The 288,358-nt window shown below is 42.8% G+C and overlaps 1 protein-coding gene across 2 annotated transcripts; it reads left to right on the forward strand.

The window, feature by feature from the left end:
- Positions 1-7,021: 7,021 nt before the first annotated feature.
- GALNT9 (polypeptide N-acetylgalactosaminyltransferase 9) lies at positions 7,022-182,193 on the forward strand. 2 transcript variants are annotated; one of them, XM_068157365.1, is made up of 12 exons: positions 7,022-7,070; positions 7,723-7,798; positions 35,015-35,195; positions 63,474-63,640; positions 65,331-65,505; positions 77,750-77,947; positions 89,614-89,731; positions 157,849-158,034; positions 162,738-162,875; positions 165,504-165,599; positions 176,340-176,507; positions 177,208-182,193. In XM_068157365.1, exons 3-12 carry the CDS (start codon positions 35,029-35,031, stop codon positions 177,352-177,354), a joined length of 1,560 nt encoding a protein of 519 aa, XP_068013466.1. In that variant the 5' UTR covers positions 7,022-7,070; positions 7,723-7,798; positions 35,015-35,028; the 3' UTR covers positions 177,355-182,193. The 2 variants fall into 2 exon arrangements, with proteins under 2 accessions (XP_068013466.1, XP_068013465.1); XM_068157364.1 differs by lacking the exon at positions 7,022-7,070 and having other exon boundaries at positions 7,527-7,877.
- Positions 182,194-288,358: the final 106,165 nt, after the last annotated feature.

Genomic DNA, 288,358 nt, shown 5'->3' on the forward strand with positions numbered 1-288,358 from the left:
GAATTACATTTATGCATCTCTTGCACATTTATTTTCATTACTAGAACTCTCATAAACAGAGAAGCTGCCCTCAAAAACTTCCCAGATTTATTTCCAGTGTGCGAGCCTCTCTCTGTCTCATCACAGTACCTCTGAAATTCCTTCTGCTAAGTTATGATGGTTATCAATCTGTGACTTAGGACCCCAGTGCAGCAGCTGTCAGGCAGGTTCCAACCACCTTCCCTTATCAAGGCACAGATGGACTGAGCCTCTCTGCCATTTGGGGGAGGGAAAGGTCCTCAAATATCTTTATCTGCTGTTGCATGGGGTAAATCTAAGACGATGCAAACAATGCTTGATCATGGTAAATGGTGATAATCCTCTCTTAGCAAACAAGCACCTATTCTGAAATTGCAGCAGGAGATAATAATAGCAAATGGATAGAGGGCTATGCAGATGGATTTTTAAAAGGTAGGAGCTCAACTCATTCTTATTAAAATTGATGAGAGCTGTAATGTTTATAAATTACAGCTTTGTAAAATGTAAGCATGTGGGTTGAATATTTTAGTCCTGGCAGTTATTTATATTGTTTTTACAATGACAGGTTTATTGGGGGTTTTAATGTGTGTTTGGATGATTGTTGGGGTTTAGCTGTGTGCTCTTTACTACAGTGTGGTCATCAGCACGATATCACAAGCATGAAAGGAACAGATCTAGCAGCAGTTATGTTGTGTTTTATAAATCCTCTCTGCAAAGTCAACCTGTGATTTTAATATAGCATGAGGAATATATGGGTAGTGCATCTTTGTGTCACAGCAACAGGGGCTAGGACACAGTGCAGGCTGTGGATTTGAAAAACTGTCCCAGGTGCAAGTGGGAATTACAGTATCACAGTATCACCAAGGTTGGAAGAGACCTCAAAGATCATTGAGTTCAACCTGTCACCACAGACCTCATGACTAGACCATGGCACCAAGTACCATGTCCAATCCCCTCTTGAACACCTCCAGGGATGATGACTCTACCACCTCCCTGGGCAGCCCGTTCCAATGATAAATGACTCTCTCGGTGAAGAACTTTCTCCTCACCTTCAGCCTAAACTTCCCCTGGTGCAGCTTGAGACTGTGTCCTCTTTTCTGGTGCTGGTTGCCCGGGAGAAGAGACCAATCCCTTCCTGCCTACAACCACCTTTCAGGTAGTTGTAGAGAGCACCCCTGAGCCTTCTCTTCTCCAGGCTAAACAATCCCAGCTCCCTCAGCCTCTCCTCGTAGGGCTTGTGCTCAAGGCCTCTCCCCAGCCTTGTTGCCCTTCTCGGGACACATTCAAAAGTCTCGATGTCCTTCCTAAACTGAGGGACCCAGAACTGGACACAGTACTGAAGGTGCAGCCTAACCAATGCAGAGTACAGGGGCACAATGACTTTCCTGCTCCTGCTGGCCACAAACTGCTGCAGTTTTATAAGGAAGTGTCCCAAAATTCCATTCTATTTAGGAAACTTCTGTGTAGCCTTCATAAATGATTCATGCTGCCAAAATGAAAAAGGGGGATGTATCTCTGCGTGTAACTTCTGGAGTGTGTGTTCTGATTTTAAGGCATCTCATTTGATTTAGAGCCATCTTTAAGACAATGTTAAAATTCAGCACCTCCAGGCTAATCTTGTGAATACTTAATCCCTGTGTTGTTCCTACCACTTTGAGCAGGTCTACTGGTTATGAATGAGTGCTTTTGCACACTGTAATTATGACCCCACTAACAAACTCTCATGGCATCAGGTCTGTAATAAGTATAGCAGGGAGGTCATCTTGCTAAAGTAAACACATTCATCTTGGTTGAAACCACAGCACATTGTGTTGTCATTCTGCTCTAAGTAAAGCAGACACTGATGACATTCAGGGCTATCCTGTTACCATACACCTTTAATTTCTGAGCCAGCACTAAATGTTCCCAGTATAGAAGCACTGCATGGAAATCCCTCATGGCTTTTTGGCTTCCAACCTCTTTAATGCAGTGAAATAGATACCAGCTTGGGGATTCCTCTCTCTGCCTTACCTGGACACAGAATTTCCGTGCTAGCAGTAATGGGCATTTGGTCAACTGTGAACTTATTCCAAAGCCTCCATATCAGCATGAGCAGAGTTGCAGTCTGAAGGCTTTGGGGCCTGTCAGTGTCTTGTTGCAACAGGAATTATTTGGCTATTTGCCCTCTGGTGCCACTGTAAGACCAGCTTGCCATCGTCTCCAAAGCTGCAGCAAAAAAGATAAGAGGCTGGCTGGAAACATGAGACAGTTAAGGCTTCCTCATTTACTTCACTTCTAACTTGCTAGCTACTTTTGCAAATACCTTCATGCAGCTTCGTGCAAACATCGTCCTTGTTCTAATCTCTTCTCTCAGGGTCTGCTAGCGCTGTGGCAGGCAGGGGGCTACACAAACATTAAACTGCAGTTGCTTGATGGGCTGCAGTACCTCCCTGCAACAGGATGAGGGCCTCAGCTCTGTATGTCTCGGTAATTCAATAGAGATCTTGGACTTTGTTGTCTGTTCTTATTGTTGCTTTCTTCCACTAAAGCCCTGTTTAAGCAGGAAAAGACTAGGTTATATTAAAACTCTAAGTGATGGGCTGCTAAACGCAGCTGGGATTTCGTGAGGAAAATGGTAGGTGATGTTAGTGTGTGTGATTAACCACAGCTGCAATCTACAATTGCACATCATCACTGGCATAACATTTTGTCTGTAGTTGTGGGGGTGTTCTTCCTTTAAAGCTAGTGTTCAAATACTTGAAACATCAAAGTCTTCCCTTCTTCGCATTATTCATTTTTTTTTGCAGATGTCTCATATCGTGCACTAGAATGATCAGAAAGGTTTGTCTCTTTAGATATGGTAAAGCAATCTTGTGTCATTTTGGAAAGGTGGTTGGGAGTGATTTCATGGGTATTAACTTGAGTAGCTTTTTAATATTTTTTTTTTTTTCAACTTCAGCTTTTTAAAATTAGCCAGAACTTTCAAGCAACTTTTCAGTCAGGGAAGTCATTGTGCCCCTCTACTCAGCACTGGTTAGGCCACACCTTGAGTACTGTGTCCAGTTCTGGGCCCCTCAGTTTAAGAAGAACATTGAGACTCTTGAACGTGCCCAGAGAATGGCAATGAGGCTGGGGAGAGGCCTTGAGTACAGCCCTGTGAGGAGAGGCTGAGGGAGCTGGGGCTGTTTAGCCTGGAGAAGAGGAGGCTCAGGGGAGACCTTATTGCTGTCTACAACTACCTGAAGGGTGGTTGTAGCCAGGAGGGGGTTGGTCTCTTCTCCCAGGCAACCAGCACCAGAACAAGAGGACACAGTCTCAAGATGTGCCAGGGGAAGTTTAAGCTGGAGGTGAGGAGAAAGTTCTTCACAGAGAGGGCTGTTCACCATTGGAATGTGCTGCCCAGGGAGGTAGTGGAGTCACCGTCCCTGGAGGTGTTTAAGAGGGGATTGGACATTGCACTTGGTGCCATGGTCTAGTCATGAGGTCTGTGGTGACAGGTTGGACTCGATGATCTTTGAGGTCTCTTCTAACCTTGGTGATTCTGTGATTCTGTGATCTTCTCCTTGCCTTTCCTCGAAAGTAGAATGCTATTTATTTTGTTTCTTCATCAAGCCAATTGCTTCACCCCCTTCTAAGGATGCTAACATGAAATTCAACATAAAAGTATGTCATGAAAAAAATGAAATTCATGTAGGTTATCTGAGTATGTACCCAGCAAACCTGGGACTGTGCAACAGAAGCTGTGGTGATGCAAGAGGCTCTGCTATAGGGCTGGTACTTTGTAGGTCTAACGTGGTCTTTTTTAAATAGTTTTTTTTCAGACCACTACTGGGGAAAAAGTGAACTTGGGAAATGTCCTGATGGTGATCCTGCTCTGGCAGGGTGGTTGGATTGGATGGTCTTTTGAGGCTCCTTCTGACCCCTAACATGCTGTGGTTCTGTGATGGGTACCTTGAGCATATTCAGTTGCTGCAAAACCTACAGGTTTTGCTAGAAGATAAAAAGTCTGTTTCCTCTGAGTTGATTAAGCTAAGTAGTTCCAAATGAACTGAGGTCAGGCTGACCTGTAGTCTGTTGCTTTGACTAGTTGCTTGATGGGCTCTGCAGATAATGGCTGTAAGACTGATGCTTTACTAAATGTTCTTCACAAAATCCTTTATTTCAGTGTTGCATGAAGTGAAATTTACTGTCTATGACCTCAGTAGCTAAGCAGCTCAGACTTGTAGATGCAAAAGCAACTGAAGGTTCCCTCTGTATCAACAACTTTGTTCCAAGCAGGTGTGTTCTGCAGTAACCAAAAGTCAACAGAAGCTAAGATAACTGTTGCAAGATCAACACTGTACAAGACCAAGTGCAGTTTCAAGGACAGCCACAGACAATAGCAAGGTTTGGTTTGTTATGCTGCTGTTATCATTGCAGTCTTAGCTATCTGACAGCCCACTAGAAGTGCCCCAAGGCACTAAACCATCATTCCTACATTAGGGAGTTGCCTATGGCAGGTTTTAGTGCTGACCATTTTTTTTAGGATCTTTACCTGTGGCTACTTAACATTGCCTTCATCCTCAGCCAGTTGTCTTTTCAACCAAAACTTTATACTGGCTGAGCACAGTGATAGAGAGATGTAAAGAGTATGACCAATTCTGGGCTGTCATTTGAATATGTGGTATCTTGATATTTCTTCAGCTTCCTATTCCATCTTGATTCATCTGAGTGAAAACATGAGCCCTATGGAGACCAGTGGGAGTCACAATCAGTGAAAGAGTAACAGAGAGAAACTGAATTTGTGACTTAGAAGGGATCATGGCATTGCCTCTGGCTTCTTCAATATATTTGGAACAAGGTGCCAATCTCTTCCCATGCTCCCCATTTGTAAGATGGTTCAGCATTCAGAGCTGACTGGCATAATTTCAACAAAAGCACTTTCACTGAAATCCAGATGTTGCATGTATTGATTCTGATGTAGTTTTCTGCTGTCCATAGAAGCCTTTCTGAGGGAAGAAAAATTGAAACTTGGCCCTTCTGGGCAGGAAACTGTGGCTTCAGCTGAATGCTCTTTGTGTGAAAAGATTTCAGAGCTTTTGGGGTTTGTTTCAATGCAAAAAGAAAAAGAACTTTATGACCTTGACATTTCCCCCCCAAATGCTACTGCTATCCTTCAGTCAGCTCTGAAAGTAAAGATGAAAATACCTTTTGTAACTTGCTTTGAGATCTCCGAATGAACAGCGATCTAGAAGAGCTAGTTATTATTTGAATGGTGTGACTTAAGGTTTCAGCTATATGAACTTATTTTCATGCTCTTCTGTATTCACCACAGGCTATTTTAAGCTGACCATTTAAGAGCATTTACTTAGCAAAAGGAAACAACTGTTTTGACCTAAGTCAGTCATGAATGAAATTACGGCATCGGAAGAGATCATTTAAAACTGCAGTGATGTGAAAATAAAACTCCCTCAGAACTTGGTAAAACCTCTGACACAGTCAAAGGTGTTTTACAGCTCCTGGGAAAAATGATACACTCCTGTCAGAATCCGGTGTTCTTTGGGCCAGCTTGTGAACTTGGGAGTTCATGATGGAAATAGTAATCTAACAGATTGTTAACCATATCAAGACCAGCAGGTGTTGCTATAATATATTAAATGCTGTGGAGACAACTAATAAGCTACACTTGAGCTGTAGTTCAATAGGTTTGCTTAAAGGAAATTGGTATTTTCTAGGAATATGTAATGCTATGACAGACTGCAACAAGAGTACTACTAAAATAATCCAAACACTGGAAAATTGCAGGTTCTCAACTGCTTCTGAGCTGCTTCTGCTGAGCTGCCTGAGAGTTTTACTCCTGCTTCAGTGAAAGAACTTCAGACCCTGCATTTAGGTCTTTTGTGTGTGTGTGTGTTTAAGAATACAGGACTGCAGGAAGGAACTAAATCATGTGTAGGCAATTAACTGTTTGCAGGATATGGTACTGTAGAAGCTGGTGGCATCTTTTCAAGGGATAAGAGTTTATACCTCAAGAAACCCTGAGTAGGCCTTCCCGGAGTTGACTGTAACTTGGCAAGTTGTAACTTTTGCTGGATTTTGAGCCTGTCAGCTGCTGAAATCAAGACTGAAAAAGATTCCCGCAGCCAGGATTATACTATGCTATGCAATCCCCTAAGTGAGATGGCGTACAGAGAAGGGCTACTGTGAACGTGAATGGAGTACCTGCTAGCTGAAAGGGCTTATTTAATGTCCATAGGTATCAAGCTTAGAGATCCTGGTCACTGAACGTGACTGCTGTGTTTGAAAGTGATGGCCTGTGCTGCTTTTATCCCCCTGTGTATGATTCTATAATAGGAATGACATGGACTTGGAGGGCCACAAAAGTGATCAGAGGGCTGCACTACCTCTCCTATGAAGGAAGGCTGAGAGAATGGGAATTGTTCAACCTGGAGAAGAGAGGGCTGAAGGATCTTTTCTTTTTATCTTCCAGTACTTATAAGGAGCATGTAAGAAAGCTAGGGACAAGCCTTTTAACAGGACCTGTTGTGACAGGACAAGGGGTGATGGTTTTAAACTAAAAAAAGGAAGACTTAGACAAGATTTCTTCCTTAGAAGGGAGAAATAGTTTACAGTCAACGTGGTGAAATAGGATGTGCAGAGAGGTGATAGAAGCCACAGACCTGTATGCAGTCAAGGTCAGCTTGGACAGAGCTCTGAGCAGCCTGGTCTAGTGTCCTTGCTCAGTGCAGAAGGGTAGGACTAGATGACATTAAAAGGTTCCTTCCACCTCAAACCCTTCTGTGATTCTGTGTATGCCTGCAAGAACTTCTCATGCACATGGTCCCGTGTCACTTCTAGGTATGATCACTAACCAGCATTGTACTTTGGCTGCTGGAAAACTCACGGAGCTGAGCGGGTTACCAGCAATCCCTCTTGCTGGGAGCATGTGAACTTGTCAGCTTATTTCTAGTGGTGAGGGGGGTGGAGCATCCTCTCACCTCCAGGGGCTGCACCCATAGACGAGGACAACCTTTGTCCTGCACCTTCTCAGGTGCTGCATGTAACGAGTCTTGGGCAGGATAAGGGCCCTCTAGGTGGGCAATGAAGGGAAAATGGCCACTGGTGTCTTCCCGTGGAGGAGAAGCACACAGCTGCCCCGGCTCGGTCACCCCTGAAATCCAGCGGCAAGCGCCGGTGCTGCATCTCAGGGCCCGGGGTGCGGGGCGGGGAGCCGCGGGCAAGGCGGGGCGGCACGGCACTGCACGGCGGCTCCACCGTGTGCATGTAGATGAGATCCCCCGGAGCACGTCACTCCGCACCGGCGCTCTGCGTTTGGGGCGGCGGAGAGCGAGGGCGGGCGAGCGGGAGCCGCCGGAGGAGGAGAGGCGGCAGCAGCTCGGCGGCCAGCAGCAGCTGTGCTCCGCGCCCCGCGCTCCCTGCGCGGCTCTCCCGCTCCATGCCGCCCAGCGCTCGGCGGCGCGGCCCCCGCGGGGCGAAGGCTGGCGCTGGGCGGGGAGCGGCGCGGCGGTGCTGAAGGACAGCTCCGCTCCGCGCTGCCCCGCGCTTCTCCGCGCCCCGGCGCGCCCCGGCGCCGGGTGGCCGCCAGGCCGCCGGCCCGCCGCGCCTTGATGTGCCCCCCGCCACCGCTCTGGCGGCTCCCATGGCGGTGGCACGGAAAATCAAAACTTTGTTGACCGTGAACATCTTGGTCTTCGTGGGCATCATCCTCTTCTCGGTCTACTGCAGGATCCAGGACCGCTCCCAGGAGCTGGTGCAGATCGTCCGGAGCGCGGACCGCCGGGCCAGGAGCCGCGGCGCCAAGGTGGGCAGCCTGGCTGACAGGGAGTCCATCCTGCAGCGCCTGGACCACCTGGAGGAAGTGGTCTACAACCAGCTAAATGGTACGGAGGGTTGGGAGGGGAGGCAGCACCAGTCCTGTGGTGCCCTGTGTCCTGAGATGGTGCCGCAGGTTAGGGAAGAGCACCCGAAGTGCCCTCCCGCTAGGGAGGGAAGCCCGGGCACCGTACACACTGATCCCAGTGCTGCCAAAGAAGGGAAAGAGGTGGCTACAGGATTTTGCTGCAGGGATTTATTGACACCCCCCCCACACCAACTCTCAGTCCAAAGTTAGGACTTCTTCAATAGATGCAAAGTTAAGAAGGCAGCAGACTTCGTGGGTTTAAGGATTGGTGGAAGTCCCTACAAACTGTACCAGGTTTTGCAGCTGACCTGGAGCCATCAACACTGCATGGGCAAACGTTTGTACAGCAAATACAGTGTTAGGTTATAGCTGGAAGTCATCTGCTAGTCTCAGAACTACTTTAGAAATATTCTGTTGAGTTCTTAGCTGTGTACTTTTAATGTTCTGTTTAAGCATAACACCCATATGTTGCTTTAATGACTCTGACATTTCAATTTGATATTACCTTTAGTTGAGGAGTTGAAATATCCACCACTTCTTTTTGTGGCATTCCATTCCAATTCTCCAGCCTTGAAAAATATTCATAGGTAAGCAAAGAACCCTTCCATGTGGGTTACAACAGGCTAAGCCATAGAAGTTGTTATAGGACAACTAACATCTCATGTAGGAGCTAATTCTTCAAAACAAGTGCATTTGCAAAGTTTTAAATGTAGAACATCAAAGACATAATTATGTGTTCAAATACAGCAGTGCTTTGGATTATAAAAGGCTGAAGGGGGGAACTATAATAGAAATGTAACATTTAGTGGCTAGCATCAAATAAAACTTCCAGATTAAGTCTACCAAACGTTCTCCTAGGCTGCTTCTGAAAATCTTATTCATAACATTGATTTAACAAAGGCTAGTGTAGTCTCAAAGTGCAGGCACATAGGAAGGTTAGGATAAAATATCCTTCCTATTACTACTTTCTGAATGACTGTATAAATCAAAGTAGGTGAGACTGTTATGGCAATATGCAGTCTGTGCCAGCAAATGTTTTTAGAACAGGCATTCCTTCACACACCTCTGTATAAAACAGGGCAGAGAGAAGGGGGGTGTGGAGTGTGGGTTAGTCACAAAAAGACACCTTCCTGATTTAAAGGGGACGTGTCAACAGCTGTTTTCTGACCATATTCTGGAGCAGTTTTCAAGAATGTAGGATTTAAGAGGGAAACCCTCTTCCAGATTCAACACTAAAACTAAATTAGATCAGTCCTCAAGCTATATCCATCATAGCCCAACTGAACGGGGTTTGTCTTTGGCCCAAACTGATGGGTTTTTCTTGGAGTTGGTGGTCTTGGAGGTGATGCTTTAGGTAGTATTTCATCTCAGTGTGGCATCCTTTGCAGAATCACCAGAAGTCTTTAATGCACAAGGCAGACAAAATTGCATATTGTGACTGTGGCTTTACAGTAAATGAGAATTTTTCTCTGAAGTATGCCTCTATTTGGGGGACATTCTTCTTTTAATTTGCTTTGTTGGGCATGAAACATCATAGTCAAATTACCTGAACTTAAATACTGCAGGCAGTTTCTTCTTGAAAGTTCTTACACAGGAAGATAATAAATGCAGGAAGTTTTTTCAAGCTGAGCTGTTCAAAGTTCCTATTCATTTTCTTTCAGTTCCAATCTGACAAGTGTTTTGTTTATTATGCAGTGGTACATGAACAGGAATTAGTTATTTTATCATCATTGTGACAAGATATTTTCTTGCTTCCTTCCCCCCAACCCCTTAATCTTCTGGCAATAAAACAAAAAATAAAAGGTCCTAAAATAGTGGGAGGTGCTCCACTGAAATCATCAAAGCTGCTTCACTGTAAGTGAAATCAGGATCAAGCATCTGTTTGGGGGGTTAGCTCACTGGTATCCTGGTTTTAATATCATGATTCATTACATATGCCATTAATAGATGTAGTGCTGCTCTGGCAGCATTGAGATTCAAGGGAATCTGTCTGTGACAGTGCTCTACTATGCCTCGTGGAAAGGCTGTGTTACAGAAGCACTCTGCTTACTCTGGAGCTGTTCAGTTTCATCCTCATGTCAAGCAAGGTTTCTCAGATATTATTCTGTATACTCCTTTATCACAAGGTTGGAGAGCCATTCAAGCCTGCCTTAGATGTTAGTTTTCATGAGGGTGGGTCAAAGTTACTTTTATATGGAGAGACAGATGTGAATAGACAGATTTTATTCACAAGGAATAGGAGTTCCTTGCATAATCAGAACTCCTGCAAGCACCAGGAGTTTAAGTCCAGCTCAGTTATTGTTAGAGCAAATCTGTCCAGATCAGTATTTCCATTTTCTACTCTTGGTTCTTTTTGTCTTAAGATCAGCAGATTTAGAGCTGCCCATTAGGTATCTTGTATTTTCAGGAAGAAATCTCAGTGTTCATTTTTCTCTTATATTTGGATTAGTCCTAAATTGGTAAGACCTCACCTGGATTTTCTGGGGACTCTGTGAAGTTCCAGTGCAACAGAAAGAGACTTCTGTGAGAGACCAGCCCTGCCCTGCAGCTGCGTCTGTACAGGATTCTGTTTCTGTCACACTTGCTTGTTTGCATGCAATCAAAGGAATGCTATTTGAAAGTGTACCTTCTGCAAGGAAAAACAAACACAGCAGCACTGTTACAAGTGCATCAAGATGTAACCTAAAACTGATCACCAGAGAACTCATTAACTTTTCAGTCTGAATAGAACCTGTGCAGGCAGTGCCTGTAGAGGTGCGCGCAGAACGCAGAGGACCGTGCGTGGAAGTCAGTATAAAGCTGGTCCTTGCAGTTCTCTTTGGCAGAATGGGGATTTTTAGAACTGAGTGAGAATTGCCCTGATTCCCTGCAGAGCCATGCAGACATACACCCAAACAATAGTTTTCAGTTGGCTCGTGCTTCGGATTTCTATCAGCTTAGAAAAACGATATTTCTCAAAGCTTTCTTTACACTCAGCTGCTGCTGGTTTGGGGGGAAATAAATGATTGGTGCATGCAAAAGGAAAGGGAAGCAGTAGAATTTCCTTGGTGAAACTTTCTATTACCTCTTAATATTTGATTGTGGGTGTAACATTTATTTTGAGAAACTAAGTTATTCAAGGTACAGTTCATCAATCTGTAGATTTTTTGTTTCATTTTCACTATGACATTTCTCTTGCTGAATGTGACTCATTGTCAGTCAACACACCTAACGCCAGACAGAGTTAGGAGCAACTCATGAAATGGCATAACAGTAACACTTTGGTGCTTTATTCCTTTGCCTCTACATGTGGAAAGGGGAAAACAAAAATAAATTACTGGACTGCTTTTTCCCCTAATCACTTTTGCATCTGAGTCTCTTGCTAATGATTTATCATAGAGGATAAATAATGTTTGATGCCCCAAGTAGAGCATAACCTTTCATGCCAAAAGCAATTGAAGGGTCAGGCTACAATTTCACTGTAATTGCTTTTTTTCTCCCCCTTTTCACTGTCTCTTTCCAGTAATACACAACAATCAATACAGCATGTAATCAGATTTCATTAAATCTGCAAAGATTAAGAGAGTTTTCATCTTCTCATTATGTATGCTCACATCATGTCTTCCTACCCGTGTTTGCTACATTAGACCTCTTTGACCCATTCTGTTGCAGGCATGGAAGGATAAATTTGGAGTATTACTTCAAATTTGACAGATTATCATTCTGTACACACCATAATTTGATTTTGCTCTCTTTGGGAAGATTAAATACAATAGCAGTTTCCAGCATGATAAATGGCTTGTATATTGCATACAAATTTCACAGAGGAGGCCAGGGAAAACAAGTGGACAATTCACGTAATTGCAGTACCACAGGCTTCAAATGATGGAAATAACAGGTCCTAGGTGCAGAGGACTGATTCATGCTCACTGTGACTCCTGATTTTCAGAGTGTGTTGGATTCAGAGTGATTGCATTTAAAATTCAGCCTGGCAATCTGCATGCTTAAAAGGCAGAGTAGTATCTTTAACAGGACAGTTTATCAGCTTGCAACTGGTTGAAAATGGCTCCAAATTTCCATATCGAAAGTAAGAGTCGGGACCAGGCTGCGAATGAATCATGCACATGTCCACATCACATTTGTCAAAAAGAAGCTTTTACAGCTGGCAACTTTCAGCTGAAGAGTAATTCCCTTGCAGAGAAGAGAGGTAAAGCCACATGTGCGTGGGGGAAGATTAAGTGTGGCTGCCAGCCTCGCCTTAACGAAACTGCACCTTCTCATACCCACCTACAGCTTCTCATAACTATTTCTGTTTAATTTGCTTACAGCCTGATGATAACATACATCTGAAAAAAATGACACATAGCTACCTCCTAAAGTATATACTTGTGGGGACCTCTCTCACCTGTGAGCTTTCCTTGTCCCAGTGGGTGGCTTCTTGTGCTCTCAATTTGAGATTGTTTCATGGGCCTCGTGAAGTTGGGAGTGAAATATATCAGCTACTTCTTTTAAGTTAGGCTGCAGTTTATCAGTTTACTATACAGCATCTATCAAGGGTTTTTCAACTGTGCTGGATCTGTTACTCAAACTTAGGTAAGTAATTGTTGTTACAGGCATGATCTTCTGTATTGCCAAGTAATGGTCAAGTCCAAAAGACTGATTTCCACTTCACATTGGCTTTAACTCTGTTAGTCTTGATTTACACAGCTGAGGAAGCTCATAATCAGTGCTTTTAGAAAGACCAAGGTGTTATTCCCCACAGTAAGGGAAGAAAACATCACCAGTCAGTATTTTGATAGCCCCTATAAAAAGTGAAGGTAACGTTCAAAATAGTATTACTCTACTTAGGCACTTTAGGAAGAACAGGCCTAAAGGTTTGGTAGGAAAAAAAAAAAAGAAGGTAAATCACTTTTGTAAAGCAGGCAAAATGGCATTCAGCTCTTCAAAATATTGACAAATACAGAAATTATGTCTCTATTCCAGCAGCACATCAGTGATTTTAAAGTCTCTCCCTGTACTCTGTGTTTCACATACTGCTAACTATTTTTCTTTTATGTCATGTTTGTGCCTTTTGTGTTTGTAGCTGGGAAGAAAGCTTATTTTGACAGAAAAAAAAAACCCATGTTGCAATTTTATCATTGACTTGTTTATTTGTGCAGAGCTTGAATCATTTGCAACATACAGGATTAAAAGTAATGTTTACACAGGAGGGAGTAAAATCTTTGACTGATGGAGGGTTTGATGCCTTTTAGGAGACAGTCCAGTTCAGTTTCTTGCCTATTCTTTGTAGATGTGGCTCAAGCTGGAAAAGTAAATACAGGTCTGCCATTTTTCTAGTGAAGAGTTGGAGTGGGGTTGTTGCACATCTAATCACCATATAGGGTTAGAGGATTAGGATAGGATAGGATAGGATAGGATAGGATAGGATAGGATAGGATAGGATAGGTTAGGATAGGATAGGATAGACCAGGTTGGAAGAGACCTTCAAGATCATCGCGTCCAACCTATCAACTAATCCAACCCACCTAATCAACTAAACCATGGCACCAAGCACCCTATCAAGTCTCCTCCTGAACACCTCCAATGATGGTGACTCCACCACCTCCCCAGGCAGCCCATTCCAATGGGCAATCACTCTCTCTGTGTCACAAACATGGCTTTAACTTAACACCCTTGATAACGGGAGGTGGGGTTAGTTTTTGAAGTTTAAGATTGGGGGTGGTTTTATTTGACTTTTTAGTAAGTAAATGTAGGTAGTACTTAAACCAAAAGCATCATTTAAGACTGCAACTCCAGCCAGGCTGCTCTCCAAGGAAGTAATAAGATTTATGAGAGGAAGGAAAAGAAATGAGTCATGTTTAACAAATCTTCCTTTTATTAATGCTCTTCTCTAAGCTTACTAATGGGTACTCAGTCTCTCTTTCTCAGTATAATTGGCACACTTTTTTTCATTGTTGTTATTATTTGTAGGGTTGCACTTGGTAGTCATTTCCATCACTTATTTTAAAATAATAAACTGAGAAGGGAAAAAAAATAAAGGAAAAGAAAAAGAGCCTGTGATGTTCTGGTTGACAGGAAGGAGGAAAGCCAATGACAGCAGAGCAACTTCCAACCTTGTTGTAGTCCTATTGATCAGTGATGTCCTCTGAAATAAGAGAACTTTTGCTTCTGAGAATGAAAGCCAGATAAAGATCCTTCTACTGACCCAAAGTCATCTTCTTCTGAGAGCACAGAGCTAAAGCAGCCAAGTGCTAATTGGATGTATATATGAGTTCTGTCTGCTTTTCCTAAACCCCATAGCTATGATGTCATGGAAGTGGCTGTGAACATCTGAAAGCCTCATAAGTGCAGGCAACCTCATTTCAAGGACAGAATGGCAGTTGCAAAGACATTAAATATTACCTTTATTGTCCTAAAACTTATATCCTTTCAGAGGGTCTGGGATATGCAGGTTTCCCAAACAGTTTTAGGGACAAGCTACCAGCTACCCCCAGAGAATCATACAGGGCTGTGTTAGACTACGCAGAGATACATGTGAGGGGTGTTCTGTGTTACAGATGTTGTGAAGCACAGAGATGGTCTCTGCGGGATTACCAGTGTAGTACTAATTCTTATTCCTGGAGAGAACTGTTAAAAATCCTGTCTGTGGTGCAGTCAGGAGTTGTGTTTAGTTGAGAATCTAAGTCAGGAACAAATCTGACTCTGCTTTTTAAGCAAATTGCAGATCCTGCCAGCCCTGGTTCTGCTGTCAGCAGTGCATTGTGTGGACAGTGAGAGGTATTGCTGGTTCGATGGGGTAACTTGCTCAAATGGATTTCTGAGTCTGCAGCAGCAATCCAAATTCTCCTCAGCTCACCCGTGCACTTAGTCCTATTGAAATCAGTTGCCTAAATTCATCTGTGCTATTGATCCAGAAGCATCAGCACAGTTAGTAGTTAACAACATAGAAACTCCGATGGAAACTTGGCCAATAAAATGAACAGAATATTGGCTACTTATGATGATGTATATGTAGTATAAAGGATGAATTCATGCAGTGTTCTTGTACTACTCAACTATGGCTGAGAACATGATCCTTCCTTACTGAAGATCTTGGAGTGATTTCCCTTTCTAGTATAAATCTGTTGAACTTTGTGCTTCTATCTCTGACCCCTTTGCCTCTGTGCTTGCACTGTTTGGCTGCAGCTTGCAATTTGCAAAAAGAAGTACACAGAGCAGGAGGTCAGATTAGCAGCAGATTAGCAGCCTTATCATGACCATTTTGCTCATGGTATCTGAGCAAGCTTTGTTCAGAGATCGATCTATCTGTTTCCACAGCACTATCTGCCTACCATGGAGCAAAACTGAATCCTTTTCTGGCATGGTGTTTGTTACGTGTGCTGCTGGGCACAACCCTTCATGCCTCATCGACTGCCTGTGTTCCCATGAAGATCACTCCCCCACCCCTCAGCCAGTGCTTGCATGGTAGAAGCCCTTTGCTTTTGACCTTTGAGATCTGTTGCTGTCTATGATAATCTTTGTCTGAGTTTGACAGTGAGGGGCATATTGCTGCCTAACCAATGGAGTCTAACTGGAATCCAAAAGCGAGCCTTTCTTCAAGAATTGGTTGCATTTTTAGTGTGCATATGCAATAAATGTGGGCCAGATTATCAATGCCCTAGATGAACGCTTCAACACCTAGTATATTGTTTAAAAAATAAAAGCCAAAGGAGGATCATATAACTGTCCCTCTCCTTTAGGTGAAGAATAAGACCGCTGCTGCATTCTTTAGAGCTGTGAGTCTTATGTGGACAAATGTTTTCAGACTTCAAAGCAAGGATGAAGCTTTTCATTCCTGCCTTTTCAGTATGCTCTGTTGACTAGCCCCATCCTGAGCCTCAGCCAAAGGTTTGATCGCTTCCTGGAAGCACAACAGGTCTTGCCCACAAGCACTCAGGTCAGACCCCAGGCACTAGTTTCTAGCAGGTATCCTCAGTGTGTTAGACCACTTTGGTATCCATCAAAAACTAGAACTTGTGCAAGGTCATGCACAGTCTCCAAATCCTGTTTCCCACAGCCCAGGCTAGCATCCTAGTCAAGGCACTGCTGTAGCAAAAGGAGCTTTGTTGCACAGGAACTCATTTTTCTTGGAAGCTATCCACCATGACAGCTGGAAACCCCCCTCCTGCAATACTGGAGAAGTTTGCTTCTCATTTTGTCTCTGGCATTTTTGGTGGGGTGATAGGGTTAATTGGTTGTTTTTCATTTGGATCCTTGACGCTGGTTTTGTGTTTTATTTGGCAATGAGGCCTTGCTGCCCTTTTAGAAATTGAGTTTGTCTTTTTTCCACAGCTCTCATATGCCTCTGGGATGTGGAGCTTTTGTAAATAAAATGTATTTTTTTCATTGTATTAACTCATTTTCAAGCAAGCCCTATGTTGTAGAAAAGATTGGTGCTGTTCCTTCCTGTGCATACTGAACTGAAGGCAGTGATAAGACTAAAAATATCCCCAACTGAAACAGCATTGTATAACCCAAAGGTTACTCTTCCTCAGGATTAAAATTTGCAGTTGCTTTATAGATTCCTTATACAGCAGATTTCTACTCATCCAGCCATGTGTGAAATGAGGCTACTGATAGCTGCAAAATTTTGCATCTGCAGAGCTCAATCCCGTTGGTGACTACCACAAACACAGGCCTGCTGATGGAAGATTGCTGGTACCCCTTGTGCTGGGGTAAGCTGGCCAATGGAGCTTCCACCTCCCTGGGCTTGTGCTGCAAGTACTGTGCTGGAGGTGCTGAGCAGGCTTCAGGTACTGTTCACACCTAATGGGAAAAATAGATTTGTTGCTGCACAGAGCTGTTAATCCTGAAACATGATGATAGATTGCAGGTGGCTCCATGTAACAGATGGGGATGGAGCATGAGGTGAGAAAGAGCTGATCATGTTCAATGTATTAAACAACCTAATACTGAACTGCCCAACTGCTGAAATAGATGCTTACAGCTTACACAAGGAATGAGTTGATTTGGCATGGAAAATTGTTGTGTGGTTGAGTGGTTTATGTGCTAGCATGTGTTAACCTTGGGCTTGGAAACCACATTTTTTTGGTGGTTCTGTTAGATGATTTCTGTCACCTGGAAAATCCCCAGAATCCAGGTCTGCAGACTTAGGCTTCTGACTTCCAGCTCCATTACAAGAACATGGGCAACCAAATGCTCCCATGGAGCCTGCGTGACCAGTCTTTTCTCCCACTTTTTAGTTATCTTTTGCATCTACTAGAAACTGTTGCTCTCTCAACATTTGAAGTATGTCTTTTGTTGATTCACTGCTCAGGCTCAGGGAAGACCTTATTGCTGTCTACAACTACCTGAAGGGTGGTTGTAGTCGGGAGGGGGTTGGTCTCTTCTGCCAGGCAAACAGCACCAGAACAGAGGACACAGTCTCAAGCTGCGCCAGGGGAAGTTTAGGCTGGAGGTGAGGAGAAAGTTCTTCCCAGAGAGAGTTGTTAGCCATTGGAATGTGCTGCCCAGGGAGGTGATGGAGTCACCATCCTTGGAAGTGTTCAAGAGTGGATTGGTGCCGTGGTCTAGTAGTCATGAGGTCTGTGGTGATAGGTTGGACTTGATGATCTTTGAGGTCTTTTCTAACCTTATTGATTCTATGATTCTATATCCTTCCTGGGGTGCTCCTTTAGGAGTAGACCTGAGCTTGTCAGCACCTGAGCCAAATACTTTGCTACTTTGCTGTCAGCTACTTCAGCTTTGAAAACACAAACCCAGCAATCTTTGATTGTAGACCCGTGCCAGCATGCTCCTTCTCCTGAAACAGCTCCATCCAGCTCAAGGCATTTCATTCAACAAAAAAATTAATTCAGGAATGAAAGTGACTTTAGTGTCAGTATCCAGTGGTGTTACATGTAAAACCTGTTTCTGAAAGAGTCAGCTTGGTATGGTTTCCATATTCCCAGCCATGTTCCCATTTCAGGCCTACAAAACTCCAAACTGGGCTGCACAGAGCCCTCGTAGATGAGGTCAGGGAATGAAGAATTTCTTCTGATTCATTCTGAACCTGATCTGCCTAACAACTGGATTCTTTGTCTCCCTCTTTCTGTCACGTATTATAAAGTTCACAGAGTGAGATTTTTAAGTCTTCCTTGCACAGTGAGAAGAGTGAACAGAAGATATGCAGAAAAAGAGGAGAAATATTCATGAGAGAACAAAGATGTGGCCTAACTTTGAAGCTGGATGGTGCAGGCTGGCATGCCAATGGCCAGAGGCTGAGCGAGGCAGCCCTCAGAGAAGCAGTTGATCATTGCAGTCAGCATTTTTGCATATGTTAGAGGACTGCTTGTTTAGGCATCTCGCAGCCTTTAATCATACTGACAAGAAGCTGGAGCACAAATATTGCTGTCTTAGAGACACAGTGGAGGTTGTGGAAGAATAAGACCACTGAAATACTTCATAAAATTCTTATTAAAGCTGCTGGCAAGCATGCAGTTGGTGAAATGGAATCAGGGTCTGTTCATGAGTTATGCTAGGACTGCCGTGGCCCTAAGGAGAGTTGGTTTTCCCCAAAGCAGCACAAAGTACCACAGGTTATTCTGATAAAGCCCATAACACTGTTTGACACTTTATGGTAATGTAGATCATTGGTAACTGTCTGGGCCAGAATTTCAAATGCTGACAACTGCCTCTGCCATAGCCTACTTATGGCACTGTAGTAGCAAGATCAGAATGGGTCCAAAGGACAGGGAAGCTAGTGCAGGATAAGAACCAAACAGATGTGACCAGGTGATGCTCTGTGTGATCATAGGCTGAGAACTACCAGAAGAGTAGTTGTAGCTAGGTGGGGGTCGCTCTCTTCTCTGAGGCAACCACCAACTGAACAAGAGGACACAGTCTCAAGCTGCACCAGGGGAGGTTTAGGCTGGATGTTAGGAAGAAATTCTTCATAGAAAGAGTGATTGACCATTGGAATGTGCTGCCCAAGGAGGTGGTGGAGTCACCATCACTGGAAGTATTTAAAGAGAGACTGGATGAGGCACTTGGTGCCATGGTTTAGTTGATTAGAGGGTGCTGGGTGATAGGTTGGACTTGATGATCTCGAAGGTCTTTTCCAGCCTGGTTAATTCTGTATTCTGAGATATCCTCTGCATGCTGTATTATCAGAAAACAAAAGTGGCTATTTCTGGACAGAAGTTTATTTCATCAGAAGATGAAATATGATCAGTATATGATCTTTTGAGTTTGTCCCTGAACTGGAAGAAGATGCCTCTGATGTGTTTGATGGTTGATACTTCACATCTATGGCTAGACGGCAGTATCTTAGCATATGGATGTGAAACTAGAGGTGATTACTTCCAGAAGTGTTTAACAGATATTGGAATGACTGGGGGGGGGGGGGGAGAGGAGAAAAAGAAAAGAAAAAGAAAATAAAAACAAAAGGGTTTTTTGTTACTCTGTTGATGAGGCTGTGTAGATTTGGAATCATACCTTGCTTTATGTTCCTTTCAAAGGGAGGGAAAATTCCCCCTACTATAGACAAACAGAAGGATTTACTACTTCTTAAAAGCCAGGATTATATGGAGTGGTGTGTCCTGCTGCTGCTGTGGTGTCTCACATCTAAGTGTATCTTCCTTCCTAAGAGATGCAGGGCTGGTTTAGTGAGTCAGGCACCTTCATGTGAATTTTCTTTAACACTGTAACTTTACACAGAAAGTAGTTTTAAATGGGGTTACAGACATACCTTGTTATTTCATTAGGGCTCCCCCTAATCTGTGACCAAAAAGCAAGCTGGTTTATCACTTAATCTGTCCTCATTGTTGTTGCTAACACCTGACAAGAAGCATGTATAAGCTCACAGAAACAGGAACATGGGCTAAAAAGGAGGAGCTTCAGTGTTTGCTTTTGAAAAACATTTAGAGCTGCTGAAACACAAGACCCAGGCGTAGACTTTGGCTCTGTTTCCTTTGCTCTTTAACTGCAGTGCCAGCTCATCAATCTGCTCTTTTCATCCCCTCCCCTTATCTGTGACCTCTATTTAACTGAGGGGATCTGAGTCCAGACTAGTCTGTGCAGCATCTTATCTCATGATATTGTTAATCAAAGATATCAATAACAGCCACATGTCCACCAGACATAGACATCCAGTAATTACCACAATTAATCCTAAAAGCAAGTCTTCAGTTCCTTGAGCAACAAAAGCAAGAAAAGCAGACTTTCTTGTGCATTGTTATCCCAAAGGTGAATTCCTGGGTGGTCTCTAATAGTTCCAGCAGGTCTTTTGTGTTTGATCTTTCTCTGAACCTTTTTTCTCAGTAGGAACATTTTAATGCCAATTTCTTCCCAGATGTCGACTTCTGTGACACTTGCAGAAATATAATTTTTGGAGACCTCTGACTGTCTGCCAAGCTTTGGCTGAAATTAGACACAGTCTTCACAATCTAACAAGCAGAGGTGAGGGGAGGGTATGAGCGAGGGAAGCAGACTGATAGACAAATGCAGACAGCATGAACCCAGAACCTGTTTTTTCCTTAGCAAACCAGGCTAAAAAACACATTGGTGATACATGGGTTTTTTACTCATTTAAACACACACATGAAAATAAAGTTCTTTGCTTTTAAAGGATCCAGACTCAGATCAGGAATAGTGTGGCCAGCAGGAGCAGGGAAGTCATTGTGCCCCTGTACTCAGCACTGGTTATGCCACACCTTGAGTCTTGTGTCCAGTCCTGGGCCCCTCAGTTTAGGAAGGACATTGAGACACTTGAATGTGTCCAGAGAAGGGCAACAGGGCTGGTGAGAGGCCTTGAGCACAAGCCCTATGAGGAGAGGTTGAGGGAGCTGGGATTGTTTAGCCTGGAGAAGAGGAGGCTCAGGGGAGAACTTACTGCCGTCTACAGCTACCTGAGGGGTGGTTGTAGCCGGGAGGTGGTTGGTCTCTTCTCCCAGGCAACCAGCACCAGAACAAGAGGACACAGTCTCAAGCTGCACCAGGGGAAGTTTAGGCTGGAGGTGAGGAGAAAGTTCTTCATAGAGAGAGTTGTTAGCCATTGTAATGGGCTGCCTAGGGAGGTAGTGGAGTCATCGTCCCTGGAGATGTTCAAGAGGGGATTGGATGTGGCACTTGGTGCCATGGTCTAGTAGTCATGCAGTATTGGGTGACAGGTTGGACTTGATGATCTTTGTGGTCTTTTCCAACCTTATTGATTCTATGATTCTATGATCTTGACATTAAGTTCCTCTGCTTACTCTGTTAATTTGCAGTATGTTACGCAGGATTTGGTTTTTCTTTTTCTTCTGTGCTTCCTTGCTTACTTCAGCTATAGCAGCATGAAATTTCCCTGACACTACACCAGTACTGCCCAAAAGCCTTCTTTATTTTCAGCTTTCTCAAATGGCAGACTTTGGTCCCACTAGCTTGTCTCATTGCCTTTCAGTAGTGACTGGATAATTAAATTTTGCTAGGAGCAGAGAAATGATCCAGCATTCTTCTTAGCTAGGCAGTGTGAAGCATGCCCCTGCTGTTCATCTCATCAGATACCCTTCATGGCCCTGGGGGCTCAGTATTGACTTTCTCTGGGACCATTTGTTGCTGGAAAGCTCTTTCTGCTTATTGGAAATATGGCTCTGACCTGAAGTTTAAGCACGACCAGCTAGCTTGTCTGGTTCGTGTCCTTGAGGAGTGATGAGTCTAAGCTGGAAACTCAGTTCTCAGTTTTCTGAAATTCAAATCCTGGTTCATACCTCTCTCTTTGCTGAAGGATCTTCTCCCCCTGTTTAAAGGCACCTTCTGTCTTCATTTCTCCCTTTATTGTGTAATTTAACATCTCATAAGGTAGTCATAGGTACAAAGATGAGACACATCAGGGGACAGGAACATTCATTCTTTTATGAAATTTCTGCATAAAGGAAAGCTTAAAGAAAATGTGAGTCTCAGAAACCTTGAATTTCTTTCTACATTGCCTTAGAACCAGATAAACACTACTGCAGTCAATGGCATTAGGAAGGTAAACTGGAGAAGTCTTGCAGCCTGGAACACTTGCAGCCCGGAAAGCCAATCAGATCCTGGGCTGCATCAGGAAAAGTGTGGCCAGCAGGTCGAGGGAGGTGATTCTCCTCCTCTACTCAGCTCTGGTGAAACCCCACCTGGAGTACTGCATCCAGTTCTGGAGCCACTATTACAAGAGGGATATGGATGTGCTGGAACGTGCCCAGAGAAGGGCCATGAGGATGATCAGAGGGCTGGAGCACCTCTTCTATGAGGACAGAATGAAGGAGTTGGGGCTGTTCAGTCTGGAGAAGAGAAGGCTCCGAGGTGACCTAATTGTGGCCTTCCAGTATCTGAAGGGAGCTACAGGAAGGCTGCGGAGGGACTTCTCAGGATCTTCAGGTAGTGATAGGACTAGGGGGAATGGAATGAAGCTGGAGGTGGGGAGATTCAGGCTGGACATGAGGAGGAAGTTCTTCACCATGAGAGTGGTGAAGCCCTGAAATGGGTTGTCCAAGGAGGTGGTTGGGGTGCTGTCCCTGGAGATGTTTAAGACCAGGCTGGATGAGGCTCTGGCCAGCCTGATCTAGTGTGGGGTGTCCCTGCCCATGGCAGGGGGGTTGGAACTAGATGATCCTTGTGGTTCCTTCCAACCCTGACTGATACTATGATCCACAGTTTGAAACACTCAGTTGCCATCTATACATAATCTGAATTCTCTGTGTGTGTGATAGCTTTCCTGTGCTCTGTAGGTGAATCAAGTAGCAGGTTGTTACCAAATGCACCTCACCTTTGACAAGCAAAGCCCGCTTTGTCTTGCAGTGAGTTTGTCAGGGCCTCAACTAGCCGTAAGTCAGAGCCAATTCATAGAAATACCAACACACAATGAAGCCAATCTTGTTAATAATGAATCAGGTATTAGAGCAGTGCTGGGTTTTAAAGTGCCTGTAACAGTGGATCGTAGCTTTCCCGCTCCTGGAAGCCCGAGTCAATTTATCTTTATATCAACAATAAATCAGAAGGGGCAGAAATCAAAGTAAGCAATGTTTTTATTACCACTTTTAAATAAAACATTGTGCCAATATTTTTCCCCCTAACATTACATCTTTATTTTCTCAAATTTATTGACAATTGCTCTTTATCCTCATTTCTCCTTTCTTTTGCAAAGCTATCTCGTCCTTTGATTTATTTCCTCCAGAGACTAGGGTACCTAATTCTTTTTATTGTTCCCTGATAAGGCCTTGATTAATTGTATGTTATAAGCTACCCATGCAACATTGTGGCTTTCATTTTTAAATGAGCTTGCTTCTATGAATTGCAAGCACGAACACTTACCTCTCTAGAGCCAAAGCCAAATCCAGACTCAACATTTCCTTAAACAATAGCAAGGCACTTCAAAACCAACTATGATTCTCGGCACTGTGAAGTCCTTCTGCTCCTCCTCTGTGCGCAGGAGAGAATGAGATCTTTAGTTGTGGCACATCCTCTGACAGCTCTGCTGTAAATGTGGCTGCCAATTTATCTCATCATTTAGGAGACCTCTGATAGTAACTTTCTGCATCCGTTGTAGCTTCAAAACTGCCAGAAATTGTAAGCATTTTGGTTTAGATGCTGGATTCTGGGCTGTATTTTTGCTGTTTCTAAAGTGTCCTGAGCTTGGCTTTGAGCTGACTTGTCCTGCTGGTAGAAAATTAAATCATATGCATATTAAGAGCCTGATGGAAGTAGGCACTGCAGCCTGGCACTGACGAGCAAGGCACAGCTGTAGTGCATGTTGACATGAGCTATGAAAATAAAGTGGAGAGAGGAAAGCAGAGCAAGGGCAGAGATGCAAACCAAACGTCCAAGCCTAATTCCCTGAGAGGTGTCAAAGCTGTGCCTGAAAAGGAAGCACACAAACACAGTTCAAGAAAAAGGCACATATCTACAGATGTAAATTAGGCTGTCTGTCAGGAAAATGAGTATGTTTTGAAGCCAAATATCAATTCTGCTGTGTAATGGTGCAAAAGAGTCCGTAAGGCCATATTAGGCTGAAAGGAAAATGGAAGAATCAGGGCTCGCTCTGGCTCCTTGTCAAAGCCAAGATGAAAATTAATTTTCAAGAATCTGATGGATGTATTCAAAAATCTCATGTCCTTAGTAGCAGCTGATCTCTTCTACCATCTATTCCCAAGGAGAAATGACTGATGATAAGATTCAGAGGCAGCAGATAGAGAATCAGCACTGCGCGGGCAAAACTGGTGACCTTTTCAAATCATCTGATTCTCTCGTGGCCAACAAAGAGACCTGATAGTGACTCCTTAGAGCAAGGAAGAGAGGACAGTGGGTGTGGTCTGTAGGCACTGCATTGTCTCTTCATAGTAGCTGCATAGAGGTGGACTTGGTGATCCTTCTTTCTAGCATGATGTGATTTTGAGTTCCAGCAGCTACTAGGTCCGGGTTAATGCTGTCACCTTCTGCTGTGTGATATGGGTTGAACATCCAGGAACTTCTCACTCATACAAATGGCAAGTGTTGTCTGTGACTTTGTGACTGGGAAAGCTGTCTGTGTGATTATGTTAGTTTAATTTAATAGCAGGCTGTTTAAGCAAATGAGCAGGGAGGCATATGAGTGGCTGCAAACAATTGTGGAGCATGACTGCAAAATGATGCTACAGGATCTGGGCTTCTTTGGCCCTTCTCGGGAGCTCACTAAACACCCTTTAGCAGGGAAGAGGAGTCTTAGTCTTGGACATAATCCCTCTGAGTCAGGGCAGAGTTGCAAGGGTGCCTGACTGAAACATGGGTTGAAAGGAAGTAATTTGGCAGGCTTGGCAATCTAGGATGTGATACAGGCTTTGGTCAGTTTAGTCTTTAATAGCAGCACAATGGAGTCTAGAGCAGTACAAGCCTGCGTAGGACTTGAAGTTAGACATCTATGCTTTTTATAGATTCCTTGTAGTTGAAGAGAATTTATTCCTTATGGAACCTCACCTGTGGGAGCTGGTCTGACAATAAGCCAGTCAGGGATTTCTCATCCAGAACTGAGTCAGAAATCAAAGAGGTATTTTTAACAGAGACATGTGGTCAGCTCTATAGGTGCAAGAAAATGTCACTGCAGCCAACAGCATCTTTTCAGCTGTAGGCTCCATCCTGTCAAACCTTGGGTCAGAACTCCCTCCCTGCAGTGGTCTGCCGCTTCTCTTCTCTACCTCTGATTCACGCAAGCAAACTCCTTGTTTTGTCAAAAGATCTTTGCCTCGTTTATGAAATGAAAACCCTTTCACTTGGAGCAGCAGCTTCTTCCTGAGTCTAATTAAACAGCCCCACAGTTTTAACTCTTACACCTTGGAGCTTTTCAAGGAGAAGCCTCTTTCCTTTTCTCTGGAACAGCTCTGTTATCATTTTAATGATCACTTTCCCCAGGAGACCTCACCTCTGTTTCTCTGGGAAAACTAAAGAAAATCTAATATATTGATAGAGATGATCCATTTCATGTGAGTCAATGACACTCTGACCATGACAGTAGCAGAGAATTCATTGCTGCAGGAAGCCATTCAATCCAATATTAGTGGCTGGCCTTTAAAGGACACTAGGTAGTTTTAAGCCCTATTTCTACCTGTCTGAGTTAAGATAATGAGTGTAATCTAATATTATGCTTCAGGGCTTTAGTTACCTGCCTGTGGGGTTCAGAAGTGAACTTTGCTTCCAGGAGCTCTACGAAGTTTAATTGGCCAAGTTCTTTACAATTTGTGTTTCGTTTCCTCTGAAGCCTCAGGTATTGGCTACTGCCAGAGGCCAGATACCAAACTGATGACACTCTAATTTTGTCTGCTTTTGATATCAGTGGGCTGCCAGGCAGCTGCACCAACATTTCAGCTCAGCTCTCCCAAGTCCAAATCTATGCCATCGCCAGCGGAGTTTTCTGGCTCTCCTCCAAAGCCCCGAAGAGGAAGGTCTACTTTATATGTTGCACCAGCATAAGCCACAAGTCACCTGAGATTTTAGAACTTCTGGAAGAATCCTGGAATCTGTTATTTATTCAAAGCCAACAAACGGATCTTTCCCTGTGAATTATCTTTTTGATCACTGAAATGAAAATTAAAAACTAAAACCGGAATCACAGATGTAGAATTTAAAATGATGCTGGTTGGATAGGCTCTCTCTGGCTTTGTTACTCAAAAGTTTTAAAGTATGTTGCATAGATTTTCCCTACTTGAGGATTCCTACTCTTTGGGAAATTGATTTTTGATTATATCAAGGCTTTGACAAAACTCAGGCACCCCTCTTACTATATATAGCCTTGGAATCAGTGTACTACCTCACAAATAAGCTTTTATCTTCATCTCCACTGGTCTGTGTAGCTCCTATTTCTTGGTCCTTCCAGTCATCAATCTGTTTATCTCCTCCTGAATTATCTGTTGTAATTAGAATACATTTTCTCATCTCAAGGGGAAACCAGCTCCAAATGAGTATTCTATAGAAGTAATTACTTTTGATATTAGATATCTGTACATAAAAACGCAGTATTTCTTCCAATTAAAAAGCACTAATGAATTTTCTGTCTGGAGAGGGAGTAGCCTGCGTAATGATACTGTTTCTGCTAAGCCAATGAAGAGAAAATTAGGCCTCTAAGAGGGCTGGTGAAGCCAGCAGTGGCATGTGTGCCACAACTTTGAATAGCAGATCAGGGAGAGAGGATGGCTATGCAAGGATATTAGGTTCCTGTTGCATACATTGATGGACTTGCTCATTCTGCGCACCGTGCCAAGAGAGCTAACATATTTCTTCCTCCTACACCTGGCCTTCCATTACACATTTTTCTTTGTATTTCCTCAGATATTTCTTTCCTCTTCTTCAAAGTTTGAAGTTGTGCTATGAATCTTGCATTTGACATGGAGCAGCTTTACCAGAGATCTCCATGGACTCTTTTCCTCTGTAGTCACAGGAGGAGTTGTGCTGAGCCTTCTTGGAAGGGATCTTGTCTTACATATATCAGAACTGCCATCTCTCATTGTCTCAGAACAACTTCAATGAGTAGGAAGCTTTTTTCACAAGCTTTTCTGTAAAAGGAAACATTTCAGGAGCAGCTTGATCCTGTTATTTTGAAGACTATAAATCCTGTCCCTAGGTTACTTTTCCAGAGGAATCCTCTCCTTTTTCTTTCCTAAGAAGATCTCTGTGTGTGAGAGGCACATTGGGCTAGAACCTGGTCACTAGGGTAGAAAAGATCCTCCGGTGAGCTATAAAACAAGTTGTTTTGCTGTTATAGTAAGGATGAAATCCACAGGCCTCTGCCTCTCCTACTGATCCATGCTGTCTTATTGTCTTCTTCCCTCCTTATCTTTCTGCATCTGTTTCTTTCTTCGACATTAATAGCAAGCTCTTTTGGGGTAGGAACTCTCTTTCTGGGCTTATGTATCATGTGCTACAATGGTATCCTTGATCTAGCATTCATGCTGGGAAAATATTAAGGAAAAAAACCCCAACAAACCACTGTTCTGGCCATGTCCTGACCTGGGAGGGCTTACTATAAAGGTTTTAAGGATTAATATATCAGTATGGTAGGGACAGAGTGTGTAGGATGGAATAAGGATCAGCTTCCAGCCCAGATGCTAATAATAGCCCTGACCATTTTTTATGGCATTTTCCATCCAAGGTACTTGGAACAGTTGACAGATACTCATAGCCTGTGTCTCAGAGTGCTCTCTGCAACCAGGAAATATCTCTGTTTTAAAGAAGAAAAAATGCAGGGCAAAGTGCATAGGGAGCTGGGTATCGGACCTCATTCCAGATAATTTGTTCTAATCTGCATCATTTACAAGGCTCCTGAGTGTTCCTTTTCTCTGCCTGACTAGTTTCTGTGGGCAGAAAAGGAACCACACTCCTACAATCAGAGCTGCCAAATCACTCCATCCCTTCATCATCTTTCAGTGGTCTTCTCACAGATAGATGACCTACAGGATTGTCAGTCATGTCAGTGGATGGAGGCTGAGAAACACTGTCACAGGCTTCCACTTGAACAGGCAGAAATGTCTAGAGATCACAGGATGCTCAAGGTGGAAGGGACCTCTTAAGATCATGGAGTCCAACCCCCATGATGAGATCAAGGTAAAAAACCACTGCATTTCATCGTTCCCAGAGCCAGAAAGTTGCACATCAAGTTGCACAGAATGCAGATTTAACAAGGTTGGAAAAGACCTTTGAGATCATCAAGTCTAATCTATCATCCAACACCATCTAATCAACTAAACCATGGCACCAAGCACCTCATCCAGTCTCTTCTTAAACACTTCCAGTGATGTTGACTCCACCACCTCCCTGGGCAGCACATTCCAATGGGAAATCACTCTTTCAATGAAGAACTTCTTCCTATCATCCAGCCTAAACTTCCCCTAGTGCAGCTTGAGACTGTGTCCTCTTGTTCTATCACAGGTTGCCTGGGAGAAGAGACCAACCCCTACCTGGCTACAACCTCCCTTCAGGTAGTTGTAGATGGCAATAAGGTCTCCCCTGAGCCTCCTCTTCTCCAGGCTAAGCAACCCCAGCTCCCTCAGCCTGTCCTCACAGGGCTTGTGTTCCAATCCCCTCACTAACTCTGTTGCCCTTCTCTGGACACATTTGACGTTTGAGCAACTCAGCATAGAATCACAGAATCAATAAGGTTGGAAAATACCTCAGAGATCATCAAGTCCAACCTGTCACCCAACATCTTTCTTAAACTGAGGGGCCCAGAACTGAGCACAGTACTGAAGACAAGGTACTGTTTGTATTCTTTCTGGTATATCATCAGAGATACTTGGAGCTGATATTGGATACTAGTGGGCATAAATCTTTCAAGCAAGGATGCAGCAAACTTTGATTGCAACTATTAAAAATAGGACTGTATTTTGGATTTAGGATAAACGGATGTGGTGGAGTCATTTAACTTTGATGAAGTTTTGTTTGTTGCTCTTCTCTTTGCAGAGAATTGGAGCCTGTGCCTTCTGTGGAGTGTGGTTTTGTGACTGTTTCTGTATGCAAGGCTAAATTTCATCCACATCCAGCATTCCCTCTAGCTCAGAAAGCACGCACCTGCGATATGGACAAAATTTAGATCAGTTCTGTGGGCAGCAAATCTTATATATTATGTAGGCTTACTGCAGGGTCATGGTGGGAGAAACTGATTTGGGATATGGAAAGTTGGGATATGCAGAAATTAAGGGCCAGGCTCTGTTTACCATTTAGATTGAATCATGAGCTAGACACTATTGACTCCTTATGCTGCATACTACTGTTTGCAAAGTTGTCTGAAACAGTGGCAGAGAGTGAAATCATTTCAAACAAGATGTTTTCTTTTTTTTTACTGGATATTGTTAATCCTTGTGCTTACAACTGCCAAATACTTCTACTGGTTTAATTTTGGGGCACTGAACTTCTAATGCATTCAGTAAATTTATGGCTATAGGACAAAACTGACTTTCTTTTGTGTTCTGCAAGGCAACTTCAGAGAGTCATTCTCTGTCTGTGGTCATTTCTTCATTAGCCACATGGGAGCCAAGAAAAGAGGCAGATACCTGGTTTTAGCAATATTTTTGTGTGGGATCCTTTAGCAAAACTAAAGCATGCTGCATAGGAGAAGGAGGAAAAAGAAAGTCCAGGCTATGGAACTTTGTTGCTGAGTCAGGTAGGCATCACATCACAGAATGGAGAAAAGGGAAGTACCATTCTACGTGTGATGCCATATGATGCCACCCCACATCATTATCTGGGCAGAAGATGCTTCCAATTTTGCCAGAATAGACCTTGTTTAGATGCTGAGGAAGGCTGCTTTTTAGTTCCCAAATTAATCACAACAGGACAAGAATTCAGGCAGGTTTTGAGTGCTGGCTCTGCCACAATTTGTGCAATCCTGGGCAGTTCCTTAACCTTTCAGCAGGTCCTTTCTGCTCAAAGGTGGATAGAATGACTCCTTCCAATATCAAATGGCACTGAGAGTCCAGCCTCACTGGTGTTTGCATCTAATGAATCAGCCCTAATGCTTCCACCTTGAATTACTGCATTGTGCTGTTTTGTAGTCCTTTTGCAACTGGGCACATTTCTGATGAAAGAGGAACGAGGTGTGGGAGCAGAGCCACTGCTGCTGAAGGGGAGTTGGCCTTGCCAGAAGTGGCAGGAAGGTCAGAAAAAGGCACAGAACAGACCTGTACTTTTCTGAACGTGGGTGTGTAATTATTTTGAATTGTTTATTTTTATTTTGAGTTGTCAAAAGGTTAATTAGATCTGAGAACCTTGGCTGAGCCTGATTTGCAGCTGCCTGTAACTGTGTGGCAAATAAAAAATACACAGATATAGTTTGATCTTACTTTTGCCATGGTTTCTCACATAAATCTCTTCAGTAATTTTCCTGCTGTGACAGGATTTATAGTGAAAAATAGGTCTCTTTCCTTCCCAGAAAGTTATGCATACTGCAGAGTAATTAATCTGGTTAAGAAACTAAGACTGGTTCATTCTGCTCTCCATTCTCTCAGCAATTTCTGTCTTAAACAGAACTGTCTGCAGTGAGGGAGCAATACATTTGCAATGACTGACAGACAGTAATTATTTGTGACCTCATTGTCATCTGCAGCGTTGAATTGGGTATGACTGATCCCAGTGTATGGGCTGTACATCTTTTTAGTCTCAAAATCTAAAGACAAGACAGCTTTAAAAATAGCAGCTCACTGGGCATTGCCACTGTTCCCTCTTTCCCCTATGCCCATTACCATTTCAGAGCTGGCAGCATGATTTGAATCCATGTGTCTGATAGGAGCCACAGGGTTACACTATCAGCAATGCTGCTCTACCCTGCCCACAAGGATTTCACAAGGCATAGAAAAATGGATGAAATAGGTGCTGGTAACACAAAGAAAAGAGGATCTGGAAGTCTGGAAGAAGCTTTCAAAGAAGAGAGCCAAAAGGTGCTCTCATCTGATCAGCTTTGGTTAAAACCAGAGTATATGCTGGAAGATGAACCAGAAGCACTTCTGCATCTGTGCTTTTTAAGTTTTATACTGCTCCCCATCACTGTAGGACCTAGACACCTAGCATGTAAAGTCAATAGCAATTGTGTCTCTGCCAAGCAGCAGGATTTTCAGAAATGTATCCCTTTCCCTCTTGCTCCTGTAAGAGAGGTCATGGGAATGACTTTTCCTTTGAGCTGTCCCTGAAGGCTGTCTGGGTTTTCAATGAGCAGAAAACACCCAAGCCCTAGGGCACAAATAACTTCTTTTCTGACTGCCTTTGGCAGCCCTCCTGTGCATCTTGTGGGAGCACTGCTGGAGAGTGTTCTGCTCCTCCATATCCTCCCAGGCATTGTGCCCATGTTCACCATGATGAAAGATCACTGATGAGATGTTTCTCTTTGATGGTCCCAGACTGTTGGGGACACCTCAGATGAAGGACTAGATGATCTACAGGAAGTTGTGTCTGGTTCACCAGCAGTCTCTGCTTCAGCCATACCTGGGGGTACACTGTTTCTCATCACCTTTCTCCTGATCTCATCTCTTAAGATCAACTTTTTTTGAGAAGATGCTGCTGCTCCAATTTGGATAATGAATGGGAAAAGACCTCAAGGCAATATGTTCTGAGATTAAGTCAGACATATGATGACTTTCATAGAACAAGATCAGATTAGCACCATGAAGAGCTAGAATATCAGATCCAGGGAAAAGACACATGAAATAATTGCCAGTATGCCTGCTTTGAAAGGTTCTCTATCTAATCCTTTCATTAGACAAATAGCAAAGTACTTGATGCTTCCTGGGGGTTGAAAATTTAACTCCCCTGTTACTAGTGTCATAAAGACTCAAGTGTTTTGTTCTGTGAACTGCAAGAGAATAAAGAATAGTTTTCAACTACTGGAATTAAATTGTTGCTTAACATCAAATGAGCACACCACATCTCGGAGACCCTTTCATCAAAGCAGGTCAATTAGAAGTCATCTTCAGTTTTCCTTGCAGCAGAACCCAGCCCAGATGATTCCAAATGATCAACAAATGCATTTGCACATGACAGTCTTTCAAGGACACAGGAATTATGATGTGTTTAGTTTTCTGGATTCTTTACCTTCTCCAGTGCCTAATTTGTCTGCTTTTTAGTAAGGCTCCTCTGTGCTTTTGTTTTGCTTTTGTTAACATTTCTCTGAAACTGAGCCCTGCCACCTCTCTTTAGGATGCTGTATATTGGGCAAGCAAAGCAGAGACATGCAGCACCACTGCTTGCTGTTTGGATCATTTAAATCTAAGGCTGTATCATGCATGAAGATTAGGCTGCTGTAGTCTTCCTTCTGGGTGGGGAGAGATTTAGAGTCTCAGACATGCAGTTTCTGTAATTACTTGAGCAAGGACTAGCTACCAGGCCAAGGATGACAACATTAGGCCCTTCTGTTCTAATTTTTCCAAAGCAAGTAATATTAAACACTAAAGCCAGTCCAAGTGTCAAATAGCCTCCCATCCTAAATTGAAACAAAAGGGGCAAATGGTACAATTTCCTTCAAACTGGAGCTCCCTAAAGCATTTCCAGAAATATTTAACATGTATTGAAGTGCTCCACTTAGGAAGGTAAAGGATGTCTTATTTGAAACCACTAATTGCAACACTATTCTTCAAGTGGTGTAGTTATGCTTCAACAGCAACCATGACTGTCTTGTTCTCCAATTTCCCTACAGAAAATGAATAGTCATTAAACAGTGGGAGGGCTCTGTCTTGCATTTCCAAATGTCCAAAATCCTGGTTTGGCAGTGTGACTGAAGAAGAGAGCTGTCTGCCAATACCACCTACCCTAGCCTTGAGCATGTCTTTCACTTTCCCTGGCATTTTGTTTCACTTGCAGCTTTGAAGAAGTTGGTTATTGATTAAGCATCAGTATCAGTCCCAGGAACTCAGTGTTTTGGTCTTTTCTCTCTGTATCCCAGTAATACAATACCCTAGAAAAAAATGCTGTTTTGAAGCTTTATCTTTCTACTTTCCCCTCATGGGTGTGTGGCCTGTGGGGTTTCTGCTCTTGCCTCTGTTCAATTTCCCTTGCTCGTGAGAGTTGGAGTTCACCTCCCCCCGCACGCCTGTAATGATACCATGGCTGCATAAGCCTCTTGTGTTTTTATTCTTTTCAACAACTTCCTAGGCTTAACTGCTTGGAGCTGTCTGGATTTTTCAAAAGTTTGACCATGGCAAGAATGCTTTTCTGTAGAGAGTCTTTATTTTCTTCTTATGTCCTTGCTCCTCCTCCTAAGACTCATGATTCATTCTGAGGCAGCTGAGCATTTCAGTGCCTGATGATGAGGAACATGAAGAAGGCATCAAAGACAAATACAAGTAAGATCTGTCCTGACTTAGGATCACTGATTACAGTATGAGGTATCTGTTTTTGCCAGCAGTGTCTGAAATCCAATACCAAAATTCCTGAGGACTGCTGGTCCTTTTATGTTCAAACAATTTGTAGTGCTGCACTTAACCTTAGTGCAGGATTTTCTCATAAACACTCAAGCAGAAAATGCTATCTGTACTCTTTCACAGAATCACAGAATCACCAAGGTTGGAAGAGACTTCAAAGATCACCAAGTCCAACCTGTCACCACAGACCTCATGACTAAACTGTGGTAGCAAGTGCCATGTCCAATCCCCTCTTGAACACCTCCAGGGACGTTGAATCCACCACCTCCCTGGGCAGCACATTCCAATGGCTCTTTCAGACCACTGTCTTCTCCATTCTGTCTTGTAATTAAGCAGAGGAGTTGTAACAGGCAAAGACAGTGTTAGCCATGAGGTGCAAGAGACATTCCTTCACAAGGGACTAAACTGTCCCAGACTCTGTCATGGCTTGGAGAAGCCAGTCCCAGCTTTGGAACTGCCTTGGGTGTTTGTTAGTGGGAAGTGCTGGCAGTTTCTTTCTGTTTTTCTCTGTAATTGTTTAGTTGTAATAATGACATTTTCCTCTTGAAAAAGTCTTCACTTGGAAAATGTTGAGCAGGTCAAAGTCTAATTGTTTTCCTCTGCCTTATGAATTATTTGGAGGATATTTGCATGATATTTTCAAGTCTATTATAAATAACTACTTTGCTCCTAATGACTTGTTGATAGTGAGCCTTTTGGAAAAGAAAGCTTGGACGTTAAACCCAGGATATCTGAGGGGCTTGTTTAAGGGAATTCAGCACCAAGTTAAATGCTTGTTGCTGTGGAAGGAGTTCTTGGCAATGTGGTCATTTTTTATGTCAGTTTAGTTTTGGTTTGTATGTGGTTTAGAGAGGCCAGTAATATGCCAGTGAATGAAGCCTCTAAATGCATTGCTGACTGGCTATCACTCCACCACTAACCAAATGGGCCTAATTGGTTTAGGTCAAGTCTATACAAACTCAATGATCCTATAAGCTGTCCAGAACTGAGTATCTCACATAACATATTTGAAGGACAGAGGAAATATAGAGTAGTCCTCAGGTGAGAGATGGTGTCAGCTCCCTGATAGTTTTAGCACATCTTTGTGGGAACAGGTGGGGCAAGCTGTGTGGCTGAGTCCAAATGGCTCTCACAGTGAAACTATATTTACCCTGTATTTCCTACTCAGTAGCAGCTGGGTAGGAAATACAGGACCAGTTACCTAGCTGCATTCCCAGTATGGGAACTAAACCTAACCACTCAAGAGCTGCAGGTGGTCTTAGAGCCACAGACCAGGTACCTCAGCTCCAAAACTTATTGCAGAAGTGCCATTAGTATGGAATTAAACTGTCAGATCTACATGTTGCGGAAATTAAACATATCTCTCTTAAAATGAATGGAACACTAAAGGGCTATACTGAGAAAGGGCCTGGCCTCCAGTTCCTATGAGCAAAATTCATCTTAATTATCTTAAGGATAATGAGGCTTTTTTGAATGTTTGGGAGCAAGATTCCTGTTGCCAGGGATTTACACAGAAAAAAAAGGGGAAACTATGAAAGCTGCTAATTGATTCTTTATAGTTTCCTCATTAATAGTTATGCCCTAATGCTACAAGATGTGTTGCTATAGACTTTGGTTTGAAAAGCTGGGGATAATTTCCACAGAGCCATGAAGGTTTCAGAGCTGAGTTTCATGAGAGTTCAGACCTCATCTATCTAAAAACATTCTGTGGTCATGGAAGATATTAGATTCAGTTCCATTATATTAACAACTTGGTTTTTTTTGTTCTTTTATTTAGGTCTGGCAAAGCCCATGGGATTAGTTGAAGGCCCAGGAGGTTTGGGCCAGGGGGGAATGGCTGCTACCCTGAGAGATGATAGCCATGAATCAGAGACTAAGTATGAAGAATACGGTTACAATGCCCAGCTCAGTGACAGAATATCACTGGACAGGTCCATCCCTGACTACAGACCAAAAAAGTAAGTGGAATTCCATGCTTTCATGAAGACTAAGTGATTGATTGCTGTTCTGTTGACCTGTGGTAGCATTCTTCTCTTCACATCCCTTCCTGGTTAGAGTACAATGGTAGTTATATCCCTGAGTGTAGTGAAAATTATAAAGCATCATCTCAAGCATGAAGTGCCATGTTAAATGCACTGCTAATTCTATGAGTAATTCATTAAGCTGCATATTCAAGGCCTCAGATCAAAACCTACATCAGGATGTTGATGCTTATTGGGTTTGGCTCACTTATAAAGTCATTTAGTGCCAGCTGAACCCACCATCAGGGGTGGGAACCTTCTCTGTGTAGTCCTTGTAGTCATAGGCAATGGACAGTGGGGCAGTGGCAACTTATATTCTATAGACAATGGCCACTTAAAAAACCCCAAACCATCCACTCAGCTGTCTTTTCTGTAACTACCTTTGATATTCTTTCAATTGTTCAGTCAAGGTCTGCAATGTGCTGAAACACAGACTAAGAGCAATCCATCAGGGTCCTATAATTGCAATAAGATTTTGTTTGGTTTTTTGTCATCAAAATGCGTGTTTATTTTTATTCCACTTTTACAGCCTTCACAGGCCTGTGCTGTGGTTGATGCTGCAATTATATGTTTGATATTTTTACTGATTTATCATGGGTTTGGGCTAAATGTCTTTCAAATCTTTCATCTTTATGGAGTAATGCATCTTCCAGCTGAGACATCCTCACTGCCATCCTTCGAATGACAATCAGTAATGTCTTAATGCAGAGGAGATCAGCAGCAAGGCCTAGTTGCTCTCAGGAGACAGAATTGAAAAGAATACTTAATTAATTTCTAATAATAATCTTCTGTTTTAAAAGACCCACTGGGGCTCCTAGGCAGAACTGAAAGTTAAATAATAAGAAAAAAAAAAAAAGTATCTTATTAAGTGGTGAGAAAAGTTTAGCCAAGCAAAACAGCTGTGCTCTGCGAATAGATTGCAAGTGAATTAAGAGTTTTAGGCAGTTCAAGCTGTGAGGAACAAAATCCAACAAAACAAAAACTTTCTCTTAACTACAAATTTCATTAGCTATGCTACACAGAGTCATAGAATTGTTAGGGTTGGAAGGGACCTCAATCATCATCTAGTTTCACCCCCCCTGCCATGGGCAGGGACACTTCACACTAGATCAGGTTGCTCAGAGTCACATCCAGCCTGGCCTTAAAAACCTCCAGGAACGGACCTTCCACCACCTCCCTGAGCAACCAGTTCCAGTGTCTCACCACCCTCATGGGGAAGAACTTCTTCCTAACATCCAATCTACCCATTCCTAGTTTTGTTCCATTCCCCCATGTCCTATCACTACCTGACATCCTAAAAAGTACCTCTTCAGCTTTCTTGTAGCCGCCTTCAGATACTGGAAGGCCACAATAAGGTCTCCTCAGAGCCTTCTCTTCTCCAGACTGAACAGCCCCAACTCCCTCAGTCTGTCCTCATAGGAGAGGTGCTCCAGCCCTCTGATCATCCTCATGGCCCTTCTCTGAACATGTTCCAGCATGTCCAGATCCTTCCTGTAATAGGGGCTCCAGCACTGGACACAGTACTCCAGGTGGGGTCTCACCAGAGCTGTGTAGAGGGGGAGAATCACCTCCCTCAACTTGCTGGCTATGCTTCTCTTGATGCAGTCCAGGATGTGATTGGCTTTCTGGGCTGTAAGTGCACACTGGTGGCTCATGCTGAGCTTCTCATCCACCAGCACCCCCAGGTCCTTTTCTTCAGGGTTGCTCTCAAGGCCAGCTTATATTGGTGCTTGGGATTGCCCCGACCCAGATGCAGGACTTTGCACTTGGTCTTGTTGAACCTCATGAGGCTGTCATAGACCCACCTCTCCAGCCTGTCAAGGTCCCTCTGGATGGTCTCTTTTACCTCCAGTGTGTCTGCTGCACCACACAGCTTGGTGTCATCAGCAAACCTGCTGAGGGTGCACTCAATACTGCTGTCCATGTCACCAACAAAGATGTTAAACATACGAATCTCATCTCAGAAGCATTGACTCATCATTTGTTTTCTCAGACAATTGCTATATAAAACAAGACCTAGATAAAAGAAGTGGCAAAGAGAAAAAAATAGATATTGCTTTGATATCAAGTTGATGCAAATATCCTGACTTGTCCAATGGGCACATTTCTCCAGCTCTCTTGATGGGTCATAAAAATCCATCATGAAGTTATTCTGAAGATAAAAAGTAGCCTGTAGTTATGCAGATGTTTGAGGTGTGCATCAGGTCTTGTCCAATGACCCTTAAAATCAATGTGAAGTTTGTCCAAATGAAACTCAGTGAAGTTTAACCTGGCTTGTTATTGGCTGCTGTAGTCAGATGGGTAATAAATGGTAGTGCTCTAGGAGGAAGTACGGAAGCAAAGGTTACAGAGCTTGAATCTATCTCAGCAGCTGTCAGGAGCGGGGGGCATTTGCAATGCAGTGATTATACTCTTCCACAGTTTTACTTGGAAGCTTTGATGAGGCTTTCAAATAAGCTTTTTGACGTGCCCGTTTTGGGAATCTCCTGAGACCATGCTGCATGATTAACTGTCCAAGGTACTGGCAGAACTGCCTTCCTTGTGGTGTTCTGACACTTGTGAAGAGGTTCTTGTTAGGTCTAGATACTGGAATTGAAACACTTGTCTTTAGATATTTATGAGTCACAGGAAAAAATCCTTCAGACTAGATTTACTATGAAAAATGAGCAGAAGTTTGGAGAAGGTAGAGGCTCTTACTACATTATCCACTCGTATGGGAGGAGCCTTGGCTGTCATTTGGTTGCCATTTCCTATTAGAAATTTCTGATTTCCTTGTGAGAAGCTTGCTTTTTTTTTCTTCTCTGACCTCTTCAAATACACAACTACTCATACACAGTCTATCTTGGAAGATCTCACTCTACTACTGAGAGACAGTTTTCACTCCCTACCTAATCAGCCTCTTCTTATCCACCATAAGAGGATGTCCACACTCACCATGCAGTGAGGTGACTAGGCAACCTTTGGAGTTCCTTCCAATCCAAACTATTCTTTGATGATATATAGTACCACATCCTCTTACCAAACAGGTGATAGTTGTGCATCATAGCCATAAGACAAAGCTGAGCTTGACTTTGTACTTGGTGTAGATGCTCCAATTATATGTTAGAGAGAACTAAACCTCCAGATCTTTGAGATAGGCTTTGGGAAAACCACTTTTGTTTGGTCCAGCTTTGTATGCTAACTTGTCTAGTGGTCACATCTTTCAACCTCATGATAACAGATAGAATAGAATAGATCAGGTTGGAAGAGACCTTCAAGATCATCAAGTCCAACCCGTCATCCAACACCATCTAATCAACTAAACCATGGCACCAAGCACTCCATCAAGTCTCCAGCTGAGGGAGCTGGGATTGTTTAGCCTGGAGAAGAGGAGGCTCAGGGGTGACCTCATTGCCCTCTACAACTACCTGAAGGGTGGTTGTAGCCAGGAAGGGGTTGGCCTCTTCTCCCAGGCAACCAGCACCAGAGCAAGGGGACACAGTCTCAAGCTGCGCCAGGGGAGGTTTAGACTCGAGGTGAGGAGGAAGTTCTTCACCGAGCGAGTCATTCGTCATTGGAACGGGTTGCCCAGGGAGGTGGTTGAGTCATCGACCCTGGAGGCGTTCAAGGGGAGATTGGACGTGGCACTTGGTGCCATGGTCTAGTCGTGGGGTCTGTGTTGATAGGTTGGACTCGATGATCCTCAAGGTCCTTTCCAACCTAAGTGATACTGTGATACTGTGATACCCCCGATGATGATGACTCCACCACCTCCCCAGGCAGCCCATTCCAATGGGCAATCACTCTCTCTAGGAAGAATTTCTTCCTAACATCCAGCCTAAACCTCCCCTGATGCAGCTTGAGACTGTGTCCTCTTGTTCTGGTGCTGGTTGCCTGGAAGAAGAGATCAGCTTCCCCAGCTACAACCTCCCTTCAGGTAGTTGTAGATGGCAATAAGGTCTCCCCTGAGCCTCCTCTTCTCTGGGCTAAGCAACCCCAGCTCCCTCAGCCTCTCCTCATAGGGCTTGTGCTCCAAACCCCTCACCAACTTTGTTGCCCTTCTCTGGACGTGTTTCAGCAAGTCAACATCTTGCCTAAACTGAGGGGCCCAGAACTGGACACAGTACTCAAGGTGTGCCCTTCTCAGTCTGCTTGTGATTTATATTCATGTCATTCCCAGAACTTTTCACTGTTAAAAAGGGAGGACCTTTCATTTCTAAACTGAGAAGCAGGGTAGAATTAATGTTCAAGGCCATGTACAAAGTCCATCACCAGTCTATGAATAACAGCACTTATCTGGACTCACATCCCAAAGTATTAAACCACGCTTTCTCCCCATTCTGACTTCCATTTAAAATGTTCAGATCTATGTATTTACACACACCAGTAGGTATTGAAGATATGAACCAGGAGAATTTATATTCAAGTCTGCACAACATGGTCACAGTTTGTGAAAGTAAACATGATTTTGCTATGCAGATGTGGGACTTGCAATATTCCAGGGTTAGTCTTCTTTCAAAAGAAATCTGGTCAGAAATCCTATCTTGTTGTTTATTTTATCTTTGACCTCTACCCTGGCTGTTGCCAGCTGTCTTATTCCGGTAGAATAAGCCTTTTGTTCCATCTACTAGCTTAGCTTCAGTAGACATTCTGCAGTTTAATTGCTTTTCAGGAGGTATTTTCATCCCCACACAGCAAATTAAAAAAATATGTTACATTAAGTAGGTGTGGAGTCAGGCAGCGTGACCATGAAAGCTCCTAAATTGGAGTCACCTCCATGTCCTTCAGCTGCAGTGAAGTCGACAATCCTGGGTGGTTAGTCCTGCGCTAGAGATGCTTTTCCCATACGCTCACACTGTGTTCTGCTTTCCCACCTGCTGCTGCCAGTGCAGAGATTCCTTTTAACTCTGAAGCTTTTTCTTCAAGATAGGAATCATTAAGTCAGTGCAGGAGACAGCAGCAGATTTTGTGCACGTCGTGTTCGTGTGCCAAAGCGAAGCGGTGACAGTAAATTGCTTGCTTGTGATTACAATTCACACAATAATTACAAGATTATAGTTTGATCCTAACGTGGTGTAATAAATATGTCTGAGCTTTTTTTTTTTCCCTTTTCTGATATTGCACCTCCCACAGCTTGAATGCTTGCCCTGTCTCTGTGTAGAAAGCAGACAACCCTGGGGAACGAGTTCAAAACCATACCGTGGATTGCTATCTCCAGCGAGGCTTTGTTTCAAGAGAGATGCGATATAGAGAAGTTGCAATTTTGGCAATGCAAACCTCCCCAGCAGTTTGAGAGTTCATTCAATGTGACCTTGAACACTCTCTTCATTTCTTGGTGGATTTCACCTAAACTGGGCTGATTTTAGAGTTGTGCTGATGATATTTCTCTATCGTAATGCGTGCCTTACTGGTGACTTTTGCCTTGACGCAGCAGAGTACAGTGCAGCTGAGTGCTCTGAGAAGATGCAGGAATCAAGCAGCAGGGATGAAATGTGTTTGAGCTCAGTGTTGAGCAGGATACTCAGGATTTGTAATGGTTGATGGATAAGTATTTAGAAATGCTTAGCTAATCACCCTAGTGTTGGATTGACCTGAGATTTTGTTTTGTATATTCAGTGGAAAGTGGTGAAAATCTTGTTTTCTGTTAAAATCATAGAATCATAGAATCAGTCAGGGTTGGAAGGGACCACAAGGATCATCTAGTTCCAACCCCCCTGCCATGGGCAGGGACACCCCACACTAGATCAGGCTGGCCAGAGCCTCATCCAGCCTGCTCTTAAACACCTCCATGGATGGGGCCTCAACCACCTCCCTGGACAACCCATTCCAGGGCTTCACCACTCTCACGGTGAAGAACTTCCTCCTCACATCCAGCCTGAATCTCCCCACCTCCAGCTTCATTCCATTCCCCCTAGTCCTATCACTACCTGAGATGCTGAGAAGTCCCTCCCCAGCCTTCCTGTAGGCCCCCTTCAGATACTGGAAGGCCACAATTAGGTCACCTCATAACCTTCTTTTCTCCAGACTGAGCAGCCCCAACTCTTTCAGTCTGTCCTCATAGGAGAGGACAGACATACAAATACATACAAATAATTCCAAAGTAGTGGTCTGGTTAGTGCTGACTGTCATTAAGGATCTAGATTCTAGAGTCCATTTTTCAGTGAGTGTGAAGTCTACATTAACACCAAAAGAATTTTGCAGGATGATTTTTGCTACAAGGGAAATGCTGGTGTTTGTTATGGAATCACTTCCATTCCCTGCCACACAGGCAGGGATACCAATCTTGAAAGCCATTTCTTGAGCAAAAGGTAAGCCACAAGACGAAGGGGCAGATGAAGCAGGATAGGTATCTACACATCTCTGCTGCAGCCCAATGTTTGCTCCCCAGTCTGATGAAGTTTGTCAAGGGCTGTAGAGCCATGGACAAAATGTTGCAGAGAGCTCAGGCCATTTAATGTGCTGATCTCTCTTCCCAGAAGTAAAGTATTAGCAGGACTTTCTAGCCCCTGGTAACACACACTATTTCTCCTGTGCAATGGAAGAAAGAGAAGCCTGTCTTGTATGGAACAGGTTATTTTTCCCTTGGAAGCACATGGCTAAGCTAGAGCTTGCTCTGTGATTCTCTGGGAAAATGGTGAAATGTTATTGGATTAACTTCTGTGTACGCTCTTGCATAGTCAAAATGAGTGTTGTGATCACATAAACCTGAGTACTTCATGGAGAGAAATTCACAGTTGGCCAAGGAGCATTATGTATAGGTGTGGGAAACCCCCAGCACACATATTAGTATCAGTTATCTCTGCCAGGATGAAATGATGTATAACAGCCTTGAGTGCTGCCCATGGGAATGCTGTGAAATCTGCTGGGCTGTGTGCCTGCCTTTCTTACCATAATGTCAAAGGGCCAATGCTTGCCTAAACACTCAAAAATAGATCTGGAGAAGCACAGCTGAGATTTTGATAGAGATCCCACACTTGTGAATAGAGGTGCCCAGAGCCACATAACCCTCTGCATAGTCATTTGTCTTCTGGTGGCTTCATTTGTTAGGGGTATTGGAAGTAGAGAAAGAGAACAGGTTTAGATGGGACATGCTGCATTGCTACAGTGGGCTTCGGGAGTGGTAGCAGCCATCCATCTGTCCTCTTAGGGAAATAAAAGCCTTCACTGCTGCCAGCTATAGCACAAAATTTGCCTGTGCTCCAGTAACAAAGGATCAGGCTCAGTCCTTCCCAATTGAGTATGAAGGCAGAGGTTCTACAGCCACATATGACTGCAGATTTTGACTTTATCAAAGATGAATAATGCAGAACAAGACAAAACCCTGGGGACTTTCTTTCACAGGTGTGGGGGGAAAGGCCTCCAGATTTACAAAAGCTGTTTGTTTTATGGTGTGTGGCACCCTGGAACACTGGGAAGTGTCAACTAACCATATGCTTTCAGGCATAAGCAGTGCCTCTCAGGATACCATAAATTCCCCTGTTCAATCTGATGCACAGGCTGGATTGCAAAGGATTGAATTAAACAGGTCGAACACCTGTAAATCTGGCATTTCCCAACTTTCTATCACTTGACTTTGCAACTGAGGGAGTTGGGGCTGTACAGTCTGCAGAAGAGAAGGCTCCGAGGAGACCTAATTGTCGCCTTCCAGTATCTGAAGGGGGCCTACAGGTAGGCTGGGGAAGGACTTCTCAGGATATCAGGTAGTGATAGGACTAGGGGGAATGGAATGAAGCTGGAGGTGGGGAGATTCAGGCTAGATGTGAGGAGGAGGTTCTTCACCATGAGAGTGGTGAAACCCTGGAATGGGTTGTCCAGGGAGGTGGTCGAGGCCCCGTCCCTGGGGGTGTTTAAGAGCAGGATGGATGAGGCTCTGTCCAGCCTGATCTAGTGTGGGGTGTCCCTGCCCATGGCAGGGGGGTTGGAACTAGATGATCCTTGTGGTCCCTTCCAACCCTGAATGAAACTATGAAACTATGAAACTATGAAACTTAAGTAACTTCTGGGCTTTCTTTACACTCAGGACACATCCACACATATGCACACATGCACTTGTCAAAACCACTTGCTGTGATGCATTATACATACTTTGGAGAAAAGTTAATCCAGTCCCAGAGCTTCCATAATGGCTAAATTGGGTTTTACAAGGAATGTCACTGCTTGCTGAGGATCTTTAATTTAACTGATCTTCTTTGTGCAGCTTGATGCTGAGTGCATTGTGGCAGTTCGGTGATAACAATAACACTGATATATGGATTCAGCCTGCTGGCTCCAGCAGCCAGAGAAGATATTTCTTTGTGTTATGGTCATGGATATTTGTATTGAGAAAATTCAGCCCTTAAAGAACAAACTTATTAATGCTGAGGCAACTCAAGTCTTTAGCCATAAAAAGCGGAGGAATCTGGGTCTTGAGGAAATTACTTTCATTTATTCAGTTCTTTTATAGAGGTGAACATTTTCCTTGCTTGCTGTAGACATTTCACAATACCAAAGGAATTGCATCTCTAGGGCTCTGAAGTGTAATTAATGGTTCACTCCACTCTATACCTAAGGAAAAGCTTTTTTAATTACCCATCAAAAAGGATTCTGGAATTGATCAAACAGTGCTATCAAGGGGGCAGACTTGGTAAATAGACCTCTGATTTGTTCATTCAAGGATTTAATAACAGTAGCTAGTATGATGCCAGCAGCTAGAAAACAGCCTTTATGTAAGAGATTGTCCTTCAGCAGCTGGTAAGCTCAAGCTGTTTGAGACCACAAGGAACTCACCTTTACTTTTTATCCTTCCTTTTGGTGGTAGAGCTTTGTGGAGTCGCTGTGATACTTGAGCCACCAGTCAGCAGCTCTCTCTAGGCAAATCATGTATGTGCTTTGTAAGTTCTCTGTGTCTTGTACGATGGCTCCAGCCCAAGGCTGGCAGAGAGGGCAGCTCCTTTGCCCATCTGTGTTGAATGTCCCTGCAGAAGCAGGGCAGGAAGGCAGATGGCTTTCAAAGAGCATCAGCTTTTGGATCAGTGGATTGGAAAGGGCTAGACCTGGTATTATTTCTCCACCTCTGCAGCTTGCTCTGCCTCATGACCCACTTTTCAGATCCTCTGGGGACACTGAGTACTCTTTGCACTGCTTAGAAAAATGACAGAAGAATCTCCAAATTAAAACAGACCCTTAGGATTCCTCCCAGGTTAACCAGAGTGCAATGCAATGGGTCCCTTTGCAAGGAATATTTGAACTGGGACAGCCCCAGAGCTTCTGAGAAATCAGTAGTTCTGATGAGCGGAAAATGGCAACTAAAGAATATTTTGTGGCAAACTGAACTTTTGTTGTGAAATGGGGATTTGAACAAAATGTGGAGACCAATGAAACATTTTGTTTCATTGGATAAGATTAGCTTTAAAATACTGAATTTTCTATCACAAACTCCTACCAATACTTTCAGGTCAATGTCAGGTCACAGTAAAACGAAGCATTGGTTAAAATCATGCAATTCCTTTTTTTTATCAGCTGGCAATATTTGACAAACACACTACAGGCACAGCATTTTTATTTCAGTTATGCTGATATTTTCAGGGGAAAGTGTTTTTACTTTATTTTTTCTGTTGGTTTGTTTTGTCCTTTGGGTTTTGTTTCTTTGGGTTTGTGTTGGATTTGGGTGCTGGTTTGGGTTGTTGTTTTTTTTGCACCCATTATCAATAAATCTAAACCCCATTATAAATAAAAAGCAAAACCAAGCCAAAACAAAACATTTTTAGCCACTCCAATTGAATACATAACATAAGCTGAAGCAGGGAGAAGGGGAAAAAAAAGAGACAGAAATGGAGCAGACGGAATTACCTCTGGGCAACAGATTGGAATTGTTTATTAGAGGGAAATGGAGTAAGGGATGAAACTAACTGAAGTGTTTTAATTAGATCCCAAATCGATGTGCAGATGTGGATTTTGAACAGCACAAAGGGGGCATGTGTGTACATGTGCTCTGGGACTTCACATAGATCTCAACCAGCTTTGCCAAGTTACACAGGCTGAATGTTTGCCTGGGGCTGTGAATCTCCTATAAGTAGCCTAAGCACCTTTGCACACACACTGTCTAAGTGCAGAGTTGGTGATACAGCTTCAGAGAGACCTACCCAAGTTTGAGCTGGCTCTCTGTCTTGTCCAAAAGCAGAAGGAACTGGTGGGGACTGAGTAAATCCCTTTGCTGCTTCCTCACTGGAGAGCTGGGCTCTGACCAGCAGCTGCACAGTGTTTAGTGTTGTAGTTCTGGCTCAGTTCATTTGGGATATCTATCAGCTGACAACTTAAATTTGCTCACACTGCTGCCTCTGGGCCAGTTGTGCTTATTTCTACATTCCTGTGTGTGCCAAAGGCTTATCACTATATTTTGGGAAGTGTTTCCTCTTTGGTCATAAAGGACTCAGACTGGAACTGTGTAAAGCTCTTAAAGGAGGGGAAAAAATCACCTGCTCCTTCCATGGAGGAAACTCCATGTGAACCATAGGTACTGCCAGCCTGCTTTGTACCCAGTGCTCCTTATTTGTGCTATTGCTCCACAACTCTCACTGAGACCGGTACTTATGACTTGACCCTGTTCAGGAAGATACTACAGGACCAAAGAGCTCTGGTAGACAAGAAGCTAACCATGAGCTGGTATCCTGAGATGTATAAAAATTGTGTGACCAGGAAATTGAGGGAAGTTTTCCTTCCTCTCTACTCTGTCCTATTGAGGCCACATCTGGAGTACTGTTGGGAACTACTGGAAAGAGACCAACAGAGGGCTACAGAGATGATTAGGGAACTGAAGTATCTCTCTTATGAGGAAAGGCTATTTAGCCTGGAAGTGAGACAACTGAGAGAGACCTTATCAAAGCTTATAAATATCTAAAGGGTGAGAGTCAAGAGGATGGGGCCAGACCCCTTCAGTGGTGCCCAGTGACAGGGCAAGGGACAATAGGCACAAACTAGAACACAGGAAGTTCCACTCGTGATTCCCCCAGCCTCTGTTGTGTTGTTTTGGTTTGGGGTTTTTTGCTTGCTTTGCATAAATAATCATATATGAATTGGAATGTGGGTTGAAAGCTTTGCCTCCAAAATTTCAGGTCACCATTAGGTTTTTGAGTATTTGATTAGTTATGCAATCTTAAATTGCTCCAATAAGAAGGCTAACTGAGGAACACATTAAAACTCTCACCATCTTTCCCAATAATCATAAGAAATTATTGAGAAACTCTTCAACTACTTTTCCAGACCATCATCAGGAAGGTTCACAGACTCCTTTTGCTTGATCACCAGCAGCAGGGCATGACTATGAGGTAGGACCATGAGACTGCTCAGGCTGCACTACGATAACTTGCCTTCTGCTTTCTTGTGCATAGGTGTGGGTGACCCTAAAGGGGCCCTGTGGCAATGCCAGCGACGAGCAGTGTGAGCGATCTGGCAGTGTAGGCCTAGAGCCTGACATGGTGGTAGGCCATGCTCAGCATAAGTGCAGAGCCAGCTAGCAGTGTAGCAAAACAGTGCTGTGCCTGCAGCATGTAACTAAAACAGGACACTGGTAGCTATAAGCATAGAAAGTTATCTTGGAACAACAGGACATGCACCTGCATCAGCAAACCTCTTGTGTCATTAGTAGTTGGACCAATAATCTATAATAGTGGTCACTCATAGGGAACCAATAAAGCTATGCTAATGATGCTCTCCGGGTTTATATAAGTTGTAGAAGCTCTCTTATATGCACTTTCCCTTTCCCTTCTTCTTCTTTGCTTTACTGTACTATACTCGCACTATAGTCCTACAATACTGGAACAATACTCGATCATATTGGTCAGCTGTATTGACTCCAGTCTCCGTCGTCTATAGGTCTGGGAAGAGAATACCAATATATTTTATCAGGACATGACTTCTCAGCAGAGAATCAACATGAGCTGGACTTTCTGCTGTCTCCATAGAAGCAGTGCTGGACGTGTGGCAATATTTCAGTTATTTCCAAAACTCAATGCAGCTTTTCTCTGGCTTTCCCCATTAGATGCGTTATTGATTCCCTTATGTTTAGTGCTAGCTAGGCTTTCCAATTAAGCAGTGACTTTAATTATACTACAAAGCTTATAATATAGATCTCAATTATTATCACTGGCCCAGGAGACAATGAAAGTAACAACAAGGCTAAATTAAAAAGAATCACAAAAACGGAGCAACCTGTTCCAAAAACCCCGCCTTACGTTCACATGTGGTAATTTTCCTCTTGCTACTTCTTTTTGTTTTTTGCAGTGCTTTTGTGTATGTTAATTGTTGAAGGCAAATTCTGCATGACTGTCAGCACTAATAAATGTAGATTTAGTGGAGGCTGAATTTGATTAAGTACAGAGCACGGAAAAAAATAACTGATTGCAATGTTGTGTTTAAATGCAGTAAGCCTGGAAGCCATTCCCTGCAATTTGTCTGCACCAGAAGGTACTCTTGAATACATGAATAGTTTACCTCAGATGGGTTGCATAACACTGACTAAAAAATTAGACATTGAATTTAAGGTGACCAACCAGGCTGCCTTTATAGTCAATGGGGAAGATGACAACGTGGTAGCACTGCTTAAGATGTGTGTTGTGTAATGTCCTCTGGAGGTCTTTCCCTCCAGAACCCAGGACAGCCAGCTTAAGTAGGATTTCAGATGAATCCAGTCTAAAATGTTAAATGCTCCAAGGCACACAGCAACAAGAGGGGATTTCTGTATTAGCAACACATATTGAAGAATGACCTGCCAGCATAGGCAACCTGGGTAAGGCCCCCACTCAGCAGCTGTGGAGGCAGCACAGTCTTCAGCTGGGAGGAAAGGGGGTGGGGGGAAAGCTGCATTGCATCCCTCAATTTTCCTTGTAGATCATAAGACTAAATGTGCCCCATACACATTTATAGGAGCCTTAAACACAATGTTTTGGGTGGGTTAGTTATTTGTTTGTTGTTTTTGTTTTGTTGTTGTTGTTAAGTCTTCTTTAGAATCTGTGGTAATTTTCTCAGTGTGGTGGTTTGAGCCTTAACTGGGACTTCAGAGCTCAGATGGGGGCCAGGCTGAGAATCCCTCCCACGCTTCCCCCTGCTCTTTCCCAATAGAGAGGAAAAGAAAGGAAAGGAGCAAATCCCCCAAGAAATAATTTGGATGTGGCTTGGAAGTAGATAGGTAGAGAATACAGGTAGGGTTCACAAAGGTAAGGAACAAGGATGGATGGGAAAAAAGAAATATGAAATACAAACCCAGTCCTTTGCAAAGGCATAGGTGCAGCAGGAAGGACCACGTAGCAGAGAAGCAGGGAAACCAGCAGCAGTCCTTGTCCAGGCAAAGGCAGGGGCCAAGAGAGCTGATGGCTGAAGTGTCCCCCTTTTTTATAGCCTTGCTGGACAGGGAGGGGGGGAGTATCACAGACTAACTTAGTTTCCCAGGGGGAAAACCCCCTGCAGGGAGTGCAATGCTCTCACAAGCCCTCCCACCCCCACTTCCAGGATGGGCATAACCCATCACACTCAACTTGAAAACAAAAAGCTGCAAAGTTTTCACAGCAGAAGGAGTACTTCCTCCTAAAGAAGAGTAATTGTGGAGTGCTGTCATCAAATTGTGCATGCAATTCTTTCACAAGTAATTACATACCTGTAATGCAGGGGCACTGCTGACATCCAGCCATGACTTGCAGCTCTCTGCAGCTGTGCGTTGGCATTTCTAAGTTTCTTTCATTTCCCTCCCTGGGGGGCCATGACCCATGCCCACTATCAGTTCCAGAGAGAAAAGAGTACTCCTGTACATTTCTAAGCTGTCATGTTATGTTACACTCCAGGATATCATGTTACAGGATAAAAAGAAGTAGCAGAACAAGTCAGGCAATGAAGTCAGAGTGGTATTTATTTTCCTTTCATGTTTACTTACATGTAACTCTGTTACACTACTCCTGATAACCTTTTATGGCTTTGAAGGAGTTCTTCTCATGGTTTGAGCTGAAGATATTTCCCCTTTTTTTTTTTCTTAAAATGTGCATGCAAACTTAGTTCTGCCAATGACATGAGACATGGGTGATCTTCAAATGCCTTCCAGCTACAACTTCAGAATTTGGCTGCTTTTAGTTCCTATTTTATTTGTATACTGTTCCAGTTCTGGAGCCCTTATTACAAGAGGGATATGGACATGCCAGAACATGTCCAGAGAAGGGCCATGAGGATGATCAGAGGGCTGGAGCACCTCTCCTGTGAGGACAGACTGAAAGAGTTGGGGCTGTTCAGTCTGGAGAAAAGAAGGCTCTGAGATGACCTTATTGTGGCCTTCCAGTATCTGAAGGGGGCCTACAGGAAGGCTGGGGAGGAACTTCTCAGGATATCAGGTAGTGACAGGACTAGGGGGAATGGAATGAAGCTGAAGGTGGGGAGATTCAGACTGGACATGAGGAGTGGTGAAGCCTTGGGATGGGTTGTCCAGGGAGGTGGTTGAGGCTCCATCCCTGGAGGTGTTTAAGACCAGGCTGGATGAGGCTCTGGCCAGCCTGATCTAGTGTGGGATGTCCCTGCCCATGGTAGGGGGGTTGGAACTAGATGATCCTTGTGGTCCCTTCCAACCCTGATTGATTTTATGATTCTAAGATTCTATGATTCTATGATAAGTTTGCTGGTATAAGAAAGTCAAGGCTGCAGGTCAAATTATGTCAATATTTTTTTTGCTGTTCTTGTTTGTGTCTTTGTGATAAAAACATGAACAGGCCAAAATGTCAGACAGTTTACACTTCTGTCTGAAATAAAACTGAATTGTGAACTCCAAGTTGACACAGTGTTTCATTTTAATAGTGTCAGTTCTTGCTTGTTTTGCCTGTGTTCCTGTTTTGAGTGAATTTAGTGCTAATAAAAGTGAGAGACTCTTAAAGCTACCCCGAGCCGGAATAACCTGACAGTTGCAGGCAGCTAGAAAATGTAAACTCACTGTCTTGGTTAGCTTGATCTAGATGCTTTGCAAGGTTTTTGTTTCCCTGACACAGCACCTGCCAGTTAAGTTGTTTGATAGTTTTATGATGTATGGGATCCCTATTTGCTGCTCCTCCAGCTTTCTGCGAAACTCTTGGCTTACGTTGTATTGCTTCTAAACCTTCTGCTGTGATCTCAGAAATAAACCACAGGCAAACCAGGTCACCTTGCCACATGCAACTCCAAAGGAGGTCCAGGAACTGTTGCTTCCCATGCAGTCTGTGTGCTCTTTCCCCTAAAATTTTAGCAGACCAATTTGATACCTGAATACAAAACTAATGTTCAGTTTTAGTCTGCATCCTTTTGGCCACAAGAAATCCTGCAGTGGTCAAATGTTCCCACCTAGATATTTCTCTTGAAATAGGGTGCAAGCCCTGAGGAGCAGGAACTCCAGGCCTGTGCTTTGATGCCTCCTTTGTAAAACCAGCGCCAGACTGATCTTTATCTCTATTTCTTGGCTGTCCAGAGACATTTAAATAACTCTGGTGGAGCTGCATAACACAGTCTGAGAACTCCAACGTGGCAAAAAGCATTCTCTCTCCACATAGCAGAAGGAGACAGGTGTAAAATGTAGTGTAAAATCAGATTCCTGATCTTTGTGGGTCTTGATGATTCGATGATTCTATGCATTGAGAGGGATAGTCTTGTGAGCACTAGGGAAACTCAGCTGGCAGCTGCTAACTAGTATTGCAGAGGCAGGGTCACTGGCCATGCTCCTTGTTTCTAGCATTGGTATTTTTTTCATTCAGTGTGCAAATAAATTCTCTGTCTTAGAAAGACAGCTAGAATCAGTGAGTATCTGAGACAAAGTTGCTCTTTGCAAAGAAATGTGGTGTGGGCTGTAATTTCTTAAGAATCTTCTGTAAATTATTGTGACCACCTCTGGTCTACAGATTAGCATGTACATGAAAATAATGCTTGGAAAAATACTCTGTGTTTCTTATCTCACCTCCCCAGAAAGCAAGCTGGAAGGCCCTTGCTCAGCAGATGTTTACCAGTAGTGAAAAAAGAGGAGGCAACATTGTTTTCTGTATAGAATTATGATATATATTCTTAGGGATCACTTAGGCAAAGACAAGAAGCCATTCCATGTAGAGGAACAGCAGAGCTGGGGTCCCAGCACAAATGCACATCTCCTTATATGTCTGAAATAGAGAAAATGAGGACAATTCTCACGTAGACATCAGGCAAAATCCAAATCCCCTTGGTCTGAGAAGTGCACCTGCAATTGTTGTTGTTGCTTGTGTGGCAGGATTTATGAGTGAGGCATTATGCAGCTTTAAATTAGAGGAGATTTCATCTCTGTGTTTTGCTTATGCACAAAGCTCTGTTTATCTAGGGAAACTAAGCCCTCTGGAGTTGCATTTGACCTGGGTAAGATGCCTTCAGGTTGTCAAGTAGTTCCTTAATTAGTTAATTTTCTTCTTGGCTCCAAGGGATGAGGATATTATTTATTCTGCACTCCCAGACTTTTGTTAGTCTGCATTTATGTATTTTGTCTTCAGAATGACCCAGCATTGGTCTGGCCTCCAGGGTAGCATGAAACACCTTTCTGGCAGAGACAGTAGTTCAGACTTGACTAATGGTGGAATACTGATAGCAGCTATAATAATTAAAGCATTGCACTAAAATACTCTTGGGTGCTGTTACAAAGTTAGACTGCACCCCTAAAATTCCAGAGGAAAGGCATAAATTTCATTTATTTCCATCCACCAAATGAGCAGTTGTCTCATTCAGCAACTGGAGTAAGCTTTCCTCCCCTCTGTGGATGTTCCATCAGGACACAGTTCTTCCAGAGGGTCATGGTGCAGTTTACATTAAACTCAAGATAAAAATGGCATTGAAGCTTTGCCGCTATATTTTCTGCACTGCCTGAAAACAATTCATGACCTACAGCTAGTCCATTGGCTTATTGCCTGGGTGGTGTTAACCCCCACACACCCAAGGGACAGGGAGTTGGTGTTTGCTCATAGAGGAACACTCACCTCCTTTGCCTGACAGATCTGGAAATCTCTGGAAGCAGTGGGGGGGAAAGTGTTTCTCCAAGTACAGGTCTGAGCAAATTGGATGGAACAGGTTGAATGTGTCTGTCTGTAGATGAGGGATGAAGAAGGGCATGGCTGTGAACACAGACTCGGTCTGCTGGGCAGACGGTTAATGGGAATAATCTGTTCCCCTAGTGCAGAGCACTCACTTCTAGGTTTCTTTCTGATGGAAAATTAATTTCAATCTACAAACACTGAGGATGTGACTTCAAAATGTCCATGAGCTGTGGCTAAGTAGGAAAAAACACCGGATGACATAGAGTGAAAAAGGGAATCAATTTTCAGCAGGCAGGTTTGGACAGGAGCAGCACACAAATGTTGAAGTCTACAATGGCTGTAGCATCTCAGAGTGAGTAAAGGACCAGCTTCTGTCCTTTGCCCACTCCAATTCACAACCATGTTGAAGTATGTTGCCTGGTTTAGGCTGTCCACCTAATTCCTGTCACCCTGAGTGAACAGTAAGCATATGCTGGCCTGTTTTTCTGAATTAGGGTAAGAGCTCATAAATACAAAACTCCCGATATGTTGAAGGGGTATTGCTGCTGTCAGCTGTGGGCCCTAGATATTAGCTTTGTGCTAGACAATAAATGTGGATGGATATTTTAGAAAGGTTTTGGTTTCTAAATGTAACCAAAATTAAATTAGGATGCAGGAGTTTGCTGAAGTGGCCAAAATAATTCAAAGTTAGGATGAAGTTCTTCACCATGAAGGTGGTGAGACACTGGAACAGCTTGCCCAGGGAGGTGGTAGAAGCTCAATCCCTGAAGTTTTTTACAGCCAGGCTGGATGGGGCACTGAGCAACCTGATCTAGTGTGAGGTGTCCCTGTCCATGGCAGGGGTGTTGGAACTGGATGAGCCTTGAGGTCACTTCCAACCCTGACAATTCCATGATTCTAACTATTATTAACATTTAACTTTTAAATGCATGAAATTGTTGAATGCTGTGCTGTTCACCTCTAGCTAGCCTTTAATTTAAACAAAAGCTATAAAAGTGCAATTAGGCTCTAGTCCAATGTAGCACTTCAATATGTTCCTAGTTCTAATATTATGAGTAACCTCAGTGAAGTTAACACTGGCTTGACTGCTTTATTTGAGTAGGACATGTCATAAAGTGGTTCTAATACACAGTCCTGCAAGTAGCACTGGGAAAGATGTAAAGAGGAGTAAAGTCCCATCTGCACTTCAGGATCTGGCTGCTTTTAGGTTTTGACAAAAGCTGGTTTTGCCCAGTGATTTATCCTGCAGGGTTCTGAACCAAAGTTCACTGAGATCTTTGAATGCCCTCCATCATCTGTTGTTAAAAAGGCTTAGTTTGTCAGGCAGCTTCCTACCCCTGTCTTCCACAGGAAATACATACGGCACATGCACCTTCATTTGTCCTCTCTGCTTGACTCAGAGACATGCTTTTTTATAGACATGCTGCTACTACCATCAGGCTCTCTGCTCGATCCCATATAAAGCATCTAAACATCATGGATTTAATACTCCCATTTTCAGTGCTAAATCAATGTTCTTTATGCATTTGTTCTTGGAACACTGCTCCATTCGAACCATAATTCTTCTCACCTAACATAAACTTGGTCTGTTTTCACTCTGATAGAAATTGATCATTTAAAGCAAGATGAAAAGCCCTCTGACTACTGTTTAAACATTTCAAGGCCAGTGCTGGTTAGTCAAAGCAGCTTCTGCATCAGCTCAGCACACCAAGTGCTGTGATTACCTTTCTGGACTACAACCAGCCTTGCAGCTGCTGGGGCAAGGTAAAATTAAGAGCTTCTCACTACAGATTTGGCAGGCAGGGAGAGGATGGGTTTACTCAGTTGATGACTGACCTCCCATTTGGTGGTTTACTCCTCCAGCCTCCTATATTTATACATAGGTAGAAAGAAATATTCTGCCACATAACTGGATTTGAGCAGAGATTAAAGCTGGTCTCCTGTGAAATACAACGTGAAAAGCATTAAAGGAAGGATTGTTTGCCAAACATTGTTGTATGTCCTCCCAAGACCATAAAAAACATTGTTAGGTGAAGTAATAGTGGAAAATTATTGCATTCCTCTATCCTCCTCCTTACCATCAAACTGAAATGTGACAGCAAACCTCTAATGAAAACCATGAAGAGCTCTGCAGCAGTTACCTTGAAAACTTCTTTATTGCCCTACATTTCTGGATAACACTGTGATACTCAGCCTCTGTCCAGCACCAACAGCATCAGCTGAGGGATTGAGACAGCCAGAAATTAAAGAAAAGTGCCTTGAATTTTTAATATTAAATACTTGCAGGAAATTTTTAATAGTCAGAGATAACTTTCTGTGTGTACATATTATTATCTGAATAACAAATAGCTTCAAGGGTACAGCAAAATGTTCTGTGCAAATGGAAAATGGGGAGTTTGCTCTCATACATTATTTATTGAAAATGATTCCTTTGATTTCATCCTCTCTACTATTTTTCCCTTATGTCTGACATGGACATGGAGTGAAATGGGAGAGACATTTCAGAGAAGGTGGTATCTTAGGATATCTTGTCCGCTTTGGGGTATTTAGGCTGTTACCTTCTCACTCCCCACAGACGTGCTGGGATTCACTCTTCCTTTGCCACAAAGATCCTTTTTGGGGATTTTGATGCATCACCCTGAGCACAAGAGGACTTCTTAATGGGAAATCTGCTAGCCCCCACTGTAGGAAATGCTGCTAAATAGCTGATATTTCATTGCTAGCTGGAGAGTAATAACCCTTGGTGGCAGGAGCAAGAAGCGGTGACACAGAGCAGCAGACAATTTTGTGAATGCATCCAAGATAACATTTTCTGGCTTCTTGAATGGCTCTTTGTGAACCTTCCCTGTTTGAAATATGAGCTCTTAGTTTTGGAGAAGCACTGAGATGATGGTATATTCTCTCTTCCCCATAGACAGCATATTTCCCAGAATTAAGCTTCAAACAGTTGCCCAAAAGGTATTTTGCTGGTAACGAACTTTGACTCAAAGCACTGCTATTGTGAATTGGCAAAATGCCTTTAGTCCTGGCTTTATTTAATACCACTTCATTGGTTTCACTGATGTCCATTTCACTTAACTCCCCGTTCACAATTCTCCAGTCTTAGAGCAGCAGTTTGCAAGATCATAGAATGGTTTGGGTTGGAAAGGACCTTCAAAGACCACCTAGTCCAATCCCCCCTGCAGTAAGCAGGGGCATCCTCACCCAGATTGGATTGCTCAGAGCAATCACCTTTCTGTTTATTTCTGTTTAATTTTTTAAGACAACTCTTGTCTAGTTTTTACCTTTAAAGGATGAAGGTTAAAAACCTAATTGGAGCAGGGGCCAGGGTCTGTCAGAAATCGCGAACAAATAAGCCATTAGTGTTTAATCACCTAAAATTAGGCAGAATACATGTCACTTGGAATTTAGTTGGGCTCTTCCTTAAATTTAAGTGCAGCACCATTAAAAATGCAGTCTCAGAGGGGATCCATGTTCTTTGGGGGGTTTTGAAAAGCATTTGAAAGCAGCTTTCAGCCTCTCCATTAATTTCCAATCAGCCTAATGCTTTGTGATGCAGCGTGCATACAGCCACAGGCTGATCTGAATGGGCACACTAGGGGATAGAATGGAAATTTCTTACAGATGGTATTTCAAAACATATTAGTGAGTAAAGTTAAGTTACCAAAAAAAAAAGACAAATACTTTTTATTGCAGAGGGATCTGAGCATGAGCTTTCAGCCACTTTTCATGCTAATAAAGGGGCTTGTTTTGAAAGTGATTGCAACTTCTTTTAGTGGTTTTATATGCATAAATCAATGTGAGTATTAGATGTGATGGCATGCTTCTGCTATTGTTTGCCTGAGGAAAGCCAGAAATAGCTCACTGAAATACAAGCCTCCTATTTGATGTGTGGGGCAGCTGCTTTTGAAGAGTCTAATAATCCTAAATGGAAGGGTTAATAATCTTTAAAAGTGGCGCTGCATATATTAATGTCGTATATCTCTTGTGCTATCAGTCACTGACTGACAGTTCTCAGGGCTTTCTACCACCCACAATTTTGTCCTAGAGAAGGGAGGAATTAAGCCAAACACAGCAGCAAGTGTGAGTTAGTCTTAGTTGTACTGGAATTTAAAACCTGGATGGAAACAAGGACACTTGAACGTGTCCAGAGAAGGGCATTGAGGCTGGGGAGAGGCCTTGAGCACAAGCCCTAGGAGGAGAGGCTGAGGGAGCTGGGATTGTTTAGCCTGGAGAAGAGGAGGGTCAGAGAAGACCTTATTGCTATATGCAAAAGGTTCACAATGAAAAATTAAAACCCACCCAATTTAAAGTTTCCATTCTACTTTTCTTTGGAAAATTGAATGAAGAGGAGGCTCAGGGCAGACTTTATTGCTGTCTACAACAACCTGAAGGGTGGTTATAGCCAGGAAGGGGTTGGTCTCTTCTCCCAGGCAACCAGCACCAGAACAAGAGGACACAGTCTCAAGCTGTGCCAGGGGAAGTTTAGGCTGGAGGTGAGGAGAAAGTTCTTCACCGAGAGAGTCATTTGTCATTGGAATGTGCTGCCCAGGGAGGTGGTGGAGTCACCATCCCTGGAGGTGTTCAAGAGGGGATTGGACATGGCACTTGGTGCCATGGTTTAGTCATGAGGTTTGTGGTGACAGGTTGGACTTGATAATCTTTGAGGTCTCTTCCAACCTTGGTGATACTGTGATTCTGAATGTCCAGACACTGACAGGTTTGTTATAATATTTGCAGAGGTGGAGTAAAAACTAGCCCAGTTTCTTTAGCTGTTACTTAGAGGAGGAAATTCATGCACCAAATCCTTTGTTCATCAGCACTGATGGTTTTTTGGAGCTGCCTACGCTACCAAGCTTACAGAACCTACAGAAACTGCACTTGTGTCTGCTCTTCCCCAGACAAGTTCAGGAAAAAGGAGAAGGTGTTTGAATTTTCTGCTGTATGGTAAAGCAAAGTGGAGGCTATTCCACAAAGCAACACAGACTACAAAGGAATAACCACAGCAAAAAGGTATCTTCTGGTGCCATTTTATTTTCTAGGCTTTTTCTGAAAGCAAATGTTACATTTCTTTTTACCTTGGTTATAAATACAGTGGGCTGCCTCTCCTGAGCATACACTGAGCATTGGTGTTCTGTGCCACCGCTCCCTTGTTCCCAACTCTGTTTGTATTACATGATTCTTAGTAAATGCAGTCCTTGAGCTGCAAAACAGGAAAAGAAAGTAAAGCAAGTCATGGGCTGAAAAATTTACTGTTTGGGCTTGGATAGGGCAGGAAAAAAAAATCCATCCTTAATAGAAAGAGAATGTTATGGCACAACGCGGTTAACGCCTTCTATTGAGAAGGAGAATTAATTAGGAAGGAGCTGGAGCCCTCTGCCTGACAGATTCATGATCCATGAAGCTAATCAGTTTTGTAGCCTGTCATTGCTTTTGCCGTAGACTGGTCAGCAGCTGAATCCCATTGCTGGGAAAGGAGAGGTTTGCAGCTTGTCACATTTTCACCGCTGTGCCAGTGAATGTAATTCTAGGAGTTTATTTCTGCATTTGAAAAGTTACTGCTACCTCTAGCAGCAGTTGCAAAGGCTCTGTTGCTTTCTGGAGCAAGAAATCAGACACTGAACTACCCCCTAAATTTAGTGATTGAAGTGTTGCAAATCATCTGTGCCCACAGAAGTCAGGGCAGCATTTAGCTCCTAAAAGGTAACCGTGTATGTAAGATTACTCCAGCCTTTGCTTTAACTAGGATCAAAACACACAATGACCTGGTGATTTAAAGTAGGATTTGTTAGCATTAGCCACTAAGGATTCAATAATATTTTTAATATTTATCTTTGTCCTTCCATTGATCCTGTACCCTGCTCAGCCTCTTTCCCCTGCTGTGGCTGTAAAACTGCAACACAACCATACTGCAGCTTTCAAGGCATGGAGCATGTTGGGGATTTTCATGCTAGAACTAGAGAGGCCATTTCTTCATGCCCAGCAACTGCATCAAGTTTGTGAAGGAGAGAAACCCACAGCCAGCACCATCCCAATAGTTCATTGGAAAAACATATCTTGTATTAAATACTTTAAAGATTCATGAAGCAGCTTTAATTTCGTTTGCATTTCTTCCTGAAGGGTAAAGCTGTCAGAAATCTCTAAATGCATTGCCTAATCCATTTCCAAACTCAGTACATTAAGGTCTGCAAGCAAATCCTTTTTTAGCTTTTTGCAGTCTAGCAAGTATGCAGAGAGGAGAGAAAGTAGGAGAAAGCAAGTAGGAAAGACTTTTAATTCCTTGGTAATGCACTGATTTACCTGCATGGTTCTAGTGTCAGCCCTTCACTAACAATAGTGCAACTCCAAAGGACTGCAAGACCAGTGCTGATAAACAAAGGACTTCACATGTTTCTGCTGGTTCAAATACAAATAGTTTAAATACTAACATCAAAAAAATGAAGGTTCAGACAAAAGTAAATTTCCTTCCCTTTAATTCCTGCAAGCTGACAGGGCTGCCATGAGCTGGCTTGTGTGCAGCTAAGAAGCTTTTGTTTTCTCATTGTCCCAGTTTCTAATCTGTGACCTTTTCTATGTTAGTACATGGTTTTTTTTCCCAAGGTCCTGGTCTGCCAGCTGAAGAGCCTTTCCTGTTTTCTTATGCCTGCTCACAACTGGGTTTAGGGAGCTGGGTAGGAAATGTTCACTGCAAGGGAAAGAATAAGTGAAAATCTTCTCCAAAGTGGAGAAAAATGATCTGACATCAAGCGCTCTGCTACCTACTAAGGAAATACCTCTGAGCTGCCAGCCAAGCTCTGCAGAAGCCAATACAGAGCAAGAACATTCAAAGACTCTTCCCAAGCCAACAGCAGGATGCTCAGGTCTGATGCTTGGCACGTTGTACGAAGGTGCCTGAAGGGCTGTTTCATGTACCAGGTCTAATCCATCCTCAACTTGTCTGTGGGTATGATTAGCTGTGGCATTGGCAGCCTTTGCTTGGAAACACTGGTCCTAAATGCACCCAGCAGTGTGTTCCTCTACAACATACCTGTGTCCCCTGGAGAGAGGCACTGCTTCTCATGCAGACCTGAAGTCCTTTACTGGTTGCACACTGTGAGACCCGGTGACAGTTCATGATACTAATTTAGAATCAACGTAATGTTAAATGAGAGCTATGCCTGGACAACTTAGATCATCATTAGCTACCACAGAGGTTAAATGTATGCTCTAAGTCCTTCACAAACTCAGTAGTGTTAGACAGATGTTAATGAGGCCAAGATTTGACTATCAATTACTGTAGTTGTTCTCCCTCACCGGGTTGCCACAGTCCTCAGCTCATGTGATCAGACCTAGTCCAGAGGAGCAGAGACCATGGTGGTACTCAGCTCCTTTTCTTGGCAGAGTGCTGGTCCTAGGTCTGGTGCTGTTGGCTCCCTGAGCAGGGCAGCCTCTGCTGCCCAAGAAGATTGCTTTGAACAGCCAAGCACTTTACTGCGCAGTATCAGGGCTGCCAGAAAGTTTCTTTCAGTGGTCAAGTTGAACCATATAAGGATGTGCCTTGTTAGGACACCTTTGTACAGTTTGATGTTGCCACATTCCTGTTACTTTTCTTCTCAAAATAAAAAGAAGTGACTAATCTCAAGTTGAGCTCCTCCATCACTAGCTCATAGATTTCTTGCCCTGTGATTTTCCTGTTTCCATACTGCTGCTCCAACCTTTTTCTGAGAAGACGAACCTATGCCTTATTGAAATGTAATGGACTTGTTATAGCCCTGCTTTTCCTGGGACTTCTCTGGAATGACTTCTCTCCTGATGCCAGGCTCCAGGAAGAAAGCCAAGGTCTGCACCATGGAGGACTTCACGTGTCCTCCTGATGCTGACTTTCTCAACCTCGCACACAGGTCCAGTGAGTGAAGGTTGCATTGCAATGCACTCAGCTTGTTGTCAGCACCCTGCCAAGAATGAAGCTGCAAAAGTGTTGTAAGGTGATAATGGTCATGGTTTTGCTTTGATGGTAGAGCATCCTTGAGTGTGACTTGCTAATGTCACTCTTTGGCTCAGGGTGTCAATTGCTGGTTAGAGTTTCTTGGAATGAAGGAAGTATTAACTGTAAATTGCTGCAGTTGGTATCTAATTACAGAATACACTGGGAAGCTCTTGGGCAAGGGTCCAATAAAGCACTTAAGCACCCACTGATTTTGAAGGAAAGGCCCCTTGACTGGGATTGCTCCTGCTCTCAGACATCACCAGAAGTGTTTGCTAGTGGACCAGCATTTTCTCCCGACTACCTCAGCACATCCATCTCATTTTCAGAAGTGACTTTAAAGAGTTGGGAGTTCAAGGTTGACTGGAAGTCTGCAGGAAATAAACTCCTAAATCACTGCTGTACTTTGAAAAGTCTACTCAGCTGGACAGCTTCTTTTGTTATTCTTCATCCTTGCTGTAATGAATAGTATTGTGACAGCTTTTAAACCACTGCTAAATTGTGAGGTTTGCCTTTGTCCCTCTAGTTGTTCCTCTTGCAAGATTACCCAAGATATTCTGTTATGCAGTGGTTGGAGTGCTCTTTCCAAATGCAGACATGAAGTAGTTTTTCATCTATGTCCTACTAACAGAAAAGGAAGAACTGACAGGAGGAAGAGAAGTAATCAAAATTACTTAAGCCAAGGGGGATAAAAAATTCACATCAGCCCTCTATCTAAAGCAGTCCATGATGCCCCACAATGTATGTAGTCATTGAGAACCACAGCAAGAGGAGCCTTCTGAACCAGGGAGACCGTGGTGTCACAATTAAGACAATAATGCATCGATTTAATGTGATGAGAGCCAAATAAATCAGAAGTGGAGGTTGTGGTGTAGGTGTGCTGGGTTTAATGCTTGAATTAAAAATACTGATTTTCTCAGAATGTAAGTGGGAAGGTGGAGGAAAAGAGCTGGTCATTAGTCCTACCCAACCTTTCAGTCTGGACAGGAAAATGTGGCTGGGTGCCCAGGTGTTTCAGCCCACTTACCAATAAAACAAATACTTTTTACTCCAGAAAAGGTCAGCAAAATTGCTTGATCAGAAAAAGGAAGTCCAGCTTAATCTGAGAATGGTTTGGTACTGTTTCAGTGGCTCCCTGCTTTTTCTAGCCAAAGTACTTTTTTTTCCCCACCCACAGTCCTCTACTTCTAAGCCCTGGCTTCATCCTACCTTTCGTTTGATTACTTTGTCCCTTTACATTGCAAGTGCTGCTTTGATTGACCTCTCATTCTTACTGTACTCCCTCCTTCTCTTCCACATCTGCCTCCTTGCTGTCTCCAGACTTCAGCCAGGTGGTTCTTTGCTTCCTTTTATTCCTTCTAGCTTGAAGTGCTAATGTAAGACTCGACCAGAATGCATGGCCTGCATTGGGCTCCCTCCTCTGCCTCACTTTTATCAGCAGTGCAGCCACTCCTTGGGTACCCGTCTGATTTACTGAGATGCAATTTGCTATTTCCTGCTGATACAAGTGAGGCTCTGAAGCAAATTGCTATCAGACCAAAGTTCCCCCCATCAAGGGAAATCTTGCAAGAGCCATGTTTTTAGCTGATGGCTCTTTCCTGTTAGTGAGGTATTCCTGGTGGACTTCTTTGATGTATTGGTGCGGTCAAGAGGAAAATGACATTCAAAAAGCAGTTCAAACAGGAGGCTGTGTCAGAGCAATCACAACTCCTGTAAATATCTGTCCTTGTTTCAGGTTTATTTTTGGAGTGTGTAAGAATGCTGCTTAGCCAGTTTTACACAGTGGTCCTCTGTATGGTACAGGCCACCAAGAACCTGCTAGTCAGTAGCTATGGTAACACTGTAATCAATGGCAATCAGGTCTCTGAAGAAATAGTGCTGGGTTGAGCAGGAATTTTGAATAATTACACTTTACTAGGATTCATAACTGATTTCCAGAGGTTACCCAACAGTCAAGAGATTGTCACCCTCCCTACCCTCATGACTGCTGATCCTGGGGGGGAAAAGTGATTATTATGCCAAAGTAATGAGCAAAGGGGTCAGAAAGTTTGATAAGAGCAGGAAAAGTCATTCCCTGTGATATCATTAGCAGTGTTTTAGAAAGCAGGTTCAGTAATTGATATGGTAATTCTGAATGGCTTTTGACTGTGAGAACACACATGAAATGTTTTAAAGTTAGCATCTTTGTTACTGGGAGAGAATTCCACTGAAATGAAGCAGTATGGTGCTACAAGAAGGAATGGGCTGGGGGCTTGGGAAGCAGCTGCTCTGTGCTTTGTGACTTCTCCAGGCCTTGTTTTTTCTTCTCAAAGTGGTAACATATGCAGCAGTGAGCAAGCACAGAAGGAAATTGTGAATCTCAGGATATAGTTGCCCAGCAAGGTGACACTCAGAAGTTGTATTCAGGGGGTGGTTGGGCTCTTCTCCCAGGCAACTTGTGACAGAACAAGAGGGCATGGTACGAAGCTGCACCAGGGGAGGTATAGATTGAATGTTGGGAAGCACTTCCTCACAGAAAGGCTGATTAGGCACTGGAATGGACTGCCCAGGGAGGTGGTGGAGTCACCATCACTGGAGGTCTTCAAGAAAAGATTGGATGTGGCACTTGGTGGCATGGCTTAGCTGAAGTCGTTATGTTAGGTCATAGGCTGGACTTGACGATCTTGGGGGTATTTTCCAGCCTCAATAATTCTGTGATTCTGTCATTCTGTATTGCAAATGTTTTAGCAAGTGTGTGCCTGCACAACAAACAGTGTGTGCTTGCTACTGCTGCACAAACTGCAACATCAGAAAGGGTGGCAAGTGCTCTTTGTACAGGCAAATGCAAAGTTTGCTTGAGTGGATCTTGGTTTTAAAAGCATGAGGTCTAATTATGAGTTAGCAGCAGAGGTTCTGATGTTTTCCCTAGGAGAACAGACAAGCTATAGTGTTGCAAACCTCCTCTGGGTTCTTTTTGAGCAAAGTCATTGATAATCCTTTGGTTTTCAAGAGGTGCTTTTAATCTTCCTAACTGTGAAAGCCACTACAAGCCTGAGTGCATGCAGATACACTTTGGTTTTCACTGAGCTGATGGAAAAGTTTGCTGCTCCTGGCTATGTCTCTGCTTTTTGAGCTTTTACCACCTCTTTAGTTAAGAGTTAGAAAGAACAAAGCCTGCAAGTCCCAATATGCTGGAGAGGAATGAGGAGAGGATACTCTCCAGCTCCCAGTGGCTACTCGGGTTTTAATTCTTTCTTTCTTCTTTCTCTCCAGGTGCAAACAGATAACCTACCCAGATGACCTGCCTCAGATCTCTGTGGTCTTTATATTTGTAAATGAGGCACTGTCTGTCATCCTGCGCTCGGTGCACAGCGTTGTGAATCACACCCCATCACACTTGCTCAAGGAGATCATTCTGGTGGATGACAACAGTGACAACGGTGAACATAAGTAACTTTTCCTCTCAGTATAGACTCGTAGAATCAGAATTTTTAGGGCTAGAAGGGACCTCAGGGATCATCTAGTTCAAACCCCCCTGCCATAGGCAGGGACACGTCACACTAGATCAGGTTGCTCAGAGCCACATCCAGCCTGGCCTTAAAAACCAGGGATGAGGCTTCCACCACCTCCCTGGGTATCCCGTTCCAGTGTCTCACCCCTGTGGTGAAGAATTCCTTCCTAACAACCAACCTTTATCTACCCATTTCTATTTTATGTATTCACTGAGAGAGTCATTAGGCATTGGAATGTGCTGCCCAGGGAGGTGGTGGAATCACCATCCCTAGAGGTGTTCAAGAGGGGATTGGATGTGGCATTTGGTGCCATGGTTTAGTCATGAGGTCTGTGGTGACAGGTTGGACTTGATGGTCTTTGAGGTCTCTTCCATCCTTGGTGATTCTGTGATTCTGTGATATAGTGTGTGTGTGTGTGTATATATATATATATATGTGTGTGTGTGTGTGTGTGTGTGTGTGTGTATACACACACACCGATATATATTGTATTCTGTGTGATTAATGGACATGACATGTCAGTGAAAGGGACTTTGGTCACTCCTAGCTTTTGTTTGTTCATTAGTTTTGTTTTTTTGCTATTGTTTTTTTTAATATTGGGATGAAACAGCAGGGGGAAGGAAGATCCTACATGCAACCATTGGTTTATGGCTAATAAGCAAGATCATAAGCTGGTGTAAATTAATGTACCTTTGCTGAAATCATTAGAATTTACAAGAGTTTGTGTTCACTGATGAGAGGGTTGGTTGAGCCACCAGCACAAAGCTGTGAGTAAATATTAACTCTTTGTATAACAGACAAACATGATGTGGCTAAACCCTGCTGATTTTATTTAAGTAATTACTTAGAAATATTTAGACAAACTGTCTCTTCAAAACAATGTTCAAATCCATCAGGCCATATCAAACCTGTACAATTCTAACAGTAACTGCTGCTGTGATGCATGGAGAATTTCCCCTGGAACTAGTCCATGTCACAGCTGCATTGTTTGGTTTACATCTGCAAGACTGACTTTGTTTAGTCATCCCTGTGAGGAGAGGCTGAGGGATCTGGGGCTGTTTAGCCTGGAGAAGAGGAGGCTCAGAGGAGATCTTATTGCTCTCTACAACTTGCTGAAAGGGGGTTGTAGACAGGTGGGGGGTGGTTTCTTCTCCCAGGCAACCAGTGGCAGAACAAGCTGCACCAGGGGAAGTTTAGGCTTGAGGTGAGGCAGTTCTTCACAGAAAGAGTAATTGGCCATTGGATCGTGCTGCCCAGGGAGGTGGTGGAGTCCTCATCCCTGGAGGTGTTCAAGGGGGGATTGGATGTGGCACTTGAAGCCATGGTTTAGTTACTCATGAGATGTTGGGTGACAGGTTGGACTGGATGATCTCTGGGGTCTTTTCCAACCTTATTGATTCTATGACATACTACTACATTCTATGACATCTCTGAGGTCTTTTCCAGGCTGGTTGATTCTGTGATTCTGGGATTTTAGGAATATTTAAGGATTTGGTTTGTTGTGTGTGTGTGGGGTTGTTTGTTTTTCCTTTTCTGTCATAGAATAAATCAAAGTAAAACATAAAGTTAAAGGGTTTTTCTCATTGTGAACTTTTGTGTGGTTTCTTTTGTCCTGCAGTTGAGCTAAAATTTAATCTGGACCAGTATGTCAATAAAAGATACCCAGGTCTGGTGAAAATAGTGCGCAACAACAAACGAGAAGGACTGATTCGAGCCAGAATCCAAGGCTGGAAAGCAGCAACTTCTCCTGTTGTGGGATTCTTTGATGCTCACGTTGAGTTCAACACTGGCTGGTAAGTTGGTGGCTATTCCCACAGGCAGAGCACCACTGGCATACTCTGCTCTGCATCTCAAAGGCTGTGAAGGAGGTTTGCTCAGCAATGGGGAAGCTGAAAAACGAGATGGCTGTAGGTTGGTGCTGTCACATCACCAATTACTTTGGGATGATATTCTTGATTATTGCAATATTGCTGAAGATCTCCTGCAATGGCTGCAAGATCCATAAAAAATAAAGCTATTGTGCCTGCTCTGGTACAGCTCAGTGGAGAAAGAAGCAATTTAAACCACAATGAATATAAAAACTCTAAAACAATCAGATGGGGAGACACCATTAAGGATGCTCTGGACTGGGGGCAGAGGCATACATTCAAGTATGTGGTGGGGGTTTTTTTCAGTCTTTTTAGCATTTTCTATCTTTCCTTCTTAGAAACTTGAATACCAATCTGATCTCCTCATAATTTTTCTTGCATTTACATTTGAGGGAATTGAATTATTTCCTGCATTTTTAATGGGGCTTGAAATGAGCATGCCTCTCCTCGTCCTCTTTATTTTGCAAGGGAGCAGTAGTGATGTGGAGAGCAGAATTTTGGGCTTAATGGGCTGGATCTGCAGTTGGAGTAAACCTTTGCAGCACCACTTAGTGGTCAGTGTTTGCATTCCTGAGAGACAGAACTGAAGGAACAACAACTCCTCAGCTGAAAACGGACTTCTGGGACCCTTCGGTGTGCAAAATGTGCGTGTTCCAAAGATAGGCTGGCACTAGATAATGATGATGCAGGGCTAGGGTGGAGCTGATTATGCTCTGTAGTTCTGGGAGATATCCTCAAAATAAAACTAAAAATAGCTGTGCTTACAACCAGAGAGAAACTTAATTGCAAAGGAGTGGAGTGTTTATTTTTGTACGTTCATGAACATCTTCAGGAAATGGACGATGCAATAAAAGAAGCCTTGTAGTGCACCTGGTTTATATTCAACCCAGTGGTCCTTTTTTCTTTCCCCAGGACTTTGAAAGGCCATAATAGCAGTTGTAGTAATTTTCTAGGAGCTTAAGAGCTGGTTTAATTTATTTAGTTAGTTTTAAACCAGCTAGACCTTTCAAACCATTGCAAATGTTCATGTAGGGTGATAGCAGCTACTGGACAACATCAGGGACTGGGGAGAGCTTACTCTGGGTGCTGTTCCTAGTGCCTGTCCTGCTCAAGCTGCAGTTTTCTGAGCCTTGAGAAGCATTTTGTAATAATTTCCTTAAAGGAAGTTGAGATCTTACTGATGTTCTCTACCCAGAGAAGCTAGGCAGTGGTGTCAGTAAGCAGGAAAAGGGCGTTGTGGCTGCTTTTTGGTTTGTCTGGAGGGGTTTTTTCACCCTTTGCATTAATGTCAGAATGGGTTGTGATCAGCCCAGCAAGAACCCAGACTACCCAGTAAATGAGAGTGTGTGTATGCCCGAGATAAAATGTGTTTGCATTTACTGCACCCTCCCTGGTGTACTCTCCTCTCAACAAGTGTGCTTAAGTCTCAGTAATACTGCTGAGCCCGGCTGTGCAGCTGCTTTGAGACCACTTGGCTTCTGGAGTAGCCACAGAGGATGAGCGAGAGTAGCAAACGTGCGCCAGAAGCATCACATATCCCTTTGTTTCAGAGCTGCACATGGAGCCTCAGAGCATTCCCTCCTGGTGCTTCTCCTGCTCCCCACCGGCTCTGAGGCTGCTGACAGTTATCTCAAACCTTGTTATACCCATTTCTTCCTAGCTTTAATTCTGTCCACCTGTGCACATACAGTTGCCTGTCATCTCAATTCTCATCTCATATGCTTTTACTAGGAGGGACTGGAAGTCCTTCCATCTGGACTGCTTGATATTTTTCTCCCCAGTTGAACATTACCCCCACTCCATAACCCTTTAAACTTGGTAGTCATGCAGGAGTATCTTGTCAAAGTACAGCTGTTCTCTTCCCCCACTAATTCTTGTCTTGCCCGCCTGTCTCCCCCCATTTCCAATGTATACTCATGTATTCAGAGGCCACACGGATTGCTTCTACACAAAACTGTCTATGGATTATTTGTGAGGCAATTAAAAAGAAGTCAATTCCTTTAGCACAGAAAAAAATCGCCCCACCAACAAACCAAACCCAAAACACATTAGTTTTCTGTTTGGTGTGTGTTGCCTCTAAAAGTCAGGTACCTGCAGTGCAATTTTAATCTTCCAATCTATGGCTGCTTTACTTGCCTAATCGGTTGGCAGATTAATTCATAAAGAATCAGAGAAGGATTTCATCACTTTCTCATGAAATATGCAGGACTCTGACAACAAAAAACGCTTTCCTTTAAACAACAGTGGCCTCATTTATGGGTGAGCTTTTGCCTTGTATCGTGCTGTAGCGTTTTACAGGCTCTCACGGCATTACTCTCCAGGGACACTTCTTGTAAACTAAAATACAATCTGGTAGGAGATATAGATATATATATAAAAAATACTCTACAACCTGCAGGTCAAATTAACTGCTGAATTATTTATTTTGTTCCTCTTAATTGCTGCTTTTTTGCTGCTCAGGTGTTGAAACATATTTGAGCAGAGCAGAGATTTTCTACTGACCCGACCGTGGGAGCCAGTACTGCCACTGGGAGAGCAGCAGCAGAGAGGACTAGCTGAAAGGGAGGCCACTACTGTTCATTCTCAGGTGGAATTTGAAATTGAAATTACATGCTAATGCATGTGTACAGTTCATAGGTAAAATTCTACCTGTCTTGCAGTAGAACCTTGTCTGGTTTTAATGGTTACTTAGTGTCAATAGGAGTCAGCATCTAAAGCCTGCAACTCAGAAGAACCACTAGGTATGAAAAGCTCCTGTACATTCCTCTCTGAGGGTATATTTCAGCTTGTCCAGTTCAGTTTTCCTTTCAGTCCTCTGAAGACTCCAGCATTCCTGCTCTGACTTTTGTACTAATTCCTCCCTCTGTGCATTAAGCAACAGGCAGCAACACTGAGTACCGACTGTTGCAATCCTAGCTGCTAATTGTGTTACAGAGGATGCAAAGCATTATATAGACTCCTGTCTTTGAGAGATGGGAAAGGGTAGCACGACAAGGAGAAGAGAAATTCATTAGAAGAGAGAGAGTGGAGATGGGGTGTTAATTCTCTGGGTGAGAAAAAGGACACATTGAGTGAAGGAGAGCAGAAATCAGGCAGAGCCACAATATATTAGCAGCCATAAAGAGGGTGCTAGGAGCCATAAAAGAAGACATAATGATATAGTATTATACTTGCATTCTATCTTAAGAATTGCTTTTGCTCCTATCACAGAGGTATCAGAGACTGAATAGAGTTATGCAGTACTGTAGTAATTAAAATTTTGCCAGACAAAGAGAGAGTATCAATGAGGAAGCAGTGGAGTAAGAGGATTTAATCAAAAGATTTCAATATACCAAAGAGTCAGAGGGAACCTGACATTGTAAAGAGGACCTGAAATATAAACCTAGTATCTATCAGATTGTGCCACACACATCCTATTATTATGGATTATCCCTGAAATTGGCAGTGTTTTAAAAATATAGAAAACTGGTATTTTAATGAACTAAGAAGAAGACCTAAAGATCAAGATCCTTAGGTCTATGGATGAGAATTGGAGGCTGCTATTTTATCCTGTTTAATTTGCTGCGGTGGCTGGAAACAGTGGATTCTCAAGACAACATGTAAAGGAAAAAGGAAGTTTATTCCCTCCTAATCTACTTATCTCAAGTAGTCTGTAGCAGAGGCGTGGTTATGCTTTTGTAGGGCAGAGCCACAAGATTTTTGTCCCTCCTGAGATCTCCCTGGTTAATATTTTCATGCAGTGTACTGGAAGCCAGTCTCTACCAGCAGGTAAACGCCCCATCCTCTCTGCTCAATCTCAGGTGGCTCTTTGGGGACCTGGCAAAGTCCAGGTGGTTCTTTTCTTCTAGTGAGAGAAGCATTGAAGGTAAGCATTAAATTACACTTGCAGTCCATCTGTGCAGTCCCTCCCATCTGGAGGGTTCAAGCCCATCACTCCTGCTCAGGACATGGTTTATTGCAGCATCCCTGGTGCCATGCTAAGTTTGACCTGGGAAGCTTTATTTATGCAAATGCAAAGACCTGTGTTTATTAAGGGAGTTTTCCCCCATCCAAAGCCTCTGCCATCACTTAGGATCAGTTTGGTAACTTAATGGAACACAGGTTTTAGATAGCAAAAGTGAACTAATATTATCCAAGGGAAGCATGTGATATAAGCCATGTGGCCCTTTCAGATGCATGGGGCAATGCCAGCTCACATACAGAGGACATGCCAGAAAAGCAACTTCAACTATTCATCTACCTAAACAACCTAGAGTGTTCACTGAAGCATCCTCATTGCTTTTCAGTGGTGCAGAAAAGAACTATTCGGATTTGGCAGCCAAAGAGCTGATCTTTAACTCTCCAGCAGGCATTTAGGCTGTGTTCGCTCCATTCCAGCTGGGGGCTGCAGGCCTGAAACCTCCCTGGGTACACAGGACTGCTGATAGAGATGTCAGGTAGAGCAGATGGAGAATTTCTTTCTCCTCTTGGAGACCAAGGAAGGGAATATGAAATTCATCTTTTTTTCCCCCTTTTCTTTAGTTCTCTGAACACTTATTTACAGGAAAGGCATTCTGCATGAAATACTCTTTGGTTGGCCTCAGTGAAGAATTATGGATGTCAGTAGATCTGCTTGTCTGCATCTGATAAATGTATACTGGCTGTGAAATGTGAGGTAGTGTGTGAAATCACATGCAAAAGAAGCTTGCCGTTTACATAGGTATTTTTTTTCTTCCATTTCTATGTTAAGTTTTCACTTCATGGTACCTGGCAATGGTACATCTAGAGTGAAAGAAGGTGTTAGACCCATTGAACCATAATATCTAGCAGATGAGACCATCTTATCTTCAATGTATGTCTTCCTTCAGTCCTTGCAAGACAAATAACTAACTAACTAACTAACTAAATAAATAAATAAATAAATAAAGACAATAAAATTGCAAAATGGGGGAAAAAAAAGCTTGAGTAATAAAAAAGCTTGGGTTAAAAAACCAAAGCTTGGATTTTTTTAATGCTAGTTCTGAATTTTTGATTGGGATGACTGTTAAAATAGTAATGTTGGAGAGGAAACAACCCATGCTTATCTCAAAAGAACCCAGTGATCAGGGTATTTGGATACCCACTCAGGAATTGAAGAGAGGCATTTCCCAGGGCAATTCTTGTCATTTAAGAAAGGATTTACTTTTGGCCATACACATAGAAAGTACTGTTGGCAAATGCCTAGCACAAGGATGCTAATGAAGAACTGAAAATTGCTCTGGGTCTACTCCTTAGGTGATGCATGTTAGTAAAGCATCCCTGAAGTTGTGAACTCTGGTGAAGTAGAAGAGCTGGACAGCAGAGAGCCAGCCTGAGGCATGTGTGTGCTTTCTCTTAGGTTGCCTGTGTTTGTTCCTAGGTTGTGCCTTTTAAAAAGCCTGCTTGAAGTCAGCAGGTGTCTTTATGCATTTTAAAAGGTGCATTATATAACCATGTGCACTGAGGGGTCCATTACTCACTTGTTTTTATCTGCTTTCACCCGGGAAGAAACTGTTCTTTTTTTTACCCTTGTGAAAAATCAGACTTCCCCCTTGGCAGGAACCCTCCAGCAACCTGATAAGGATGTAAAACAACACAGATTTTTTTGTTTGTAGCGGTTTCCTGCGGGTTCTGAGCTGTTCTGAACTGGCTCAGTATTAAATACAGAATGCGTGTCTGTTCAGAGGGGGACTTACAGTGGGATTAGAGAAGTGTGATCACACTCTGACCCCTGCCTTTGCTCTCAATCTTCTTATGGGCTTACTCTATACCCTAGGTGAAATTCTGCCTTCCAACTCTTTTCCTACCTCTAATGTTTGTCTTGGGAACACTTATTCTTTGAGGCTGTGTACTTGCATTGCTGGTGCTGGAGCTCCCACTGAAGTCAATATGTGTGTCCCAACACCTCAGAAAACCCAGTGTTAATCCAGAAACTGACCCACTGGCAAGCAGAAGCATTAAATGCATGAAACACATATTATGTTTAGTGGTGTGCTGAAGTGTCTGTGACAGACTGACACATCCTTTTGTTGTGAATTTGCTCCTGAGCAGAGATTCCTTCCATAAGTTCCCCAAGGGAATGTCTTTATAGAGGAGGCACTTACTGAGGCACCTGATGTGGATGCTCCACCCAGCACATCCTGGTACCTGTGGGAAGCCCGCCAAAAACTCAGGACAGTGATATGCTTTGTGGGGTTTCAACCAGCAATGACAATCACAGGTCCGAGTCCTGGGGATGAGACTTCAGCAGTGTGTTAGTTTATTTCTAGAACTGCTTCAGAGAAATAAAACCTGAGTGAAAATATCCCTTAGCCAGTGGAATCTATAGGAGAACTAAACTTACTGTCCCTTCTCTTCTGGCTGTAACCACTCACCAGCAATCTGTTCAGAATGAGAGGAGGACATTGACAAATATATATTTTTAGAGCTATAGAAGGGAGGAACATCTTACATCACTCAAATTCCAGCCCAAACTCTCTTCTTGGGATTTTTTTAGATAGAGAAAAAAAATAGAGAACTGAATGATGTGAAACACTACTTTTAAAGTAGAATCTTTTGATTATATTTAGTTTAACAAAATCCATCATGTCTATGAATATCCCTGGGAGAATTTTTCCTCTTGCTGCAGTAAATAACTTGTTAACATTATGTGCTGCTGTGTGCTCATAAAGTATGCTGGCTCAGATACAAGCTAGGAACCTAATACATTTTTTTTTTTGCATCTATGAAAAATAGAGATGAATCTCAAAATCCACATCTGGCTTAGGTACCTAATCAGGCAGGGCTGAATGCTGCCTCACTGCCAGCAGTGGCCGTGTGGAATGAAAATACTCCTACAGCATATTGCAGCTCACCAGTATTGCACGCTGAACATACTTGGACTTCAGTAACCCCTTCCACTCTGTCCTTTTACGTTCTGGGAGCCTCCAGGGACACCTGACTTTATTAGAATAATCTTTATTAGAATAAACCAAACCAGGTTGGAAGAGACCTTCAAGGTCATCGTGTCCAACCCATCAACCAATCCAACCCACCCAAACAGCTAACCCATGGCACCAAGCACCCCATCAAGTCTCCTCCTGAACACCTTCAATGATGGTGACTCCACCACCTCCCCGGGCAACCCATTCCATAGCGCATTCACTCTTTCTGTATAGAACTTCTTCCTGACATCCAACCTGAACCTCCCCTGGTGCAGCCTGAGACTGTGTCCTCTTGTTCTGGTACTGGCTGCCTGGGAGAAGAGACCATCATCCGCCTTCAGATGCATAGTGTGTGTGTGTGGAAACTCAAACAAACAACAAGGCAATAAAACAGGCAAGGGGAGGAACACTGGAGTCTGTAAAGAGAAGAAGTAAATTTACATAATAATGTAGCAGCTTAAAATTAGGAAAAAATTGGAAATGCCTAGGAAAGATTTAATCATAATCTTTTCAAAAACCTGAATCAATTAGAGAGAGGCAATATTACCAGCAAAAATTGACAAAGGATTTGATGAATGTGCAGCTCAGCTTCCAGAGACAGATATTGTGTAAGTCCATTGAGTCTAATAGAGCTACTCCAAGGCTGGACTTTGCTGGTAGTGAATAGCAATAAAAACCTCCTCATATATCATGGATTGCCTAAAATAAGCAGTGTAAACACAGTCCATTACCTGGTCCTATTCAAGCTTATAGTCCTTCATTGGTCATTACCTAGCAATCTTGGCAGACAGAAAAAGAGAGCACAAGCAGTGACAGTGATGCAGAGGACATTGGCAGAATCTGGGATTTAAATGTTCCTGTAGATCTCACTGAGATGAGCGAGAGCTTGGTGTCTGAATACCCCGTTGATATTTCTGCTGTCCTTGATCAGGCAAGAGAAGCTGTGAAATCTCACAGGTGTGCAGTGTTTAATGAAATCTCTCCCTTATGAGTTTTGCTAAGTAACAAAGAGCAATTCTGCACCACGTTTTCTCTTTCCACCTGTGACTCAAATCCTTCTCTTGCTCATGGGTGGGAATGTATTTGGGAAGTTAGATAAATGTGCAGTTTCCCTGTTCCTAGCACCTGCAGGGATGTGATTTCCATATATGTGGATACAGACAGATGAAGAAAGTCAACTCCAGTGTGTGGTGGAGGGGTGGAAGGTTGAGAAAATGAAGTTATAGAATCATAGAAGTTCCAGTAGTTTCATACCAATTCACTCCATAACCTTGTCATGGCATTTTACTTTATCTGTAACCTGAGGGTAGAGATAGCAGCGCTTTTTGAATAGTAATATCTTCAACATTTACACTTCTTGAGTGCAGAAGACTGACACAGAACTTGCAGCACGTTGACAGCTTTCAGCTGCCTCAGATTTCATCAAAGTTCAAAATCTGTGATTTGAAACCAACAGATTGGAAGAGATTAATGACATTTCATCATGTATTTTGATCTGACTGTTGTATTGCATTCCACAGATTCCTTCTTGTGCCATTCAGATGCAAAGCGCCAAGACAGGTGTTAATAAATGTAAGCGATAAACCAGGGAAAACAGAGGAATTCAGTCAACTGTGGAGTGACAGGAGTAGTGTGTTGATGGCTGGTGTGAGAGCAGTGTAAGAGCTGGGACTGGATTGTTCTTGTTTTGAAGAAAATGAGGACCCAGATTAGCATTTCCAATACACAAGTATCAGAAGAGCACAATCACCAGTACGGTTAAGGGCTGAAAATCAGAGTGACTGTTAAATATTTTCTCCACATTCTTTCTCTAACTGTTATTTGGGATACACTTCAGCAGTCCAATTTTAAGCTGTCTTGCAAAGTAGCAAGTTAAATTCCCTTTATATTCAAACTAGGCTCCTCTGGAACATTATTAATCTCCCCTATTTTCAGTGCCCATGTTATAATGAGAAGCGTCTTACTATCACAGTGCCAGCTTCTGCCTCTCTCTCTTGAGAATGAAAGTTTGAGGCAATTACCTTGTATGTGGGGGGTCTATTGCAGACATCTGACATTAAAAGAGAAGAATTCATTGTCTCTTTTAGCTTTTGCATTACACAATCTCTATTTGCTCTTCATAGTAAAATACTTGCAAAAGGAGAATAGAAGGAGGAACTGTTAGAATGAATATGGAAACTCCAGGGTTGTTCTAATGATGATGCTTAAACCATCTCTCTTTGTATCATCACTAACATCCCTATAATTGAGGACTTGGAGATCTGGTGACCATAGTACTGTAGCTGAGAGATAATACTAGTTTTAAAATCTCCCAACCTTTCCTTGTTTGTCACAGATCTGTTTTCTGAATCAGGTGGTGGTGAATAAGAATGGCAGAATTTGATTCTTCCAAAGAAACCCACTTCCAGATTTCAGAAGGCATGCAGTCAGTTCCCCTGCCTAGCAGCACAGAGCCTAGAAATCAGATGCAAACATCATAAATTTGTGCATGCTGTGGGACACACTGTGTGCAGCTGTGTCCTTTGATGTGCAGCAGGTCTCCCTGGAGGATGTAATCCCTCTGCACTGTGACCTCCCAACTGCACTGAATCTGTTGAAGCAATGCCCAAGGGCTTCTGGAGTGGGCCAGCTCTTAAGATATTGCTTGGTTTGCAAGGGAACTCAAGAGTCAGTTTTGTAATGAGGCTACTTCTGCAAATGCTCCACATGGACAGAGATCTGCTCCAAGGTGGTTTTTCTCTCCATGACCACAAAGAGGATTCTTTTTAGAGTCATACAGTTAGTGACTGCATTGTTTGGTATGTTGAAAGCCTTTATTTCAGAGGCCAGAGGAGAGTGGGAAAGCATCCTGCTGATCTTATGCACAGGAGTTAGCTACAGCCCAACAGGGAGGTAACTGATTCATGTGGAAGAGGGGTGTCTGGCAGCCATCTCAGTTATTCTTCTGCCTGTAGGCTGACAAGCAGAGATAACGTCATGGAAAGAACAAAGTAGATTCATTTTTTTTTCTACATTGTTCTCTCCTTTGCTGGAGTTGCAAGAGTTTTTTCTACTGCCTACCCACTGGTTTCTAAATCAGTTAGTTCCATAAATGTAATCTCATATTAAAAACAGAGGAGTGGATCACACTGAGTCTTTATGTGGGTGCATGAGTGTGGCCTAAAGACCATACAAGTTGGGATATGCAATCATGTGCTGCACTGTCCTGAATCTCTCTCAGTTGTTTCTTGTTTCTTTCACAGACATAAATAAATAAATAAAAGTTCATCTCCTTTGAGTCTGGGGTGCAGTTCTTTAGCTGCCATTCCAAAGGAGAGGAAAAAAAAAGTAATAAAAAAAAAAGAGGAAAATGAAACAACATGTGACCCTCCTGACTACAAAAATATTCTAAAGCTAAAAAAGTGCTAAAAAATCTGACATGAAATCCTCTGGGCTGATGCACTTTTATGGTTCTGTGAAGGTCTTTGGTACCTTCCAGGACGGGGCTTTGACAGTAGAAGTACTGTACCAAAAATTGTAGGTGGCAGGCAGTAGTAAGAGAGACCTGAGGCCACTCCAGTCATGAGAGACACATTGATTTATTCCCAGAATAAATCAAATAAAGCAACAAAACAATAGATGTTGTATATGAGATGAGCATCTCTTTCATAACCCTCTTGGCCAGGGGGAATTTCTGCAACCTGCAGTGTTGTTCTTCCCTTTACACCAGTCTTCTGATCATCCTTTTTATTAAAACTTCCACGCTCTGTGTTATTGGCACCCAGCTGATAAATTCAAATGTCATTTTCCTAGAGGAATCCAAGTAAAACTAGTTTAACTCTCTTTGACTTCTCTCCAAATGAAATGCTGTGACACATTGTCTTTTTGTCAGCTATGCTCTTATGGTACATTATTTTTTGATGGTTTATTTGCAGTTAAGTGGCTCATCACCAATACCCAAGAGGTTTGCTGAATCTATGCATTTTTCTACTGACATGGGAGGGGTAAAAATAAGAGGGGGAAAAGCAGTACAGAACCTCATGTAAGCAATATGGAGCCTGTATATATGAAAGACAAATATTTGGGCTGTACTCAAGCACAGAGAAATTGCTTTCTTCTTACAGAACAGCTGGGAAAATTTATTATGGGGAAGATTGAAAACAGAGCTTGAATTCATTTCCTAACTTGTGCCTTTCTGTTGGCCTACAGAAGAAAATACACAGTAACAAACTAAATATATCAAACAGAATATAAGGTAACAAACTGGAAGCCACAAAGTAACAACTGCCTTTTAACCAACAACAAAAGAAAAATGAGAAGAGATCAGTGTTCAAATCCTGCGACCTCTGTGGATCACAGCAAACCACCCTTCCCTTAAAGACACACGCCAGAGCTCTGCAAAACCTTCAAAGCTTAGTTCAAGGGGAAAGATAGTTGCAAAGCAGTGAACTGGTTTGTGTCTACTACTGCTCTGAGAAGTGCTTTCCACCCTTGTGTAAATCGGCTGCCTCCCTGGGTCAGTTTCTCTGTAACTCCATAGCAACTTCAGACTACCGTGGTCAGAAATGCATCCTTGCACTAAAACTTTTTACTTTCCTGAAATGCTTTGGGATGCAGCTTCTGCTGAAAGCATGTTGATGTTAAAGCCTTTTGAAATGATGGCACATTTCATACAGTTCACTGCTTTTGCACCATCTGGTAATTGAAATCTTCTCATCACCAAAGAGGTTTTAGGAGGCATAAGGCAGCCACGCTTGTCATTCAAACTAGATCCGATGGGGTCAGTCCTTAGGAAACAAGATTAAAACCTTTGAGTAACCTTCAGATTCATTCAGTCCCCGGTGTGTGTTTTGTTCTTCAGGCTTTGTCAGCAAGAGCAGGCATTTAATCACTACAGGCATCCTGGTGGTGTAGCTGTTAGCGGACCATTTAGCTACTCTGGGCGATAGTGTCTCTCAACACTTGTCCCTTGCAGAATGAATTGACAGTCTCCAGGCCTCAGAATAAGTGTTCAGTAAAATTTTGTGTTATTAAACTCTGGTACAGCTTCGGGAAGTAATAATTCATGTGCTGTTGCTATGTGAGGTATCCCACACCAAGTTCCAGCTCTCTTCAGTGTCTGACAGTGAGGTGTGCTCGATCCTGCTCCCGTGGCCATCTCATTGGGTTATGGCTCTGGGTGTTAGAGAGCTTCATTTTATCAGACTGCAAAGCAGGACCTGGGATTACTGGATGGCTGTCAAGCATGTTGCTGTTTTTATTGTTGCCAGGGTGGAACCTGCACTTACCCGGATCAAGGAAGATCGAAAGAGGATCATCTTGCCAGCAATTGACAATATCAAGTACAACACTTTTGAAGTGCAGCAATACGCCAATGCAGCCCACGGCTATAACTGGGGCCTCTGGTGCATGTACATAATCCCACCACAGGACTGGCTCGATAAAGGGGATGAGTCAGCTCCCATCAGGTAAATCTCCCGTGTGCTGTCACTTTGGTAATAGCAATACCTCCATCTCAGCTGTCTGCCGAGAGGGGATTTAAGTGAAGCAAAGCTATAGGCTTTGTAGAAGGATAGCAAAGTGAAACTGAAGAGAACAGATGGCTCTACAAAGCTGTGTCACATCTCAGAGCTGCACCCCAATGTACACAGAAGTGCATGTGCTCTAGTTGTGATTGTGTGGTTCAAGCTCATATTGTAGCCATCTTTTCATCTATACCTTTTGTGATTGTTTTTTTTCCCAGTGGAGCAATGAGCCAATGAAAAGTTGTGTATGTGAAACAAAGGTGTTTTGCATGGGATTACAAAGAGGCTGGCTTCACTTTTCATCTGTAGGCAGCACTCTTGGCCATCAGCCCAAGCCAGAGCTTCCCAGGAGTACTAGTAGGAGATGTGTTAGCCTTGCCTTGTCTGAGAGTTGCTCTTTTTTACTGAGAACTTTACACATGTTCTGAGCTCTCCTACTGAATCAGTTTTAAGATGGAACTGGACTGCCTACTGTCAGTTTGGGGTTCGGTGTAAGGCAATGTCTTAACTTACAGAAATGGAATTTTTCAGGGAAATAGTGTTTCAGGAATTGTGATAGTGTTTGAGAGTTGTTACAGTGGGAAAACAGGAACTGCTAAGAAAAGAGGCCTGCCTTCCTCTTCACTTGAAAATTCTCATCTCCTAGCCTTTCATTTCCAGGGCAGATGCTTGTTTAAGTGATAGGTAGCCATGGCATAAGATCTGTCCCTCATGGAGTAGTATTTCAATTCATTTTGGAGCAAGGCTTGCAAGTTGCACTTAAGTTCATTCCCATGCCCTGTGACTGCAAAACAGAGCTACGCAGCAACATTAACCTTATTTACCACAAGACAACACAGTCCTTCGTCACTGACTCTTTGCTCAGCCTGAAACCTCAATAAGCAGTGAAAGTAATTACTTAGGAAATCAGTTTTCCTGGATGACTTGTGCAGCTTTCCTCACGTTGTTTTTAAAGTGCAGATGTTTTATATTTCGCTCAGCCCTGAGAAATAGTTTATTGATGAAGGAAAATTAATCAGCCAAAGCTTTCATTCCAGAAATCATGGTTTCAGTCTTTTATTCCTGAAAGGTTTTGCACACCTCATTACTTCCAGTTTATATGTGAAATCACTCTATTAATTTTCACATGAGTTGTTCTAGTATTTGAGCATTTTCTGTTCTGGAGCCAATGATCACCTATCAGATAAGACTGAACTAAGGGGTTAGACCTCAGCAAGTTCTTAGACATGATTTTTAGTGGCAGGTGCTGGTACACTCCCTGAAGTGTGGAAGCTGCATCTGCAAAGCATTTTGGAAAATTCTGCTACAGATCATTTTAATAGAGGATAAAGAATCTCATCCCTGTAATGCTGGGATAGAAGGATGGGGTTTTTTTTTTTTCAGCAATACAGGGTGTGATTTACTGTGGGCTTTCCTCAGAGTTATATTCTGAGTCTTGCCAGAGTTAATACTGGCACCGAATTGGACTGACACAGAAATGAAAAAGGTCCAAATTCAAGCACTGACCAGTCTTGGAATCTGGTGCTTGGTGCCATGGTTGTTGATTAAATGGTGTTGGATAATGGGTTGGACACGATGGTCTTGAAGGTCTCTTCCAACCTGGTCTATTCTATTCTATTCTATTCTATTCTATTCTATTCTATTCTATGTAACTGGCCCCTGAGAGCAGCAATTTTATTCTGAACCCAAGTGAAGAAACCTTCCAATTCAGCAATGTAGAAACTGCCCACAGACAGATGAGACACACAGCACAAGGAGGAGAGCGCCCAGCCCTTGCTGACAAATATTAGGGGCACTGAGATGTTGTGATTACAGATGTATGTCTCCAGAAAATGAGGAATTACATGCCCTAAAATGCAAAGACATCAACACTGACCCTTGAAGCCTTATCTGTCTCCTTGGGAACTTGTGCTTTGAAGGCAGGGGAGAAGAGCATCTGCTTTGCAGACACACTGCACTGGATTCTGATGGGCCTCTGAAGCAGCAGCCCCTGGATGGATTTGCTAAAGCATTTGTGCTGTCATGTTACGCCTGCCTATAGAAATACAATGCAATTTTGTGGCTTTTGAGGGACATGCCAGCATAACCTGGTCTAGATGAGGGTGTCCCTGCTTACTGCTGGATGAGTTGGATGAGCACCCTTTAGACCTTCCTTCCAGCCCAAACCATTCTATGATCTGTGATTCTATGATAATGGAAAGAGTAAGTGTGTGAACATTACTGATGAAAAGGACTGGGAAGCCCTTACTTATAAATGAGGTTTGAAAGCATCTATGATTGGAACTTAGTAGCTGTGAAAAATTTAAGTTACATTTTCAAAAGGAAGGGGAAGTCAGACTAGTGAATAAAGCTTTTCAACAATCTCTGCTGGTTTGCTACAGATTTTGGTTTTGTAACCAGCTTTCCAAACCACTGCAACCATGATGTCTGTTTCAGTCCAGTTTGCAAGGCAAGCTAGTCCTCACTGGTGGTGTTGGGAATCCACGTGTCTGCTCAGTGCATTCAGAAGTATGCAGGATAGTTCATCAGCTTGAAAACTGCAAATTCAGGTCATCCTTGTTGACACTGTTCCTCTTAAAAGTCTTCCTTTGCCATCCACTTCAACAAACGGTGGGTTGCTTGTGTGTCTCTCTTTGTGTTTTGTAGAAGAAAAGGCAAACAAGCAATAACCCTGTGGCTGGGTTTTGTGGTCAGTGCAGCTAAATACTTCCTCCCAGATCTACAATAGGATTAAAGATTTTCAGTGCCATAAAAAACCCCCAAAATTAAAATACATACCCAGGTATCAGTGAGAAACAGAGCCTTGGTATTCCTGATGTTTGTGTTGTATGAATTAATATCATTGATCTGCAGAACTGGCTGAGACATTTAGAAAGCAGTGTCCAATTCCTCTTTTCTTCTGAGATTACAGAACAGATGTGCTTCCTTCTTTTCTCAGAAGTTTTCTGTACAAAGCCTCATCCTCTGCTTTCTTGAACACTAACAGCAGTGTGATCCTACTCAGAGCCATGCTGACAAAGAGCAGGAACTGTCCTTCAAGCCAGTGGGGCACTGTATAGGCAGTCATGTCAAGTGACACCATGAAATGTCAGATCAACTGTTGTGGTCCAAGTGACAAAGTGGCCCAAAAGTGCAAAGAAAGGGAAAGAAATAGCAAGAACAAGGTGTCAGGTTTTGTGAAGATTTCTGATACAGTTTGAAGATCATTCTTTTATTGTTCTCCCCCATTAACATTCTGAAATTCAGAGCAATTGATGTTCCCCAAATCAGTTTCTGCAGGCAACCCATTTTGCAAGTTTGACATTTGAGATCTAACGTGGAGATTTAAATGAGAGTTGCTATTTTGACATGCTGTGTCCATCAGACAGTTTCCCATTTGTGCTTCTGAGAACACACTGCCCAAACCCCTCCTTATCATCTGGCAACAAACTGTGTAACAAAAGATCCTATTTCAGAGGCTTTCTGATTAATTTGTCTATGTATTGAAACAAGCTGGGGGGAGGTTTGTTTGGTGGTGTGTTTTGTTTTGTTTTCTTCTGTATGCAGAAGATATTACTGGGGTTTGGGACAGCCAGGCAGGTTTCTGTTATCCTGAGCTCTGGCTCTGGCTGTCTTCCCTCACCTGCCGTGATTATGATGGACTGCTCCGTGTTTGATTTCTTGATCTGCAGCCACTAACATTAGAGTCATTAGTCAGCCTCACTCAGCCAAGCACGGCACAGCTCTCCCTGTTATCTTCCTCCAGCAGCACTGGTGCATTTCAGTGTTGCATATGTTATTACTTACTGCTTTAATATGCCATAGCTTGGTACCAGTAGGAATGTGTATGTGCATGCATCAAAGCAGCCACTGCAGAAAGCAAGTGTCTCACTTGGGTGTATAAATTAGCATTTGCTATGGACACAGAGGAGTGGTTTGTGCTGCCTGCTTCAGCTGGAAGTCTGTGTGCCCATCTCGTAGTCATGTCTGGCATAGTGATGGTGATGCAGCCATGTTGGGTCTTTGTTGCTCTAGGAAGAAATCCATCTGTGAACCTGAGCTTAGGTAGCAGTATTTGTAAAGTCTTTCAGGATAAACCATGCATTCATGTCATGATAGAACTGGTGACTGTTTCTTGATTGATTGTGGCCATCTTTTCAGTTGACAGAATCACAGAATGTTAGGGGCTGGAAGGGGCTTCAAGAGATCATCTGGTCCTGCCAGAGCAGGATCACCTAGACCAGGTCACACAGGAACTCATCCAGGCGGGTTTTGAATATCTTCAGAGAGGGAGACTCCACAACTCCCCTGGGCAGCCTGTTCTGTCACCCTCACAGTGAAATAATTCTTCTTCCCATGGAACTTTCTGTGCTTCAGCTTCCACCCACTGCCCCTTGTCCTGTCATTGGGCATCACTGAGCAGAGCCTGGCTCCATCCTCTCGGGACTCACCCTTTACGTATTTATAAGCAAAAATGAGGTCACCCCTCCAGCTCCTCTTCTCCAAGAGCCCCAGCTCCTTCAGTCTGTCCTCATAAGCAAGATGTTCCACTCCCTTAATCATTTTTGTGGCTCAGTTGCTGCCCCACAGGAGTCTGTAACAGAACAGTTTCTTTTTCCTCTGTGCAGGTTCTCATGAATATCCTGCTTGTTCCAAAAAATACATATTTCCATGTAATATATTATTCTATACCCCTGATGTCCTGGCTTCCCTAACCAAGCACTCTGGGTTGCTTTTCTCATGTGCTGTAGTCCTCCAAAGGGGTTAACACACCTTCCCATTATTAAGCTTGTCAGATTTTTCTCTTGTAGCTCATAAGTAGCAAATCTGTCCTTGAGTTCTGCTCTCACGGCCTGGTATCCTGCAGGAGATATGAGCTGTAACGAAAAAATAAAGTTTATGCAAGTGCCATGAGAATTACTGCGCTTATCTGTCAGGCCAGGGGTAAGATGCTGCTTAGGCTCTTGCATGCAAGAAACGATGTCCCAGGAAAGGTGGAAAACTCAGAGATGTGGATTGGCCACAACAACCCTATGCAGTGCTACAGGCTGGGGTCAGAGTGGCTGGAGAGTGGCCAGGCAGAGAGGGACCTGGGGGTACTGGTTCACAGTAGGCTGAACTGATGTTCAGTGCAGTGTGCCCATGTGGCCAAGAAGGCCAGCGGCATCCTGGCCTGGATCAGGAAAAATGTGGCCAGCAGGAGCAGGGAGGTCTTTCTGCCCCTGTACTCAGCACTGGTTAGGCCACACCTTGAGTCCTGTGTCCAGTTCTGGGTCCCTCAGTTTAGGAAAGATGTTGAGTTGCTGGAAGGTGATCAGAGAATGGCAACAAAGGTGGGGAGGGGTTTGGAGCACAAACCCTATGAGGAGAGGCTGAGGGAGCTGGGGTTGCTCAGCCTGGAGAAGAGGAGGCTCAGGGGAGACCTTATTGCTGTCTACAACTACCTGAAGGGAGGTTGTAGCCAAGAGGGGGTTGGTCTCTTCTCCCAGGCAACCAGCACCAGAACAGGAGGACACAGTCTCAAGCTTTGCCAGGAGAGGTTTAGCCCGGATTTTAGGAAGGAATTCTTCATAGAAAGAGTGATTGCCCATTGGAATGGGCTGCCCAGGGAGGTGGTGGAGTCACCATCATTGGGGGTGTTTAGGAGGAGACTTGATGGGGTGCTTGGTGCCATGGTTTAGTTGATTAGATGGTGTTGGATGATGGGTTGGATTTGATGATCTTGAAGCTCTCTTCCAACCTGGTCTGGTCTATTCTCTTCTCTTCTCTTCTATTCTATTCTATTCTATTCTATTCTATTCTATTCTATTCTATTCTATTCTATTCTATTCTATTCTATTCTCCTTCTCTTTCTCCTTATCCCTGTCCATAAACATTTATACTTATATATTGATATATAGTTATATTTGTATTTGGTTTTATCTATTGGTGTCTGAATATTAGCAAGTCATTTGTCTTGGAAATGTTGTATGCTCTGAAGCCTGTTCCACATGTGACCTGATTGCATGTATACTGACCTTAACACAGGAGGAGAAAGATGCACAAGGGAGATGAAGCCTCATTGCATCACGTGCAGTCTGTCAGTCTATTGCTCACCCCTTTCTCCTCCACTTGTTCTTGACAAAGCCCTCAGGCACTGTCCTTCAACTGTCAAGGGGATGAGGGGGATGCACCTGGCTGGAGAAATGGGCAAGGGCTCCTGCTGCAGTTTCTTGACAGAGTTGTGCTCTTGAACTTCTTACTAAAACAACGTAGTCATGACTCAGACCTACAGGAACTGGTTTTCCTTTCTGGCCAACCTAACTTCTGTTTCTGGTACCCCATTCCATAGCAGGCACTGCCTTCTTCCATACAGAGCCTCTTTTCTCTTGTAGCCACTTGCACTGTACCTGCTGCAGCAGAAGGCAGGGAGGGAGGGAATGCTTACCACCATCAAGCACTGCACTCTCTGCTTCCTCCCTTTCCCCAGAGTATTACCCAGAGAAATGCCTCTCTCATGTCTCCCTTGCTACAGTCATGCCATCAGGTAATTTCTACAGATTGACTATGCTGTGTCTTTCTCCAGTGCAGAATCAACGCTATTCTATGCTGTGTTTTAAGGTTGTAGCTGCAAAAAAAAAACCATTTTGCTGTGTTTCCCACATTATCATTTGAGGGTTGCTGTTGATTATAATGAATGCTTAGAACATCCTCAGCTGTGTTAAAGACTATTCCACAAATAATTAAGTTTGCCAACACCTTAGAGGTGTTGGTAAAAATAGTACACCTCTGACTGCTGTTTTGTGACACCTTCCTTTTAAGATGCCAATGTTGTACTAGAAAATGCATGATTGAAAGAAAAAGCTCCTTTTATATGAAGGTGTGGGTTAGGTTATATTGCATTCTGAAGCTGTGAAATGCTAAGAGCATGCACCTTCTCACTTGCTGCCCCTTGGCTGCTGAGCTCTGTTTTTTAAGGTGTGCTAACACAGTTGCCTTTGCTCACCTATCCATTTCTGACTTTAAAGGGAAGTCTTTGCTGCACTGCACTAAAGTAGCAGCTCCAGTGGAGTTTTTCAGGTGCTGAAAGAACCCAGTGATGACAGCCAGGAGAGGGCCTCATGCTTTTTGGTGAGCAGTTTGGGTTTTTTAAAGTGTTTGCAATATATCAATGTAACACTGTAGTCCAGTACAAAATTGTCCACCTATATACTTAAAGCACTTTTAGAAGTGAATCTGAGGCTTTCATGCTGCTGCAGCAGTCCTCAGACTTTTACTCCATATTATTATGTGTGCTTCACAGATGGTGAAACAGAGGCAGAGGAAGGTGACTCACTGAAGACCAGATGAATGACAGAGCTGGGAATAGAGTCAGGGTCCCTCAGCTCACAGCACTGTTACCAGCTCACTGGGCTGTGCAATTGTATTACACTTAGTTTACAGTTGGGTCAGTCAAAGCACAGAGAAGTTAAGGGCCTGGGCTTGATGAGGACTGAATGCCCAAAACCTGATGGAAGTGTTGAACATGCAGTGTGCAGAAATTTCAACACTGTGCACCATAGACAAGTTCTTCCATCACATCTGCATGTGGCCAGAGCAGAGCCACAGGCTTCACAGTTCAGCTTCTGGGGTTGCAGCCCAGATGCTGTGCAGAAGACAGCCAGATTCAGGTAGAGAAAGGCACTGACAGGGGCAATTTTTGACTGGCTTCCTTCTGCCATTGCACTGCTGTTGTTGCTCACTCCTGAAAACAGGGAATTTTTCTGAATAAGCCATGAAGGCTTGTGAAGTCTGCATTTGAATATGTCTAATGAGAAGAAATAAAAACTAGAAGAGAGAGAGGGAGCTGCAAAAGGCAGTCCTCAGCAGCATTCATTTGTGAGTGGTGATTATGTAGTTGCATCTAAAATGTATTTCCCACCCCATTCAATTAACAAGTCAGTGTTTTAATAGACAGAACTGACAGCTGCAAAAATCCATCCCCCAGAGAGAGAGATTTCAGCACCTGAGAGCAGTCTGCAAAGCCTACTGGTACCATTGCTCATTAGGAAGGAAAGAGAAATGTCCTCATGGGAGCACCCTACTGCTGTAAGGAGCTGCCTCCAGAGGATTTTTTGTATGGCTGGAAAGAGAATGAATCTAAACCCAAACCAGCAGCTTGCTTTTGCAGTTATGCCTTACCCTTCATCCAGTGAAGCCTGCATTTAGCTTTAAATAGATAAAAAGAAAAATGAAGAAATTGGAGTGTTTTTCTACCCTTCCCCCCTTCCCCCCCCCCCCCCCCCCCCCATCTCCTTCCCTTTTTTATCACGGTTAACACTTAAGAAATACCTAAATTCTCTCAAAGGCTCATTTCATTTCAGAGCTATTGAATTAATATTCTTCTTTTTATTTCAGTTGCTAGACCAAATTTATTCATTGGGAGCCTAACATATGATTTCCAGAGATACAGGATGTGACAGTGGAATATAAATAAATAGGTCTACAGGAGACCTCTCAGCCTTTTTAGGGAAGTCTGTCTCCAAGCATGGCTGTAGGAACTATAAGCAGGAAGGTGCATTTGACCAAATAACTTGAATTTATAGATGGAATCCATCTTGCCAGGGTCCTGGTATATAAGTATATGCCTCAGCAGAGGGTGGATGTGGCCAGCCAGGAATACCCTAGGCTAGCCAAAAGGCTTCTCAAAAAAACCCAACACCAAACAGAGAAATGCTGAAATTTCTTGCAGAGTCAAAAAGGACACTGTGGGGTAGAAGAGAGATCCAAGCACTGAGGGTGCTGATGGTGACTGCTGCAGTTTCTTTGCAGAGTTTGTGACATCTGGCCTCAGGTTCCTCTGGCCTTTTTGATTGAATGAGTGCAGGGATCTGTCTGCACCAGAGTGACCTGTGAAAGCCAGATGTTTGCCTTTGGAACCACCATTGGATCTTGTTCTGCCAGCTCATGAGCCAGGGGATGCATCTCATTCTGTAAGGGGGGAACATGAGGGTTAATCAAGCTATTTCAGCTTCTTTGTCAGAAACAGTGACAACCAAATGTGTTTCTATCAACAGCTGCCTTTTTCAATTATGCAGAGGAAACATGAGTGGGATAGTGTGCACTGCAGCAGTGGTCTGAGGAGCTGTAGTGGCTTTCAAACTGAGAAAAAGTGCAAGAGAGAGATGCTGGAGCAGTACCAGTAATGTGAGTTCTACAGCAGAGTCCATTGCAGATAGAAAGAGCAGCGCTTCAGCAAATGAACCTTTTCAGGGGTACCAAGCAGTTCATGCCATGGGCTGAGCTGTGCTCTGCAATGTCTGGATATGCATCAGGCCCAGGAGCAGAGAGTTGTTTTATGTCACCACGCCTTGACCATTTGTTTCAAGCCTATTTAACCTTCTGCTGTAGAAACTGCTGATGAGAAAAATGACCAGATTTGATGACACCTGCTGCTCCCAGTGGGTTCCACCAATACATGGGCTAAAAAATGTGTTCAGGGCAGTTTTACACTTGTGTATGCAACTGCCTCAGGAGTATGCATCTTAGTTGTCACAGGCAAATACCTTGTGAATAGCTTTCTCTACAAGAAGCAGGCAGGTGTCTGGGATGAGACTCTTGATAGTGAGAGTATAGAATCAGTGCATTACAAAGGAAACTTCTTAAAAATGGGGTTTAGATATTTTCCATCATCTTTGTTTCTATAGGGCATTTCCATGGTGTATCTAGCTAGATATAAATTCAGGCCGTAGATAAAGCAGGTTCTGTTCTACCAGAAAATAGAAAATTGGCACAAACTAGAGTTTTCCTGATGCATTTCTACAACAGCCCTGTTAGGAACGATGTTGTATCTGACAGATGGTCCAAAATTGCTTCCCTTTCAGTGGAAAAGTCACCACAACTCATTCTTCTAGCTCAGCTCCAAAAGTGTTCAGTCTCTCTAATTATTTTCTTGTTTTCCTGATTCAGCTGTCTGGTCTGTCAGGATTGCAATAGGTGGGCATTCTGTCCCTAGGGCTTGGGCACATCCTGCAGATCAGACTGCAGGATGACTACCCTAATCTTGCAGTTAGCACTTGTAACCCTCAGCTGAATTGGAATTGGTCTCTTCTCTCAGGCAACCAGCAACAGAACAAGAGGACATAGTCCTAAGCTCTGCAGGGGGAAGCTTAGGCTTGATCCTAGAAAGTTCTTCACAGAGAGATTACCCATTGGAATGAGCTGCCTAGGGAGGTGATGGGGTTGATGTCCCTGGAAGTGTTTAAGAAAGGACTGGAAGAGGCACTTAGTGCCATGGTCTAGTTGATAAGCTAGGGTTGGGTGATCAGTTGGACTTGATGATCTTGGAGGTCTCTTCCAACATGGTTGATTCTTCAGTTCTGTGGTTCTGATCCTGTGAATTGCAAGTCAAAGTTTCTTTTCCACCTTAAGGTTAGTCAAGTTTACATTTAAAAGTTGTTGGCTACAGTAGCGAAACCTAGCTCCTACCTTGAATTTTAACAAGGCAGGGGTTGTGCCCAGTACACAGATGCAGGGAAAGTGGGGGAAAATGAAAGTAGCAAATGTCACTAGCTGTACTGCATTGCAATAATGAGCATGTCCATGTGGTAAATCACCTCAAAATTTGTTGCCATGTAGTGCTGCTCAGTGACAGCTTTCAGGTTGCTTTGTAAAGGAGAGCAGAATCATAGAATAGAATAGAATAGAATAGAATAGAATAGAATAGAATAGAATAGAATAGAATAGAATAGAATAGAATAGACCAGACCAGGTTGGAAGAGACCTTCAAGATCAGGCCAGGATGCCATTGGCCTTCTTGCCCACGTGGGCACACTGCAGGCTCATGTTCAGCCTACTATCAACCAGCATCCCCAGGTCCCTCTCTGCCTGGCCGCTCTCCAGCCACTCTGACCCCAGTCTGTAGCACTGCATGGGGTTGTTGTGTTTCACATAGCTGTGTTTCACATAGTTTCACATGGGAAGAAACTGCTGCTCAGAGAAGGAAAATGATTTCTCTGAAATCATGAAGGTGGTCAGTGGTAGATCTGAGGGCAGAATCTCTTCATCTGAAAAAATTTCATTATTTAAAGACTTACCTCAGCAAGCACAGAAGTGATAATCCTGGAACACGAGCACAAAGGCTGAAATTTATCTGCTAGAGCTGACCTCAGGAAGTCATTTGCCAAACTTCACACCATTATCGATCCATGGCACTTGACATGCACTTATTTTTAGCATATGGGTACAGGGAGCCCTTGTTTCTGACAAAGCTTATGGGGTAGTTTTGTGCATTAATCTTCAAATAAAATGTTGTCTAGTTTTTGTGCTAGTCTATGTGGTGGTGAACTTGAGATCCAAATGAACTTGAAATCCAGCACAGAGTTTGTGTCTGTGAAACAAAGTAAAAACATCCTGCATGGAGTCCTTGGCTTCGCATTTTGTGTGTGTCTCACAGACAGCTGGCCCAAGTGTGTCTGGCAGTGTGTTAGTTATTTGGGTGGTTTTGGCCCTCTGTCCAGTGGGGGATGAAGTGTAATGTGGTTGCATGCTACTGCATAAATTCAAAATGCCAAGTTGAAGACTAAGAGCTGTTTTGTCTGTGTAAATGGATGAAGTGATTTCTGTAGTAGCTAGTGAATGACTTCATTTTTTTCTTTAATCTCTCCATGCAGGACACCAGCTATGATTGGCTGCTCGTTTGTGGTGGACAGAGAGTATTTTGGTGAGATTGGCTTGCTGGACCCTGGTATGGAGGTCTATGGAGGAGAAAACATTGAGTTAGGCATGAGGGTGAGTAACAAAGAGACTTAGTGCCATGTCCATTTGCAAAGAAAGGCTGGGAGCCTGGGGCCTAGATGACCTGCTGCCTGATTGATAGGCTATTACTCTGAAGTAATTGATAGTTCAACACTATCTGGAACTGACAGTCCCAGTAAATGAATGTTCCTGGCCTTGGCATCCTTGAGAGAACTGGTAACAGTCAGAAATATGGTTTATTGGTTCATTCTGTCAGTGTCTGAATCCAGTGAGACAGATTTTGCCTTTCCCAGTAGCTCTGCTTGTGCAAACAGCTATGCTACATCTTCGAGTGCTCACTGCACCCAGATGATGCTTGTGTGTTTCTGGCCTAGCAGAGGCAATACCAACAGAAAACTATGGCCTGGCTGGTAGCAGTTGGTTGCAATGTTCTGCATACCACACATGGTGAATGCTGTGATATTTAAAGGATCTCTGTTACAGAATAAGAACTACAGGGTACAGGTATTCCATCCTGATGGAGAGGTCAGTGCAAAGGGTGGACTTCAGGACAGTGTCAGTCCACCCTGCTCTTCTTGACCTATAGGAGGCTTGGTATTCATGATCCTTCAACCCTTGTTTTCAAGGTGGTGATTGATAACAAGTCCTTCTGAAGTCCAAGGAACATGTCTATGTTTAGCATTTGAAAATTGAGCCACTTAATGTTGCATGAACACAGTTTCCTCATTATAAAGTTGACTGTTTAATTATTTCCTCATCACTCTTTCTCCCTGTTTCACAGTAACGTGTTCCTGGTGCATGTAATGTGCTCATTAAAGCATACATTCTGCTCATAGTGAAACACTGAACATCAAATTAGTCCATTCTTTATCTGACTCTCTTTTTCTGCAATGGCTACAAACTCCTTCACACCAGTGGGCTGAGGAAGAAGGTCACTGCAGCAAGAGTTTATTTTCACATACGGGTGTGTATTTATTATTCCGGCATCACAGGAGGGAATAGGTTTTGTAATGGGACTGTGTGAATACACTGCTTATACTTTAAGGTTCAGAATTCACACAGGGGACAGAAAAACTGCTACCACAAATCATCCAATTTTCCTTAAGAGGGTCAGGCTATTACCAGGATTGTGTGAGCTTTCTTTTATCATTGTGCAGGGCTTTGAGCTGTTTGAAACTTTTTCCACATGGCTGCTCCCAGAATAGATTGAACACTCTGGCAAAACTCTGGCGTAGCTGAGGAATAAGCCTCCTAAGAAATCTGAAAGCTGTCGTTCTTCCTCAGACAAGAGCTTGCTGTGTACAATGAAGGCTCCTGGTAAAGAGAGGCAAAGGTTTTAATAGGATTATGAAATGGTACTTGCTTGAAGAGACAAAGATTTGAAGGGAGCGAGGACAGGTTTCCTGGGGTGAGGAACTTGTTAAAATCTCCAGAAAGCTAAGATCTAAAACCCAGCTCTCATTCTTTGGGTTTGGTTGGGGCTTTATTTTTCTTGTTTGGGTTTTGGGGGTTTTGTTTTGTTGTTTGTTGGGGTTTTTTTTTCCCCCTATAAAGAACAACTAACTCTACCATTGAAACAGGCTGTGTGAAAGTACAAGAGTCTGAGCAAGTTCATTCTGAAATGAGCTCCATGTCCATAATATGGATCTATTAGTCTATGTTTTCAGCCTGGATCTAGCATGGTAAGAAATGCACAGTGTCTGCCTCCTAATTTGCAAGTCCTTCCTGTGATCCCCTCCTGTGTGTCTTTCAGAGCTGTCAGAAACTAGAGGCATGAAAATGCACAGGAACGTTCTCCTTTCCCTGCAGGATATTTGTATAATCACTGTGAATTTACAAAGGTTTGGGTTTGTTTATTTTTTAACTTCAGAATCTGAAAGCTGCAAAATATCATTCCTTTCCCAGGTTCATAAATTATAACACCAAGGTCTGGGGCACTGACCCATACAGGAGGAGTTGGCATGTCCCCTACACGTACACAAAGGGATGCTGTTGCCCACGTGTGACCTGGCATGCGTGGATCAATGAAAGACAGAAAAAGGGAGGGATAAATGAAGGAATGAGTAAAGAACAAGGAATGATGAAATAATAAATAATAAAAAGGATAAAAAGGTGGGGAAGTGGTGGCAGACTTTTGGCTGAAAACCGTCCCTATTTAAAATAGCTGTAACCATAATCCTTTACTTTTTTTTTTTTGCCAACTATTATCATGTTACTGCTAAAAGAAAAAGGATTAGGCTTGGAGGGTCTGAATTAGATTACACTGCATCTAATGAACTCTCATTTAAATAGTTTTAATAAAGGGAAATGAGGATAGTCAGTGAAACTAATGAGCTGATTTGGGAGGAATTTGTTTGATAACCCAGCTAATCCCCATTAAATCTACTCTTTATTAAAAAATCATAATCTTGGGTATTCCACTATTAGCTTTTCCCTTTCCTAAACACCATAGATGGAAATATTTAAATTATTAACCTAAGTAATTTTCTGTAGTGAGTATGCAGTGCATAAACTGATCAGGGCTACCACATCTATGGAAAATATTTAGAGCTCTGCAGCTCTTTCTTTAACTCCTATTTTCTGTGTTAACTTCATAGTGGTTAGAGCTGCAACATCCTCCTAATGGGGCAGCTTTGCAGTGAAGCCAATGTGTGTTTGCCAAGGTAGGGAGATTCTGGTTTAGCTGAGGAAAAAGCACCAGCTGTTCTGGGAAACAAAAGTAAGATGGACATGATTGCAGGCTTGGAATAGTAGGAAAATAGATGGACACTTATATAATGTCATCTTGCAGTGTATTTTTCAAAGATGACAGTTTCACCACAAGATGGATAAATAGAGGACTGAATTCTGTTATGGACAAATGGTGCTATTCGCTGAGTGTTCACCAGCCAGCTACTGAGGGGAATCATCTGTGAGTACCTAAAAGCTGGTTTTGGCCAGGAGTTTACAAAGTCAAGTCGTGGCTGACTCCTGAATGGATGAGGTGCCTTTCACAAGCACACAACTTGGCTTGGTAGCTGCATTCAGGCAAGCACCATGCTGCTGCTCTCCCTCCTTGAATCCACATGGGTGCAGAGAGCAGTAGAAAGCCCTGTTTTCATTCCAGCTGTAGCTCAGCTGTCCTTTTCCCAACCTGGAGGCAGAGAGAAAGAAAAATAATGGCACTTTCTCCTGCAGCAAAGTTGTGGTTGTGTCTGTGCCTGCAGAAGACAACCACAACCCAGGGCAGATCATGTTCATCTGTGCTACTCCTGGACATGAAATGGTTCTCTCTGACCTGTCATACAGAGAGATGTCCCAATAGCAAAAGAAAGTCAAGCAGTTCTTGAATGGTGAGTAAGACAGGGATCTCTTTAAGGGAAGGTCCCAAATTATGACCTTGTAAGAAACTGCATGGTTTGCAAGTGTCATGTAAGTTCCCTTCCTAGTGGGAGCTACAGACACAGTTAATTGTTTAGAAAGGGATCATATAAACATTAAAAGCCTATTTTATGATTTGACCTAATACAGGCAGTTTATGATGCATCTTTTTATAGCAAGTCATTAATCATTGCACTAAGGATGTCCTGGTGCTCCAGAGATAAGGTAAATGAATTGCTGTCCTTTTTATTTTGTACCCATCAGCTATATTGGTGGGTGGGAAGAGCTCAAGCATTCATTTTAAAGGATGCTCTAGTACAAATTAAATTCTGCTTCCACTGTTAAGAATCCAAACAAATTAAATAAAACATATGTTGCTGCACTGACAACTGAAAATAAAACTTCCTCTTTTAAAGCCAGCATCATCAGGCTATGCTTCTTTATTCTCACTGTCACTCTGATTTACCCCAAAGGAGGGAATCTGCATCAGCTGCTGAAATTCTTTGATATTTGGGGGAAGAAAACACAAATCAATAAAAACCCAACAAACACCCTCTCACCACTACCCTCAAACTAATGACCTACCCAATTTGACACATCTTTAAGAAACCTACTGTTCAAGAGGTCCTGGCTTGAGAAATCAATTAGAGATGTCTCCAGGTACCAACATAATCAATTAACTCTATGGTGAATTGAAGTGATGACTTAGTTCTCCAGCACACCTTAGCTAGATGCTTAAGTCAGTTGTGACCTCAGCCTGTGCAGATGGGTCCCAGTTAACTTTGTCTAATCTTGGCAACTGGCAACGGCATGGGTCTGGAAACAGAGTTCATCAGGATGGAAAACAGGATAAAACTCAGATCATTGTTGCTCTCTGATGTTGTGATTACATTGCTAATGGTGGCCAAGCTGCCTAGCTGAAATCAGGCATTGGTTATTTATATCATAAATGCAGTCCCATCTCTGAGCTTTGCAGAAATACTCTGTGTACTGTCAAAAAAAGGATGATGCAGATTCCCTGAAATGCCTTTATAAAGAAAAAGAACTTGTACCTAATGGAAATCATCATGTTTTTTTCCCAAACTTATGCTACATGGCCTGCCTTTACTTTTTAAAAGAACAGTTTAACTACCTTTTGTCTGAACAGAAAGCTAATGGCAGATTCTTGAGTAGTGAGTTCTTGACCTGATTTTATTACCTTTAGCTAAGGAGATTTAGACTCCTTTGAGCAGCCAGTGTTTTAAATGCAGATTCCAGGCTGGTATGCTGCAATAAAAATGTCACAAGGTTTATGTATAGCAAACTTTAATTCTGAATTCTGGACAATGCATTTTACCTTGTGTGATTCATGAGGCCAGGCCTCTAGTCTTAGAGCTAAAAGCTAAGTAGAACCTCATTCTGGAGAGGTCTCCAAATCTCAGTTCTTTTTCCCCACATGCTGTGGTAATAGAGAAGTGAAAATTGTACCAAAAAATTACAGGTCAGTCAAAAGGTCTTGTTTCAGTAAGTAAGTAAAAAAATAATAATTTCATTTTTGACCTTTCCCAAGCTGTAATTTTTAGTAGAAATTAATTCCATTTCAAACAACAACCAAAGAAAACGTACCAGAAAGCCTTTCAGTTTGGAGGCATTTAATCACTGAAATCATGTTCACAAAAATTCACTATTGCTGACATCTGAAAATGTAGTGCACTCTGTCCTTAGATATGCCTGTTTGCACTGGAATGTGATAAATCAGCATTTTCAGCATGAAGTTAAATGCTATTAAAACATTTCTGACCAGTCTGCACTGCCTAAGCAAAACCTTAATAAGTGATGCAATCTGCTGCTGTTAGAATTTGTCTCATTGCATAGGTTGCAAAGATCTCTGTGATAATTTTCCTAGGTCTCATCCTCCAGATAAGCTGTGTAAGTAAAGGTGTTCTCTTCTCCATCTCCAGTTTAATTTAGCATTTTTATAGCCCTTTCCTAAGTCAAAAGAATGTTAAGCTTGTAAAGTCAAGCATTAAGAAATCATGAAAGGATTGAATTCATGGTGCCTGGATTACATTAATCTGCAGATCCTTTCCCTCTTCAAAACAGGGACTGGAGCAGTCTGCTCTGTGCTGATGTGCATACGTGATGAGCCAGGTCCTCTGCCCATCTAACTGTTCAGCACCTTTTAACTCCAGCAAAGTTTCATTGATTCAAACTGGATGAGATGAGGCTTGACATTTGTATATAGTAATGATGCATTCTGTCTGGAAAAGGAGACAGACTTAGCTGTAAGTGAAGATGCTCATGCAGGCATTAAATCCCAGGCTGCTGAACCCCACAGCATCCAGAGCCACCATGAACCCCTGCTGTCCCCATTGCCACAGAGTGCAACTGCCAGTCCCAAGAGGCCATGCAGGCGATAACATTAGGCTTGGAGAAAGCTGTTAGCAGCACTAGTTACTCTGCTCCTGGCTCTGTGGTTATATCTTCCCAGTAGCTGGTCCTCCTGCTTCTGTGCAGCGAGCCAAAGAGATGCAGTGCTGTCAGCAAATAAGAAAACTACCAAAAAAAAACACTCAGATGACAAGGACAGGCTGAATTCCAGCTTGACAACCAATGTCCGTGCCAGGTTTCAAACATCTGACATCCACCACATATCCAGCTGGGAGGATTTTCTCTGCAAAGTGTCTTCCCACACATGAAAGAGAATGTCAGCAGCATAAAGCAGGTTAAAAGATGGCCCATTCCACCTGAGCTAGGCTACATGGGGTTTTCTCCAACCAGATCATTTATATAGACATAACTGTACTCTGAATGGGATGCATGATCTTATTTCTGGGGAAAGAATCCAACTCCCTACCTGTCTCAAATTTCTTTTAACAGTGCAGGGGGTTGTGGTTCTTTTTTTTTTCCCTCTCCTTCTTTTTATTAAATTGAAGATAACTGTAACCTTGAATGGAAAACAATGTTTTCATGAGAACATAGTGCAGTGGTGCTCTAGCATGAAATTGCCAGCAAACTACAGGACTAGAGCTTGTGAAGACCGTTAAAACCACTCTCTAAAGTGGGAGCATTGGAAATAGCTCAGGAAAGAGCATCTGGCCACTTGGCTTCAATATCACATCATGCTCCATCAAGTGTAACATTTTATGTTACAAACTCTTTCATGTAGTAGAACATTATAAAAGCACAGGGCTGGAAATTTCAGAAAGAGATCAACAGGGAGGGAGCTAAAGAAAATAATAAAAATGCTTCCTTAGTCTTTGCTGCTTTCTTCCCAGCCACTTTCCTGCAGGTTTAATCTAAATCTCACACAGATTCCTCTGCAATGGCAAGTGTGAACTGAATGAGAGAGAGGGAAAAGGAAGAGAAGTTGACTGTGCTAATTGTGTTGAGATTGAAATAGGTTTCACTTGCCTGATGAGGAGACTGAACCAAAAGCCTAGGGATGAGCCACAGCTGGTCAGAAACTTTCTGATACAACACACTTTTGATTGCAAAACAGCAACTCATCCAGAGCTCCAAGTGTTCTGTAGAATTCTACATTCTGATGTTGATTACTGACAAACTGGCTTGGGCTGTTGTGTACCCAGAGGTGTCCAGCTGTCAGTCCTTAACCAGGTCCCAACACACATGGCAAAAGGTTTCTTTGCCTGTTTTTGAGCTACTTTGAGTCTGTTTCAGAACCCTACCAAAAAAATAACTAAAAACCATCAGTGCTGTGGAAAGCATCAGCTTTCCACTTGAAAACTGAAATACAGGAATGTTTCAGGACACCTGCTGCTCCCAGAGCAGGGAGATGCCTGTTTTCTAATTGACCTTTTGATTAGCTCCCCAGGTGGTTCTTGTTTGTGTGGGGATGAGAAGTTCACTCTAACCCTGTTAGAAGCATGAAGAGTTTTCAGGATGGTAGGAGTGCTTTCAGCCTAGGCTTCTGCAGTCAGAGCAAAACCTTTCTTCGGGCTAGTGCCTGGTGTGGAGATTCCCAACTCAGACCAGAAGTCTTGGTAAGTACTGGAGGCAAACAGGGAACACGAGGCCTATAGCCCAAACTACTCTGCTTGGCAGTGGCCAGGGGTCCTTTGTGTGCTTGTGCTGGAAGGTTTTTCCAAATGTCATCCTCTGGGCAAACTTTCTCATTTAGGAAAATGTTCTTCACTTTAGAGATGAGCTGTCAGATTTATAGGATCCTCCAGTCTAGAGAGCAGAGATGGGATTGCAAGCATTGAAATATGTAACCTGCCATCTGTTAACCTTGTAGGAACATTGAAGTCACCCTTATGTATGATGTCAAGCAGAGTCATATAAACTTCTCTGGAAATATTCAAGACCCACCTGGGTGCGTTCCTATGTGATCCTCCTCTGGCAGGGGGGTTGGACTGGATAGTTTCTCAGGGTCCCTTCCAGCCCCTAACATTCTGTGAAATCCTTACTATGGGCAAGTGGAAGCATTCTTTCTGTTTGAGCATGAGAAGCTGATATTTAATGAGTGATGGGTTTGGAGGGAGAAAGAGTTGTGAGGTTTAGGTCTGTTTGGTTTTGGTTCAATTCTTCCTAGAAAACTTTGGGAGGTAATATGACATTTTCACTTTGCAGCCTGCTAAGGAAATGTCTGGCTTCTAATTATCCTTGCACTGGTGTTATCTCTGTAGAGCCAAGCATGTTGGGCTGGCCTGTGTGACAGGTACCTCCAAGCTGAGGACAAGGAACAGGGAAGGAATAATGCATGTACCTGTGTTGTTGAACAAAGGTTCACTTCTCAATGCCAAAAGATTATATTATTATTTGTGTTGTGAATAACACACAGAAAAAAAACTTACAATACTGTGCATGAAGGAGACAAACTACTTTCTGCTGAAAGCGGCGGATTAGCCTCCAAGGAAAAATTGTTAATACAAGTCTGCTATAAACTTGATTTCATTGGCCTTGATTTTGATTCCCTGCAATGGGAATAGTCACAAAAAAAGGAGCCTTCTGGCAGGGTGGCTATGCTGTACAGCAGGTCAGACACTTGACTGGAGAGCATTCACTGGCTGTATGGTCTGTAGGAGTCTGCTTTCCTACCCTTACTCTTGAGATTGCTCATCTAGAAATGGTAATAATGTCATAGTGGGCAAAGCAGCGCAGGGAACGCTTAAGGCTATCGCCTCTAGACTGGCAGAAAATGTCATCTGAAAGGAGACCAAGGAGCTCTCTTTTGTTTTGTAGTGAACATTTCAGAAAGGCACTATCAGCCAGGCACCTTGCAGGAAGGTGGCAGGGAGAGACAGTTTCTTGCCAGAAGGGCTCACGTTGGAATGAGTCTTGGCATAGAGAGGCCAGAGCAGGGCACAGAGCAAGGCAGCATGTAATGGGTTGGGGCAGACCCCCTCCCCACCACGCGCAGAAATAATGACTCAAACAAACGGATTGCAAAAGTGATGGAAAGTTTAAATAGAACAGTGAGTGCGTGCAGAGAACTAGAAATACAGTGACAAGAGAAAAGAACCCAAAACAGACCCAGAGAAAATCCCATCCCTACCTGAGGGTACACCCGAGACCCCCAGGGCTCCTTCTTCCCCCTCCCATTGCTAGGCTAGTCTCAGCTGGCCAGATCTGAGACTGCCCATCCCCCCGTGGCCTTGGGCCTAGCCAGGCCCAAAGCCAGGAGATCTCTCCCCCATGTTACCGACTGACGGAGGAGGAAGAAAAGAGGAAGTGCCAGACCCCGCCGCGAAACTTATAGTGGTGCAAGGGATCATGGTAGGAAATAACCTAATTTCCTGTGTCCACCCACTGGGCTGGACTTCTGGACACAGGAAACACCCCTGTAGCAGAGGGCAGCCAGCCCAAACTACGACACAGCAGATCCCTGTTCAGCTAAGCAGAAGCAGAAAAACACAGGTGTGTCTGTGGGCACAGTGGCAGTCCTTGGCAGAGTCGAAGCAGTGAGCAGATGAGTTCATCTGTTGCCACCCAACCTTCCTCCTGCAAGCAAACCCTAAAACGTTTTCTGAAGTTTGAGTTTTATGATCTGTTCCTTTCTTGGTACTGGGGGCAGCAAGCATATTTGCGTGTTTCAGTAAAACTGTAGCTGCTTATTTCCACCCAAAGTACCATTTGGATTTCCTCTGCATCTCTAAGAGGCTGTCATTTCTAATAGGCTGTCATTTACAGAAATAATTTCCCATCAGCAGAAAAAAAACTAACAATTCACTAACATCAAAGCATGTCACACCTCTAGTTCTTAGCACACTCTGAGGAAGCAGGTAAATAATTATGCCTCCATTTATACCGAGGGGAAACTGAAGCAGAAGGCTCTAATGACAACCTCATAGGATGTTTGAGAGTCACTTGATGTCAGAGCCCAGGCTGAAACTATTTTAAATTGACTTTATTGTATTTCCCTACTAACTGCTCTGAATTCAGAGCCTGAAATGATTACTGGAAGTTATAGCATGCATTGGAAGAACTATACTTAAAATTCCTGTGTTCCTTTAAGGCTTGATTGAGCGAGGAAAGAACAAGGGTGGAGGACTTCAAGAGGAATAAGCACATTCTGAAGGGTATTCCTGAGTAGGAGTGTGAGAGCATGTTCAAAGCAATTCTCCTTTCTGTTTCTGTTCCTCTTCCCAGCTGATCTTGCCACATTGTGCTAGCAGGCACTTAGTGGGTTGCAGGATTTCTGATGTATCTTCTGCCTTGCCCTTTGTGGCTGGATCACAAGCTGCTTTCTCTGTTTCTCACCCAGGGAGGGAGGGTTGTGTTGCTTTCTGTCTCTTTCTTTGCCTCCCCTAGACTCCCTGTGAGTGACCCAAGAGGAGCCAGACTGGCAGCAGTCTGCTGAGGACATCTCAGGGTGGGTGTCCTCCTTGTACTGCTGCAGGCAGACATATGTTATGTTTCCTCTTCCCTCCGTTCCTTCACTTTTTTTTATCCCTCAGCCATTGACTCCTGAACAAGTTGAACTTCAGAGATGTGCAAAACCAAGCTCCACTGGTGCATGTGCTGGATTGACTGGTGGGTCTGTGACAAATGTATTGTTAATGGTGCTTTTCTCCCTACCCCTCTGTGGTTCAGCCTTTCCTGGTCACAGTCCAAATGTTCGTTGCCCTGATGTTGTGCCTTTAGCCCGGAGGCACCAATCTGCCAGACCCAGTGAGCCTCAGAAAGCTGCTGACAAGTTCAGCTCCAGTTAGCTGCAGTTCAAGGTCAAATGGGACTTTAAAATATGAATAAATGTCAGGGTTTGCTGGCACATCGATCTCAGTCTTTTTGATTACTGCCAGATCGCATGAATAAATTAGCCTTGACAGGTGCGATAAATTGTATAGACGACTGATCTCAAACAGTAAATGTTAAAGAAGGACATGGGAGGCCTGGGGGGAAAATACCCTCTGCAGATGCTTGTATTAAATGAGGTGAGTTTTGATACAAGGCTCCAGGGGTAGTCTTCAGGCAGGAGGAGGCCTTTTGTTCGTTTGAGATCCTGTGCCAAGCTGGCCCACGTCTCCCAGTGAAGGATTGATTTCCTTTGTCAGAAGGAGTTTGAGTTACCCTGCGCTATGAAACGAGAGAGATTGAGCTGCCTTTGCCACCAGCTGCTCAGACAATCCAGGATGGCTTTCAAATGGCTTGGTCTCAAGCCTTCTAGCTGATAAGGGTGGACAGAGGCAAAGAGGTCTCTAACTAAAATAAGAGAGCTTTGAAAGTAGCTCTTCATAGGTCGTAATGCTATGGTGAGCATTGTCACGTCATGACTCGTTTGCATGTCAGGTCTTTGGCTTGCAGGGACTTTTTACTTAGAAACCAACAAGGATATGCTGAGAAATTCCCATGACTTCCGGTACATGCTTCCCTCTCTATGGTTTTCTGTAATGGAATTGAGATTCTTCATTTCCCTTCTTTGCATAAATATTACTAATATCAATCACTGCTTAATTATTATTTTTAAATAAGGAGTTCTGCTGATTGTTGCATGAGTATGTGAAAAGATGTTGAGGATAGAGTGATGAGGTTTTATTTCTGATACTAGACTAGAATATAATTAATCAGGTTGGAAGAGACCTTTGAGATCGAGTCCAACCCATCATCCAAAACTATCTAATCAAGCACCCCATCCAGTCTCTTCCTGAACACCTCAAGTGATGGTGAATCCACCACCTCCCTGGGCAGCACATTCCAATGGCCAATCACTCTCTCTATGAAGAACTTCTTCTTAACATCCAGCCTGAACCTCCACTGGTGCAGCTTGAGACTGTGTCCTCTTGTTCTGGTGCTGGTTGCCTGGGAGAAGAGACCAACACCCACCTGGCCACAACCTCCCTTCAGGTAGTTGTAGACAGCAATAAGGTCTGCCCTGAGCCTCCTCTTCTCCAGGCTAAGCAACCCCAGCTCCTTCAGCCTCTCCTCATAAGGGAGATAGTTCATGTGTCTCTAAGAACTTTGTTTTCTTAGATCTAGATTCAAGGACTACAATGTTTTCCAAGATAAGACATACCAGAAAGCCAGACTTGTTGTCACAAACACGTAGGCCTGTTCTTTTGTGTACTGTTTTCTCCTTAATTAAGCATGCCCTCTTTCTGCAGCATCATACACACATTCTGTCTCCCCATCTTGATAATTCATCTGTGTGTTTGTGTATAGAAGCCTGTGTGTACATATTTATGTGTATGTAGAGATCATGGGACTAGTGCTCATTTTGGGCTGCTCCTCTTCTCAGTGCTTCTGCTGGATAGTTGGATTTATGATGAAGCACTGACCTTCATAACAGTGTTAACCAAAAATGGAAAACTTAAAATACAGAAGCACTTTTTTTCCCTTCCAAGAGCAGATATGTATGGAAGTGCACTATTTTGTAGCAAAATAACTAAAGGTACAAACTGAATCACAGAATCACCAAGGTTGGAAGAGACCTCAAAGATCACCAAGTCCAACCTGTCACCACAGACCTCATGACTAAACCATGGCACCAAGTCCCACGTCCAGTCCCCTCTTGAACACCTCCAGGGATGGTGACTCTACTACCTCCCTGGGCAGCACATTCCAATGGTGAACAACTCTCTCTGTGAAGAACTTTCTCCTCACCTCCAGCCTAAACTTCCCCTGGCACAGCTTGAGACTGTGTCCTCTTGTTCTGGTGCTGGTTGCCTGGGAGAAGAGACCAACCCCTTCCTGGCTATAACCACCCTTCAGGTAGTTGTAGACAGCAATAAGGTCTGCCCTGAGCCTCCTCTTCATTCAGCTTTCCAAAGAAAAGTAGAATGGAGACTTCAAATTGGGTGGGTTTTAATTTTTCATTGTGAACCTTTTGCATAGCTGCCATTGTCTTGACTACAAATGTACAACCATCACTTTTCCACACAAACTGCTATACATAATCAATAGCTGATATATAATTTAAAAGGGACTATTTCAAATCTGTTTGGGTTTTGTGATGAACTGATACACCCTCAATATATGTGGAATGCTCAAATGGAACAGGTTACAACACGGGGTTCTTACTTATGTAAAAATTACCTCTGTGTAGAAATGGAGTTATGCAGACAGAAGTTGAGAGCAAGAAGGCTGGGGAAGAGAAAGGGTCTTTGCTCTCACCAGAGCTTCACCGGACAGATTGCATCCACTGCGCGCTCTGTGTGTGATCAGGGTGTTCAGAACAGTGAAAAAGAAGGTAAAATGCTGACAGCAAGAAGGGTCAGCCACAGTGCTGAGTGGTAAGAAGCAAATTGCCTAGTAAGAAGGATTTTGAGAGTTGTATAGAAGCTCTTGGAAGATTAACTAATGCAGGCAGGTGGCTCCAAGCCTCAAAATGTGTGCTTTTCTGATTACTGGTATTGCAGGGCTGGGTGGTGGTGGTGAATATTTACAGAGCATTTGGGAAGAGGATGAAGATTATATTTTGAGATCCAGGGAAGCATTGTGCTAGACTTAGGAATTGGGCAAAGATGCTGTTAAAGTAAACAGATAAAAGAAGAGCAGCAATATTTCTAGAATCAGGGCTTCTTGAATAAATGACAGATGAAATGAGGACAGCGTTGTGCACAAGAGTCAAAGTATCCTCAGTCAAAAAGGCTGCACAGATTATTGAGGACTTTTTTTTTCCCCCTGCACTTCTCAGTACTTCTGCTCAAAGGTTGTTGTTTTCAGATCTTATAACATTAATTCTCATAAGGTAAACCTCTAAATCTTCAGAGTAAGCCAAAGGATGAACCCTTAGGGATATTATTTTGTGCCATCCAATATACTCTTGTGAGAATGGATTCACATGTTAAATGACAGCTCTGTGATTTGTATACATTGCACTGCCCTGTTCCCTCCCCAGTAATCCACCTGTCCAGCCAAAATGCTGCTTTCTTGGTAAATTGAAATTTCACTTACATTTAATTTTTTGAATCTAAACCATTATTTTTTTTGCCAGTTATTCTGTGGCTGATGAGAGGAGGCCGGGATGTTACAGTGCTCCAAACTGAACAACTTAGCCTTTTAGCACAAGTTTTTGAAAGCATCCACCAAAAAATATTATATATCCTTATCATAGAATTGTTAGGGTTGGAAGGGACCACAAGGATCATCTAGTTCCAACCCCCCTGCCATGGGCAGGGACACCTCACACTAGATCAGGTTTCCCAGAGCCACATCCAGCCTGGCCTTAAAGACATCCGGAGATGAGGATTCTACCACCTCCCTGGGCAACCTGTGCCAGTGTCTCACCACCCTGATGGTAAGGAACTTCTTCCTAACATCCAATCTGAATCTCCCCATTTCTAGTTTTATTCCATTCCCCCTAGTCCTATCATTACCTGACACCCTAAAAAGTCCCTCTCCAGCTCTCTTGTAGCCCTCTTCAGATACTGGAAGGCCACAATTAGGTCTCCTTGCAGCCTTCTCTGCTCCAGACTGAATAGCCCCAACTCCCTCAGTCTGTCCTCATAGGAGAGGTGCTCCAACCCTCTAATCATCCTCATGGCCCTTCTCTGGACATGCTCCAACACCTCTAGATCCTTCCTGTAATAGGAGCTCCAGAACTGGATAGAGTATTGCAGGTGGGGTCTCACCAGAGTGGAGCAGAGGGGGAGAATCGCCTCACTCCACCTGCTGGCTGTGCTTCTCTTGATGCATCCCAGGATGTGAATGGCTTTCTGGGCTGCAAGTGCACACTGTAGTTGAATTGCTGATGAATTTATTTAACTCTTTTTCTAGAGATCAGAATTCATTACTTAAAAAACAATGCAAAACAAAAAAAACCCACACCAGTCTGAAAAAAGCATTGCCTCCATCAAGTGAACAACCAGACCAGGAAGGACAACCAAATTGTTCCTCTCAGCTCACCTATTATCTACCTTGATCTCTGAAACATTGCCTTCCCATACAACAGAGGCATTAGTGGCTAATGCATATCTGCTAGGTACGTGATGATCCTCTGTGGATTTTCATTAAAATATCACCTCAGTAACTCTTTCCTCTATAGGCCTGGACCTAATTGATTCAGCTATTAAATATATTGCATATGGTCAGATGTCAGCTCTCTAATAGACACATTCAAAATCTCTATCAGCTGCTCGTTCTTTAAAGATCTAGGCTGACCTAGCAATTAGGAACTGGCTAATCATATACTGCCTCTGGAAATTTTGTTTAAAATTAGGCACCCAGCTCCCAAGGCAAAATGCCACTGAGTAGGGTCAACACCCCCAGAAAACAGCATGTGGCAAGAAAGCAAATCAGATTATTTTATTCTCAGCTACTTTTTGAAGGCATCATTGCCCTAAGTTTTACCTTTGCAGAGATGGGCAGCTGTTTTAAGATCTGTGATTAGGTTGTTTTAAGATTCTCTCATCTGCTGTGTGTGTAGAGGTGGAGAGACTGAGGAAGCTGAGGGCTCTTCATCTTAGAGAAGAGGAGATTGAGAGGTGACCTCATCAATGTTTATAAGTATGTAAAGCATGAGTCCCAAGAGGATGGAGCCAGGCCTTGCTCCGTGGTGCCCAGTGATAGCACAAGGGACAATGGGTGGAAGTTGAGGCATAGAAGTTTCATGTAAATATGAGGAAAATTTTTTTTCACTGTGTGGGTGACAGAGCATTTGAACAGGCTGCCCAGGGAGGTTGTGGAGTCTCCCTCTCTGGAGATACTCAAGACTCACCTGGATGTATCTTTGTAATCTGGTGTAGATGATCCTGCTCTGGCAGGGATGTTGAACTGGATGATCTTGGGGCTTCATGTGTCCAGTGTTGAGTACTGTGTCCAGTTCTGGGCCCCTCAGTTTAGGAAGGATGTTGACTTGCTGGAATGAGTCCAGAGAAGGGCAACGAAGTTAGTGAGGGGCTTGGAACACAAGCCCTATGAGGAGAGACTGAGGGAGCTGGGGCTGCTTAGCCTGGAGAGGAGGAGACTCAGGGGTGACCTTATTGCTCTCTACAACTACCTGAAGGGGGGTTGTAAACAGGCAGAGGTTGGTCTCTTCTCCCAGGCAGCCAGCACCAGAACAAGAGGACACAGTCTCAGGCTGCGCCAGGGGAAGTTCAGGCTGGAGGTCAGGAGGAAGTTTTACACAGAGTGATTGCCCATTGGAATGAACTGTCTGGGGAGGTGGTGGAGTCGCCATCACTGGAGGTGTTCAGGAGGAGACTTGACAAGGTGCTTGGTTACATGGGTTAGTTGATTAGGTGGCGTTGGGTGATAGGTTGGACGGGATGATCTTGAAGGTCTCTTCCAACCTGGTTTATTCTATTCTATTCTAAAGTCATCCCTTTGAGGGCAATCTATAGAACTTGGACATCTTTCTTTGTCAGAGTGAAATCTTAACTGGTGCCTAGAGCTCTGTCTCTGGGATTCAGTGCCTCCAGTGGCTTGCCAATAATGCATTTATTTTCTCAGTCAACTGTAGCAAACTGTTGTGTATTGAACTAATAGTTCAATATTATTTGAACTGCCTTCATCATCTTAGAAATTTTGTTAGGTGATTATTCAGTCCACTGGATACGCTGCTTTGCCTTTCATTGCTTCCCTTCATCTCAATGGCATCTGAACTGGGGGGGGAGGGGGGAAGCATAGTCAGGTTTAACCTATGAAAAAGGAAAAATGGCTGATAAGATTTTTCTTAAATTAAAATTATCTTTAAAAAGTGATAATCATGAAACAAAAAAGCCAAATAAACCCTTAAAAAACCCTCAACCCTCCTCCAAGAAACTCTAGATGAGAAACCACAGGAGAAGAGAGATAAAGCAATCCAGAGGAGGGCCACAAAGATGATCAAATGGCTTGAGTACCTCTGCTATGAGGATAGGCTGGGGAAGCTGGGGTTGTTCAGCCTGGAGAAAAGAAGACTTGAGGGAGGACCTTAGAGCTGACTTCCAGCATCTGAAAGGATCCTACAGGAAGACTGCAGAGGGACTTTTCATAAGGGTGTCTAGCAACAGGACAAAGGCGAATGGTTTGAAGCTGAGGGAGAGTAGGCTTAGACTGGATCTTAGGAAGAAGTTCTTCAGTACAAGGGTGATGAGACTCTGGAATAGGCTGCCCGTGCAGGCTGTGGATGCCTCCTCCCTGAGGGCATTCAAGGCCAGCTTTGATGAGGCCTTGAGCAGCCAAGTCTAGCTGAGAGGTGTCCCAGCCCATGGCAGGGTGGTTGGAGTAGGTGATCTCCGAGGTCCCTTCCAACCTAAGCCATTCCATGAGACAGGAAACAGACATTGTGTTTCCTCCTTCCTAGGACTTTTTTAAACTTGAGGATCAATGCTTCTTAGTCATGCTAAAGTATTCTCCTCTGGGTTGCAGTGAAAGCAGGAAGTCAGTCTTAGAAAGCAGAATTTGGACCCAGGTTTGTGTCCTCCTGTGCCCAGCAGCAGCTCTTTGCATTTTAAGAGCTTTCATTGACCCAGGTTACTCTTGGTTCTCTTCAGCAGGAAGCACAGCAAAAGTAATTGCTAAGGGAAATGTCGTTCATTTCTCTTGTTCCTCATTAATCTGTATTCAGTATCTCTTCAGGAGGACACAGTGATTTGCAAATGTGATATAAGCTACTTTCTCTCTCCTTCCATTCCCTCTGCCTCTTTTAATTAAGCATAGCCCGTTGTCCATCTTACTGAAGCAGCATTTTCTGTCATGTCAAAGGCAGTTTCTACATGGAAAAAAAAGTAGCAAATTTCAGCTCTTATTAAGATGTTTTAGACCTTCACACAAAACTTTTGATTCTGCATACCTTGTGAGGCACTGATCTTTGATTTTTAGCAGAGAAAGCAGACAGGGAAGGGTAGTGCAATCTAGCTGTTCAGCCTCAAATTTAGCAGAGAGTCGAGACAGAGATGAAGTGAGAAATTGAGGCAAAAGTGTCAGCAAGAGAAAGGGGGAGTGGTGATACAGTGACTTAGGTGAATTGTGTCTCAAAAAGGTACTTTAAAGATCCTGTAATAGAGTAGAATAGAATAAACCAGGTTGGAAGAGACCTTCAAGATCATCACGTCCAACCTATCATCCAACACCACCTAATCAACTAACCCATGTAACCAAGCACCCTGTCAAGTCTCCTCCCGAACACCTCCAGTGATGGCGACTCCACCACCTCCCCGGGCAGTCCATTCCAATGGGCAATCACTCTCTATGTGTAAAACTTCCTCCTGACCTCCAGCCTGAGCTTCCCCTGGCCCAGCCTGAGACTGTGTCCTCTGGTTCCTTAGCTTTTGGATAAAAAAAGGACGGGGGAAAACTTTCCTTTGGTGGCATTAGCTGAAAGTTCACACCCTCTTAGATAAAGAGAAAGTGCTGTGAATTACCAAACCAGAAAACTCTTAAATTACAAACCAGGATCTGTGACCCTGCTAGAGGTTGCATGATAAGTCTTTAAACCTGCTGCATACTGACCACTTTAAATGATGACATTCAGCAAAATGCAATATCCAACCCACCCTGAAAGATGTTTATGCCTTCCTGTTGTGTGGGGTGAGGGTGTGGGTGGATTTCTGCTTTGAGGGCAGAGAGACAGCAGCCACTGATTTTAATTTACTGCAGATCTCTATAGCACTTGTTTTCAAAATGGGTAAATCCAGTACTGTTTTGCACTTGTTGTCACATTGGTAAAAATCTGACATATTAACCCTCTCCTTTTTGTGCTTTAATTTCTGGACTAGATCTGCTTTTGCTGTTGGTGAGGGCTTCACACAATATTTTCCCATTAATACAGACCCATTAGGCCCTCAGTAAAGACTATTTGTACCTGATTTCTTTTGGCCATTGGTGCTGCTATCTCCTGCCCAACACAGGTAATGAAGGGCATGAAGAGTCTAGATGTGAATCGCTGACTGTTAACCACATCCCTATTTATCTCTAGATGTTTTCATGACAGTCTCTGGGATTAACAACAGATCTGCTGCCAGTTCTGCCTGGTAGTGTTCCAATGCACGGAACCAAACCAGGAGTAAGAAAGGTGTAAATGTAACCACACTGGTTGTATGTCAGGCCCCAGGGTGAGTATCATGAAAATAAGATGCAGAGGGAGGTACATGTTTGACTTTGTGCAGTTTTTCAGCCCTGGAAGGCAGGCATGGTATGTGAGCAGCACTCTTTGCATACTTTCCAGGGCAGTCTTTGGAGTTTGGACATCTTTCACATTCTGTGCATGGAGCTGGCAATAAAAGAAGTGTTTTGTGGGGATAGTGGAGACTAGCTGTGACTCAAGTGTGTGAGACAAATCACAAGACTGACTCATCTTGAGCTGTGCACAGGGGAGGTTCAGCTTTTCTTTCACCCCTAAATCTTTTCTTTCTAACAAGCCTTTAGACCTTTTCTCCACCTTTTTATTTTCAGCTCCTGCCAGTATGTCTTATCCTTTTTCATCACTCTCCTTTCCCTCCACCTTTTCTGGCTCAGATCCACCAAGCCTTAATGTTCTACGCTCTCATCTAGCGGCACCAGTGGCTTAGGAGCTCAGTGCTGCTGTGGACGCTAGACCATTTAAGTGCTGAAGCAAATCCCAGGAAAGCTCATAAATGCCTCTCACAATCAGAGTTTGAAGTAAGGGAAGCATTAGAGGCTTGAGGAGTTTCCTACTGAAGAGCAGTAGCCTACACTAGCTGAGGAGAAAACCTATTAGAGCAGAAAAAATAATGCTTTAATAGCCAGAAGTAGTAACCAGGGGTCCTGTCTGTGAAATGCAATGATACTGTGAAGGACATGTTTTGGTCTGAATAGAAATTAATTTAGAGGAAAAGTAGAGGAATTCATGTTGTTCATTATCGACCTTTCTTTTGACTTCGCCTCTGCATAAAGAAGGATGGAGTAGGGACTCCTAGAGGTGCTATGCATTTGAAAGAAAAACTTGACATTTGAAAGACTGACCTCAGGAAATGAGCCCAGGTGTGGACACAAACAGTATCAGATCAATGGGTCAAAGAAGGGTCAGACTTAGATGCATATGGAGGAGTCTCTGAAATCCTCATGGTTTCAAGAACTAGTCTTGCTCTGGAGTTTGTTTGCCTATCCCTTACTCCTGTTACATTTTGCCTGACTGACTCTGCTATTGCTTTGGTATTTCTCTGTGTGGTCACTTGTTTTCAGTGCTGCCTTCCTTCTTTTCATCCATTCATCCGCTCAGATAATTGGACAGAGTAGCTAGAATCTCCTGCTAATGAGAATCCAGCGTTCCCTCTCACCAGCATGATGAAAATAGACCCAGAGGCTCCACACTACACGACAATCGGATCCCCTAACATTGACATAGTTTTCCTAGTGTAAAAGTGGAACAGAAAAGAATATTCAAAATTCTTACAGTGCCCTTATGTGTAGCCCTAAATGCTGGATATTGTCAGAGATGGGTGAAGTGAGCCCTCCTTCATATCCATACAAATTGTTTAGGGATAGTTTTAATGCTGATTACTACTTGATATTATAGGCAGGCTGATTTGGTTGATTAATGTGGATGTGTCAGCTTATTTACAAGAGTATTCCCAGACTAGTCAGGTTTTTTTGCAACAACTTGGCTGTGGTGGCATCAAGCTGTGACTGACACTAACTGTGCCAACTTTTGTTTGATCCAGTCAGTCTTTCCTCTAACTTTGAACTAAAACATCAAATAATCCTTTTTAGTTTGTTTTAAAGCAATCACTTATGAGTTTGTATTGGTTTGCATCAGTAAAATGTTACAGAAGAGTGTCTTGGGGACCAGTTCCTGTGGGTGTTCAATGTAAGGGGATTTGAACAACTGAAATGGATATGCACAGAATGATTGCCTGCATGCAAAGCTGTGGTTTCACTGAATGGTCTTATTTGAGCTTAAATGAGTGAGTCCATGCACACACTGTGATACTGCTGATATTCAATAGTTTTCATTTCCCTGGGTGAAGAGTTTCAGCCAGCTGAGCAAAGATTAAATGCACTTCTGTATAACTTTGGCCAGAATCAAACTATTTCATAATTAGTCACAGTCATATGTTAATAAATGGCCAGAAACTTAATTACGAGCAATGCATGAATTTGTGCAAATGCTACCCAATTTGGGAATTGCTTGCAAACTGGAAAATAGCCAGATCTAAATGACTGATATCATAGAATGGCTTAGGTTAGAAAGGACCTTGGAGATTATCTACTCAAATCTCCCTGCCACGGGCAGTTCTGCCTCTCAACTGGGCCTGTATACTCAAGGCCTCATCCAACCTGGCCTTGAACACCCCCAAGGAGGAGGCATCCACAGCCTGCACAGGCAGCCTATTCAAGTCTCACCACCCTCGTAATGAAGAACTTTTTCCTAAGATCCAGTCTAAGCCTACTCTCCATCAGCTTCAAACTACTCCCCCTTGTCCTCTTGCTAGACACCCTTATGAAAAGTCCCTCTGCAGACTTCCTGTAGGATCCCTTCAGGTGTTGGAAGGCATCTCTAAGCTACGCCCTGAGTCTTCTTTTCTCCAGTCTGAACAACCCCAGCTCCCCCAGCCTATCCTCATAACAGAGGTGCTCCAGCCCTTGTATCATCTTTGTAGCCCTCCTCTGGACTCACTATAACAGATCTGTGTCCTTTTTATGATGGGGACACCAGAACTGGGCACGTGAGTCTGAAGCACTATCTAATATTTGCAAGTATCATTTTTGTTTTGTATTTAAAAGGTGACCCTTTCAGGCATCCATCTTAAGGGAGCTTGGTTTCCAGTGAACATAAACCTTGCATTTCAGGCAGAATTTAACTCTCTGACAACTTGGCTGCCCAACAATAGAGCACTCTGACAAGAGTGTTTCTTAGTGATTGACAGTCAGTTAGGCATTCCATGGTGACAACTTCATATTTTTCTACATATCCTTTAGCTTATTTCGAGTGACATCCATGTATTGGCTTTTGATGCCAACCATTCCAGAAAGTCATTTATAAGACTGTCTACATCTCAGACTACAGTGAGATGAAGTGTTAGATGTCATTAACCATGACAACATGGTATCTAGATTTCCAGTCCACATTTTAGACTCATGTAGTGCTATACATTGTGCTCGATGTGGGAATCAGGAATCCAGAAGCCTGATAAATTGCCGTTGGGGTTGGTTTTCAGAGCAGTGTCTAACAATGGAGTTGGGCAATTCCCATTAATATTAATAGGAATTTAGCAGATAAATCTTCTCGAATAACTTGGAGAAAATGTACCCCTAATGTGCCTTACATTTCAATAGGCTGAGTTGTGTTTTGAAATTCCATTTGAGGAGGGTAATGTGATAGATATAATAACAAGGGATATGCAAAAACCCAGTAGGATGCATATTTCTACATGACACTGGAGGCTTGCAGTACTGTTAAATCAGAGCCTCCTAGAATACTATTAATGAAATCCCCTTTAACCTTAAGGGGTAATTTTTTCTAAGTGATCTGCAGGGGATTTGGCTGTTAAATTTCCATTAACAGTAATGCAATTCACAGTATTACAAAGCAAGTTCCCCACTAACCAGGCTGAAATTCTACCCCCTGTGGCAATTAATCATGCCCGTTGGGCTCGTTAATGGAAACACGAAGCAAATTATCTGGCTAATCATAATGTGATCAATTGGCTCTCCTGCAATAATTGATTGCAAGCTAGTTAAAGCCAACTCTCTGTTTTAAGATTTTTCTAGCTGAGTGATGACAGAAGGGATGTCCCTGTCATGGTTGTGAATGACAAGGCATCTGCAGCTCACAGACAGCATGTACCAAGGTTTGCAGGTAGCAGATCTTTCTTGTGTTTTCCTGTCTGCCATCTCCTGGTGTAACATTTTCCCAGTTCCCCTCTGTCTCCCACCCCTTCTATTAGTTCCTGCAGGTGCTTCCCTCAAGGAGTGTTCTTTCACACTGCCTTTACTGGGGTGTCTCTGGCATCCTGCTGGAGTTCTGCATTTTCTCTTTCTGTCCAAGTCAGGGACTTTCTGTTTGCTTCTACTGTTATGGCAATCTGCATTTTCAAGCTGTGTTATGATAATGGTTAAGCTAGCCTAAGTGGTGTGGTTGTGCTTGAATATGTTCACAGAAACCTTGTCTCTGTCCTTTATTATTCTGCTACCTGACAACATAAACTCATTTACCCCATTTTTCTTGACCTGTTTTGCAAGGGACATTGTCTGAAGCTGTGGGCTGGTTGGATGTAGCATGCCAAGGCCATCTCTCAAATTGCTGGAAAGAGAACTACTACTTTAGCCTTTACGCCTTTAGCATATCAGCTAAAAAGTTCACTCCTCACTGGTCTTTATTTAAATGTTAAAGACAAGAAGCTACAAAATTTACCACTTTTATTTTTTTTAATGCTTGGTTAAATCCCAGACATTTAATAGGTTGGTTTGGGGGTATTTTTCTCACTGACCTTCTATGAAGGTATAGCATATGGCCAAAATGCAGTTTTAGTGAGGCTGCAGACTCAGCTTTTGAGGCTATTTGTTGATGTACACTATAGTATTGTGGTTAAGCTAACTGGCAAACATGGAAATCCAGGAGTGCTACGCGAAATGGCCTTTGACACCGTCCCCCATAGCAAACTCCTGGACAAGCTGTCAGCCCATGGGTTGGACAGGAGCACACTGCGTTGGGTTAGGAACTGGCTGGAGGGCCGAGCCCAGAGAGTGATGGTGAATGGTGCCACATCCAGCTGGCAGCCAGGCACTAGTGGTGTGCCCCAAGGATCAGTGCTGGGCCCTGTGCTCTTTAATATCTTCATTAATGATCTGGATGAGGGCAATGAGTCCATCATCAGTAACTTTGCAGACAGCACCAAGCTGGGGGCAGGAGTTGATCGGGCAGAGGCACTCTGCAGAGGGACCTCGACAGGCTGGACAGATGGGCAGAGTCCAAGGGCAAGAGATTGAACACATCCAAGTGCTGGGTTCTGCACATTGGCCACAACAACCCCATGCAGAGCTACAGGCTGGGGTCAGAGTGGCTGGAGAGCGGCCAGGCAGAGAGGGACCTGGGGGTGCTGGTTGATGGTAGGCTGAACATGAGCCTGCAGTGGGCCCAGATGGCCAAGAGGGCCAATGGCTTCCTGGCCTGCATCAGGAACAGTGTGGCCAGCAGGAGCAGGGAGGTCATTCTGCCCCTGTACACTGCACTGGTTAGGCCACACCTTGAGTCCTATGTCCAGTTCAGGGCCCCTCAGTTTAGGAAAGATGTTGACTTGCTAGAACATGTCCAGAGAAGGGCAACAAAGTTGGTGAGGGGTTTGGAACACAAGCCCTATGAGGAGAGACTGAGGGAGCTGGGGTTGCTTAGCTTGGAGAAGGGGAGGCTCAGGGGAGACCTTATTGCTCTCTACAACTACCTGAAGGGAGGTTGTAGCCAAGAGGGAGTTGGTCTCTTCTCCCAGGCAACCAGTATCAGAACAAGAGGACACAGTCTCAAGCTGCACCAGGGGAGGTTTAGACTGGATGTTAGGAAGAAATTCTTCATAGACAGAGTGATTGGCCATTGGAATGGGCTGCCCAGGGAGGTGGTGTAGTTGCTGTCACTGTAGGTGTTTAGAAGGAGACTTGATGGGGTGCTTGGTGCCGTGGTTTAGTTGATGAGATGGTGTTGGTGATGGGTTGGATGTGATGATCTTGAAGGTCTCTTCCAACCTGGTTTATTCTATGCTATTCTAAAATCAATAGCATTTCTTTGGGGAGAACACTAATTTATAGCCACACTGCATGTCTGTGTCGTTTTCCTAATGAATTCTCCAGCGTGCAGGGGTGCCCTAAACAACAAAGATAAATACTGGTGTGCAGAGGAGTGGAACACAGATTTATAACCATAACAGAATACAGAGTACAGATGTTTAGCATATAACCGAGATTGGTTTATGAGCTTTTGCAAGCAGGGGTGTCTGTATTCTAACCAAGGACTATTTTTCAGGGCAACTTGGAATTAATAAAGCAACAGGGAAGTTTCTAAAATGCATTTTGGCACCATCCAAACAGCAGTGGCTCCTGCGCGCTCCACGCCGTAATGATTCAGCTTTTATTGAGAGCTGTCTGACGGCACAGGTTAAGCATTTAAAAGGGAGAATCCTCAAGGTCACCTGAGCAACTTTGAAGCAGAGATGTCATTGAAAACAGGGCATCTACAAGAACACTTAGGCCATTTTTAAAATCCCTCCCAGAACATGCATTAAGCTAGCCAGGCACCACCACATTGATTAGCTTCTCATTACCCTGCTCTGTCACTTGGCAGGGAAACCTTTAGTGCCTTCTTATTAATTTTTACATAGTCAGGAGCTTATTTCTGCAGAAATATTTATTCATTTGACTTTCCCCTTTCTTGCTGGGAAAAATAAGACAAACTGTTTCTATTATGCTATGTTTCCATGGGGAACCTTACTAATGTGCATAATATACAACAGCTGATGGCAAGTGATTATAAGTTGCTTATACCACTGGGAGCTCTGGAATGAGTGGTTTACAAAGCTGGGTAAGTAATGAAAGTCCATAAACAAGACACTCCGTGGAGCAGCAGAGTGACAGAATTTTGGCTCCAAGCTTGAGGCTGTTTGGCTGGTATTGGAAATCCATATAACATCCTTCTCTCCTGGCATCTGTTACTTTGAGAAGGTTCAGTTCATTACAATAACAAATTTCAGCTAGGCATGGTTGCAGTCTGTGGCCTGTTCGATGGATGGCCTTACTGGACCCTCTCATAACTTGGTCTCACACTAGTGGGTGCTACAAGATAAGGTCTCCACAGTCATTTGTCACTCCAGACTCTAGGCAGAGTGCATGGGCTGATTTGTAGTTAATGCAGGTGATCTTTGTAGCCTTTCTGATCAATTCAACCTAATTAAAGAAGTAATTCTCTGGGTTTAGGGCCAATTTACCTTTCCAAGAAGGTATGAATGCCTGCAGCTCAACTAATAACGAGGTAACATCTTAGAGCCAATTAAGTGAAAATGAATCAGTAGAGCCCATTAGACTTCATAAAGTTCAATAAGAGATGGAGCAAGTGAATTTTTCCTTGTTATAAACTCTGCTGTTTTATGGAAAGTTAGGGAACTCACAGGAGCTTCTCACAAGAATCTCAGGTTCTGTGCTCCTGAAAGCAGTCTACCTCCTTTAGCTTCCAGCAGCATGCTGATGGTTCCCAGAAACACAGCAGTGCTTCTTGGAGGTTAGGGATTCAGGACAGCCTCTATGTTATATATTTATTATTTTCTTCTGGATGTTATTTTAGTGAATGTTTTTGCAGATCAACCCTCATCTATGAAAGGATTCTATTAATAAAACCAGCTGTGGAACCGGAAGAGAGAATGATGTTATTAGTAACTGCAAAGCCCTTTCAAAGCACAATCCATCATCCAAATGATTTACTAAATGGTTTCTGAGGGGGGAAAAAAAATAACAACTATTAATTAACCAGCAAGAATGAGTACATTAACATTTGTTTATTCCCCTGTATCTGTTGGTCTTTGAAGTCTGGACTAGAAGATAAGTTATTTGAAGGAATACAGCAGGGCAAATTTTAGCTGTCCCCTCCATGGTCAGAATATTGCAATTCACACTGTGAAAGATGATTTGGATTAAGGCTAGATGTGAAGGTGCAATGCTGTACTTATTTGAGACTCAGTTCTGCCCTCCTGTTGTCCCAATTGATTCCCACTCCACTGAGCAAAAGAAACCTGCAGTACAAGTCCTCTCTTCCACACCAAACACAGTGATGGGCCCTGCTGCTGTTGGTACATCAAGGCTTCTCCTAAGGAGCTATGGGCCACCCCCTCTGTGACTCTGCAAGTGAAAGCACACAGGCATTTGCAAATGCCAAGTACTTCGGGGTTTGTTGTGCTCAACATGTGGATTTATTCCTTCCAGTGCTGCCCAGAGCCTCAGGTGCCACCATTTGAAGCCAGCAAGTGGATGCTCTGTATCATAACAGCAGAACAACATCCCATGGCAGCAGGAGTTAAAGTCTCAGGAGCCTTTTCATTTCTTAAGGTTTGTTGGCAGACCTAGATGTATGACGTATTAGACCACAAGCTCCTCATTTCAGTTATACAAACAGTGATCCCCCAACTGAGGCTTAAATTTGGAGTAGATACCATTGCTTACCTTCCCCGTTGCTTAAAGTCTTGATGCTCACCTCTTTCACACCGTTCAGCTTTTGGTTTGTTTCTGATTTCTTGTTTTAAATGTATCTGACAATATTTCTCTGCAATCAAGCAGTGACTTTTTCTTATGAATAGTGAAGTATGGGAGCTGCTGCTTTCTTCACTAGAGGTGCAAGTAGACAATCTACTGGCAAGGGCTCAGCCCATTAGTACTATTCTTGCAGAATCCTTTTACACAAAGGCTTGTTATTTATGGCTAAACTCCATGGTACTGGAAAATAACATAAAGCCTGGAATTGTGTAATGGGAAAGGTAAGAACACTGAGAACTGCCAGGTGTTTAAGGATATCCCCTCCCCCCCACCTGACTGGACTCATCATAGTTAACCTCTACCTTGTAATAGCTTTGAGAAGCTATTCCTGAGAGACTTGCCATGTGATATCTTTCTGCTGCATCCCTTCCCTTCCTGACATTTAAATTAAGAGGACTGTATTTGATAACCAAGTGTCAGTAACTCAGCATGAGAAATTAGCATCTCAGCAACCCCTCCTTACAACAGAAATTCTCTTGCTCTCCAAGCCTGAGACAAGAGCACAGCTTTCCCTTTATGTTGGTAAGGCACTTCCTTTTCCACAGACTTGACAAGTCCAGCGAGAAACAATTCAGTGGCTATATTTTAATTAGATGTTTAATACTGTGCAAATCAATTTGATGAGAAGGAAGAAAACATTGTCAGTGTAATTTAAAGCATGTGTGTAGTTTGGTTTTTCTTTCCTTCTGAAACTGGACAGATTTGAAGCGTGGATTCTGTAATTTGGGTTTTCTCTGCTGGAAAGTGCATTTCAATAATCACTATGATACAGAAAACAAAATACAAAGAGGTTTTTTTCCAGTCTTTCTCTCTTCTCTACTTCATTAGTATGATTTCACATTTCCATCCCATCTTGGCTTGGGTTAGGGTTGGTTTGTTCAAAGGTAACGTGCTGCTATGAAAGGAGGCACATTGATGTTGTTGGCTGTGGTAGTTTTGAGATCTGTGGGAAATTTTCTAGGCACAGCCTGAAACCATCACATTGGCTAAGTGTCACATAAGACACAAGCCCCTATAAGAAAGCTGTAAATAAACCAGAGTAACTGACAGCAGCCATTGGTGTTCATTGTATGCATCGACTGGCTGAAGGCTTTGCTTCCACTAGCAGCGTAGACAGGAAGGGGAGATTTTTAGTAGGAATACCTGAAGCTGTGTCAGTATGTGGGATGATTGCAGTTGAGGCTGAAGCAAAAGGTTCTGTTAGCAACAACCAGGACAGAATTACATAACACCAGCAATCAGTCCCCAGACATTTACACAATAATGCCTGTGAAATGCTACTGGTATCTCAAGCTTGAAACCTGAGGAAGCTGAGCTAGGCTCCTTTTCCTACCTGCTGGCATTCTCCCAGCTCCCTGTCATCACTGGCAGAAACAAAATGCATCTTGTTTTCCTTTAGTCTGTTTCAACTGGTAGCAGCAGGTTGCAGAGACATATCTGAGGACAGTGTTGGGCACAAGGCATTGAGGATTTGGTTCATTCTACTGTGTATGTAAAGCCTTGGTTTCTTCTTGCATCCAGGTCATCACTGGAACACGATGAAGCAACTTGCCTTTCAGTTTCCCACTTGAAGCTAGAGAATAAAGAAGGAAAAGCCTCTTGTGTTTACCTGACTACTAAACAAACTGACCACACTGTGGCAGCCTTTGTTACCAGAACTCAGTCTTTAGCGAGGGTTAGTAAGGCTATGGGTGCATTTGAAAAGGCTCTTCAGAACACCAACATTAGCATATAACATAAACCTTGGGCTCGGTCCACTGACTCTTTTAACGCGAGATATCCATGAAACCATAAGATGGGGTTTCTCAGTATGTACTGTGATCTGCACTGCTGGTTTGCACAAAGCAGGGGTGGGGGAAACAACTGAGTAATTCAGATATGTGAATGGAATAGAATAGAATAAACCAGGTTGGAAAAGAACTTTGAGATCATCAAGTCCAACCTATCATCCAACACTATCTCATCAACTAAACCATGGCACTAAGCAACCTGTCTTGGTAATGATGAGTGTCTTCTGCTTCCTTCTTGTGTACCAATGGGAGCACACAAACACACAGGTGATGAGCTTATTAAATAGACCTCTGACATTGTTTTCAAGGGCAAGATGTAAATCAGGAAGCTGATGGTGTGTTAGTTTGCAGGTTAATTTTTCATTAACATGTTATGCACACCTTGTAGCTGTGCCAGGGGAAGTTTAGGCTGGAGGTGAGGAGAAAGTTCTTCACAGAGAGAGTCATTAGTCATTGGAATGGTCTGCCAAGGGAGGTGGTGGAGTCACCATCCCTGGAGGTGTTCAAGAGGGAATTGGATGTGGCACATGGTGCCATGGTCTAGTCATGAGGTCTGTGGTGACAGGTTGGACTTGATGATCTTTGAGGCCTATTCCAACCTTGGTGATACTGTGACTGAGGACAACAACTTCAGCCTCACTGGTCTGATCAGTTGAGTACCACTCTTGGGAACATCCAGGCAGCCATGATCAGTGTTGCACTCTTGTTTGCAGAGTTGTGTGCAGGGTTGTTTGGGGGGTTTATTTTTTTTAACAACTCCTGGGTGGGGTTCAGTAGGTTGGTAAAGCACAAAAGAATTTTATATGGAGTTGTTCCACACATCCGTTGTGAAGTTGTTTTCCTCCTTGTCTTTTGTCTTGATGTGTTTGCTGACTCCAGTTTTAGATTGCTTCTCCAACCAACATAAATGCATTTCACTGTCCACAGTGTTTCACATCAGTGTTTCAAATAGGTAGCAACAAACTATTTATTCATGTCAACACTAAAGACTAAATCACTTCTCTCAGTTCCACGTCTGTGATAAACTTCAAAGCATTCTCAGAAACTGACACATCCTTTCAGTAAAGATGTTAAAGAAACTAATGTCTGGCTGATTTGATTCAGGAAGAGTGAATCAATTCAAAGTGTGAAGGTAGCTTGTGTGCAAAGTGGCCTCAGACTGCTAAACCAAGATCTTCAGTGTAGAGCCGCTCACACCTGAAACACAGCTTTCGTGGCAGTCAGATGCTTATTTAATAACATGCAGCCACTTTGATACCTTGTAATCAACTAATCTTAATTTTCTTCGTGTTGACAAGCTCTAGAATACCTGGGTCAAAAGGAAAAGGGTTAGATTATGTTGTTCTGCACCGCTAAAATCCTTAAGTGGGTTTTCTCTTGTGCTAGGGTCGAGAGGTGAGCTGGTGGGAGTAAATTTGGCTCAGTGACTTTTGTCAATGGGTAGATTTATGTACCAGACATCACAAGGACATCTGATGGCTCTAGAGTATTGGTCTGGTGGTGAACAGCAAGACACATTTTCCAGAATGAAGAATTTACATGACAAAAACTTTAAAACTTCTTTGTGTGTGTGTGTCCCATATCCTACTCAGTTTCTTCTTGTTCTGCTTTTTGGTAACATCACACTTCCTTGAAAACTTCCAAGCATCTCTGAGAGTAAGAAATATGTGAGCCTAGCCTCTGGAGGCAAGCTTCCATCTAGCACAAGAATCAACTTGAAGTTCTGGACTATAAATTTTAGTCTTGCCATTAGAGCTGAGAACCCTCAGCTGAAGATGGACCAAGAAAGAATAACATTTAGGCTTTTGAAAAATGAGCACTGATTTACAGTGCTGACACAAAACTAAGTATTGAGTTATTGACACATCCATCACTAGACTTAGTGCAGTGTCTCAAGATAACTTTTGAGTGGGGTGTTGGTGGTTTTTTTTCTGAATGGTCGAGCACAAGCCCTACGAAGAGAGGCTGAGGGAGCTGGAATTGTTTAGCCTAGAGAAGAGGACAGACCTTATTGCTCTCTACAGCTACCTGAAGGGTGGTTGTAGCTGGGAGGGGGTTGGTCTCTTCTCCCAGGCAACCAGCACCAGAACAAGGGGACACAGTCTCAAGCTGCACCAGGGGAAGTTTAGTCTGGAGGTGAGGAGAAAGTTCTTCAGTGAGAGAGTTGTTAGCCATTGGAATGTGCTGCCCAGGGAGGTGGTGGAGTCACCATCCCTGGAGGTGTTTAAGAGGGTATTGGACGTGGCACTTGGTGCCATGGTTTAGTCATGAGGTCTGTGGTGACAGGTTGGACTTGATGATTTTTGAGGTCTCTTCTAACCTTGGTGATTCTGTGAGACTTGATGGAGTGCTCTGTGCCATGGTTTAGTTGATTGGATGGTATTGGATGGTGGGTTGGATGCGATAATCTTGGTCTCGTCTGGTCTGGTCTATTCTATGTTTAATTTTTATGAAGCAGTCTAATATGTGGGGTTTTTTTCATGTACCTCAATGACTTCTTTGTACAAGTTATAACCTATCACTCATGTAAGGCTTTTATTTATCTACCCTGTGTCAACCTGCTGATGTGGCTTTGATTTTTTAATTCCTGAGATATGTCCTAAAACTCAGTTATGGGCAGTGGTAAAGTGGTTGTGTCTGATTCCCAGCTGAGCATGATTTCCTTGAATTAGGTATTGAGATGCCAGTCCACACCAGTTCAAGATATAAACTGGGAAGCTGTACTGGATGCAAATTCATGTTCCACTGCAGTTTTATTTATTTTCCAAATGTGTTAATAAGCCTTGTGTCAAATGTTTCTGCCTTAGCAAGCTGAAAGCTGTTGAAATTTTTTTTCAGACATAGTCCTTTTAGAACTGTAAGCCTGAGGAATGCAGGAAGGTGCCAGACAAGCTATTTCTGTATTCATGTACCAGTGAATCAGAACAGCTTGGATGTAGTTTTTGGACAGCTCAGAAATGCCTTGTGTCGTTGGAACTCATGCTTCATGCATGTGCTTCAGTCCCTCACCTGCTCAGAGGATAAACCTGTCTAGTTCATACCTTGTGCCCACTGAGATGAGAAATAGGACCTTGTAATATAATTCTGCCCCCGTCTACATATGCTTCCTCATATTCTTTCCCTGAGATTACCCTAGTGGCATCTTCTGTGTTTCTGACATGTGGTTTCCAAATTAAGCCTATTCTTCAGTGACCTCTCTTTCCCTTTCTAAAGACCAGTTGCACACTAGGCTTTGGGAAGGGCTGTAGGTCAGTTCCCAGGTCAAGCAGAAAATCAGCTGTTCTGGAGAAAATAAAGTCCTTGTGCCTTCCATCACGACGCCAAGAAACTTTGTGATCCAGGGCTTGCTTTTCCAGAAGAGAGGGGCTTCCTGCTCCTTCTTTATTTACTGGGGTCTAGTACTGGCAGTATGGGACCATGTGGACACAAGTAAAGCCATGGTAGTTAAAAACTTGTATGGAAATGGATATTTGGGAGAAACAAAGAGAAGACAAGGAAGAGGGGTTGGTATTGGGGAAAATTACTTCAGGAAAGAGAATCTGAAGCCACAACGTTGTTCTGCCAGTGTCGCTGCATTATCCTTCTACCTTTTGGAACATCATCAAGTATTGCAGCAGCTGAAGCTGCTGGAGGGGAACAGCACCAATAAAAAAAAAATAATAGAAAAATAATCTCTTTAGAAGAAGTGGGGGCTAATGCCCAGAGGCATCTTGACAACAAACAAATACCAAATCCCTTACACAAAAGCGAGGTACTCAAATAAGGCAGCACGCCTGCGTGACCCCCAAAGCCTGCTGAACAAAGCTTCTCTTGTAGGCCCTGCCCACTTGCTTGCAGCAGATAAATGCTGTTAAACCTTTCCAAAAGAAGATTAAAAAAAAAATAATCAAACAAACCATGAACAAACAAACAGCAAAACCAAATCTTTGAACCTGCAATCCTGGCTCCTTGCCCTGCTCAATGCCCAGGACACATCTTGACTTGCAGCCAGTAGAGACAATTCAGAAGAAAAGTGAAGGCCAAGTCTTCTGCTAATGTAAATCCGCCTGGCTTGATTGCTTGCCCAAAAAAATCAAGTGGATTGGAAGCAGTAAAGTAATTTTAATATTAAATGCCACCCTAATCCACAATGTAGAGCCCTTCCCTTTCTCTCCTTCCCCAATACTTGTGCAGTCACACACATCTGATTGTTTCTCTATCATGCTAGGAGTGCATCTGATTTAAAGAAAGATCATTAAAAGGGATGAAAGCTTTTAAATGATACTCAGTGATCTGGATTTCCAAATCCCATTGAATTTCTGTTCCTTCTCAAAAATTTCCCTGGCAAACCTTTGGCTGAAGTTCCTCCAGATCTCTCTGTGGGGTTTGTGGCACTGCAGCACACCTCTAACTTATTTCATACTTGGGGTGATGCTTTTGGTGAGATGTTTGTTCACCAGGGGTCATCCAAAAGTTAACAGTGTGGCACTTCCCTTCAGACAAAAGCCTTATGCTGTTAAGAGTTGTCTGCACAGGAACATCCCCTAAATTATAAACATGTTTCCAAATACATATAGCCATGCATTTTAATGAGTGACAGCTCCCCAGATGTAAATGTTCTGCCACAGCACCTGCAGCCTGCTTGCTTTCTTGGCAATTCACACACAGTACTGACAGAATTCACACAGAAAAAACAACAGCATTAAAAAAAAAAAAAAGCATTTAAAAATTATATTAAAAGTTCCCCACCAGATGAGCTGGGTAGGAGAACTCAGTGTTTTGTGTGTACCTTGTTGGGTTTTTCCCTTTAGCTCAGAGGAGCTTTGGGAAGTTCACCCAACCATATTTTCCGGATGTCAATCAGACTTTTGAGCAGACCTAAACTTTTGCTGAGTCTCTGAGACTTTGCCATCAGCACAACTCTAAGCTGAGTACAGCTAATGAAGTAAGTTGCACCAAGTCCTGAAGAGGTGATAACTTAGTTATTGTGTGATTACCTGTGGTTAAAGGAAAATGAGAAGAACAACCAAAAATGTAAGCTGAAACTCCTCACATCAACATCTCCAGGCCTCAATTCAGTAAAGTCCTGAAGTACCTTCTTGGTGTGAAGTACTTGTGCAAGACCCATGATGTCAATGGGAATTGAGCGCCTGGATAAAATTAAGCATGTGTTTAAAGGATTTGCTGCCTGGAGATGAATGCAGGTGTGTTAGGGGGTTTCCTGTCTTAGCTTGCAGAATGAATGCCTGAAACCAAACAGGCATTTGAAGAGTGTTGTAACATTGTTCTTCAAAAAGACACTCCAAAGAATATTGTGAGAAAGCAGCGGGGCACTGTTCAAACCAACACAGTCCTCCACTGAAAATGAAGGATGCAGTTACTAGGAAGGGATAAAAGAAGGAGACTGATTGAGAGGGAGGAAGAAATACCAAATGTATTCTTCAAATTAGGAAGTGGCATTAAATAAGAACATTAGCACCGCTGCTGTTTAATTTCTTAGGTTAAAAAATGGAAATTTCAAGGAAGTTCCTGCCTCTTGTTTCATTTATTTTCTCCAACTGTCTGTGAGGACAATATTTCAAGGTAGGATGTCTCATTCTTTCAAGGCACATAATGGTTTAAACCAGGACACCATGTTTACAGTGCAATGATGCCCTCATGTGATGCTGTACTGCCAGCAGTGATAGGGTGATCAGTCACACACCTTCTGAGAAGCAGAGCAATTAGAGCTTGTGTTCTCCAAGGTGACTCAAATCACCAAGTGCTACCTCTACTTCTTCTGAATGGTTGGAAGGAGATGCAAGACCCCTGTCCAAATTCTAAGGGATTTTGTTAAACTGAGCAGGTCAAGCCATCCGTCCTCTGATCTTAGGAGTTCACCTAAGATGAGAACGATCACATTCATCTTAGGGATCAGGTTCCAGAGAGATGTATCCTTACATTATGGATGCATGCCTGAGAAACAAGGTTATTAATATTTGATTCTCATATCTTATGCTATTGGAAATGCCAAACATAAGGAGGATGCTGACATGTCAATCAGATTTGTCCTCTGAAGAATTTAGTGACAGCTGGATTTCTTCTTCTCTAATGCAACATTATCTTTCAGTAGATGAGCTGAGCAGGGCTGTAGTTGATTTGTCAGGCAAAACCCTTGTCAGTTTGTGGCACTCGTTTCCAAGCAGCATTTTCTTCTTCTGTTTTCTTCAATACTGCTGCAGCTACTCCGCCTGGACTTTGTCACTCTTCATCTTTGAAGTGTTCTGCAGGTTGTATCAGAACAACAGAAATTTGGGTTGTTCCAAGGTTTTTTAGCTACAATTTTGAGTTTATGTGTGTTGTCTTTATCATGCACTGGGCAGAGCCAGAAGACTGACTTCCCTTCCATGTTATTTATGTCTACAACAGAAAGAGTGATTTGCCATTGGAATGGGCTGCCCAGGGAGGTGGTGGAGTCACCATCACTGGAGGTGTTTAAGAAGAGACTGGATGGGGTGCTTGGTGCCATGGTTTAGATGATTAGATGGTTTTGGGTGATAGGGTGAACTTGATGATCTCAGAGGTCTTTTCCAACATAGTCTAGTCTGCTCTGCTCATCTTACACTTACATGCCAAGATGCGTGACAGGATGAAAAGAGACAGTATGTGTGGTCGTCTTTGGACGTGCCAGATGTGTGGGTCCAAGACTGGATTTCCAAAGTACTACAATGGAAGTAGGAAATAGTAGTACTAAAATAGATAAGGAATCACCTACAGGATAGCTGAAGCTACAGAAAGACTGTTTTATTAATTGACATATGTACATAGAAAATGTAGAAAGTTTTTGAGCTCAGAGAATTTTCTTCATGGTTTTTGGTCTGTTTGTTTATCTGTAAACCACCACAGTTACAACATCAACTCTACACCTCAAAAGAGGCTGGAGTGAGGTGAGGGTTGATCTCTTCTCACATGCAACAAATGACAGGACAAGAGAAAATGGGATCAGGTTCTGCCAGACGATATTCAGGTTGAATATTATGGAAAAAAATCTTCACAGAAAGGATTAGCAGGCATTGGAATGGGCTCCCCAGGGAGGCAGTGGAGTCACCATCCCTGGAGGTATTTGAAAGATGCCCAAATGTGGTGCTGAGGGATGTGACTTAGTAGTAGCAGCTTAGCAGTTGTGGTAGGATTGTGAGCTCTCGGCAAGCAGTTGGATGTGATGATCTCAAAAGTCTCTTCCAACCTCACCAGTTCTATGATTCTGTGATCACTATGGCTTAATTTTATAGCAGGGTGGAACGTGGTTTGTATTACTCAGCTGAAGAGAATGAGAAAAATATTTTCTATGAAATTCTACAGCCTAGGGCTGATTTAAAGAATGTAAATAGAAATCTCAGATCTTGTTTTCCTGAATCATAGAATTGTTAGGGTTGGAAGGGATCTCAAGGACCATGTAGTTGCAACCCCCCTGCCGTAGGCAGGGGCACCCCACACTAGATCAGGATTCCCAGAGCCACACCCAGCCTGGTCTTAAAAACCTCCAGGGATGAGGCTTCCACCACCTCCCTGGGCAACCTGTGCCAGTGTCTCACCAACCTCATGGTGAAGGACTTCTTCCTAACATCCAGTCTGAATCTACCCATTTCTAGTTTTTTTCATTCCCCCATGTCCTATCACTACCTGATACCCTAAAAAGTCCTTCACCAGCTTTCTTGTAGGTCCTCTTCAGATACTGGAAGGCCACAATAAGGTCTCCTCAGAGCCTTCTCTTCTCCAGACTGAATAGCCCCAACTCCCTCAGTCTGTCCTCATAGGAGAGCAGCTCCAGCCTTCTAATTATCCTTGTGGCCCTTCTCTGGACATGCTCCAACACCTCCAGATCCATCCTGTAATAGGGGCTCCAGAACTGGATTCAGTACTCCAGGTGGAGTCTCACCAGAATGGAGTAGAGGGAGAGAATCTCCTCCCTCACCCTGCTGCCTATGCTTCTCTTGAACCCATTGAATGTTTATTAGAGCACAGAATGTGGCCACCAGAGAAGGTGGCACATGGTAGGAAGTGTCAGCGTTCCCATGACAGTGGGTTTGAGCAGGCTGCTTTCTTTCTCAGCAACAAGCAAATGCCATCTGATCAGCTGTCCAGTGCTGTCATCTCTGCAGCTGCTAATTGCACTCAACAGGGCTTACTAACCACTACCTGTCAGTGCCGAAAATGTGTTTGGCAGAAATGTGATTGCCATATTGATGTTTCCTTGTGTTAAAGGCACTGCAAGGCTTTCAGAAAACAAATAAATAAATAAATAGAGCAGTATCATGTAATACTCCATCTTCTGTACCTTTTGATCCTCGCTTTAACATTTCATAACTGCCAAATGATGCTGCACAGGTTTTCAACACATACAGGATGTTGTTTTTAGAAGGGCTTTTATCATTTTAAAGCCGTGGTGTTTCTCTCAGTTTTTCTCCTCTTTTCTTTCACTTGCACAAAGCAGATGCTTTATGTTTATAGATTCAGTTTCTATATTTCAGCTGATGGAAATGTATTTTGTTTCTGTCTGAGTGGAAATGTATTTTGTTTCTGTCTGAGTGCAATAGTTGCTTGAAAGTGCACCAGTGCTAGTAATCATCTCACTAATGGGACAGCAAATCACTTCCAGGTCTTCTATAGTTGTGGGTATATTTTCCTGCACCAACAGATGGGCCAGAATAACAGAACTTGGAGCAAACAGAATGCTCAAACCCACCTCAGGTGCTAGTGTTACCCAGGGACCACCCAGCAGCTGGGGAACTAAATGCTTTTCTTCTCTCCAGGGTTGTGAGGAAAGCTGATGACTAAAGGACCTCTCCAAACTTCAGCGGATTGCCTCCTTTGTACCTACTTGAGTCAAATCTTGCTCTCCCACAACTAGATGCCACTTTTCATTTTGATATAGGAAACCACTGAGAAAGCAGTGCTGTGAAACAGCATTACCCAAGGGGGATGTTCAGGGAGGACCACTGTGATGCTATCCTGGTGTGGTCAGAGCCTGTGGCTGAGGGTGTCTGAGAATTATGGAAGCTGTATACACTGTAATGTTCACTATATATAAATGGCTTAAATTGCAGTCCTTGAAGATCAGAGACTTAAAGAAATACTTCATTCTTGGTGTCGATATCATCCATTGCTGACATAAAATACTGGCTTGTCCTAATGGGTGTCTTGTTCAAATTGTCTGGTGTAGTAACTACTTCACAGAATGGCACTTCAGTTAAGGCAGAGTTGTATTTAATGATATGTGCCCTTGTACTTTTGATGATGCATCCAACAAAGAGTGGCGGTTAGAACACGATGTGCGGCACAGCACAGTGAAGTAAGGAGTAGCAGAAAGGGGACACCCTGCTCAGCCAGCATCTTGCTGTTACTAAACTCTGAAATGACTGCAAGTGGCTCAAAAGGAGATGCATTCATTGTCTGTCTTTAGATGATTCCCAAACTGGCCATCTTCAAGCTGAGGCACCCCGATAATCAGTGATGTCTGGAGGGCTCCTGCTGTAAGGCAACACCAAGCTTTGCATATGTGTCTGGAATACCTGTGCTGTTTTCCAAACAAAGAATTCAAGGTAGTTAATTTCCACATATTTTTCAGCTTGTGATTCCCCTGTGTTTTGAACAGAAGGCAAATTTATTATCTGCCCTTTACACATGAGCACACTGAGATTTGGGGTGGCTTATTCAAATACTCTGCTTTTGGCAGAACCAAGGATTCAAGCCAAGGATACAAGTCCTTCTTAGACTCACAAAAATACCTTGCCCACAAGGTTATGCTGTCGTCTTACATATGTATATTATGCATAGTTAATACCCATGAAATCAGTAACTGAATTTACTACAGTCCCTTTATCATCCCAAGACACACTTTTTTTTTTTCAGCTTCTTGCTTTAGAGAATACATTTTATTTTGACTTCTCTCATAGTTTCTATCAGGAGTAGTCAAGGCTTGATATTAATGCTTGCAGTGCTTTTGACACAGGCTAAGGCGTGAATATCTGAAACTAGCTCTGCTTTGTCAATTTTGTCAGCAGTTTAATGCCATTTCTCTTGCTGAGCAAGTGAATTTGTCCAGAATACAAATTCATGACTGTAAATTCTTTCCAAAACCATGTAGATGTGAAATATCAGGGAAGTGAAACGAGACAGGGTTGGAGGGGTTCTTCCATTTGTTGATTAGTACACTTTTTAACTTAGCCTTTTTTTTGCTAAGCTCAACACTTTGGACAAAATTGTTCCAAACATATCACATTTATCAAATGCCATTTGATTATTTTTTTCCTTTGTTGGGGTGAGTTTGTTGTGGAGTTTTTGGTTTTTCCTTTGTTCCTGGACCAATTCAAAATGTCATTCAGTGATTAAATGCCATTTCTGAATAACAAATTAACCATGTTATCTACATAGAGAATTCAGAACTCATCAAAACAAAAGATGAAGGCTGTTACTCCTCATTTGAAATCGTGCAATCACAGCTATGCTGAGTTGTGTTTTGATTAACTGGGAGATGTTTACAGAGACCCATCAGGCGAAGATGCAGCAGCATCCAGGGCAAGTGCAGATTTAATTCCACCCTAATGTAACAAAGGGGTTTTGAGCACAGTTATTAAACTCCCACTCATGTCAGAGAAATGTTTGCAATTGTGTATGTATTTAAGTATCCTATAGATTATTGCCTGGAGGACCACTCACAGCTCCTGTGGTTACTGGAAGAACCAAACAGGTAAACTAATATTTTGTGTTGAGATAGACTTCCCATTTCAGCCACAGGGCCCCAGGCATACAGTTTGCTCACCTAACTTGTACCACAGCCATAATTAGTATGATTGCCCACACTGCACATTTACAATAATATGCACAGTAGCCTTGAAATGAGTAGAAGTGAAACAAAAATCATCTATGGCATGTGCAGTTCTCCAAGGGTACAAAGGCTGTGGATTCATCTTCACCTATTTTTTTCTTCCTTTTTCTTTTGCAGCTGGAGAAATGGATGACAGGGCAGGACAGGGACAGGACAGGAAATGTGTATGCCTTGTTATCATAGTATAAATACAGACTTGGGATACTCAACCAAGACTGAACGTCTCAGGGACACAGATTGGTTTCTTCCAGTTATGGTCTTCAGAGATGGAGTGAAGAACCAGGGGTGGTATCTTTCACTTTGCTTTAAATAGCATGTCTCTTGGACTGCTGTTTGCATTTGTCTTTTGAAGGTCAGCAGAGGTTAGAGCTGAAGCAATTTTCTTATCCAGAATGAGGTCCCTGAGATGTCTCTGCTTCTATACAGTCAGAAGACGCAATCTCAAGCTGTGCCAGGGGAGGTTTAGGCTGGATGTTAGGAAGAAATTCTTAATAGAGTGAGTGATTGCCCATTGGAATGGGCTGCCTGGGGAGGTGGTGGAGTCACAATCACTGGTGGTGTTTAGAAGGAGACTTGATGGGGTGCTTGGTGCCATGATTTAGTTGATTAGATGGTGTTGAATGTTGGGTTGGACATGATGATCTTGAAGGTCTCTTCCAACCTGGTCCGGTCTGGTCTATTCTATTCTATTCTATTCTATTCTATTCTATTCTATTCTATTCTATGTCAGAGACCTTTCTCTTCAGAGCCTTGAAGGTGTCAGTTCAGTTGAGAAACTGAGAAATGGTGTTAAAATCCATTATCTGTGCTGTTTTCCTGGCAGTACAGGATCATCCCCCACAATACAACTTCTTCATAAGAAAGAAACAGTGCGTCTTTCTTTTTTAAACCACATTTTAGTTAGGTATAGAAATGTCAAGCATCTCCCTACTAGCTGAAGGCATTATCTAAACTACTCCAAGAGGTCCATAAGACAAGCTGCAGAAATATGCTATTAAGATTTTTAGCAGTGGGATCTTGGGGTTTTGAGAGTTTGCTTGCATATGCTGAAAACAAGGAATATTACTGGGTCCAGTGGTGATAACAAATCAAGTGAGAGAAGAGGAGCACATCTGTAACACACAAAAGCTCTTCTTGTGGCCAGGCTGGTACAGTTTCAGAATAACTTCACTGGAGTCGATGGCTTGATTGTAAATTGACAACAGCCAAGATGAAAGTACAGTTTAGTCTCGTCTGAAAGACACCACCAGAGGGAAAAAGAGAAGGAAATAGGAGATACAGGCTGTATGCCAGTGATGCATTATAGGACACACTTCCTACAAGGCATCAAGAGAGTGTTAAGCACTTAAGCAGCTTTAAATGTAGAGAGGCAGTGATGACTGAGGCATGGGTACTTTCACAGGCAAGGAAGGTTTTTAGCCTCTGATTCTCTTGACATTCTCTTAGAAACATTCCTCATGGTTTTGTGAAGAGAGACAAATTGTTACAGAGCATCAGACTAGGTGCATAATGGAAAATTGTACTTGCACAAAAGACTCATAGAATTCACTTATGGCTGGTGTACTTGTGAGTTATTGGGCTTTCAGGTGCGAGAAATAACCCTCATAAGTCATTGCTGCTATTGTGACCCATCCTCTTGTCATTCACATACAGAGTTTTTCTTCCTTGCCCTTCTAGCTAAAGCATATTATAATTATTTGATTAGATCTGTTACAAGCCGCCCTGAGGAGCAAAAGAATGAGGCTCTGCTCTCCAAACTGTTATGTTATGTTTGCCAGAATGCTGATTTCATCTTGGGGGTGGCTACTGCATGTGGCTCTGGGCAACCTGATCGAGTGTGGGATGTCCCTGCCCATGGCAGGGGGGTTGGAAGTAGATGATCCTTGAGGTCCCTTCCAAACCTAACAATTCTGTGAGTCTATGAAATCCAAAACTCATCTCTTCGCAGAATCTCAGGAGTTCAACATCCCAGTGCTCCAGAAAGCTCTCACTGCCATTTTCTGCACATTTTCACACATCAAACTGCCATTTTCACACATCAGCATTTTCAGGCTTCAGCTGAGCTAGAAAGGTGAGAGTCTCTTTCTGTGGTTTTTTTTCCAGCCTCAGTGTTCTGAGCAAGAGCAGTCTGTGCCTTTGGGAAAGTTCATCCAAATGAAACCAGTTACAGGAACCTCTTCATTTCCATTCAGTGCATTTTGACTTTGCTTCCTTATCAGCCTGGCTACACCTCACTGTGTTATGGCTACTGTGAAAAGGATTTGTAATTCTTCATTGATGGTCCCAGTGTTACAGCTTTGCCACATCTGGATGGGCGATCAAATTGTGCTGGTTGTTTTTGTGAGGTCTCTAATGGCCACCCTATGTGCCAGCACTTGCTCAAGGGTGTTCTTCACAGACATGGAACTTTTCTCTCTCAAGTGTTTGTTTTTTTCCACTTGATTTTATTACCAAGAGGAACTGCTGAGAAATGTGCCACTTCCTTCATAAAGTGTATTAGGTATTAAATTGGCTTACTGGGTATAGAATTGGTGTAGAGCATTACATTTTCAGGCTACTGTAGATATAAAGATTTCAGTGGCAATTCATGAGATTTGTGGAAAATTAGAGGCAGCAAGACCTGCTAGGTAATCAGAAAAAAAAAGAGCCCACCCACATTGTATGTACTGCTTGAAGTGATGACTGCTAATGAGATATGTGTGATGTACAGTTCTGCTATGAGCGTTGCATAAGCAGGAAAGATAACAGCTCCTTCAGTAGGTCTTCTCATGGGTGTCTTCAGAAGCACATTTACTTTTTCATCTTGTAGTTAAAAGGAGTTTTTGAACTCTGCTTAACACTGGAGAACCACTACAAGTGAGAAAGTGCAACAGTCTCAGTGGGTTGGGGTATCGGCAGTGAATTGTTAACAAACCAGAAAGCTACAAAGCACTTCAGCACTTAACTGTAGCTTTGTGAGTGCTGCAGTCAATGGAATAACACAGAGCTCTGTAGCTAAGTAAGCAGTCAAGAACTTGGCTGGATCTGGAACTACAGGCAATTGTAGATTGCATTTCTGCCTCCAGTAATACCATTCTGCATCAGTGGTGAAGGCAAGAAGTGATTTCCTAACAATCTCCGGGGATAAAGAGAAGACTCCTATCAGAGTTTTCTTTATGCCAGCAGATAAAGGAAAGTGCAATGTAATGGTCAAAAATGGAAAATGGTTTGGATGTGTGGTCCAGGCTGAGATAATGCACCCAAGGATCACAGACAGAGTTGTTAGCCATTGGAGTGGGCTGTCCAGGGAGGTGGTGGAGTCACCATCCCTCGAGGTGTTCAAGAGGGGACTGGACGTGGCACTTGGTGTCGTGGTTTAGTAGTCATGAGGTCTTGGGTGACAGGCTGGACCTGATGATCTTTGAGGTCTTTTCAAACCTTATTGATTCTATGATACAAGGCAAGTCTGTAGATCTGCCTCTGCAGCAGCTGGGGAGCTGCCTGTGAGCAGTTACTGCTGACACTAAAGGTCTGCGAGGATGCTGTCCCCAGCGCCACTGTGTCGCAGGGGTTGCAGTATAGCTTCATCAGAAGCTTCATTCATTGCTCAAGAGTGTGTGAAGCAGCTGTATCTGGACTATGTTTTGGAGCTGTCTTCCAGAGGCATAGCAGAGTTCCTTGGAATCCTGTGGCACCACCCTGACAAGGGGCTGGCAGGTGGCTTTGTTCTTTAGAGGGAGAGGACTTGGGAGCAATTCACTTCACCTGGCCTCTTCCCAGTAACTTATCTGTTTGTTTGAAGCTTAGCATCATACCATGACTGTCCTCAAGGGCTAGGTTAAAAATAAAGTTTCTACTTTCTATTTGAAGCAGACATTTACAGAACATTTTCTTCTGAGGTGTTGTCACGTAGTGTGCTCACTGCTGGCCATGGTGCCTGTTTGGTAGTAGCTGTTGCTTGCTGCCTACTCCTGAATTTATTAATATAAACCCATGACTCTACCGCTCTCATTAAGTTTGTTCTGCTTGATAACTTCTACTTTACTGCACATCCTTAATGATTGCAAGCAGAGGAAGACATTGAATTGTGTCTTAGATTACCAGAAAGTGATGCACATTGTTTTCCCCCTTGTGAAGGACAAAGAGTAATAAAAATCACAGCTTGAGATTTTTCAGGAAGGAAATATTGTTGGAGGAAATTCTCATTCTGTGTCAAAGGATCTGTGAGCTGGATTGAACCCAGTGTAGAAAGCCTGCTTGGTTAATTTTTAATACATAGAAGTTTTATATCCTTTATAAAAAGTGGAGAAGTAAAGTCTGCTGATTGTCAGACTTTCTTTTGAGCCATGATATTGTTTTTCTTCCACAACAGTTTGTAAATTCAATATGTAAGGTTACAGCCCCACATCTTCTAGCAGGCTTCTTTAGTCAGACTGGCTGATGGAGGTCCACACTCCTGATCCAGCAGCTTACACAGGTAGCCCTAGGCTCTGAGGGGACCTAATTGTGGCCTTCCAGTATCTACAAGAAAGCTGGGAAGGGACTTTCTAGGGTGTCAGGTAATGATAGGACTAGGGAGAGTGGGGAAAAATAGAAATGGGTAGATTCAGATTGGATGCTGAGAAGAAGCTCTTCACCATGAGGGCAGTGAGGCACTGGCACAGGTTGCCCAGGGAGGTGGTAGAAGCCTTATCCTTGGAGACTTTAAGGCAAGGCTGGATGTGGCTCTGAGCAGCCTGATCTAGTGTGGGATGTCCCTGCCTATGGCAGGGGGGGGTTGGAATTAGATGATCCTTGAGGTCCCTTCCAACCCTAACAATTCTATGATTCTATGATTCTGTTGGAGGTTTTTTTGGTAGGTTTTTGAAGATGCCTTGACTCACTGCTAAAAGCTTTGGAGTAGCAGACAGTTTGCCACAGTAAGCCAGTCAGCTATTCAATGTTTAATTATCTTTGTTGTTTAGAAACACTCAATTTATCCTGAAGTCAGAGTTTCTCTAGCATTAGCTACCAATTATGAGATTTCCTTATGTCTTTTTTTTTGTCACAGTAAAGAGCTAGAACCAGGAATTTCTTCCCATGCAGCTACTTATCAAGCTGTCTCTTGGACTTCTCTCAGAAAACAGATTGGGCTTCTCTAGTCTCACAGTATGGCATATTTTGGAGATTTAAGCCCAAGCATGCTGTTTAGAAGGAAGACTAGTGACATACAGTTATTTTGCCACAGGAGAAGTACTTTTTGTTAGTTCATTTGCACAAACTTTGTTCCACCTGAAGATTGAAGAATTTGGCAAGTGCAGATAGATCTGGAACAGGTTTACCTGCAGGGTTTTCTAATGATCTCTGGTCACCACCTTTAGATGCTCCACTTGGTTGTGTCACATATCTGTGTGCATGACTGCAGGTAGACATTGAATGTATCTGACATATGCTATCCAGGGAGCCCTCCCCAAGGCATTTTGGCATGAATCGTTGCAGATATTGGGAGACAGTACTTTGATGCTTCTAAGAACAGTGCCTTTATACTCTCAAAGTTTGTATTTATCTGTCAGCACGTGGATTTATGAGCCTGTTTTCTGGGGACCATCAGCAATCAGTCACTAATCAGGAAGGAGGATCCCAGTTAAACTACACTGAGGGGGGGGAAAAAATAAGAGGGTATTTCTTAATTGGAAGGTAATGATTCATTACATTCATCTTATTCCACATAGACTTTTCATTTGGTTTGTCTTCTCTGGATTTGCCCAGTCTCTTGTAGACCACATTCCCCAGCAGTCTACCTATGCACAGCTCTGAGGAGCTCAGGGGCTCCAACAGAGCAGCTCTTGGAGATGCTGTGTGCTCACTGGAGCACTGTCCTCACTCGCATGTCTTGGCCCACCTGAGGCTGCCAGTGTTTCTCAGCTCCTGATTCCCATCAGAGCACCATGGGGGATTCCTCTCCAAATAATAAAGGTGAGAAAAACTGGATTGAACACATGTTTTGAAACATCAAGCAGAAGTGATGTTTCCTGGACAGCAATCCCGCAGAGATCTGCTAATGAGTAAAATCTCTCTGCTTGTTCTGTGCAGAGCCTGTTGACTGACTGCTGCTGGTTGCATTAATACAATCTTTCAGCTAAGGCACTAGCCCCAAAACTGCAGATCCTGAATTTGTCTCTGTTTCTACCAAAAGTTCAGATGTGAATTTGAATAAGACATTTTATTTCCCTATATTCAAATTTTGTTCTATGGCAGATGGGAGGAAATAATTCTTTCTGTCCATGTCCATCTTTCAGAGGATCTCTAAACCCCTTTAGTGTGTGCATGTGTGGCATCTGGATGTGATTGGAGCTTCCATAACTGCTGTCACATTAACAGCCACAGTCCTCCTCGTTTCAAAAAATTCAATTGACCCTTTAACAGATCCTTGCCAATGTAAATTTACAGTCAGACATTTTGTTTCCAGCAAAGCTAGGTAAAAATATATTGCCTCCTCCTCATCAGCATCCAGAAGCAGAAATTGGCATTCCCTTAAACCAAAAGGGCATGCTTAGTTTTCCCAAATCTGTCAAAATGATGCAGGGTTGCAGCTCTTATTATTAACTGCTTAAACTAGACTGCATCATTTTGAATTAGAATTTACACAGATTGCAAGGCATTGCGTGACCAGCTCAAGCAGTGGTCATCATTTGGGAATGGGGAGAGCATGGAAGGCAGAGGGAATGGAGCAGGACTGGCACAAACACCTCTAGGATAAGGTCTTCATCTGGCTCAGGCAAAACAAACCATGTAACCTGTGGTTTAGTCTCAGCAATGGGATACAAGCAGCCACAGAGCCCTTTCTCCTGCAGAGCTACAGGGTACATGAATCATTTTTTAAACACAGTGTCCTTCATATAATAATGGAATTGCTCAGCGTAGTTCAGTCATAGAGCAGAGGCTGTGACCACAGTTGGTTGGTGGAAGGTGTCAGTGACAGGAGAAATGGGGGAAGAAAATAGTTGTTGCCATCACCTGACAAAGTAGATAATAAGGCTGGAATTCCTCTGAAAGTGTGAGTGGGTGAAGCAACAGAGCATGTAAACATTGACACAGGGCAACGAGACAGGATTTTGATACAGTGGACACTGTAGTTAGAGCTAGTGAAGGAATCCCTGGGGGCTTTGGCTGTGGTTATTGCTTTTGTCTTTCATCTCTGCAGAGATATTGTGCTGCCTGTGACAGCCTGGCTCTGAGAGAAGATGGAAAGAGATTATTTAGAAGCAACGGGACAGACAAGTGGCTCGTATTCCGTGTTACTCACAGCAAAGATGCTCCAGGGCAAAATTAAATGAACTACACATCCAGGGAAGTGATGTAGTCCATAAAAATGATGTGAAGCTATTTTTCCCCCCCCCCAAATTTTCTTACAGATGCTAGACAAAGCAATGCAGTCACTGTAATTGTTTTCTTATCATCCATCCAGTTGTATCAGGAAAGGGTGGTTGAGTTTTTGTAGCAGAGGATTGTATTTAGGTTGAAAAAAAATATAGGAAAGATTCTCAATTATCATTTTTGCCAGTCCAGAATGTTTACAACAAAGAATCCACAAATAACTAGTTAGATAAAACCCAGAGCTGGGTAAATGAAGAGTATTTGTGACCCAGCAGGGATCAAACAACATATATATAGGGTAAACCAGGATAAAATCAACCATGTAATGAAGGAATTATTCCATCCTGTGGCACCGTCCTTTGCAGTTTATAGAATCATAGAATCAGCCAGGTTGGAAAAGACCTCAGAGATCATCAAGTCCAACCTATTACCTAATACCTCCTGACAACTAAACCACACCTCTAAGAGCCACATCCAATCCTTTTTTGAACACCTCCAGGGACAGAGAAGGGCAACAAGGCTGGTCAGAGGCCTCAAGCACAAGCCCTAGGAGGAGAGGCCAAGGGAGCTGGGATTGTTTAGACTGAAAAGGAGGCTCAGGGGAGATCTCATTGCTGTCCACAACAACCTGAAAGGAGGCTGCAGCCAGAAAGGGGTTGGTCTCTTCTCCCAGGGAACCAGCACCAGAACAAGAGGACACAGTCTCAAACTGCGCCAGGGGAAGTTTAGGTTCAAGGTGAGAAGAAAGTTCTTCACAGAGAGAGTTGTTAGTCATTGGAATGTGCTTCCCAGGGAGGTGGTGGGGTCACCATCCCTGGAGGTGTTCAAGAGGGGATTGGATGTGGCACGTGGTGCCATGGTCTAGTAGTCATGAGGTCTGTGGTGACAGGTTGGACTTGATGATCTTTGAGGTCTTTTCCAACCTTATTGATTCTATGACTCTATGACAGTGACTCCACCACCTCCCTGGGCAGCACATTCCAATGGCCAAATCTCTCTTTCTCAGAGCATCTTCTTTCTAAGATCAAGCCTAAACTTCCCCTGGCACAGCTAGAGACTGTGTCCTCTTACCATGCCACTGGTTGCCTGGGAGAAGAGATCAACCCCCACCTGTCTACAGCCTCCTCTCAGGTAGCTGTAGAGAGCAATAAGGTCTCTCAGGAGCCTCTACTTCTCCAGGCCAAAAATCCCAGCTCCCTCAGCCTCTCCTCACAGGGCATGTGCTCCAGATCTCTCACCAGCCTCCTTGCCCTTCTCTGGACACGTTCAATCATCTCAATGTCCTTCTTAAAGGAGGAACATCTTTCCCCAGCTGGTTCAACCCAGCACACTGCCACACTTCCAACTCCTACACAGAACTTCCAGTTCTTGGAAGTTCAGACTTTAATGAAGCAAAGTAATATTTAATGACTACTGCCATTCTCCAGAAGTATCAAGTTACTGGAGTAACAAAGGGTGCTTTAATATTTATTTGCTTTAGTCAACCTGTAGCTGAAGGGTGTATTTTGAAGCAGAACTATAGCAACTCTCTGGGAACATAAAATGCCAGAGGTCACTAAGTAAACTCAGTAGTGTTTTTTATAATGTAACACACTTCTGGTCACATTCAATGTCCTTTTGAGTCAGTTTTGTTCTACCTGTATTTTAAGTCTGAGCTATCCATCACTGGCTCTGGCTTGCTCTGTTAGGCACAAGTCCACCAGTGCAATGTTCGTGAGTGCACACTTGCACTCTAATCCCTTTCAACATCTAGCAGCATGTGAAATGCAGAGGGGCTGAATTCTGTGCTGGGCCAGGGAAGGGTAAGTAAGGGCAAGACTGAGGAATAGGGATGAGCACACTGCATAAGCAAGTTGTTTAAGTGTTCTCTGGAATCCTCATCTAACACCTAAGTCTCCAAATCTTTCCATGCCAAGAAGCTCACGGAGGCAATGGATTTTTGTAAGGACAGAGTCATTGAGAGGTGCCATGGAAAACATCTCTTTTCATTTCCTAGTTTATGAATTTGGGGTACTGTGCTCTCTGCTCACAGTGGGTGTCTGAAAATCACTCTCAGGTGTCAGGATGAAAGTTCTTGGATAAGAACAAGGAAGGATGATATAAAAAAGTTTCTGACCTCTGCTGAGTTCTGTCTTACAGTTGTCTCTGAGAAAAGGGAGAGAGCTGCTGCTGATTCCCAGCATGAGAGATGTCACCATGTGGTTCAGCTTGAGCCTGTCTGGGACAGGGAAGCAGAATAGATTAATTCAGGTGAAAACATACCAGCTGTAGATTACGATTGTGTTTGGCTTAGCATGAAGTGGTAAATCCAAAGTGGAGAACAGGAACTTGGTTCAGAGAATGGGGCTTGCTTTCAGGACTCTCTCTCATTGAAGGGTCTCTAAAAATCTGCTCACAGCAGAAATTTGGTGTGTGAGTTCCCAGCCTATGAGTGAAGAATGATGATGAATGGCTTAACTTAAGGATGCCATAAAAAAGCAAAAGGTTCTTTGTAATCACCTGATGACCTTTTTGTCTGTAGAGAGACAATAATTTTACAAATAACTTTCAGGGGAATAAAAGAATATAGATTTTTTGGGGGGGAAAGTAGATCTCAATTCATCTGTTGAGAAAGGAGAATCCATTATATTACACTCTTAAGGAAGGGTATTTTCAGATGTTGTTGAAACAACACATTTTCATTGGTCTGAACTGAACTTTCTCTCCGTATTTTGAGTTGTTGAACACCTTGAAATGCCAAGCACAGTTTTGGTTCGATTTGAGGCCATATCTACATATAGATATATATATATTTAACTTCTGGCAATCTCTTGCAAACATAGAACGTCCCCTATTTGCTCAGCACTTTAATAATACAGGACATTATCTTCCCAATAAGCTGAAGCTAATATTTGCAGTGTTCAACTGTGAGGACACTTTTAGCTCTTTGGAAAAATCCTGCCAAATGTTTATGTCATATCCAATTCTGGGCCCCTCAGTTTAGGAAGGATGTTGACTTGCTGGAGCGTGTCCAGAGAAGGGCAACAAAGTTGGTGAGGGGCTTGGAACACAAGCCCTAGGAGGAGAGACTGAGCGAGCTGGGGCTGCTTAGCCTGGAGAAGAGGAAGCCCAGGGGTGACCTTATTGTTCTTTACAACTACCTTAAGGGAGGTTGTAGACAGGCAGAGGTTGGTCTCTTCTCCCAGGCAGCCAGCACCAGAACAAGAGGACACAGTCTCAGGCTGTGCCAGGGGAGGTTTAAGCTGGAGGTTAGGAGGAAGTTCTACACAGGGAGAGTGATTGCCCAGTGGAATGGACTGCCTGAGGAGGTGGTGGAGTCACCATCACTGGAGGTGTTCGGGAGGAGACTTGACAGGGTGCTTGGTGGCATGGTTTAGTTGATTAGGTGATGTTGGATGATAGGTTGGACACGATGATCTTGAAGGTCTCTTCCAACCTGGTTTATTCCATTCTATTCTACGTTTTTTTTCACATTCTTGTGCTGGGTGGAATGTGTCCTTTCTAGCTTAAAGAATGTAAACATGCCTAGTAAACACTTTTCTCTGTCATCATTTGTTCATCATTTGTACATTTCTGTTTGTTTCCTTATACAACAAACAAAAAAAAAACCCAACAACCTAAACCAAAGAAATCCACCAAACAAAATAATTTGTCAGCTAAAGCTAGCCTTGGTTTCCATCTTTGCACATGAGAATAATTGGTCCCAAAGAAGTGAAATGAAAAAAGCCAGTACAAGGCTGTGTCTGGTGGTACACCTCACTTCGAAGGTCCTTGGAGAGGCAATAAATGCACACATGTGACAGCCTGCTTTGCAGTCCTAGGGTTTGGAGATACTCGAGGGAGTTGTCCATCAAAATCACAAACAGCTTTTTTCTTTTGTCTTTTACCCAAATTGCATGCCTTTCCCAGCTCTTTAAGTGACTTACTAAGCACTCTGCTCATGTAACACAGCTTAGTTTGTCAGTCACTTCACAGCCTAAGATAAATGTTATTATCTGTCCATTAATAGTAGCAATGGAGCATTTAAGCAGAGTGAATGACTAGGACATAGCAGCACTTCCCTCTGTTAAAGTTCCTCTTCCCTGCCTTTGTGTTTCCACTCAGGTGTCCAAAACCCATTCCAGACATGTACTGTCCTTCAGTCAGAAAGGTGAAGTCAAAGCATCTTGTAAGACACTCTCTGGAGTTCTTCTACCTTTTTTTCCCACATCCTTCTTGCAGCTCAGGTATATGCCAGGGGTAGCTGTGCCTGGTCCACCAGGGCACTGTGGGTGGAGGTGTGCTTTTCAAACTTCAGAGACTTACTTTGGCTGGCTTATTCCTGTTGTTTATGGACAGCTCCCCTCCTTCAGCACTTCCCTGTAGCACTGGTGGTGTTTTCCCTGGGAGAAGCACCCTAATTATGGGTTTGTCATCTGAAGTAAATAGTGTTCCCAGCGAAAGCCACGCTCCCACACATCTGTATCTTGTTTATTAAGGAGTTGGCACTCCTTGTGTAAAACAGGATGCCACCTGAATTCGATAATCATGTGCTGGTTTAGTGAGCAGGTTCTTATTCCCACCAAATGAACTTGTCCAGTATAAGCAGGTGATGATTTGTGGGTGGGTTTAACATAAATTTCCAGATCAGTTTGCTGATCTGATTTAGAATGGATGATCAGGAAAGGATGTCTGGAATACCTGCAATGATTTGTTAGTCCTTCCATTAGCAAACTTTTTTTCTTGTTGCTTACCTCTGATATTTTATTAATTATCCTCCTAGCCATCAGTTTTCAGCACCAATTGCGCCTCCAATTTGAGTGCTGCTAATCAGAGCACAAGAGAGAATGCATTACTACAGTGTCACTAGACTGGCTGGTTTCTGTACTTATGAGAGATGAGTTCTCACTATTCCTTACAGCACTATTATCTCTGCTGTACATTTAAAGCTCGAAGACTTAGTGAGATTTATAGAACCATTAAGAATGAGCTATCAGGTACATCTCCTGGATGATAATATTCATCGTGCTGTGTTCATACAACCGCTCCCTTGGGAAGGTCATAGAGGAGGAACAAGAGAGAATTAATGCTTTGAGAAACAAGAGTGTACCTTGCATCATCAATAGCTCTGCAGGTCACAGCTGCCAGGCAGGAATTTAAAGAGCACTCCCAAGAGATGGAGTCTGTCACAGCTCCCCAAGTGCTGAAGATCCAGCATTAGAACTCAGTGAGTTGCTTCTGCTCACTCCTGCCTTTTTTTTTTTCCCAGCTACATTTGCCTTGCTTTCTTTCCTCTCTTCGTTGGCACTGCCTTGAAGATGGTTATGTAGCAGGGCTGTCAAGATCTCACACCTTTTCTCTCATGTAGCTTCCTTAGCAGTCCTGGTGAATGAACCTCTCTTCTGCTGAGGTTTCTCCACTGCTTAGACACTTCAGGTGCCAGGTATTGAACAGATCAAGTCTTTTGTACACCAGCCACTAAGAAGGCAGCTGACAAATGTGTTTCATCTATGATGCCTTTATAATATGGTCTCTGAGCTCTGTGCTCATCTGTGGTATTGCTTTGTACCCATGACACTGAGTCCTTGTGAATTCGCGTTCAAAGCTCAAGGTAAGCTGAGACACCAGATGTCTCCATGGTCTAAAATATTAGTAATTAATCTGTGTTTGCAGTGTTTCTGCATTAGAAGAAGCTTTTACTTTAATAGCCTTTTTTGGGAGAGTGTTATTCTAAGTAGATCAGCACACCGAAATTTGCATTGTAAAAGATTGTTTCGGAACAATGTGGGATCTAATGAGCATATAGCAAATCCCTTGGCTCTGCAGCAGAGTCACAATAAGCATAATAGCTCTCACTGAATGAATCCCTTGCAGCCTAAAAGCTTTTTTCTTTAAAATGAAATAGCAACCCTGCAGGATTTAGTGCAGACAATATGCAAAGATCATTTAAGGGCCTGTTGTGGAGAAAGACAACAAGTGAGGACGACTCCACTTAGGGTCCTTTGAAAAGACCCTTTCTGATCACTTCATTAGACAGTCTGTTTCAATATTTTCTTATTCAAGAATGTCTTTATTCCAGTGGAAGCACCAATAAATTCCACTCTTTATTCTTCCTCCCTGTGGTCTCAGCTAAGATGCTGGGAAGCGCTTCATCATTTTTCAGCCTTCTTGCTGGAGGCTGATCATGCAGCAATATTATTTCTTTAGCAACAGACTGGAAGTGTGAACTAAAGGTATTATACAATAAGGCTAAGAACTCCATCTGGGGGGTGGGGTGGAGCTTGAACAACTTTTGCTTTTTATTTTCATCCTGGCTCAGATTAGGTAACAGCTGAAGGGAGATAGTTTTAGAAGTTCTGCCCAGTTTTGATGAAAGTTAACTGAAATCAGACTGTTGAGACAATGCTGAGGGGTTGCCCAGAGAAGGCTATGAAATCTGTGTCACTGGAGATATTGAAAAGCTGCTGAGACAGAGTCTTGGACAACTGGCTCTAAGTGGCCCTTCTTGAGAAGGCAGGGTTGGACCAGATGACCTCCAGAGGTCCCTTTCAACTTCAGCCATTCTGTAATTCAGCTGCCCCATGCACTGATGTATATGACTCCAGCATCACTGCATACTTTTTTTTCCTCCTCCTGCTTTCTTTCTGAGTTCAAAAGTTTAAATCTGAAAATTGGTGTTATGAATAGATCAACCCCTGAGGTTTCAAGTGTGGGTGTTTTAATACAAGGACCTGGCTCTGTCAAAGGCTTTTAATTTTGCTTCTGGGTTGGAGGTCTGATTTTTGCTTTAATTTAATCAAAGGAAAGAGGAAAATCTGAGATACAAAATTAAAGTGAGAAGGGAGTTGAAACATGAAACAGCTCTTCCTCTCAAAAGCTCAAAGACTGTCCTCATTTGTGCACAGATCCAAAGCCCAAATGTGAACCTAAACTATGGGCATACAAACCCCATCTAAATTTTACAGTCTTTGCATTTAGCTCTATCTCAGAGATGTGTTTAAATTAGTTCAAATGATGGAATTTAACCATGTCTGGTCCTCTGTACTCAGCTCTTTTTGCTTTATTTTTTTTCTTTTCCTACTGAGGAGATTAAGTTCCTGAAGAAAAGTTGATTTCTGTGGAAGCTGTCGCTTTAAGCACTGGCTAGAGCAAGGGTGGAATTGGCCTCAGATTAAAAGCACAGTGCTCTGCTATGTTAACTGAAGGACTGATTTTTGTTAGTAGAGAGCCTTGTAAACATCAATGAAATGAAACTGCTCATGGGCCAAAGGCATATAATGACTAAGTGCTAGTTACTATTTTTAGGTAAGACTTTCCAATAGGAAGCCAAAGCTTTAGAAAGCCATAGTGCAGGTATCAGTATGGTGAATGGATTGAATGCCTCTCAGCTGGCTCAGGCAGTGACCAAGGAGCTGAATGATCTTGACATAGTGGAAACTAAGACAGCAGTGCCAGGTGTGGTCAAAGCAGTTCTGTCCTAAGTGTTGTTTTTAAGGAAGTGCCCCAGTTCTGTTTCCTGTCAGTTAGTCTTGTACTCTTCAAGAGACTTCCATGGAAGTGTTGTGTCAACAGCTACACCTGTCAAGCAAGGCATCCCCACTCTGACCTTCAGTAATCAATAATCCCATGGGATCTGACAGTGTGCTTCAACCTGCTTTGGACTGCTGACATTCTCAACTGGTTTAGTTCTGAGCCTGGACTATGGCAGCCAGTATGCTGGTTCTTGTGTTTCAGGAGAAGCTTGTGAATTGACTGTTCAACATTTTGGGGTGTTTTGGTGCACATTAGTAAATCTCAGAGTGTGACAAAACAGGTGCTTGCCTAAGAATGCAAATGTTGCAGGAGCTCAGCTGCAGATTTTCTGATGTAAGCTTCATGTACAGACGTCCTTATCCCTTGCTGAGACTTGAATTTGGAGAGAGATTTTTCTCTTTTGGGATAGGTGAGAAGAAACAGCCAAAAGAAATGCCATGAATGAGAAGTGAGGAGCAAGGATGACAGGCTGGTCTTTCATGCTCTTTCATGTATCCCAAATGGACTGTAGTTTTCCAAGGACAATTTGTTGAATTTTAACAGTTACAGTACAGTGTGCTGACAGATTAGCAGAAATGATTGACAGTGGTTCTAGAGATTTAGGAGGAAATTGAGTAAATCTGTAAAAAGGCAGAAAATTATTCACATCAAATGCATAAAGAATGTGCTGTGAGAGGCATTTGCCTGGGACAACTACCAAACTAAATTGGAGATATCAAATTGCAGTGACTTGATACAAGGAAAAGGCAATTTGGGGCTTGCAAAACCCAACATATCTGGTATTAGACCAGAAGAAGACAGCTGCAGCTCCTTTCAGATGTCTGCAGTCTCTTTCAGACTGGAGAAGCCAAAGAAAATGGAGTTGTTATTATCTCTAGTCCATGAAGTTTAAGCGTGTGCCCCAAAGCAATCTTGTTGCCATGCCTGTCACTGATGTGATAGGAGCTGTTAACATCTCCTGGAGCATTTGGAGATGCCAATGTCCATTCATTTGCTAATAAAAAAAGAGGGTTTGAAAATTAACAATTTGTCTCTAGACAGGCTGTCCTTTTTCCCTGTCCTCAGTCCTTCCTCTATCAGACCCAAAGCAATGATGTCAAAGAGGTTGATGGCAGATAAAAAGTGCTTACCTGCACCTAAGGTCAGCACTACAGAACATACCAACAGTTGCTGTACACCATGCCTGTGAGGTTGCCTGCTTTGTTTTCACCTTTTAAGACACCACCTCCCAAAATTTTGCTCCATAAGTGCTTTCTAGGACTACCAGATCATCTGCCCCATCCTTTTCCACCTGAGGGACATGCTGACCTCATGCTCACAGAGAGGTGAATCACTGTCCCCCACACGGCTCATGGCATATTGCTAGACCTGCATCAGTCAGGATTGGAGGAGTCTCTGGGTAGTTCTCCAGGTGCCTCTCTCAGGCAGCTGCACAGAGCAGGCAGGCACCCAGGACTTGTCCCATCAAGGGCAGATGTCCTGAAGGCAAGAGGCAAGCTCTACTTTGCAGCCATGTGAATACTAGGAGCTCAGAAGTGGGAATAAGGAGCAGGCTCCAGAATCTAGTGGTGGAAGTCTGTTATCTGCATAAACTCTCCTAATATATCTTTGAGTACAGAGCTAGCTGCATTTTGCCATCATTTCAGCCTTGTGCTTAACCCCTGCTATGCTGTGCTTGGCCTTCTCACCAGCTCTCCAAGAAACAGTCTAATCCAAGCATGTTGTCTTTGACCAGTATCACTGAAGCTCTAGATGAACTTTCCAGCAGTAAACAAGAATTCCTGAAGTACCTTGATGGTTGTAGTCTTTGTTGTCCCAGTTAATGTGTGTCTGAAATCCCTCTGTAAAGCACAGCCTGTGCAGTGCTGCATAATGCAGCTGGGCCCTGTGGTATTGAGTCTGCTCTGATTTCTCCGAAGGTTTCACACAGTTTCCATCCCCTATCAGCACACAACATTCCCTTGCAGAAGGGAATTCTGCTTCACACATGGAGTCATCAACTTCTTCCCTAGGCAAACATCCTTCAAAGTTGCAATACCCTTTGTAAAATTGTGCACAGTATGTGTTTATGGAGATGAGATGAGATGAGTGGTTAACGCATGTGGGATGCCTTTAATATACTTTTAAATCCTATCTTCTCCCTCTTGCAGCAGCCAGTCTGTTAATTTATCAGACCTAGTTCTTCACACACAAAGTTTATCTTTATAGCAAGATAGCAGCTGTGAGTGCAAGTTTCTCTAGAACATGTTTCAGTTCCTCCATGCTTATCTCTTTGCTTCTCTAAGAGGGTTTTATCTCCTCTCTGTTGTCACATCTGAGATCTCAGCTACCTTGAGGTTCTGTGTAACCTCTAAGAAATATGTGAAGGACAACCTCAGAAGAGCCATCAGAGAGATTTAAAAATAGAATAGAATAGAATTAACCAGGTTGGAAGAGACCTTCGAGATCATTGTGTCCAACTCATCATCCAACACCATCTAATCAGCTAAACCATGGCACCAAGCACCCCATCCAGTCTCCTTCTAAACATCCCCAATGATGGCGACTCCACCACTTCCCCTTGCAGTGCATTCCAACGGGCAATCACTCTTTCTATGAAGAATTTCTTCCTAATATCCAGCTTAAACCTCCCCTAGCACAGCTTGAGACTGTGTCCTCTTGTTCTGGTGCTGGTTGCCTGGCAGAAGAGACCAGCCCCCACCTGTCTACAACCTCCCTTCACGTAGTTGTAGAGAGCAATAAGGTCTCCTCTGTGCCTCCTCTTCTCCAGGCTAAGCAACCCCAGCTCCCTCAGCCTCTCCTCCTGTGCTCCAAATCCCTCACCATCTTTGTTGCCCTTCTCTGGGCATGCTCCAGCAACTCAACATCTTTCCTAAACTGAGGGGCCCAGAACTGGGCGCAAGACTCAAGATGTGGTCTAACCAGTGCAGTGTACAGGGGGAGAATGACCTCCCTGATCCTGCTGGAATCATGCATGATGGTTTGGGTGTCTCATTCCAAAGAACTTTGTGGTCCCACTGCTTCTTTTCTCTGAAAGCAATTCATCTGTAAGTATTAGAAAAGCCCAGGGGAATAAAACTGAGCAAACTCCAATCGATTCTAACAATTTAGAGGCTGTTCCAGTATCTATGAAATAATTGTTTTACTTTCCTACAAAGCCAAGGTGCCATTTTGAATCTGCCATAAAACCTGACACTAGGTGACTGTGCAAGAGAAGCAAACATCCCACCCTTGAACTCCATTGTTATAATTTTGGAAAAAGCAGCTAGCCTCCAGGTATTCATCATTAGGGCAACTCAAATATTAGTAATTAAAACCTTAAAGAGGCAATACTAGTGCCAAAGCAACACTGAAGACTCATATGGCTGCATCTGCTTTATCCTCCATATCTATATTTCTGTCTTCAAATTAGGTTCCCACTGCATGAGCCAAGAGATAAAATGTGAGGACAGCCCCACATGAAATTCAGCTTCCCAAATTATGCATGTTCCCAGCTTTACAGGGCAGGAATGGCAATGGGGACTAGGGATTTACACAGCCACATTAATAAGGGTGCCCTGGTGACAGAATTAGCTTTTATGTGTGAGATTTTGTCCTGCTCCCCCTGTATCTGCCATTAGCAGATCATCTATGAACTGCTCTTAGCAGGAGCTGAAATGAAAAAGGAGGGGTTATAATAATGTTATGACCAGTCATAGGACCATTGGGTCCTATATTTTGCAAGCATTGTTCAGAGGTTTATCTTGAAATCTCTGACAAATCACAAGGTCCCTGGGTCACAGGATGTTAAGGGTTGGAAGGGACCTCCAGAGATCATCAAGACCAATCCCCTGCCAGATCAGAACTATAGAATCTAGCACAGGTTGCACAGGAATGCATCCAGATAGGTCTTGAAAGTCTCCAGAGAAGGAAACTCCTCAGCCTTTCTCCAGTGATCATCAAGTCCAGCCCCCCTGCCAGGGCAGGACCATAGAATCTAGCCCAGGTCACACAGGAATGCATCCAGATGGCTTTTGAAAGTCTCCAGAGAAGGAGACTCCACAACCCCTCTGGGAAGCCTGTGAACCTCACTGTGAAGAAGTTCCTCCTCATGTTAAGTTGGAACCTCCTGTGCTGGAGTTTAGATACAATGCCCCTTGTACTGTCACAGGGTGCAAGTGATCAGAACCTGTCCCCTCCCTCTTGACACCCAGCCCTCAGATATTTATAAACACTTATTAAATCCCCTCTCAGTCTTCTCTTCTCCAGACTAACCTCCCCCAGGGCTCTCAGCCTCTCCCCATAGGGCAGTGCTCCAGTTCCTGAATCATCCTCATAGCCCTCTGCTGAACCCTCTCAAGTACATCCCTGTCCCTCTTGAAATGGGAAGCCCCCAAACTGGATGCAACACTCCAGGTGAGGTCTCACCAGGGCAGAATAGAGGGGGAGGATGTTGAGATGCAATTTCTTTCTTTTTTTTCCCAGTTCCTTGTTTTTTTCCTCTTTTTTTTTGGCAGCCACAAGTCTCTCTGAAGGAAGCTGTTTCATCCCAGCGTGGAAAGTTGTTTGTTTGTTTTTTTCTCTACAAGTGCACCATTAAATAGCACAGGCTATTTTGAGAAATGGGAGTTGGGACTGTTTTTAAACCATAATTATGGCTGCCTTTAAAGATGATGAACCAAAATGCCGTTGACGAACAGAACGAGACCACATGATTAATTTTTCCATGCGATGTGGCTGATTATGACAGCTCCCCTGTTTCCCACAGCTTCCCATGCAAAGTGAAAACCAGAGAGAGAGAGAGAGACAGAGCGCTTTATCTAGCACATCTGATTAAATATGGTCCTCCAGTCAGCACTGAGAATGTGTGGAAGAAAGAATCCCTATTAAAACAAGAGGGGAAAAAAAGGGAAAACGTCAGGCTATGAATTATTTAGAGAAAGAGCTTGCCAGTGAACTACTTAAATTGTCAATATCAGAAGGCAAGAATCAAAACTGTGCTGTATTCCTGCTAATTTTTTGTTTGTTTGTTGGTTTCTAGCGTGGGCACTTGAGGAGTGGCCCACATCCACTAAAGACTGGAGGAAAGCCAGAGAGGTTCTGTATTTCAGGCAAGAAAGGCTCTTATTGTCATGCTTCAAATTTACTTTGAAGAATCTCTCCTGGTTGTGGTGGGTTGAAATTTCCACCACCCCCCAGCATTAACATTGTCAGCCCAGCCCAGCTGGAAGCAAGTGAAAGTTGTATTTACAGGCAGAACAATACTCTCCAATGAAATGCAATTAAAATGTACAAAATATACAGTATTTACAATATTTACAGATATGCACAATTAATAAACAGCACAAGGACCCACCCTGGTCAAAGACCAGGGGAAGTTACTAGCTTTCCCTTCTCTGCCAACCCAGATGCCCCTACCAAGATGCTCCTTTGTGCCCAGGTGGCCAAGAAGGCCAATGGAATCCTGTCCTATATCAGCAATAGTGTGGCCAGCAGGAGCAGGGAAGTCATTGTGCCCCTGTACTCAGCACTACTTAGGCCACACCTTGAGTCCTGTGTCCAGTTCTGGGCTCCTCAGTTTAAGAAAGATGTTGAGTTGCTGGAACATGTGGGATGATAGGTTGGACTCAGTATCTCAAAGGTCTTTTCCAACTTGGCTAGTTTTGTTCTGTTCTCTTCTATGCTCTTCTCTTCTGTGCTCTTCAAAAAGAAGGGAGAAAGGAGCAGAGAAAGTTGCTGTTAGACTTAACCAAACCAACACAGCCAAGGTCAAGCAGAAGCAAGTTAGTATCTCTCCCGGGCAAAGAAGTGAGAACAGAAGAGAGAATTGTTTTGGTGTAACAAGTTTAAGTTCCTTATCTCTCCAATGGGATTGTTTAGAATTATCTTCATTTTACTTTTTACACCCAATAGTGACTTATTTGCATTTCACTACTTTTCTGCTCAAGATCTGTGAAAAATTTTAAAGGTATAGCCTAAAACTACCGCACTGCCATAGACCTTGTTGGTCTGTGGCTGACTGGAGAGAGAGGCTGAAACTGCAGCCTCATTGTCTAATGGATGTTTTTAATGGTAAGAGGCATTTTTTTATTTCTTCAGAGCAGGAATTTGCCTGTGACTCTGCTGTCCACAAGGATTTTTATTTCACCCAATGGTGCTAAAGTTGCTGAGAAGGGCCCAGTGGTGCCTGCTGTTGTGAATTTACTACCTGGGATGTGTCTCCTCCTGCCCTTCAGGTATGGCAACTTTGGCCAGAAAGTACTGAGACCTTTTTTCACCTCAAGGAACCACATTTTAATCACTCTGTCAGACCCCCTTGTCTGGGCAGTCTGTTGCAGTGATTTAAGGCTTCTTTATCTCTAGGCCACATGCACTGTGAGAAGGGCTGCCACAGGCCTCCCTAAAGTTTGATGGACGTGTTTTTGAGGCTTTTCTGTCTGATAAATTAGACCAAAACCACTTCTGGGGAAAAGGCTGCGCTTTGGCAAGACTTCCAAATGGGAGCAAACACCTTTGTTTTAATGTTGGCAAAAGATGGGTTTGCTCTTTCTGCAACAAAGGATTTGGTTTTCATTTTTAACTGACCTTTCAGCTTGCAATATGCTTGTATTAAACAAATAAATCTTTTAACACCAAACAGATCTTCTGAAAATCATCAGAAGCTAGCTTTTGAGGAAAACATTTTGTCACAGTATCACAGAATCACCAAGGTTGGAAGAGACCTCAAAGATCATCAAGTCGAACTTGTCACACAGATCCCATGACTAAACCATGGCTCCAAGGGCCACGTCCAATCCCGTCTTGAGCACCTCCAGGGATGGTGACTCCACCACCTCCCTGGGCAGCACATTCCAATGGCTAACAACTCTCTCAGTGAAGAACTTTCTCCTCACCTCGAGCTTAAACTTCCCCTGGTGCAGCTTGAGACTGTGTCCTCCTGTTCTGGTGCTGCTTGCCTGGGAGAAGAGACCAACTCCCTCCTGGCTATAACCACCCTTCAGGCAGTAGACAGCAATGAGGTCTCCCCTGAGCCTCCTCTTCTCTAGGCTAAACAATCCCAGCTCCCTCAGCCTCTCCTCATAGGGCTTGTGCTCGAGGCCTCTCCCCAGCCTTATTGCCCTTCTCTGGACACGTTCAAGTGTCTCAATGTCCTTCTCAAACTGAGGGGCCCAGAACTGGACACAGTACTCAAGGTGTGGCCTAACCAGTGCAGTGTACAGGGGCACAATGACTTCCCTGCTTCTGCTGGCCACACTATTCTTGATGCAGGCCAGGATGCCATTGGCCTTCTTGGCCACCTGGGCACACTGCTGGCTCATGTTCACCTGGCTGTCAATCAGTACCCCCAGGTCCCTCTCTGTTTGGGAGCTCTCCAGCCACTCTGACCCCAGCCTGTAGCTCTGCATGGGCTTGGGGCTATCTTTTGGGGGGAGAGGAAGATGGAGGTGGCAAAGAGCTTACATTTAAGCTACTGAAAATGTTTAAGACTGTTATTGCTCTTGACAATTTAGGTCAGCAAAAGTTTCTGAAATGTGGACGTTTTTTCATGATAGAAAAAGATTTTCCAGTCCTGCTGTAGGTTTGTGGGGGCTGTCTAGAAGACAGTTGTCTTTTGTAGGCTTTGCTTTGAAAATTGCAGAAAACCTGAGATCCCTGACTTTTAAGAATTCCCACGCTGGGGTATCAAAAAACCAGGGATATCTGAGCTGCTTTAAAAACTCCTCCATCTCTTCTGTTGCCTTTGCACAGAAAAGAAAGTCTGAAATCTGAAAGGCTACTTCTATGAAGTGCTGCTGAGGTGGAGTTCAGAACTGTTTGTGTAAAACATCAGAGCCCGGTCCCAGCATAAGGGTTTTGTTTCAGGATGTGCTGAACATCCACCTCTGAAGAGCTGCCTCTGGCAGAGGCCATTGCCAAAATGCCAGGTAACATGCTCTGCTGGGGTGTACTAGAAATGAGAGGAGCCTGCTGCCACATGCATGTTTTGAAGCCGATTCTTTCCGTTTTTTACTGCTGGAAGATGTAGGCAGTGATTGTTCCTCTCAGCAAAGGACCACTGAAACATTCACAACTTCTTGGACACAGATAAAGCTGCTCTGACACAATTGCAAGTCGCACGGTAATAGTCCCTTCTGACACCACCTCCAGAGAGCTGGCTGGCTGTGAGAAATAGGCTCAAAGTCTCAAATTATTGCAAATTTCATTAACTGCTTGATTTTCAGTCTCACCAGGGAGCAGGACTGATCCTAGCTCTCTTTTGGAAAAGTGAGCTAATGTTTACCCAGCCCCTTTGAAAGGAGACCAACATGCTACAAATGCCTGGCTTGCACTGTGCTGGACCTGCTTTGGCATCCAGAAGCTTCATTGATTAGACCAGTGGTTATAACTGGTGTGTCCCTTAGCAGAAGCTGTGAGTACTGTGGAGTACTGTGTCTAGTTCTGAAGCCACTATTACAGGAAGGATCCAGAGGACCTGGAGCACATCCAGAGAAGTGCCACGAGGATAATCAGAGGACTGGAGCCCCTCTGCCATGAGGACAGACCGATGGAGTTGGGGGCTATTCAGTCTGGAGAAGAGAAGGCTGTAAGGAGACCTAATTGTGGCCTTCCAGTATCGGGGGGGGGGGGGGGGGGGGACACGACCCTATAAGAAAGCTGGAGAGGGACTTTTGAGGGTGTCAGGTAATTGTTAGCAGAGGGTAACTATTTGGAAGCAAATCCTTCAGATGCTGAATTCCCCTTTCTCCTATTCATCTTCTTGGGTACCTCATCTCTCCAGCTGTTTGAATCAAAGGTGTATTTGATGGGGGAAAAGAATAGTTGCAACAGAGAGTCTGAAACTTATTTTTCTTTCTTACTGAGCACCAAGGTGCCTAAAGTGCAAAATTCACAGCAGGATACAAAGTTCTTAAGGATCACAATCTTCTTTTCCAGTCTAAGTTTTCTGAGAGGGTTAACTGTCTCCTCAGCTGTGTGCTTAAAAATATCATTTTTATTTTTACCTGCTGAGTTTGCTTTTGCTGAGCCTGTTTGTACCAAATTAAATAACACTCTACAGCTGGCTTAGTGTACAAAATAATGTCCTATGTTAGCTTGTGAAGCTATGTTTGGCTTTTTTGACTGAAACAATAAATAATCTCTAGTATTAGTTACTCCCTTCTCCTGACACTGCTAAAAGCATTCATAAGAACAGCTACAAAAGACTGGAATTTCATTGCCATTTTTGGCATGAATAATTCTACTCATTAGTAAGTAAACATGCTCTCAAAAACACAGGATGGCTGAAGGTAGCAGGGAATGGTTTTCCATCTGCACACCACTAAGTCCACAGAGAGTGAAGACCCTGCCTGTAACTGGTGTGAGCACATCGGGAGCTGCAACTACACTCTTTAAGGGGCTCACCTGAACATTAAATCCCATGACGTACTGAGCTCTGACATGCACTCATCAGGGCATGATGCTATTTGAAATAGGTCTCACCTACAGACCTGGAGATTCTGTCAGCAATGTTCTATTTATATTGCCATGACTTAGGAATTGCTTGTCCCAGCAGTCCAGCCAGGTCTACATCCTGTTTCAATGGTGACCAAGCTTACTTTACCCATCCATCCATCCATCCATCCATCCATCGCTCTCTACAACTATCTGAAGGGAGGTTGTAGACAGTTAGGGGCTGGTCTCTTCTCCCAGGCAAGCAGCACCAGAACAAGAGGACACAGTCTCAAGCTGCACCAGAGGAGGTTTAGACTGGATGTTAGGAAGGAATTCTTCATAGAGAGAGTGATTGGCCATTGGAATGGGCTGCCCAGGGAGGTGGTGGAGTTGCCATCATTGGAAGTGTTTAGACAGAGACTGGATGGGGTGCTTGGTGCCATGGTTTAGTTGATTAGATAGTGTTGGATGATGGGTTGGATGAGATGATCTTGAAGGTCTCTTCCACCCTGGTCTATTCTATTCCATTCTGTTCTGCTCTATTCTGTTCTGTTCTATCCTATTCTGTTCTGTTCTGTTTATCCACCTACCTGCCTACCTACCACCTAATCCAGCCGTCTAATCTATCTATCTATTATTCTTAGATAAGAAACTTTTTTTTTCCCTACCACAAGGGCCAGTTGGCTTGATGGAATTTTGCATTTCATTTTGCATCACTTCTTTCCTCATTCCCAGAATAACTGGATTTTGGTCAGAAGTGTTGTTTGGGTTGTTTTTTTTAATTTTTGAATCTATACTTCCTAATAATTTCACCATCACCCCCCCAAAAAACCCACCCAAACAAACAAACAAAACCTACCAGCTCTTTTTAAGACCTTGTTTGGATCTTTTTAAGGAAGCCATGTCTGTTGTTTTTTTTTCTTAATCTTATTAAAAAGAGTGATTTGGACCTTTAGCAACAAATACTTGTGGGGAAAATGCATTTGTCTCTGAAAGTTTCTTCTTGTTTTGCAAGAATTAAAGCATAGCAACTCATTAGCCTTTCTAAACCATGTACCTAGCCTGCCTTCAGAGAACTTTGATGCACAATTCAGGTCATGGTAGACAAGACACTGTCTCATTGCACTGTTTCTTCTGCTGCATGGAATGGGATGTCTGATTGACTACTAATAATGGCAAACCCTTTTCTGTAGGACAGTCATATCTCAGGTGTACAGCAAGAGCTAATAATTAGTGCCAGCAAATTACTGTAGCATAAACCATGAACATTATCATTCAGTTTGTAATCTGCCCCCGATGTGGGTACTTTTTAATACTTAATATGTCTGTTTATAGAAAAGTTGATTGAGATAATTAGCAGTAAAAATGCAAAGGTAACACAGCTATGGTAACATTTATATTGCCATCAATTTTGTTTATAGCAGCCTAAAGAGCAATACTGAAATTAGAAATTAACTACAATTAGCAAATAAATTGAGTGTCTCTTGGAATTACTTGATCATGTCTTAAAATGCTGCACAGTGCGATGCTCACGGAGGCAAAGCCAAGTCCCTGGGTTGTGTAGCAGCTGTGCTGAGTAGAGGAGCACACAAAGCAGAAGCCTTTTTGCTTCACTGCTGCTGGTGCTTATCAGCTGGAGCTGCTTCTGTTCCCAGCCCAGGGCATCTTCTGAGTCTGTCTCAGTGGAGCCTGGGCCATTGCCTCCAGTACAGGTTTGATGAGCGCGTGCTGCAACGGCACAAAGTTTATTGTGTGGGACTTGCATCTCCATGGGAGAAAAGAAGGCTGAGTGTGCTTTTCAGTGTTGTACACCCTTGTAGAGAGCAGCTCAGAGAGACTGCCTGCCATGTTCTCAGCAAATGAAGCTCGAAACACACATTTAACATTGGCAACTCAGTGTGAGAGGAATAATTTGGACTTGAAATGTGTTGAGTCACAGATATGGAACTGCCTGAAACATTGATTTGGAGGTACTTGGGCACCATTCTGTGCTCACAGGTAAAAACAGTTTGCTTCCCAGGTGCTTTAAGAACTCTGCTTGATGAATGCTATATAGATGAATGCAATTATTTTTCTGGCATAATTTCATAGTTAGATGTGGAAAGAAATTAGTTGCTTACTACTGTTAAAGTGGGTCATTAAATACAGTTTTGAGGATGAAAGGAGAGGGAGAATCAACTAATTTCGAGGGCAGCCGCTGACTCACCTCACCTTGTCTCTTTGATACACTAAACATTTTCTTGTTCTTTCATGCTTCACTGTATTTCAGAGACTTCTTGTACTTCAGGGCAGACAGGCAATGGTTTTCTGAATCATTCATGTCTTTCAATTCTGTGTCCAGGGAGAAGGTGCTGCCAAACCTCCCCATCCTCTTGACTCCAACCCAAATCTTGAGTCTTCATCTAAATCTCATAAGACTGCTCTTAGCTGCTTGTCTGCTTTTGGTTGCATGTATTTGTTTGTAACTCTTGTTTTGTATTAAAGTAATCACTCTGAACTTAACAGTACCTCAAAAGAGTGTGCAGATGCAGAGTCAGGGCCATGCTCCATTGAACAGCAGCTAATCCTTCTGAAGTGAAACAGGCAACCTTGTCTGGCCTGTAAAGAAATGACCCATAGTTGAGCAGCTGTAGCATTCATCTGGAATATAGAGAAATGGTGACAAGACGAGGTGTGCCTGGCGATACATGAGTGTCTAACTGTCTCCTCTCACCATGTGTGGTACATCGAGTTCTCTTTCTCTGGGCATGGAAATTCCATCTTCATCCTGGGAAACATCTCCCACTGGTGCTCTAAGTTATGTGTTCCCAGAAAAGAACAAGTTATCTGGGGTAAATCAACATCTTCATAGGAAGCAGCATTACCTTGAATATTTCCTGACTGTTTCATTTTTCCTTCCCCTTTCTTGAGCAGATTTTGTTTCTTAAAGAGCAAAATGGGGCTAAGGGGCAGGTGGCAGAAGTGACTGAATGTAAACGTGAAGCAATCCAGACAACTGCAGATGGGGTGCTCACACCACAGCACAAAATCATGCTGGCTGCTGAGCACCAAAGATCCTGGCTGACAGGATGAGTGTTATCTGGCCTGAGGCTGCTGCTGCCTTTTGTTGTTGTGTTTTCTTCAAAGCCAGGTGTCTGAGTTCCCTGTGGAATTCATCTAGGGAGAATTTATCACTGCTAAATAACTGTTGGTGCTGAATTTACAGATGAGCTAAACCGTTTCCTTTAATGTTGCAGTTTAGTACCTTTTCCTTTTCAGGTTTGCATGAGCACTGGCATTTGAAGGAAATCAATCTGTCACTCAGATAATGTATTTTCCCTACATACCAAAATATATAAATAAAATTTACAACGTTGTTAGCCGTATCCAGAGAAAGAAAAATGTGCATTAAATAGCTGGCTTCCAGGATGGGCTGGGCATGTAGCAGTGTGCTAAAGTGCACTGCTCATTTCCCCTTCTGATCATGAAAATCAATTAATTCCTATCTTTTTTTCCTAGCACTTCCCCTTGGCAGTGGAAGCTCTCAGCATATGTCAGTCCAAATTTATGAGCAGTGTGGTTTTCAGTGTATTTCCTTAATCAAATGTAAATTCCAGTGGCCAGAGATTTACTACAGAACTACTTGGGAACCAGCAAAAATCCCCTAATATATCTCTATCTATCTATCTATCTATCTATCTATCTATCTATCTATCTATCTATCTATCTATCTATCTATCTATCTATCTATAACCTAACAAAGTATATATAAAACCCCCAAACAAAAAATCCAAACAAACAAACAAAGCAAACCAAAACCAAAACAGCAAACCAAAACACCTCCCACACACAAAACCCCCAAACAAACAAACCAAAAACCCCCAACTACATGGAAGACAAGATTTTTATCTGCTAGTTCCCAAGCAATTTTTCTTTGTCCCTGAGAAGAAGTGGAGCACTGCCCCAGTATTATTCTGGCATGCATCTTGTCTGGAAATGAGCTCTTACGCTCAGTGAAAGGCACCACTGGAAAGCAATGGATTATTGCTTATATTTTAGTATCTTTTATTTATCTTAGCTACACTATAGTACTAAATACAGATGTGAGGGAACTGAAGCATGTAGGCTTTATTCACCCTGCCTCACTCCAGACATCACTGATTCCAAGAGAAAAGTTCTCTTTGTTTCCCTCTGTCCTACCTTCAGAACAGGTAAATCAGGTGATCACTCTGAGTCATTCCGTAGCACTTATCTTCAACTAGGACACTCTTTCTTTCCAGATGCTGTATGGAAGCAGTTGTATCACCTTAAAAAAGGGGGAGGGAAGATAAAAGATGATGGAATTGTTTTTCTCCCAACACTTCCAGGTGTGGCAGTGTGGAGGAAGCATGGAGGTGTTACCCTGTTCTCGCGTGGCTCACATCGAGCGCACAAAGAAACCCTACAACAATGACATCGATTACTATGCAAAGCGCAACGCCCTGCGGGCTGCTGAGGTCTGGATGGATGACTTCAAGTCGCACGTTTACATGGCCTGGAACATCCCCATGGCAGTAAGTATGGCAATAAGCTCAACATGAGCCAGCAGTGTGCACTTGCAGCCCAGAAAACCATTCTCATCCTGGGCTGCATCAAGAGAAGCATAGGCAGCAGGGTGAGGGAGGTGATTCGCCCCTCTACTCCACTCTGATGAGACCCTACCTGGAGTACTGTGTCCAGTTCTGGAGCCCCTATTACAGGATGGATCTGGATGTGCTGGAGCAGGTCCAGAGAAAGGCCACAAGGGTAATCAGAGGGCTGGAGCACCTCTGCCATGAGGACAGACTGAGGGAGTTGGGGCTATTCAGTCTGGAGAAGAGAAGGTTCTGAGGAGACCTAATTGTGGCCTTCCAGTATCTTAAGGGGGCCTGTAAGAAAGCTGGTGAAGGACTTTTTAAGGTGTCAGTTAATGATAGAACTAGGAGGAATGAAACAAAACCAGAAATGGGTAGATTCAGATTGGATGTTAGGAAGAAATTTTTCCCCGTGAGGGTGGTGAGACACTGGAACAGGTTGCCCAGGGAGGTGGTGGAAGCCTCATCCCTGGAGGTTTTTAAGGCCAGGGGGGTTGGAACTAGACGATCCTTGAGGTCCTTTCCAACCCTAAGAATTCTAGGCTTCTATTGGTCACTCTCCTGAATTCAGGCAGGTGACCAAGAAAGCCAGTGGCATCCTGGCTTAGATAAGAAACACGGAGGCTAGAAGCAACCAGGGGTGATCACCTCCTTGAGCTCAGCACTGGTGAGGCCACACCTCGAATGTTGTGTTCAGCTCTGGGTCCCTCATTACAGGAAGGACATTGAGGGGCTGGAGCATGTCCCAAGTAGGGCAACAAGGCTTGTGGAAAGCCTGGAGCACATGGTCTATATGGAGCATCTGAAGGAGCTGTGGTGGTTCTGTCTGGAGAAGAGGAGGCTGAGGAGAGACCTCATTGCTCTCTACAGCTACCTGGAGGGAGGTTGGAGCAAGGAGGGAGCAGCCTTTTCTCTTTGGTGTCAGTGACATGACCAGAGGAAATAGTGACAAGCTGAGCCAGGGGAGGTTTAGGCTGGATGTTAGCAATTATTTCTTCACTAAAAGGGTTATCAAACATTAGAATTGTCTGTCCATGGCAGTGCTGGAGTCACCATCCCTGGAGGTGTTCAAAAAGGGATTGGACATGGCACTTGAAGCCGTGGTTTAGTAGTCATGAGGTGTTGGGTGACAGGTTGGACTTGATGATCTCTGGGGTCTTTTCCAACCTTATTGATTCTATGATTCTATGTTGTACTGTTGACCCTTCAGTGCTGGGTCAAGGGTTGAACTGGATGATCTTTGAGGTCTCATCCAACTAGATGTATCCTTTGATTCTGTGAAAAGTGGATGGCTGCTCCTCACTAGTTCTTGAGATGAAGGATGTTACAACAGTTGCACAAGTGGGCTACGCTTGGAGAGAAGAATGCTTCTATGCTGGTGCATGTTGGAGAGCTCTGCCTATAGACCTGATTCCTCAGGATAAGTTTTGTTGTATGCTCAGGAGCGATGACAGAGATTTATAATTTAACTAGAGCACAATGTTTCAGGTTTATGTGCTTCCTCAGAAGAAGTCATTAATTTGGGATGCCATTAAACTTTGAGGTGTTCATATGCTACAGTGCTGAGGACTACAGAGATGTTCATAAATAAATATCATCCTTCATCATGAGACTCAGTAGACCTCACCAGCATAAAAAACAAAGTATGTGATAAAAGAATCACACATTAACGAGTTTTATCGTCTACAGGCTGAGTTGCAGTGTGGGCACATTCTGTTTCTTACTGTGCACAGGAATTGCAGGTGGCATGTGGGGACCTCTAGGAATCCATGTAATATAAATATTAGATAAACTGGTGGTTCAGTTTGTCACTTTGCTCTGTAAGTATATCACATGCTACATCTCCACTGAGCATTATTCTTGGAGAGAAGAAATGTATGTTATATCCCAGTCAGGTGGAAGCTGGCTGCTGCTGTATTTTTCAGTGGTATTTGCATGCAAATTATTCATGTAACGGGGCACAGAGAGAGCAGCTGAGGGGAGGCAGACTCCAATCTGTAGGTAATAATGGTTTAGTTAACCCTCATGAGAGGTTTGTCCAGAGCTGATCGAAATAAATGGAAACAGGAATGTTTTTTATCAGAACAGGAAAATGTGCCAACCCAGCAGCATCTTTGTGAATGTTCAGTTATGACCCAGAGTCCATCAAAGTCTTGTCAAAGACTTCATCCGATTTAGTCTGGGTCCTAAAAATCTATTTGTACTTTGGTACCTGGGTAATGTATCAGAATCCATTTTTGTCCATTCCTGTTGTAGCTTTGAAAATGCTTCTGCCTAAAGTGCAATGTTTCATTCTTCTCCATGTGATGTCTGAATGTGTCAGATGTTCACACATCTGAATTTCACATACTGCAGCGCAAGTTCTCAATGAGGATGTGTTTTGGTGACTCCTCTTGGCATGAGAGATTAGTTGCAGAGACTTGTCTTGCCTTAACAAAAAGACAACACTGCATAACTTCTTTGCCACACATGATGTTTTGACAGTAGGAAGATGAAGCAGTGTCCATCTAAGTTTTTAGGGGCATTCTGGCCCTGTCTGAAACTGGCCATTTTATCAGGTGGATAGAAATAGGAGATGGAAAAAGTGCCACTGTAAATTTGTTTTCTTGATGCTGCCTACAAATGAATTCTGAGGAAAGACAAGATAATAACCATTTACACCAAAACATGATTTCCTTTAATCTCTCTGAGATTACTTAGTGATGTAGTTTTCTGCACTGAGCTTTACAGTAGTGCTTGGAAAAAAAAAAGAGCAGACACATCTACATTGAGAGGCATAAAACCAACAGAGCTACTGAACATTAGAATTTTCTTCCCAGAAAACAAATTGATTGGCAAAATGTGCATCATAACAACAACCCCATTAGCTCTTGGGAAAAGGGAGATAGTGTTAGTGTTCACAGAGTTACTCCACTGTGGATGACAAAGGAGTAGTGTACAGTTATAGGCAGTTATATACATGGCTGCACTTGGTGATCTTCGAGGTCTTTTCCAACCTCAATGGTTCTATGATTCTTACTGCCCAGTTAAAAAGAATGCCCACATACTAAATTCTGTGGACACTTCATTCTTGTGCCATCCCACTGGAACCTGCACACAAAGACTGCAGCTAGTGCAGCAGTAAGCAAAGTGTTTTCATAGCTGCTCAGTTTGCTGCTCTTGTGTTCTGTAGAAGTGGCTCTGCAAACAGGGGACTGTGTTAGAAGCGGGCAGAAGGAGGCAAATAAAATACATGATTTCTCCCATAGCTAAACCCATCCTAATGAGCCCTTTCATAACTCTCACCATATTTTCACAACTTGCTCCCTTCCAAGTTATTGAGGATCTGTGCACAATGGGTATCTCCATTAGGACATCTGCAGGATCATATTCCCATAGCCTTCAGCAGCAGGTCAGTATAGCTTTATTTTAGTTAAAGCAAAAACTTGGTATGCCCCTGCGTGGGCTCTGTTCCTCAACAATTTTAGTGATGAAGGAATCTTCTATTGAATGATTTATTGTACTGAGTGCCTCTGAGAATTGCTCTCCTTCCACATAGCCTGCACTAGTATGCAAATTAACATTCATCTGAATGGATGCTGCACGGAGAGCTCATGACAAAGTACGCAGCAGCAAGCAGCAGTGAGCACAGCAAACTCTTGATGTGGCAAATAGAAAAACCTGTTCAGTATTACACTTGTATTCTCTTCTGAAAACAAGGCATCTGTTGGGGATTCTAATAAAGCCTGAGCTAAGGTTTGCTGCTGTCTTGTAACCCTGCATTAGACATAATTTGTAAAACGTTCAGAAATCTTTCTGGAGGAAATGTACAAGGCATTTAAGATAGATCCATGCAAAACTCCCCAGTTTCAGTCCATTTAATTCATACAGTGTGGGGGGAGAGGGGAGATTATTAGATGAGATGACTCTTACTGTCTTCCTGCTGAGCTGTAAGGATTTATGATGGTTTAAATGAGCAGACACGACTCAGGACCTGGCATTTTTTAAGTGGCTGGGTTTGGCTTTTGCTCTCCCAGCCTGTGTTTTTCATGGGATTTGTATGCAAATATGAATTAAATTCTGAATTGGAATTGTGAGGAATGCCTTGATCTTTAACTGCATTTTATGGCTCCAGTCTGCAAGTGAGCTCCAGTTCCAGGGAGAACTGAATGCTGGTCTGTGCAAATGTTTAATGGAGCTTAAATGACTTTTTGTGCAATCCTGCTCTGAAGTTTTAACAAGTCTGCTCTTATCTCATTTACATCAGTGAACACTCAAGGCTGTTACTAGAGTAAGCCATTACCACCCCGCCATACCTTAGATCAGAATTGCCACCTAAATTCTAAACGAGGGAATTCAATTCAGGTTTGATTGCAAACATTTAGAATTGCTCTAAGTAACAACATTTTCATTGTATTCTTGTTGTTTTGATTTATGCTTGGTTTTTGCTTGCTCATTATCCTTCTTTTGCCACTGACTTTCATTAATATTTATTGTCTGCTCTCAACAGCAGCTGTTTGATGAGCTGCTACTTACAAAAGAGAAAGAGGGGGAAATACAGCTTGGTATATAAAATGAACTCCATTTGGCTTCAGTAAAGAAAACAAGTGTAAAGTCAATGTAATGAGTTTGTTGTTTGGGGGTGTTTTTTTTCTGCTTTACAGAACCCTGGAGTTGACTTTGGAGATGTTTCTGAAAGAATAGCTCTGCGGCAGCGACTACAGTGTCGGAGTTTTAAGTGGTACTTGGAGAACGTCTATCCTGAAATGAGGGTTTACAATAACACAGTTACTTATGGAGAGGTACTGTATGTCTTAGAAAATGCATCATGGTGCTTTAGAGCAGTCCTTTCATCCTAGTGGTGGGTATCAGGATGTACAGAGCAATTTCCAGTCAGCACACTAGCAGCAACAGAGATGCCCTCCCTTGCTGTCAATAAACAATAAGAAGTGTGGCTTTGAGAAGGCCTGTCCCTCTCATTTGGGTTATCAGATTAAATCACTCTCACTAACCACTATAGGCAACCTCTTTTGCTTTCAGTTTAAAATAGAGAACATAAATTTGAGGTAATAATTCTCCCAAATAGGGCAACCTGCACTCAAAACAACTAAGATAGTCGTAGTTAATGGGAACACAGTTGAGGTTGTTGAACCCTTTTTGAGTAAAGAATTGCTCCTTCTTTGAGTTTTGCCAAACTATTTGAAGGATTACATTCACTTCATGAATTCATTTTTGCAGTCTTCCTTTTTCAGGGTAAAAAAGCAACATACCCTTGTTCAGATTGTGAAGTGAGGCTACCACCTCATCTCATCTTCATCTCACGATGAAAAAGCCATTAGAGGAAAACCAATTTTGTTGCTTTGTGCTTGGATTCTGTATTTTCATTTTCACTTGTGTACAGTATTGAGTGAGACCTTGGAGCACCTACTTGGAGACACCTGGGTGGATAGGTGTCCACCTAACCCTAAGAAAATGCTGAATCCAAATGTATTAGAGATGTGTAGACTTTTGCATTCACCTCAGCTGCCTGCATCTTGTCTTTCTCTTCTGTGAACCAATCAAAACTTCTACATATGCTTGACCCAAATCTTTAAAGAAGTCAGACATGCCCTCTGTAACTCTTTTAATCTATAAGATGTGCCTTTAATGTGAGGACTGCTGTGACTTATGGCTTTGAACTAGAGCAAAGTTGTGGGAGCTCTCCTGCTCCATAATGTTTTCAGGATTCTGCTTTAATTGTCTGCTTGAACTACAATTAAATCCAAAGGCAATATATTTTCACACAAGACAACTAAATGGACATTATTCCTTTAGGTTCCATTTGATTGACTTCATATAAAAATAAGTCAGGCACTTCAAATATTGATACAAAGTGCAAGTTTTATTACACAATATCACTTTGCATCCTAATATAACTGTCCCTGGCAGTAGCTGAGGGAAGACATTTAGTAAATTCAACAGGACCTATTAGTAACTGTCAGCTCTGAGAGGGCTGTTAACTGCAAAGTACATTGGCAGTTCTGCCAATGTTGTGTCAATTATACCAGACAGCAAGCTGGGCTCTAAACAAAAAAGTTTTTCTGTTGAGTGGTAACATGGAGGTTCTTGAGCCAAACAGGAAGTTTTAGTGATGCAAGTATTTAATTGATTAAAATTTATACTAAAATGGAGCCATGTAAGCTATCAGGTACTACAAACCAGCTTAGATCCCTTTCAGTCTTATATGCCCATAATGAAAACCTAGAGGCTTCATCCTCAATGACATCAAGCTTGTTAGTAAATACTTTCACTTCCAGTTATTTTCCTGAAGGAAAAGATGTCTGGATTTTAGTGAGTTTAAGGGAGTAGATGTGAAACAGATTGAAACAGTAGGAATAATATATTTCCTAGTGACTCAGCTCACATTTTTAAAGCCATGTCATAAAGCCATCTTCATCATCTTTAGCCTTTACAGTACCTGAGTCACAAAATAAACCTTCTGGAATTTCACTGTTGGTAAGCCTTCTTATCCTATCAGATTCCCTGTTACACTTGTACACCGTAGTATGAAGGATTATTTATGGATGTTTTTCAACACTTCATGCAGCAGCTCTCTCTATATTATGGGGGTGGCCAGACACATACTTCACTGTTTAAACCAAAACTGACCCCTTGACTGCTTCCAAACATCCATCAAAATAATTTCTCTTTTAAGATACCTGTAAAAAATTGTCTGTGTCCAAAATATCTGTTCAGTACTTCTAGCCAGAAGAGAAAGAAAGGCCTGAAATTTCAGCTACACAGCCTTACAGACTTCTAAATTCTTCTTGTCTGGGGAGGCATGTGAATTTTTTACCTCACTAGATCTCTAAACCCACACTTAAATATATGGAAAGCCTTCTAACACTGCTCATCCCTGCTGTGTCCTTTCAAAACAGTGTGCTTTATGTCACTTCTGTACAGAACCTTATACTATATTCTCGAGTCAAGTATATTTTTTCCACATTCTTTTTGCTTGTTTGTCTGTTTACATGTAAGCAACAGGAGCAAACACAAGGATGCCACATCCAGCACCAATCCTGGATAGTTCCTATGCCAATTGGTGAAGGCTCATTCTCAACATAGAAGGTCAAAAGTTATATTTCCACAAGGGTAATTTGGAGCAAAATTTGGCCTGGGTTTCTTAGAGGCAACCTTATGGGTGTTTGATCCTTGAGCACCTGCTGAAAACACAACTCTGCCCCGAGGTCTGTGAAGACAGCAAGTTGTCCAAATAATGTCTTTTCCTGAAGCAAATTTGCTACTGGCATCCTGTCATACCTGGAGAATAATCCTGGGCTTCTCAGGGAGGAACAGTTCTACATACTCTTTGTTTCAGCAGCTGTCCAGACTGAACTTGCAGCATAGAGATGAATTTCTAATACAGCTCTTTTCCTTCTGATCGGTTCTAGGTGCGTAACAGCAAAGCTAGTGGCTACTGCTTAGATCAGGGAGCCGAAGAGGATGACAAAGCAATCCTTTATCCATGCCATGGAATGTCCTCTCAGGTAAATGGTTACAATCCCTTAATTAATAAGAAACCTTTAACTTCAAGAATTTTCAGAGGCAACATAGTTTATTTGACCTGAGTCTGGCAGTAAATCCCGAGTTGCAAAGGAAAATATCTGACCTTACCTCAGCCTTTTTGGGTTCCTTTTCCCAAGCTGCTCAGCACATGAATCTAGACACTGAAGATGCATCAGGAAAAACAGAAGAATCATGATCATTTGTTTTAATAACAGAGAGATAAACCACAGATTAATGAGTTCAGAGCGTTTGTGTGAGTGAGTAGCTCATCTCATTATGTCTTGACTAATGCAGGAATACTACCTCTTTGAATTAACTGTTCATTGCTCCAGTAGGCTCCTGTGCAGAAATGATTAAACAGGCTGCTGATGTGATTCTCCAAGTAGGCAGAAGTTAAGCATGTATTTAACATCAGCTTCAAAGGGAATTAAGGATATCTTTGAAGTTAATACTTTTCTAAAATAGGAGGTTTCTCTTTTTTTTTTCCCTTATCAGTCCCAGTGCATATTATTATTTTCCTACAAATGTCTGAAGATTTTTAAATGGCATATCTTCTTTTTGTGATGTCACTTGGTTGTTAAATACAAATTGGATAGTATTTAAATCCAGGGCTCGAGGAGCTTCTTCTGAAATGCAATTCCAGTTTATTGTGAAGTATCACCTGAGATTCAGCGAGACTTGGACAGGTTGGAGAGCTGAAGTTCAACAAGGGCAAGTGTAGAGTCTTGCACCTGAGAAGGAACAACTCCATGAACCAGTATAGATTGAGGACAGACCTGCTGGAAAGCAGTGAAGGCAAAAGGGACCGGGAGGTCCTGTTGGATGGAAGGATGATCATGAGCCAGCAACGTGCTCTTGTGGCCAGGATGGCCAATGCCATTCTGGGGTGGATTAGAATGGGTGTGACCAGTAGGAGGTTGAGAGAGGTTCTCCTCCCCCTCTACTCTGCACTGGTGAGGCTGCATCTGGAATATTGTTTGTGTCCAGTTCTGGGCCCCTCAGTTCAAGAAAGACAGTGAGCTGCTTGAAAGAGTCCAGTGCAGAGCCATGAGGATGATTAGGGGAATAGAACATCTTCTTTATGAGGAGAGACTGAGGGAGCTGAGGGCTCTTTAGCTTAGAGAAGAGGAGATTGAGAGGTGACCTCATTAATGTTTATAAATATGTAAAGGGTGAGTGCCAAGAGGATGGAGCCAGGCTCTGATCTGTGGTGCCAAATAATGGCACAAGGGGCAATGGGTGGAAGTTGAGGCATAGAAGTTTCATGTAAATATGAGGAAAAATGTTTTCACTGTGAGGGTGACAGAGCATTGGAACAGGCTGCCCAGGGCGATTGTGGAGTCTCCCTCCTTGGAGATATTCAAAACCCACCTGGATACATTCCTGTGTAATCTGGTTAGATGATCCGGCTCTGGCAGGGGGGTTGGACTGGATGATCTTCCAAGGTCCCTTCCAGCCCCTGAAATTCTATGATTCTGTGAATCAAAATGACATAAATGAAACATGCTCTTGTGTAAATAAACTCTGAATTTATCACAGACTCAACAGTTACCTGAAGTTCAGTTATATATATGGATTTGGAGTCCTGCTCACATGGAACTGTGGAGGCACAACAAAAGTTGCAAAATATAAATATTGCCTGTTGAGCTTAATTGCAAGCTGGTGAAGCCTCATACCTTGTTAGAGTAAAGTGAGATGGACAGTAATTCCTGCTGACAAAATGTCCACCTTTGGCAGGATCATTATGAAACAGCTGACTGACATTTTCCTAGTAAAAGCAGAAGGAACAGCCTCTGAGTAAGGCAACAAAGTGGTGTTGCTCTAATTAGATGTAAATGAGCTTTTCAAGAAGACTCCACTTAGAGATGCCAAGGCACTCAGAGTTCAGTCTCTTGCTCTGTTCTAATTTTGACCCGAATGTTGCAAATGTAAATCCTTCCAGAATATCCCTTTGCAACATCTAATCTCCTATCATTGTGCTAGCGCTGAGAAGAGTAATGAGCAAATGTCTCTGACTGCAATTGATTTGCAGTGTAAGTCCTTAACCTACTTGTTTACCTCCCTGGCTTCTGTTTCATAGACTATGCTTGGACTTGCAGAAGAAGAAAGCAGAAGAGGTCATAAGTTACTGTGGATTTATTTGAAAGGAAGTATGATGAGGCCAGCTTCTCCTGACTCACTCTTGTAAATATTGGGCCCTATAGTAGCTCACCTCTCAGCATCCAGCTTTGGCCATTATTTTTTTTTTCCATGGAGGAGGAGGTCATTTTCCTTTTAGTAATATGTAAACATATTGCCTAGTAGATGATAACTTTTGAATTGTGGGCCCTAGACTAAACAATGGGCAGCTCTTCGCAGGTGCAAATAACAATACACAAAGTATTTACTGCCCAAGAAGCTGAAGCTGAGTAGTGACCAGTTAAATCTCTCCTGGCTTGCTTGTGCTGCTCATCTTCAGTATTCTGTCTGCAGGAAGTTTCTGGAAAAGCCTGAAAAACAGGATTTTAGACTTTATAGCCATAAGCTAGAGCCCTATTTTTTTTACTAGCGCTGTATAAATGCATTAAAAGAGAAAGTCTCTCTTCCCAAACTCTTAAAATCCAAAGTCTCCCCTGTGTGTGAGAACTATAAAAGTAGGGGAAAGGCAAAAAGTTAATCTACCAAATCATCAAATCATCCTGCATCACTTTCCATTTCTCTTTCCTTTTTTTCTCCCCCCCTTAAATAAAAAGCTAAAACCAAAAAAATAAAAGGGGGGGAAAATGTTCATTCTGTAAGAAACACCAAGCAAAAGGCAGAGGTGATGCTTTGTCTAAGTTGACTATTTCCCAGCCAAGCATGGGTTGCAGCCACTCAAATGCAGCCAAGTTAATTAATGATTACACAGCTGGAAAACTTCTATCACCTCACCACAATTTCCAAAACTAATTCAGTATGAGAACCACAGCTGCACAAACCCTAATCAAGGATATTCAAGCACATAGCATGAAAGGTGTTGACAGCAAGCGTTTTAAGATATTAAATAAACATTTTTAAAGCCCCTCTTCTAATCAGCCTGGGTGAGCATAGGTGTCTGCTGTGTTTAGGTTTTGATTTCTGACATTATTCCTCCCAGCACAGGGCATAAAGCATCCCTCCTGAATTGAGATTTGGGTTAGTGGTACATGCCTTCTGACTAGAAATGAATATAAACACGGAACTCGTTTTCACCAGTCAAGTTATTGCTGGTTCTTGATGTTGTCCTACTGGTGTGAAAGCCTCTTCCTGTTCAGCCACACTCTCATTTGGTTTTCATACTCTTCAATTCTGACAAGCAAATTAGCAGTGATTTTTAGCATACAGATAGTCCCACTGAAGCCAACAGAAGTCAGTCAAGTATATAAAGAAAGCAGAGGTAGGAATAAGATTACTGTGATAAAAGGTTCTTTTCTTCTACTTCTTATCCTCCTCTTTCCCTTGCACATTGCAACACCTCTGAGTGGTGGAGTCCTGCATTACCAGTGAAAAATAAACCCAGTCCACCATTACTGCTCTGTGAACAAAATGCCTTTCCCTAAGGTATTCTCAAGTCAGTTTTTCCCATGATCAATCACATCTTTTCAATGACATCAGCTTTTAAATGTCTTTATTCAAATAGTGACAAGATCTTTTATGGATGATATGGAATTCATTTAGCCTGATTTTGCATCAATTGAGCTTAATGAATTTGACTTGAGCTAAGTCAGTGTAAGCTGAGAGTTAGAATATCCAGACAAGGTTTTGCAGCAGTCCAAGCTGATTCTAAAACTCACTTTATGGAGAGGTGGTGTCATTTTCATATGTGCTTGTTATAACTTCAATTTAAATCTAATCTCTTTCAGGGGGAAAAAAAATGTTTATAGATACTGCTGGGAGAGCAATAGGAAACAGTTCAGGGCTAGAGAAAACTCAGAAATAAAGCCATATATTAGTGATCTTGAACTGCCTTACCTCTGAATGTAGTTTGTCTTGTGCAATCACCTATTGGTTCTGCCTTGGTGGTCGGGCGGGCCAAGGGCATCCTGGCCTGGATCAGGAGTAGTGTGGCCAGCAGGAGCAGGGATATCATTCTGCTCTTTGCTCAGCACTGGTTGGGCCACACCTTGGGTCCTGTGTCCAGTTCTGGGCTCCTCAGTTTGGGAGAGATTTTGGGATGCTGGAATGTGTCCAGAGAGGGACAGTGAAGCTGGGAGGGAGGTTGGAGTGCAGCCCTGTGGGGAGAGGCTGAGGGAGCTGGGGTTGCTTGGCCTGGAGAGGAGGAGGCTCAGGGGAGACCTTATTGCCCTCTATAACTACTTGAGGGGAGGTTGTAGCCAGGTGGGGGTTGGTGTCTTCTTCCAGGCACCCAGCACAAGGGGACACAGCCTCAGGCAGTTCCAGGGGAGGTTTGGGCTGGAGGTGGGGAGGAGGCTCTTCCCAGAAGGGGTAATTGGCCATTGGGATGTGCTGCCCAGGGAGGTGGTGGAGTCCCCATCCCTGGAGGTGTCCAAAAAAGGCTTGGGTGTGATGCTTGGAGCCATGGTTTAATTGTCAGGAGGGGTTGGGTGACGGGTTGGAGTTGATGATCTCTGAGGTCTTTTCCAACCTTATCGGTTCTGTGATTCTGCAGCACTGCACAATACCCTTTTGTTGGAAAGCAAATTTTGAAAAAGGAAGAGGAGGAGGGGGGAATATGGAGTCCCCAAAAGTGGAATGAGTTGTTCTGGAAGCTTCGTGGAATGCTGATAGAAGGCACAGGTTGTGAACCATCTGAGAGCACTTATACAGCCTCAGTGGAAGCATTCACTGTCTTGGATGCTGTGATGTGGAGCTGATTATACAGCGTGTGAAAGAGGAGGAGAAGTTAATAAAATGGCATCCTGGGATAGAAAGCCCCCCATGAACAGCCTCCTTCTCCGCCCTCCTCTCTTTCCTTTTCACACAGAGCAAAAAAGGAGGCGCTGCAGCTGCGAAAGCAAGAACTCCCTTGGCATTGAGATCAAGCAGAAAGAAGGGAGATCTTGATGTTCGGATTCCTGGAGCTCGCAGCTATGCAAGCAGATGGAATAAGAGGAGATGAAAGACTTGACTTGAACTGTTGCTTGAGGACTGATATTTAACATTTTGCTTGGTAGAGCTGTGGTTTTCCAGAGCTGCCCACTGGGTAGCAGATTTGATTTCTTGGATCAGGAAGGGTAAAAGGGTAGTTTCTTAACTTGCAGGAAGGGCTGGGTGAGATTCTGTAGGAACCCTGGAAGTTTGGTAATTGCTTCTTTTGTGATCTCTTTGTCTTGTAGTAGTGAGTATTCTGGACTTCAGGTATTTTGGATTCCTGAATAGCTCAGTTTCTGTGGCAGCTTACAGCTTGCCTTAACCTGGAGGGCTGAAGGATCATTAAAGATTCCCTTTTGTCTGGAGAACAAGAGTCAGAGCAGGTTGTTATATTTAGTGTGGAAAGCTACCAGGCCCACCTATGTAACTGTTTCCTAGAAGCAATTACCTGCTGTTATTTTGTGCTTTTATTCACTTGACTGGAAATTAGCAAGAATGGACTTTTTGAAGTCAAATCCTTCAATTACAAGCAGGCATTTACTGATGCTCCTGCAGGATCACCTTCCACAGGCAGCATCACTGGTTTCAAATCAGACAGGATGACTTTGATAAAAAACCTTTGACATCTCTTCCATTCTGCTCAAATTTCTGAATATTGAAGGGAGAAGTTTCCTATGTTATCATAAGTACAGCAGATAGCATCAGGGTTAGATCTCAAGGTATTTAACAGAGCTCCGGTGTCATTTATGTGGATCCTTCAGCTCTCCTCAGATAAAAGGAAAAGCTGAATGAAGATCTATCCTCCTATGAGGTATAAAACTGCTTCTGATCTGCAGTTTGCAATAGGAGTATGTGGATACCTAAGGCACTCAGCCCAGCAAAACTTGCACAGACATTTGTTTTTAATGAATGAGATTGAATATTCCTTAATAAAGAGGACTTTGTCATTTGATTTTGACTGGCTGCTACTAGGAATTGATTTGTTGTGCTGTACTATGCCCACAGTTCTAATGCAAATTGAGAGGTCTTTTCTCTTTTTTGTATGACTGTGGCACTTAAGACCAAAGTTGAACACAGAAGGTCCAATTTTCACAGTTTCATTCCTTTCATGTCCCAGGTCCTTCTTTCTCATCTAGAGTATTAAGCAACTTAGTTTAATGCTTCTTTTGTTTTCACAGTTGATGTTGTCTCTAGGAAGCTATGATATCATTGAATTAAAGATGATGTCTTTGGAGGGAAACATTATTAATTGCATGGTAATTTCCTGAGCCTTAATTTCTGATCCCTTTTTGTAGGCACTAAAACTGTATCATGCACAGTGGTCTGAACTGAGATAATTGTTTGTGGGTAGTTCTTCAGAATTCAGTGTTATTTTAGGATGAGCCTAAATTTTAATGACTGTTGGAACTCTTGGCAGAAAGTTCAGATTCAGGAAAATTAAGCCCCTGATTGATATTCCACTTGTCTCATCGCTGTATAGATGCTGGTTTCCTGCACTGAGCCATCTCTGACTCTGCTGAGCTGTCATACAACTGCCACTTTCAATTTTGGAGACACTTAATAGACTTAGTGTATCTTCCACTTCTTTCTGCTTCTGTACAACAAAGTCTTTCCCAAATACAGGGCTACTGCGATGCAGAGTACAGGTAGCTCATTGGTGGTTGTGTTTATCTAGAGATGGCAAATGCAAGCAGGTTTTGAGGTGGTATTTTGAGACCTGGAGAGGCATAATAAAGACTGCAAGATGAATAGGTTTCCCAGTCACTTTAAGCTTCAGCCATGCCTGCAGTTTATTCAAACTCTGATGAGTACCCATTGGATTTGAGAGGTGTGAAATGCACAGACAGGTTGTACTTTTTGATTGGTTGGTTTCTTCCCTCCTTGTTTATATGGGGAAACCAGTAATTAGTCTGAGCTGGCAGTCTATTCATATTTTGAATCTCTTTGCTTGCTTGTGCTTCTTTTATATGTCCCCTCTATACCTGTACAGCAAAAAGGGGAGGGGGGAATTAAAGTTTTTATTTAATGTGCATTGACAGTGCCTCAACAGTGACATTGCTCATACCAGGAAGTCTCCTCATGTAGTTATCCCTCTGCTTGCTTTGATGTAGGCTCTGTGTTAACTCTGCGTTTCACATGGTTGCTCTGAACAGAAGTGGCAGGTGGGAAAATGAACACATACTTTGTCAAGGGATATCTGGTCTTGGAGCAAGCAGACCATGCTCTTTTAGCACCAGCAAGATGATTACTCACAGCATGCTTCTTCTGAGGTTAATAAGGATGGCTGTAGAAAGCTAGGCTCTAATTCGAGGGGTTTTGATTGACTCTTAAAGAAATCTCATGCACTGGTCAGGAGCATCCAATAAGTGGCAGACACTTGTGACCTTCCTTCCCTTTCTTGTTAAGTAATTTCAGCTATATAACAGCAATCAGACCAGACAGGCAGTGTATTTCCTGGGTGATAATTGCATTTCTTCAGTGGCTCAGATCTTCACCCTGCAGCATCCAGCCTCACAGCATACAAGTCACGTAGCTGACTCCGTTTTGCAATCTTTTTGGCACCTGGGTGCTGCACTTCACTACTTGTAGGGTAAGGAAAGCAAAATATTATGCTGGTGTAATGACTCTGGATTTAAACACAGAAGCGAGAAGTTGATATGTCTGATTTGGTACCTTGGCCTGCTGCCAAATTAACATCCTGCATTTTTACTTCAATGTGATTTGAAATCTTCCTCAACAGCTTCTCCTTCAACTGTCTAGGAAGCAGCAGTAATTAAGGGGATTACTTATTCATTTTTGCAACTTATAAATGAGGATTCCATAGCTATCATAGCTCTCTCAGTATGATGTGATAATGAACTGCAGAGCACCTTTGCCTTCAAATCAGCATCCTAAAACCATTCTAAAGGCTTTGAGGCTTTATCAGAATACAGAGTGAAAGAAATTGTAGTAGGGAACAATTTTCTGTAAAACAAAAGAGAATCTGTATGAGACAGAACATAGGGTTTGAAATCATCCTTCCCTCATCAAGATTGTGTTCTTCAAGCCTGCTGTAATCTAGCAGTTCCATAATGGCTTCTTGGGTTACAAGAAACTTTTAAAGGTCCCCAGTGTGTTTCCAGGAAAAGCTTTTCTGCTGCTTTTTGTTTGTTTGTTCTTGGGGATTTTGCTTTGTTTTGTTTTTCATGCAGTGCCTTGAGTTCTGCAGGTTTGTCTGCTGCCTGCTTTCCTGTGAGTCTGAGTGCTGGCTGTGGTCCTTCCTACACGCACTGTAGGGAAGGTCGTGCCATCCCAGAGAGCTTGTAGCACTCAGAGAAGGAGCAGCATCACTTTCCGTTCTGACCCAAGACGTAAGAAGGCAGAGAGTTTTGCTCCTCAGAAATGCTTAAGCCACTGCACTCCAATAATGGCAGTGAGGTGGGGTGGTTACACTGGACATCTGAAAAGCCTAAATTCTTCTCTGTTAGTTCTGCTGCTCACTCTCTGTGTGACCATGGGTAGGGTAGTTGACCTCTGTGCCTTATTTTGTCATCTGGTAATGTGGGTTAGTGCTCACATGCTCTGCCAAGCACTTTGAAGAGCTCTTGATTCTGGGCCCCTCAATTTAAGAAGGATATTGAGACTCTTGAATGTGTCCAGAGAAGTGCAGTGAGGCTGGGGAGAGGTCCCAAGCACAGCCCTACAAGGAGAGGCTGAGGGAGCTGGGGTTGCTTAGCCTGGAGAAGAGGAGGCTCAGGGCAGACCTTACTGCTCTCTACAACTACCTGAAGGGAGGTTGTAGCCAGGAGGGGGTTGCTCTCTTCTCCCAGGCACCCAGCACCAGAACAAGAGGACATAGTCTCAACCTGTGCCAGGGGAAGTTTAGGCTTGAGGTGAGAAAAAAGTTCTTCCCAGCAAAAGTAATTTGCCACTGGAATGTGCAGCCCAGGGAGGTGGTGGAGTCACCATCCCTGGAGGTGTTCAAAAGGTGATTGGATGTGGCACTTGAAGCCATGGTTTAGTTAGTCAGGAGGTGTTGGGTGATAGGTTGGGTTTGATGATCTCTGAGGTCTTTTCCAGCCTTATTGATTCTGTGATTCTGTGATCGGAGCAAAGCAGTTCCCTTGCAGCACAAATCTGTCTTGTGACCATAGGAGCCATAGGAAAGCGCTCTCTAGGTCCTTAAATATTTTCCTTTGATCGACTATTAATGTAATAAAGTATTACAAGAGACCTTTTTTTTTTTGGTAACCTCACTTTCTACATATTGATTTATTATTTTTTTTCTTGAGGACCAGGAATGACTCAAGGCAAGGGAAATCATCACTTAGGAGAAAGGTTTAAAAAAAATAGATATTCACTCCTGTAAAAATTAACCTGAATGATTGTGCCTGCTTAGAGTTTGTTTTTCTAATAAAAATAACCCCTCTAAAATAATAAATGGTCCTCACCTGAGGCCTCTAATTACCGCCAGTAGCATTTACCACCTCACTAAACTGCAGAACAATTAAGCCTCACACAGAAGTGAAAGATCAGTGTGATTCTTTCTATGCAGGCCTGAAGCATATGTTATCAAATTTGCTGTTATTTCCCTCATGATTTCTTCGTTCTTGGTTTGTGGGTTTTTTTTCCCCTCATTTTTTGTTGGGTGCTGATTGCATGGCTGCCTTATTTTGGTAACATTTGTTTACAAAACCTAATTAGACTTGTTGCTATCAATAGCCTCTAACAGAGCTCTTAAGAACAAACTGCATGGCAAATTGACATTGTGTCCTCGTTAAATCAGCTCCTGCTGCGTTCCTATGATTTACATATTGATTACTTCACTTTCTTGATTGCCCTTTTGTGGTGAAATAGTGGGGCGGGAATGGTGGGGAGCAGAGGTGTGAAAGAAGGGAATGGTGCGTCCTAGAAGAGACCACATGTGGGTAAAGCAAAATTCCCAGGCTTTGTCCTTGAGCAGTGTGTGCTGGACTGGGAAGGTCCCAGCATGCAGCACAATAAAGGAGTTCTCACCAGTGCTTGGGCCAGAAAGCTGTTTGGCTCCATGTCCCTTGTAGTGGTGTGATGCTTTATCCCACATGCACCAACAATAAAAGCACAGCTAAACTCAGCTGGAAAAGTGAATGGAAAGCTGTATTTTACAAGCAAACCTACACCCTACAATGGAATGCAATGAATATGTACAAAATATACAGTGTTTACAATATTATACAAGAATTTACAGGAAAATAACACAAGCACAGATCCTCCCAAGGAGAATCCACCCCCCCGCCCCTGCTTCCCCCCAAACTTCTCTCCCCCTCCTCCCCTTTCCCCTAGTAGTTAATTAGATGAAAAAGAAGAGAGAGAAAAGGATATTAAGGGGAATTTGTTAGTTCAAAGCAGTTGTTAAGAAAGTTATTCTTATCAGTTTGCAGTTCAGGGTTGACGTGCATGCAGACTGGCCAAGAACGAAAGTCAGAACAGACTGAGGCTGAAGTGAGTGAAAGAATGCTAGAGATACATGCTATGGTACATTTCACCTCTGACCAATGAAATTCATTTAGAATTAATCTTTGTTTCCTTTTTACACCTAAACATTCAGCTAGGGAACTCTGCAGCTGTCCTCTGCTTAAAGGCACAGCTTAATCTGTTACATCCCTTCACTGAGGTCTCTGGGGCTAAAGCCTTCCCTTTCCTTCCCTCCCTAGCTTGTGCGCTACAGCTCGGAAGGCGTCCTGCAGCTGGGGCCGCTGGGCTCCACAGCCTTCCTGCCTGACTCCAAATGTCTTGTTGATGATGGGAAGGGCAGGACACCAACTCTGAAGAAGTGTGAAGATGTCCTGAGGCCCGCACAGAGATTCTGGGATTTCACACAGGTACGGAAGAGCTCAGGGAGCCTGGCAGAGATCAGCTGGAGAGGAATGGTGGTCTAGAGGGTATTTAATGAACAACAAGGTGGTCTTTAGAGGACAGTTCTAGGAATCCCTCTTTATGCCTTCCAGGAATAGTCAGATACGTTTTCTATAGTTCATGTGCTACCCAGGTTGGTTGTTTGGTTGTTTTTTTTTTGTATATTACTAGGAACTTTTAGTTCTCTTTTCTTGGAGCATTCTCAGTTTCTGTAGTAATTGTCAAGAACATACTTGCAAATTATTTTTGTGTGTCTAGGGATTTTTATTGCTAGAACTTTTCTAGCATCTTTCTAGGATTTTTTATATCTAAAGCTTTAAAATAAATATTAGGGCTTTCAGAGGCATTCTCACAGTATCTTGGAGTCTTCTCAGAGTCTGCAAGGATTCTCTAGTGCTTCTTACAGAATTTCTAGTGACTTCTGTGGACTTTTCTGGCAGTTTCTATACCTAGAATTAGCAGGGAACTTGTAAGGATTATCTAGATTGTGCTAGGAATTTCAGGCACTTTCTAGAGACTTTTATCACTTGATATAAACAGAACTTTCAAAGCATTTTAGACTGCTTTCTAGGGATTTACAGATTTAGCATTCTTCTAGACTTTCTCCTAATTCCTCTTTTCATTTTCTTTCTCCTAATTCCTCTCTTTGTTTTTGTTTTTTCTCAGAATGGTCCAATCATCAGTAGAGACACTGGCCGCTGTCTAGAAGTGGAAATGTCAAAGGATGCAAATTTTGGGCTCAGATTAGTTGTACAAAGATGCTCGGGGCAAAAATGGATGATTAGAAACTGGATAAAGCATGGCCGACATTGACTGCTGGGGCTGAGAAGCTGCCTCTCCTGCTGTTGTCCATTGCTCAGTGTGCCATATCTTGCAAGGCATTTGTCTTTAAAGCAAATTAGCTTGAACAGGACTTGGCTCTCAAGGGTTCTCCACAGCTGGGCATTCAGAGGAAAAAAGAAGAACAAGAGAAGCAGACACATACATGCCCTATTTGACTCATTCTTGCTCCAGTAGATGACCTGGAAAGCTGAACAAGAGTTTTCTGGTGATTTGGAAATGTTGTAAAGATCAGAACACAGTAGAAAAGTGGGTTCCTTAAGCTCTCCTGGAGGAGTTAATAGACAGATGTTTCTATGATGAGTTCAAAGGAGAGATCCCAATACTGCCTCATAAAGAGAGTTCTCTGGTGGGTAGCTTTTTAGCTTTAAGTTATTGACTGGTGCACAACTCCTGTGGTGAATAATCATGTGCCTTTTTATTGTACTTCGTATAAAAGGGGACTGGAAAATCCAACCTTTTCAGCATGTCTGGTTCATTGTACTAAACAAGAAGATCTGTAAATAACACTGCAAATATAATATAATATATGATAAAACTCAAGGTTGATTGTTTAGGAGTCTCTGTTTCTAGGTAGAGGCTGTTCCACAAATGTTTACAGGTGGTTCTCAACCTTCGAGCTGTTGAAAAGCAGCATTTTAGAGTTCTCTTCTAGTTAGACACAGGTAAATGTTGAATAAAATAACCACATGCTCTGTTTTATTGCCACATTTTACATTTTTGGCTCCAAAGGCATCACAATGTAACACTTGCATATTGAACTCTTTTTGAGGCAGTAAACGTCCTAGCAGATGGAGGAATTTCTAGAGGCCTCAGCTGGCCCACAAGTCCTGACTGTGTAAGTGCAAGGTTCCCATCCTGAAGTGCTGCTCATGTAGGTACACAGTTGGGTTGTTCCAGAAACTGCCTGGAAGCTAGATGGTCATTACTCTTGAAAACAAATTGACTGACTTAGGTTCCATCTGTGAAGTACAACAACTTGAATCTTCCATTTTGTTACCCATCCTGTGAAAATGTCAAATGTGAGCAAACAGCTTTGTGAGCACCGTCTGGAGAAATTTCTTCAACAAGCCAACAAAGTCTTTTCAGTGTTTGAAAAACAGAGACCTGGTGATGAGAGGGCAAAGCAGAGCAAGAACTAGACAGCATATATAAAAACTGGTACTCTGAAACGTAAATATTTTACTGTAGTTGACCCATTGACAGCATCTTTGTGAACCTGAACTCAATAATGTATCCAGTGGCTCTTGCAGCATCTGTGCATGAGTGGCCCGAGCAACGACAAGGCCTTATCTGACCACTGTCAACATCAACAGCCTTTGGATGTGGGTCCATGGCAGACAACTTTTCATTGCAGAAGATTCAGTTGTACTGCAAGAGAGACAGAGGAGGTATCTGTTAATGTCACTGTTTAATATTTTATAGTACCTGAAAAGAAAATGAAGGTTGGGTTTGTTTTACTGAGCCAGGAAAAGAGATAATTGCAGCTACAGTGGTACCATGAATCCTGATGATCTGTTTCTTGAAGAGCTTTTGCCGTTCCTACTTCAAGGCATGCTGAACAAAATAGAATGGAAACAACATTTTTTCAAGGGCATGATATGTAATAAAATATTTACTGTTAACATGCAAAATCCATCAGTTCTTGTCAGCTCTTGGTTGGTATCTAGAAAGCACACCACTGTACTTTGCCCCAAATTTATCTTTTAAACAGTGTGTAAGATGTAGTACAAAGCCATTCCCCTGGAATTTGTTTGTGGCTGATTGCTGATCTTTATTTCTCTCACATGAAAGAAGGGCAGAAAAGAGCAGGTAGATCTGCAAAGGTTTCAAGCAAGCATGACAACCCTTCACTATGCCACCACTCTAACAAACATGAATTGGTCATCTCAGAATTTCACTGCTGCCCACTGCAAAGCGTTTGAATGTGGTCACACCATCTGAAAGTGGTCAGTCCTGGTAGGATTTGGGCACAGGCTGCAGAAGGCTTGCAAGAACAAGACATTCAGTGTAAGAAGGAAAGCAGATTTAAGGGATAAATGACTGAGACTTACAGAATAATGTCAAAGAATTCTAATAGCTCTTAGAAGTGGAGCTGGCATTTTCTGTGATTGTCATTTTCTTTTTCAAGGTTTACCAAAACAATTTCTTAGACTTGAAAAACACATCTGTTGGATTATCTCTGCTTTAGTCTTTATCTGTATGAACCACTGCTTTGGCTGTGGTATTAACATGATGACTCTGCATGTGAGAGGGTCTTAAATATTCTCTCATAGAAGGAATAATAATAACAAATAAAGGCTTGGGTATTATCTGTTTTAACCAAGGTCTTGTAAGCCTTTTGTCAGTGTCTCACTCCTTAGTATAATCTGAAGACCTGATTAATGTTGTGTTCAAATTTTCAGTCACGTTTCCCATAGCACAGCAGTACAGATATTATGGGAAGTATAAAACACAGTGTAAGAGGACTGGTAGAGAAAATTCAGATCAAAATCTTCAGTTGCTATTTTGTTTGATTTGGGAGATTATGGAGTTAGATACTGGATCCTAAGACATAAGAACAGAATGTGAGAAAGAACAGTAAGTCTAGTACACTGCTATCAAAGGCCAAGCATTAAAAAAATAAAAGCAACTTCTGTAAGCATGTCAAGTTCCCTAAAAATTAATTTGAGTCTTGTGGTGGAAAAAAAAACCAACAACAGAAAACCCTTCCCGCTTTGAAAGTTCTAAACTGTTTTTCAAGCTGAAATTATTCTTGCCTTGATTAAAGCCATTGTTCCTCAGCCAAAATTGTCCTCTAGCTTTATTGGCTCAGTGGGTCCTGAGGTTTGCTAATCTCCAGTGGAAAGCACCTAAGAGAAAGGAGAGCTAAAAAAGACCAATGGATTCCCCTGCATTTACAGAAATATCTGCATTGTGCTTGTCAATGAGGCATGAGAACTCTTCAGGACTGCTCCACCCCCAGAAAGCTAAATTCTGATTAAGAATGGTTCCACAGAAGTGCTGTAAAACAAAGATATGAAAACTGGACAACAGATCTTCATACACAGTCTGAGTGTGTTGAGCTACCTAGCTCGAGTCAAGGAATAAACTGGTGGCTTGATGTGTCTGAAGATGGAGCCTTTGCAGTCCCTTGTTTATATTTCTTTTCAGCAGCCTGCTCCTTCTTAAAAACTATGGTCTAGTAGATGAAAACCTCACTTGCCATGTGACAAGGGATGTAATCTGTTTGACATGGGACAGATGCAATCTTAAGTAGTTAAGCCAAAGCTAATGAGATTTAATGAAATAACACCAGTCCTAAACTGTTCTTTAGATCAGCTGCACAGCATGTAATTCCTTCAGTATCCAGTATTCATTTGAAATGGTTCATTAACAGCCACACTAAAGCACGTTAGGGCCTTTTTCAGGGCCCAATGAGTTGGAAGAACTTTAACAGAAGTTGGAGTTTAGAGGGAGTTTGGTATATTAGCATTTAATTAGGATACAAATACCTTTGTCTTGTTCCTGAAAGGCTTTGGGGGGAAAAACAACTGTCAGAATTTGCCTGATTGAAAATGTTTCTAGCAATGATGTTCCATTTTTGACTGCTGCTATTTTGACTGCCTGCTTCTTACTGCTCATCAAAGTCAATGATGAGGTCCTGCCACAGATAAAAGATGGTATTGTGAAAAACTGACTAACAAGCTGGATAGAAACCAAGGAATGATCATGTCTTTACACATCTCTGAATCTGGATGCCACCAAAGTAAACTTAATATTATGTTCTCTCTGCAAAGAATCATAAACCTAACACATTTTTGTTCTGCTTCATCAGGAATCCCTACTCAAGAGATCACTGCAGTCTCTACCAATCCATCTCATTTTGCAGAAACAATTTCTTTTGTGTGTGTGTGTGTGTATGTGACATTAGTGGACTTAAGCTGAGAGCTGTAATTGCTGAATGCATGGAAAATACATCAGTTGGCACCCTGGACTACTGAAATGTGTGCATCATACATTTACAGCTTCCTGTGTGGTAACAAGAATGTTCTTGAAATGCTAATGCACTGAGGCTATTCTGCTGGAGTTAGAGTCTGCTTACCGAGTGAACCAAGGGAACTCAAGGAGTAAATACAAACATTATACAGTCAGTAATTCCCAGTGAATTTGGTACAAAGTGCATCAGTATTTGCAGCTTCTCAAAAATGTAATTAATTGCCTTTGGGTCTTCTCTTAACAGTCTCCCTGTTTCACTCTGATAACTGTTGAAATTACCTTGTCCCCATAAAGACCTGGGGTGCTTATGCCATGTGAAGATTTTAGTTGTGTTTATAAAACGCCTCAGCCATCAAGGGCAGTAGAAAAAAAAAATAGATATGCAGTGACCTCCTTAGTACATTGTAATGGATTTTAGAATGGTTTCACAAGATACATTGACTTGTATTACAAACACCTTAACAATGAGATACTAAAGGTCTTGAGTCCGTGGGTTGCCCTAAGTACAAAACATAATCTCTTTGGCCCAGTGAGCAATATGTGGCAACTCGGTGCCGAAGAGCAGAGCTTCTGAATCGAGAGTGCTCTTCAAAGATGTACAGAAGCACTTGGTACTTTCCATTGGCCATCAACAAGCAATGTGCAGTTTTCAAACTCTTTGTAATAACTTTAATTAAAGATGCAAGAACTAGAATGCGACTTGTGACTGCAAATGATTTTTTTCATTCTGTGGCACACCATCGAATCAATTTGTATTTACACTTGAAAAGCTAATAAATTACTATGCATTTTACTGCTGACAGGCTCCATTTTTTAATCATTGTACATTTGGGCACTAGCATTAAAATTCAAAGCTGTCATACAAAGGAAAACTTGAAAAGCAAAGTATACAGATGTTTTAAGATTTAAATTGCATGTAATCTGCTCTGAAAGGTAGTCAGCCCATTTTTGAGATGAGCAGAGCACACTTTGCAGCAGATTAAAGTGGACGAGCTCTGTGCATGTCAAAGATGTCTATGCATCACCAGACTCTCATTAGAGACTCAGCTCCTGAGTGTGCACAGCCAAGGTGAGACTGGTGACAACAGCACAGACTGCAACTCTGCCAACACTGCCAGACCTGAGGGGAGGCTTCTTTTGCCATCCCAGTACAAAGACAAACCTGTGCAGTGCTGGCAGGTACCAATCCCCACAGCGATACAAGCTCTGTTCTTGTATGGTCCTGTGGGATTCCTCAGTGCTCCAAGAGAAGCATTCAAACACAGAGTTAAAAAATCCTCATGAAGAAAAAAATTTCCAACCTTGCAATCATCATTCCTGCTATCATTGAAGCATGGGGGGATATATGCTATCACACCACAGCCAGGAAGCTAATGCTGAAAGTGTTTGGCTTTTTTTTTATCCTTTTTTTTTTGTCCTAGGAGTTTTGCATTGGAGATAAGCTTTAACAATTCACCTGTGCAAGGGCACAATTGATCTGTCATTGATGTGTCACTGTTCCAAAGATCACAACCAAAGAAACAGAACAACTTATATGTCCCAAATTGCCTGGTTAATACAAAGAGCTGAAGGATATCCCACACCCTGTGACCTGACCTACATCAGCAGACAGGCCAGGTTTGCAGTTGACATAAAATGTCATTGTGCTGCTGCAGCCAAGGAAGTTGTGGGAACTATAGCAATTTATGCCATCTAGAGAGCTGCTCTGTTGCAACTGATGATATTGCTATTGACTTGAGGGGTTGTTTTTTTCCTGCTTCCAAAGTCACTTTTATCTGCCCAGAGGCAGAAAGGAGATATGAAGTGCTTATGAACTCCCTTCTGTACTGTGCATGGGACCAGAAGTCTACACAGCACAGCACCTCATCATTGAAAGCAGTCAGTTATTGATGTCCAGATGAATGAAACAGACAGGGAATGTGTAGAATGATCTTTTCATCGTATATCTCCCCCTAATTTCAAGAGGTAAGTGCTTCCCAAGCCAGAGGCCATACACACCAATCCAAATATTAGATCTAATAACTACTGTGGACCTATACATATCTGATCCATTTATACCTCTGGATACAACAACATCCTGTTGTAATAAATAACAGAATTGCTGTGAGTCAGTATCTGGGGTTTTTTTGTTCCATAGGATGCCCTGTAGTTCTCTGTGGCAAAAAGCTGCGAATAACTGCTGCCAACTCTTTTTTAACACCCTTCTTAGTTTGACCTCTGTCATCTCCTTTTAAAATAAATTTCAGAAGTGATGGAGTGTCATGCTTTTTGTATTGCTAGCAAACAACTTCGTAAAAGCACCAGCAGATGCTCCGTGTCACATATTGGCTTGGGTGATAGCACAGTGAGAACTGATGGGGTTGTTGAACTGCTCAGCAGTATAAAACATGCATTACTGTTTTTAACACTGATTTTGGATCTCAGACAGACTGTTTCTCCCCTCTGTGTGTGTGTGTGTGTGCGCACAAAGTTTGCAATTTATGATCAAAGAGCACAGAGAACCTGAGAAAGAATTTGATGCTTTCTTTCATTCCCCTAGAAATTCTGCCCTGCTCGTATTTATGGAACATTCCCAGCCAAGAACTTATTCAGTGCCTAAACCCAACTATAAACCTAAGTACCAGCAAATGAAACTCATCTCTTTTCATGCATATTTAGCACAAAACTTTTCCTCTTAGCATAAACTCACCTACACTGCTTACCCACATTCTTTGACTTTCCTTTCAGGCACTTCTTGCCACCTTCTATCATCCTATTTCCCTAATGTAATTCTGTAACTTATTTTCAGCTGAGTTACCAATGTAGATCACCTGCATTGGATAAAGAAGTCTCCTAACTAACAAAAAGAATTCTGTTGCTTACAGCACTTAGGGGGTGAAGGTGCTCCCAGCAAAGTGATGTGGTATTCATTAGACAACGTGTACCATTTTCAAGAGTGTTATTTTAGAGAAGCCAGGTAGGACTTCCTAATGGCCTTTAGCTTACTGACTAGAGGCTGCAACATGATTCCTTGGGTGGGTCCAGATGGCAGAAAAAGTTTCTGAGGAAAAGATTGTGTGTCAGTGTTGTAGCTTGGAGTTATGGAAATGGAATGATAAGGGCAAGGCATGCCATGATTTCCTTGGACTAGAAAAGTGGGAGTTAGACGTGAAAGACCGAGCTGCACTTCCTGGTCTGGAAAGCAGGAACTGATATGCAGCAATTCATCAAGTTACAGTGCCCTGGGTTCTTTACATGAATAACTGAGCTTTAATAAAGAGATTTTAATCAGGATTTAGGGAAGATTTTTTCCGCTTTTGCAGTTTATTGCAGTGAAATCTGTCTAATCTGTTGACAGAGCTCCAAAACATACACAAGTTGGTGCCATGATGTGTTAGCAGTGAAACATTTGCCAGACCTATTGAAATTCTCGATGTACTACAAGCATTGGCATTCTGTGCAGAAAATGGTGCCACCTACCAGCAAGAGGGAGGAAATTAAACAGCAAAATGATTTGTTTAAACTGAAGAAACTGCTGCTTTCATTGCAAGCCTGATGGGTTTGTATTAAGGAGCAATTAGCTTTTTCAGCCTGCTAGGGATGGCTCTGAGTAAATTAAGTGCTGACCTGGCTGGCTACTCTCTCACTATAAGAGGAGGTCTAGGCTAGACAAACACTGGATGTTCTCATCTTGCTGACCAAAGGACAAAGTTATGAGAAGAGGATCTCCATTAGGAGTGCAAAAGTCCAACTCACCTAGAGGTAAGTAGTTAAATATTTTTTGTGAACCTGAACCTGGATAGTTTGGATCCAGTTTTTCTCTTTTCACATGGTATAGTTTATTCTGAGTCACTCTGGAGAGCAGAGTGTAGGTTCATGAGAGTGATACAAGTATTCTGAAAATGTTTTTTCTTGCTCTTTGGAAAGGTACCTTTTGAATATTCTGTGGGAGTTGTTGTTTAAAATGCTCAGAATACTTCCCAGCACGTCCAAGCCAAGTGTTTCCCTGGCAGTTTCAAGCTATCATAATCCTGAGGTCCAGGATATTGCATTATGCCACCTTCTTCTTCAACACATAAATGAAATTCAAAGCTTTAGTGGGCTCCCAAGAGGCGGTGAGGGATTTGTGTTGTGTTCAGCCTTATCAGAAAAAAAAGTCAGGACACTTTTCATCTCTTAGGAACCTTCTTCATGTTCTGATCTAGGAGCCAAAGCTCCTTTCTTAAGTCTGAAACAGTTGCAGAGACCCTTTTTACCATCCATCAGGCCAGAGCAACATAAGGCTGTTCTTTTTTATGCCAGTGCTTCACTGGGCTTAGTTGAAGGGAACTCTGTGTAAGTGTTAAATCTATTTAGAATCTTCTAAGGTTTTTTTGAAGCACTTTCTTAACTTCTCTGACTGAGAAGTTAAGAAAGTGATTTTTTTTTTTCCCCCTTTCTTTTCCTTTTGAAATGCATTGATCAATGTGGGCAAAAATGTCTGAGGTAAACATACACAGTTTCATAGAGTCTCACAGAATTGTTCTTTTGTACACCAGCAGAAGATTCATCCCAAACAAGCAGAAAAAGCTTAGAAAAACAAGGCTTCTAATTAGCTAATTCATGACAGACCTGAGGACTTCATGTAAAGTTGGAGGTTTAGTGTGTTTATTGTGCTCACAAGGACCAGAAGGTATCTAGTAAACCTGGCAAGTCACAGCACCAAGGTGGGGGCGGGGGTGTGAAATAGATAAAATACAGATTTCAGGATTTGGTTTTGCTCATAATTTCTGTTTTGAAATTTACACTCTAGCTCATTCAAGAATTTCATAGTGAGCATGCAAATCTAAGGAGCGAGGCACAAAAGTAAACTATCAAAGGCTTGCCAAGGTCTTTGCAGACAATTTCTAAGTACCAGTGTGACTCTCATTGTTAAATACTTGAATGTGCCACAAACACTAATGACCTGCAACACCTTTGCAAGGTGTATTCTCCCTCACAAAGAGGAGTAATTGCAGCACAGGGAAGATAAAGATTGGGTTTGTCCTACCTCATTTTAAACACCTGAAGAGAATGTCCTCATTGCACGTCTCTGTCTGGAAGGAAAATAGACTCTGAGAGGAAAGAGGTCTTTCCTTTCCCCCCTCTTTCCTTCTTTCTACCTTTCTCTAAAAAAAAATGGGTTCTGGGTTTAAATCCACTAAGAGCAAGAAATCTGGCTGAAGTGGTTCACCAGTGGAATTCTGTAACAGAAGAGGGAGGCGGTACCTCTTGAATGAAGCAATGACAAGACGTGTTTCCTCCTTTATTCATACAGGCAGGGAGTTGTCAGACTTAATGCTGAGCAGATGCAGTTAAGCTATGGGGAAATTAGATGTAACTGAATGCAATATGGTGAGTAAGAATGTGCCCCCTCAGACCACAATTAAGCATAATGGTAACTTGCTAGCCTCCAGAAGAGCTTGTCCACATTTACACATGAAATTTACCTCATATCATTTCTATTTCAGTGGTGTTCTCCTCCAAGTATCACCTTATCAAATCCCTTCAATTTTTCCACCAAAGGGAAGTGTCACCTAGGGAGAGTGGGGTTTTTTTTCAGGAGCAGCTTCAATTTTGTCTTGAGGTAGAAGTCAGCAGATGCTTCTTTGGTTGCTGGTTCTAAATCAGCTTTTATGATTCTATTTCTGGCGTCATTACTTCAGACTTCCAGTCTTGCTTTTCACCTTCCACAGCAGTTTCTCTGTTCTGCAATAAATTCAAATCACACTCTTTATACCCAGCCCTCCAATCTGAATTGCTCAAGATAAAAACTCAACAAAGAAAGCAGATTAGCACCAGAATCTAAACAAAGGAGAGTAAAAATCCACCAAAAGGAGGGAGGTTTCCAGACATATTGAATGATTTATTTTTCCAGCTCTCTAAGCATACAGCTCTTGCAGGTCAGAAGATGCATCTAAAGCACAGTTGTTCTGTGATGTCTGGTTTATGGAAAGACAGGGAGAAGGAGATGAACTGTAAATGTAGAAGCTGTTTTTCCAACTGGAGAAAGGTCCTTTTCCCACCTCAAATTCTCCTTCTGCTTCCTTTTTGTGCCTTCCTTGTTTTGACTGCACACAGCTTGGCTCAGCTGGTATCCTGCTCTGGGGGTCACGCAGTCATGTTCTAATCTGAGTTTTGTGCTATGGTCCTAGTGAGAGCAGCCCAGACTGCACTGCTGAGCTTTCCTGGAGGTGAAAGTGAGATGGTGGACAGTGGGGCCTGTGATTCACACTATCCATTCCACAGGGGAATATGCTCAAGGGAATGTGCACACAGAGTGGGGCCCAAGGCATTTCAGTCAATTCATTGGAAAGAATATGGAGTATGAGCACCGTGGAACGTGTAAGAACTGAATTTTCCATGGTCTTTATGCTCTGCTGTATGTATTAATCAGAGACATTCTAAAAAAAAACCTCATTTTCCTCTTGTGTATGTGCAGATGAAATCTGATTCACTATCAGGTTCTGATTTACTTTGCAAGTATACAATCAGTGTGCCATATATCCTGAAGTTTTCATGTAAAAGGAAGCAAACAGTAGAAAAGCATTAGCAGTATCCTAACAGTGAAAAAGAAGTAGTGTGTAATCTATTTAAACTCTACTTTCACAGTTTACACCTGCACCATCCCTCCCTCTCTTTATTAGAATAAACCAAACCAGGTTGGAAGAGACCTTCAAGATCATCGTGTCCAACCCATCAACCAATCCAACCCACCCAAACAGCTAACCCATGGCACCAAGCACCCCATCAAGTCTCCTTCTGAACACCTTCAATGACGGCGACTCCACCACCTCCCAGGGCAACCCATTCCATAGCGCAATCACTCTTTCTGTATAGAACTTCTTCCTAACATCCAACCTGAACCTCCCCTGGCGCAGCCTGAGACTGTGTCCTCTTGTTCTGGTACTGGGTGCCTGGGAGAAGAGACCATCATCAGCCTGTCTACAACCTCCTTTCAGGTAGTTGTAGAGAGTGATAAGGTCACCCCTGAGTCTCCTCTTCTCCAGGCTAAGCAGCCCCAGCTCCCTCAGCCTCTCCTCATAGGGCTTGTGTTCCAAACCCCTCACCAACTTTGTTGCTCTTCTCTGGACTCGTTCCAGCAAGTCAACATCCTTCCTAAACTGAGGGGCCCAGAACTGGACACAGTTCCTCAAGGCCAGGCTCTTGCTGCCAGAACGAGGAAGTTCTGCCTAGCTACATTTTGTTGTACCTTATCACCTAAAACAAATGTTTTTCCAAAAGCTTTATTACATGAAGGCAATGAAGTTACTCTAATCTCTAACACGTAGGCCAGGCTTACAGAAGGGCAAAGAGGACTCAATTTGACTTGGGTGGCATTTGTGGTCTGCCAGCAGCTCAAGAAAAGGGAAAAAGGCAGCATGCTGTTCTCTGTAGGGTGTACAATCTGAAACAATTTTATCAGAACTGCTAGATAGAAATCTTAATAAGCTTAGAGTTAAACAACTGGGTGCTTTTACCTTGGAGGCAAAAAAAAAAAGCCCCAACAACAAAAAAAGGAAAATAAATAGTACATTTAAAATGCACCATATGCACAGTAACTTGCAGTTAGTAATTAAATTCTCACAACACCCTTTCACAGTGCCAGGCAGAGCATATTGGCTGAGGTTGGCCTGGTTGTCGAGTGTGAAGCGAAATGATTTCTAACAGCAATCAAATACATTTTGAAACGTGCTCATAAAAACGCTAGCTCAGAGGCTCAAAGCAATAATGATTCATGTATTAGTAAATGAACCTGTCCTCTGCAAGCTAGCCTCTGTAATGTAATAAGGGATCAGTCCAAGGAAAGAAAGAATTGTGTTTATTAAGATGCTGAGAGGTAATATTTTGTGATGGGAGTTTGGGGTGAGATCTATTCAGCATTATGGAATAGCTGTGGATTGAGGTGCTGGAGTGGGCCCTGTAAGCCAGGCTCATTCGAGGATGCCTTTATCAAATCTGTATCTACAGAGGGATTTAGGTAATGTGATTGCCATCAGTCCCTCTGTCCCTTGGTGGTACCCAAAGGAGGCTCTTTATCTGGTGTACTGGCAAGGCTGGGATGAAGGGAAAGTGAGGACAGCTATCCTTTATCTCCTGTGAGGTGAGGATGCCTGCCATCTGAACTGCTCAGGTGAGGCAGGAAAAGGAAAGGTCCCAGTGTGAGACCTAGAAGTTCTCAGGGAATTAACAATGCTACCTTCCTCTGTAACTGCTGGAAGTATCCAGAAAACAGACTGAAGGGACTGTGAACTTTTAAAAAAATCCCCCAAAAAAGAACATCTCCTCAGGAACCTAACAACACAAGCAGCAGCCAGACACCTGCCTTTTTTTCTTTTCCTTTCTCTTTTTTGACCATGGAGCAGGGTCAAATTCTCCCTCCTGTTATGCTCATTGTGCTGTGGCTCCTGAGCTCCAGGATCAGCAATGTGAGATCTCAAGTGGTCCCTGGGCTGGGCTCTGCGGCTGTTTGTTCCCCTGCTCTCAGGCAGAGTGCCAAAAGTGAGAAAACAGGAACAAGAGAGGAGAAGCAGCATGAAGAGAGAATCAGTAAGGACTTGGTATTTTATGAGAGAGAAAAAATCTTAAATAAATATCTGTAGAGAATCTCCAGTCTGTGAATCAGAGATTGTGGTCCATTTTATCCCACTGGTTTTAATTTGTTGCCAGAGGCCACTCAGCTAACTGGCATTTAGTGAATTGAGGGATGAAGGGGACGACAATACAGCTTGCAGACTTCAGAGAGCCGTGACCTTTCAAGCACAACATATAAAATCTGCTGGTCTTGCTCACAACGAGTGACTAAATTCGCGCACTGCAGGCAGAAATCAGCAACCCCACCACTGCCACCAGCTGCAAAATCAATACCTTGTTAAACTTCACTGCTGCTTTCTGCCTGCCCTGGGACTGCAGGCAAAGCTGCAAAACAGGGGTGTACCACAAGGCAGAAGGGGGCCAGAGCCTGAAACCCACTCAGAGGAGCACAAGGCACCAGGCCTGGCCCAGCAATGACCACACAACTGCTTGTGCCCAGTCCAGGGCACCGGGATGATTTTGTGTGAGGCACCTGGCGCTGTGGTGCAGGAGGCAAACAACCCGGGCACACAGGCTGGGTGTATTGTGATGGCTCCTGAGTGTCCTCCATAGTGTGTGGGCTGGAGCAGTCTTAGTACACTCCACACACTGAATTAACTTTTCCAGCACACAGATCCATTTCTTTTCAGAAGCCTCTGTGTGTGTCTCTGCTCATACTGATGTTTTAATGCCTTGTGTAATATCATTTTCATTCCCCTGCAGTCCAATCCACATTCTCACAGGTGCTTTTGGATGCAAAGCAACATTTAGTCAAACCTTCAGGAAAAGAAAGAAATACATTTCTTCCTCAAAAACATAAAAACCCCACCCAAAGCATTTGCCATTGCCTTCAAACAGAGACAGAGAAACCTAATGTTGGCAGAGCCCAGCATTTTCTCACGAGATGCTGCTTTGAGATCTGAGGCAGAGATTTAATCAGTATCAGGGACAGCCATCAGAGCAGGCTGTCAGGGCTAGAAAACCTCAAATTATGTGCTAATTATCCACCTACACTGCCAGGGAATAAATAACTAATGACTGCAGCTTACTGTGCTAAAGATAATTCCAGTTGTAACAAGTTTGCAGGCTGCGGGTTTCTCCGCAGTGTGTTGGAGGTGAAATAATTAGCAGTGTTTTTGTTCAGAAGTGACTGGGTTAGCTTTGAGTCCTGTGGCCTCTGGAGAAGCAGAGTCAAAGCTTGAGGTGGCCACCTCGGAGGGTGTGACTCTTGGTCATTGCTTACTTCCCAAAAGGGCTTTATAATGATGTGTGGCCAGATATCGACTCCTTTCTACTCCACTTTCTTGATGTGTAGAGTTGTGTTTAATCAGGGGAAAGGAAAACAGCTTCAGCAAAACGGGCTCTGTCCTCACCTTGTCCTTGCAAATGAAGGAAAATGCTGACAGGAAGATGCTCTTTGAATCAAGACCTTAGAAGTATTGTTCAGAGCCGTAAATTTCTGGAGTTGTGATCAAACTAGATTATGCTAATGCATGTGAGGGGAAAAAAAATTATGCCAGAGAATGTTTTTAAATGGATTGATTTATCCCTCAGACCACCTTAGACTAATGGACTGTAAAAAGAAATAATCCTAGACATTTCGGCTCCAAAGGGCTGTCCTTTCAGGGAAGAAGATTTGACCCCATGTCCTTCAAGTGTACTCAGTTTTTACTACCTAAGATGTTAGCATCTCTCACAGCCTTATACCTTGCAAAAATACCAGGCAAGGCTCTTCCACTGTTGAATCTAGCTGACCCTCATCAGGGGGCAGCTTTTGCAGTTTTTATACCCATTCCATTTTCCATAAAACTACCATTTAGAATAATAGAATTAACCAGGTTGGAAGAGACCTCTGAGATCATCGAGTCCAACCCATCATCCAACACTATCTAATCAACTAAACCATGGCACCAAGCACCCCATCAAGTCTATTCCTAAAGAGCTCCAGGGATGGTGACTCCACCACCTCCCTGGGCAGCACATTCCAATGGCCAATCTCTCGTTCTGTGAAGAACTTCTTCCTAACATCCAGCCTAAACCTCCCCTGGCACAGCTTGAGACTGTGTCCTCTTGTTCTGGTGCTGGCTGCCTGGGAGAAGAGACCAACCCCCACCTGGCTACAACCTCCCTTTAGGTAGTTGTAGACAGCAAGAAGGTCTCCCCTGAGCCTCCTCTTCTCCAGGCTAAGCAACCCCAGCTCCCTCAGCCTCTCCTCATAGGGCTCACTCCAACACAGCAAATGGAAATGATTTATGATGAGGGTGGCAAGTCACTGGAATAGGCTGTCCAGAGAAATTGTGAATGTCCTATTATTGTTAAAGTATTCAAATTAAAGCTGGATGGAGCTTTAATCAACCTAATCTTGTGGAATGATATCCCAGCCCAGACAACCTTTAAAGGTCCATTTCAACCCAGACCATCCTATGAGTCTATGGAAAACATGGTACATGATTAACTTCTTTGCAAAGAAAGGCTACAGATACGCTTTCTTCTGTTGTACACTCTGATATTCAATGGCCTAGGTAAAGATACAGTTAATATGGCATTTTTGTTTGAAAAATATATAAATGGCAAAAGGTAAGATACATAAAGAACCGTGACACAAATGGGGTTTGAAGAAAGCTTCAAAATGTAACTGTTGAAAACACACAAACCAGAGCACTTTAAACACTCCTTCCAGAGATGTTACAACAACTGGTCCCTTGGAAAACACAAATACAAAAAAAATGTCCAGTGAGCCATGTGCTGCTGAGAGCCTGCCAAGTTCTGCTGCCATACCCAGTAAGCAGTCTGCTGAAGCATCTAATTTATCTGGTAAGCACAAGAAATATAAACTGGGAAAATTCACCATTTCCAGTGGTGAATATGGAAGGGGTTTTATTTGTTTGTTTGTTTGTTTAGTTTGGTTGGGTGTTGGTTTTTTTTGGGGGAGGGGTGAATAAAAGTAAATACCATTTTTAATTGGAATTCTCCTGCACTAAATAAAGTCAGTGCTCAGTAGCTGGAAAGCGCTGAAGTGACCTGAGAAGTGCCTGCCAGACTTGCACAATGAGGAAGGAGGAATGCAGTGTGGAAATTTTGACTAGAGTTATTGCTGCAGCATTAATCTCTGCACTACCCATGGTCTCTTGCCTAACCCCAAAGCAGATCTCGTTAGCTATCACCTTCCACCAGTCAAAGACAAAGGTTAAATCCCACAATGGATGCATGGGCCTATGTGAAATTAAATCTGACCCTCTGCACTCTGAGCAGTAAGCCTTGTCCTTGAGGGCCTTAGGGGAAGGGAACAGCAGCATTATCCCCTTGCTTCTAAGGACCAGAACAGCTCTTGGTACTGGTTCAGCAATCTCTCTTGCTGAGTTTATGATGATGGCAGAGTTTCATAATCAACTCTAATTGCTTAGTCTGAGCCTGGGAGCTCTTTATTTTTTTAATAATACCTTCTTGTTTAGAAATACACTTGGGGTACCAGATTGCTGCAGAATGTTGATTTGCTTGTGTTAATAATGACTTCCTTCTTCTGAGACTGAAAACTAAACCAAAGTCAGGATTAACATGTCCAAAAATGATTTTTAATTAAATAATTGAGATGTCTCAGGTGAGATGAATTTAGCCTCCCATTGTCTCTTTAGCTTTAAATGAAGACTTGTTTGTGAAGAATTTGAGGGGGGGGGAGGAGGAAAGGAAAGGAAAGGAAAGGAAAGGAAAGGAAAGGAAAGGAAAGGAAAGGAAAGGAAAGGAAAGGAAAGGAAAGGAAAGGAAAGGAAAGGAAAGGAAAGGAAAGGAAAGGAAAGGAAAGGAAAGGAAAGGAAAGGAAAGGAAAGGAAAGGAAAGGAAAGGAAAGGAAAGGAAAGGAAAGGAAAGGAAAGGAAAGGAAAGGAAAGGAAAGGAAAGGAAAGGAAAGGAAAGGAAAGGAAAGGAAGGAGAGGGAGAGGATGTAGGTGGCTGTGTTGTTACAGCTTTGAGTGGATGCTGAGCTTCATTTAATTTTTTTGTTAATGTTTGCATTTATAAGAATTGGTCTAAATGTTTAACATGTCATGAAAAATAGATTTAGACCAAAGAAAAATATCAAGAAAGAAAAGGAAGAACAACAAAGAAAAGAAGAAGGAGAGGGAAAATAAGAAGGAGGAGAAGGAGAAGTATGTTGAAGCTAATGGAAATGATCTTGGCAATACCTTCAAAACGAGCTCCTAGTTGTATACATATAAACATGCTGTGCCAGGGGAAGTTTAGACTTGAGGTGAGGAGTAAATTCTTCACAGAGAGAGTTGTTAGCCATTGGAATGTGCTGCCCAGGGAGGTGGTGGAGTCACCATCCCTGAAGGTGTTCAAGAGGGGATTGGACATGGCACTTGGTGCCATGGTCTAGTAGTCATGAGGTCTTGGGTGACATGTTGGACTTGATGATCTTTGAGGTCTTTTCCAACCTTATTGATTCTATGATTTGGATAGGAAACTTCAATGATTGAACAGTTTGACACATGTGAAGAATTTACTACCTGCATCCTTTGAAAACTATTTTACACAAGACCTGCAGTACCTTTCTCTTTGACCTCTTAAGCGCACACTGTAGTTTCTTGTGCTCTTGTGTGACTCTAATGATGTTAAAGCTCAGCTGAGTGGCCTGTATGGAGAATGTTAGTAATATCGGTGCCCTTCACTCATGGTAGCCCTTGGGTCCTGTTGGAGAAGGTCCCTTTGTATATCAGAATCTTATTGATGATGCCATACATCCAAAGACAGATAAAGAAAAATCTATCCTTTCAGCTAGGATGTGCATATTTTATCTGATATTAGGAGCAAGATGCTGATGACAAGCAAAGTACTGTTGTGTTCCCATGTACCAGGATGCTGTGGCCAAAGCAGTTGCTAGGCAAGGACTGCAAAGAGAAGATGAAGCCTTAATTTTGCATACTGGGAAGATAAGGAAGGAATGAACCAAAGAGACTTGACATACATTGGGTTTTTTGCTCATTAGCTGAGTAAAGAGCAATATGCAGCTCCCTTCTTGTTTTCTGAAGTCCTTAGGCCTCCAACACGGGAGACAGATAAGCTGTCAGAAGTGATACTTGAAGGCATAAAACTTGAAGGTGCATCATGTTGTGACTACTTCACTTAAATGAATAGACTGGGTTTAGCTGTTTGCCTGAAGACTGAGGGGAAGATATCCTATTTCTTCCAGCAGTAAAATATTTCCACAGGGGCAAAATACATTATCTGGGGTGCCTGCATCACACTCTGCAACTGTTCTTCATCTGAAAAGCCCAGGTTTCTGTGGATTAACCTATTACTGAATTTGTGGCCTTATCTGAAGTGGTTGTTTTTGTAGGATAATTTATGCAGTCAAGGATTTTGTTGCCTTAGCTGTACAAAGATGAGTACATGATGAATCTAAATGGCCTCTCTCTCTCCCTCTCTTGCATGACAATGTAGGTGCTCTCATTTTGCCGTCAAAGTAGACTGTTTCTTCATACCAAAATGTGTGGAGCAGCCACTCATCAAAATGGCCTTTATTGTTTGGGGTTGGTTTTTTGTAATTGAAAGAGAGACTGAATTCTACCCCTCATTATCTTTCTTACAGCTTTCGAAATGAGGAGCCCTCCTTTATGGGATTCTATACAGGCCACTAAGAGTTAGATGAGATTATCTGTGCTTTGTGTGTAAATGTGGTTTGCTGCTTCTTGGGCTCAGCAGCAAAAAGCTGAAATGAGTCAGAATTGTGAAGTGCGAGCCTGAGGGACCTAGGTGTGATCATTGTGGCCCAGCTGGCTGGCTGGATGTAGTAGACTTTTCTCTGCATCACCTGGGGTTTTTTAAGCATTTGAAATGAGAGTTTGTTTGCTTGCTTTCCTTTTTTTTTTGTAGGAAAAAAATGAAAAGTTTATCTGTTTTTCTATTCTAGGAGTTCTGTGTTTGTTTTGCTTAGGTACAAGGGCTGCTGGCAATAGAGGAAAGCATGAAAAGAACTGTGAAATTAATTAAATTGACACTTCAAGAAAATACCTATACTGTTGCAATCCTCAAAGCAGCACCATAAAGGACAGTTATGACACTTTGCCAGATGTTATTATTCATGAGTAAAAGAAACCTAGAGGTTTTGCTAAACTCTGAAACCCAGGGGTTCTGTTTGGTACAGGTTTGGGGGGCAAGAGAGAGTGTTTGTTGAACTGCATTGGACTCATTTCTCCTTTCCTATAGCTGTCAAACAATGAACAGCTCCTGAATGGCATTTTTATTAACAAATTATTACCAAGCCTTGAATTCAAAAGCTGGCATAGCTTGTTTGTTTGATTTCTTTTGGAAAGTACAGAGCGTGCTATGAAACCCATACAAAGCAGCTCCAGCTCTTTAGGTGTCCCAGCTATCATTAATGAAATATGAAGGCTATTTACCTCTCATGGCCTCTGTTTAGGTTTTTGCCTTTGCTTTCCTAGACCTTCCTTCCCCCTGTTTTCAATTTGCAATAATTAGCTGAAGCTGATGAATTTTATTAGCACCAGGGGTAAATCTATCTGGATTTGAGGAAGATGGGAAGCGGGGAAAGAATGAGATATAGAAAGTAAACAGATTAATATAGCTAAGAAAGTCAGACTATTCCTAACTTGCAGATCACAGTTTAGATGGGGGTGGGTGGTTGTTTATTCTTGTTTGGGTTTCAGTGGGTTTGGTTTTTTTTCTTTTTTGATGCTCTCTATTGAATATTGTTATCTTTTCCTACAAAAGGAGGCTTAACATTGACGTTTAGAAGCTTGTGCTATACTTTTGCTTGAAGGTAAACAACGCCTGCTGGGTAAAACTCACCACCATTCAGAGGAATGAGTGCAAGAGTTCAGACTTCCAAAACAGGAGTGTAAAAAGCAGATGGGTCTTAACATTGGCCTTATGTACAGGAGTGAATTTTATCCATGCTTCATGTATTTGGAAACCTGGGTTTCTGCTATAAAGTAATGAGAAAAATGACCCACATGGGAAAATATTATTGATTGCTTCCACTGCCCTTCAGTGATAAATTTTGCATGACTATCCACTCATCCCTTGAATTAAAGGAACAACCCAACATCCATTCTGCTTTTCTACACTCTGCCACTATGACAAGCTCTTTCTTAGTCTTTAGAAAAAGCAAAAATCCAGAGAGGTTTGTTCTGCGTGCTGGATGACAAAATAAGAGAGTAACACCTTCTGCAGGAAGTCTCTTGTGATAGTGGAGAACATTGCAAAGCCATCAATGCAGGGCATCATTTTAAGCCTCACGTGTGTTCTCACCATTGAAATTCCCAGGCTACTTCCTGAAAAAAATGGAAGCCTAGGAACACTTGGAAACGTTTATTTTGTCTGCTTGCAAGCATGCAGGCAAAGCTGCAAATGCTCACCTGCAGGCATACTCTCTTAGAGCTTTTCAGAGACAGATTGACAGAACAAAAGCAAAACTCATGCTTCCAAATCCCAGTGCTAAGATGCAAGCAGGTGTTTGGGCTTTTTCCTTCAGAAAAATCTAGAGGATATTGATCTCAATGAGCAACATCAGTACAACTGAAGTTAGGCTTGCTGGGTTTTGCTCCAGAATGTAGGACAGCTGCTTAAACCAAATATTTATTTGGTTAAATTAACTGGCTTTTATTGTTGTTGTTAAACAAGTCAGTATGAACAAGCCAGATTTTATGCTCAAACAATATGGCAGAACATTTTTGAATTATTTCCACAGCTCAAGGCTTTCCACAGCTGAAAATGAACAGGGCACTGACAGTTTTTTTGTTGAAACCCACCATTTTCACTGCTTATCACGTTGTATTTGGACTGTGCTTATAAACTTTCTTCCATGGATCTCCTTTGGGCAGGGGATTTGTTTGACCTCTGCCTGGCCCAGCTCTGATACACAGCTGCAACCTCCATAGATTTTCCCTTTATTCCTCCATCTCCTGAGTAGCACTGCATGTTTATTGTGCCATTCTGGCTGGATTTTTAATACCATCTGTATTGATTTCTAGGAAATCAGTGTCAGGTACGGTCAGTATATCAGTGTGATTGAGCACTTCTCCACTTGCTGGTTAGCTCAGGTGAAGAGCAGACACTTGCAACAGGGCTGGGGAAGAGTCTGTGAAAATGTTTTGCAGAGCATAGCACTGCTGAGCACAACCTCTATTCTGGTTTTTGAAGCTCTGTTCTGGTCTTGATTGGGGCTTGCCATTGTTCTAAAGAACATGAGCATGATTGCTATTAAAAAACTCTGCTTACCTTAGGTAGCTTTGGTATTTTTCTTTCAAGGTCTGAGGTTAATTATACAACTTTATTTTAATTAGAAAGAGGGGAAAAAAAAAACAACCATGAAGACTCATAGAACAGTCCAGGCCAGAAGGGATCTCCAAAGCTCACCTAGTTCGACCCCCCTGCAGTCAGCAGGGACATCCCCAACTAGACCAGGGCTTTGTCAAGTCTTACCTTGACTATCTCCAGGGAAGGAAGTGAAGATTCCACATTCATGACAGCAAAAGATTGGACCTTGACTTCACCTTTGGCAGTAACTGCTCAGGCTCCAAACTGTCTCCTTTACTACTTCCATCAGTGAAGCATTTGCATCACTGGTTTGTTTGTTTAAATCATTCTAAGCAAGTGTTTGGGAAAGACTAACACCAAGACATATGCATGACTATGCGTAATCAAACTTTGCACACTTGTTGCACTGGAGGAGTTCCCAGCTCTTGTCCTGTGCCACACAAACAGAAGCATTTGGCTGGGTCCTTTCCCACTGCCACAGAGCCCACACATTTCTGTAGCTGTACATCACAGGCAGTCCTTGACTATTGTATTGGCAGCCGCATTTGCAGCTGCAAACAGCAAGAGGCATTTATAGTTAATAATTGTATTTTATTGTGAGCTTAGCAGTTACAAAGACAGACTGTTTCCCCCAACACTGTCAATTCTGTTCCATCTAATGAGAATGTATTGCCATGGCAACCAATGCCATTAATACTTCCTTTTTTTGGAGGGGGGGAAGTAATTAAATTCTGTAAGTCAGTTTGCCCTTACTTGTCAGATTAGGAAATGGAATGTTGTTTATTGCCTTCTACAGAGACAATGAGGCAACTAGGGAGGGCCTGCAGGATTTGAGTTACCTGAGGAGATACCAACTCTACAAGCCTTTTTATTACTAAATTAGTCTTTTTCTAGCATGTGGCAGGTGTGTGAAGGCTCAGTGATAACTTCTGAATACTTTCATTGTGACTGGCTTGGTAGGATGTTTGCTGAATGGAGATATTTATTTAAATTCAAAGACTTTGCTTTGTGACTAGGTGGATATGCAAAAGAACAGGATGCTCAGATGCTATTGAGATGTTTGTGTGCAAGCATGATACAAAAAACAACCTGTTTTATTCCTAGAACTGTTACTGGAATGAGATAGCTGTCCCTGATTCAAACTCTCCTTTGGTGCTGTCAGGTTTATTTACTAGCCCTTATATGCTATATACAACATGAAGTCTCTTTGCAAGACACAAAATGCCTAAAGAACATAGTGGAGCAAAGGGACCAAGCCTGGTCAAAACACAGGGATCTGAAAAGTACCTGATTCCTTTTTCTGCAGCATGCTGCACAAAAATTATTGGCTGCTCAAAGTGTTCTCTGCTCAGAGGCATCTTTGGGCTGCCCAGAACATATGGGCCAGCCACACTGCAGAAAAGAAGAGAGAGGCCATCTTTGTGCTTGAATTTCCTGAAGTCACTCTGTGCTTTTTCCCATCCCTGTCAAACCGCAGCTGTCAGCCATCAGAGCCTAAGGAATTTGTTTAGTTACTCTCTGCTTGTGCCCTGAAGCTCAAAGGGGAACGAGTTTCCAGCAGAAGAAGGAGGGAAAAGCCTCTTAAGTGTTTTCAGTTTTAACTATGAAAAGGCTCTGCTTGAGCATCAGAGACAGAAGAACACCACAAGAAGCTGCAGAAAGTTTAAAGCATTCATTTTTTATTGGTCCTGCTCTTCGCTATTCCCTTGAATTAATATGACAGAAAGTATAAAGAGATCTTTGTAGCATACTTGACATTTTATATTTTTTCTAGCACAAGAGAAGATCCATGCAAATAACTTTTTATTTGAGTTTGGTGGCTGAAAACTGGAAACAATTTTCCTTTCAGATTTGCCTGGCTGCCACTCTTCAGCTCTTCATACCAAAAACGAAGCTGGAGATGAGTAGTCTCGGTTTAGAAGGAATATTTTTAGTGCTGTGATTTCTTAAGATGAAGTTACCTATTAAAATTTTTCAAAGCATGCTTGTTTTCCCTTGAAGTGCAAATTTTTCCTGTCATCTAATGAACACATTTAATCTACTCACATTTTGTGATATTTTTGGTTTCAGTGAATTTAAGTTAGGAAGGGGGGGGGGAAAGAACCAAAAAAGTACCCTGTTGCATTTGGGTAGATTGAAGGAGGAGCCTAAAAATCCACTTCTGAACTCTTCATGCTTGCATCTGATTTCCTGTCATATCATCTGCCTGAAAGGTCCTTTGTATGTCCTAAACATACACCAGTCATTTCCTTCTCTGCTCTTCATGTGTAATAGGTTGGACTTGATGATCTCTGAGGTCTTTTCTAATCTGGTTGATTCTATGATTCTATGTATGCTGGTAAACATACATATAAAGGGCTTTCTCCAGTATTTATTGTCTTTGGACTGGTCTCTGTCCTGAGAGGCGCTCTCAGTGTCTCACCTGAAAGCCCTAGAACTGTGTGAAAACACAATGAGGTCAATCTGCTCAATGCAGGTGTCTTTTTAATTTACTGTTGTGACTATGGAGCATTCTCGTGATGACGTCCTCTGTGACAACTCAGAGCTTACAAATTGTTTTCAAAGCATGTGTTTGCTGGCTTCCTGAGCAGATGAGTAATGAAGCAAGAGAGGAGCATGCCACCACCTTTCATTTTCTTCCTTCCCTCAAAAGCCTGGCTAGCTGATAAGAAAGCAAGAGGGCGTCTGTTTCCCAAAGTGAAGCAGCTCACTTCTGCACCCCCTCAAAACCTTGGGGGGGGGAGGTGGGGAGAGACTCTGCAGCAGTTTAATCATGCTTGCCTTTGCAGTGAGATTGAAAGAAAGGATCTGGCACCATCAAAACATCCTTGTGTATCCCTCAGCTATTTAAAAAGTGGAAAGATGTAAGAAAGCAATAATGATAGGAGCCACAGATAGAAAAAGTTGCAAATAAGAAGGAATGAAATATAGTGTAATTTTACAGCAATGAGGAAAATCCTGAGAAATCTATCACATCTGTGCAGGAAGGCATAGACAGCTGCTAGGAAGGCACAGAGTGTGAACTCAAAGTACTTCTATGCAAAGGCTGCAGTAATGAATTCCAATCTTGCCTGAGAGCAATTTTTCATATAAGTGCAAAGGAGAGTTTGGAGTATTGATTTTATTAAAAAGACAATAAATTGGAGTGAGTTGTTAAAAATTAGTGCTGCCTGCAACAGTTCACATTAAATCAGCGCACAGGTAAAGAGGGGCAGGCTCAAAGGGGATTGAATTTTGGATCTCAGAATCACTGCTCAGTAGGACAACTCCTTCCTCCATTCAGTTCCCTTTCCCTTGCCTCCTTCTTTGTAGTAACCCCTGTGGATAGAGCTCCAATTAATAAAACTTACCTTTATGTATGCATTATCATAATACAAAGGCTCAAGGGGCACACAATCCCTTCATGCCTGAGCAAATTTAAAACTCATGATTCTCCTGGGATGCTTGCTGGGAAATAGAGAAAGGGAATAAAGGGCATTCGAACATTTCTGCTGAATGATGGCTACTCTTTGCAAAGTGCTGTGAAGCTTGTTAGATTCTGAACATTTATGGGAACCTTATTGGTATTAGATCCTGCAGAATGACTATAATTAAAAATGCTGCTCCTTTTTACATGGAAGATCTGCACTGCGTGTTCAATCATTTCCTTGGAAGAGCCTGGGAGAAATTAGAGCTGTGATCAGTACAATAAGAGCAAATGACCAGAAATATTTAAATTGCCAATATCTTCTAATGGAAAACACTGTGCATGCCAGATCTGAATGCACATATACACAGCCCCAGGTTTTATCATTGGGACACTGCTGCCTGCTTATGATTACTGTTACTAATAATTCTGCTTGTTTTATTGTTTAGTCTGTTGTGTGCCTAGAAGGTTTGAGTCCATCATAGCTTCTGCTGTACAGAGCATTTACAGAAAGGCAGCTGCCCCCAGTAAAGTGTTCAAATCTGTAAGGGATTGCATGATAGAGTCAGTCAGAGATGGGGTGAGGGAGAAGTCACTTCGCAGTAATACAATTATGGCAGAGTTACAATCAGCAGTCTGAACACTCCAGCTTCCTAACCATTGCCAAGTGGTCTTCAGCGTGCCAAAAAGAACAACTGCAAGCCAAGATGTGAACAATAACCTAGTGGTGTTGAAGGACTTTTATGAGTGCACCTACCACACATGCACATTTGATGCAAGTTGTTGTCCATTAACCAGATTTAATAACGCTTTGCAGAACGGCAGTTTTCATTAACATTCACCTTGGAGTGCTGAAAGGGACAAATGATGGGATGAGCACGTTAAATAAAGAGATTTTTACAATTCAGTCTTCTAAATGTAGAATACAACAACTTCCAACTTGTATTTCTCCCAGAGTCAGCACAGGCAAATGTCTAGAGCCTGGGAGAAGCCTAAAGGAGTGTAAGTTGCTTACTCAAAATGCTGAGTGTCTAATTAAAGGAAATCCTCTTGTGCCAGAAGACAGACTTGTAATCATGTATTACCAAAAGCCTGTTTGACTAAGGCATGTTCATAACAGGTAGCATGAAGTATTTACCTGAAGACATTTCAGTTTGCTCCAAAGCCTCGCACAAAGAAAGCATCAGTTCCTCGGCTGTAATCCCATGTTGAGTGAGAAGCCAGCCACAGATCTATGGTCCAATTTTCATCCAGTTTTGCATGAATTTATTTATCAAAGTCCCAAGCGAGAACAAGGGGCAACAGAGGAAGAACGTGGACCTGATGGAGAGAGGCCAGAGGAGGGCCATGAAAATGATCAGGCAGTTGGAGCACCTCTGCTACAAGGACAGGCTGAGGGAGCTGGGGTTGTCAAGCCTGGAGAACAGGAGGCATCAGGGAGACCTACTAGCAGCCTTCCAGCACCTGAAGGGGGCTACAGGAAGGATGGAGAGAAAGACTGTTTACAAAAGGCTGCAGTGACAGGACGAGGGACAATGGCTTCAAACTAGCGAAGGGCAGATTTAGATTGGATATCAGGAATTTCTTCACTATGAGGGTGGTGGAATGCTGAAACACATTGCCCAGGGAGGGAGCTGAATCCCCATCCCTGGAGATTTTCAAGGTGAAGCTTGACAAAGCTCTCAGCAACCTGATCTAGTGTAAGATGTCCCTGCTCACTGCAGGGGGCGTGGGCTAGATGACCTTTGGAAGTCTCTTCCAACCTGGACCATTCCGTGATTTCATCTTGATTTTACAGCCTGACTTCATGAAACATTTGTGTCTCAGTATTCTGGGAAAAAAAGAGCCTGTACAAGGTCTCCCTTTCCAAATCCCAAAACACTCCTAGAAAGCAAGGTCGTTCCTTAGTGACTTCATGTACAGGTTTGATTTGGTAATGCCAGATAAATTCTCATATGGACAAATTTAATTACACTGGCAATCTCGCTAACTCATGTAGTTAGTAGCTAGTAGGTAAATAAGATGAACTCAGATTTATTTGTTATTTACTCTCAGGCTTTAATCACCCAAAAGTAGTTCCATAATTGAATTAAAGCACTTAACTATTCTAATGCAAATTGACCAGCTTATAGTTCTTCAATGAGTAAATTACTGTGAATCAGGTACCCATGATATCAACATTATTTACTTGCAGTTAATTCATCTTCATAATAATTGAGCTCAGTTTTATTTATTCCAGAACTGGATATAATTTTGGGAAGGCTGAAAACTATAAACTTGCACAGCTTCATAAAAATAAACTCTCTACTTTAATTTCTTTCTTTCTTTCTTTCTTTTTTAATTGGACAAAAAAATATTAAGAAGAAAGAGATTCCAGAAATGATGCAGATCATAGCAGCAGGCCAGTTGCCACTGCAGTTTTACTGAAATGCAAGCAAGTGAACTGCAAGCAAGAAGGAAAACTGCAGCCCTTATCAAAGCATCCAATCTGTGAAGAATCACAGTATCACCAAGGTTGGAAGAGACCTCAAAGATCATCAAGTCCAACCTGTCACCACAGACCTCATGACTAGACCATGGCACCAAGTGCCACGTCCAATCCCCTCTTGAACACCTCCAGGGATGGGGATTCCATCACTTCCCTGGGCAGCACATTCCAATGGCTAGCAACTCTCTCTGTAAAGAACTTTCTCCTCACCTCAAGCCTAAACTTCCCCTGACACAGCTTGGGGAAGTTTAGGTTGGACGTGATGATCATTGAGGTCTCTTCCAACCTTGGTGATTTGGTGATCTAGTTCCAACCCTCTTACCTCACTCTTAGTTTCTAGGTCAGAATTAATTATCACTTACCTGAAGAGGAAGGTAAATGAAAAACAGATCAACTTTAAGAGTCCTAAGATACTACACTCCTACTATTTGTTAGCAGAGTTACAAAAGGGCTACCTTGAAAATGTGCAATTTCTCAAGCAGGCTTTGTTATCAAGTCTCACAGGTTGTGTTATCTGCACAACAAAACCCCTAGCAAGTGTAAAAGCATGCAGATCATAGCAGCAGGCCAGCTGCCACTGCAGTTTTACTGAAATGCAAACAAATGAACTGCAGACAAGAAGGAGGAAAACTGCAGCCCTTATCAAAACATCCAATCCGTTAAGAACTAAGGACTTGCCTACAAAGAAGAACTGTCCTCCATAAGAAGGCATTTTAATTAGAGAACTACTTATGATTTAACAGCATATATTAGCCAACCCATGTACTGCTTCCAAAATATCTTTATTTCACTTCTAAATTACTGACCAGAAAGCATTTACTAGAGGAACTACGCAGAAACCAGTCTGTAACTACAGCAGTCAACAGCTGCACATAGCAACCACTGTGTCATTAATCTAGGAAGTCAGGAAAGCAGGAGTTCAAACAGGAGAGCAACTCCTCTGCTAGTCAGAACACGGTAATTGCACAAGCTACAAGTAGCAAGGATTTTCATCTGAAACAGGTGAAAATGGAGCTCCTCCTAATTGACGGCTAATTAACTGCAATTAGCATTTGGCAAACAGGCAGCCACAAAAAGAGGGGAGGTGAAGGGATGGTGCTTTTGCTGCTGAGTGCCTTCTGAAATTATGGGGGGGGAAAGTAAATTATTTTTGTTTAACACTTTTTATTTTAAAGAGCTTTGTTGACTCCACCTCACAGAGGTAAAGTAGTGCTAGATGAAGTAGTTCTTTGAGTGGAAAAAATATGTGAAGGCTGATGACTGTTTTTGAGAGAGGTTTGACAGCTACTCAGAGGAATGAATTATTATTCTAATAAAAAGGGAAACTGTACTGATAAACGAGTTCATAAGGACTAGAAACATTTTGGTTTATCTTATAATTGGTTTGCTCAGTCTTTTCCTTTGTTCCTTTTGCTTTTTATTGGTTTGCTTTTGCAATTAATGTTCTTGGGGTGTAATTCTGCACCAAATATTAATCTAATGTGTCTAGATGTGGGTATATATACAGAGAGAGGCAAAAGAGGGGAAAAGGTTCCCAGGACACTAAATCTTTTGATAAAATGAGTTATTTTGATGGAAGGATATTTAGTGATAGGATAAGGGGAAATTGCCTCGAGTTGAGCAAAGGGAGGTATAGGTTGGATATTAGGAAAAATCCCTTCACTGAAAGGCTTGTCAAACCCTCAAACAGACTGCCTAGGGAAGTGGTGGATTTTCTATCCTTGAAAGGATTTAGAGAATGTGTTGGTGTGGTGCTGCGGGATATGGGTCAGTGGTGACTTGGTAATGTTAGGTTAACATTTGGACTTGACGATCTTAAAGGTCTCTAACAACCAAAGCAATTGTATCATTATTTCACATGATGATATCAAAGCACAGCTGCTCTTCCTGCATTGTTTGAATCAAAGCCCTAGGGAACTTGTGACATGAATTCAAAGCCTCAGGTAAAAGTTAAGTTAGCAGGGGGGGCAGAAGGTGTTTGTGTGCTGTAGTTTTTTCAAACTTCTATTTGACCATGGAGTGGCTTTTGCATGAGTTTTTTGTGTGATCGTTGCCAGATAGTCCTCTTCAGGAAAAACACAAAGCCACTTTGTAGATCCCAGTGTGCTTTCTCACAGCCTTCTAGTTCCTATGTCATAGACTTCAGAAAAGCCTGTTTGCAGGTTGGTATAACTAAGAGAAGTCAGATCTGAATTTCTAAGGGAAATAAGCAGAAGTTGCTTTCACTTCACTATTCTTTTTTTCCTGTTCTGTTATTTGTTTGTTTGTTTAGAAATAATAGTCCTCTGAATTTTCTTGTTAGGAGGAGACAAAGCCTAGCATCTTCATTACTTTTTAGTGTGGTGACTTTCTGCTAAATGGTTTAGACAACATTTGAGGCTGTAGAGCACAAACTTGTCAGTCTGTCAGCTGATTGAGGGAGGTGGACTGCTCATGTGAGATCACATGGTGCTTTTTTACTCCCTTGTTGAGGTGACTCAGAGCCTTCTTAGCTTGCTCCTGCTTTTTCTTGGGTGTCTGAATTCATAACAGGTTTCTCCCTAACAGAAATCCCTGTCATATGATTGCTCAATTATACTTGTCTGTACTAAGTCTACACTGTCTAATCCAATAGAAGCTTGGAATTGGATTGTGAATGCTTCTGCAGTTATTAGCCACGCTTATAATGCACTTATTTTTTAACTTTCAGAGCTAAAGGATGTTAGTTTCTGGCAATTTTTGACAGTGACAAATAAATACCAGGCACGGTGGGATCTCTGAGCATGAAGTAGCTAACTTGAAAGACGTTTACCCAAGGTTAGAAATTAAGGTTACCGTCAAAAGCAGCTAATTGGATTGCAGGGCTTGTTTTCTGTTTAAGAAGCATCAGATGTGCAAATCCTCCTGTTGTTATGCTTCCCACGTACTAACAATTAAAGCTTTTACCTGAAAACACCAGACAGTTGTATGCATATACAAGGGAGAAGGGGGAATCATTTTCTCCTTGCAGCATAGAGGAGAAAAAGATGGCTGATACCTGATTATGGTAACAAATGTACAGGAGCTGTAGAACCCAGCTTCTACTTTGTCTGGATATTCTAAATGAAGGCCTTAATTTGAAACCATTGTTACAAGTCTGGCTGGACTCTAACTCTCACTAACCTCTGGCTCCTTGAGTTTCTGCTAATGAGGTGCTATTTATCAAGCTCTACTGTGAGCTGTACTTTCTTTAAAATGGTTCTGCTGGCAATATGATTATTTGATTCTAAGACTGTCACCTTTGCAATCTCTGCTCATTAGAATTACCCTCTTGTCAGCTGCTTTCACTTTGCAGTTAAAATAGAATTTCTGTCTTGACAATGGATACGTGTTGGCTTAACCCACAGTGCCCTAACCAACAATTCCTTGAGTGTATGCTTTTTTATTTTTAATCTATAGGAGAATGAAAAATATCTCAAATCCATTTTACTCCTGTGATCTAAGCTAGGCATTTTCAGATGATGTTAAGTCTGTGACCTTACTTGAAAGTACCAGCAACTTGTAGAGTGGGATGATGGGAAATGGGTGTTAAGCGTCTCACAGAAACATAAGATATTGGTTATAAAATATTTTTCATCTGTTATTTGTCAATTTATTAATTCCCAGCCCTATTAGTATAGCAAAACCAATAAATTGTGGTTTTGAGCCATTAATGAAATTAGGTTCTGAAGCAGCCTTAGAATTCCTACTGTGGAGCAAACAATGTAAATACTTGTAAGCTGTGTTAAGGAGATTTTTATGTCTTTGCAATAACATAGCCTTAGACTGGATTCAGGAGGCTGCTTCAGTACAGCTGTTACATCTCTCTTGCTTAGCCCCATTCTGCCTACAGTGTGAGGCAAGCAGAAAGGTGAAGTGAGACAATGAAGCCCAGACAGCTGTTACTGAAGAGGGTAAATTAGATCCTGACCTGCCATTTGTACGCCACCCTCAGGTTCAAGAGAGCTTTACTAAGTGCCATATGCTTGCAGTGTTTTCCTGCACACACAGAGGAAAACAGTGTGTGGTTTCTCCTGGTGCTGCATGGAATTGCTCTGTTAGACCATGGTGTGTCTTGTGGTTTCATGTGTCTTTCATGCTTTGTGGTGAAAAGGTAGAGATCAGGGAAAGCATCAGTATTTTGCAGTAGGGAAAGAAAGAAAGGATTCAAGTCTCTTATCACACACAATCATCGGCAATAGGTTTTGTCTTTGCAGTGGAGCTGGGTTGATAAACCACCATCCTTTACATCCTTGGCAATGAAGGGGAAAAAACATCCAAACAACAAAAATCAAACTCTCAAGCTGTGACCTTGGCACAAATGTCTCTGAAGTATTGTTTTATCATTTACATAGTCTGAACTGCAGGTCTATTTTTAAAAACACAAACAACACAATTAAAAACACAACCTCCTGCTGATCAAGGCAGAGTGACTCAGGAAGCTGCTGCCTCTGACTCTTCAGTACTATCTTTCCCATAAAGATGATAGTTTGAGAGAGCTGTTTGGCTGTTTTCCTTTATGCTCAGCAAGGCTAGGATGCACTCTAGTTTCTGTATTCCTTCTCTGTCAGAGATGACATCCTGAATATTCATTGTTATGCCTGTTGTAAAATTAAATATAACACAATAATCCTTTTTTACTGATCATAATGTACTAATCTCTTGGTCTTCTATTTCTGCTAAGGAAAGGTACTGATTCTTGTTGTTCCTACCCTTGGCCTAATATTAAGTTTGGGGTTTTTTTTTTCTTTTAAATTTTCCAAACTAATTTTTCCCTCCAAAATTTTTATATCCTCCATAAACTTAGGAAAGATGTTGAGTTGCTGGAACGTGTCCAGAGAAGGGCAACAAAGCTGGGGAAGGGTTTGGAGCACAAGCCCTATGAGGAGAGGCTGAGGGAGCTGGGATTGCTTAGCCTGGAGAAGAGGAGGCTCAGGGGAGACCTTATTGCTCGGTGCAACTACCTGAAGGGAGGTTGTAGACCAGTGCGGGTTGATCTCTTCTTCCAGGCAACCAACACCAGAACAAGAGGACACAGTCCCAAACTGCACCAAGGTGGGTTTACTCTGGATGTTAGGAAGAAGTTCTTCACAGAAAGAGTGATTGTTCATTGGAATGGGTTGCCCAGGGAGGTGGTGGAGTCACCATCACTGGAGGTGTTTAGGAAGAGACTGGATGGGGTGCTTGGTGCCATGGTTTAGTTGATTAGATGGTGTTGGGTGATAGGTTGGACTTGAAGAGACCTTTATGATCATCCAATCTGGTTAATTCTATTCTAAAAAACACACATAAAATGAACATTTGAGAACAGAACATGCTTTAACTATTCTTTCTTGTGACATAATATCTGAACTCCCCCTCTTTTGTTTTATTTTAACCTAAAATGAAATGTCTTTTGTGCTATAATCCATTTTGACCTTCCCTTTAACTGTTTGACATTATTACTTAACTATGACAGACTGGTGAGTTAACATATAAATCCATGTGAACATAGATGGTGTTGGGTGATGGGTTGAACTTGATGATCTCAAAGGTCTTTTCCAACCTGGTTAATTCTATTCTATATTCCCTAATCACACAACAATTAAGCAATCATGATATTTAGTCCTCATTCAGATGTTTTCTTGGATAGATGCTTTTGATGTCAGATTATCATGACAGCCATTGTAATCAGTGTTAGGTCTGCTGATTTTCAGTTTCATGGGCACTGCTGTTTGTCCCATTCTCTTTGATTCTTCTGCTGAGATCATTGCAGCACTGAGTTGCAAATTTCATGTTTCCATGTCACAACATGGGCTGATTTTCCTTGCTGGTATCACTAAAGCCTGTAGGTGATAAAATATGCATCCCTCTCCCAGACCTTGCCTTTTCTTAGGCTAAACCTCTGTGTGCTGTATCAAAAAAATCCCTCTTTTTTTTTTATTATTATTTTTATGATCCTTATCTTAAAGCTATTGTGAATACAAAGGAAAGGCCCCCAAAATAAATAAATTATAATATCCAGCTATCAAACTCCTAACATATGCTAATTCCAAAAATCCCTTAAAAGCTTAAAGAACTATGTTAAAAACTAAAGCATCAAATCAATGTGTAAGAAAAAGAGAAACAAAAAAGATGTCACATTACTTGAAGCATTACCTTTCTTTAAAATGAAAGCTTATTTACCACAAACATCAAAATAACAAATCTCCCAACTCCCTTACAATCAGAACTAATGCTAAAATCATTATCCATATCAGGTTTGCACCCACTAATTGTTAAGTATCTTTCTTAACAAAACTTAGCACTGTTACTTTAAATCAGAGCACAGCTTTTGCAGAGAAGGAGGGGGTGGGGAGAAAGCTGCAAACAGACTTCAGTAGGACAAGCACTCCCCTTCCATTGTTTACAAGCTGTTGTCTTCTGAAATGTGCAGATTCTCAAACTTTATAATGAAAGTTCTGATTGCATGAGCACCGCCCTCCTCTCTAAAGTTGCTTTCAATCAAGGGCTGGCAACTGCAGATGCGGCTGCTGGTGTACGAGAGCGATGGAAGCCACAGGCACTACCTCCTCTACCAAGGGACAAACCCAAGCCACTGCAGGAGCCACCACTGCTGCTTGTCCTCCTGCTGTGGCTGGCATCACTGCCCTGAAGCTCGAAATGGCCAGAGCAGAAGCCATTGCCTCCCCCTCACTCCATACCGCTGTCCATGCTGTTCAAAATACCAAAGGCTAGGGGAGAAGCTGCAAAAGCCCCCGCTTCCAAAGTCTCTGCATGTTGATGCGTGCAGGCTGTTAGTGCATCACTCATAGCAGGGTTTCTTAAGGCATACAAAACTCTCTGGCAATCAGTGTTTCTCACTTGCTTCTCCAAGGTAGCTTCAGCACCAGGCATTGCTTTAATTTCTCTGGTCTTACTCCTCTTCTTGGCATAGTCCCAAAACTCAGCTCTGATCTTATCCCAGATCCCTGGATCATGCACTGCCCTTCTAGTGATGAAGAAGTGGTGCTCAGCAGCTGAAAAGAGCATCTGCTGAAGAGCAGAGATACTGATAGACTTAAAGAGTTGCTTAAAGAGTTTCTGAAAGGCTTCTAGAACAGGTTTCTCCTCCCAACTCGTACTTTCCCCCTGTTCTTTAATAATATCTCTAAAAATGTTCCAAATAATTTTATTTTCTTGCATTAATTGATTCCCCCTTTTGTGCTTAAAAAAACAGACCAAACAAACAAAACCCACAACAACAACAACAACCCCACCCAAAAAAAACCTTTTATAATTGCCCCAACTGCTCACTTCTGACCCCTTTCTCTCAATTCTTCTTTTGTTTCAGTTTCTGCTTTTTTTCTTCCAGAGGTGCTTCCAATTTGTTGTCTGGACATTTACATTTCCTTTCAGTGCCTTCTTAAGTGAAGCTGGGAAACATCATTGGCCATTTCTCCCAGTGGAATAAAGCTTCTAGTGAGTCCCATAGGGACCAACACATCAAGGCCACCATTTAATGAGGTCGGTGAGCACCACCTCCACAGGCTGCATGAGGCTAAGATGCTGTTGCCGAGGTCACCATTTGTGGTAACACAAGCACAGCTTCCAAGCCAAGATGTGTCCAAGCAAAGACTTTATTGTGAAGACCAACAAAGACATTTATTATGTTACACAATTGACATATATTTTTCTAATGCAGTGTTGTCACACTCTAATTGGTTACATTTCTAATAACATGCACTTAAGCAAAGCATATGATAGGTTAATGCTAGCAAACAAGCCTCATAACACATCCAGCCAAATCCTGTCTGGTTTCTCTCTCTGTTACTGGTGCCCTTTCCTAACTCAAAGACAAAACATAGCCATCCCAAAGCTATCTGAAAACAACCCTTCTCCTACAGCTGGGCACTTGTGCAATTTGGAAGGCAAATGGATAAGCAAACTGAGGGCAGTTGACCACCTTTTAATTGTGTCCGTGGACAGAAGTCTATCCTTGAGCACAGAAGAGATTTGAAACTCTTTACGTTGAGAAATCACATTCATCGCCTTAGTACCCGTTTGCTAATTGTCTTCACACTTTCCTCAGTAATAATAGGTGTGATGTTAATGGTGATATCATGCTCTATTTGTGATTCTAGCTTAGTGCAATTGAAAATAATGAGAGCATAATAATGATAATGGTCTCATACTGCAGCCCTGTCCCTAGGCAGTGGAAAGGAGGTGGTAATACAAGAGAGATGTGGACGTGCTGGAGTGAGTGCAGAGGAGGGCAACAATGCTGGGAAAGGGCCCTGGAGAATAAATCTTATGAGGAGTGACTGAGGGAACTGGGAGTGTTTTGTTTGGAAAAGAGGAGGCTGAGGGGAGACCTCATTCCTCTCTACAACTACCTGAAAGGACATTGTAGAGAGGCTGGTGCTGGTCCCTTCTCATTTCTCACAGGTAATTAGCAATAGAACAATAGGGAATGGCCTCAAGCTACGACTGTGTAGGTTTTGACTGGACATTAGGACTTTTTTTTTCATAGAGTGGTAAGGCATTGGAATGTGCTGCCCAGGGAGGTGGTTGAGTCACCAACCCTGGATGTGTTTAAAGGTCGTTTGGATGCAGTGCTTGGGGATATGGTTTACGGGTAAACTTTCTAGAGTAGGGTTCTCAGTTGGACTTGGTGATCCTGCATGTCTTTTCTAACCTGAATGTTTCTGTGATCCTGTGTAATTTTAAGTGTGTGTGTGTGTGTAAAATTGCTTGGGGTCTGCAAAGGGAATGGTAAAGAGTTTAGGAACAATGTTTTATAAACCTTCTGAAGAATGTGATCAATATGTTTAGGACTGGCCAAATATGTTTTTGGGAACAGTAATGACAGTTGTATTTAACCAAGCATTAGCAGGAAACAGACTGTCTCCCTCAAGGACAATGATGAAACATGAATTGCAGGTAGAGATAAGCTGAAAAAAAGACCAGAAACCTGCTGCTACTGGAGCCTTGTTTTCAGGTAGAGCTGATTTATTGTAGCTAACTGTGGAATACAAGTTCTAATGAAGATGACCCTTGAAGCCAGGCAGGTAAATGTGTTATTCTATGGCCTGACATGATACATTCCATTTACATCATGTTGGAAATTAGGCTTGATATGAATTGCAGTTGTAAGGAGCAGTTTGCCCTGTGATGGTGATAACTGCTTTATGAATGCCAAGGATACTTACCCCTCTTTATAGCAAACGACTTCCTGGACCACATCAGTTACAGCGTGATGGAAGTGCAGTGTCCTAAATGAATATGAATAAATTCAAGCAGGTGATTAAATGTTGCTGCCTGTGGCTAAGTATAAAGCAGAAAATTAAGACCAAATATGTCAATTAATGTCTGGGGTTTCCTAGTCCAAAAAAAAAGGTAGTTAGCAGAGACAGGGAATACTCACTCCTGTAAATTAAAGCAGAAGAGGACAGTGTGTGTATATAAATGAACACTGAGAAGTGGCACCCAGAGCAAAGTAACTCCAACTTTCTGGTAACCAAGGCAAGATATAAAAATGTAGAAAATAAGATTTGGTCTTTAAAAGCTGTTCATCTCTTTAATTACTGTACAGTCTCAATGTCTGGTCCTGATATAGTTCAGGTTTAAAACAATTGCTGATATGTCTGATTGTGTGCTTCAGCCATTATTATCTCCCTAGAAAGCACCAGTGAAAGTCTGGGGTTTTTTTTCTGTGCTGCTATTGTTCTACCTAGCACAGTGCTGTGATACTCAGAGGGACATGAGTGTTATTTTTGTACCTCAAAAAGAGCACAGCTGTGTTAATGCAGTAGTCTGTCAGTGCTGGGGCATCCTGTAGTGCCATTATCAGGCTGAGGTGTGATACTGCGTTCATGCAGACATAGGACTTTGTTCTGTCAGGTAACTGAACATGCTCAAAAAGCTGACTACTTTCACCCTACAAAAACTTCATTGCTTGACACAAACCATCCTGGGAGGAAGCAAAATTACCACACTTCCCTGGTTTTCAGGAAGTGGACCAAACTCACTTTTAAAATCTGGAACCCTGTCTCAAGATGGCATTACAGTTGATAGGCAGGAGGAAAGTTCTCTTTCTCTCACTTTCTTTTTCTTCTTCCCTCTTCTCTTTTGTCTCATTTTTTCCTCTGTTCCATTACATGGAATTTTCACTGTCTCCAATAAACTCAACTGCTGCTGCCCAGGGTTGTCTCAGGATACCAGGCTGTGTCACTGGAGGCAGAAGTTGGGGCAAAAATCAAGAGTGATTTTAAATACAGTTTTCAACTTGCAGCAATCCAGGTTACAAATGCACATAAACAGGTCTGTGAGACACACTTGTGTGTGTATGGTTTATACTCCTCTCTTTCAAGCTGCTCCTATGCAATTGTGTACTGAGGGTTGGCCTCAATGATCTTTGAAGGCCCTTTCAACCAAATTCTGTGACTGCACTGTTTGAGACAATCTGGAATCCCTTGTCACCAGGGACTCTCACAAGATGCAAGATCTCTGGGGGGGATTTTCGATTTCCTTGCAGCAGGTTAAGACAAGAAGTCTGAGGGAGGTAGGAAAAGGCTAACTGAAGATGACAGTTGTCAGACAGAGTAGTTTACGTGCCTGCACATCTCCATTGACGTACTGTGGTGTGCTCCTCAAATAAAAGCTGACACTGCAACAATGAATTGGTCATTCCTAGAGCTAAACAACAGTCCTTGGTCGAATAGTTGTCAGGAAAATTCTGTTCTTTCCCAAAAGCTTTTGATAAGTATTTACATTTCACAAAATAGAACTATGGAATCAGGCTTGGCTCTTATCTTTAGCTTTTCCTACAGACAAAATTAGAGATCCTCTTCCTTTACAATAACCTCAGCCTTGGGGGAGCAGCATTCACTCTTTCTTTTCATCCATTTTTTCCCCTCCTGATCTTTTCTGAGTAAATATAAACCTTCATTTATGTTTTAAACATGTTACAGCTGATAAAACTGAGGTGTTTTTTTTCTCAGGTGACACTCCTGTGAATCTTATAGCCATATCTGTTGACTGCCAGCCAACTGCAAAGGTTACTTCAGTTGTCACAGCGACTTATTGCTGATTTAGGACTGGCAGATATGTTTTGCAGGACGTGCAGTTTGCATGGAAGCAAGATAGCAAGGCTTTAGATGAGTGAAGCCACAAGCTGGAACATGAGCATTTGTTTTTAAGCAAACAAGATAGTTCTTCCTAGAATGTCTTGTTTGGAAAGCAGCATTCCCCACGGGATGAGGAGTTGTCCAGCCACTGCTCAGAAGAGGTATTCGCTCCCAACTCTGCCATTTCCTTTGCAAATGGAGGCAGATGGTGCAATGGTGCCTCTGGACCATATGTTCTTTGTTTGCTCAATTGCTTCTTCCTCTGTCTGTTTTTTGTACTTCTGCACTGGTTTCTCCAGCTGCTCATTTGTGAAAGACTAATGGTCTCTTTGCTGAGCCTTGTCTGTGTTTTTACTTTATTTCCCCTGACCACACTTTTAAATGTCACCTTCTTGGAATAGTCAAGCAGTGACTTTTTGAGTCAAAAAGACACGATCAAAGCGGTGTAAGGTATTAAGGATGCCTAGCCCAAGCAGTTGCAGCACTGTGCTTTCAGATTTGTGAGCAGTGCATCTTTTTACTCATGCTGCTTTAATTTCAGTGACTTTGCTGTAAGTGCTCCCAGTTTGTCACTCGTTAATGTTTCAAGTCTAACTGCTGATAGATTGAAAAGAATTGATTGTAATTGTTTTGGGCGGCATTTTGCTTAGCTACTGTAAGTTGAGTCTGCCCAACTTGGGCATCGTTAAGAGAAATCATATGTTCCATAAATATTTTTATTAAAGCTTTATTCCCCAGCTGGAAGACAGAATTACCATTCTGAGATAACTGACAGGCTCAGTGCTAAATCAACATTATACTGTCAGGATACAGAGATAAATTTAGACAAAATAGGCTGTTACTACTGAAACACTCCCTTCCCTTCTATAACACAAAGCAATGCATATTCCTGATAGTGTTGAGTGAGCTCTTAAGTGAGTAATTTCTTTTAAAATTCCAATTAGAGTACATTGTTGCTAACAAAGATGCCTTGTTTTATCCTGTAGCTGACAGGCAATAGAGACATAATTTATCAGTGTAATGGAAGCAAGCCCCCAAGATGGAGCAGCATGTTTCTGGTGGCCTGAAAAATTCCCTAGTGCTCCTTTCTTTCTTCTTTTCTCTTACATGATGATAATAAACACCTGCAGTCCTGCCACAAATAAGCAATTCCTAATCATCCTGTTGATTTAAACAGAAAAGTACAAGTGAGAATTATCTGAGGAAAAGAATGAATGGGTTTACATGCCCAGTGGCTTCTCTCTAGCACTGGTGGTACTGGTTGAATAGAATAGAAAAGAATAAAACAGGTTGGAAGAGACCTTCAAGACCATCACATCCAACCCATCATCCAACACCACCTAATTAACTAAACCATGCAACCAAGCACCCTATCAAGTCTCCTCCTAAACAGTGCTTTGTACCTGCAGCTCTTGCAACAGTACAGTGACTGTAGAAACTGAACTTCTTTCTGCACTGTCTTTGTTAGGGGTTGACTGCTGGTCTGTAACAGGATTAAACACCTTTACCAGTTCTTTCAGTTGCTCTGTTCACTGCTAGATTTGGACTTGGGCATTCTTCTCACTGGCATATCCTTGCTATTGAGCATGTCCTGCTGCTAGTGGTGTTTGATGAAGTACTTGTCTCTGTCTCAAGGCCATCTCCCTTTTGGCTTTGTTCTGTGTCCTCGTGCAGGCGTAAAAAGGTCGTGTTAGCAAACCTTTCCAAATGCAGCCAGAGCTGGCTGCCACAAATGTTCTTTCTGCTTCTGCCAAGCTGAAGGCAACCGGAAAGATGAACCAGAGAAGAGAAATTGAGTAAAACAAGTAACTGACTGGCCATGAATCTCCTTTTCCCTTCAGTTTACTTAGGTGCATGACAGATGTTTACCTACCAAGATATATGAGCAGGTTTATTTAGAAAGATTTCATCTGGCATTTGAACCATGTTCAGAATTAGGAACATTTCAGAGGGTAAGTTGATGAATAGGCCCATTTGTTGAGCCAGGTAGGCTGAAAAGTAATTTTAAGGTGCAGAAGATTCATCTAGAAGAAGGAACTACAAAAGTTAAAAAAAACAAATAGATAAATACTTCTTTGAGCCAGAGACAACGTTGGCACAAAACTAAAACATGTATAAGCTTGCTCTGGATAAATTTAGATTGGAATTTATAACCTTACTATTATATCATGGTTTAAACTGTATGTTTTATTTTGGCAGCTTTCTTTTGACAAAACTGAGTTTGTGAGAGATGACTGAAATTTGTCCTGTTTGACAGAGGACAGCTCAGGGGACACACCGAAGAGCAGGCTGCTGTTCTTTCAAGCAGGTCCTCCAAAGCTTGCAGGATGTTCTCAAAATTCAGTGGAAGGTGCTTTTAGAATCAACATTTTAAAGAAAATCAGAGTAATGAAAACATCAACACCAATATCTCCCAATGCATCCTAAACTTAACCCAATTATATTTGTGTTGAGACACACACTGCTTCCTCTATAGCGCTGAGACCTACAGTAAGATTTCACTTAAGTGTAGTCTGTTGGACAAAGCTTGAAGCTTATAATTCAAAACCTGATGTTTTAATTGCTTCCCACTCAAATACAGTTTGGGAAGTACTGGTTCATTAAATTCAGCCATTTTGAAGCATCTCAGTTTTATAATTTCATATTGTCAAGACCACTGTGAAATGACATCTTCCCAGATTTCCCTTGTGTGTTACAGTGGGCTCTCTAATAATTACAAAACTCTAACTGGAGGAGTTTGTGCTAAAGCAAACCTTTTCTCTGAAAAAAAAAATAGTCAGTTTTCCACATTTCCCTTTTGGAGGTGTGGAGGTGGGAAAAAAGTCAAGAAACTGCCAGCCAGTTCTTGCCTCTGTCACCTGAATGAAAACCAGGGGAGAAAATTAACCTGATTCTATCAGCTCTTATGTACAGTGTGCAGTGCTAGAGCATTTGTTTTCCAAAGGAAAATTCTTCACTGAGATATATATATATTTTTCCCTGACCTTTATCTACCACACTAAAAGATAAGGAACTAATAAAGGCTGAGATATTAATATCAAAATAATGCCAAGAGGATGTTCTTTCAAAACAGTCCAAGGGAGGCTTTAATACTTTCCATATAGATGCTGCTGTGTGCTGATGAATCCGTATCACTTCACTCACAGATGTGCAGAAATTCCATCAGATGCTTTATTGCCTACAGAGGGAGTTGCAGTTAGAGTTCACCTGTCGTCCTCTCACAATTTATGTAAAGGGGGGGTGAAAGCAGCACTTCCCCAAAGAGCTGCAAAAGCCGGAGCCTGTTCTGCATTCCCTTTCGTTAACAGGGAGTAGTCAGTCCCCTACCAGTCATTGGTGTCCTTTAAGCCTCATGGCATCCTTTTATGTTTTGTTATGAAACTGTGTTCCAAGATACCAGGTACTCAATGGGCTGTGGGAATGAGGGCCACACTTGATGGAAAAGAGGTTCCCTGCAGACTAAGTGCTGAGGTAAGGGGCAGGTTTGGGTGCTGCTGGGGAGGGGAGTGAGCACAGGGCAGAAGTTTGCAGTGGGAGTAAGAATGAAAGGAGCTCTACAGTTTGGTCTTCTGGATCACATGTTGCTCTGCACTCTTGAATAAAATGATAGAAGTTGTGCACAGTTATAAAACCAGAAGAATGGACAAGGGTGAGATGTGTGGTTGCAAGATAGAATATAGACTCCATAGGTCCAAGGCTTGGTGAGTTTCCTGACTGACATTTTGGCAGTGCAATTACTCAGATGGTCTTACCAGTACAACTGCTAGCCACTCTGCTGCATCCATGAGCCAGGAGGATGTGATAACCCAATCCTCTATTGTCTCAAAAGAGTACCTGTGGCAGGGCAGGGCTGGGGGCTGCCCAAGAATTAATTGGCTGTAGCTGTGGTGTGGGGATCTCTGTGGGAGACTTAGAGACAGGCAGAATTGGAAGAGAGGTTTACACACACACAAAAAGTTGATGGATGGCCTCTCCCTTCCTAATTGGGAGTTGTTAATGAAGATGTGGAAGGGACCAGATAAGGATTTGGGTAACAGAAAATCCCTGCTAACACCTTTTCACACTAGGGATAAATTAGCATAAACCTCATCCTTACTAAGGGGGCGTGGGTGGTGGATTCATCTTTGAAGGCTCACTGTAACCTCCAAAGTACAGCTCCCTAAGGTGGTAGGAATTCTGAGACAGAATTGCTCCCACTGGCTTCACTCCTCCTGTGGTGCCCATTTCCTGCTGCCTGGCGTGTATGTCCTGGTACTGAGAGTTGTGTGGTATCCCACAGACAGTCTCTCTTTACATGTCTCTGGCTTATATCCCATCACCAGCAGCACTTGTGCTGTGGATGAAGGAAAGTCACAGGTGTGGCAGTCTAGCACAGTTGGCTGAAGTGCCTCTGAGTCTGATGCCTTTGGTACTGTGAGGAAGGGAGCTAATATTACATCATTTTTTTTTCCTGCTGTGGTAAATCCTGAGCCCCACCCCTATTTATAACTTGTATTTTCCTAACCAGGTGTCTTCTGTCCTTTTGAGACTGTGGCACCTCATCCACAGAGTTATCACCCCAGGTTCATCATCTCCCCATCATTTGATGATGTAACTGGGATTATGGCAGGGAAACAGAATCACTCAAGGCTGCTGGGAGTCATGCCCTTAGAAAGAGTTCAAGGCATGCACAGAAGTGCATTGCTGTCATCTAGTGATGAACAATGACAGGTTTGCTAGTTGCAAATTAATTGTATGGATCACAAGCGTAACTCACACAGCTGTTACCAGGTTTACCAGCCAAATCTGTTAAGAAAAGAGCAATAGTGAGCTCTCTAGCAGATGCTGGTGTCTGGACTGTGGCCAGTCCTGCAAGAAGGAAACTCACCAACCTTTCATCTGATCTTTCCAGTTGGTAAGGAGTCTACTAGGGTGCCTGGAAGAAAGGAGGAAAGAGACCTCATTCCCACAATTTGCAGCTTCCCTTTAGCACAAGCCATCCCTGAGCAGGGTCAGGCTGCAAAATCCACCAGGGGCTCTTGTACTGTGCCTGGTAAGGCAGCAGCTCTGCTGAACAACCTACTTGCCACACAGAGGAATGCAGAACAGGGACTGCTTCTTTGTCTATTTGAGCAGCAGCTAGTACATACCAGGAGCAATGCCAGAGTGCAGGAATCTGTGGGAACTAATTGTGGAGGCGGCAACTGCCAGCTTGTGCCTCCATCTATTTGTTACACCTTGCTCCTAACCTCCCTGTCATCTAGGATCCTGACCTGTTGCAAAGTATTCCAGAAGAAAATTCCTCTGTGTGCTATGTCAAGGAATAAACTGTGCTGCCTCTTCCTTCTCTTAAAGCACTGGCTCTAATGTTTAGTCACAAAACTTTGGCTTAAGCCCAGGCAGTGGAGATTTAGTGGCCCTTCAAAGTGTTAGGGTCATCTGCACTTATTACATAAGTGTCTCATGTCCACTCCCTCTCCAACTGTGATTGATGGTTTCAGCCTTAATGAGTATCCAGTGGCCAATGAATTTCTCAGCCTAATTACATGCTGGCAGGCAAAGTGCCTGCAGGTAGGTGTTTTAATTTATTATTTTTTTTGTAATCTGCCATCTTGTAGCTCTGATTAATGTTGGCTCCCACCAGCAGCTGTAGGATTGATGTATGCCAGCTGAAGTGTCAAATACAAAGGAATCTCTTCTGTTCTCCCCTGCATATCTGATGGTTGGAAATGCAGTTATGATGGTGCTGTGCATGGGCTCTCAGGCAAAAGCCATCCTGTCAGATCCTTACTGCAGGAAAATGCATGGCACCTTCAGATTTATGGCAGTGAAAGCTTTATACCTTAGACATCGAGAGTAGTACAAATCACATCCAGGAGCACTAGAAAAGCTATTCCTTGATTCATATTCTGATATCTGCTGGCATTCTGATTGGTGGGGTATTATGCTTTTGCAACTGTAGAGTCACTATAGCTCTTCCTTGTCTATTAGCACCACATCCCCAGGTGCTGGTGTGGTATTTTTAGGCTATGCCTTTAAAACTTTTTCACAGCTCTTGAACAGAAAGTAGTAAAATGTAAATAAATCACTATTGGGTGTAAAAAGGGAAATGATGATAGTTCTAAACCATCTCATTGGAAAGAGAATGGTCTTAAGCTAGTAATGCAAACACTTTCTCTTGCTTCTTCAGGCTGGGAGATACCAACTGGCTTTACTGACCTTGGCTGCATCACTTTAGTTGTGACTGGTATTAACTTCTCTGTTCTGTCTCTTGTCCCTTTTATGTACAGGGGGGTAAGGAGGGGAGAAGCTATTAGCTTCCCCTGATCTTTGACCAGGGGAGTCCTTGTGCTGCTCAATAACTGTAAATAGCTCTAAATATTGTAAATACTGTAGCTTTTGTACATATTCCTTGCAGTCCATTGTAGACTGTAGTTTTGCTTGTAAATACAGCTTTCATTTACTGCCAACAGAGCTGGTCTGGAAAATTTAATGTTGGGGGAGGGAGAAATTTCCACCCACCACAGGTGGGAAGAGAATGATATCACTTCTTTTGTCTGTCCTCCTAGTGTTCATGATTATCGTTTTCACAGGCACTCTTTGAGATTTGCCTTGTGTGGAAGGTGACCCTCACAAAGAAATGGGAAGAAAAACATGGCATGATTCTAATGCTGAGCAAGGTCCTGGTTTGTCAGTAGCTGCTTTTTACTTTTCTGGGTTTACCTCTTGGCATGTCAAAGGATAAGCTGGCATTTTTCACAGTCCATCCCATTCTCTGTGTTCATATATAATTTTCCTATTCACAAAGAAACATGTGGGTGTGCTTCTCCTCAGTTAATAGATGCAGAGATCATACTCTGCATGGTTAGATCTATTCACTTAATCCACGTGCAAAAATCTTCAAAATTAACCCTTACAGCAAGTGCTGAGCATTGCTGGATTTGAAGGCCATGGTATTTTCAGCTTTTTAGACTTAGGGCTCAAATGACTGGTTGGAAGACTAGAGTGCAATAAATTATTTCTTAAGAATTAATACCTTTTTGCCTTTTTTATTTTTTTTTAAACCCAGTTATTTAGGGCCACAAGGATGATCAGAGGGCTGGAGCACCTCTCCTATGAGGACAGACTGAAAGAGTTGGGGCTGTTCAGTCTGGAGAAAAGGCGGCTCCGAGGTGACCTAATTGTGGCCTTCCAGTATCTGAAGGGGGCCTACAGGAAGGCTGGGGAGGGACTTCTTAGGATCTCAGGTAGTGATAGGACTAGGGGGAATGGAATGAAGCTGGAGGTGGGGAGATTCAGGCTGGACGTGAGGAGGAAGTTCTTCCCCGTGAGAGTGGTGAAGCCCTGGAATGGGTTGTCCAGGGAGGTGGTTGAGGCCCCGTCCCTGGAGGTGTTTAAGACCAGGCTGGATGAGGCTCTGGCCAACCTGATCTAGTGTGGGGTGTCCCTGTCCATGGCAGGGGGGTTGGAACTAGATGATCCTTGTGGTCCCTTCCAACCCTGACTGATTCTGTGATATATATCAAGTTTAATTGTCTAGATGCTGGCTCTGTGAAACAGCTTTCCGTGCATTCTGCTGTGCTGTCCCCTGCTCATTTTAAAGATCCCTTGTGGTTTCCACATTTCTTATTTTCATATTTTTTATTTCTGTTTAACATTTCCTAGCTGATACTACCTCCTAACTGAATTACTTTAGCTGCACACTACCTTGTGGGACTTGAGATCTATAGGTTGGGAGTGGAGACTGAAGGAGGGAATTGATTATTGTACAGCTATACAAAAATAAATTTTAAAAAGCTACAAACATGAATCTGTCAGAGGAGAAAATAATAATCTTCTTCCATCTTCTGGTGTGGAGTCTTGTGTTCTTTACTGAAATGAACAAAATGCACTTCCCTTCAAGGTCTTCTGTTTGATAACTTATCCTCTGTGTGCTGTTATCTCTTTTATCTTCTCTAAGCTTTCTTTTCATTCCCTGTTTTCTGAATTGTACAGCAAGTTCTCTTGTTTGCTTAACATGAAGACCTCAATGTGTCCCCTTGATCATTCTTAAAATTTCCTCTGCTGCATCTTAATGGAGACAAATACCTCTCTGCCTAAAAATAGCTTTCCCGTGGTAAAATGATTTTGGGCCAGTGTAAAAGGAAAGGATAGAATGCCTTGTCTAATCCACTTCCCCTCTTTATCTTTAATTATTGAGTTTGAGCAAGAAAAGGTTGACATTACTTAAAAGAACTGTTGCAATCGTTTCCTTCTGGGGTATGGGATGAAGCCAAATATCCACAGCATACAAAAGATTCTGTAAAAGGCAGGACACTAGCGGTGAAGCCCTGTGCCGTGAAGAATTCTTACATCAAATCAACAAATGGCACTTTGCCCCTGCAGAAAACTCTGATCTGAAACTCTTTTTTTTATTGTTTATTTAATCACAGATAAAGAAGTCCAGATGGAAACTTTGTGCTGACTTTGAAAGCTTTGTAACGGTTTTGTTAGCCGACTCGTTGTGCATCAGGGCTCTCTATGCAGGCTAAAGTTCTCAGCGTTTCAAAACCACCACCTAGTTTGTTTGCCAAGACCCAAACATGTTCCTGAATTGAAAAATTCTGTCTAAATTGTTGCACCTTTTGGAAAATACTACTGATCTTGTGCTTTTTTTTCTCATGAGAAAACTTATTTTTGTTTGTGGTCAAGTTAATACTGAAATATATAGAATCACAGTATCACCAATGTTGGAAGAGACCTCAAAGATCATTGAGTCCAACCTGTCACCCAAGACCTCATGACTAGACCATGGCTCCAAGTGCCACATCCAATCCCCTCTTGAACACCTCCAGGGATGGGGACTCTACCACCTCCCTGGGCAGCACATTCCAATGGTGAACGACTCTCTCTGTGAAGAACTTTCTCCTAACCTCCAGCCTAAACTTCCCCTGCCACAGCTTGAGACTATGTCCTCTTGTTCTGGTGCTGGTTGCTAGAGAGAAGAGACCAAGCCCTTCCTGGCTACAACCACCTTTTAGGTAGTTGTAGATAGCAATGAGGTCTCCCCTGAGCCTCCTCTTCTCTAGGCTAAACAATCCCAGCTCCCTCAGCCTCTCCTTGTAGGGCTGTGCTCAAGGCCTCTCCCCAGCCTTGTTGCCCTTCTCTGGACATGTTCAAGTGTCTCGATGTCCTTCTTAAACTGAGGGGCCCAGAACTGGACACAAGACTCACGGTGTGGCCTAACCAATGCAGAGTACAGGGGCAGAATGACTTCCCTGCTCCTGCTGGCCACACTATTCCTAATGCAGACCAGGATGCCATTGGCCTTCTTGGCCACCTGGGCACACTGCTGGCTCATGTTTAGGCAGCTGTCAATCAGCACCCCCAGGTCCCTTTCTGTTTGGCAGCTCTCCAGCCACTGTGACCCCAGCCTGTAGCTCTGCATGGGGTTGCTGTGGCCAAAGTGCAGCACCTGGCACTTGAATTTGTTGAATGCTATCCTGTTGGACTCTGCCCATCTGTCCGGTCAGTCGAGGTCCCTCTGGAGAGCCCTTCCACCTTCTAACTGATCAACATCTGCTCCCAACTTGGTGTCGTCTGCAAATTTCCTTATGACTGTCTCAATCCCCTCATCCAGATCAATGAAGATATTAATCACCTGAGTTAGGAGGGACCTCTAAAGGTCATCTCATCCAAGACCCCTGTAGTGAGCAGGGACATCCTCAACTAGGTCAGGTCGCCCAGAACCTCATTGAGCCTCACCTTGAATTATCGCCAGGGGTGAGGCCTCAACCACTTCTCTGGGCATCCTGATCCAGTGCTGATAATGTTAGTCCATAGAAACATGACAGTGGGTTTATTTTAGGATTTCTCAGTGAAACACACCACCAGAAAAGCTTATGGCTAGTGTCAGCAGAATCTCAGCTCTGTAGGAAGGAGAGCATGATGCTTCCATATGTTCTTGTGGGCACGATCTCTAACAAGGACTCAAGCCACAAGCTGTTTCTCTGGAGATTGGTGCTATCCACTTGAATGTTCAGCTATAGCTGCTTGTGAATTCATCAGATTATAACCACATGATATTTAAGTCTCTTTAATTTTACAGTACAACAAGACTTAATTTTTCCCTGAATTTGTGTTGGATTTTTTTGGTTGATTGGTTGGGTTTTTGAGGGGTTTTGGGGATTTTTTTGAAGGGGGTTGTTTCCAATCACCAAATCAGATCTTCACAATTGTTCATCCCCTGAAAGTCTTTAAATGATGTTTTTATAAAAGGTAAATGTTTCATTTTTATTTCAGGGATTGTAAATGGATGGGGGGGGGAGGAAAGTATTCAAATGGAAAGCAATTTTATGAAAGGTAGAAAGAGACTTCAAAATTGGCATACAAGGTTGACAGTCAGAACAAGAGGACACAGTCTCAAGCTGTGCCAGGGGAACTTTAGGCTCAAGGTGAGGAGAAAGTTCTTCACTGAGAGAGTCGTTAGTCATTGGAATGGGCTGTCCAGGGAGGTGGTGGAGTCACCATCCCTGGAGGTGTTCAAGAGGGGATTGGACGTGGCACTTGGTGCCATGGTCTAGTCATGAGGTCTGTGGTGACAGGTTGGACTTGATGAAGACCAGGTGGCTCAGTTCGTAGCGCTTCGGACCCTTAAAGAAAAGGTTGTGAGTTCAAGCCTACAGTGGGCAGTAGTGTCCTCCCTGCTCTAGTCATGAGGTCTGTGGTGACAGGTTGGACTTGATGATCTTTGAGATCTCTTTGAGGTCTCTTCCAACCTTAGGAATACTGAATACTGAAATGATCTTTGAGGTCTCTTCTATCCTTGGTGATTCTGTGATCTGTGTCTGTACCTAGCTTCACTGAGAAGAGATGAGGACAAAAGCAAAAGCTATGATAAATCTCAAGAAAATTGGACGGTCCAATTAAATAATAGGATCAAAGGACAGAAAATTTAATACTCTGAGGTCTAGGAAGGGAGAGAACTTTTCAACTGAGATTTGAAAAGCAAGGTTAGAAATAAAATGAAATAAATTTTTCAAAAATAAATAAAATAAAATAAAAGAAAGGAAGGAAAAAAGCAAAGAATGGACAGCAGAAGGTAGGAGTTCTGCCCTGAAAGTTTGGTGCTAAATGAAGGATGGTAGTATGGAAGATGGAGGAGTGACCCAGTGTGCCACTGAGTTCTAGAGCTCCTCCAAACCTTTTGGAATTAAAACAGTTTCGAGCTTTGGCTTTTGGTAGTACAGGAAGTCAATGTGTGTGATGTGATTGATGTGTTGTGTAGGGGCAAGAAAGTAAGGCTTAAAAGCTGTGAGAAGATTTCCTCTGGAGCGCCCATTGCAGGTGAAGTTATCTCAGCAGCTGCTTTAATATCTATGATAAACCACACTTCTCACTAATCAGCTTTTCTTTCCCAGGGTACTATGTTTACAGGACATGTTTAACCTTTTCAAGGTGAAATACAGGGAGCAAGGTGGGAGGTGTGATCCAAAAATGAAGATTGATCTAGCAATGAAAATGTGCTGCCCCAGCACATGAAAGCATCTAAAACCCCAGAAACCTTTCATTATTGTTTTCAGAAGTTTCCTCTATTGATCTCTTCTCTTTAGCAGCAGGTACCTGTGCAGCATATCAGCTCTGTGGGAAGCCCTAATCAATAGCTCAGTGTGATGGCCTGACAGTTATTTACTCATCAGCTCATTAGGGTGGGGAGAGTAGATTACACTTCTCATAATTTCAGTATTGACTGGAACACTGCACTATGGCTTTGTTGTTGTTTTGTGTTTGTTTTAAATCTTCTGTAATGAAGATGCCTGAAGGGGAAACAGGAAACCACAAACTTTTATAATGAGGGATGCTTGTAAGAATAGAGGAGACTCATTCATAGCAAGACAAAAAACTTCAGCCATGGTAAAGTGCAAACAGAAGGGAGGAGTAGTGGCAGCTCAGCACTGGCTGAAAATGAAGATCCTAATTTTCATTAATGAGATGAACAGGGCTGGAGCTGTCTGTGCAAGTCAGAATACTTGGCTGTAATGAGTGCTCTTCCAGTGGTATTGACTGAGGTGGGAAGAAGTGAATTTAGTTTTAAATCAATTGTGGTGTGGCACTGACTGGCAGACTTGTAGTAACACTTGCCCTGGAAGGATTCCAGCATGGCAAACATACCTTAGGGAGCCTTAATTGGCAAATGTGTTGCTTCCAGTCCTTGATGAACTTTGCCAACTTCAGATCACTATATAAAAGTGAATAAGACTGCTTTCACTTCCCAGGGATAGAATAGAATAGAATAGAATAGAATAGAATAGAATAGAATAGGTTGGAAGAGACCTTCAGGATCATCGCATCCAACCTACCAACCAATCCAACCCACCTAATCAACTAAACCATGGCACCAAGCACCCCATCAAGTCTCCTCCTGAACACCTCCAATGATGGTGACTCCACCACCTCCCCGGGCAGCCCATTCCAATGGGCAATCACTCTCTCTCTGATGCCTCCCTGTCACCTCCCAACAGTGGGTACCAAAATCTTAAAGCTTTTCAGACCTTTTGGCTGAATTTCACTCACTTCAAGTGAACTCAAAAGGCCCAAGAGCTGAAGAAGAAATCCAAACAAATATGAACTGAGTTGGTTACACTTTTACAAACATGTGCATAATCGCCAGGTAATAGGGGAATTCATTCTCTCCCAGTCCTTGAGAGGCTGCAGCCTGCCTGGGCAGTTTTGGTTTAGATTTAAGTGAACATAACTCACTCAGCCACTAAAGGGGTAACTGAATAAAATGTTGTTCCTTTGTTCCACTAGTAATTGGACACAATAATGCCTCCTAGAATTAAACTCAATTTCCAGCGTGCCATTTTTCAGAGAAGCTGACCAGCTTTTATCAGAATTTTGTCAGTTTCTGTCCATACAGAGCTGTGGGAGGGCTGACAGGTGTGCCTTCTGTATGTGAACTTGTCTTCATCCATTGTCAGATGTAAGTGGCGGTGCAGGAGCATCGCTTTCCCAGAAAGAGTCTGGTTCCTGCATGAATTTATTCATTAATTCAGATTTGATGTCTCTAGTTCTGTGTCCTAGGACTTGCTAGCAGAGGAGCAGAACTTGTTAGAAGTGGGGCATTTCTGAGGCTACTAACTAATGAATTTGCTCTAAATATTAACAGTATCACAGTATCACAGTATTGCTAAGGTTGGAAGAGACCTCAAGGATCATCAAGTCCAACCTGTCACCACAGACCTCATGAGTAGACCATGGCACCGAGTGCCACATCCAATTCCCTCTTGAACACCTCCAGGGAATGTGACTCCACCACCTCCCTGGGCAGCACATTCCAATGACTAATGACTCTCTCAGTGAAGAACTTTCTCCTCACCTCGAGCCTAAATCTATCCTAGATCTATAATCTAATCTAGATTAATGATCTATAAAGTTGGAACCCCTACCTCAAGAATCTAGTTCACCTTCCTAGCACCCTTGTGGCACAAACCATGCAAACAATGGCTGCATCCAGTTAGAAACCATGTGATTTATGCATTTGTTGAAGTACTTCATGGAATAGGATCTTCTACTGAGCCAGCTCAAGCAGATCTATAAACCAGGGCTGAAGTTTTCTTGATTGCTTGCCAAGTTGCTGCTTTTTCAATTGCCTGTAGGGAGTGCTTTTATCATTTTGTACCTTTATGACATGAGGCATTAATATGGGATTGAATTTCCCTGATTTGATATGATCTTGCATTTTTTAATTTGCTTTCTGTAGAACTCTTCTCGGGATGAGCAAGTGCATTATCTTCTGGGGAGTGACTAGAATGTTGGATCCTGACACTTCTAAATCTTTTGTGAAGAAAAGCACGCCAAGAAGCTAAAAAAACTAATTTATGAGAGCCATTCAGAGCAGCAAAGTTGTCAAGAGCAGTGTTCAACCCTTGCATTGATTTTTCTGTAGCTGCTTGCATTCTGAGCTGGTGCTGATATTCACTGCCAGAAATGCTATCCCCTTTGCAGCTCTCCACCAAGGATGTATTTTGTATTTTTGATTATAGGCTTGTAAGATCGTTTTCTCTTCTGTTTTTTCATTGCCAGGAAAGAACCAATTTTCACATTGTAGCAGCTAAATGGCACTAAGGGCTTTTTGTAAAGCCATTAACTACCAGTTTTACTCACTGGATATGGTGAAATATTGAGGTTGGCCGATTATTGCTTGACTCAACAGCAACCTTCCACAATTAGACAGTAAGTTGTGTGAATGAGCAGGTTTCTTGTTAAAATACATGAAACTGACCCAGCAGAAAGAAGCTGTCAGCAGAAACTTCCCCATTAGTTTCAGTAAGCTCTAACCAGGCCCCTGTAATAAAGCAGCACTTCTGAAACACACTGCTTCAGGAACAGGTTTAAGTCATTTGTGGAGATTGCAAAGATTAATAGAGAGTTATCCTGTGCAATGTTTATACAACTGCCTCTGCAAAGCAGCACTGTTTCCACTCAGAGCCATTGCATACAGGAGTTTTTGTCCTTTGATGCACTGTGTCCTTCTGATAGTTTAGACAAAAATAAAAATATCCACAGCTCTGGAGCTTCCCAAAGGGAGACTGTGATGATGCATTGTCTTGGCAGGAAGTTTTAGTTTTCAGTAAAGACCATCCAGAGTCCAAGTTTGTGAGCTGGTGCTGAAAGCAGTAACACTGCTATTACAAGGCTGCAGCATTACAGTTGCATCTCAAGTAGTTGTGGAAACCCTGGACTCAGCAAGCTCTGGGCTGATCAGTTAGCACTGACTGATAAACCATTGTTGCCCAGACTTGCACTGCTCCCTGCAGTGCTTGGAGCACAGCTGACTCTGCCTCAACAGAACAATTTCAGCATTGCCTACCCCAGCTCAATTAACTGAGAGGTAAAAGGCTGACAGTTCTGTTTTATACAAAGAGAGGCAATAAGAACCTCTAAAATGCTGACAACTTCAGGTTACATGTGTAAAGTGATATTTTAGCACCAAAAATGGGGCCAAGTTTTATGTCTAGGACAGAATTTAAACAGAGAGAGGTTTGGTTTTGAGGCTGTGTGGCTGTGGCTTGTGTTTGCTGGGTTTTCTAGTTTCACTGAGGCAAGAGAAGACCAGAACATTGCAGGCATTTGCATGGGATAAAATGCATGGAGAGGACTCCTGCTAGAACATTGTACTAATGAATGACAGGGAGAGACCATGTCTAATAGCTCTGTCTATCATTTCCAACTTGTTCGCCTTTAACACTCTGAAATGTAAAACATCACTCTTCTTCATAGAGCCATTCAGGTGTGTCATGATAGATGCCACAGAACAGCCAAATTCTTGGATTAGTGACATGCTAGCAGTGAAACTGAGGAGGCACAATCAGTGGTTAATAAATCCTAAACCTATTTTGTGAGTCCTATCCCAATTACACTTCGATCCCAAGATAATCTTGCCAAGACTCATTTAAGGCAAATAGAGCTTGAAAAGTAGACACAATGGTAAGTGGAGTTATTATGCCTTTTGGAGGATACATGAAGGGAATGATTGAGAGTATGAGGTACCAAAAGAGAACTGAAGAGCTGACAGCAGCCTGACTGTCTCTGTGGTTTGACCCCACTGTTGTATTTCTCTTCCTACTTCCTTTTTGCTGTGTTGGGGTTTCTTTTTCCTCCTTCTGCTTTCTCCTTCCCTCTTGCAACAATTAAATGGAAAACCATGTCTGGACCTTGCTGCTGAGCTGCTCTGCTTAGGATTGGGAACATTCACTAGTGAGAAAAGCAACACATAAATAGAGTCCTTCATATGGTGGAGGGAATGCTGCTTCCCAGCCCACTTTCCCACTGATCATCTTTATTTGGTTTGCTTTAGTTCAGCTTGATCTTTAGCTTAAATTAATATAGTGCAATACTTTCTAGGGGAAATACCTTGTGAGCCTTATTGCCATAGCACTTTCCCTGGGAAAGCTTCACCATTTAAGATCATCTTTGGAAGCATCAAGCACTTAAATTTTTCATGGGTTCTTTAGTTCTTCTCTGGATACAAATATGAGACAATAGCAAATGCTCTGGGGTGAAATAATAGAAAATGTCTGGAAAAATTAAATTAGCCAGATAATTACAGTCATCTTGTCTGGAATGCCACTGGATGCACACAATCTTCTTTAAATTGTCCTTTAGAGGAGCAGATGATAGAATTGACTAGTGCCAAAGAAACTGGGCTAAGCAGTTATGAACAAAAAGTAACAGTGGGGCAGAGGAGTATAACCCAAGAAGGACAAACCTCTTGCCAACAGCTAGGATCAAGCTGCTTTTGCTGGATGAGTTCACCTAAGTAGGTAGGAACAGCAAAATCTGTTTGGTGGCAGAGTTAAATTAAGAATCTAATCTTAATGTTGCTGCACAGCACGTCTCTACTTGGATTAGGTAGTGTAGAGCTAGCTCATGGGAACTGACAGCCACACACTCAACTCCACTGGTGGCAATACTTGTCACATTCACTTTATGTGGCAGAATTCTGCCCACCTGTTTTATCCTGGGACAAGGCATTCTCTAGCAAATGTGATCCTATTCTTAAGAACTTTTAATTAATTCCTTTTCATAGGCTATTTCTGAACTTTTTCCTGGTTATTTTATAGCATTTTCCCTTAAATGTTATCATTTGAAAGAGAAAGTGATCACTCAGAACCAGTCAGGTGGAGAAATGATTTGCTCAAGAAGCTGAGCTCTCCTCTCCTGAATTCTTTCCAAAAATCTTCTATGTGAGATGCTGAAAGCAGATTAAAAAACAGCACTCCTTGTGGAGACTGTGTGAAAGTCAACACAAGTCTATGCTGCTGTAACTTTTGCTTTTGCCAGGGATATACAAATCTGATGCCGCTGGGCGAGAGTGTTCGAGTTGTTCCCCACCTGCTGATGAAGTCAGAAGTTCATTTTCATGCTCTTTGAAAATGGCTGATAAGCACATTCACTAGAGGTCTCAAACTGTTGCACTTACATTGTGTGCAGTCTCTAAAGAAATTATTTCTATTACCCTTTTAAAGGAGGAGAGGTGAACAAAATAGCATGGGTGACACTTGCCCTGAAGTGTTTTTTTCCCCTGAGCAAATATTATCTCATTGCTATCACCTCTCAGCTTTAACTTTTCCAGCCCAACTTTGATTTGTAGCTTCTCTTCTGAACTCTCAAGAATTTAGATACAATTCTAATAACACACTGAGGATAGTATAGAGGATTTATTGCTGTCTACAACTACCTGAAGGGGGGTTGTAGACAGGCAGAGGTTGGTCTCTTCTCCCAGGCAACCAGTACCAGAACAAGAGGACACAGTCTCAGGCTGCACCAGGGGAGGTTTAGGCTGGAGGTTAGGAGGAAGTTTTACACAGAGAGAGTGATTGGCCATTGGAATGGGCTGCCTGAGGAGGTGGTGGAGTCACCATCACTGGAGGTGTTCAGGAAGAGACTTGACAGGGTGCTTGGTTACATGGTTTAGTTGGTTGGGTGGTGTTGGATGATAGGTTGGATGTGATGATCTTGAAGGTCTCGTCCAACCTGGTCTGGTCTATTCTATTCTATTCTATTCTATTCTTTGGCTTTGTGAACACACATTGGCTAACTATTTTCATAGGAGTTAGTTACTACCCTCAGGGGAAAAAAAAGGTTTTGAATTGGGCTTATTCTGAGTCTTTCAGATAAATACAGTCAAAAATGAAGTCTTTTAACTAAAATGGATTTGTCCTCACGTAACCTGGAATCAGTTTGTCTATGTAGATTTGAAGAAGGCAGCACAAATGTGGAGGTCATGGTATGCCTTTAAAGGTTTTCTTTTGAAAGCTGATGAAACTGAATGAGAAGAGGATAAAAACAAAGAGAGAATTAGAAGCAAACTCTTTGCTAGCTGCTAAACAATTATTGTACAGAAGGAAGATCTTATCCTTTGGAGTACTCACATTTAGAACAGGAGCAAGGGATTGCAAAAAATCCTCCGCTTCTGTATCTTTTGCTCTTTACACACTACAGGTGGGAGAGGCACTGAGGCACTGGATTGTGTCAAATAAAGTGCCCTTACCTTGAGCATCCTGCTCACAGGCAGAGCTTGCATTCTGTATCTCTGCAGTGACTCAGTGTTTCTGAAGTGTAGCAGACAGTGAGCACCACGAGAGGGCTTGTGACAGCTTGCAAGCCTTGGCTTAACGTGAAGTTTCTTTTCTGTTTCAGTTGTAACTTCCACAAGACAAATAGTTTAGGTTAAGAGAAAGTGAAAATGTAGGCCCCAAAGTATGACTTCGGGTGTTTGATGGTATGAAGGGAACAAAACCTAATTAATCCCAAAGTAGTTCTTAATCAAGGACATGAAGGTCTAACCTTCAGCACATTTGAGTAATAAGCACAAAGATAGATAAGCAGAGAGTAAGGTTACAGTTTAGGAGGAAATATGCCTCTGTACCACCATAAAAGCAGCTATAGAAGAACTGTGTGAAAACCATAAGCATCCTCATTCCCCTAGCTCTGGAACAGTTCCATTGCTCCAAACACACTCAGGTGACGCTGGAGGATACATGTTGTATGTCTCCAACACGAGACACCTTTCACATTCACACCTCTCTTCAGATTTGTAGTGTTGATCCTCAGATGTGATCCTTCTTTGTCCTTGCTCCTCTCTACAGCCAACTATAGTCAGTGACTGCCCAAAACTGTTGGGTTTTTACTTACACAGCACAGTTTCCTTGTCTCCCACATCTAATGACACTAGAGAAAAAACATCCAAAACTATCTCTAATTCCAGGTACGTTCTGTTAGTGTGAACAGGCTGGGGCTGAAAGGCAGAGTGAAGTGCTGGCATCCGGTGAAGTGCTCTAGCTCATGTGTTTGTGAGATGGATGTAGGTCAGCACCTTACCACTTACTATTATCACTGATGTCTGCCAAGGGCAAAAGCTTGCTCACTTCTTATTGCCCTCCTGGGAACAATTTTGAATTGAATCTTGCTACAGCCAGTGATGATGGCTGAAGGATAAGGCTGAGCAGGAGGAAGATTTATTGATGGACAATTACTAGGATGTAAAAACTAGGGCAATCTGTTCTGATTTAGTAAAATGAAGTGTTAGGTTTGGGAATTGCAAATGTGGAGAGGATTTTAAATAATTATTTTTTTTTAATGAGTAATGCAGTTGGGAAGCAGTGGTGTAAGTAAAGGTCACACTGAGGTCACTAGGGAAGGTAGGAGCTACCTGTGCTCCTGGGTCCCAGCTTCCAGGTTTGTATCTCTGGGAAGATAATAATGGGACTGGAAGAGGAACACAAGGAAATTATGAAAGGGTTAGCCCCTGCTGAAATGGGTGATAAATAGGGAAGCATGTCTCAAGGCCCTGTGCAGTGAGATATCTAAGAGGAAAGCTTGTTAAATTTGCCTGCCAGCTGAGTGACAAGGCATATTGGGGACTCATCTCACTGTCATTATTGAAGTGGTTGAGAGAAGGGAATCAAGTCTTGACTGGTAAAGTATCCTAAACCACTTTAGTCTTACTAGGTAAATTTTATCTCTGACCTGGGAGATGTTCTCAGCCCTTCATGCTTCCTACAAACCCCAGAACTTAACTACAAAGACAAACTGTATTCAAACAGGGTTGAAAAGCAGGATCTTTTTTAATATCAAAGAGCCAATGCTCTATTTATTTTTTAACCTACTAAGACCTTAAACATCAGGCACTCAGGAGACCAAATTACAGAATGGAAGCAATGTGTGTTCAGAAGCTTATCTGAAAATAATTAAATGTAACTTAGATATTTTTTTCTTCTCTAACTGGCTAGAGTTCCTGTGCAGATGCAGAAACAGTAATGTTAGGAACACATCTTGCAAACACATTGAAGATCTGTGCTGCACTTATTCATGCTGCTGTCTCATTCCACAGGATTGCTTTTCATTCCCAAAGAAAAAAAAAATAATAAGGTTAGCTTACTGCTCCTCAGGACCAGAGAAAGAGTGATGAAAATGAGATAGTGGAGTCCCTAGCCTACCGGCATTAGCCAAAAGAAATGTGCACTCAAATACTTCTCTTTAAATGTCACTCCCTTTTTGGTGCAGACCATATGACTAATTGCCATGAAGTCTCTTCCAACTGTACATGAGTGTTCTCTTAGCTAAACTTTGCTTAATTTTTTTGTTTTGTTGCTGGAAGAGTTTGGCTTCTTTCAGCAAAACATGCAAATGTGTAGCTTTTATTGTAATCTACTCCTGTTGATGTTAAAGGATCTGTTAGAGGAATCCACAGTGTTCCCTGCTACCACAGTGAACGTACAAGCAAAGAAATTCATCCCTTTTAGAAGGTGCTTGAAGCATTTCTGGCTTGACAGAGTTCACATGGCAAAGAACTCAGAGGCATCTGCCTGCAGATGTTATAAAAATATAGATTAAACTCCTGATGCAAGTATGGTCTTTCTGTGGAGCTCAGAGAAGAAAACGTGCTCAGTGGTCTTACAGAGGAGTCTGTTACTACACTGAGAATGGTGCAAACTGAGCTAGTTATCTATGGGGGACTGTGATGAATCTGTGTTCCCATAAGAATCTGGAAAGTCCCCTGGGCCAAATGTTTAAGGGTGAGAAACTGAGATGAGATAGGAATCACCTGTGCTAGCTTAACGAGTAACTATAGTAGATGAGATAGGAGTCAGCTGAGCTAGCTTAATGAGTATCACTAGCCAGTAAGAGTCTTAAGAAAAGCTTGTTAACCAATCCCATGCAGCCACACTAAGAGCAGGGATACAAATATGAGTTGTTTGAGGGGAGTCTTTGGTTTCTTGGTCGTGGCTCTCCCTTTATACTCTGTTTGTGTTTTATCTTCGATGCTGCAGTCACACCCTGAACCATACAGAAACAGTTATCAAGGTAATCCCCTGCAGAGCTTGGAGAGATACAGCCTGTGCAAATGCCTAACCCTTTTATCTGTGGCACTGATGGTGCAATTTGTTCTCACTATCATGCAGATGGCAAATCTGGTGTGGTGCAATACAGATTATCAGTCTGTTGGAAGGAAAAAACAAGGTATTCATTGTGTATTTGTGTCTAGCCTAGGCTACTGTGAACTTGTCTACCCTGTTGGTTTTTTTTCCTCCTGCTGGGTTCTACGCATTGGCCACAACAACTCCATGCAGCGCTACAGGCTGGAGTTACAGTGGCTGGAGAGTGGCCAGGCAGAGAGGGACCTGGGAGTACTGGTTGATGGTAGGCTGAACTTGAGCCAGCAGTGTGCCCAGGTGGCCAAGAAGGCCAATGGCATCCTGGCCTGTAACAGGAACAGTGTGACCAGCAGGAGCAGGGAGGTCATTGTGACCCTGTACACTGCACTGGTTAGGCCACACCTTGGGTACTGTGTCCAGTTCTGGGCCTCTCAGTTTAGGAAGGATGTTGACTTGGTGGAATGTGTCCAGAGAAGGGCAACAAACTTGGTGAGGGGTTTGGAGCACAAGCCCTATGAGGAGAGGCTGAGGGAGCTGGGGTTGCTTAGCCTGGAGATGAGGAGGTTCAGGGGAGACCTTATTGCTGTCTACAACTACCTGAAGGGAGGTTGTAGACAGGCAGAGGTTGGTCTCTTCTCCCAGGCAACCAGCACCAGAACACGAGGAGACAGTCTCAAGCTGTACCAGGGGAGGTTCAGACTGGATGTTAGGAAGAAATTCTTCACAGAGAGGGTGACTGCTCATTGGAATGGGCTGCCCGGGCAGGTGGTGGAGTCACCATCATTGGATCATTGGAGGTGTTTAGGAGGAGACTTGATGGGGTGCGTGGTTTAGTTGATTAGGTGATGTTGGATGATAGGTTGGATGTGATGATCTTGAAGGTCTCTTCCAACTTGGTTTATTCTATTCTATTCTACAAAACATGCATGAATGTAGCAAATGCAGACAAGTTAGGACTGGGTAACACAAGCCCAGGTCTTTAAAGACACTTATCTAGAAACCTAACTCCTATCAGAGCATGCAACTTCATATGCCATCATTGTTCTTAAGGTTTCAGGAGAGAGAAAATTCTCTTGTTTAATGTGGGAGGTGATCCACATTCAAACCCAAACCATGTCACATAAAAATGTGTGCATTACATTTTGTGACAGCATCTGGTGATCAAAAGAAAACACAACTCGTTAAATAGATTTTCCAGATCAAACATTGCTTTTCTCATCTGAACCAGCAGAAAATCAATCACTGTGGCTGTCAGGGAAGATGTGATTTACAAATGCAGACTGCAGAGTGACAGTGAAAGAAAAAAAATGACTTTAAACTATGCAAAGATCCAGTTTATTACTGCAGCCTGCTTTGTCGTGGGAAACACATCCAAAAAATTGCAGCTCAAGCCAAAACTCCATATGGACAGTGAAGTTGTTATGAGGAAAGGTATGGGAATAGACCTCAATATGGGAGGTCAGAACCAACCTACCCGCCAAAGTGCTTTGGTTCTGGACTGTCTCATGGACTGAAGTCAGTCAGACAGATGCTTTTAAATATGCTTAATTATCTGTTATAAGCAATCAGATTCAAAGACTTCCTTGCCCTTGGATAGGACAGCACATAGAAACATAGAATGGTTTGGGTTCGAAAGGCTCTTAAAGATCACTTAGTTCCAACTCCTCTTCCATGGCTTCAATAAGGATCTGGCTCATAGCAAGGTCATCCTTTTGTAACATACTGTTGTCTCCAACCCATTTTTACAGCTCTGAAATGGCTTCAATTACCAGCTTCTGTCAGGTTTCTTGCCTCATTAGGCTTCATGACCCGTTGCCTAGAAGCAGTGCCCTGGACTACACCCTTTCGAAAGCCAAGCTTTCCCCATGTTCTATGCATCCTTCTATAGAGTTCTCTTTGAAAATGCCACTGCAGTTTTGTTTTCTAAGTCAGAGCACAGACTGTGGACACTTTGCCAAAAAAAAACCTCATGTCAGGAAACTTTGTTTTACAGGAGATAGTCAGTGATTAAGTCATTTTACAAGCCACCCAGCAAACAGCACCAGCAGGTAGCTAGCAGGTCAAAACTTCCAGCACCATCTTTTACCTCTTTCTGTACACAATTGCAGTCCTTAGAGCTGTCTGAAATGAAAAAGCTCCTTCAAATGATGCATGCTATGTGCTTTTTCCTGTTCTTTGATATCAAGCTGAAGTTTTACAAATCATTAGTCCTCAGAGGACTTTTATTATCGTGAAGCAAAAATCAGAAAGACTTTATGTGTTGCAGCTCAGAAAACTGGGTACTTATGTACAGAAAAGCCTCTCTTGCCTAAGCATTTTATCACATTGGACTGCTTCAACCTGATGGACTGAAAAGTTCATTAAAGATCAATAACCCACACACTAAATAGTTTCTATCTACTGGTGAATGCAACACACACTAAGGGCTTCTGCAGCAGTGTATTTGCAACAGGAAAGGTTCAGGACATGTTTCTTCTGAAGGGAATGCAGGGGGGATGGGACATCTCAGACTTCAAATGGAGCTTTGAGTTTGGTTTCTTTTGCTCTGTAACTATAGCTTTAGAAGTAAGTACTCACCAAAGTGGTAATAGATGAAGACTTGCAGGCTCATTGACAGTAAATGCATAAAGAGCCAATGCTTAAAGGACAGACCTAATTTAAAGCTATCAGTACTAAGCATTCCTTGGCAAAGGGACAGATTGTCTAGCCCACTAAGTTCACTTCTTTCATTCAAAACTTAAATTGTCCATGAATGATTGCACTAGGACTGGCTCTTGCACAAGGTGCTCATCATGCCCATTTCACAATTATCTACTCTCTCTCTTATGCCAGGGCCAGGATTGTGTGGAGCATGACTCCAACTCTTCATTACCCTCCGTTTTCTTACCATTGACAGATGGCAGCTAACCTTGTGCTAGGTTCAAGAGGCAGTGGTCTATCAAAGATCACCACAAAATTTTAAATTAAGTAGTCCATCTTGTTCTGCTCTGCCTGGCATCTGGCTAGAGTGCACAATGCCATGCCTTTTGGGGACAACTCCTTGCAAGAAAGGATGGGGACTGGATAACAGTGGTAATCAGGTTTTTAGTTAGGGGATGGGTTTCTTTGTTCGCTTGTTTGGTTTGTTTTTTAAGATCATAGTCATCATATGCTTCATGCATTTTGAAGTATAAGTGTTGCTTTGATGTCTAACATCTTATTGTGGAAGATTTGAATAGTCCAGCTTCCCATAACTGGGAGATATCACCATGTAGTGCATCAGAAGTGAGAAAGCATTGCCTGGATGTAACTTAAGGCTGCTTGAATATTATCTTTGTGCTGTTCCCCGACTAAGTAGATGCCTTTTAACCAGACTCATGTGCACAATCAAAATGTTCTTGACACACTCCATAGCTATTTTATGGATGTGATAGCTGGGAGTTTGCAAAGTCTCTGAACACATGGAGAGATATGAACTGTATGGTATATCATCTTCTCCTTCCACCTGTTCATGCAACTGCATTCCATTTTATTTTAATTAAAACCTAGCAGGTGTTTCATTAGAGTTGATCCAAACAACAAGAATGCCACATTCTCAGCAAAACAAAACCAAAGTAAACTGCAACATCTTGTGCTCCTGTGACCAGGTCCAGAAGGTAGCATTTTTCCCCGTAGCACAGACAACTTTGCTGCATGTCTAGAAATTGGTAGATTGCAGAGATTTTATTCCTGACAGCTGGCTAATGCCTGATGACTACCCATAACCATTAAGAGAGCAGCAGAATGTTCACCTCGTCACTGAACAGCCTCAGCAAAGCTTGTGGCATAATGTTAGCTCTGTCAAATCGTTCTTCATCACAAAATCAAATTCTTCCCCACATCATTATTAAGCCTGATGTGAAAAATAAATTATTTAGCTGACAGGGCTGGACCTGGGAGGCCTGAGGTTGGAACCGAAGGCTTTATGCCAGCGTGCAGCATTGCATGTGCTCTGGGGGTATCGGAGCACACCAGGCCATCTGCTACAGGTGGCTGCCTTTTCAACCAGCAGTGCCTGGGACAGAAGAGCCAAATACAGATGGTGCTGACAGGATCTTGGGACACCACAGAATCACAGAATGGCTTAGGTTGGAAGAACCTTGAAGATCCTCTACTCCAACCTCTCTGCCAAGGGCAGGGCCACCTCTAAACTAGATTTGGCTGCTCTCAAGGCCTCCTCCAACCTGGCCTTGAATGCCCTCAGGGAGGAGGCATCCACAACCTCCCTGGGCAGCCTATTCCAGAATCTCACCACCCTTGTACTGAAGAATTCCTTATTAATCTAAACCCACTCTCCCTCAGCTTCAAACTATTCCCCTTTGTCCTACTGCTAGACAACCTTATGAAAAGTCCCTCTGCAGCCTTCCTGTAGAATCCCTTCAGGTATTGGAAAGCAGCTCTAAGGTCCTGCCAGATCCTTCTCTTCTGTAGGCTGAACAACCCCAGCTCACAAAACCTGTCGTCATAGCAGAGGTGTTCCAGCCTTGAACACCATGCTAGGTCAAGCATGGTACCTAGCCACAATAAGGCTGTTTGAATATGAGACTACCCACTGGGATAGGCAAAGAAGAATCAGACCTAATGATATTCTATATAAGGTGTGAAACAAATCAGGGAATTATTTGATATTCAAATGCAACAAAAAGAAGAACTTAGAAAAGTTGTTCACATTCCCACTGGATCTCTGTGTGCTGGAAGAGGACTCTGAAACATCAGCTGAAATTGAATTATAAGCTAGATTCCACCTCTGCTGCTAGGGTTTCTATAATTCATGAACTCATGAAAATTCAGTTCCAAGACAGCATCTGGTTCTCATTAAAGTTCTTCTAGTAACCTGTTTTTCTACTATGGCTACTCAAAGGTCAAGTGACTTCTTCAAGGCAAAGCAGAAAGCAAATCTTTCACTCTGACTTCTGTCCCAGAAGACTGAGTTTTATGTAGCAGGTATGTCAAGGGTATTTGCCAGACCTGGTTTTGCTTCCAAAATAATAGCAAAGCCTAAAGCACCACGTCAGTACATCTCTGGACAGGCTCTTAACAACCACTCAGTAGGGTTAGTCATCTAATAAAGAATTCTGCACCTTTATCCTTTAGTGCATGTGCCACTTTCTTAAAGCCCCTATATAAATTGTTTCAGAATGCAGCACAGACTTTTTTAAAAATGGCCACACAATTTCTTTGCTGTCTGATGCGCAAATAAAAGGCTTCTGTCTGTGCTTATCAGTAACTATAGAAGTCAAACTGATAGCTATACATAGCTGAAGAAGAGTGTTAATTGAGTCTTTAGAGCCAGATCCTGCCAGCTAGTTATATTCATTCAGGGATGATCCTGGAGTTGAACTTCAATATTCAGGTTTTATTTTGAGTACCTTCACTTTTAGGCCTGATTTTCTTGTTTGGAGGGTTCATGGATCTGTTTTTCCTGTCACAGTAGGATACACTTTCAGTGATTTCTTCATTCCCAGCTCTGTCGTAACTTAGAATCACAGAATTGTTAGGTTTGGAAGGGACCTCAAGCATCGTCCAGTTCCAACCCCCCTGCAGGGACACAGAATCACCAAGGTTGGAAGAGACCTCAAAGATCATCAAGTCCAACCTGTCACCACAGACCTCATGACTACACCATGGCACCAAGTGCCACGTCCAAGCCCCTCTTGAACACCACCTCTCTGGGCAGCCCATTCCAATAGACAACAACTCTGTGAACAACATTCTACTCACCTCAAGCCTAAACCTCCCCTGGCACAGCTTGAGACTGTATCCTCTTGTTCTGGTGCTGGTTGCCTGGGAGAAGAGACCAACCCCCACCTGGCTACAACTTCCTTTCTGGTAGTTGTAGAGAGCAATAAGGTCTCCCCTGAGCCTCCTCCAGGCTAAACAATCCCAGCTCCTTCAGCCTCTCCTCATAGGGCTTGTACTCAAGGTCTCTCCCCAGCCTTATTGCCCTTCTCTGGACATGTTCAAGTGTCTCGATGTCCTTCTTAAACCGAGGATCCCAGAACTGGACACAGTACTCAAGGTGTGGCTGAACCAGTGCCGAGTACAGGGGCACAATGACTTCCCTGCTCCTGCTGGCCACACTATTCTTGATGCATGCCTCACACTACATCAGATTCCTCAGAGCCACATCTAGCCTGGCCTAAAAATCCTCCAGGGATGAGGCTTCTACCATCTCCCTGGGTCAGCTGGCATCCTCCTCTTAATTCTGAGTAATTACAAGTGACTTCTGGATGTACTACATGTTCCTGATATTAAAAATCTTGTACTATTTTAAATCTTTTTCAGCCAAATTAGAGGCTCAGAGCTAAAGCAACATGGCAAAGTGGAAACCTGTGTTTACAGGACCTGAGGAGCACTTTTCACTGGTTTTCTGACAGCAATTGGAAGCAGTAAGTAAGTATAACTGAAATGATGGTGACAATCTGTCATTTTCCTCAGCTCTAGAGACTTTTTTTACCTTTTGACACCAAGGTTACTTTTCCCTCTATGAAAATTCAACATGTAAAGGACAAGTCCTAATATTTCATTACAAATCTGGGGGGTTTGTTTGTTTTGTTTTGTATTTCCATGACGACCAAGTAGACCAAAAGTCATCATACACCAGTGAAGAACATTGTCAGTTCACCACTCATTAAATGATGTTTTCTCCATTTACAAAGGATGGATAGTGCTCTCTATTAATGTTTGATGTTGTTCCTACTGCTTCATTCAATATCTAATCAGCTTCTGGGATTCTGTCAGTGTAGCTTCTCTTTGGCTGCCAGCTGGAATAATTCCCACCTAGGTGCAGTTGATCTCTATCTAATTTGACAAGGAGCAACAGAAATGTTCAGAATTAGAGATAAGTGCACTGTTTCTAGAGGCTTAGAATGTGGCAATACCAACAAACTGTCATTTTTCCACACACCATTAAAGAATGATACAATAAGGATGTGAGCTGGACTCTGAAATACTGGCTTGTAGATAGTAGAAATGTTACACACTGCTTGACAGTGTCAGCTAAAAGAGATTACATGCTTATATGGTCTTTTCTATTACAAAGAATAGGATGAAGAATTTCAGACAGCTGGTCCTGTGCTGAACACAATAGCTTGGTCTTGGCTATAGCATGGCTCTGAGCAACCTGATCTAGTGTGAGGGGTCCTTGCCCATGGCAGGGGGTTGGAACTAGATGATCCTTGAGGTCCCTTCCAACCCTAACATTCTATGATTCGCTGTGTTATAGAAGGATGAGCAGGTTTGATTTGAAGGCAATGAGACAGAGAACTGACCACTTTTCTTCATAGTACGTTTCAAAGGTTAATCACCAATTCATAGTTGAACACTCTGAAAAATGACTGCCTGTTGATTCATCTATTTCCCTCTGTACCCAATAATCAGCTATTCCAAGGTTTAGGTGACCTTGCAGAATATCTAAACCACAATCTTTATTTAATAATGGCATTGGTTTCACCTTTGCCATCTCCACAAAGAGCAAGAGACAAAAAGAAAAAGGAAAAAAGAAAAGACCATTACGAGAGCATTATATTGTGGAGATGTAAGGAAGGGGTTTTTCCTTATTTAGAGTTAGGGTCTTTTTCTACAACCTATTCTGACACTGCCATTCTGCTGTACTGAAACTGTGAACTTTGAATCACTTATTTTTCTTTCATATCCATAAGTTTACCTGGGAAACTGGAATCTAAGAATGCCATTGTGGTGTTCCAGCTCTCCAAGGCAAGTAGAACAGAAGGGATGGAAAGGAATGTTGCATCACACTGAAATAAATACTTCTGATTCCCTGCCAAGAGAGAATTTAATCCACAGCAAGATAAGTTTACCTAGGTGAGAATTGTTGCTGCTTACTTGTGTAGGTAGTCCACGCTGGGGTATATCAGGGATTTATATCCTGAAGACAAAAGTTCAATTCTCTTCCAAGGATGGTCTCTCTTAGTCTGTGTCTGCTCAGTGCTAAATGCCAAACAACCTGTTAGAAATATCAACATGAGAGAGGAAAAAATAAATACTACTGTAAGCACTAGTCTGGTGGTAAGGGCTGAATGGAGGGAACAGGGGCTGAGACATTTTAGAATTCCTAGTGTGTAGCACTCTTTAGGTCTTCTAAAAGATGCCTTTTGTTATCTTGGCTTTACTTATCCTGGCTTTTAAAACCTCTGGGCATTTTAAGGCATCTTTCTTCTAAAGATGGTTATGTGCCTGTGTGATTGAGTGGTGCTGTGCAATGAAGAAAACAGAAATATGATTTCATTTAACTTCAGACTGAGGACTTTAGCTTCAACTTCTGTAACAGAAGACTGACTTGAACAACATGTAGTGTACTGTAAGATTCTATTATACATGTAAGATCAGCAATTATAATATCTGGGAGTCTATGAAACATGAAGTGAAGTAAAAGCCCCTACAGATTGAAATTCTGTTCATTAATGACTGCAGTACTTCTTAAAATGCTCAGCATACACCTAACAAAACAACATACATATTGAAAAATGGTGAGCTGCAGATACTTGGAATAAGAGCAAAGTTATTAGGGTAAGGAGACCAAGCCAAGGCAGCTCTTCTGAGAGAAGAACAAGGATTATATTTACATCAAAGTAAACAGAGACACCTAAGCTGTAGTTCTTCAGTGGAGCTATTTATTCTTGGCTGATCATGTGCACACACCATTTTATGTGTTCTAGATGATTTTTCACAAGATGAAAAGTAGCTTTTAAAGGAGGTGGGGAAGTAGTTGTCTTGACAGTAATGTTCAAGTGAAAAGAGAAGCACCATGAGTGGCTAAATTCACCTTGAATTCAGACCTTATAGGCAAGGTAGAAACCAAATAGTTGAAACACAAAGACTTCCAGACATATCTTTGTTTGTTTGAGGGTTTTGTTGAGCTCCAGTCTTCAAGATTTGTCTTAGCCTGGAGAAGAGAAGGCTCAGGGGAGATCTTATTGCTGTCTACAATTACCAGAAGGGTAATTGTAGCCAGGAGAGGGTTGGTCTCTTCTCCTAGGCAACCAGTACAAGAGGACACAGTCCCAAGCTGCACCATGGGAAGTTTAGGCTTGAGGTTAGGAGAAAGTTCTTCACTGAGAGAGTCATTAGCCATTGGGATGTGCTGCCCAGGGAGGTGGTGGAGTCACCATCCCTGGAGGTGTTCAAGAGGGGATTGGACCTGGCACTTGGTGCCATGGTTTAGTCATGAGGTCTGTGGTGATGGGTTGGACTTGACCTTTGAGGTCTCTTCCAACCTTGGTGATTCTGTGTCTCAATTCTTTTCTCAGGTTGAGTGATTCCCCTTCTCTATTCTCAGGTTGTATTTGAGGTATATTTAACTTAACTAAAAGGCATGGAGCACTCAGAGGTGAGAGGAACTGGAGTAAAATTGTAATTTTTGAGATTCTCTGCCATGGAGAAGAGCTAGGATGTGTTCTGTAAAACTGCTCTATCATATGAGGCTGATGTCCAATACTAGTGAGAAGGCTGTGTTATTTTTTTGATGTAAAGATTGGGCACTGAGATTTTTGGCACATTTAAGCTATTCTTTCAATATATATAAAAGCTGTTCTGTGTGGAAAAGCATCTTGCTTTACACTCCTCTTGTTCTGCAGAACTGTGTTCAGGATCACTGCATTTTTCCTAATACAATGCATTGCAAAAGTAGCAAACACAGCAGCCTGTGCTTCAAACTTGGGTTTAGTTGAAGTTCCTGGAAATTGCACTGTCTAGAGCAATTTGTAAGTCTTATATCTACCCAAAAAGTTTTGTAACGCTCTAGACAACTGAGTTAGACACTTCACTAAGCAGATTTTGCTCATAGGAACTTAGCAGCTTCTGTGTGGGGGAAAAAGCAAGTTCAGATGCACAATACCAGAGTGCAAACCTTCACTCAAAGCAAAATGCTACCATTTTGAATACCAAAATTCTCTGGAGCTTTAAAATTGGCTGGGGCAACAAAGCTTTGAGATTTGTACACGTAGAATGTGTGACCTTCAGATAGTCACAATGCATCATATAATCTCTTCTGAGTTCCTCAGGTTTTGCATCATCTACTGCAAACCTTTTCGGGGTTGCTCTTGCTCAGTGTTCAGAGAGATTCTCTTGCAGTGTGTACATGGCAGCTGGGGAGATGCTACTCTTGAACTTCGAACTACCAATAACAGAGGAAGTGTAAAACCTGTCTCCTGACATCACAGAGAATTCAGCTTTCTTGCAGGCACTCCAGTTTTTCTTCAGATTGTTCTGGGGGAGAAAAAAGGCTGAAAGCCTGAGCAGAGCTTATGGATGTTTGGAATGCAGGTGTTAATTAGCTGGTTTATTACAAAATCAAGTAATCTCTCTGGGTGTGTTTGCTCTGCTGTGCCTTTTACCAGCTGGGATCAGATGCGGTCAGCATTGTCACAAGTCAATGTTGACTGCTTGAAGAGGCCCTTTGGCCTCAGTGCATTTAAAAGCACAAGGGGGTGTGGATTAATAAGCAGCATTAGTTTGCAAAACAGGAATCAAATTCAGGATTGAACGATTCCCTTTTCTGCTCATTACCTTTTGCTTGCTGGGAAGCAGGAGAAAGCATCCAAGGCACTTCCATGAGTAAGCTGGCAGCCAAGAGATGTGTCATGTGCTGAAACCAGTAGTGAGCTTCTGCAAGTCTTTTGAGACCAGATGGTGGAATTTCTTCTGTCAAAGAAGTGCAAAAAGCTTCCATAGCTTCAAAGATAATACATTTGGGATAGCTCAGTCTGCTGGGTCCCACAGAGCTGCATTGTACTGACTAAAGTAATGTAAATATTCCTAGAGGCAGAAGTGTTATGCCAAGGAACCTTATGAAAGACTTGGGATTTTCACAGACACAGTAGCAGGCTATTATGTAAATTACTACTTTGTTTGACAACTGAATGGTATTAACTGTCTGAAAGTTTATTGCTCAGAGCAGGGAGACCCTAAGAGCTACCTTTGACATCATTTAAATTACAATGATGCTGGGTGGTATGTAAAATAACTGCCTGTGTTCAGAAAGGTGGTGCTCCTCAGGTTGCCTCTGCTCCCCTTGCAATTATTTCAAGATCCTTTCCCATAACATTCAGTGTTGAGCAGACAAGGGAATATTACAGAATTTTCAAAGGAACTTGGTAACAACACAAACAGTTTCTGTGAGGAGCTACGTGGCAGCCAGCTTTACCTGCCTCTGGAGGAAACTTAAAGCTGTGCTCCGTGAGAGGTGTGGTACAGAGGAAGCATGCTAATGAAGTCATTGAATCATTGAATGGTTTGGGTTAGATGGGACCTCCAAAGGTCATCTTGTCCAACCCTTCTGCAGTCAACAGGGACATCCATCACTAGATCAGGTTTGTCAGAGCATTGTCCAGCCTGACCTTGAGTATCTCCAGGGATGGGGCCTCAACTACCACCCTGGACAGCCTCTTTCAGTGTTCCATGACCCTCATGGTGCAGAATTTGTTCCTACCTTCCAATCTAAATCTACTCGTCTCTAATTTCAAACTATTGCCCCTTGGCCTATCAATGCAGGCCTCTGGAAGCAGTCCCCCTCCAGTGTTCTTGTAGGCTCCCTTCAGGTACGGCTGCTATTAGGTCTCCCTGGATCTTCTCTTCTCTAGGCTAAACAGCACCAGCTCCCTCAGCCTGTCCTCCTAGCAGAGGTGTTCCAGCCCCCTGATAATTTTCATGGCTTCCTCCACACCCAATCCATCAGGTCTATGTCCTTCCTGTGTTGAGGGATCCAGACTCAGTACTCCAGGTGAGGTCTTACCAGAGCAAAGGAGAGGACTGGAGTTACAAACTCAACTGTTAACTGAACTTCATCAGGAGAAGAGTGCTGCCAGACTCAGTGCTGGGTTCTGGTCCCAATGTGCCTGATGGGAGTAGGCAAAGACTTCCTGGGAATTAGGCACACTGGATTTTTCCTGCAGCAGGTCTCCATAGTATTACACTGGAATAGCAAGTGGGGGATGAGACCCAAGGTGGAAAAGGGGACAACTTGTAGACAGCTCTGGTATTTTCCTATACAGCATCCTATCATTACAAACAAGTCAGTTGGTCACAGGGCAGCCTTGAGGAGAAAGTTCTTCACTGAGAGAGTCATTAGGCATTGGAATGGGCTGCCCAGGGAGGTGGTGGAGTCACCATCCCTGGAGGTGTTCAAGAGGGGATTGGACGTGGGACTTGGTGCCATGGTTTAGTCATGAGATCTGTGGTGACAGGTTGGACTTGATGATCTTTGAGGTCTCTTCCATCCTTGGTGATTCTGTGATTCTGTGATTCATGTCAGCTCAGGAGGATGCTTTTTCTTCATAACTCATGTTAAGCACACTTACTAGGGTTGAGAACCAGTCACATTGTCACCTAGACCTTAGAAATCTTGCAGTTGCTGGAGCATCTGACAGCTTCCTGGCTCTGTGTTTTTTTCCAGACCACATAATCTTTCTCACATGGAACTGATGAGAAGTGGGTGCAATTGTAAGGTGTAGAATCCTGAGGGTGGCTTTCCAGGCTAGGTTGGATGGTGCAGGCCGTTTGATAAATGGATAGAAGGAGAACAGGGTCTGTGGCTTAGCTTTTGCTGTTATCTTTCTACTGTGCAAGTTCTGCGCCTCAAGACCTTGGGCTCATCTCTTTACCCAGGAAGATTGTGCCAGGGGGTTGTGCCAAGTTAGTTTCTGAGCTTTGCAGTGGCAGTACCATGTTTTGTTTTCAGAAGCCCAGCGCTGGTAGGTAATACAGAGTTAAGATTGCCTCCAGCTAGGAGATTCTGACAGAGGCGATGAATGGCCTGGAAGCACTTGCCCATTCAATATGCAAGTGAGAGGTCTGACCTTGAATGCCAGAAGCATATTAATCTCTGCAGTTGGAGAGTGGAGATGATGAGAAAAGGTTTAGAAGGAAGCTTGGGGTGTGCACAATAAGTGCTGCAGGAAAACATACAGCAGGTTCTTGATTCAGTGTGAGTATATTCCCTCTCTGGAAAAAAAAAAAGATGAGTACCTATCAAAATCTTCAAAGGCACACACAAATGCAGCAATTTCCTGGTTCTATTAGTGCTGCCCAGACTCTGCCATGCTCCATGTGTTAGCAAATAGGAGGTTCAAAGCCAGCATTGAAAGCAGTCTTCTGTCAAAACTCAGAGGCAGACAGTAAAATCCTGTCCTATTCCCATAGGTGCATTTGCAGTCATCTTGTTAGCCCATATCTTACTTTTTTCTCTCCCTACAGGAAGAGCAGTAAAGAATGAATGTGTTGCATCTGTGAAGCCTGTGAATGCCTTGAGCCTAGTGCAGGAATAAGACTTCACATGAGGAACCTGATTTTTCCCAGGAGTCCAGTTTCAGTGCTCCTGTGGGAAGAGCTGAGTTCAGGTTCTTGGTTACTTCCCACCTGAGAAGTTATGTGACTAGCAGGTTGAGCAGGGAAAACTTAGCAGCCACAGTTTTTTGAAATAGCTTTATTTAAACCTCATATTTTTTTGCAGAGTGCCCCAGAAGCATAGAACCATGCAACCAGGGACTGTATGAAATATTCAATCTTTCCATTTTCCTGCAGTTTTTCCTGCTTGCTTGGCATATGGAGGCATTAGATATGCTTGCCAATAAAGAACTCCCCTGGAAGAAATCATTTAACAAGGGATGAAAATATGATAAATGTTCTATACTCAAGGTCCCATAAGCAAAAGTGAGCAGGAGGCTGCTCTTAGCCATCTGAGTGGGAACTGAGTGGGAACTGTGCTCTAGTCACTTGGCACTGGATTTCTCTGGGGTTTGATGTGAACAGACTTCTTTTAGAAGGCTCATTTTTACAGGCATTCATCTCTGCAGCAGCTGTTGCTGCTGTAATTTATACAGATGCTATCATCCAGAAGCAGTCCTGTCCCCAATACTTTTGATGTTAAAGTCTTCTTCTTGTTGTATTCCAAATCAAAGGATTTATTTCTGCAAAGTGTAGGTGAGTAGTGCAGTTCCACTTATCTGCATGCTGATGCTAAGGAGCCTCATCTAATTAAAAAGCTGTTATCAAAAGTCTCTTCACCCCATGGACAGCAGATAAAGTTAGTTTACAAGCTTCATTTCTACACTGAGGGCTAATGAATATAATTTTACTGATGAGGGATTTCTGTGTGATTCCCCAGGTGAATCTCATGGAGGACAAGCTGAGCTTGCAGTGACAGTCAAGTCACTTTTCTTACTGGGGTAAGCCAGTATCTTTTTAATCAGATTGCTGCACTTTATTAATTGCTGCATCATATTTATCTGAAACATAATAACTGGAGTGACAATGCTTATTAACAGCTAGGTGCTTGTAGGTGTGGTGGAAAGATCATAAATGAGAATTGTGAGGAACCTTAATGAAGACAAGGGGTTGGTTAATCAGTTATACACAGCAAGAACTTTTACTGCCTGGGTACCTGGCTACTGACACTAACACCTGGCAGCAGCCATCTCACTGTATCAGCTTCCAGTGCATCTGTGGAAGCCTCATGCCAGTGATATATCAAGGAAGCTACCACAGCACAGTCTGTAAACTTGCCTTCCCTTCCAAGGATGCTCAAGACAGGAGTGATGAAGGCATTTTCCTGCTTAGAGAGAAAAAGAAAGTTTAAGCAGACATGCAGCAGTTGATGAGGGTTGTGAGTGCCAGTCTGTGTGTAGATTTGTGCTTACATGCAGAGATGAGTTGCAGGGGAGAATGGGTTTCCTGTTGAGATGTGGTACTCAGTGCTCTGACCTTAGGAGAAGGACCAGGCTGTTTTCATGTAATTGTGTCTAGATGGAAACTTGAGACCTGTTGTGAGCAGAAACAGAAGACTATAAATTTTTTCACTGGAAAAAGCTTGAGGCTTGTAGGGAAATGCTCTTGGAAGAGCAGAACCCTCAGCCATGCCTGCTAGCCTCACTGGGAAAAGTTTTCATTTTGAAAGTGTTAAGTTTTGAAGGGGAGAAAAATGTCAATAGTACTTCCCAGTAGTCTTGCAGTGCATCACAAATTTGCCAGTGTTTCATTATTCAAACAGAGATCCATCTAAATCTAATCTCCTAACCTACCTCCTCTACTCTCTAATCAGCACAGTTGTGAGCTCTTAATCTGCTCCTTATTCACTTCCCCTGGCTAAGGTCCACGGAAATTGTTACTGCTGTTGAAAAGTCAGCAGACTTACCTGAATGGAGTTTGTTCCCCTGCTACAGCAAGTTAAATAGTTTGGATGAAGGAAGACAGAAACTTTAGTCTCTCAGGGTTAAATGCTGCACTGCATGGCTGTTCATTGAGGTCACCAAGACCAGAATAAGTTTTCAAACCCCATATGGTTACAAACCTCTGTAAAATCTGCATGTGTTCAAATGTCAAAGGCAGCACCTTTTTGAAAAGTCAAGTTAATTAATACCTGTGATTTGTAGGAAATTAAATGCAGGAAGCATTCCTTTATAGCTTGCTCCTGACTGGCTGGCTGGAACTACAGTAATTGCCTTGTACCTGGAATGTCATTTTTCATTTCCAGCAGGTCTTGTTGAACCAGGCAGGCTCTTAAATGACTGTTCATTGTCTGCTTTGTAGTGAAGCAAACCTTTCAGTGCAGTTTTTCACACTTGGGATCAGGAATTCAGAAGGTGGTCAACACTTGCTTTGCAAAGGCACATGCTGTGCAAAGCTCTTGCAGGCTGTGTAGCTCCATCGACAGACTGTTGTCTCCTAAGAGCGGGATGCTGTTTGTCTTTCTGACTGATCTCACTGGAAAGGAGAACAAGGGAAATCATCCCACTGCACAACAGTCTTAAAGATGTTTAAGATTCTGGCTTGACCTGTTGCTTGGGTCCATGGATAATTTTGTGATTGGGTAAAGAGAGGAGAAATCATCAATATTCACCTTATGGTCTTGCTTACGTCTCTAGCGGGTTTGGTGTTGGGGGTTTGTTTCTTTCTTTATCAGAACCAAGCTCATTCAGCTGTTACAGACTAATGAGGGATATTTTGCAGGGAACCACAGTCATCAGGAAACAAAGCCAGAAAGACTGAGGAAAGATACAGCAGGCCCATTTCTGAGGCCAGATTAATTCCTTGGCCACAATGGAGTTGCTTTAACCTGAAAAGTAATTCTCACATTTCTATTTCAGCTGAAGCCAGCACTAACCAAGCATCCAGGTGTACCCAGCTTTAGGCCTACAGGAGGCGTGGGTTGCTCTCCCTGAAGAAAAAGTACTCCCCCCCTTTTCCAGTCTGAATAAATCCAGTGTATTTCCCAACACCTACTCTTTATTAGTTCTCCTTCTTTGATCCTTATATTCTTTGCATTCTACACATGGTTTGTAGACCTGGGTATGTTTTTATTTGCCATTGCTGCTGCAAGCTCTGCTGTATAGTTCATACATTTAAAACTCCTTGATCTGTCTGCAAAAAAAATGAATTGTCCCTTTACTCCCTGCACGTGTTTCATGCAGGGAAGGTTGGGAGTTTTGTTATTACTAGAACCTAACATAATTCTAATGAAAATTTAAAAACCTACTAATGCAGCAGAAGAGTAGTGCATGGCAGGTTTTCATCAAATATGCTTTATGCATTTACAGATGTTTAAGGAACACTGTGCTAAGAGCACTGAACTGATTCAGCCCGGTGCTAAGCCCTCTGACAACAATGTGAATGTATAATTCTTGTACTGAGAGCTCAGCAGAAATGTGTTCCCATTAATATCTGGCCCGTGGCATCGGTGGGGCTTAAGAAATAGGAATGTGGCATATTTATTCACCATCTAAATTTTTAAATAGCAAACAATTTTAAAGCACTTGCTAAAATATTTAAGGCAGGCAAAGAACAAGTAGATGGTGGCTGACAGGGAGAATAAATGCCTTGATTTATTGAAGAAAAGAGCATTTCAGAACTCGGTGTGAACAACTTTCTTGTTAAACTGACTGGTAATAATTCTCTAACTGAATTGCTTGTACCATCCTATTGAATTTAAGTATCTTTAAAGGAATTCCAGCCCAGGGTTATAATCTGAGCCATCTAACCCTTGCAAATGTCATTCACTAGCTAAGATTAATGTAGAAAGCTTTATAGAGCTGACAGCAAGTTCACCCCGACTGAGCTTCTTGGCAAGAATGGATCAAGAGGGGACTTTATTGTCCTAACTCTGCAACCTACTATCTTTTTCACTTTCTCCTGGGAGTGGGAGACAGAAGTTAGGTTTCAGGCTTGTGAACTGTCAGACTCCCAGTTCTCTAGCTAAAAGGAGTTCGGAACCTGCATTTCTGATTTAAAGCTCTTCATTCACGTTTTTTCCCCTCCTCTTTTTCAAAAGAAGGAATCATCTGAAGGGCATCCTCACCCAGAAAAGCAGATGTACAGGTCTTATGAAAGTCACTGTTTCATGGTATGTATGGGATGCATCAATAGAATAGAATAGAATAGAATAGAATAGAATAGAATAGAATAGAATAGAATAGAATAGAATAGAATAGAATAGAATAGAATAGACCAGACCAGGTTGGAAGAGACCTTCAAGATCATCACGTCCAACCCATCATCCAACACCACCTAATCAACTAAACCATGCAACCAAGCACCCTATCATTTTAACAGCTGCATCTATGTTCCTTTATTTGATCTCTTAAAGCAGCACTTGTCCAGTGACTTTCATGATCCTCAGAGGTCTGTGCATATTTGAAACAAAATCTGAAAATCAATGAGCTACATCAGCCCTCTCCAGAAGTTTCCAAGTGTCCTGACTCTTAAGTTTGTTTGCATTTCAGAGCAATAGTTCCATGGCTTTGTTGGTGGAGGTTGGTGTGGCTCTTCCAAAGGCAGTGTGAAAGGGGCAGGCAGCATTGATTTCCCTTCTGGTTTCTTATCCCATACACTGGTGTTTTTCCTGCCAGCAGCAGAGCTACTAATGAGGCTTGTTCTCTTTTCACCTTCCTGCTCACTGTGAATAGCAATTCCTTGTGTCTGTGGAAGGGGCTGGAAACCAGAGTGAGGCATGAATCTGAAACACTTTACAAACTTGATTGGCCTGTTATATTTCTCTTTATATCTAGGACAAACTAGCAGATGCTAGCTTAAGATAAACAAGTGCATTGAATTCTCCTGGGAGGGAAGGATGTATTCATTTGTCAGGAACCCTGAGGAGCAGTTGGCTGGCTGACTCTAAGCAACAGGATCTAACCACTGAGCTAGCTCATGAGCTGTGGGGGAACTAGATGATGATGGAAATTTTACTTCAGTGATTTGGAAATAATTAGGCAGATGATTTGATACTTTTGTGACAGAAACTGTAACATTATATGTCTGCATGAGCAAACCCCATGAAGGTGAAGGTGCTTTTTGCTGTCTGACCTTCCATAGTTACCTATATTTGGGAGGAGAGAATCCATCAGATATAATCTGGTATTTCTTAGGCTGTGAGCCAGAAGTTTGCTTTCTAATTGACAAATTGTATTACTGTGTGCTCACTTCAGGTACTTAGAAAAATTTCTCCCTCGGTCCTCTTCTACAATGAGACACAAAAGTCACTGCGCTTGTTGTCAGTTTCGCAGTAAGATGTGTCTATAGTAAACACACAAAAGGAGGCGCTCACAAAGCAGGAGCATAATACCTTAATAGTTTAATCCTCATCAGCTGCTGACCCTGAATATCCCTGGATCATCTTTTCAAGTGCATGACTGCGCTAACCTTGCTGCATCAGGAAACTGTGTGTCCAGTCCTGTAATGCATAAAAATGTCCTGGCAGGAGAAAGGCAATAGAGTTTCTCTGCTGAACAACAAGTGCAGCCTGTCATTATTTATTAAAGAGCAAGTAGCTGAAAACTCAACCATTCTTGACACTTCAGCCTCTCCTTCAGCTTTATTTGTGCAGGTAGTAAACAGTCGTTTGCAGAGAAAGACATAGGCAGTCACTTCTGAGGGAGCTGAATACTCTTGTTCTTGTTTAGGAAGGGCATCTTTTATTCCTGTTTAAAAGGTGGGACAATGTGGTCAATTGTCCTAATGCTTGCAGTTTTCATATCAGCATGCCTGAAATGGGAGAGTCCCAGCAGAAATCTCAGGAGCAAGCTGTAATTAATTGAAGCAAGCAGATGGCTCCAACTTCTTGTGCCTTAACAATGTGACAGCATCTCGTGGAGGAGCTGTGACAGCATAGGACACTTGTAGGAGAGGGGGTGAGATGAAAGCTCTCGGTGTGCATCTGTAGCAAGCTCAAGCAGTGTCTTTACTCAGGAAAATGTTATCTCACCACTCATTGAATTATCTGTCTTGAATGCCCTTGGGTAAAGGAGAGCTGTAAGAGAAGGAGAGGTAAACCAAGACTTACATTGAAGGCAGTGTAGAATAAGATGCAAAGTTTGTATGCCAAACCATTTCGCTGGTCCTAATTGGTGCTGTGGGTGATTGCTTTCATTTTGGAAGTGGTATGCCTCTTGCAAATAAAGCTCTTTTCTAAATGGGTGAAGCAAATTCAATTAAAAATTTGGAAATGTTGTTAAAGGAGGAGCACAATCACATATGGAATCAGCCCCCAAAGTAACTGCTGGCATCATTAGCACCATAAAAGAGTAAACAAGCAGGGAGCTTTCCCCCTTGTCTTTCACACTAATTTAGCACAGACATTCCTGAGGTTAGAAGTCAAATCTTTGTTTTCATTTTGATTACTCATAAACAAGCTTATGTAGGAAGCATTTCTCGTGCTCTGAGAATTTACCAGGTCTTAAAATTGTCATTAAAAAAAAAAAAAAAAATATGAATTTTCTTATTTTTTTTTTCAATCAAGCAGAATTAAGAGGATAAGAAAGTGGAAGTTTGGGTCAACTAGAACTACTACTACTACTTTTTTTTTTTGTCTCTAGGTCTAAACTTAATTCTTATTGACTGAAGTACCATAGGCTAATAGAATAGAATAGAATAGAATAGAATAGAATAGAATAGAATAGAATAGAATAGAATAGAATAGAATAGAATAGAATAGAACAGAATAGACCAGGCCAGACCAGGTTGGAAGAGACCTTCAAGATCATTGTGTACAACCTATCATCCAACACCACCCAATAAACTAAACCATGGCACCAAGCACCCCATCAAGTCTCCTCCTGAACACCTCCAGTGATGGTGACTCCACCACCTCCCCGGACAGCCCATTCCAATGGGCAATCACTCTCTCTGTGTAAAACTTCCTCCTAACCTCCAGCCTTAAACCTCCCCTGGTGCAGCTTGAGACTGTGTCCTCTTGTTCTGGTACTGGTTGCCTGGGATAGAGACCAACCTCTGCCTGTCTACAACTTCCCTTCAGGTAGTTGTAGAGAGCAATAAGGTCACCCCTGAGTCTCCTCTTCTCCAGGCTAAGCAACCCCAGCTCCCTCAGTCTCTCCTCATAGGGCTTGTGTATAAAACCAACTTCGAACCACCAAAATAGCAATGGCAGACCCTTCCTCATTTCACCTCTAAACAGGTATTTTTTTAAATCAAATTAAGCCAGAAAATTGCTAGTCAGTTCCACTCACATGCCCAAAGTGAGGAACATAGAGCAGCGACTGATTAGCTAAGCATGAATCTGTGCCTGAGGTTGTCCATCTAAACCTCTCAGCTTACTTATCCTGATACAGTCATATTCGTGAAACCCTGTGTGATTCTCACAAGTATAAATTCTTAGCCTCCTTTGAGACTAGAATGAAGCTAGAAATGATTCTTCAAGTAGCACCCAGCCTGAAGAGAATATTTAGAACACTGCACACACACAAAGAAAAAGCTCTGTTGGAAAATATAAAATTAATTTTAAGCTACCTGGTTTAATCAGTGAGAGTTTGCCATCGGTTGGTGCCTCATCTCATGGGTACATTTGGTATTTAAGTCAGGGCTAACACTGTAGTTTTGAGCATAGAAAGCCAAGGGTGTTTCTGGGCATAGAAAATCAAAGGTGTTTCTGAGCATAGAAATTCAAGGGTGTTTCTCCTTTAGGAGACTCCTTAAGGGTACAGAAAGTGTGGCAGATGGAGAAACATGCTGAATCTTGGATAAATTGCTGAGATATTGCAGAGTTGCTGTAAATATTGTAGGACCTCATGACAGCCAAGAGAGATGAAAAAAGACATCTGCACTGAAGGGATGCAAAGTGTCTGTAAGCCTCCAGCTTTTAAAAAGGAATTAATATCTATCCGCCTACAGTTCTGGATCCTTAGACCACAGTCCTCTAAGAAGAGTCATGGAGAAGTACTCTACCCACATCACATCAGTGTCTAGAGAAGAGCCCTACAGTGTTTCATTATGTACAACATCATTTGCTTGATGCTTCAGACCCACCCAAGCCATTTCCCAGGTGCCCTAAGTACCATGCCATAAATATTTGCTTCTGAGGGAGAATCAGATTCTGGCCTGAGTTATATAACTGCAGGTGACAGAGGTGGTTCAGGTTTCCCTTTAGTTGTGTCCTCTGTTTCATTCTTTTGATTATGCATAGCTAATCTGTGACACATGCTTAGTGCCAGCTTCTCACTAGTATTCTGAATCCACAGTTAAGACTGACTTTTCTAAGATTTCTGTGCAAGGTACTCAGCAGAATTTTCTTTACATCCTTGTCTTATTTAACCTCCTAAGTTATAATGACTTCCTTCCTTTAAGTGTTCATTATCTTATTATTTTATTATTATCTTCAGATGCCCCAGAGTTTGACGTGCCAGCATTTTTGCTGCAATTTCTGGTTGCAAGGACAAGTGGTCCTATGTAAAGACTCTCTGCAGAGCAGCTCCTTGCTCTGGATGGATTTGTCCAGCTTTCTCTCAGGCAGGCTCCCAGGCATGGCAGGATCGGGCTGCCTGTTCTGAGGATGCTGGTAATTACAGCTGAAGTCTTCCATCAAAACCTCTTCAGAGTTCAGCATAACCATAAGTGATGCAGTCAAAAACAATTCCCTGCTAGCACTAAATGAATAGTCTTCTCTTCTGACTTTAAAGAGGTAGCCAGATGAACCTTATATTTCCCTTGGTGCAAATATCTTTTCTCCTACATATTTTCTATTTTCCTGCATTCATTTACTTTTTAAGGGAAAAAAAAGCTCAACTTGTTTGTGTGTCAAATACTCTGTTGCTGCTTTTCCTTTGTTCCATGATTTCTCCATTTAAATTCTCTCACAGCAGTTCATTTTCATTCACATTGATCAGTGTTTAACAATTTCCCATTACCATATTCATTCCTCACATTTGCAGAAGAAATGTTGCAGAAAGAAGAGTTTTATTTGCTGCATTGCTTATTGTCTACCTGAAAGGGGGGGGAAGCAGTGAAAACAAGTTTGCTGTTTACAAAGCTGCATCACTTTGAGTCAACAGTGATCCAAACCAAGTTGTTACACACTGACATGTTTGTGAATTGAAGGACTCTAAAGTAGGTCTTTCTTTGTAGCCTGTAACCTAAAGATCTTTTCTGAGTTGGATTGGTGTCAAATACCTGAATGGGAATACTCTTATCAGTATGTTCTTAGCATCTCAGCCATGTTCTGTGTTCACAGTTAAAAACCACAGTATGATAGGATCATAGAATCATTAAGGTTGGAATCATTAAGATTGGAAAAAGCCTTTAAGATCATTGAGTCCATGACCATATCATGGAGCACCACATCTATAGCTTCTTGACTGATTCCACCACCTCCCTGGGCAGCCAATTCCAATGCCTCAGCATTCTCTCAGTAACGAAGTTTCTCCTAATGTCCAATCTAAACCTGCCCTGACACAACTTAAATCCATTTCCTCTCATCCTAGCACTCACTAGTTATTTGGGAGAAGAGACTAACACCAGCCTCACTCCACCTTCCTTTCAGGTAGTTGCAGAGAGCCATAAGATCTTCCCTTAGCCTTCCCTTTTCCACACTAAACAACCCTCAGAACCCTCAGCTGCTCCTTGTATGATGCTCTCTGAACCCCTCACCAGCCTTGTTGCTCTTCATGGACGCACTCTAGGACCTCAGTGTCTTTCCTATACTGTGACTCCCAGAACTGAACACAGTTCTCAAGCTGTGGCCTCAGCAGTGCTGAAGAGCTATCTGAAATGGTGCAAGGCTTGACCTGTATATACTTTGCCTTTCAAACTCGCCTTTAATTTCAAACAGGCGAAACCAGTTTGAACAATAATTAGCAGGAAAAAACCACAGCTGTCCTCAGGGGAGGCCTTGTCTGCCAAACTACTGACTCAAGAGAATGGTTAAGGATGAGTTACAAGCCAGACCTTCCTGCTCTGGAAAATAGACCTGACTTGCACTGGGAAATGCTGACAGACCCTGAACTTTGTCTGTGCAGGTGGATGTCGTGCTATAATAGAGCACACCTCAGTCAAGCAGGTAAAACTAGGATTTAATTTGGAATCTGATCCTTAACTCTGCATGATCAATCTTCCTTCTCTATATTAATGCCACCCAAATACATACTGTTTACATCTGCTAATACTCCAGAGCCTATTTGACAACTGAGTGCAGCTGAAAGCCCTTAATTCTTGATTTGTATTTTGGTTTTTTGGAGGATTGGGCTTTTTCTCCTAATACATGGCAGTTAACACAAGAAAGCTAGATGCTAAGAGCTAGCCTGTCCTCCACTGAAGTCTGCCCCAAACAAAAAACCAATCTGGAAGAGCAGGCTCTACTCAAGAGCTTGTTAAATAGAATTTGAGTGGTTTAACAATTATTTGAGGCTGATGCCTATTATAAAAGTACTCTCTGTGAGTATTTAGGAAGCACTTGTTTTTAATAAACAAGGAAATTGACAGTATTATACAGATACTGATGAATGGGACTTCAACTTGTCAAGACCCTTCTAGAAGAGAGATCTGCTCTGCAGCCCTGCTGGTTTTACATCTGAATCTTGTCCCATCGCAATCCAGAAAATAGGAAGGTTACAAGGTAGACAAGGATGCAGTGATGGTAGGGCTAAAGGTTCAAATCTGATCATAAAGGCAAGCAGCAAATGCATGCATTGGCCTAAAGCCAGCCTTCACATGGGACTCAGGTAGGTTCTTCCAGACTGCTATGTGCAATGTCAGTGAGAATTTGTGAAGCTGTTAGCATTGCAGGTGCTGACAGTGCAGTTCTGCTCTGTCCCCTTCTACCTTCTGCTCCTTTCTAAGCAGCCTTTGTTGAACGCCCCAGGTTCTGCTGATTGCAGGGCTTTGGGTCAAAGCCTTCTGCACTTCTTCATTAGCTGGCTCAATATTGCTGCATCTGTGCTGGAGATGGGACTGTGTCCTGAGGTTTGGACTAGGAACAATGCTGTAGGTCACCCCAGGCTGGCAAGCAGGGAGTTTAGGAAGTATCTGCTGAGGAGAGAGACAAACAAACTGGAGACACAGCAAGGAAGAGGATTTGCCTGGCACAGCTACTTTTTGTAGGTGATTTCCTTGCTTTGTCTGGCAAACACACAAACTCTTTGGACAGACAAGTGTGTGCAAATGCAGAAGCCCTTAGGAAACACAAGTATGCTCTATTTCCCTAGAGAAGGGCATGTCCATTAAAAAAACACAAAACAACAAAACAAAACAGAACAAAAACCAAGTCTGGCAGTTCTGCACAGCAGATAAGTTTTCCTCATCTGTAAAGCCCCTTTGTTTCCCTTACAGGTAGTTCCAGCTAACTTCAATGGGCAAACCAACCACTCTCCTGGTCTTTGGGGGTTCCTCTACTTCACCTGATGCTAAATCATGACATTGATTTTTAGACTGAAACACTGCAGCCTTCAGAAGAGGAGTGATGTCTGATGGCTGCTGGGAGAGACAGGACACCCAGCTGGATGGAGCTGTGGTACAGCATAGGTCATCTCTGCTTTGGCAAGGCCTACCCTGTTAAATGCAGCTGTAGTGTGTTCTCCCATTTGTCCCACCAGAGAACACAAGCAGAACAGAAATCCCATCTGCTACACACTGCAGGACCATGCACTAGATGAGGAAATATAGTAAAGCTAAAATTTCTCTTGTTAGCTGTCTCTTGACCTTTTGTGGGGTCTGCTAGCTCATTTGTCTTGCAGCACTAACAGAAATATGAGTAAGGAAGCAAGAGAAAAACTGAGCCCTCACAACATCGAACAGGGATTCAAATGAGACTAGCAAGGCCAATTTTTCTTGCAGAGATGTCCCTTATTGCTCTTTTGCTTAGCTGAAGCAGGTAAAAACTTTTCAAACTGAGAATATGGTTTTTTGTTGTTGTCTGTTGAAACCAATCAAGCCACGATTCAATTAACTGGATTGAGAGGGAGAGAGATGCTAGTGAGTTATTTGTGCACCTGGCAGTGTGTGCAGAATACTGATAGCCAAAGTCTTGATCAGCAGCAGCTGGAGCATTTTTTTTTTCACTTTGATGAGTAGGGGAAAAGGAGAAATCTATTTCTGTGCAGCGACAGTGGTGTATTTACATCACAAGCACAGCAATTGCTAAGCATTTCTGGAATTCAGCTGCCAGAATAAAGGCAGTGGCATTCGTTTAGTTTCTTTTCCAGTTATAAGAGATCTTGTTGGTTTGTTGCCTTTTTTTCCCCTCCAAAATAAAAACCTTGCAAACCCAGCTTAATTGCAAAACTACACGGGCCCCTACCCTTCTTGTCTGCCTGGGGATGTTGTCATCAGTCATCCCAAGGACTTTGCACTCATTCAGCTTTGGGGAGAGATGAAGCAGTCTTGTGATTTGGTCTTGTGATACTGTGTCTCTATTGTATGAAGTTCACAGAGCTGTTGGAGCAAGTCCAGAGGAGGGCCACAAAGACAATTCAAGGGCTGGAGCACCTCTGCTATGAGGATAGGCTGGGAGAGCTGGGGTAGTTCAGACTGGAGAAAGGAAGACTCCAGGTGAACCTTACAGCTGCTTTCCAATACCTGAAAGGATCCTAGAGGAAGGCTAGAAATTATTTTTTTATAAGGGTATCTATTAACAGCACAAGGGAGTGGGGGAATTGTTTGAAGCTGAGGGAGAGTAGGTTTAGACTGGATCTGAGGAAGAAATTCTTCAGTACGAGGATGGTGAGACTCTGCAATAGGTTGCCCAGGGAGGCTGTGGATGCCTTCTCCCTAGGAGTGTTCAAGGCCAGGTTGGATGGTGCCTTGAGCAGCCAAGTCTAGCTGAGAGGCATCCCTGCCCATGGCAGGGAGTTTGGAGTAGATGATCTCTAAGGTGCCTTCCAACCTAAGCCATTGTAAGGTTCTATGATTATTGTAAAACTGCTTTTCTTTCATAGCTGAGCGCAGAAACAGGCAGGGGATAGATATCCATGGTAAATGGAGAACATCTCTCATCTCTTTGTTCACCATGGGAGCTGACTCTTTGGCAAGCAAGCAGCTCCTCTTCCTAGAGTAATCAGTGCCATTTGCTAAGTGCTTCCAAACCGGCGCTGTGAATTTTCACTATGCCAACCCAGCAGCCGCTCCAATTGCCGCTGAAGCAAAGTCAGTGGGAGCCTTTCTACTAACTTCAGTGCCACAAAGGAAGTCTCCTGCTGCATGGTTTGTACAAGCAGGGAGCAGAGGGGGTGGGGTGGTATAATTTACTGATACTGGGGGGATTTCCTACAGCAACAGCATTGAAGGGTGGACTAGTGAGGAGAGAGGTTATAAGATAATGGTGGCCTAGGACAGCAATGCAATTTGGTCAGTACATTGTCCCTAGCTCCCATTACAAGACAGGCTGCCCAATTATTGAACATTATTCAAGAAAATTTGACAGGGAGAGATATTTTTAACAACAGAGCATTTGGGAACAAATCCTGCTATCAGCACAGAAGCAATTTTCCTGAAGGAACAGGGTGGAGTGATACTTTCTTTTAAAGTTCTGCTTCAAAAAGGTTACAGAGGCTCTCCCTTTTCTTCCACACTAAGAAGAAAAACCCCAAACCCTGCCTGGCACCCCAGGCTATTGACCTATCCACAAAGGTTTTGGGAAGCAAAGGAAAGTGAGACATTGCAACAGGCACAATGTCCTGCACAGGGTCAAATAGCCTCTCCTCAAATCATAGCGGGAATGAAATCTTTCAGCTGTGCCATAAAGCTTCTCATGCTTGTTGAGCCAAGCAGTGCATGGATTGGATCTGACTCATTAACAAACTTTTGTACACAGTAGCTCTGTTATTTCTTCAGGCCCTTGCTACTACACAATGAAATACATGATTGAAAACAGAAATGAGTCTGGTTTGGGTAGGGCCTTTCAAATGCAAGTTACCTCGGTAGTATTTTCAGCTGGAGTTGCCACTTGCTCAATATTTGGAGGGCACTGGTTGTGTTACCACTTCTCAGGAAAAAAATAATTCTCTTCAGACCTGCAGCTGCTCAAGATTAAGTAATTATTTGATGAACCTTTGGAGGCAATGAATTTTAGATGAAGCATGTACACATTCTTATTATGCATACACTCCTCTCAATCAGTGTTCTCTTTGTTTGGTCATTCATTTATGTGGAAGCAATGAGCAAAATCTGCATATTTCACTCTTTAGAAAGAAGATTTCCATTTACATAACCTGAAAATGCTTTCAGCCCACACATCCTTCAGTGAGTTTTGAAAACCCACTGATCTGTTACGTCCACATAGCAGCTTCAATAAACAGGTCGAGCTTTGGGCCCTCAGCTGGGCTTCACTACCTTCTCTTTTGAGCTCTTTTCCAGCTCACCTAGAACCATTTCACCTTCAGTTGAGCAGGGGTGACTCATAGGGCATCATGACCCAGATCTCAACAGGGGATGTTTTGCATTCCTTTTTTTAATTGGTTAGAAAAGTTTATAAATCAAAAGTTTTCTCTCTGTATTTCGTTCTTTGCAGGCAACTAAAAGTTCTTTCTGTTCTTTCTGAAAAAAAAAAGCCCAAAAAAGACAAAAGGGAGAAATGCAATCCTGAAATGAAGAGCAAAAGTATCCTTGAGAAGATCATCCTTGGTTTTAAGCCTTTTAAATACTTCTCAGTCAGTATTACCTAAAAGGTATGTAGGCAACTGGTCAAACCTTAGCAAAGCCAGCAGCAGCTTTGTATTTCAGGTCAGATCCATTCTTAAAGGGAACACCATGATTTTGGCTCCATTTTGACCAAGAAGGCCGATGGCATCCTAGCCTTCATCAGAAATAGTGTGGCCAGCAGGAGCAGGGAACTCATTCTGCCCTTGTACTCAGCACTGGTTAGGCCACACCTTGAGTACCATGTCCAGTTCTGGGCTCCTCAGTTTAAGAAGGGCATTGAGACATTTGAACATGTCCAGAGAAGAGCAACAAGGCTGGGGAGAGGTCTGAAGCACAGCCCTATGAGGAGAAGCTGAGGGAGCTGGGGTTGTTTAGCCTGGAGAAGAGGAGGCTCAGAGGAGACCTTATTGCTGTCTACAGCTACCTGAAAGAAGGTTGTAGGCAGGTGGGGGTTGGTCTCTTCTCCCACAAAACCACCACCAGAACAAGAAGACACAGTCTCAAGCTATGCCAGGGGAAGTTTAGTCTTGAGGTGATGAGAAAGTTCTTCATAGAAAGAGTAATTTGCCACTGGAATGTGCTGCCCAGGGAGGTGGTGGAGCCACTGTCCCTGGAGGTGTTCAAAAAAGGATTGGATGTGGCACTTGAAGCCATGGTTAGTTGTCATGAGGTGTTAGATATTAGGTATTTTGGATTTGATGATCTCTGAGGTCTTTTCCAACCTGGTTGATTCTGTGATTCTGTGACTTCAGCTGCCTCCCTACTCAGACCAAAGACTTTGCTCTGGGGCAATACACTCTGGAACTGTTTCAGTAGAGGCTGAAAATTTTATTCTCTGGTCTTTGTACCAGATCTGTGCACAGCAGATCTGCTGTCCTACAGCAACACAGATCTGAACCAAATCAGGCGTGAACACGCAATTGCATCTCAAGAGATTTAGCCAAAGGATAAGATGAGGAGTATATGTTTATTTTCTGGTAGCTGAAGATTGTGTGGGATCTCAGAAGAGGTTAAAGTGCTTCAGATAGATGGCACATGATCCAACACAAAGCCTGTGCATGAAAGTTAACTTGTCAACTTTTTTGTTGTTGTTGTTGTTAACAAATCTGAATCGGCAGAGCAAATTTTTATTAATTCAGTGTTTTGTGCCTCACAGCTGCAGTAGGTTTGATCTAAGATGGATTTATTATATCATTGAACCATGATGCAAGTGTGCAGGAGATATAAATACAGCTGAGATAACCATATATCTGTCAGAAAAACACACTCCATAAGATACCTCATCCTGAGCTGTTTGTTTCTGGCCGCATTGCTTTTAAGCTTCTGGCTGAGAGCCTGTCCCCATGATTGCCTTTCCTTCAAGCTGAACTTCCAAGGCATAGCACCGTGGTGCCATACCTAGAAATGTCAGCGCTCTCTGTAAAGAGGTTCTGTAGCAAGAAGCAACAGTGTATCTATGCAGATACAAGTGTATAAAGATAAAGAAATGCAGGTACGAAGCTGCACTAAAGAGCTCTGCTGGGTTCTTTCACAAGAGCCGACATGGTGCCAGCAACATACAGCAGTCGTGTTATCCTGGCTGTCCTTCCAAGATGTTCTCTTTCAAGCTGACCCCTGCAGGTATTTGAATGGACTCAATTCCCACAAAACGTAGCTTGTCATTCTGGTATCTAAAATATTGATCTGGACCTCATCTTAAGCTGGCAGCTTCAGATCTTTGATCATTGCTTCTTCTGGACCCCCAACCTTCTGCAAGGGAATATTTAGAAGAAAGAGGTATTTATGAGCTTTTATTTCTGAGAAATCAGGACTTCAGGACCTGCTCACTAATGTTCACAGAAGTGTTTTTCTAGTTGAAGTTCCCTGGAAGTTGGAGGGAGGAAAATTGTGAGGTAATTTGCTTTCTTTGGCATTTACACACAGCTTGACTTGCAGCCTTGCCATTAGCCAGAGCTGGCTCATTCACAAAAATGATAGCATGTGCTTTTTCCTTTCAGATGCAGTTTGACTAAAAAAATGCTCAATTCTAAAGCCATTCTTCATGATGAAATCATATTTGCAATGTCAGATGGGCAAATAGTACCCTAGAGTTACCAGGATCACCTGAGCAGAAGTCAGATGGCCTGGGATTTGTATCATCCCCAAATTAGGGATAGTGTGGAGAGCTGGAGGTCCCAGGAAGCCACATCAGACATCCTGAATGGTACTGCTTCTTTGGTATGGACTCTCACACAGGCAGAACATTACCTTGAATCATCAAATTGCATAAGGGCTTGATCTTTGCTCACCCTGTAGAGGAATAGAGGACAATGCAAAAAGGATGCTGGCCCAGAAGCTGCCTCTCTACTGTAAGAGTAGAAGGTGCCTTTCAGCTGCATCTCTGGGCAAGGTGGAGCCCTGTCAAACACAATTCTGCACACTCTGCTTTCATCAGGAAGAAAACACTGGTGTCTGGGCTGGAAAGGAGTTGTGACACTGAGGCCATCATCCCAGCGCTGAGTGTGAGCTGTACTGAGCAGTTTCCCAGCACCACAAAGTTGGCTTTGTTATGTCCTATTCCAGTCCAGTCAAATGCCAAAATATGCAATCTCTGATGCATGGGTGGGATGTGGGTTAGCTTCACATGGTCCAGCTGAAATTTAACCAGGGAGGAGACTTACTTTTTTTGTAAATGCCAGCCAGGATTCCCTTCCCTGGCAGACCCTTTATCTGTTGGTGAATGAAGACGCCGTAAGCAAGCGCTTTTTAATGGTGTTGTAAAGAAATTCTGTGTGCTCAGAAGTAATTACCTCTTTGTCAGGCAGGGATGAGGATGCTTCATAAGAACTTGCTATGAACTAAAAGCCTTGTCTGTAATGCAACAGTTTCAACCCAAGGGCTTCCTAGCCCCATTATGCTGTGTAACAGAATGCCAACAAGAAACGCAGGTGAGCCCATTACACGCTACGGTGATTTCATTGTAATGATACTTCCTGTCATAACTCCCAAGAAGAAAACTGATATTGTTTGAAACCAAGTATATGGAAAGTGATGTGCCTTTATGATTCCCTGCACTTCAGTATTGCACAGCTTTTAAAAAAAATAAGAGGGAGTCTAAAAGAAAACTACATTTTACATTACCTAGGCTCTGCCTTGTCTGTTCAGACTGATGGCTCTTGTTCTGAATTTATCTAAATGCATGTGATAAGCTGCCTCATATGAAGGCAAGTAGGGTACCCAAAGGGGCTAAGGGTCTCTGCTTAAATCCATGCTTCATTGACTTTAGTGGAGAAGAGTGTGACCCCCTAACATGACATTTGATAGCACATCTGAAGCCAGTCATTGCATTGTAGTTGCCAGTAAATGAACCAGCAGGTTCTTTATCTGTTGCACCCTCAGAGGTGAGAGGAGGCTTGCCTGGACATACAATGATGAAAAGAAAGGGTCCAAAACTCAGCTGGATTCATTTTTTTTCATGGTCTGTCACAGCCATGAGTAACAGAGATTGCATTGTTTGTCCCTCTTTCAAATGCAGGGAAAATATATAAATAGGTGGCGGGTTGGCTGTTTCTTTGTTTGTTTGTAGCCATTGTAAAATGAGAGAAGGGAAGAGGAAAGAATGTTGGGTTGGTGAACAAGGGTCATAAAAACTAGATCTGGGAGAACAGCAGCAATCAGGATGGAACCATTTCATTTTACCTTTTGGCATCTTGTGAAAAAATCCTTTTAATGAAACATGGTTCTGTGTCAGGAAGCAAAATAATGCAGTGAGATGTTTTGACTCTTTTTCGTGGCTTTTTTAAATGGAGTTAAAGTCCAGAGAGTTGTACAACGTAATGCTATGGTTTCTGCCTGCCAGCATTTCTCCTTGTGTGTGCTTCAAAAATACAGCCAAGAAAACCCAAAACAAAACAAACCAACAAATCAACAAAAAACCCACAACCAACCAAACCACATCTGGTTTTCCTCAGATTTTCCAGGTTGGGAGCAAAGCCTCTGTCTGCTTCAGGTTTGTCTCACTTGCCTTGATTGGGGTGAGTGGTCCTGACACATAGGATTTATCCTTCCAACACATAGGATTTATCCTTCCTAGCAGAAGCTTGAGGAGTGAGGCAGGACTGGCAGGCAGTATGCATGATATTACAGTAATGTTGCTTTTCAGAGCCAGCATGCTATGGTGTACTCAAATGCATGTGCAGCTGGGGTAGCATAAGGGCCATGTTTTCAGGGTGTCCTGTAGCAGAAGTTTCAAGAGAGGTGTGATGAGTTAATGCCCATCACAGTATCACCAAGGTTGGAAGAGACCTCAAAGATCATCGAGTCCAACCTGTCACCCAAGACCTCATGACTAAACCATGGCACCAAGTGCCACATCCAATCCTTTCTTGAACACCTCCAGGGACGGTGACTCCACCACCTCCCTGGGCAGCACATTCCAATGACAAATGACTCTCTCAGTGAAGAACTTTCTCCTCACCTCCAGCCTAAACTTCCCCTGGTGCAGCTTGAGACTGTGTCCTCTTGTTCTGGTGCTGGTTGCCTGGGAGAAGAGACCAACCCCTTCCTGGCTACAAGGTAGTTGTAGAGAGCAATGAGGTCACCCCTGAGCCTCCTCCAGGCTAAACAATCCCAGCTCCCTCAGCCTCTCCTCACAGGGCTTGTGCTCAAGGCCTCTCCCCAGCCTTGCTGCCCTTCTCTGGACACGTTCAAGTGTCTCAATGTCCGTAAACTGAGGGGCCCAGAACTGGACACAGTACTCAAGGTGCAGCCTAACCAATGGAGAGTACATCCTCAAAACACCCTGTTTTCAGAATGGGTGTTAACCCATCACAAGAGGCTTGTCAAAGCTTTTGGTTCCTAAGATTCAAACTTTCCAGTTTCTTGATAACAAAACTCTGCTGTTATCTATGAGGTGTGCGTGAAAGGAAACCTTAGAGCAATGACTCCTATGGCATCTGCCAATATTTTCATTTTAGCTTAACAGGGGATTGAAATTATTATTGAGTCCTATTTTCCTGAAGAGAGCAAATGCAAAGGAATTTGATTATATTGAGCCTCTAACTGCATAAACACAATACTAGTCCCAGTGGGCTAATTCCATTATGAATCCAACTATCCATCTTGGAGTCACTCATGAATACAAACTGCCAGAGCTGCTGGCATCGCAGGGCTTGCAAAACAGCTTGTACATTCCTGTGTCAGATAATGAAAGGCAGATTTATTTAGGGAGATATTAAAATAAGCAGGTTTAATAATATATTTTAAAACTTCCTCGTGACTCGTGTGTTGTTTCTCTCTGCTTGGATAACATTCTTTATTACAGCTGTACATTACCTTCAGCGTGCCTCTTGTTCAGAGCCTTTGCACAGTGCTGAATCTCTAAGTGGCACAAGCAGGTGGAGCATTTTAATTCTTGCAGCAGAGGTGGCTGTTTGGGTATTTTGCCTATCCAAACTCTGCTCTGGCTTGCCAGTTTTTTTAATTCTACCTATCTTTTAGATAACTCTTTTCTGTCTAAATAGCACATTACTGCCGAGGTTTGGGAGTCATTAGGGAAGATCTGCCCAATTAGCATGTTAATTAGGACCTACCCAATTCAGGGATAGGGAGGTGATTGTTTTAGTAGCGTTCTGTGAGATGAAAGAAAGATTAATGACTGTGCCTGCCCCCCTTGAGGGGTATAGAAGTAACACTTCTTATTTGAGATATCTGTGTGTGAGAGAAGGTATTTGAAATGGCTGGGCTGACTGAAGGAGCTGCCTGCTGATTAGTTATGCCTGGAGCAGAGAAAAGTATAATTGGGTTTGTTTCTTGATGAGAAGGAAATGATAGTACAAAGCAAGCATAGCAGGGCAAGAATGTCTGCTGTAATAAATAAGCAAGGTCCCATTGACAGATTGATATCAGCTGAGGCTTTGGTCCCTAGAATTGGGTGAGCTTATCAGTGAGCTGGCAGGCAAGATTTGTGGCTCTTATATGCACTGTGGGTATATGTAAGTACTTAGATACCTCACTGCAATGAATGGAACTGTTCCTCTCTTCCAGGTGCTGTGCTTTCTCATGGCCCTGTACTCCCTTACAGCTCCAGTCTGACCCACAAACATGTTAAACAGATTATGCCCAGGGCATTAAAATTCATAGGGCCTGAAATAAAGTCATCTGGGGAAGGAAGAATGAAATGTAAGCAGGAATTGTATGAAAATGGAGAAAGAAATAATAATAAGTAAAAAAGAGCTCTGGGCAACATTATCTGAGACAAACATGTCATTTTTCTTACAGCTTTATGATCACTGTCCCCTTCTACAGCATTTCACATTAATGAATTCCGCTGCAAGAGGAAATAGTACGTGCTCATGATATGCTGAAGAAAGAAGCAGAGTGGTGTCACCATTGATCTTTCCATCAAACTGGGTAATCAGTTTAGACTTGTGCTTGATTTAAGACTTGTCCTCTTCTGCTTTGGTCAATGAGCTGCGTTCTGGATATAATCAACAGCAGGAGACTCTCTCCAGCTGCATTCTGCCAAGTATGCTTCTCATGGCAGCACCTACAAACCCCCACAGCTTAGCTCTTTGCATGCTGCTTGGTGTTGTGTGCAGGCATATAAGGACTGAGGTGCTGGAGTGTGTCCGCAGAAGGGCAACAAAGTTGGTGAAGGGCCTAGAGGACAAATCATCTGAGGAGTGGCTAAAGCAACTGGGATTGTTTAATCTGGAGAAGAATAGGTTGAGGGGAGACTTTGTTGCTCTCTACAACTACCTGAAAGAGGTTTAGTGAGGAGGGTCTTGGTCTTTTCCCCCTACTATCAAATGCTAGGACCAGAAGAAATGTGAAGAGTGGTCAGACATTGCTCATGTAAGTGGCAGAATCACCATGCCTGGAGGTGTTAAAAAAACATATAGACATGACACTTTGGGACATGGTTTAATGGCTATGGTGGTCTTAGGCTGATGCTTGGACTCGATGATCTTTGAGGTCTTTACCAACAAAAATAATGCTATGCTATGACTGGAAGCCCTGAAGATAGAAATGAGATCATGAAAGCAGATGTAAAGACATTCTTTGTTCTGTAGTGCTAGCTTAAAATTTTACAGTATCAGTGAATCCATAGGGAGAATTAGTTTCCAGAAGCTCATGTGAGATCTTTGGGTCTGGCCTGGTGGTCAGGATAAATGTGTATTGTTTTGTCCAGATATGTACCACTGATTGTTTTCTCTTAGTGCTACATCAGAGATGTTTGGTTTTAAAAAAACAAGTCAGGTCTTCTCACACTGCATTCTAGAAATACTGGTCCTAATAAACACTGTGTGAAGCCAATACCATGAAGCTGGACATCAGTAACCTTGGAGGACATGTTCTGGTTTGAATGACACGAGGATGAGGAGAGGGCTGGAGCTCCTCTCTTATGGAGACCAACAGAGAGTTGGGGCTATACAGTCCGGAGAGGACAAGGCTCCAAGGAGACCTTATTGTGGCCTTCCAGTTTCTTAAGGGGGCCTACAGCAAAGCTGGGGAGGGACTTTTTAGGATGTCAGGTAGTGATAGGACTAGGTGGAATGGAGCAAAAATAGAAATGGGTAGGTTCAGATTGAATGTTAGGAAGAAATTCTTCCCCATGAGGGTGGTGAGACACTGGAACAGGTTGCCGAGTGAGGTGGTGGAAGCCTCATCCCTGGAGGCTTTTAAGGCCAGACTGGATGTGGCTCTGAGCAACCTGATCTAGTGTGAGGTGTCCCTGCCCATGGCAAAGGGGCTGGAACTAGATGATCCTTGAGGTCCCTTCCAACCCTGTGATTCTAAGCTATGTGCGCAGCAGTATGCAATATCAATGTGTTTTTAAAGTCACCCTCAGATGGAGTTTGCTATTTGTCAAACAAGAGCTTTTTGATCCTGGCAAAACCTGCATACATTGTCTTGCAAGACAACCAATGCTACCTGTGGGAGGCCACAGTTCTGTATAAAACAATTGATTCTACTGATATAAGCAAATTAAGAGTTTTGTGACACAGGGAGGAGTTTGCCTTTTAGTCTAAACCGCTCCCCACTGAGAGCTCCCACCAGGTGTACTGTGCTTTCTGAAGTCATTACTGTAGATCAGAGAATAATTAGGCTTTGGCAAGCATAAGGGGGTTTGATTAATCAGACTGAACGGATCCTTTTATCTCATAATGCTGACTGTCTGTTGAATCAGCCTGCTGTGCAAAGGTTTTAAGAAAATACCTTCATAATTATTTCCCTCTTGCACCAAAGCACAACATTAAGGCCAAGAAGAAACCATCCTTTTGTTTCTTACCTTTCCCAAAAACTAAGGACTAGGAACAAGTGTTCACAGCAAAAAAAAAAGCAGATCCCATGTGGAAAGAGCAAGAGGCTGTGACAAATCTGAAGCTGGCTTTTACTGATGGTTGACACATTGATGTTCTCCAAGAGACAGCAGAGCTTTTTCTTGCTTTCTTTCAGAAACTGGCAGCTGACCAGTGACAACTGCTGAATGCTAGTGGAGTCAAGTGCATGAATGTAGCAGGTGCCAAGTCTTCCCAGCCAAGTCTTCCCACTTATGCAATCACAATCATATGGACTCACCAAGACCTTCACAATTCTTATGTCCCCTTTCCACACTGGGGTTCAGGTAACCAGGAAATGTAACATGGGAACCAGTACAGTGTGAAAAAGAAACCTAGTAAATCATCTGCATTGTTCACTCCACCACTTCATCTGCAGTTGAAGATCAGCTCTGTGACCTACAGTAAAAATTAGAGTAAGCTCTGGGAGTTACCTTTCTATCAGTATCAAATCTAAAAGTACCTGAATGCACAGGATTGTTGGTGTTGATTTTTCTGTGGTAAGATGCTGGAAAGTTTTGTGAAACCCCAAATGAACAGTGATTCAGACACAGACCTAAAGAGACTTGCTGTCTACAACCTCATTGCTGTCTACAACTACCTGAAGGGAGGTTGTAGACTGGTGGGGGTTGGTCTTTTCTCCCAGGCAACCAGCACCAGAACAAGAGGACACAGTCTCAAGCTGTGCCAGGGTAGGTTTAGGATGGATGTTAGGAAGTTCTTCATAGAAAGAGAGATTGGCAATTGGAATGGGCTGCCCAAGGAGGTGGTGGAGTCACCATCACTGGAGATGTTTAGGAAGAGACTGGATGAGGTGCTTGGTGCCATGGTTTAGTTGATTAGATAGTGTTGGATGACAGGTTGGACTCAATGATCTCAAAGGTCTTTTCCAACCCATTCTATTCTATTCTATTCTATTCTATTCTATCCTATCCTATCCTATCCTATCCTATCCTATCCTATCCTATCCTATCCTATCCTATCCTATCCTATCCTATCCTATCCTATCCTATCCTATCCTATCCTAGATGCTGAACCTAATTCTTTGTGAATCAATAGAAATCATCCTTCCATGCAGCCGTGGAAGGTCCATGGAGTAGATTTGTTTCTTGAGGACAGTTCTGTGTAGCTGAAGACTGGTTCTTATCCTGTACATGACAGAGAACAGGCTAGTACTTCCTTGCTCACTTACAGGAGTTTGGAAAAATGGACTATGAGGAGCAAGCAGAGCATTCAAGAAATAAATCAAAGGTCCCTGTACTCCTTGCTGACACATATGCCACAGCTTTGTAAAAAGGGCATGCTCTTCTACCTCTGCTTGCAGCTGGCCTATCAGTTCCTGGGACATAAATGTTAATTTCAGACGAATGAAGAGGGGCAGAAAGTCAATGATGCTAACATGATCTTGTCTGTAGGGCACTACTAAGTCTATCTGGCATAAATATGATCAGGGTTTAGCATCTGAGATCTCCTTTGGCTTCATCACCTGGCAAAACCCTGCAACATTACTGTCAACTTTTGAGGTACATTGATTAGACAAGAGGAAATGAAACCAGCATGGTTCAAAACCAAGTTTGCACACTTCTTTTAAATAAGAGCACACAGTCCTTCTTCAGAGGGAAGGCAGCTGTTCAGGTCTGGCTTGTTGTGCAGCTCTGGAGAGAGAAGGGAAAAGCAAATGTTATTGTTAAAATTTTAGTTAACTAAAATGGCCACTCTAATGTTTCATTCTGAATAAGTTCCACAGGGAGAGGAAAATATAAGTGAGGAAAATACAGACTGATTGATTGATTGATTGATTGCTGACCAGAACACTCTATCCTGAGAACAGCCAACTGCCCAGGGTGCTTCTCTGCTCTTTTTCTGCTGCTACACAGCATCAGCACACATGGGCATTTCTGTATGTCATAGTGTAGGTGATCTCAAGAGCAGATGGAGAGCAAAGGGGGAGAAAGCAAAGGTTCATAGGTGCCATTTCAGTGGATGCAGCAGGGACTTGATGTGGCTGCTGGGGATAGTGAAATATAACAACATTCTGAATTTTCATCTTCTTCCCAGAAGTTGTTCCCATCAAGCTGTAATATAAGAGCATTAAACATCAGTAATGTCATTGCTGCCTAAGAGCAGATTCCTGGCAAGTGCCTGAGGCAGTCACTGCAGGTGCCTGAGGTATGCTAAGAAAAGTCCAGGGGAAATAATTGGATCAGGACGTGCTGGGCTGCATCCCTCACCAGGAACAAGGAACGCTGATGTGTAGGGACTGGAACTTGAGAAAAAAACAGGAAATGTGCTTTAACTCTAGAAGCTAAACAGGAAATAGTATGGAAAGCTGCTCCATGTCACATTGCATTTCACAGGATATACATCTAAGTTTTGCCTATTTGCTGAGGTGGGAAAAAGTGAACTACAAAATGTGCTTTTTCATTATGGTGATGATGATAATATGGTTTTCTACTCCACTGGAAATGTGTTTTCCCCACAGCTGTAGATACTATCATCTTTTTGGTAAACCCAAGCACTGTTACAAGCCCTACAAGGTCAGCTATTAGCAACTAGAAGTGACAAGGTCCTAGGGATGTGGGAACCATGAGGCAGAGCACATAGATTCAGTTACAGATTCGTAAGATTTTTAGGGTTTGCAGAAGTTTCTAGTGGGTTTTGTATCTGATTGGAAAAGGAGAGGATTCCCCTGCAGGTATGGAGTCTCTAACTGAAGGAAGGTTGGAATTTGCACCCAGATTTGTTCCCAGGCAAAGACTGACCTCACAATATAGACAGATAGAAAAAATACCAGAAATCTTTGTAAAGGGAATACCTTGATTTGATCTCAGGAGAGAAACTTCCCCTTTTGTTGCTTTCTCTAAAAGGCACCTCAAAGCCATTGAATTCCTCACTGCTTTCCATCAGTCAAAACTCTCATGCATGGTAAGTTAGCATTACAGCACCTGTGCCTCTTCAGTGCACCACAAAGCACTGGCTTCCTTCCAGCTCTTAGGATTTCTTGGAGTGAAAAGAAAAGGGATAGGAATGATTCTTGTAAGTGTGAAGATGCTTTACATAGGGGATGACATCGAGTGATGTAGCTGGATGTGCACAGCTTTGATTATTGGGTACATACAGAGGAATTCAGCCACCTGCTGGAAAATAGAAGCTCTGGGCTTTGCTTTGGGAGACTCCTGGCCATGCACTCAGTAAGGAGCAGAGTCATGGGCAGGAGAGAGGGACATGTTTTGAAATGTCTATCCCTTCTACATACTAGGAGCAGAATTTGTCTTCAGAGCCTGGGCAAGGAGAAATGGGAAAGACTTTTCTCTTTCTGCCCTTTCCTCTGAAGTGAGTGCTACTGACAAAGCAACATGACACAAGGCTGGGGGAGCATGGACCAGCAGCTCCTGAGCATCAGATTTCGTGCTGGTGCCACAGTCAGGGCTCCTTGCTGAGATGCAAGGAAAGAAAACATTACAGCAAGTAGGCAACATTTCCCTAGCAATATCTGATTGTCTTCCTCACTTACATCAATGTTTCAGTGAGGAACCAACAAAATGTTTGCTTCCACCAACCAGTGCAAGATACCTCAAACAAAATAGGAGGGAAAATGCTTTTATTACCAAAGTACCTTGGTGGGGGAGGAGGAGGAAGTGCTTCCTTCTTCCTGTTTATTTCTAAATCGTACTCACACTAACTCTTGCATCCACCTTCTGCATCTCTAGCTGCGTGAAAGAAACTTGGGGAGAAAATTACCTCAATAACATCTTTCTAATCTTCCTTGTTTACAGCACACTTTTTGTTCAAAGTCATTATGACAGTCGTGGAAGATTCCGAGTATGATGCAGTTATTGAATTTTAAATGAAAACTAAATTGGCTGTGGTAGAGGGGAAAAATATTTCATAACACAGTTATTTTTCCTCAGGGTACAGTTGCTACATTTTATTAGAAATAAGCAATTTTCACTATGTCTCAAAAATGTGTAGAGCAGATAAATGTGAGATATTAATCTAAGGGAAAGGTGGGGGGGAAGGCTTTTACAAGTATTTAACACCAAATAGTGGTTTAAAGTTTGCATGTTTAGTACATTTTCCTGGTGTTCTGGAGATGCTATTTACTCATTTTACTGAAGTAAAACATATCTTAGCTTTCTGCATTGGTCAAAAGCCTCCCATGATGTCAGTTAGATGGGATTTAATTGAGCTGTTTGGAGGGGTTTTCTGCCTGATTTGTGCATTTGGGAAGTGAGGGAACATTACCTGTATGTGAAAGGTATTAAGATGCCTGTGTGGCTGCTAAACAAAACCATCTGTGAACGGGCAGAGCTTGGCTCCCATAGTGATCCCCAGGCATCTCTCACCTCTCAGTCCTCACCAGCCCCACACAGGGAGAGACACCTCAAGGTTATCTCTTTATGCTTCTGCTATCGAGGCAAAGGGGAAGTGTTTGAGAAGACAAATATTGGGATAAAAAAAATACACCTTGACTGCAGTGTGGCCATCAGTTGGCAGGTATTCATTTCACAGAACAGCTCTGTCAGCTGGCAGATCTCTGCAGGGAATAGGGCTGGCACACCGCACAGCTTGGAGCCTGCCAGGAGGAGCTCAGAGCAGCCCAGTGCTGCAGGCAGCCCCCTGAGCCCTGGCCGTGTATGCACCTCTCTGGCAGAGCCTCCGGAGAACAGATTTCTGCAGCCTCTTAAGCTGCTCCAAGCAGCATAATTCAGCCATTCCTTTCTATGCAATCAGCTCTGATGCCCTGGTTTTATGTTCATTAGATTTGCTTGGTTCCTTCGGCCGCTCTCAAGCTCTCGTTAGGCTGCAAACGAGAGCAATATTCAAATGAGTGTTTAGTGAATTCTCATTAGCCAGTATTAGTTCTTGTTCAGCTTCGCCTCCAATTATCATTTGTCAAACTGGAAGTGGATATGAATTAATTGTAGCAGAGGAAGAGGTGTATTTTATGGATTTGTAAAGTATACAAATTAGTATGGAAATGCCTCCACACGTGGTTAGTGGAGTCTGTAGGGTCGTGGCTTCACTCAGCTCTGCTCAGAGCCGCAGCTGTTTCCAGCCCATAACACTGACATCATTCCCATCCCCTTCATACATCTGCCCTTCAGCTACAGCTCTGCTATTGAGAAGCCAAACACTGTGCAGCCCCTGTCATGCTGATGAGTGTGTAGGCTTGCGCAGGTAGCTCTTATCCACCACAGAATGGATGGGGAACACAGCCACTGTAAGCACTGATGTTTCTGAGCAACCCCACATAACTGTTACATCTTCCTGCTTCCAACCAGCAAGTGTTTGTTACAGGATCACAGGATGTTAGGAGTTGGAAGGGACCAGAGATCATCTAGTCCAACTGCTGTCCATATCCTTGTTGATGGCTTCCATAGGCTTGGGTGGTGTTGGCTCCCTGCTCGTGTTTCCCCTTCGTTTCATGGCTGGAGATCACATTGTGAATCTAAATGGCCCTGAGTGTGCAGAGTAGGGTAAGTGTGGCAAGGAGGCAGGAAGGGGTTTAGTGTGAGCAGAGCCAGCAGGTTTGTGATGAGAGGCAGTTATGCAGAAATCAGGGTTTGCTTGGCCTCAGGTTGCTTCGTGCTTTGGGAAGTAAAGCCTGCACAGGCACCACACGTAAATGAGTGTTAGAGGCAGACTCGGAGGAGCACGGAAATGGCATTTCCTTAGATCCTCACAAACTGGTGGCATCTTCAGAAAAGCTGATCTGGGGCTGGATTTTTTCACACTTTTTCCAGGATGCTGAAATAGAAATTCAGGGGAGGATTACAAGCCAGCTCTCAGCAAACCTTGCACTAAGAAGCTAATTCAATTTATCAGTACTTATCAGATGCTGGGATGAGAGACCATTTAGAGCTGAATATGTTAATGTAAGTCTCTTTCCAGATTAATCACAAGCAGTTATATTTTTATGATTTAGCAGTGTTGTTTATGACTAACATTTATGGAAGATTACTAGTAGATGTTCAATGAAAGCTTTTCAGCTAAAACTAAGATTATAACAATTTTAGAGATAATTGGGCAGCCATTACATTCAGAAGCTGATAAATACAGGGGGCTTTTCAGAGCTGTGAGTTGCATGCTGACATAATGGCAGGTTAGACTTCCAGATGCACTGCTGTATGATGAATGTATAGCTTGCTAAAAATAACGTTGTTCAGCAGTGGAAATATGTTGCAGCCTGTAAGCAAATGAAAAGGGTCCCTCCTCACTTCAGATGGAGTCACTTGTGAGAAACATTTTCTAATTAACAGGTCTCTACATTTTAGAGCAAATATCAACATTTCTTACAGTATCTTTTTCCCTCTTATGTTGAGGTGTTTTTTTTCCCTTCCCTTTGTAGATATGTTGGCATGTTGGCATCAGTTGCTTTGCTTCCCATCTAGGCTGTGTGGGCTTCACAAACTGAAATAGGAGAGAGACGTGTATTTAAAAATAAATGTAAAACAACAGCCAGGAAACCTAATTGCAAGAACTTGGAGGAAAACTTGTACACATGTCATTTCTGGAAATAACAGTTGTTCCTCTTTACATGCCAGGGTGATAGCTGGGTACCAGTATCCCTTGGAGGCCCTAGATCCACAATCATAAGGGTTCTCAGTCAGAATCATAAGCAGTTATCTCAATCAGAATCACAAGCAATTATCTCAGCTGAGTGAGGGACCGTAGCAGCAAGGCTAAACCCACCACAAGCTGCATTTGCCCAACCACACAGCATAACTGATTCTCTTGCCATGGCACTGGAGGTAGATGGATGGTGAGCTGTCTACAAAGGCAGAAAAGAAAGGCAATCTTATAGTCCTAATGGTTAAATACTTTTACATGGTGAGCCATCCACAAAGGCAGAAAATAAAGGCAAGATTATACTCCTAATGCTTAAATACTTTTACATGGTGAGCTATCTACAAAGGCAGAAAAGAAAGGCAAGCTTATAGTCCTAATGCTTAAATACTTTTACAGCAATATGCAATTTAATGATTGCAATGATTGTAATAATAATTCCAGTAATTATAAATGAGCTTGAAATGGTAAAATACTTCTAGTGTAGGGGAAAACTTTATCCCATCTCCCTCTCAAACTGGAATTTTACAGGCTTTACATTTTGCTATCAGATGTGCCATAAAACCATTTGCCTTCACACACAAAAAAACCTCTTCATAATTTTCCTATATTTGTATGGGGGAAAACTTCCCTCAGAGTGTTGTGCAGGACTATTCTCTATTTAATGATGTTTTAGTTAATTGTTTCCTGGTTTGCAGCTTTGTGGTGGCTACCACCCATTCAAACTTAGTTTTATATTTTGGAGAAACCTTGCTGTAAATAGCATTTCAGTGTCTACACAAGGGATGCAAATGTTGTTCTAATTCCCAGCATCATTCAAAGGCTCACATTACAGTTATCCTCGTGAAAGCAAATTGAATCTGTCACGTCATCTTCTATGGAAGTCTCATTCTTGGTAACAAAAGATATTGCAGCTGACAGATGGAGCTGCATACTACATAATTAAGTCTCCAGTGTGTGTCAACTGTAGCCTTTCAGAGACAATTAGAGTCTGACCAGCTCACCCATTTAGATAAAAAGGAAAAAAAAATAAAAGAGGGGAAAAAAAAAGTCATTTAGGTGTATGCAGAGTCCTGTGTCCAGTTCTGGGCCCCTCAGCTTAGGAAAGATGTTGAGTTGCTGGAACGTGTCCAGAGAAGGGCAACAAAGCTGGGGAGAGGTCTGGAGCACAGCCCTATGAGGAGAGGCTGAGGGAGTTGGGGTTGTTCAACCTGGAGAAGAGGAGGCTCAGGGGAGACCTTATTGCTCTCTACACCTACCTGTAGGGAGGTTGCAGACAGGTGGGGGTTGGTCTCTTCTCCCAGGCAACCACCAACAGAACAAGAGGACACAGTCTCAAGCTGTGCCAGGAGAGGTTTAGGCTGGATGTTATTCTTCACAGAAAGAGAGTTTGGCCATTGGAATGGGCTGCCCAGGGAGGTGGTGGAGTCACCATCACTGGAAGTGTTTAAGGGGGGACTGGATGAGGCACTTGGTGCCATGGTTTAGTTGATTAGATGGTGTTGGGGGATAAGTTGGACTTGATGATCTCAAAGGTTTTTTCCAACCTGTTTAATTCTATTCTATTCTATTCCATTCCATTCCATTCCATTCCATTCCAATTCTATTCTATTCAGAGGTCTCTGTGAAAAAAAAAATAAATAAAAGAACTCCAAAATGCACTAAACAGAAGAAAATAGGATCGTGTTCATCACCAGACCTTCCACTGATAAAATTTGATACAGCTCTTTAAATCCTCGCTTTACCTCCATTCCTTTCACATTTATTACGTCCTGAGTGTAGCTAAGCATAAACTCTTCTCAGCAGGGAGGCTCATGGAAGCAGTGGATGGAAAATACATTTTCTTTCGAAAACTAGCTTCAGGAACCCCCAGCTGTGCACTAGATACAATTGTGTTAGGTTTGTAAAACTTTGGGGAAACTACAAAACAACAGAAAACTTTAAGAAAAGGGAAAGGCACTTACTGGGGTGTGATGCATCCAGAATTCCAGATGAGCCTGGTGCACGACCCTGTGATGTGGGTCTCAGTTTCTGCCATGCTTGGGGATCTCCATGTTTAGGACTTTGCTTCAGAGAGTCACAAAGATAAACACAGAAGGGGTTTCAGGTCATCTCTTCCCCTGTTCTCCTGATAAATGCTTAAACATCCTACAGCAGTTACCTGGGGATAGCTGGGGTGTTGTGGGCTGTAAGAATACCTGAGCAGTTCCAGATCTCAGGTTTTTCCCTGCTGTACCTGTATTTTCAACTTCCAAAGCTGACTCCATTATTTCTGATACACACTCCTTTGTTCAGACTTTCTTCCTTCACTGGAACACACACTGCAGTTTCCTGATGGTCATTATAATGATGCACCAACAGTGATCAAAGCAGCTTTGAGAACACAACTGGTTTTTTCACATGCCTTTTCAATTTTTAAGATATTCTTAGTTTCATTAAAGAGAAGCTGCCTGCTGCTTTTATTACTCCAGCTACTAATGAAGGATAGGCTTATTAATGCAGGGCTTTTAATTAAATCACTTTCAGAGGGACTCACTTGGCATGAAAACATACTCTGGCTGTGAGGAGCTGTTGATGACACAGCCTTTCTTGCTGACCATTGGTGTTGGACACCTATATTTCAAATTGGTGTTGGCAAAGAGCTTGGGAGGCAGGAGACAGCAGGACAGCATGCAGAAAGCAGCACTTCACAAATACAAGGCTGCAGTCACCAAGCTAGTATTTTAGCTTTCTGTAACCATGCTAGCAGACATTCCAGGTGTAAAATCATACAATCATAGAACCAATAAGGAAAAGACCTCAGAGATCATCAAGTCCAACCTGGCACCCAACACCTCCTGACTAAGTCAGGGCTTCAAGTGCCACATCCAATCCCCTCTTGAACATCCCCAGTGATGGTGACTTCACCACCTCCCTGGCCAGCACATTCCAACAGCTAATCTCTCTTTCTGTGAAGAACTTTCTCCTCACCTCAAGGCTAATCTTGCCTCGCCTGGTGCAGCTTGAGACTGTGTCCTCTCGTTCTGTTGTTGGTTGCCTGGGAGAAGAGGCCAACGCCCGCCTGTCTACAACCTCCCTTCAGGTAGTTGTAGAGAGCAATAAGGTCTCCCCTGAGCCTCCTCTTCTCCAGGCTAAGCAACCCCAGCTCCCTCAGCCTCTCCTCATAGGGCTTGTGCTCGAGACACACATCCAGAAACAGAACTGGAGCACAACAAGCATTTGCACATGTACAGCAGCATGCAGGAGGGGAGGTATCCACATACATGGCACCTTCCTAGGTTTTGAGGGAAGGTGGTCTCAAAGAAGTCTGAGCTTAATGGAGAAAAACAGGCTGCCAAGAAGTCAGCTGAGTTTTCCTAGGCAGCCAGTGAATGCCTCACGGCTGGCCTTAGTGAGTGACTAGTTCAGGGTGGGGAGTCACTTTTAGTGGGAACAGGAATGGGAATTATCCACTTTTCTTGAGAAAGGAATATCTGCAAGGTGTCTGCACTTCTGTAGCAGTTCTGCACTCATAAGAAAGGAGTCTGGGTTTAGCTCTGTGGCTTATATCAGATGGATTTGATTTTAAGAAATAAGCCTTTGCTTGGAGAAAAGAAAAAATAAAATGTATCTGTCTAACTCTGGGAACTGTACTTGATGGTGAATTTGCCCTCTGACCTGCCTCTTTCATGCTGCCCACCCCACTCTGGCAGAGATTTACAAAACTGATTTAAAGGCTCAGCTTTCCCATCCCATTTCCATGCCCTCCCCCAAAGTAACCAAGTTACAATGCTTTCCTCAGGCAAAATGCTTTATTGAGAATGCCATTACTCAATAAACCACAGGTGGGGTCAGTCAGGAGATATATTTCCTTGCAGTCATCTACAGAATAGGAACAGTCTTGATTCCATCTACCAGACTGCACCCTCCTCACTCCGCTTCTGGCCTGTGCCTCTCAGATCTGCAGTCTGAGCCATGAAAAGTCCTAGCCTTGACAGAGCAGTAGTCTTGGGAAGGTCTTATCTGGATCTTGCAGCAGAAACCCCACAGACAGGACCTTACTACTGCATGATCCTCGAGGTCTCTTCCAACCTTACTTATCCTGTGTTAAATTGAGATAAAAACCATAATAGCCATGATACATCAGGTAGAAGACCTTGAGAGACCAAATGCTCTCATCTCAAACACTGAATTCACAGTAATTAACAACTGTAAATGCAACTGCAAGACTTTCTGGGCTGTCCTCCTATGACTGTGGAGAATAGAAGTTAAGGGAAACACACTTGATATTACTTGTTGGTTGAAGAGCTTCCACTAGCTGATCTAGTATGTCCACATGCACACTTAGGTAATAATGTACCAGATGAATATGGGAGGAATGAGGATTTTGGTTGCTTTGGGGGCTTTTTTGAGAAATAATAAACATGTTTCTCTCTCACTAGGCTCAGCTGGGATATTACTGCTGCTCATCTAGCCAAGCATTTTGTTGAAAAGATGAAGTGCTGCTTATAAACTTGTTCATTACCAGAAACCTGACAAATACTGGGCTAATGTCATGTCAACAATAAGCTGGGGATAAAGCTTTTCCTCTCCTTCTAATAGATTTTTCCTTACATGTAATCACAAGCAATACTAACAGAATTACAGTGGGGGGGTGGAAATCAGCTGCTGGAAGATGTTTGCTCTCTGTGCATGCAGGCCTTTAGGTAATCAGGGGCAGGCAGGACAAAAATAATTTGTTTGGGGATTATCTACATGCAGAAAGGAACTTGATAATCACTCGAGTGAGTAGCTGCTGCATTTGTTTGCTACCCTCTTGCTTAGTGATATTTGTTGTACAGTGAAATTCCTGTTTCCAGCGGTGAGGAGTGAAGGAGAATTCATTAAAGTGTCTCTGCTCCCCTGCTGCAGAAGTGTTAGCAGCCACTTAGCAGGGCTTGCATGCTCAGGGAGGTGTGGTAGTTGGATCTCCAGTATTCACTCACCAATTAATAAGTGTGGTTTTTTTTCCTTAGGGGTACACAAACACATTTACACCAAAGGAAGGTTTAACATATAGACTGGTTTAGTCCTCAGGAAAGGCTTAGTGCATCTTCAACACAATGTAGCACTTAATGGCACATGTATAATTATGGTTTATAAAGATTTTATAAGAATGGCCAGAATAATATTAATGATGTGTGAACATAGGTGGCAAGACTAGATTTATGTTTCAGGCAATTACATTTTACAAGCTGAAGCAGAGAACAGAGGTAATTAACAAGAATAATGAAAGCACCACCTTGCCATAAATCACCGTTCAAAAAGAGTAAATAATAGAAGACAAAGGGATTATGAGTCAGGTTCAGTCATTATTCATCAATTTCAGAGCAGAAGGGTGGGTTTAATTAGTGAAATGGCATGGCACTTGCTTGGGGCTTTTTGAATAATCTTGATGCTCGTCTATCAGTGGGAGCAAACATCTGATTGAACACACATGACAGTGACTGCCTTCTCCACACTCCTTATCAGTGGAGGAAATTTCATTTTGCCCCCCTTTTGGTGAAGCAAAGGGAGCAATTAGCAGGCATGCTGGAATGGGGACTTTTACAGTCCCGCTTGCAGATGAGGGCAGCCATCTCCCTAACCCGTGAAGGAGCAAAGCACCTGCTGCTCCGGCACTGTCACTTGGCTGTGAGTTGTTTCCTTCCAGTTTTTAATCTGCCGTGCTTTGTGGATCAGCAAGGAAATCAGCCTCTGCTGGGAAGGCCCTTATCTATTAATTACTTTTTCCTCTTCTTATCCTAGGAGCAGATAATTTCTCATGCCGAGCCGCAGGAAGCTGGTGCTGTGTTGCAGTGACAGCAGATGCTGCTAGGATGTTATCGGAAGTTTGAGGTGAATGGGCTCTTTGTGACTAGCCCCCAGCAGAACCCCAGCATCTTCTACATGTGTTTTCTTTGCATGTCTTGAGGCAGCAGCTCATCTTCATCTGAGTCTGCCTTTTCTCCTCATTCTGTTTAATCTTCCAGGAAGAGTAGCTTTGTCTCTGCCCTGCAAGTGACTTTCCCTCTGAAACTTTACATTATACGTTCCTGGGGAGGGGAGGGGGGTGGGGGGAAATACCCATGCCTTCAATGTGTGCTCAGCATGAAGAGGATGAGGATGATTATCACAGGATCACAGGATGTTAGGGGTTGGAAGGGACCTCCAGAGATCATCAAGTCCAACCCCCCTGCCAGAGCAGGACCATAGAATCTAGCACAGGTCATACAGGAATGTATCCAGGTGGCTTTTGAAAGTCTCCAGAGAAGGAGACTCCACAGGCCCTCTGGGGAGCCTGTTCCAGTGCTCCATGACCCTCACAATGAAGTTCCTCCTCATATTGGAGTCTCCTGTGCTGTAGTTTACATTCATTGCCACTTGTCCTATCACAGGGTGCAACTGGGCAGAGCCTGTCCCCTCCCTCTTGACACCCAACCCTCAGACATTTATAAACATTTATTAAATCCCCTCTCAGTCACCCAAGTCAAACATTAAGGGTGTGCATTTGGGGTTGGACCCAACAATCTCTCAAAGTCCCTTCCAGCCTCTAATATATTGTGATACTGTGATGCTAAGACCCTCTCTCCCAGAAACATGAACCTTGGTAGAGAGATGCCAGCAGAAGCCACATGTGGATTTTCCCATGGAGAAACAAAATACTTAGCCAAGTTTCTAATTACTTTCATATTTTAGCTGGCACAAGGACTGCTTCTCTTGAAGTTGTTTTATATTCTAGTTGTTCTTCTCAGGGCTGAGTGAATATGGACTGCAAACATGACTGAATGGAGAGAGGGCTTTTGCATCCTGATCAGCTTGGGCTGTGATTTTAACTGACTTTGCAGACGAAGGCATGAGATAGTTGCTACTTGTAGGTGCATCTGATCTTGAGGACATGCTGCCATTCTGATAAGGAAAAGGAACACAGAGTTATTTCTCCTTTCACAGGGCAGAAATCAGGTTTTGCAAGTGGTTTGCCAGACTGATATCAATCAGTACAGCCTCTTACTAATCCCTAGTTGAGAGCCATTTCATTTGCACTTGGTATCCGTGGAGTCTAGTCTGAGGTGAGTGGGGGGTTTCTTTGCACTGCTGAAGACTTGCACAAGGCATCATAAGAGATGGCTGTCTCACTGCTGGCTGAAAAATCCTAGACGTAGACAATATGTTTTGGAGAGCATTAAGACATCTTTTGAGTGAAAAGTCTTGAGAAATGGACTGTTAACTGTTATTCATTCTTGCATGTGCATAGTTTGTGAACCATGTGCAATTAAATTCAATAGATGTATGCAATAAAAATCAGCAATTAGCAGCAGTGAAGGATACTGATCTGAAGCTGTGAAGACTTCCTTCATCCCTATAGCACAGGGAGAAATCCAAGGACTGCATGATCTCAGTTCTAACATATATAGAAAGGGAAGGCTCTGTGTTGCCCGTACTGCAAGTGGGTAAACTGAGTTTATCTGCATTTGTCCTTGATTACATGTAGCTTTCTCCTCTGCCTATAGATCTCAGTATAAATGTCTAGCCTCCAGACAAAATGCTTTGTGCCAGACAGAGCACACCTATTAAATGTAAAAGGTTGCAGTACAAGACTAATGAATGCTTACAGGAGGTTTGCTGATCTGTACAAAGTAGTCGTTAGCAGCCAGCCAGTATTGCAGCCAGTATCTGTGCTGCATGCCACGAGGCCAGTGGTAAATAATGCTGGGGGGATGGAGAGCTGAGCTGAGGAAGCAGATGCTCATTCAATCCTGCAGATTCTTTGTGCTGCACCATCATCTCTGGTGATGCTAGGATGAGAGTAATGGTGTAGACCCATTGTGAAGGAGCTCAACACTTCCTTGTACAGTCCATCTGGGAACAGTCTCTGTGGTTCAGAAGCTGCATTGGTTGATCAGAATTGCACTGCAGCCCTTCCAAGCCTCATGAAATTGGACTCTCTAAACCTTTTTAGATCTAGCTGAACCAGAAACTTAGTTTGAATAAATGCCTGGTGATGGTTGAATGAAAGAAAAACCAACCAAACAAAACAAACCAACACCACCACAAACAAATCAAACCTAAGCCAAGTAAGAAAAGAGAAATTATTCCACAACACAGAAAGTTAAATCAAACTCTAAACATCCCATAATTCTTCATGGCCCATAAAATTCTGATGCAACTTTTGATATTGGGCTTTCTCCACATCCTAAACAGTCATGCAGTGCCATATTCTAGAGGAAATACAGAAGCTGAGCTGCTCTTCATAGAGGCTTGTCTCGGGCAAAGATTTTTGTGAGTTCCGTTTTTCTTCCAAAGGGATGAGCACAGCTCTGCTACTGCTGCAGGGAGCAGCTGTCCTGCAACTTACCTGAGCAAACTCTGCTTCAGACGTGTGCTGCCCATGAGATGACACAGACACAGCTCAATCAACCAAACCAACTTCTTTAGCTGTCCTGTCTGCTCTAGCACATCATGAGAAACCGGCCACGAGAAACAGCACCTCTGGCAAAATTCTGCCTCGCTGAAAGCAAGGCAGATGGTGAAGACGGCTCAGTTTTGAAGCAGCAGGGTGATCATTTCCAATTCTGAGCTTCTTGGAAAGTATCACTGCACTATTTTCTTTAAAAAATCCTTGGGTTTAATACTTGTACTTACAAGGCAGGTATGTGTATATAGTGCACAATGTACCAACTCGATGTCAATGTTTCAGTTGTCTGAGAGTAAATCTCAAGCATTTTACCTTGCAGCGGGCATATATTTTTACAAATCCTAGATCAGAAGATGGGAAAGTGGCAGTTTCATGTAAAACAGAAAATATGGTTTCAGTGTAGCTTTACAGACAGCACTGCCTGTGTATCTGGATCTCCAGAAGAGTCCTTCATGTGAAAATTACTCATGCAAAACTGATGTTGTTCTGTCTCTGCAGATCTGACTCTGAATACTGGGGCACTGACTACTTTGAATTTCAGGCCTAATGGATGAGGTTTCTCCTGGAAATCCATGGACTTTTCAGTCAGTTGGGGATATACTCCTTGGCTTCACCTTCCTGTCTTTTCCTGTGTCTAGCCTCGGTGAGTAAGGCAGAGCTACCTCTCAAGGATGCCATTGAAAATCGGGGGAGGAGAAAAAGCCTTCAGAGATTTGTTGTGGGCGTGTGGAGGGAGGGGGCAGAGGGGGAGCTTTTTAACAGGATTTAATGGACCTGGGAGCTGGGTTATTTAAGGCTGGTGCAAAGATCCTTTGTATTGACAATTCACTGTATGAGCCATAAACTCTTCACTCTCTGCATATAAAAGATGAAAGGACCAATTACTTATTGAGGCATTAAACACCCAGGGGACAAAGATGCCTGTCTGGCAATAGTAAACATATTGACTGCAACCTATTTGAATTTCAAATTGCCAAATGTCCCAATTTTTGAAAAGCTTCCTATGATAACCAAGGTCTGCAGAGTCAATTGAAACTTAATTCTCCTGGATATCTCGTGGGGGGAAAGTACATGAGTCCGGACA

This window comes from Melanerpes formicivorus, unplaced genomic scaffold (assembly GCF_026170545.1).
Source record: "Melanerpes formicivorus ecotype bairdi unplaced genomic scaffold, bMelFor1.0.p_v2 SCAF_36, whole genome shotgun sequence".
NCBI classification, from domain to species: Eukaryota; Metazoa; Chordata; class Aves; order Piciformes; family Picidae; genus Melanerpes; species Melanerpes formicivorus.

Coding starts and splice junctions, on each gene's coding strand:
- GALNT9 (XM_068157364.1), top strand. CDS start 7,637: ATGGCGGTGGCACGGAAAATCAAAACTTTGTTGACCGTGAACATCTTG. Junction 89,732..157,848: donor ACATTGAGTTAGGCATGAGG/GTGAGTAACAAA, acceptor CAACACTTCCAG/GTGTGGCAGTGTGGAGGAAG. Junction 162,876..165,503: donor ACACAGTTACTTATGGAGAG/GTACTGTATGTC, acceptor GATCGGTTCTAG/GTGCGTAACAGCAAAGCTAG.